Here is a 238888-nt window from a genome sequence, read left to right as displayed (position 1 = left end):
GATGCGTCATTCTCTCTTGCTCTCCACATTCACCCCCACAGTAAATCCTATCGGCTCTGTCCTTAAAAGGTAGCCGGTGCAGGTCTGTGTTTCTTGATCTGAGTGCTCATGACAAGGATATGATCACTTTGTGAAAATTCATTGAGCTGTACGCTTAATGAGTTGTACACTTTTATATTTGTTATTTTCAATAAAAAGTTTTAAAACTTGAAAAGATGGATCCAGCATCTACCTACTTCCCCCCTCCTATTGCTACCACCTGAGTCCCGGCCACCAGCACTTCTCACCTGGACTGTTACCGCAGCCTCACCCCTGGTCTCTGCTTTCACCCTTGTTCCCCCCCCCCCCCACCCCTTCCAACTCCTCAGTCCAGCTAAAATCCCTCCTCTGCCTGAACACTCCCTCTGCTCCCACCTCACACTGTGAAAGTGTGTAAGCCAAAGCCCCCAGTGGTCTACAAGGGCTAGCCCCTCTGTATTGGCCTCCTATCTTCTCTAAGCATTCCTCCTCAGGCCTTTGCCCTTGCTGGGCCCTGCAGGACCACCCCCAAACCTTTCCAAGGCTGGCTCCTTCTTGTTCTTCAGGCCTCAATTCAGATGAGCTGTCCTGACTGCATATCAAAAGCCCCTTCCCTCTCCCCGATTTATAGTCTTCAGAGATTTGCTATTTCTCTTTATTTATTTGTCTACTTGTTTATTACTGTCTCTCCCCCTAGAATGTTGGCTCCAGGAAAGGAGAAACTCCCCCTGGTTCATTCGCTGCTGGTTCCCCAGCATCTAGCACAGAGCTTAATAAATATTTGTTGAATGAATGCTGCCATAAACATCCTTATCCCAGGCTCTTTGGGCACTTTTTCAAAGAGGGAATGTCTGGATTGGAGGATGTGCTCATTTTAAATTTGAGTAAATGCCGCCAATTGTCCCCTTAAAGGGCAGGCCCAGTTGTTCCCAGTGTGTGGCTCAGAGACGAGGAGAATTACCTAAGGTCACCAGCAGGAAGCAATGGAGAGGAGAGGCAAATCAGGATGGCCTCCTTTGTTCCCCTTTCTACATTCCCGAGTTCCCTAAATTCAGAACTTAAGGGAAGACTGATAGTGAAGGCCCATTCATTCATCCATTCATTCAACAAGCTTGGATCTTAGCACTCACCTTCGATCACACAGGCATTATAATTTCCTTACTTAGGACATTATTGTCTGTCTGCAGAATGAAATCTCCATGAGATCATAGATTTTTGTCTGTTTGTTCACTGCTGTATCCCCAAGTGCTAAGAAAACTACCTAGCACATAATAGGCGCTCAATAAATATTTCTTGAATGAATGAATGAATGAATGAACGATGAATGAAGCCTTCTGCATGTAAGGATCTGGCAGTTCCTAGCATGCAGACAGCCAGGTGCATGAGTCATATGGGCCGAGGGCCAGTGAGTACCCCTTCCCTCCTGGTCTCTAGGCCCTGGCACTCTGTCCCCCTCACTCACCTAGCAGATAGCTCATGCTCCCTCCTTGGTTCCTTCCTCTCTCCAGTCTCTGGGTTCTTCTGGGGCACCTATCCTCCTGCCCCTCAGGTGGCTTTATACCTGGGCTGAGCCCTGAGACCGCCCGAGAGGGAGGGAAGGAGTCACACCCTGGGGTGGGTGTGTGTTGGGGGCGCAGGTGCAGAAGCCCCAGAAGCAAGGGACAGCAGGGAAGGGGACACTAAGGTGACACCCTAGTCCCCTACAGCCCCCAAACTCGACCTTAAACCCTGGTTGCTGGGAGGGAGGGGTCAAAGGCGGGGAGGGGATTATCGGGGGACAAAGGGGCCGCCCTGCTCCCTGCTGCTCCTCACGTCCTGGGATCCAGTTTCTCCTGAGGAGGCGGCCTCCTGCCCCGCCCCATGGGGACCGGGCACTGCCCGCTCTGGCTCCCTCTCCCCAGGAGTTTGGAAAAGGGATGGGAGTGGTGGCATGTGAGCAGCATCGCCAACACCCAGGTACACCTGTAGACATAGGAACATGTGCACGTCTACACACAGGCTGGCATACGGGTGCATACCAGACGTGTGAGCACACTTACATACATTCATTCATTTAAGTACGTGTTCACACGGACTGTGCTGCTCCCTGTTCCAGGTGCTAGGATAGGACCGGAACAAGTCCAACAAAACCCCTGCCCTCAGAGAGCTGACACTCTAGTGGACATGGCTACACGTATACTGAATCACACACACCCTGCCAGGCCTACACGTTACACAGGGAGAATCAGACACACAAGTGCAGACGTGTCCTCACGAATGCATGCAGACAGGTGAACACATAGCCACACCCAGGGGCCCCACCAGAGGCACGTGCGTGGAGCAGACATGTACATATATGGGGTGTACACACACCATGGTCACGTGTGTGCACACAGACACACATGCGGCGGGAGGTCAGGAGTCCTGAGATCTAGCCACGTTTTAGTCTCTGCTGTCCTGGAAGATCTTGGGCCAGTGGCTGCCTTCTGCCCAGACACAGCGCATGCCAGACACATAGACATATACCTAAGGCCTTTTCCAGCTAGGGAAGCCTTGTGGCAGAGAGGACTATGGGCAGACAGGTGCTGGGTTCTGGTCCTTCTTCAGAGCTTTCCCAGTCTCTCCACAAGGAAGCACTGTTCAGTTCTAAGCACCTGCCCACCCTCTGGGTCAGAGTGTTCAGGCAGGCCCCTACCCTGCTTCTATCCTGTTGGGGGATGGAATATTGCTCTACCTTCTTCCCTCATGTGGAGGAAGAAGGCCCATACCCTTCTTACAAAGGCAGGAGATACATCTGTTTACTCATTCACTCATGTATACATTCAATCAGCAGATATCGATGGAGCCTCTACTGTGTGCTGGTACCAGGGCGAATCGTAAGATGGGCCACACCCCCACCTCACAGGGTGCACAGCCCAGAGTTCACAACAACAAACATGTGAACTGATAAAAAACAAAATTTCCTGAAGCGACAAAGGGCTAAGAAGAAGCCCAAATAGGTTGATGTGATTAGCTTGGGGAGTGGGGGGGTGGGGGTGGGTGGGGTTGAGGAGATTTAGATAAGGAGCCTGAGGCCCAGAGAGGGACAGCTACTTACCTGGAGTCACACAGCAAGGCCAGAACAGATCCTAGACTCCTGCTCCCCAACTTGGGACCAGATCTGGGTTGTCCCCTCAGAACTGTGAACTGAAAGAAGGAGGAAGTTGAAGGAAAGATGGGCTTTGGGGTGGGGGACCCTAAATTGGGTCTCTGAGGCCAGGAGCTGCCAGGGCTGCCAGAAGGGGCCTGTGCTAGGCAGACAGTGATGTCAGGGGATTAGCCTAGGCCCTTTGAGTGGGTGCACTGAGGCGTAGGCCAGGCCAGGTAATGAGGGGGGAGGTGGCAGAGGAGGAGGGCAGGAGGGGAGGAGGGGAAGAGGGAGGCAGATACTCGATCTGGTGCTATTCACAGGTGGACAGTGGACGTGGGGCTGGGCCTCACTCGAGAAGGCAGGCTCACCCTCACCCGACCTTATCACGTCCTGCTTCTCTTGGGGGTTTCTCTCTCTGGACCCCTAGTTTCCCTTTGCAGCTGGAGGAACTGGCCCCCAGCCCAGGCCTGGCTTTGTCCCAAGGCGTCTGTCTTGGCAAAGGTCATCAGCTCTGCCACCCTGTCCGGCCCCACCTCACAGGCCATCTGTCTCCATCTCTGTTTTGGTCTCACCAAAAGCTGCTGCCCGGGGATCCCCCCCAACTTAGGAGCCAGCAGACGTGGATGCGAGTCCTGCCTTTGTCCATTGCTAGTTGGGGCCAAACCCCCAACCTCTCTGAGCCTCAGTTTGTTTCCTCATCTGCAAATGGGGTAATAATTCCCACCACCTGGGCTCTCACTGACCCCACCCACCAAGTGCCTTGACCCCTGCTCCTCCCAGGCCTCCAAGGGTTACCCCAATGGCACATAAAGCCTCCAACCAATGGCAAAAGCCTTGATGCTGCACAACCCCATGTTTGGAGGCCAGTCCCCACAGGCCATACATATGCTCCCAAGAGATCTGTCCTGTCCTTTTCCCAGGACACTGAAGCATGACCCTAGTGTCACCCAGCAGGTCACATAATGAGACCTATTCAGAACAGATAAATGTGAACTTCAAACCAGATCCTCACTCTGACCCCAGTATTAAGCCCAACCCCATTTGTACCCCTACCTCTCCAGGCAAAGAGAACAGTAAGTACAAAGGCCCTCATGTGGGAGCAGGCATGACCGTTTTCAGGAACAATCAAGGCCAGCAGAGAGAGCAAAGAGACTGGTGGTTGGTGAGGTATGACAGGTTGGGGAGGAGCAAGAGTCACCTTGCCCTCTCCTGCCATCTCCACATCTCCCTTGACTCCTCAGTGCCCTCAGGACACAGTCCAAACTCTGCAGCCTGCCCTTTGAGGCCTGCAATCCCCTAGTCCCTGCACAGCCTTGCAACTCACTTCTTGCTTTTTCCTACCTTCTCCCTCAGCTCTGCAACCTACTTATAGGCCTGCTTAACACCAGGCCTTCCTCATGTAATTCTCCCTATATAGAGAGCGCTCCTGCTCCCTCTTCACCAATACAATCTCATATTTTAAACTTTGACTTGGGTTTTACCTCCTCTGGGAAGCTTTCCCTGTCTCCTCTGCTCCCTCTGGGTTTCCACAGTCCCCGAGTTTCCCCTGTCCATTTACTGATCACCATATGTTGTGATTCTCGGTCTCCCAGTGTCTCTCCCCAATGTAACAGGAGGCAGGGACTTGTCATCTCTGCAGCCCCAGCACCAGGCCATGTACAAAGGAGACACTTCAGTGAGTGTCAGGTGAAGGAAGACAAACATAACAGTTCCAGTTCCAAGGAGGCTGGTCTACTGAGAGGAGCACCTGATCTCTCGGAACCCCCACGTCAGTGCCTCATCCTAATGGAGTGGCAGGATGGAGGGGTGTTGAGGGCTCTTGGAAGAGAGGTCCCCAGCACAGGGATCATCAGGGTGAAGAGCACAGCCCGTTCCATTCAAACCCCATGGTCCTCTGCTGCACTGTTCCAGAGCCCCAGCTGGTAGCCATTGAGGCTGGGCGCCTGTCCTCCCGGAGCAGCTCAGCCCGGCAGCTCAGCCTCATCGCCTCCAACATTTCTCCAGTGCTTCCTAGGGGTCTGGTGTTGTTTGAAGCCCTTGTATACACTACCTCATGCTTCCTTTATAGAACTGTCTTCCTCTTTCACAAATGAGGAGATTGAGGCACTGCCAGGTTAAGTGATCACCCCAGGGTCACATGGCTAGCAGGGAGCAGTGCTAGGATTTGAACCCAGGCTCCAGAGCCAGAGCTCTTTATTGTTATCATCACCTATAATCTCTGGGGTTTGACACTTTCCAGTTCATGAGCCCTTCCCACAGCCCCTGTTGCCCTGGGTTCCCTTCAGGGTTATCTGACAAGGGCTGGCATCCCCATTTTGCAGATGAGATCCAGGAAGGAATGACACGAGAAGGTGAGAAAGAAAAGATTCCCTTTTTTTTTTTTTTTTTTTTTTTTTACCAGTCACTCTGTACCTAGACATTATCTCACTTAATCTTGTAACAACCCCGGGAAATAGGTTTTATGGTTACTAATGAGGTCTAGAGAGTTTCAGTGACTTGCCAGGATCAGACAGAGAATGAACTGTAGAGACCTTGAACTCAGGTCAAGGTCTGACCCTGAACTCAGGTCAAGGACTGGCTCCAGTGTCTGGGCTACTCCCTGCCATCTCCAGATGAATCTCCTTTGCTGTCTGCACCATATCTGCACCACCAACCATCCCCATGCTGGTGGGACACCATGATGGCCAAGTGAGAGACACAGATCCATCAGTGACCTAACTGTATGTCCTAACCCAGTCCCACCCCAGTCGTTGGCAACATCTGCAATCCAGCCAAACTTTGCCTTTGCTTCCTGGACAGCCCTATGCTTGAGGAGGAGGGCCAGAGGAAGACGTGTAACATACGGTGTCTTAGCAGAGTCTGACTGGGGATTAGGATTAGGGTATTTATTTATTTATTTATTTAAAAAAAATTTTTTTTTTCAACGTTTATTTTATTTTTGGGACAGAGAGAGACAGAGCATGAACGGGGGAGGGGCAGAGAGAGAGGGAGACATAGAATCGGAAACAGGCTCCAGGCTCCGAGCCATCAGCCCAGAGCCCGACGCGGGGCTCGAACTCACAGACCGCGAGATCGTGACCTGGCTGAAGTCGGACGCTTAACCGACTGCGCCACCCAGGCGCCCCAGGGTATTGATTTAAAAACTGGGAGAAAGTGGAGACCCAAAAGGGCTGTCCTCTGTTCAGCAGTTGCATATTGAATCCTCTCTGTGTGAACTGAATTTCCCAAAGTGACACATAAACAGGGTCTTGTCAAATGAGCAGACTCTTCCAAATAAGAAAAACTTCCCCAAACTCTATTATATTAAACACTATGTGACAGACATGTGGAACTGGACAAGTAGGTCAATGGAACAGAATAGAAAGACCAGGAATAGACCCATGTATACCTAGGAGTACAGGCTATGATAAAAAATAAGGGAGGGGGCATCTGGGTGGCTCAGTCGGTTGAGGGTCCAACTTCAGCTCAGGTCATGATCTCACGATGCATGAGTTCAAGCTCGGCGTCAGGCTCACTGCTGTCAGCACAGAGCCCTCTTCGGATCCTCTGCCCTTTTCTCTCTCTGCCCGGCCCCCATTCGCACGCGCTCTCTCTCTCAAATAAATAACACATTAAAAACAAACAAACAAACAAGTAAATAAATGAACTCATTAACTAATTGAGGGAGGATAAGAATAAACTATTAAAAGGCATTAGGATAGCTGGAGGAATGCAAACTGGTACAGTCACTCTGGAAAACAGTGTGGAGGTTCCTCAAAAAATTAAAAATAGACCTACCCTATGACCCAGCAGTAGCACTGCTAGGAATTTACCCAAGGGATACAGGAGTACTGCTGCATAGGGGCACTTGTACCCCAATGTTTATAGCAGCACTCTCAACAATAGCCAAATTGTGGAAAGAGCCTAAATATCCATCAAGTGATGAATGGATAAAGACATTGTGGTTTATATACACAATGGAGTACTACATGGCAATGAGAAAGAATGAAATATGGCCCTTTGTAGCAACGTGGATGGAACTGGAGAGTGTTATGCTAAGTGAAATAAGCTGTACAGAGAAAGACAGATACCATATGGTTTCACTGTTATGTGGATCCTGAGAAACTTAACAGAAACCCAGGGGGGAGGGGAAAGAAAAAAAAAAAAAGAGGTTAGAGTGGGAGAGAGCCAAAGCATGAGAGACTCTTGAAAACTGAGAACAAACTGAGGGTTGATGGGGGGTGGGAGGGAGGGGAGGGTAGGTGATGGGCATTGAAGAGGGCATCTTTTGGGATGAGCACTGGGTGTTGTATGGAAACCAATTTGACAATAAATTTCATATATTAAAAAAAAAAGGACAGGTGGAAAATTATACGTGAACGTTTGGATGAGATCCTATAAAGCACGCAGCTGGTGCATCCCTTTTACTAGCAGTGCACCTATCTCGTGGCTGATGTGACTCCTGCTACTAGTGACTCACAGCTGCTTCCTTCTCCCCCTGATCCAGGGACCCATTTACAGCAAAGGAAGTGCTGTGGTGGACATACTGCCATTTGCCGTACCATCAAGAAGCTGCTGGCCTGTTAAGGTAACGGAACGGTCTCTGGAAGGTGCAGCTGAGATGCTGGCGTGGAGACCATACAGTATTATTATCTTTTAGAATGCAACATATGCCTTAAACCAATGGCTGTTTTATGGTGCTGTGCCCAAGAACATAGGTATATGAGTCTGGAAACCTAGGATTAGAAGCAGGAGTGGTCCTGTTTACCATTAGTCCCAGTAACCTCCTTGGGGAATTTGTGCTTCCAGCCCCCTAACTTTAGGTCCTATGGGTCTAGAGATCCCAATTCCCAGAGTGCGGAGGGACATTTCTGCAAGGGGACATGGCAAGAGTCCCGGTGAATTTTGAGCGACACCTGCCACCTGGTCACTTCTGTCTCCTTGTGCCAACAGACCAAGAGGCAAAGAAAAGACTTGCCAAAGGTCGTCACCAGAAGGTAGGGCAGGGGCGCCTGGGTGGCACAGTCGGTTAAGCGTCCAACTTCAGCCAGGTCACGATCTCGCGGTCTGTGAGTTCGAGCCCCGCGTCAGGCTCTGTGCTGATGGCTCAGAGCCTGGAGCCTGTTTCCGATTCTGTGTCTCCCTCTCTCTCTGCCCCTCCCCCGTTCATGCTCTGTCTCTCTCTGTCCCAAAAATAAATAAACGTTGAAAAAAAAATTAAAAAAAAAAAAAAGAAGGTAGGACAGCTGCTATGGAATAGGGGCAGGAGGAACATGTTTAGCACGCAGGCAATCGATCCATTGGGACATCTCCAGATACCTGTCCTGAGTTTTATTTGTAAATGGGCAAGTACAATAGCCATGGCCTGACAGGGCATGATAACTAGGGACTCAACCCTTCTGGGATGATGGCCAAGGTCAACTTACCAGCAAGCTATTGATACTAGCAGAAAGACTAGTTGAAGCCCAGGGTAGAAGGGAAGGGGAGAGCTAGAATAAGTGCGTGGCAGAGGAAGGAGATGATGACTATCAGGGGAGGAACTAATTCTCCTCTTCTAAGTTTACCCAGAAATTGTGACCAATCAGAATGCTAGAGAAGCTGTACCTGGATGGAGTGAACTTCAGGGGAAAACCAAGTAGATCTGAGCAGTGCAAAGGTGAAGTGTCGTGCGTGCTGCTGCTGCCCCACCAGATCCCTTTATCAATAGTACACCCATCGCCCAGCTGCCCCCATCTCTGTTGAACTGCCCAGCACTCCTCCTCCTTAGCCAATGGCAGACTGGCACAGATGTGTGAAAGGCCTTACCTCCAGGTGGCACTAACCTATTAGTACAATGTGGGCTCCAGAGCTTTTTCTAGCATCAAACCAAAGCTAGTCAACAGCCAAGACCACATTCTTGCTCAGTTTTCCTCACTGCCCTAATCCTGATGACCTAATGTTTCTTCTGAGAACGTTGCCTATGTCACTTGGTCAAGAATCCCCATCTCAGGCTGTTTCTGGGGACCCTACAGCATTTCCCCTTCTAACACCATTAAGAATAAATAAATGATAAAGACTTACACGTGAAAGAGATCTCTGAAATTATGAAGCAAAAATATAGAAGAATATTTTTAAGTCTTCAGTTTGAGCATTACATTTACAAGAGCCAAGACAAGGCAACAACCTAAGTATCCACGACACATGAATGGAGAAAGAAAATATGGTTTGAGGGGAGCTGGGTGGCTCAGTTGGTTGAGCCTCCAACTCTTGATTTCAGCTCAGGTCCTGATCTCATGGTTCCGCTATGTCGGGTTCTGTGCTGATAGTCTGACAGTGCGGAGCCTGCTTGGGATTCTCTCTCTCTGCCCCCCCCCCCCCACTCTCCTCTCTCAAAATAAATATATAAACTTAAAAAAAGAAAGTGTGGTGTGTGTGTACAACAGAATACTATTTAGCCATAAACAGGAAGGAAATCCTGATATTTCAGGATGGACTTTAAGGGCATTATGCTAAGTGAAATAAGTCAGACCAAGAAAGATAAACACTGTATGATCTAATTTATTTGTGAAATCTCAAAAAACCAAACTCATAGAAAAAGAGATCAGATTTGTGTTGTGAGGTGGGGGTTTAGGGTGGAGAATTACTTGAAGATGGTCAAAAGGTATAAACTTCCAGTTATAAAATAAATAAGTACTAAAGATGTAATGTACAACATGATGACTATAGTTCCCAGTGCTGTGTGATATATCTGAAAGTTGCTAAGAAAGTAAATTCTAAAAGTTCTCATCACGGTGCTGGGGGAACATTTTTGTGTTACTGCATGAGGTGATGGATGTTAACTAAACTTATTGTGGTAATCATTTAAAAATATGTAGATATATGACATATATATGTCAAGTCATTATGCTATACACTTTAAACTTGTACGGTGTTCTATGTCAATTACATATTAAAACTGGAAGGGAAAAATAAAAGAAAACCTTGGGCTAAGAGAAAGCTTTCTTTTTAAAAGTATTTTTTAGGTTTATTTATTTATTTTGAGAGAGAGAGAGCACAAGTGGAGTAGGGACACACAGAGAGGGAGAGAGAATTCTAAGCAGGCTCCACACTATCAGACTGTAAGACTGTTAATTTCTTAAATCTTCAACATTTCGTATGCAATTGAGCTGGTTTTCCCATAAATAGTTTTTTTTTTCAATTTTTAATTTGAGAGAGAGAGAGAGAGAGAGAGAGAGAGAGAGAATCCTAAGCAGGCTCCAGGCTCAGTGTGGAGCCTGATGTGGGGCTCAATCCCATGACCCTGAGATCATGACCTGAGCCAAAATCAAGAGTCGAACACTCAACTGACTGAGCCACCCAGGTGCCCCTTTCCTGCAAATAGTTCAAGTTGCCTTAGCATGCAGAAGGGACTTTTGTATGGCAAACTGAAAAACCAAGTTGGTTCTCCTGTGCAAGGATTTGAGTGTGTATGTGCTTATCAGTAACATTGAGTGTGTGAAAATATCCCAAGGCCCATTTCCCCCATTCTACCTACAACCTAATCCCTTTCTCGTGAAATAGGGCAAATCCATGAATCAAGAGAGTAGGAAAGGAAACATCTAGGTACAGCATTTTACAGAGTAAATACTGTAAGGATCATATCCTGCAGATGAGGAAACTCAGAGAGGTGAGGGCACACAATGCTCCACAGATAGTGTTAAAACCAAGCCTCTAAACCAACTCTATCTGATTCCAGACTTCAGTAGACAAATGAATCCCCTGGGATGCTCTTAGAAGTACATATTTTTGGTCCCCACTCAGAGATTCAGTAGGTTCCAAGGAGCCCAGGCATCTGCATTTTTAGTATGGGAGCTATTGCCACCCCATCTCCTGGGGGATTCTGGGTCCCACTTTGAGCGATACTGAATATTACATACAACTCTGTCTTCCAAACAGGACCAGGCCTGGCAAGGAAAAAAACCACAAGAGGTAGGTGAACTGTTGTAGATTAAAGAGATTCAGGAGACATAACAACAGGATTGGTTATCTTTTGCCGTGTAACAAGTTTCCCCGGAAACTTGTAGTTTAAAATAACATTCATTATTTCCATTTCCATTTCTGTGGGCCAGAGGCTGAGACTCTCAGCAGCCTGCAAACACTGTCAGGGTGCAGTCATCTCGAGGGGCACAGGTATCTGCTTCCAAGTCCACTTATGCAGTGTTGGCAGGATTCAGTTCCTCAAGGGTTGTTGGTCTGAAGGCTTCAGTCCTTCCCCCGCTTGTAGCGGGAGGTTGTTCTCAGTTCTTGCCACGTGGACCTCTCCTTGCGGCAGTTCACAACAAGACATCTTGTTTTATCAGAGAAGCAGAGAAGAGTGCCAAGATGGAAATCACAATCTTTTGTAGCCTTATCTTGAAAGTATGGTCCCATCACTTTTGCTGATTCTATTCATTGTACAGGCAAGTCACTAGGTCCAGCCTTTGTTAAGGGGAGGGGAAGGCCAGAAGGCAAGGATCATTTGCAGCCATGTCAGAAGCTCCCTATTTTGACAACCAAATGTATGAAGTTGGTTTGGGTTCTGATTTCACTAAGCCAACTGTACAGACACATTTATGAGATAATCCAGGAAATCTGAACATGGACTATGTATTAGATGATATTAATTAAGGAATTACCATTATTTATTTAGAAGTGACAAATGTCTGTGGTCATGCTAAAAAAAAATTCCTTAGGTCTAGAGACATACCCTGAAGAATATCATAAATGAAATGTTATGATGTCTGGGATTTGCTTTAAAATAATACAACAGGGGTTGGAGGAGGGGAGGAGTGGGGTTATAGTTGAAACTGGATTAGCTATATGTGGATAATGGTTACACGGATATGGGGGGGTTATTATACTGCTCCTACTCTTACATGTGTTTGAAATTTTCCACAATAGAGAGTTAAAAATCAAACTGAATTGAAGCTAAAAATGGTACACCGCAAGTTGAAAAAACATACAAAGTCTAAAGCTGTTGCATACTGAGTGTATTTTAATTGGTGGAAAAGACAACAACAAGAGTAACATTTCAGATGGGGAAAGATGACCATAAATATGAAAAAGAGGGGGAAAAAAGGAAGGAAGGAGTGGGGGGAGGGTGGAGGAGGAATGATAGAATTAAGCTTGGCAGCCGGCTGGCTACAGGAGGTGGCTGATCCCTGACCTCTGCTTAACCAAAGTAACAGGGATTCGGGTCATTCTAGTGGAACTGAGAGCTTGGGGCAGCAGCAAATCCAAGCCCTCAGGGCTTTTAGTATCTGTGAAGGACTAGCTGGAGTTTAGAGTTTGCCTTGGGCGTAGAGGGATGGGGAAGCTGGGACGATTTCAGAAAGGGCATAGAAGCAGGAGGCCCAGTATCAGCTGGTGGGGAGGTATTACATTGGGGTTCAAAGTTCTCCACAGTTCATTACAAGGATGCAGTACTGTGCAGGAGGCCACAGTCTTGTCTTACAGATCCTAGAGGGTGGGGAGAATAAATCCCAAACCCTCATCTCTAGACATTCTGGATTAGGCCAGGAAATTTGCATCAAAGCTGCCTAGCATGGGGCTTGGCATACAAGAAGTATTTACTACCCATTTATTCAATCTAGTGGCAGTGGTAGTGATCCTCAACCAATGAGATGTGTACTTCAGAATTTTCTAGAAAATGTCATTTGATTCTTTACAATTGTGGTTCTTTACAAAGGTAATGTAGTCATTTGGGGACAGATAACTCATTTGGTTCAACACGCAAAAGGGCCGAAAAGGCATCTGTTCAGTGCAAAGGTTTTCTCCTACCTGTGCTCCCCAGCCACCCAGTTCCCCTCCCTGGAGGCAACTAAGGCTACTTGTTTCTTCTGAATATTTTCAAGGACATTTTATGTATCTGTAATCAAATTTGTATGTTTGGATTTTGCCTTTGTAAAACAAACAGTAGCAAACCACACACGTTATTCTGCTCCTTGCTTTTTTCACTCAATATTTCTCAACTATTTGCAGTGACATGGATAGAGCTGGAGAGTATAATGCTAAAGGAAGTAAGTCAGAGAAAGACAAATACTATATTATTTCACTAATATGTGGAATTTGAGAAACAAGACAAAGGGGAAAAAATAAGAGAGAGAGAGAGAGAGAGAGAGGCAAACCAAGAAACAGACTCTTAACTATAGAGAACAAACTGATGGTTACCAGAGGGGAGGTGCAGGAGGGAATGGGTGAAATAGGTGATGGAGATTAAGGAGGGCACCTGTCCTGATGAGCATTGGGTGATGTATGGAAGTGTTGAATCACTATATTGTATATCGGAAACTTATATAACACTGTATATTAACTGGAATTTAAAAACGTAAAACTAAAAAACAATGTTGCTCAAAAATCATCTCATACTAGTTCTTTGTTTTAAACCACAATTTTATCTGTTTGTTCTACTTTTACAAGAAAGTGGAAGAAACTGAAATATGTCTGAAAAGGTTCCAAGTAATATTCTGAGTTCATTGCATAATTTAAACCCCTAACTTCTATATCCATTCTAAGGTAGAAGACTTGTCACAATTGTGTTCTTCTTCCCCCCCTCCCCCATTATAGTATAGTGGTTTGTTGTTGTTTATTGTGGTCAAATACATATATACGTATATATTTATTTATTATATATATTTATTATACATATATGTATAATACATATATACATAAATACATATATGTACTTATATATGTATTTATTATATGTGTATATATATAATACAATTTATCATTTTAAAAACTTTATTTTGAGAGAGAGACATAGGAGGGGCAGAGAGAGACAGAGAGAGAGAGGGAGAAAATCCCAAGCAGGCTCCACACTGTCAGTGCAGAGTCCAATGTGGGGCTTGAACTCGTGAACCATGAGATCATGACCTAAGCTAAAACCAAAAGTCAGCCACTTAACCGACTGAGACACCCAAGTCCTCCACCATTTTATTCATTTTTAAGTGTACAGTTCAGTGGCATTAATTATATCCACATTCTTGTGGACCATCACCACCATCTATCTCCAGAACTTTTTAATATTCTTTTTTTTTTTATTTTTTTCCAACGTTTTTATTTATTTTTGGGACAGAGAGAGACAGAGCATGAACGGGGGAGGGGCAGAGAGAGAGGGAGACACAGAATCGGAAGCAGGCTCCAGGCTCCGAGCCATCAGCCCAGAGCCTGACGCGGGGCTCGAACCCACGGACCGCGAGATCGTGACCTGGCTGAAGTCGGACGCTTAACCGACTGCGCCACCCAGGCGCCCCTGGAACTTTTTAATATTCTGACTGAAACTCTGTACCCAGTAAACACTAACTTTCCATTCCATTTCCCCCAGGCCCTGGGTAACCACCATTCCACTTTGTCTCTGTGAATTTGATCACTCCAGGTACCTCATATCAGTGGAATGATACTGTATTTGTTCTTTTTTTCTGGATTGTTTCACTTAGCATCCTGTTTTCAAGGTTCATCCATGTTTTAGTGTGTCAGAATTTTATTCCATTTTAAGGTTGAAAAGTATCTCATTGTATATATATATATATATATATATATATATATATATATATATCGTGTATATATACACACACACATATATACACACACATATGTATATGTATATGATTGCTGCAGGAACCCACTTAGTGCATAGATCCTGGCTCCTGAACGGAAGTGGACATCTGCAAAAAGAAATGTCATATATCTACATGATAAATTTGAAGAGGTTCAGGGAGAAATTTCTACTGGTAGTCCATGCTACGTGGTAGTCCATGCTACCAGTAGAAACTCAGCTTACTATGGACATCAGATTCTCTGGGAACACTAGCAAGAACTCTACTGAAGGTTTCTGTGGCCACGTGAAGCCACACCCATTGCCGAGCATTTCACTTCTGGGATCTTCACTAATCAGATCCAGGCTGCCTTGGGGGAGCCTTGCTTTTTGTGATGATTGATCCCAGGGCTGACTATCATCCTCTCACAGAGGCATTTTCTGTTCACTTGTCCACTATAGTTCAGTATATATCAGACTCCTTCCTACTTCATATGGACGATGCCAAACCATAAGACAATAAGAGTTTACTCAGCAGGTGTCTTGTGCTGGGTGCTTGCCCAGAAAATCCCCTATATGGTGATTTCCCTAACTTTCCCTAGGACCCTTAAGAAGCTGTATTTGTCATTAAGGTTGCTCACAAGTATGCCAGTTCTTCTCTTAGGCATGTGAAGAGATCTCTTCTCTGCCCCCTTTGAAGTTAGGTAAAGTTATGGACTGGTCAATACAATGTGAGCAGAAGTGTCACATGGAGTCACATACACATATCAAGATGGAGCTTGTTTCCTGAGTGACTAGAATGAGCAGACCCCACTAGACATGCAGAATGAGCAAGAAACAGACCATTTTTGTTATAAGCCACCAAACTTGGGTGTTATTTGTTACTACAACATAACCTAGCCTATCCTGGCCGATACAGAAGCTATGAATGTCTACAGAGATCCAGAAGAGATCCAGAAGGAAGACCAGCCGCTGCTAAAAAGGAACTTCGGGATAAATGGGCTGCTCCAGCTCCTGAATTCAGTGCGCTCATTCCAAGGTTGCAGATAGTTCTGAAGGCAGACGGGTGCCCTCCATTCCTTTTTAGCAGTTCCTCACTAGAGACTGAGTGGTCCGACCTGTTTCCAAAAGCGGTCTGTAGTCCTATAGCCTAGGACCTTGGAATGAAAAACACCACCGCTGAGTGGTCTTAAGTCATCCTTGCAAAGTGTCTTATACAAAATGCATAAATAAGGTTGACAGAAAACAGCCATCATTTTTGCACAAATGAAAAGGGGCTCATGAGTGCCGTATTCCTTGAGTTTACTGATTTTTGAGGTCTGTCATCTTTTTTTTAAATTCTTTTAAAACATTTATTCATTTTTGAGAGTGAGAGAGATAGAGTACGAGTGGGGGAGAGGCAGAGAGAGAGGGAGACACAGACTCAGAAGCAGGCTCCAGACTCTGAGCTGTCAGTACAGAGCCCGATGCAGGGCTCGAACCCCCGGACCGCAAGACCATGACCTGAGCGACGCATAACCGACTGAGCCACCCAGGCACCCCTTGAGGTCTGTCATCTTTATATTTTAATGTCAACATGGTCGAATTGTAGTCTTTTCAACTCCTGTAAATGTTAACAATATCTGCTCATGGTAAAAATGTCAAACTGCAGGGTAGGGTGTAAAGTGAAAAGTAAAAGTCCTCCTATATCTTATATATGCAATCTCACTCTGCCACCCCCCCACCCCCACCCACCCAGCTGGGGGCACAGGCACAGAGCCTGGCACTGGGGTGTTATACATATAGTGTAAGAAATGGTCTTGACCCTCAATAGGCTCATTCTGGTTGTCTCAGTTAATGGAATGGGGCCAAGAATGCTTACATTCGAACTGAAGCAAGCTGGGAGGGGACTGTGTTGCACTGGTGAGTACATGTCTTATCCAAAGCGACAGCCTTTTGCTCAGGTCCAGTTGTTTCTTGTTCAAGGAACAGAGACTCAGTGTTACTAGATTTCAGGATTTCAAGTGAAAATGGAAATCCATTTCTGCAGGAGATACTTGTTGCTATGCCAAACTAAGCACACATGTTTGGCTGGATTTGATCAGTTTGCAGATGTTGCAGTAGTCCTCAGGATGGGCTCTGGAGTCTGGGTTTGAATCCTGGTTCTACAACTCATCTATCTGGGCCCTAGTTTCCTCATCTATAAAAGGGGATTCTACCTCATTGGATTCTTCTGAGAATCAAGTAAGATGCTGAAAGCACTTAATAACATGTGAGGTGGACACCTCATAAAGCTTACAATGTAGGGAAAGAGTCAATAAATGAACTTCATGTGGGAATTGCAGGAAGACTTCATTGGGACAGTGGCATTTAAACAGAAACCTGAAGAATGAATAGTTAATTGGGTAGAAAAGTGAGAAAGAAGGGGAAGGAAATTACAGGCAGTGGGAAAAACCCGTGAGAAAGCCCTGAACAATCACGTAAGCCAACGCTAAAGCAGTGAGGACATAGAGAAAACAGCCGTCTGGAAGCCAAGGATTTCCTGACAAAGTGGTAACTGGAAGGAGCTTCAGTTCAGCTTGAGGGAGTCCCTGCAAACTTAAGACTTCATACTACTCTGGCCACTGTTAACTTCCCGGACAGAAAAACCACACCCACCAGGTCTTCTGCAGAGCCCTCTAACCCTCTTCTCTCAAACGGAGAAGAGGGCGGGCGGGGGTAGGGTTTGGCCTTGGGGTCAGAAGTGAGTAGTTTTCCGGCAGAGAAGGGAGATCAAGAGGGTAGGTAGGAAGGCACAAAGGTGCGAAGCAACCCTATTTGCTCTGGCGGCTGAGATGTTTAGAGGGATGCCTCCAAGGCTGGCTGGGCGGGATGCAGAACCTAGTTTCAGGCTGAGCAATCTGGCCGGCTGCAGGACCTCAGTCAAATGGAGAATGGGCGCCCCCTGGGAGCAGTGTTCGGTAGTGGACGCTGGAGAACCAAGATGAAGTGGGCGGGGAGAGGAGGGGGTGCGGCTCAAGATAGGGGGAGACTGCCTGCCACAGTTTTCTTCTCACAGGAACTGACCCCTTTCGGCATGATGGATTCCTGGGATCCCAGAAAAGCTGGGCAGGAAGGGACCTCGAAAAAGGAACTCCCAACACGTGCCCCGTGTCAGGCCCTGAGCTGGGCACTTTCGTGAACATTGTCCTAGTACACCTAACTCTACTTGGAGATAGGTCTCCTTATCCCCATTTTTCAGATAAGAAAACCGAGGTTTGGTGATTTTCCAAGGAAGGGCGGGGATTTTGTATGACTCCAGAGCCTTTTCCCTGGAGTCCTCAAGACTTGGAAGATACCTATACCAGGAGGTTTGGGGGAACAAGCATCGGGTGTGAGGCATCCAAGCTCTCCAAGAGACAACAGCATGATGGTACTTTCGGCGAGAACCACGCCTCCCTTGTCGCGACAATACTGATTACCGTTGCTTTCCTTTACAAGCCTTACCATCAAATATGAAGTCCTTGCCATACGCGAGGACGGACATTATATATTACTTAGATCGCCCGACGTGTTTCTCCCTCACCTACATTGATCCCCACTGGTGACATAAATTCTCCCCCTCCACTAGCAAGACAAGGCGTGGGACTACATTTCCCGGCAGGTCGTTCAGAAAGAGGTGGTGGGGAAAGGAAGGCGGAGACTCTCGCTTTACGTAGGCTGGCAATTTGGCGTGTCCGCCGTGATGCACATTTCAACAGCCCACGTCCTTTCTCTGGAGAGCTAAGGAAGGGACTACGTCCCCCAGCAGGCACTGCCGCAGAGAGCGAGTGATAGGCAGCCATCATTACTGTAGTCAATTTTTCCCGTTTCCACAGGGAGCAGCCTTAGTGCGCGGACTACAAAACCCAGGTCGCCGTCTCCCCTTCCCTCCAGCCCGCATCTTTCTCGATTGTCCCCGCCCCTTTCCCCTTCCATTGTCTCGACCAAAGATAATGGAGCGGAGCTGGGAAGACTGCAACTCCCGTCAGGCTCTGCGCCACAGGGAGGGGGGGGGGGGGGGGGATTTCGATATTACAGGCAGGCGAGGAGCCCAAGGTGGCAGAATGAGGCGACGGGGAGAGGCCAGGTAGCCTGCCATCTTTATGGTAGTCTCCTTATTCTCGCGGTTCCGCCATTCTCAAGGCACACTAGAGGACTAAAAAACTACTACTCCCATCGCACCTCATAAGACCGACTGCTAGTCAGGTGTACGCCCCTCTTCCGCCATCTTGTTTGTAGTCCTCATTCCTTTTCACCTTTCCATTGTTCCTGACGAGTAGAAATGGCAGCGGGAAGGCAGCAGATGGACTGCGACTCCCGTCAGGTACCACACACGCGGAGGGTTGTGGACCGGAGGGCGTGTGAGTGCCTGGGAAGGAGGTCGGGTCGGGGGAGAAGGCCATCTTGTTTGTAGTCATCGTTCCCGCTCCTTCTCTATCCTCTGCAACGGGGAGCCTCGGGGCAACCGGACTATAACTCCCGGCATCCTCGGCTCCCGGCTTGGCACGCCCTCCGCCATCTTGCTTGTAGTCCCCGCTGGCCCCAGCGTCCCATTGTTCCCACGGTATCACCGGCGTCCGCAGGACTACGATTTCCGTCGTGCCCTGCGCGTGTTCGCCCTGGAAAGTGGAGGTGGTGGGGAAAGGAGGGGGCAGGGGGCGGGGTTCCTCTGGGAGAAGGAGGGAGTAAAGAGGAGGAGGAGGAGGAGGGAAGGAGGAGGGAGGGGTGGGGGAAGAGAGGAGGAAGGAGGAAGGAGCTCTGGAGGGATGAGAGAGGCGGCCAGGGCCCCGGGCCGAAGCAGCGCGGGGCTGGGGGACCAGGGGGGCTGAGGCACCCCAATTGCCCCCTCCCCCTTTCCCTGCCCCCTTCCATCCTTTCCTTCCACCTTCCAGCTTAAGGAAGGGGATTTATTCAAATTTTATTTAAACCCCTATCTCCGGAGGGTCGCGCGCTGGGGGGAGGGGGCGAGGGCGGGGGCGCGCGCAGGCTGGGGGGGCGGGGCCGAAGCAGCTTCCTTCACCCCCCTCCGCTCGCCCCGTAGCCCTAGGGCAGGGGGCCGCAGTCTAGGGGCGGGCCCAGGGGAGGGGGGCAGGTTACAGGGACCCCCCCCTCCCCGGGAACCGGCGGTGGGCGGGGCTTGAACCCCGGAAACGGTGGGGGGGCCCAGGCCTGGTCCTGGACCCCTGGGCAGTGGGAGCCGGGAAGGGGCCAGTTAAAGGGCCGGGGGCACTGTGGAGAGGTGGGGTGGGGGGAGGGGAGCTGTGACTCAGACCCCGGACTGAGTGGGGCCCGGGCAGAAGCTGAGCACCCTGCGCCCGAGGAGCCCCCGTTGGCCTGGGGGGGCTGAGGGACTGAGCCCCCCAGAGCAGGACCTCCCCCTGGAAGGGCCGCGCCGCAGCCCGTGGGAGGGCCTCGCCCCTGGCGCCCCCCATCTCCACTCGCCGCCGTCCCGGCCTCCGCCGGAGGGAGGGGCCGAGCGCCCTCGGGGGGCCGTGGACCCCGGCGTTCTGAGCGTTCCGCGCCCCGCGCCGCCCGGCCCCCCCGCCGCCGATGGCCGCCGACCCGCCGGGAGCTGCCGAGAAGGGAGAGATGGCTCCCGGGACACGTGTGAGGTGGGTTCATGCGGCTCCTCCTCACCCCCAGACCTGGGCAGCTCCCACTCCCATTCATCCTCAGCCCGGCCTCTCTCTGCCTTCCCCGCCCCCAGCCTCGCCCTCTCTTTGCTCCAAACTCCTCATCTCCAGCCCTCCTTCCTGTTACCTCTCAACCCTGGGGAACTGGCCTTCCTTCCTAGACCCTGCTTCCCCTTGCAGACCCCCATCCCTGCCTGCAGTCGCCGCCCTCCAGGCCCCTCCCCTGGAGCACTGGAGGGCCCCTTCCCCCCATGGATGGGTCTGGAAGTCCCTGGAAAGGGGGAAGCTGGGGTAAGACTCTGGCCATGAAGAGACCCTCCAGGCCTGCTGAGTCTGTATGGGATCTTGGAGGATCTGGTTTCCATGGGAAGGGGAGCCCAAGGGATTCTAGACAATTAGGAATGGAAAGCAGCCTGGGAAGCTTGGGGGTTGGGGGGGAAGACATGTAGGACTGAGCCCATCCTGAGTTCTGTGGAGATGTCAGGGTGGATTCTAGAATGCCAGGGAATCTGGGAAATTGCCCAGATTGACATGAGAGATCCAAGAGGAGGGTGTCTTGGGGCAGAGGGAGCTCTGTGGGGAGCAGAGGAGTTGAGATGTTGGACTGAGGAAGAGCTCTGAAGCAGCATTGGGGGGAGGGGTGTCTCAGAGCCCTGGGCAGCAGAGTGAATCTTTAGGGATGGGGGAGGGAAGCATCCCATTGGATGTGTTGACAATGTATAGGTTTTGGAGGAAGAGAGATTGGGTGGTAGTTGTGTGTGAGAGAGAGAGAAAGGAGGGAGGAAGAAAGGTCTGGAGCTTCTACCCAGGAATCTGTGGGTATTTTGGAGGTAAGTCTGGGAAATTTTAGGTTGGAGAATGCATGGGGTGTATTACATTTGGGTAAAAGAGGAAGAGTTGGGGCCTCTCTAAGGTAACTCCACAGAAAAGGAGCCCCTGGCTTTCTAGGGAGCTTTGGTGTGGGGATGTCCGTGCAGAGGCCCTAGTCCCTTCCTCATCTCCGGGCTAGGCAAGAGGACACTGAGGAAGTGTTAGAGGAAAGAGGAGTGAGGTCAGGAAGCCAGTTCTCAGACTCCCAGAGGAGCCAGGTGAGCTGCTTTGGAGAGAGAGGCCTTGAGTGGAGGGAGTGTTGTTCCCCCCCCACCCCCCACCCACCTCCCCTGCAGGAGGGATGACCTCCTTGTCTCTCCCTGGGTAAGAGGGCAAGCTCTGGTTGCCTAGGAAAGAGGGGATCTGCGAGAGTTTCTCAGGCCAGGGCCTCAGTGGGCTCACCTGACCTGCCACCATTTACCCATAGCCCTCGGCGTTGCTGACGCCCCCAATGTCGTCGAGCAGCCGGGGGCCGGGGGCCGGAGCGCGCCGACGCCGAACCCGCTGCCGCCGCTGCCGGGCCTGTGTGCGAACTGAGTGCGGGGACTGCCACTTCTGCCGAGACATGAAGAAGTTCGGGGGGCCCGGGCGCATGAAGCAGTCGTGCCTGCTCCGGCAGTGCACTGCCGTGAGTTCTGACCCCACCTCATCAAACACCCTTGGGGCTTTGGGTACCCTTCCCCAGCTGGCCCAAGGGCCTTTCTGGGGGTGGCTTCCTGGCATGTACTGTAGAGTTGCTATTTATTCATGAATTTTTTCACTATTTTGTTTAAATGTCCACCAGGCCCAGTTTCGCTCCAAGCTGGGGGCAATGTTAGGGAACCTAGGAGAATCTAACCTAGTGCCTGCTTTCATGCTTTTCCCAGCTTCAGAAGCACAGACCCATAGAGAGCTCACCCTGTCTTGGTCTTGTACCCCTCCCTGGAGGGATTTGTGTACAGAGGCCCACTTCCAGAGCCAGCCCTGGTGAATAGGTCTTAGCCTTCTTTGGCTTCTTCCTCACCTGCCAGAGTGGTCTTGAAGTTGAGGCAGGCTTACCCTTTGCTTGACCTTGAACAAACACTTTGAACCTCAAGGTGTCTTTTCTGTGAAACATTTTCTTTGCCAAGTGTAAAGATTAAACAGTGGCATGGTTGTGAGTGTTCCTGCTACTGGGCCCAGCACACAGTAGGTATCTGGAGAATGTGAGTCTTTTCCTTTAAGCTTCCTGGGGCTCCAGAATGTGGCCCTTCTCCAGCAGCCTTAAGGAGCCAGCTGCATCCTGCGCCCCCTCCTGGAGGACCACCACCTCCTTTTCCTTCCAGCCACTTTTTGCTGCTTCTTTACCCCACAGCACTCCCTTCTCTCCCTTTGTACCCAAACCGTTGCCTCGCTTTCCTGTTTCTCCTTTCCCGACCTACTTTTTCCTTGGGCCTGTCTCCCGACCTTCAGCGTCCCTCAGATGACTACGTGTTACCACTGCCCTTCCCAAAGTCAAGTTGTCTCAGGGCTGCTCTCTTTCTCATGGTACTTTTTAGTGTTCCCAGGAGTCTTGCCAAAACCTGGTTCATTCTAGGCTCCAGAGCAACCCTTGGGCTGCCCATTGAGCAAACTCAGAATCATCCCAAGCTGTTGCCACGTCCTCTGCAGCTCTCTCTCGGTAGTATTGTCATATTTCCCATGGTTTCTCTTCTTCGGCAAAGCCAGCTACAATTTTCAGGGTCACACACACAGACCCTGACTCCAGCTGCAACATTTCCAACAGCGATAACAACTATGTATCCGGTGCCTCTCATGCATTATCTCATTCTTCCAATAGTCCCACAGAAGAAAAATGCTTAGCACCATTTTACAGATGGAGAAACAAAGACATAGGGAGGTTAAGTCACTTGTTCAAGGTTACACTGCCAAAAAGGAACAAATTCAGGATTTGATCTCTTGGCCCGTGGGTTCTGAATTTCATCCAGCATTGGCCAGGCTCCCCAGACGGGAGGGTCTCTCCCCTGTTGCTTGCTTTCAGGGTCCCTAACACCCTCTCTTCCCCAACAGCCCGTGCTCCCACACACAGCTGTGTGCCTCTTATGTGGGGAGGCTGGGAAGGAGGACACAGTGGAGGGAGAGGAAGAGAAATTTGGTTTGAGCCTCATGGAGTGTACAATCTGCAATGAGATCGTCCACCCTGGCTGCCTGAAGGTGATGGCCCTGGGGGCCCTGGAGTCTGAAGGTGATGGCCCTGGGGAATGCTGCCTCTGGGTTTACTGGCACCCTACATCCACTCCCTGCCCTCTGCCTACAGATGGGGAAGGCTGAGGGTGTCATCAATGCGGAGATCCCTAACTGCTGGGAGTGCCCTCGATGCACCCAGGAAGGCCGGACCAGCAAGGTAAGGATAGGGGCTGGGCTGGGTGCTGGACTCTGGGTAGGCAGTGGGTCGGAGAGCTGGATAGAACCTCACCCTCAGCTTCCATCTCCCCAGGATTCAGGTGAGGGACCAGGCCGCCGCAGGGCTGACAACGGCGAGGAGGGCGCCAGCCTGGGGAGTGGATGGAAGCTGACGGAGGAGCCGCCGCTTCCACCACCCCCACCCAGGCGCAAGGGCCCCCTACCTGCTGGGCCCCCCCCAGAGGACGTGCCTGGGCCCCCCAAAAGAAAGGAGAGGGAGGCAGGGAATGAGCCCCCCACCCCAAGGAAAAAGGTGAGCCAGGGAGCATGCTCACTAGGTCTAGCACAAAGGATTCTGGGAGCAGTAGTCTTGTTCCTTGTTGGGGAGGGTGGGCCTGGGACGCTGTGCTCTGTGGGTTCCCCAAGGGGTTTTTGGGAGATGTAGTTCAGGAGGTATTGGGAGGAGGATGGAGCATGCTCAGTGGGGAAGAGAGGTACAGGTGAGGTGCAACTTGTACTGGGCAGGGAAGCTTTGGGAGCTCAGGGTGCTTCAGGTAGGAGGGAGAGAGCCTGCTCAATTTAGCTGCTACAGAGGAAGAAGGAGGGGCTGGGAAGGGCCTGAGGGGGAAGAAAGAGAAGATGAGAGCATGCTCAGTGAGCCAAGAGACTGTTGGGGAGGTGAGCATGCTCAGAGTTCTTCCTGAGATGGGGGCTTCTGGGATTTGTAGTTTAAGAAGAGAGCATGGATCTTAGCTTTGTGGACAATGAGGGGCTAATGGGGTCTTTCCCTTTCCCCATATTTCCCTCTTACTCTGGTAGGTGAAAGGAGGCCGAGAGAGGCACCTGAAGAAGGTGGGTGGAGATGCCTGCCTCCTCCGAGGATCGGACCCAGGCGGCCCCGGCCTTCTGCCCCCCAGGGTTCTGAATCCAAGCCAGGCTTTCTCGTCCTGCCACCCTGGGCTCCCTCCCGAGAACTGGGAGGTGTGCCGGGGACCTCCTCCCTCCCCCTCCCACCTTTCCTTGCCCCACCCTCCACCCTGGAGACAGAGATCTGTCCCTTCCTGCTCACCTTGTCTGCCCCTGCCCCATTTGGCCACAATGGGCATCTGGACCCCTGGGAAGAGTGGAGGGGGAGAGGTGGGTTGGGGCCAGGCTTCCGAACTTTCCAAGAACCCTTGGGGTGTCATCTGATCCATTTGCATCATCTTTCCACATCTTAAAGGGAAAAAGAACTGAGTTCAGATCCCTGCCCACTGACTCCCTGTGTGGTCTTGGCAACTTGTCAGCTGTTCTGAACCTTGGTTTCCTCATGTGTGAAGGAGATGATACTGCCTACCCTACCCACCTATCTCACAGAACTGTTTACATCTAATGAAAGTAAATGAGTTTTGTGAACTGTGAAATGTACCTAGGGTTGTGGAAAAGGAGGCCCAGAAAGGTTAAAAGACTTGCCCAGGGTCACACAGCAAGGCTGAACTTCAGGTGTCACTTTGCCCTGACACACAAATGCAAGGGTCTGCCTGATTGTGTTCAAATCCTGCTTTTGCCATTTGTCATTTTATAATCTGGGCTAGTCACTTAGTCTCTCAGAGCGTCCGTCTCCTCATGTCTAAGAAGAGTGGCCCAGGTTGCCATTCCATGCAAGCACTGTGAGAGTATGTTGAGTTAGCGTGAGATGCTCTGTCACTCTCACATCCTTGAACAGATACTTGGAATCATCTAGTCCAGCATTCTGTGTTGCAGGTGATGAGCCAGGGGTTTCCAAAGGCCACAGAGAGTTCGATAGCCAGGCTGATACACAAAACTACATCTCTAATTGTTCTCCATATTTCACTGCGTTTGGAAACTCATAAGCTGTTGAAACCCATAGGGCTTTTAATTCTTTGAATCAATGCCTTCATGTGACAGATAAGGAGACCAAGGTCCAGAGGGACATGGTGTGGCTGAGGCTTCACATCGTTCGGGGGCATAGCCACGACTGGAACTCGGGACTGTCTCTTGGGCTGCTCATCCCCTGCTGACTCCTCAGGGGCAGGGAGGTGGGACAGTGCACCCCAGGCCCTAGAACAGCCTCCCCCTATCTCCTTGCAGAAACCAAAGCCGCCTTTGGCCTCTGCTGAGGGCCCGGCAGTGCCGTCCCCATCGCCACAGAGGGAGAAGCTAGAACGTTTCAAGCGCATGTGCCAGCTGCTGGAGCGGGTGCCTGACACCTCCTCGTCCTCCTCAGACTCAGATTCTGACTCCGACTCTTCAGGCACATCGCTGAGTGAGGATGAGGCCCCTGGCGAGGCCCGGAATGGGCGACGGCCAGCCCGGGGCAGCTCGGGCGAGAAGGAGAACCGCGGGGGGCGGCGGGCTGTGCGCCCTGGCAGTGGGGGGCCCCTCCTCAGCTGGCCCCTGGGCCCCGCCCCACCGCCCCGGCCCCCACAGCTGGAGAGGCACGTGGTACGGCCCCCACCTCGAAGCCCTGAGCCCGACACGCTGCCTTTGGCTGCTGGATCCGACCACCCCCTGCCCCGTGCCGCCTGGCTTCGTGTCTTCCAGCACCTCGGGCCCCGAGAGCTGTGCATTTGCATGCGAGTCTGCCGGACTTGGAGCCGCTGGTGAGTGACCTGGACAGGCCTGGGTTCTCACTTGCTTTGTGACCTGCAACAGCAGGTTGTGATCTCTTTGGCTCCTGGTCTGTAATCTGTGCACATTTTAGTCTGATACTTTTGTATTTGCTGTATGCAGGCTGCTTTCCATTTGTGAGCTCGTTGAACTCTCATAACAACTTTGTGAGGTGGGTACTATTATTCCCTTTTATAGATGAAGCTGAGGTCAAGGTCATGGAGGGGACATAGTAGAGCTAGGAATTTGAACCCAGGCCCTGTGGCTCCAGAATCTTTTCTTTTAATAACTATCATTTACGAATGTTCAGTATGTGCTAAGCATAGTGCTGACTGCTGGACATGCGTCACCTGACTTGTTTTTCACGCAGTCTTTTTTCTGAGGACAGTCTCATTATAGGTCCTATTTACAAAGAAGAAAGGTCTTTGCTGAGGTGGCCCCTGCCCTCTCAGAGGCAGCCATTCTTTTTTTTTTTTTTTTTAATTTTTTTTTTTAACATTTATTTATTTTTGAGACAGAGAGAGACAGAGCATGAATGGGGGAGGGGCAGAGAGAGAAGGAGACACAGAATCGGAAGGAGGCTCCAGGTTCTGAGCCATCAGCCCAGAGCCTGACGCGGGGCTCGAACTCACAGACCGCGAGATCGTGACCTGGCTGAAGTCGGACGCTTAACCGACTGCGCCACCCAGGCACCCCAGAGGCAGCCATTCTTGAGGCCCCTGGCTCCCTTGGTAATTTCTTTCTGCCCCGTAGCCACCACCAGCTTTGCCTATCCTCCCCTCATCTCCCCACTGCTTTCTCAACCTTGTTTGTTCAGAAATGTCGGTCATCCTCCCAAGCCCCTGGTCTTCCTCTTTGATCCTGCCCCTGACAAAATCCTCCCCCAACCCCATCAAACTCCCACCGTACTCTGTTCCCTCTACAGAGCACATAGAGGTCTTTTGCCTGCTGATCAGTTTTCACTCAATGATTCATTTTCATGTTCATGTCCCTTGTTGGCATGGTACTTTGTCTGTTTTATCTGTATGTCCCCACCATGGGACAAGGGCAGTATAGGTGCCCGAGAAATAATTCATTAAATGAGAACATTCAGGCTCTTTCCCAGGCACTTACTGTAGACCAGGCATTGTTTTGGGCACTTGGCAAATTGTTGGCTGACTTGTTCCTCGTAATAGCAGCCCTGTGAAGGAATGAGGGACACCTGAAGTCACAGCGCAAGTTCGTGGCTGAACTCAAACTTCAGTCCTTTTCCTTTAGACTCTGGGGCATTAGTTCATGCCTCTGGTCCCTGTGGAGGCTGTAGAGCTAAGAAGATGGGAGTACAGGCTCTGGAAGCAAATTGCCTATGGTTGCATCGTATTCTTTCTCTGATAAGCTGATGCTGCTGGGCTTAATTTAGAAGTTAAGTTTCTTAACTTCTCTGTGCCACAGTTTTTTTTTTCATCTGTGAAGACAGGAGAACCAAAGCATTTACTTCGTAGTGCCTTTGTACACTAATATACTTAAAGAATTGAGGATGCTACCTAGGAAATAGAAACTACTCCATGCCTTAACTGTAATGGTTATTATTCACTCAGTTGCAAATATTGACTGGAAGCACAGACTTTATATCCTCAGAACACAGGTCTGTGCCCTTGAAGAGTTCCCAGTCAACCCGCAACATAGAAGCAAATAGAGCAATTACTGGGGATCATCACCCCAGCTTGTGTAGTGATTGAGGAAATGTTTGCTGAGGCCTCCTCAAAGCCAACTCTGTGCTGGGCACGTGGGGTCCAGAATTGAAGAGGACTTGATTTCTGCCTCAAGGAGAGACTTGCGACCGGAAGTGGATGAAGCAGAGAGGCTGGACTGCACAGTGATTTCTAGCTGGGGTCCTGGAGTCTGGCCTTCGTGGGTGTCATCCACTGGGACTTCTGCACTTCTGGATGTATGGCCAGGGGTGGATAGCGATACCTTTCATGGCCTGTTTTCTCATCTTTAGTCTAGGGTTCATACTCTTACCTTGTGGGGATTAAATGAAGTGGTCCTTGCAAAGCACTTAGCACACTACCTGAAAGGCACTAAACACTATATAAAATGGTGGCTTTTGATAAGGTCGAAGGTAGGGCGGAGCAGAGGTACAGTGGGACCAGTCAGGAGGCTCGGTCAGGCCCGGGCACAGAAGTAGGGGCAGGAGGGGTAGAGAGGAGGGACTTGGAAGACGGCTGTGCTCACCACTATACCACCAGTGCTGGCAAGAGAGGAGGCACTTGGGCTGAGAACTTTTTAAGAAGCAGAATGGCTTGCACTCAGTGACTAAATGGCTATGAGAGCAGCAGGGTGACTCTTAGCTGAGTTTCTGGCCCACAAGTTTCTGGGTGGGCAACAGTGCCATTCCCTAAGCTCAGGAATACCAGAGGAGGAGCAGGTTCCAAGGAAAGCAAAGTGCTCAGCTCTGACATAATTTGGCCCAAAACTTCTGTGGTCCAGTCAGGAGCTAGCAAGACAGCAGATGGATGTACAGGTCTGATGTTTGAGAGAAAGATCCAAGTTTGGAAGTTTTCATCCTATAGGTGGCAGCTTCCAGAAAGAGGACAGAAGACGGAATGTTAGTATTTGTGAATTAGACAAAGAGCAGCCAGAGACATGGAGGAGATGGTGGTGGTATCCTGAAGAAGAGAGATTGAGGAAGGAGTAAATGATAAAGTGTAGGATGTTGGCGAGAGGTGGTAAGAGACCGAGAACCAGAAATGGCAATTGGATTTGCTATGAGAGGCCTTGGTATCCTTGGCTGTGCTACAAAGAGTTAGGGGGACCAAAGCCAGGTCGCATGGAATCAAAGATGTCAGCTCCAAGGGAAGGACTTAATCTGTTTGCTTCTGTGTCCCTAGTTTCTAATATGGTATCTGGCATACAGTAGGTTCTAAGACAGTACTTGTTTTTTTGCTTTTTTTTTTAATGTTTATTTTTGAGAGAGACAGAGCGTGAGTGGGGGAGGGACAGAGAGAGAGGGAGACACAGAATCCAAAGCAGGCTCCAGGCTCTGAGCTGAGAGCCTGATGCGGGGCTCAAACCCGTGAACCGCAAGATCATGACCTGAGCTGAAATCAAGAGTAGCATGCTTAAACGACTCGGCTACCCAGGCGCCCCTAAGATAGTACTTGTTGAATGGGTGAATGAATGAATGGAAGTGAGGAAATCAGGATAGTGTGTGGAAAGAAGTAGTGAGGGTGGAGCTAGAGAGGAATTTGTAGGTGGGAGAGCAGGAAGTTGTAGGCTTTCCTGTCTGGTGGCTTTTATCTTTTGGCACTGGGAGGCGAAGTCAGTGTACCAAGAGCGAGGGGAGGGGGCAGCCAGAGGAAGTATGGTGGAGTTGTTGAGTCACAGGGAAGAGGGTTGGAACTTTGGAGGACATGGGCAGAGAGGGTGGCAAGGAAGGGACTAGAACACAGGGTCAGGACCAGTTGGGGGCTGGGAATAAAGGCCTGGAGATGGGTGGGTAGGAGGACAGTGGTGGCATCAGGGAGTCCAGATTGCTGAGAGGGAAGAACCAGTTTGGGCTGGTAAATCTGCATCCCCAAAGGGCCTCTGCAAGACAGAGGTTTAGAACTAGAATTTCAGATTTGGGAGGTGGGCTTAATGGGGTGCTGACTCAGTCAGGGTGGCCGGGGTCTAGGAAGAAGTGAACGGGTTAGGGAACTCACACATCAAGCCCTGACACCCCTAGATGAGCGTATGTGGTGCCTCTTAAGAGTTCTTCTTGCCTCTCACCTTAGGCGTCCTTCCCCAGCTTAGAAAGAACATATCCATGGCTCCCTGCTGCCCTCACAACAGACTCCCACAATTCTGTTGGACGTTTGGACATGTACAGTACCTCACCGACGGCACGAAGTATTTCCCACACTTCCCCCGTACGGTCTGCCTTCATCTTTGCAGCAAACCTTTGAAGTACCGCCTTTACTCTCTTATGGTTTGGAGAATGGAGGCCCAGAGAGGGTGACTCAAAGCATGGAGCTGGCAGAGCTGGGATTCAAATTCCTATCGAGCTCACACACTTTACCTCTAGGCTCTCGTGGGCATGACAGTCCAGCCTGGCATTCCAGCCTGCCTTGACACGGTGGGCCTCCCCTGGGCCTCCTCTGAGGTCTTCCCCCGGCCTCTAAACCAGTCACAGCTCAGGCTCTCAATCCAGACCAGCTTGGTTTAAAGCCTGGCTTTGCTGCCACTTGGTAACTCTGGGATCTTGAACAAGTTTCTTAATCTCTTTGCCTTAACTCTTAAAAAGGAGATGATAATAACAATATTTACCTCCTAGGGCTGTTGTTGTGAGGTTAAATGCCTTATCTATAGACAAGTACCTGGCACACAGTAAACTCTCAGTAAACACTAGTTGTTAGTACCATAGGCATCATCCTCACCTTCCTCATTATGGTGAGCTGATGAATTGCCCTTTGTTCCTGCTGCCTGAGTTTCTCAGAGTGCTCTGTTTTCTCTCTGTGTCCTAGGCCTGGACACTGGTTCTTCCCCATCTGGAACATAACACCCACTTTCCTCCCCTCACTAGAATAACTGCTGTCTTCTTAAAGTCTCAAATCAGGCTGTCTCCCTGGGAGGCTCCTTGTCCAGTCCTCTCATTGACCCTTATTATATCCTTTGCTGCTTCAGTTACCATGGACTGGCCGTGTTTCCCCCATTTTCTGATAGCCCAGTGGAGGCTGGGCGCTTAGGATCAGTAGGGCAATCGGTGATTCTTGGCTGCCGTTCTTAGGTTTAAACCCAGTGTCCTGGTCATTCAAGAGTAAAGGGACCAGTTAGTTCAATCCCAGAAAAGTCCTGGGAGACTTCCTGGGAGAGGAGGCACTGGAGCTGTGTGTTGAAAGCTCTGGGTTGGTTGGCATTTCTGGCAGAAGCACAACACGTACCAATCTATGTTGGCTCCAGGCAGCATTGTATGTCAATAGGCAGGCAGGTCGTTTGGCCTGGCTATCGTGAAGTGGGATACGGAAACAACTGGGGGGCCCATGTGTGCCTCCAGGGAGAAGGGTTCCCTTCTAGCTGTGGAAGATCCAGGAGGGCTTCAAGATGATAGTGGCAGTTGAGCTGAGATTCAAGACTGGGTTGGAGTGGGCAGGATTTCACTGAGTAGAAAAAGAAAAAGGGCAGGACCTAGGGGCAGAAGCTGCGTTGAGGATAGGTTGGGTTTTTTTCCTTTTCTGTTTTATAATCGGAGAGATTTGCAAATGTTTATTGGTTGAGTGGAAGGAACCAGGAGAAGTAGAGGCTAGAATGCCAGAAGAGGGGGGGAAGTGGTAGGAAGCAGCAGGCGGGAGTGGAGTTGTTTGGATTGAAGCCTTCAGTGTCTGTGCCCCCAGTATTCCCTAAAATGTCATACAGGGCGCTGGCAGTTTCAAGTGGCACAAAAGCATGGCTTAATCCTTCTGTTAGTTTTGAAAAGGAAGTCTCTCCATTGGGTGCTATTGTGTCTTTAACACTTCTCAATACTTATCTCCCTGTTTAACAAAAATAGTCTTCAGGTGGTAGCTTAAAGCCACAGCAACACCTGCCTAGAACTTAATAGCCCTGGTCTGTTTTTATTGTACATGTTTCTAAGGTTAACATATGTATATGAAATAATACTGCCTTTAAGTGCGAAGTGGGGATCAATTTAAAGATAAATCCATGTTCTGCACAGAAGGGGATAGCAAATAACCGGAATTGGGAACCACTGCCCCAGCTCAGGGCTTCTTGCAGGGAAAGCCCTTCAGTATGAGGGGTGGGAGGCAGGGAAGACACAGCCTCCTGGGCCCTTCCCACGCCTGCTGCTTCTGACACAGTCCATCTAGCCCAGTGAGAATTTCCTGACATGCCTCTGAAAACTGGAAGAGAGTTTTCTAACTAAGTCTCAAGGAACTTTAGTGTGCCACAAAGTGTTTATAGGTGACCTGGGGAGAACACCGGAAGGGTTCCTGGTAAAATAAGTTTGGGAAGCCCTTCTCTGGTTTTGCTGCATGTTGGACTAGTCAAGGCTCTCAGAAATGCTGGGATCAGGAATTCAAATTCAAATCAGGATTTGAAACTGAATCCTGGGCCCTACCAGGCCTTCCATAAACACTGATTAAGTGAATAAATGAAAAGCTGAGATGAAATGTGTTGTGGGGGAGGGCCCGGTGGAAGCTTCAGGGAATTCACACTGGCTTTGCACCATTCCTTCATTCAACAAATGTGCAACAGATCACCTGGGTGCACCTGGCACAGTGCTGGGTACTGGCCCTACCAAAGGAGAAAAGCCAGACCTGCCCTTGTAGAGCCTCCATTCTAGTTGAAGAGACACAATGATCAAAGAGAACAGGGTTGTAGGTCAAGCCTCAGGCAGTTGGCCATCAGAATGGGGCAGATGTGGCTCAAAGGCAGAGATTAATAAAGGATATGGGAAATTCCCATGAGTCATCATAACTTAGCCAGGGAGAACTCCAGAAGTCCAAGGTGGGGTGGGGGTGGAGGTGGGTAAGGGCTGCTGACAGATCCCTATGGTGTTACATTAAATACACCATGTAGGGTGTTTGTGTCTTTGCTAAAATGCTTTATAAGCTGTAATGCCTAAAAACATACAGAAGCACTGTGGGGCTGAGTTTGGATCATTATCCTCATTTTATAAAGGGAGCATCTGAGGCTCAGGGAGAGGAATGGACTTGCTTGGGGTCTCACATCCAGTAGGTGATGAAATAGAACCCCAAACCCAGTGCTCTTGTCCTGAGGAGGGGAGCTTCCTGCCACCCCCTGCTGTCTTTGTGGGCCAGCCAGGACAGAGCTGTCTGTGGTGGACCCTTAAGTAGGGAGTTTTGTGGGCTCCCTGAGAGCTGAGAGCTCTGTCTCCCTCTTGTGGCTTATAGGTGCTATGACAAGCGTCTGTGGCCTCGAATGGACCTGAGCCGGCGAAAGTCACTGACCCCGCCCATGCTCAGTGGTGTGGTTCGTCGCCAGCCCCGAGCCCTGGACCTCAGCTGGACAGGTGTCTCCAAGAAGCAGCTCATGTGGCTTCTGAACCGACTGCAAGGTAGGGTTGGATGGCAAGGTAGGACAGAGTGAAGAGGGAGACGGTCCTGGGATGGAGCATCAGCTTCCTGACCTTCCCTCCAACCCCCCAGGCCTGCAGGAGCTGGTGCTCTCTGGCTGCTCCTGGCTCTCCGTCTCTGCCCTGGGCTCAGCCCCACTGCCGGCCCTGCGGCTCCTGGACCTTCGCTGGATTGAGGATGTTAAAGACTCCCAGCTGCGTGAGCTGCTGCTGCCTCCACCAGACACCAAACCAGGTGTGGCCCCTGTTGGCTCATTTGCAGAAGGGGTTGGGCAAGGGGAGGGAGTGGGTATGAGGCCTCCAAGGTCTCTTCCAACTCATGCTGGATGTTAAAAGATTTGAAGAAAGGACAAGCATAAGTTTGATTAGAAGGCCTTACTTGGCCATTGTTCACCTGCTGTGCGTTCCACCGTGTGATAGGAGCTGTAAGGGAACAGGGATGAAGAGGAAGTAGCCCCTGCCCTCTAGAGGGGAGATGGTTATGTGATGAAACACGGTATAAAACAGGAGGATGATGTAAGAATTCTGGAAGAAGCCAGGGGCATGGCTGATGGCAGATATGAGTGAAGTCACTGGGTGTGGTGGGCACTATTGGAGAGCCTCCAAAGGGAGCAGCGGCAATTGCCAGGGAAGAATGCAGGCCCAAAGAGCCAGAAATGGATTTTTCTATGAGATATCCATGATTTTATTTTATTTTTTAAATGTCTGTTTACTTGGGGGGGAGGACAGAGGGAGAGGGAGAATCCCAAGCAGGCTGTTAGCAGGGAGCCTGACTTGGGGCTTGAACCCACAAACCGTGATATCATGACCTGATATCATGATGATATCATGATGACCTGAACTGAAATCAAGAGTTGGGCACTTAACTGATTGAGCCATCCAGGTGCCCTGAAATATCCTTGATTTTAAATGATGGCAGTTAATTTAACATTCTTTTGCTTATTTTATATATTTTTAAATGTTTATTTTTGAGAGAGAGAGAGAGAAAGAGTGTGTGTGTGTGAGCAGGGGAGGGGCAGAGGGGAACAGAGGATGTGAAGCGGGTTGTGTGCTGACAGCCGTTGGCCCAATGCAGGGCTCAAATTCACAAACTCTGAGATCATGAGCTGAGGTGAAGTCCGATGCTCAGTCAACTGAGCCACCTAAAAGAATGTCCCTAACATTCTTTTAAAATTCATGTGTGGACCAGTAAATATATGGCTGAGCAGTAGATTTGGCCCTTATGCCCCCTTGCCCTGTAATAAAAGGATAAGGGTTTTCCTGAGAGGATGGAGCAGAAAGAGGGAGCCAAATGACTTGGAAGGTTGCATAGGGCTGGTGGTATCATCTGAGTCAGGCCAGGTACCTGCCAGGTAAAGTCAGCTTTTGTTATTGAACACATACTCTGGCCCTGGCCCTGTGTAGGGCCCTGGAGATCTCAAACTGAGTTGGTCCCATTCCCTACGCTGGTGGAACCCTAGTAATGCAGAAGAGAGAGAATCAGAAATGGAAAGTTATGGTGTGATAATGGTAGTGGCTATGGTCAGGGCAGGGGTGGGGAGCAGTGAGAGAATTCCTCCCTGAGTTGGTGCTATTTGAACTGGGTCCTGAAAGGGACAGGGTTGTCCCAGGGAGTGTGAAGCAGGAATAAACAGTTTCTTAGGGCATGAGGCCCATACTGACAGAGGGGGGTGCTGGGAGCTGAGGCTGGTCAGATGAACAGAGGCTGGTCACAACAGAGGTGTGGGTTAGGAGCACTGAGGCCCGGAGCTTCCTTGTCTAGCCAGGAGATGTGATGCTAACAACAGCTTCTCTGGCCCCCGCTAGTCTGTTCTCCACACTGATGCCAGGGGAACAATCCAGAAGGGCAAATCTGTCCATGTCTGCCCTGTGCTCTAAATTATTTCTCATAGCCCCTTGGTACTCTCTGGATAAAGACTAATACTTTGTCGCTAAGGCATGGCATGGTCTGGCTCCCACTGACACAATACTATCCCTGCATTTCAGCCCCTCCAGCCCCAGGACCTTTGCCCAGTCTTCTTTGTCTAGAATGCTGTATCCTCCTTTGTCTAATTAACACCTAGTCATCCTTCAGGCTTCAGCATAAGTGCCACTTCCTCCTGGAAGCCCTCCAAGATCTGTGCCACCCCCCACCCCGCCCCGCACTGTGCACTAAGATCAGAGTTCCTTTAGAGCTTTGAGAGCAGAGGGGCCCTGGGTGGCTCAGTTGGTTGGGCATCTGACTTTGGCTCAGGTCATGTTTTCATGGCTTGTGAGTTTGAGCTCCGCATCAGGCTCTTGCTGACAACTCAGAGCCTGAGCCTGCTTTGGATTCTGTGTCTCCCTCCCTTCCCCCGCGCTCGCTCGCTCTCTCTCTCTCTCTCTGTCTCTCTCAAAAATAAATAAACATTAAAAAAAAAAAATTTAGAGCTTTGAGAGCATCCACTCCCAGCTATCATTACATAGTTGTGAAGTGATTTGATGAAAACCCATTTCTTCTCTTAAGCTCCAGGAGGGCAGGGGCTGTGCTCACTCTAGCCCTTTGCTTTCACAGCTCACTTTTCAGCACCTTTCTCCCCACCCCATTCCCCTTCACAGCAGTCTTGGAAGGGGGTAGACAAACATCTAGAAGTCTCTTACTATCTGGACAAGCCACCAGAGGCCCAGAGGGACTGAGTGACTACTGCAAGGCACACAGGCAGAGTTAGCCCAGAGAAATTCCCTGTTGCCCACTCTTACCAGCATTAGACTGAATCAGGAAAGTGGGGGTGAGGGTGGGCATTGGGAACTGTTTAGTCCATGAAGTGAGAAAGTGCTGTTTGGCTGGCACACTGACCCCAGCTCCTCCTGCCTGAACTACCTGAGGAGCTTCCAAGGATGAACCTTCCAGGTCCTTAAGACCTGTTACACCCACCTTTCTTTCTTTCTTTTTTTTTTTTTATAAATTTTTTCTTTTTGACATTTATTTATTATTGAGAGACAGAGAGACACAGAGCATGAGCAGGGAAGGGGCAGAGAGAGGGGGAGACACAGAATCCAAAGCAGGCTCCAGGCTCTGAGCTGTCAGCACAGAGCCCGACGCAGGGCTCGAACTCACAAACTGCGAGATCATGACCTGAGCTGAAGTCGGACGCTTAACCGACTAAGCCACCCAGGCGCCTCTACACCCACCTTTCTTATCTTGGCTCCCTGGCTCTGTGCAGCATTCCTGAAGCAAAATTTCAAGTTCTTCTATTTCCTTGCTTTCGTCCCACTGTTCTCTGCCTGGCGTGTTCTTCTCTCACTTCTCTGCATGTTTAAATCCTTGAAAGCCCAGCTGAAATGCTGCCACCTCAGTGAAATCCTTGTAGATGCCTACTTCCCCTGCAGAAGCCAGGAGTGACCTCTCTTTCCTCTGCTTCCTCCTAATGGCTTTTAGCTGTGGCCCGAGATTGAAGGCATCTGTAGGTGTATCCCCTTTCTAGGCTCTCTACTCCTTAAAGGAAAAAACGAGGTAGAATCCAGTTTGCCAAGTCGAGTGTCCACAAAGGTGGCCTGGCAGAAGGGTTGGGCTTGGTGAATGACTTTAGGGAATAGCATCTTGCAACCCAGCTCCCAGCTAATCATTTTCAGGTGAAAAAGATAGCCCAGTGGTGCCAGATCTTATAATTTTTGAAGGAAAAGCTCTATCTAAATTTCTTTATGGAAATGTCCTTTTTGTAGCATTAGTCATTAATTTAAGAAAATTTTTAGCACTGGGGCACCTGGGTGGCTCAGTCGTTTAAGCATCCTACTCTTGATTTCAGCTTAGGTCATGATCTCGCAGTTTGTGTGTTCAAACCCTGCATTGGGCTCTGTGCTGACCATGCAGAGCCTGCTTGGGATTCTCTCTCCCCCTCTCTTTGCTCCTCCCCTGCTCTTGCTCGCTCAAAATAAATAAACTTAAAAGAAAAAGAAGAAAATGTTTAGCACTGTGCAGACTCCATAAAACACTTGTGAAGGCGAGTTTCATAAGTTTGCGACATCTGATTTAGTTTATCTGTGGGCTAGGCCGGTGCCTGGGAGGCAGATAGTGTTGTGGTATGTGGTCTGTTGTCCTACTCTGTTACTTCAGAGTCATGTGACTTCCGACAGATTGCTTAATGATTTTAACCTCAAAGTTCTCATCTGTAAGCAGGAGTGATAGTCACAGTCTCCCACAGCTGTGGTTCTTACAGTGCAGTCCAGACCAGCAGCATCAACACTACTAGAAAACTTGTTAGAAAAATAAACTCTAGGGGTGCCTGGGTGGCTCAGTCGGTTAAGTGTCTGATTTCGGCTCAGGCGGTGATCTCACTGTTCATGAGTTTCAGCCCTGCATCGGGCTCTCTGCTGTCAGCACAGAGCCCACTTCAGATCCTCTGTCCCCTTCTCTCTCTCTGCCCCTCCTCCACTCACGCTCTCTCTCTCAAAAATAAAAACATTTAATAATAATAATAAAATAGAGGGGCGCCTGGGTGGCTCAGTCGGTTAAGCGTCCGACTTCGGCTCAGGTCACGATCTCGCGGTTTGTGAGTTCCAGCCCCACGTCGGGCTCTGTGCTGATGGCTCGGAGCCTGGAGCCTGCTTCCGATTCTGTGTCTCCCTCTCTCTCTTCCCCTCCCCTGCTCACACTCTGTCTCTCTCTCTCCTTCAAAAATAAATAAACATTAAAAAAAATTTTTTTTTTAAATAAAAATAAAAATAATAATAATAATAATAAAATAGAAACTCTGAGGCCCTACTATCTAAATTCTGGTGGCAGGCCAGCAACCATTCTAGGCAGCCCTCCAGGGGACGCAGAAGAGTCACTGGCCTTGGGGCAGGCTGCCACTTAGCCCACCTTAGCTGGTGCCTGGCCCACACTGAGTGCTCAATTAATGATGGCTAGTGTACCCTAGGCACTTAGTTTAAAAAGCAAAAAAAAGTAATGCAGGAATGTGGTAGATACAATAAAAGAAAAGCAAGCCACATGCTTTGGGTGTAGAGATGAGGGGCATGAGTTCTTCTACCCTGGAGATGAAGAAGAGGCCTCTAAGCTCAGACCTAAAAGCCTGGGACACCAGCCAGGCATAGGATTGAACTTCGGTGTCCACAGGCAGAGTCTCAGAGCAGGGTCACCTATGGAATTTGGCCCAGGTGTTTGGGAGCACAGGCGTGGAGTTAGGAACTGAGACAGGGATGAGACCTAATAGGAACTGGAATGTTGTAACCAAGGAGGTGCCTTCAGGGTTTTTGGTAGAGGAGCCTGTATTTGAGAACAGCTCTCTTTGGATGTGAGGAAGGAGAGGAGAGACTGGACTGGGTGAGGAGGCTGTGGCAGGAGTTCAGGCAGGAGTGGTGTTACCCCAGAGGGGTGTCTGGGGAATGGAGAAAAAGGGATTCAGCTGATGATGTTACTAATGGAAGGAGAGGGAAGTAGGAGGGGAGCCTGGGATGGCAGTTCCATTGGGGATGGCATTTGTTGGATGAGTGAATATATATTGAGCACCTATGTCCCAATTGTTAGGGACAGAGCAAGAACAAGACACAAACTCTTGCCTTGGTGGAACTTACATTCTAGTGGGAGGAGAGAAAAAAAGATGTCACATGTTAGAAAAGGGGAAAAAATAATGCAGGGAAAGGGGAGGAGTATGTGGAATGTTACCGAGTCAAATGGAGTAATCATGGAGGGTCTCACTAGGGAGGTGATGTGAGCAGTGAACAGATTAGATGAGGTCAGGTTGTGTGGGTGTTTGGGAGAAGAGCAGGTGGTGCAGGTGGAGGCTCTCTTATCTCGGAAGCAGTTTACGGATCGGTGAGGAATAGGTTTGGAGACACAGGTAGGCTAGATGCCTAGGTTTGGGCACAGGAGCGGCCAGGAGTGCTGATCTCTCACCTGCCTGCCCAGGGCAAACAGAGAGCCGTGGGCGGCTGCAGGGAGTAGCAGAGCTGCGCCTGGCGGGCCTGGAGCTGACAGATGCCTCCCTGCGGCTCCTCCTGCGCCACGCACCCCAGCTGAGCGCCCTGGACCTGAGCCACTGCGCCCACGTCGGAGATCCCAGTGTCCACCTACTCACAGCCCCCACTTCCCCACTCCGGGAGACCCTGGTGCACCTCAATCTTGCTGGTAAGCAATCTGTCCATCCTGCTAGTGTGTTTGTCCCCGAGACCGGTGGCCACCCACTACTCACCTTCCTAGTCTCAGTTACCTCTACCCCACCCCTAGGTTGCCACCGCCTCACGGACCACTGCCTCCCGCTGTTCCGCCGCTGCCCGCGCCTCCGCCGCCTAGACCTGCGCTCCTGCCGCCAGCTCTCACCTGAAGCTTGTGCCCGGCTGGCAGCCGCTGGGCCCCCTGGCCCCTTCCGCTGCCCAGAGGAGAAGCTACTTCTCAAGGACAGCTAGTTGGGTGCCCCCCCACCCTCCCCCAGGACTCATCAGGAGCCTGGACCTCGGGCCTTCATTTTATCCCTGCCAGGAGGCCAGGTTACCCACCTCATGACTTGGGATTCCTGCCCAGGGACTCGAGCCAGCCTCCCCCCCTTTCTGCCCCCTGCACTGATATCTCTGGGGGTCTCTCCTTCCCATCCCCTCTCCCTTCCACCTGCTTCATTGTCCATCCCCTGGGGGGAGTGGGTCAGAGGTACTGGGGGTTGCTGAGCCAAAGGGATGGTGGGAGGGGGGTAAGGTGCAAGTTTGAGGGAGGGAAATCGGGGAAAGGGTATCTGCACACAGGATACTGGGAGCCAGGGGGCTGGGGGAGGTGGAGGATGGGCTGGGGGAGGGGGGACAGAAAGCAGACCACCAAGGGTTCAGGGAACAAAGACCAGATACTTGGAGTTGGGGGGTGGGGGGGGCCAAAAAGGGAAACCAGAGGAGTAATTGGGGATCCACATGTCAGAGGTGGGGGGGAATCGGGGAAACAGGGGAAAGCCAGGGCTGAGCGAGGGGTGGGGGCAAAGAGCAGGTGTGGGGGCAGTAGTACCCCCTCAGGGGGTCACACCCCTCTCCTAACTCCCTCCCCAGATTTCAGTTCCTTCCCCCACAAGCCCTGACTCCTTGAACGTCACTGACAATGGCAGCTATTGCGAGGAGTGGGGGCCCGCGGGGTTCAGCGCGGCCCAGGGGAGTGGTGAGGGGTACCCCAGCCCCCTGCCTGCCTCCCCACACAATACTTGAACATTCATCTGTACTGAAGTGTTACTTGAACCGGGGGAACCTCGGACCTGGGGGAGCCAGAGTGAGGGGACTGATCCGCTTGGACTGAGACTGAGACTGGACCAGTGGGCACCCTGCTTGGACTGCGCCACCCCCAGGCTCTCATGCTTTACTGTATTGAGCAGCTCCACCCTCCTGACCGGGGGTGGGGGAGGGGGTGGGGTGCCAGCCCAATGATGGGAAAGATGGGACTCCTCCAGCCTGGCTCTTCCCTCTCTTTCATCGTCATGGAAACTTGTATCCCATTTGCCCAGGGAACTGCCACTCCTGGTTGCCATGGAAATAGCAGCCAATGGACACCTCCCAAAGCCAGTGCTAAGGCTGGAAATGGCCCCTCTTAGTTGCCATGGGAACTTAGTAACAGACTCTTGGCCCTCCCCTGCCCCCCTCCAGGATGGGGGCGGGGTTTGAGGAGGCAGGGGGAGGAGTTGGGGCCAGGTCCCGCCCCTCAGCCCCGGCCTCCCGGGGCAGCCGGGTTGTACCATGTAGGGGAGGGGGGATCTATCCACATACCTCAGGTAACAGGGAGGTGCGAGGGTGGGGGGAGGGACTGGGCGGACCAAAGGCCGGAGGGGAGGGGGTTCTGGGTATGGCGAAAGGCTTGATAATGGGACCGCTTGGGGAGGGGGAGGAGGCAGCCCGGCGGGGGCAAATGGGGGTCCCAGCCGGGCTGGGCCCCTGGGCCCCGGGTCTGTACAATACGGTTTGCTATAAAACTCAAAATCTTCCAGCCAGTGCTGCTGCGTTCGTGTGTGTCTCTTCGGCGTTGGGGTGGGGGGGTAGAGCTGGCCTGACTGGAATGCTCATGCTTTGGGCCTCCCGAAGGGGGCTGTTTGGATGGATCTGGGAGTTCTTCGCGTCCCCTAGGCTTCCCGGACCTGAGGATGCCGGACGTCCTGTGATCCCTAAAGGTGGATAGGTTTACCTTTCGCCAGCTCATCATTTAGGGGGGAGGGGATTGGAGGTCTGGACATCTAGGGGGTGTCCAGGTGTGCCTCAATGGTCCAGGGCTCGGGGACCCCCAAGTCAGACGCTGGGGCTAGGCGTTTGCCTCCTCGGGGTTCCGGCACCTGGGCGATAGTGAAGTGGCCTTGGGTCGCGGGGTCCCTCGGGATCTCGGCCCACAGTCCCCCGGCTCCACCCCATCATGTGGCCGCTCCGACTCCGCCTCCGTCCTAGTTCCGGTTTCGGCCTCTGCTGTCCCGCTTCGGCCCCTAGGTCTCGCTGCAGACGCCTGCTCTTTCGGCTTCGCCTGGGCGCTTCTTCGTGGGAGCCCGCCGCCCGCATCCCCGCTAGCCCCGCCGTGGGATGGGGCCTTCTGCCGGCCGGGGCCTGCCCTCCTGGGGCCCCCAGGGCGACTCGGGGCCCCCGTGACCGCCCAGCCCGCCCAGTGCTGCAGCCCCCAGGATGAAGGGCGGCGAGGGGGACGCGGGCGAACAGGCCCCGCTGAACCCGGAGGCCGAGAGCCCCGCGGGCTCGGCCACGTACCGAGAGTTCGTGCACCGGGGCTACTTGGACCTCATGGGGGCCAGTCAGCACTCGCTGCGGGCGCTCAGCTGGCGCCGCCTCTACCTCAGCCGGGCCAAGCTCAAAGCCTCCAGCCGCACGTCTGCCCTGCTCTCGGGCTTCGCCATGGTGAGGGGAGGGAAGGGGCGCACAGGGTGGGGGTGAGGCACATGGGGGCATGGGGTCGTGGACGAAGTAAACGGGTACCCACGGGAGACGGGACAGAGGAAGGGGTTTTTAAGAGGTAAAGGAGTACAAACAAGGTCCCAAGGGACTACTCCAGTCCCTTTTTCTGAGTGTGTGTGTGTGTGTGTGTGTGTGTGTGTGTGTGTAAGTAGACCCCTAGCATAAACCGGGCCAGAAGGAGGATAAACAAGCCTGAAAGGTGTCCTGAGGGGAGACAAATCACCAACGGCGATATATATGCAAGGGTGGGGCAAAGAGGTCCCAAACGAGCACGTCCCAGGCAGAAGTCCTTACTAGGTTACCATGAGAGATTCAAAGGCAAATCAGAGTTTGGTGGGAGCTATAAAAACAGGGCTGGGAGAGTCAAAGACAAAAAAATGAATAAACGTAGTCACCCAGCTGAAGGTGGCCCCATCCCAAAGAGGGTGGCCAGTTCCTAGCAATCACAAAGAGTGCTTGGTGTAACGCAGGACAGCTCTGAGCAGAGAGGATGCCTGTGAGGAAGCTGCTGGGGAAAGAAGCTGATTAGGAAGCTGATATGTGATTTCGGAACTGATAAACTGCAGGTGTGGGAGGATGATGCAACAGGCCCAGTGGAGGAAATGGGACTGAGGGAATCTCAGGGTCAGGAGGAGTCAGCAGACACAAACCCTGGCTCCTCCCAGCCTGTGGCCAGCTGTGTGACCCTGGACAGGCATCCTCCCTCTCGCAGTCCAGTGGGAAACAGATCATGGAGGGTGCCCTCTCTGTAGCTTGCAAGTACCCGCCCCAGGATGAGCTGATTCTTGTCATCAAACTCTAGATCCCAGCATGTCAGAACAAGACACGCATCAGAGATGGCTCAGCCTGTCTGTTAATTGGAGAGGCATGGAAACCAAGGCCCAGAATGGGGCAGTGCCTCTGCCAAGAGCACTCAGCAGATGAAGGATACAGAATGAACTAGGGCCCAGGATCACTGGACTCAGTCCAGAGTTTCCCCACCAACACGACAGGAAAAAGCAAGCAAGCTGGTGGGGAGTCTTCATAGGAACATACGGACATGGGGATAGAGGAGTAACAACACTAGGTGATTTGGGTTAGTCTCTGTCTCTCTCTTTACCATAGCCTATGTATTTGAATGATGAGAGGAAAAGTCTACCCTTAAGGGTCATCCGAGTTCTATCATTTTCTGTATAGGGACCCAGTATCCATAGGCCAGTCCAGTTTTCCTGATGTGGGGTCAGCTAGAGACAGTGAAGTGGCTCTTTTTCTCCTGTACAGACTGTAGAGGGAAGGAAGCAACTTCCTGGACCTAGCTGAGAGAGGCCCCCCACCCCCATCCATCCCATGGTCCAGCCTGTTCCCAAGGGGACAATCTGGCCTGCTGCTGGACTTGCATGTTGCTGAAGTGACAGCTTAAGCACCAGGACCTTCTCTGCAGGATCAAAAGACCAGATGAGTAGGTTCTGGGGGCAGACTGGCCCCACTCTGGCCAGGGGAGAGCAAGACTGGGTCAGGCTCTGGGAGAAACCAGGACTAGGCCTGGCCCAGATCACTGTCAGTGGAAAACACCTGCTAACACTCACCATGGCCCAATTTCCCAAAATACTTAGCCTTGTCTTCCTACCACCACCTTCCAGGTTCTGTACCTTCTTTCTCTCAGCCCCAGAGCAATATAATGGATCCTGTAAGAACTAGGCATGGGGAAAGATCCAGATTCTGGTATCTGGGTAGCCTGGGTTAGAATAACATACAAATTGTATTACACTGTCATGCAGTACCAGGCAATGTGCTTAGAGCTTTTACGTGTATCACGTTTATTATTCTATGAAGTAGGTACCACTACTATGGCCATTTTACAGATGCGAAAACAGGATCAGAGATGTTAAGACACCTGCCCAGGATCCCACAGCAAGTAAGTGGCAGAATTTGAACTTAGGTAGTCTGGCTCTAGAATCCAAATTTACACAAGCCTAGAACAGGATCACCAGCGCAAATGTTTGCAAAGGACAGGCAGTTTAATATGGACTCCAAGTTGGCTGGGTGGGGACTGTGGCTATCAGGAGACCCCATGACCTGTCTAAAGGGAGCAGGGGAGCAGTCATGACTCAATTCTAGCTGGTAGTTGCCATGCAGGAATGTGGGCCTAGTGTAACCAGATCTTCCAAATTTTCAAGAGGATCCAGAAATAGAGATATTTATATGAAATCTCTAGAGTTAAAAAAAAAATTTTTTTTAATGTTTATTTATTTTTGAGAGGCAGCATGATCAGGGGAGGGGCAGAGAGAGAGGGAGACACAGAATCTGAAGCAGGCTCCAGGCTCTGAGCTGTCAGCACAGAGCACAATGCAGGGCTCAAACTCAAGCCGTGAGGTCATGACCTGAGCCAAAGCTGGACGCCTAACTGACTGAGCCATCCAGGTGCCCTGAAATCTCTAGAGTTTTAAAAGTTCAACCTAATTCCTTAAACACAGTGTATGAGCCAGGCAAAACATGTGCAAAGCTGGCTTGGATTCATGGTATACCAATTTGCAGGCATTAGCCTTGGACTTCGGTGTTTTTTTGTTTTGTTTTTAATTTTTTTAATGTTTATTTTTTGAGAGGAAGAGAGAGAGTGCAAGTGGGGGAGATGCAGAGAGAGAGGGAGACACAGAATCTGAAGCAGGCTCCAGGCTCTGAGCTGTCAGCACAGAACCCGACGCGAAGCTCGAATCCATGAGCCATGAGATCATGACCCAGTTAACCAACTGAGCCACCCAGGCACCCCAGACTTCAGTGTTAATAACACTATTGACAGTGTTAAGAACACTAGTGTTAATAACAGTTAATAATTAATAATAACAACACAATTAACTAGCACTTACTCTGTGCCTTATACCATTCTTATTACTTGGTGTACATTATCTCATTTAATTTTCACAACAACCCTGTAAGGCAGGTAGATATTATTATCAATCCCCACTTTCCAGATGAGGAAATTAAGGCATAGAGCTATATGTCACTTGTCAGCTTGTAGAGCTGAGAGTGAACCCAGGTGGCCCAGCTCCAGAATCTGTTTTTTAACCCCTAGGTGATAACAAGGTAAGATTTCCAGAAATGTGTCATCCAGCTCTCTCAATAGCCAGGTGCAGAAACCAAAGCCAGTAAAAGGACAGAGCCTTACCGAGGCTACCAATTCATTCACTCAACAAAGACTAAGCACCTTCTTCCTGCCAGGCACCGTTCTAGGTCCTAGGGATACCTTGGTAATGTATACCAACAGGTAAAACAACCCTCTACTGCCAAAGAGGTTATAGGCACTCAATCCATCTCTGTCCCCACAGGTGGCCATGGTGGAGGTACAGCTGGAGAGCAACCACGAATACCCGCCAGGCCTGCTGGTGGCCTTTAGTGCCTGCACCACCGTGCTAGTGGCTGTGCACCTCTTTGCACTCATGGTCTCCACCTGTCTGCTGCCCCACATAGAAGCCGTTAGCAACATCCACAACCTCAACTCTGTCCACCAGTCTCCACACCAGCGACTCCACCGCTATGTGGAGCTGGCCTGGGGCTTCTCCACTGCCTTGGGCACCTTCCTTTTCCTCGCTGAAGTTGTTCTGGTTGGCTGGGTCAAGTTTGTGCCCATTGGGGCACCCTCGGGCACACCAGCCCCTTTGGTACCTGCCTCCCAGGTGCCTGGGACTCTGTCACCAGTGACCACCTCCCTTAGTCCAGCTTCCAAGCCATCCTTTACTTCTGTAGCCCCATCACAGGCTGAGCCATCTGAGGCTTGCCCACCCCGGCAAGCATGTGTTGGTGGAGGAGCCCATGGACCAGGCTGGCAAGCAGCTATGGCCTCCACAGCAATCATGGTACCTGTGGGGCTTGTATTTGTGGCCTTTGCCCTGCATTTCTATCGCTCCTTGGTGGCACATAAGACAGACCGCCACAAGCAAGAGTTAGAGGAGCTGAGTCGCCTGCAGGGGGAGCTGCAGGCTGTGTGAGGCTGATGTTAACCACTACTGTAAACACTGCCTCCCTCCGGTCTGCAGGAGGACCCAGGTCCACAGACCCCATTCCTTGCCCCTGCCTGGAGCCACTCCTGTGGCCACTCCCAGGTAGAGACCAGACTCCTGCTTTCTGAGTCCTTTGGGGTGGGCCCCGGGGGCAGCTTTTACATTCCCAGGGATTCTCCTCGCTGTCAGTCTATCCCAGTCTGTCTATATCTGGGCTGGGAGGAACAGAGGAGGAAGTAGAAGGTCTTCAGTCCAAGTCTCATGTAGCTAGAGGGGAGGCAGGGAGACCCTGGTCAGACCTTTGGTGCTGACCCTTAACACCTTAACCCTGTACAGGATGTGGAAGTCAGAGGTTACACACCCACCCACCCAGCCGCCTCAGAAGGTAGCTAACCCTTGCTTTATTTTTGTAGAATCTACTTTATGGTTGGCATTTTGGGAAAGCTTTTCCCCATCTCCAGATTTTGATGGGTTCCACATTTTTGCTTTAGTTGCTGAAGAGAAGGATTTGGGTGTTTCTAACCCAGACATAGGTCCACTCTTTCCTAGGAGGAGCCTCGCTATTTATGGAGGTTCAAGTGCCTGCCCCACTGCCCTAGACCCACACTTAAGCTTCTGCGTCTGGTTCTCACTCTCCTGGGCCAGGGCTGGAGATCTTTGGAGACTGAGGGCCTGTGTGCCCAACCTGACTCTCTAGTAAGGGTTTGGGGTGGGGAGGTTTTAAGGGAGAGGATCCAGTCACTAGCCCTTGGAATACAGAGCTATTCTCACACTGAATTTTTGATGCACCTTGTTTTGTATAATAAAATGTGTTTCACAGATGTCCCTGTAGCTGTGAATGGGGTGAAGAGGGGGCCTCCTTGGGATCAGGTGACTTACTCCTAAGAGCCAGGTGGAAGCAGGTGTACCTGGAGGGGGGCGGGGTGCAGAAGAATGGTTCCAGATATGATCCCCTTCTGGTGCTGGCAGGGACCAGTATCTTCAGATTTGGAGACTGAGTTATTCCAAGGCTAAAATTTTTGCATTCTTGTTCTTGGGTCTCCATCTCTTCCATTGATGATTTAGAGTTTCTTTCTAAAGTGTAAGTTTCTTTCTTGAGTGACTACTACATACTAGGAGCAAGGATATCTTATATAACCCTCACAACGACCTCAAGAGACAAGTCTTCACCATTTCCATTTCAGAGATAAGGAAACAGGCCCGACAAAGTGGAGGATCTTGCCCAAAGCAATGAAAACTTGGACTACCTTTACCATACCATGGGAAATCTCCTTCTGTCTGGTATAAGAAGCCAATCAATACCTTTCAACTGGGACAAGAGAAAGGAATCTGCTCTTATCACCAGTGCTTTCATATAAAAATTAGGCTTTCATGTAAGTCTAATTTTCCTCAAAAATTTAAGGGGCTCTAATCTTCGCTCCTCTATTCTTAGCATGAGACCTTGGTCCAGTCCCTCTTTTCTCTTTTCCTGTAACTTAAAATTGTGAATTTGTATGAACCAGGCCTCAGGGTCCTTTCCCGCACTTTTTTTTTTTTTTAATGTTTATTTATTTTTGAGAGATAGCTTGAGCAGGGAAGCGGCAGAGAGGGAGAGGGACAGAGGACCGAAAGGGGGGTTCCACACTGACAGCAGAGAGCCCTATGCAGGACTCGAACTCATGAAACGCAAGATCATGACCCGAGCGGAAGTCAGAAGCTTAACTGACTGAGCCACCCAGGCACCCCTCCTTTACTGTTCTGACTGCTATAACATTCCTGTGAGACAGGAATGAACATCCATTTTTCAGAGGAAGAATCTTAAATTTTGAGAGGTCAGTGGCTTGCCCAAGGTCACACAAGGAGGAACGAATGTAGGCAGAGATGTCTGAAACCTAGAGCATCCTCAGCTCAAGCAGGGGGTCCTTCTGAGAGTGCGGTTACCCAGAAACCAGGATGCCCTGCGTCCAAGCGAAATAAAAGGGTCCCCAGCCTCGGCGACGTTAGCGCCTGGGCTGGTGCTGCCCTCCAGCGGTGGGACCACGTAAGAATAGCCCCCCGCCCCGGCTCCAAGCTGAGGGCACTGGGAGCATGGTGCTTGGAGAATCGACCAGCCCAGCCAAGCTCCAGTAGGTACTAGTTTATTTTTCACGAGACCTGTTCTAAGACCTTTATGCCCCCCAAGACTTTTCACAGAACTTTGAGGCAGCCTCGAATTTAATTACGAATGGCGGCTCGATTATAGGTAAAATGCGGCACCTTCTGCGGCCTCAGTCTCCCAATCTGTCAAATGGGCATCTGAAACAGCTGGGGCCCAAGGGGACAGCGAAAGGAAAACGTTCCCGGCATTGTGTGCGACACCAGGCAAACGGCCTGAGTCACCGCTGTTAGTTGTATTTTTCCATCTCCTAGGCGCCCCTCCCAGCCCGCACGGTTTCGGTGGGTCCTACAGGAAGCGCCCCCGCGACGCCGGGCTTTACACGCCCTGGCCACGCCCTCTGCGCGCCGCGCGTTGGCTCCGCCCACAGGAGGATCCGCAGATTCGCTAGGCCAGCTCTTCAGAATTACTTGGGCCTCTCTATACCAGGCTGGAAATTCTCATCGGCCTCCGAGAGCAGCTTTGGGCTGTAGCCATTTCTCCGGGGTCGAAATTGGGCATTCCCCAAGCTCTGCTAGTAAGAAAGATCCGGGAAAAGTGGCCAACTCTGCCAACGGGGCTTGGCTAACCAGGCATTATTTTCTTGACTCCACCAAGGCGGGTGAAGGGAGGCGACAGCTGAGGCCAGGACCACAGGACCTGTGGCGAATCTGCAGCCTTTCAGGCCTTTGGCCGCACAAGGAAGGGGCAGGAAAGAAGAGCAAAGGAGCGCGCATCCCATCCACCGATTCGCCCCGCCCGCCTGACGAATCTGCGCCTGTTCAACGCGCCACTCAAATCTCCCCAGCTCTGGCTGGCCTCCTCCCCTCCGCCCCGCCCCCTTTTCCTCAGGGATTAGTCGCTGCTTTCGTCGCCGCCGATTCGTCAAGGACCCCAGGCCAGAGCAGCTGGGTAGTCGTGGTGAAGCCCACTCTCCGGGGAATGCGGCCAATCTCCAGGCTCCCTGGGCCGCAACTCTGGAGCCTTAAAGGGCGCCGGCCGAGGCGAAGCCGCTTTCCTCGGCCCCGTGGGTCTCCCGGCGGCACCCGTGGCGAAAGTGCGAATGTAGACCCTGTGCCCGCTGGGCCTCGCGCAGGTGGCGGTGGTGTTTGGTGCGCGCGCCGGGGAGGTGGTGGTGGGGGGGCGCCGCCGCCGCCACCGCTGCGGGGCCGGGTCTCGCGCTGCCGCCGCCGCCGCCGCCGCCGCCTCGCGCCGCTGAGGTGCCGCGCGGGGTGGGGGGAGGGGGAGCCGCTCGCCACGAGCGGGTGAGTGAGGCCTCGCCGCGCGTGCGCGGAGATGGGGGGGCAGAACGCGCCGGGGCGGGAGGAGAGGGCAGCGGCGCGCGTTCCCCCCCCCACCACCCCCCCCGCCCGGATTCGGGGCCGAAGCCGGGTCTCGAGCTCGGTCTCGCGGTGTTTCCAACGCCCCGAAGAGGTGCCACCTCTTGGCCAGAGGATCGGGGCGCGGGGACGCAAGCGGGTGTGTGGGAGCGAGAGCCGGGCTTGGCCCGGGCCGCTGGCCGGTGAGGAGGCGGGAGGGGGCGGGGCCTGCCAGGGGGCGGGGGAGGGGTCTTGCTCTGAGGCCAAGTGGGGCGCGCGCTAAGCAGAGCGGGAAGGTAAGGGGGCGCGAGATGGGCCTGGGGGCCTGAAGGGAGAGTTGGGAGGTGGAGAGAGAATGGGGTGTTGTGAGAGAGGGTACTTGGGGGAAAATCTGGGGGAGCCACGGGTCATGGTGAGGTGTGTAAACTGGGGTGATGAACGGACCTGAAGTCTGGGCCGGTCGGTGAGGGGCAGCAAGGGGGTCAGGCCTAAGCCCTGAACCCCCTTGCCTATTTCTCTTTCCTGACAGTGTAAATGAGCAAAGATGGATCAGGAAGGTGGGGGAGATGGGCAGAAAGCCCCGAGCTTCCAGTGGCGGAACTACAAGCTCATCGTGGATCCTGCCTTGGACCCTGCCTTGCGCAGGCCTTCTCAAAAGGTGTACCGCTATGATGGAGTCCACTTCAGTGTCAACGTGAGTGCCCCAGGCCTTGTCATCTAGGGAACTCCAGGCCCCATTCTCCTCTGTTACCTCTGTTCAGCATCCTAAACTCCCATACCCATAGACTGCCTTTCTTAAAAGTGTGCAACCAGAACTCAGCTCTTTTGCATGTGAGTCTCCAAATGGGCTTCCTAGAACTCAACAGTTTCACCTTGAGCTGTCTTTCTGTTCCTGCTTTCATTCCTAGGACTCAAAATACATACCAGTCGAAGACCTCCAAGACCCCCGATGCCACGTCAGGTCCAAAAACAGAGACTTTTCCCTCCCAGTCCCTAAGTTTAAGGTATGTATCTGCTAGACCCTGGTGTGGTGGCCCTTGGGAGGTGTGGAGGATCCATCCTGGCAGTTTTTGTCTCAACCTGATAAAAGTGGTTTTCCTATGAAAGGATCACAACCAAGTCTTAAAAGCTCGGAGGCTGTGAGACTGAGTTGTTCTGGAGAGGAGTTGTGTTTATCTTCTGGAAAGTTATAGGTTAGGTGTCTCAAGCAGGAGTGCTGACTTCTTGAAGGATGAAGTAAAGGCACATTTCTTTGCTGTACCTATCACTGTGTAGTCCGTGTCACAGCATGACAGTGCCCTGGTGTGATATGCCAGTTTCTCAACAATTAAGGGTAGTGACAAGGCCAGGAACGCCATCCTTGGAGTTCTTTGCTCTTCACCCCTCGTTTGGTGCCTTGATCCATCTTGTTTCCTCAAAGTATTCCTCTTTCCCTGTGTAGGCAGGATACTCATCAGGCCTTGGACTGGCTCTTGAAAACTGATGGGTCTTGGTTTTCTTCACTAATTCTTTATTCTTCTTTATTAAATAAATATTTGTAAGGTTGCCACTCCATTTTTTTCACTTTGTGTATTCTCCCTGGACAGTCTCTTTCACATACACGATTTGGATTGTTACTGAGACATGGTGATTTCTAAATTTCTGTTTCCAGCTAAGATCAGTCTCTTGAACTCCAGACTTTTATGCCTGGTAGAGGGACAGCTCCACCTGGAGGCCCCACAGACATCTCAAACTCAAGAGGTTGAAAAGAAGTTCTCTTTACTCCTTGATCCTGCTTTCCTTTCCATTTCCCTTTTGCTGATGAATGGTAGTACCATGTACTTAGCTGCACAAACTAGGAACCTGGGAGTCATCCTATGATTGTCCTCTTTTTTATTACCTAATCTATCACCAAGTCTTGCTGATTCTTTTCTAAATACATTTCCTTTTTATTTTAATTCTTTTGTTTCCATTGCTGATTTTCTAACACAATTTCTGTATTCATTTCATGGGGTTTCTTGCCTCCATTCTCTTTTCCCATTTCATGCTCCACCACAGATGGCTCCTGCCATTTGTATATTTTATTTGGCTTTTACATTATTTTTGTTGTCCATGTTTTTGTGCATTGGCACATATGATTATAGATTTGGCTAAGTCTCATCTCCTGCCTTGATGCTGTATATCTGTGTTCTACTCTACTATACGTTTTGCAGTTTCTAGAAAACGCTAAGTTACTTTATAGTTTCATGTCTTAAGTCCTTGTCACCTCTTGAACTCTTGTTACCCAAAAAGTCAAATAGGAGTGACACCATCTTTGTGAATTCTTCCTTGCCTCCACTCGGAACAACACTTTTCTTCTCTGGGTTCCTAAATACCCTGTGTACACTTTTGCGAACATTTGTGTCACAACAGTGACTACGTATATATGTCTTGTCTGCTTTCCTGAACAGGAATCTTTTTTTTTTTCATCTTTGTATTTCTGTTGCCCAGTCCATGGTAAAAGCTGAACTACTAAATTATTTTCTACAATTAATTTCTTTGACGTATACTTATTTCTCAGTTGTACGTTTCTTTTCCTGATTTCTTGTATTATTCTGTGATGAGAAGAACTCAGAGCAGAGAGAGGTCAGACTGACGTATCTATCACCTGTTGGAGCCCCTCTTCCCCATTCCTTTGCCCGTGTTTCCCAGTCGTCTCTCTCTGAACCAAGTTCCCAAAAGGCAAAGGAACAGTAGTCAGTATTGAGACCCCAGACTTAAGACTCCTGTCTTCTCCACAGCTGGATGAGTTCTATATCGGACAGATCCCTCTGAAGGAAGTGACTTTCGCGAGGCTGAATGACAATGTGCGGGAGACCTTCTTAAAGGATATGTGCCGAAAGTATGGTGAGGTGGAAGAGGTAGAGATCCTTCTTCACCCCCGTACTCGCAAGCACCTGGGCCTGGCCCGCGTGCTCTTCACTAGCACTCGGGGAGCCAAGGAAACAGTCAAAAACCTCCACCTTACCTCCGTCATGGGCAACATCATCCACGCCCAGCTCGACATCAAAGGTGAGGGCTCTCTTGCCTACTGCCTAAGGTTGGGTTCCAGCAGAGACTTTATATGCAAATGCCTGTTGGGGCCAGGTGAATGATCAGGTTCATGATTCCTCATCTGCAATTCTTGGAGCCAGATGTGTTTGTGAAATCAGAATTTTACAGAGGGATTGTGGTTTTTATGTGTTTCGTGTGTGTGTGTGTGGGGGGGGGGGGGTCCTTGGCAAGGTTGGGTAGCATCTTACAGTCTAGCATGTAGCATGTTTGTAAGAAAACATATGAAGGGTTATACTAGGTAGCATCAATAAAACCTAGTAAATAGCCTCAGTTCAGATCAAGTTTTGAGACCAAATTCAAAAAAATGTTTGGTTTTAAGTTTTGGGGGGTTTTGAAATTTTGGATCGAGAATAGGGACCTGTACAGATAAGTGAAGCAGTCTGGGTTTCTGTGTTGAGAAACAGTAGGGAGGAGTCGGGGACTGTCATCTGAAGGAGACGGCTATTAGTTGGTATTAGCCAGTTTGCACTTGGGAATGAAAACTACTATTGCCAAATAATGTTTTTATATTAAGCCAGGAATCTAGGTTTTTGTGTGAAATCTCATTGTTTTTAAGTGCTGAAAATCCCTCCCCCCCCCGCCCCCCCGCCAAATTTTTAAGTGATTGTGTAGGGCAAATAAAACACAACTGTGGCCTGGATTTAGCCCTCAGGCTGCCATTTTGCAAACTTTAGTTTGTAGGATGAAGAGCATGGTGGGATCTAGCATCAGACGACCTGGGTTTGAATTCCAGTCTGCCACTGACCAACTTTGTGACTTTGTGCAGGTCAATTTTCTTTGAGCCTATAAAATAGGGGTACTGATGCCTTTCTCTCCTGGTGATTATCCAACTTAGATTACTAATTTATGAGCGAAGATGTTTGATTATAGATTGTAAAGTGCCGTTCAGTATGTTGTTGTATCATTAGGTAGAGATGAGGTAGGAGGTCCCAAAGGTAGAGACAAGGTAGAAGACCTGAAATCCCTGAACTCAGGACTCCAAGAAATTATAGGAAACTTGAGGCTTGAGAAAGAAATGGGAAAGCCAAAGAAGGAAGGAGTTGTTTCTTCCATCTGACTCTTGATGGCTCCCATTTTCCTCCCTCCAGGACAACAACGAATGAAATACTATGAACTGATAGTCAATGGCTCCTACACCCCTCAGACGGTGCCCACTGGGGGCAAGGCGCTGAGCGAGAAGTTCCAGGGCTCTGGTGCAGCCACTGAGACGGTAAGAAGCTTGTTGCCACAGCCCTAGCCACGTGGGCACAGTACTTGGGTGCCAGGAACAGTATTTGGGAGGTTCTGGACTTCCATTAAGGATGGCAAGAGCCAAGAAAAGATGCAGAGATGCTTTCAAAAGACAGGGAACTGAGGTTCTTGGTTTGGGGAAGGGCAAGTTGTTGTATGGTACTTGATGTCTTCTTTTCTCTGTGCTCTACTTTTGCCCTCTAGACTGAATCCCGCCGCCGCTCCTCCTCTGACACGGCTGCTTACCCGGCGGGCTCTGCTGGGGTGGGCACTCCTGGCAATGGCACCCCCTGCTCCCAGGACACAAGCTTCTCCAGCAGCCGACAAGACACCCCATCTTCCTTTGGCCAATTCACCCCTCAGTCCTCCCAAGGAACCCCTTACACATCTCGGGGCAGCACCCCCTACTCTCAGGACTCTGCCTACTCCAGCAGGTGCAGAGTAAACACCCTCTGGGACCCCCAGATTCTGGGAGTTGACACTAGAGAGAAGAAACCTGGAGTCTCCCTAAAAGGGAGTGGGGAGTAATTTGTCCTGGTTTCTCTTATGGATTCAGCCAACGGAATCCCTGCCCACAGGGAACCCCCTGTCTAGCTAGAAACCCAACAGATCTTCCTTTGGGGGCAGTGTCAAGGGCGCCTGGGTACTGAGAACCAGGACACTAGGGTTTGGTCCTACAGAACTGAACCTAGCTAACTCCTGCACTCTTTCTCCAGCACCACTTCAACCTCCTTCAAGCCTCGGCGGTCAGAGAACAGCTACCAAGATTCTTTTTCCCGCCGCCATTTCTCTGCATCTGCAGCCCCCACGACCACCTCTACAGCTGCCTCCGCCACTACTGCAGCCACTGCCTCGTCCTCCTCCTCATCTTCCTCCTCCTCTTCGTTGTCCTCGTCCTCTTCATCCTCCTCTTCGTCCTCATCCTCTCATTTTCGTGGTACTGACTCAAACTACCCAGCGTACTATGAAAGCTGGAATCGCTACCAACGCCATGCTTCCTACCCTCCCCGCCGTGCAACTCGGGAGGAGCCCCCTGGGGCATCTTTTGCTGAAAATGCAGCTGAGCGCTTCCCACCTTCCTACACCTCCTACTTGCCCCCTGAGCCCAGCCGGCCTGCTGACCAGGACTACCGGCCTCCTGCCTCAGAAGCTCCACCCCCAGAGCCTCCAGAACCTGGTGGAGGCGGGGGTGGGGGAGGGCCCAGCCCTGAGAGAGAAGAAGCTCGGACCTCCCCCCGCCCAGCCTCACCTGCCCGCTCCGGCTCCCCAGCCCCAGAGACCACCAATGAGAGTGTGCCCTTCGCTCAGCATAGCAGCTTGGATTCCCGCATTGAGATGTTGCTGAAGGAGCAGCGCTCCAAGTTTTCGTTCCTGGCCTCTGACACAGAGGAAGAGGAAGAGAACAGCACCACAGGCCCTGGGTCTAGAGACATAGGGAGTGAGGTGCCTTCTGGGTCAGGTCATGGGCCCTGCACGCCCCCTCCAGCCCCAGCTAATTTTGAGGATGTGGCACCTACAGGGAGTGGGGAACCAGGGGTTACCCGCGAGTCTCCCAAGGCCAACGGACAGAACCAGGTGAGGTTGGGGTTAGCCAGCAGAGATGACTGGGATCTGGGAGGCAGGGTTGGGTCTGGTGGGGTGGGGGAGGGAATTAGATAAGAGAACAGGGATTTGAGGAAAAGCCCATGGAAAAGGCAGAAGTTTCATGTGACCCTCCTCTGCATTCCTACAGGCTTCTCCGTGCTCTTCGGGAGAGGATATGGAGATCTCTGATGATGACAGGGGCGGTTCACCCCCTCCGGCCCCAACACCCCCCCAGCAGCCTCCACCCCCTCCTCCACCACCCCCTCCTCCTCCTCCCTACCTGGCTTCCCTACCCCTTGGTTATCCTCCCCATCAGCCTGCCTACCTCCTCCCACCACGCCCTGATGGGCCACCACCCCCTGAGTACCCCCCACCTCCTCCGCCACCCCCCCACATTTATGACTTTGTGAATTCCCTAGAGCTCATGGATCGACTTGGGGCTCAGTGGGGAGGGATGCCCATGTCCTTCCAGATGCAGACCCAGATGTTAACTCGGCTCCATCAGCTGCGGCAGGGCAAGGGATTGACTGCTGCCTCAGCTGGCCCCCCTGGTGGGGCCTTTGGGGAGGCCTTCCTCCCATTCCCACCCCCCCAAGAGGCAGCCTACGGCTTACCCTACGCTCTGTACACACAAGGGCAAGAAGGCCGAGGGGCATACTCCCGGGAGGCATACCACCTGCCTTTGCCCATGGCAGCTGAGCCCCTGCCCTCCTCCTCGGTCTCTGGAGAAGAGGCCCGGCTACCTCCCAGGGAGGAAGCAGAGCTGGCAGAGGGCAAGGCCCTACCGTCAGCAGGCACCGTGGGGCGTGTGCTGGCCACCCTAGTCCAAGAGATGAAGAGCATCATGCAGCGAGACCTCAACCGCAAGATGGTGGAGAATGTGGCCTTTGGAGCCTTTGACCAGTGGTGGGAGAGCAAGGAAGAGAAGGCCAAGGTGAGGGCCAGTGCTTGGGACTAGGGAAAACCTGGGGCTCCATTGGAGGAAGTAGACTTCTGGCTTTTCCAGGCTACACAGCTCAAAGTAAAAAATAGAGACGATCAAGGCAAGTGGAGAGAGAGACTGTGTAACCACTTGATGGGGCACAGTGGTTGAGCTGGAGAACTGGGGCAAATGGAACAGTAGGAAAGCATAAGTTTGAGGGGCCTCTGGGTGGTTCAGTCGGTTAAGTGTCCAACTCTTGATTTTGGCTCAGGTCATGAGCTCAGGGTTGTGAGATGGAGCCCCGCATTGGGCTCTACACTGGGCGTGGAGCCTGCTTAAGATATTCTCTTTCTCTCTCTCGCTCGCTCGCTTGCTTGCAGAAAAACAAAACAAAACAAACATAAGCTTTAGAGTCAGAGGAGCTTTGTTCTAGCTCTACTGTTTGCATGCTTCTGGCAGACGAGGCCCTTAAGTCTCTCTGGGCTTCAGTCTTCAATGTGTCCATCTGTAGACTAGGAATAATAAAGGGGGATGGACTCGAGCAGACTTTGAAGAAATGTCTGTACGGGGGCTGGTGCAAGGGGGGTGTGGCATAGATCTGTGTCAAATAGAGGAGTGAGTAGATGCATTTCTGTATTCCTGGGACCTGGGAGTAGTTCTCAGGCAGGAGGCAGGAGGGAACGCCTGGGTTCTGGGGCTCAGTCCCCCTACTGCCCGCAGCCATTCCAGAACGCAGCCAAACAGCAAGCCAAGGAGGAGGATAAAGAGAAGACAAAACTCAAAGAGCCAGGCCTGCTGTCCCTCGTAGACTGGGCCAAGAGTGGGGGTACCACGGGCATCGAGGCCTTCGCTTTTGGGTCAGGGCTGCGAGGGGCCCTGCGGCTGCCTTCTTTCAAGGTACCCAGAACTGGTCTTGCCTAATAGGGAGGAGACAGCAGGGTGGGAGTTCCCTTCCTTGGGGTAGGGGTGGTTGGGAGCCATGAGAGTTTGAGTTCTAAACAGGCTCTGTCTCTTTCGGCGCCCCAGGTAAAGCGAAAAGAGCCTTCGGAAATTTCAGAGGCCAGTGAGGAAAAGAGGCCCCGGCCCTCCACTCCAGCTGAGGAGGATGAAGATGGTGAGTGGGAAGTCAGATGGAAAGAGAAAAGGGAAAGGGTGCTAGCTTCTGATAGGAAAGTAATAAGCAGAGGTAAAGGGTGAAGATGTCAGAGGGCAAGTAGCCAAGTAGAGGTTTTGGTGCAAGGTTAAATGAAAGCAGTTCTGAGATGTGTGAGAAGCTTAAGATGGGGTCATTCCTGGGTTCTAGTTGTGGTTCTTACTCTGGCGTGCTGATTGAAGTTTTCTGTATTTCAGTTTTCCCCTGTAAAATGGAAATACTTTCAACATTTAGAGTCGTAGGATTTCAGGGTTTAACAGGTCATCGGCCCAAGTTCCCCATCTAAAGCTCTTCTGCAACCTCCCTCCCAGTTTCCCTAAGTCTGAGCTATTGGTTGACAGCTTACGTGGCTAGGAAACTTCCTTATTGAGTCCGATTTGCTTCCCTGGAGACCCATTTACCTTAGTACTGTTTTCTTGGTCAGGCATAACAAGTCCTCTCCCTCTTCCACCCAACCCAGAAAAGGATGAAAGGTAAAACGGGTGCAGTATGTTTAAACTCTATAAAATGTTATAGGTAGCTCTGGGGTTTTGGGTTTTTCTCTGTTGAGCTTCAGCTTCTTGTCTGTAAAATAAGGTCTGTCTTGTCGGACTGTCAGGAAGATCAGCAGTGGTGTGTGCAAAAGCTCCTTTGGGCCAGGGGAACGGGGACTGTTAACTGCTGATGGTAAATTGCTCTAACAGCCACTCACATGCACCTAGACCCTGAGCGAGAGAAGGAGGCTGGAGAGCCGGGACGTCCGGGAACCAAGCCCCCAAAACGAGATGAAGAGCGAAGCAAGACCCAGGGCAAGCACCGCAAATCCTTTGCTCTGGACAGTGAGGGGGAGGAAGCATCCCAGGAGTCCTCCTCAGAGAAGGTGAGGGGCGCCCGGTTCTTGCCAAAAGCCTACTTCCTGAGTTCCTGTCACCACAGCCACCTTCTCTCTGGGCTGGAGCCCAGGTAGCTGTGCCTCCGGGAGGACAGTTGTTCTTCTCCTGTTAGTCCCTGTTTGTCTTTTTCTTTAAGGATGAGGAGGATGATGAGGAAGATGAAGACGATGAAGAACGTGAGGAAGCCATGGATACTACAAAGAAGGAGACAGAGGCATCAGATGGTAGGTACAGACAGAACACAGTAGAATTCTGGCTCAGGGAAGAAGGAATTCAGCTGCCTGTCTATCGCTTCCCTGAGTCCACAGAAATTTCATGCTAGATTTATTGGCCACCTTTGCCTTTCCCAAAAGCAGCTGTCCTTTAGCCCTATCCTTTGGAACGCTTGGCCCATTGTAAACAGTAAGTCCGATACCCAGAACACTCCCTTCTGCTTACCTCCTATACTGAAACTTTGCTCCTTTCTGAAGACAGCCTAGCAGAATGTACTTAATTTGCCCAACCCCTCAAGATAAGTGGTCCATGTTCTCCTGCCAGCCCTTGATAACTACCAGACCATGCCTTTCTGCCTTTGAGCACTGCTCTTCCTTTAAGGTCCAGCCACCGAACCATGCTTCCCCTTCCTCCCCTCTCCCCTTAGCTGCCATCACCAGACACTGCTCTGCTCTTCAGTTGAAAACCTCCTCCCTCCACATCCGTTGAGTCTTGGATATACGGTTTAGTCTTTCTTCTCATTCATTTGTTCAGAAATCGCTGTTGAGCCTCTACTGTGTACCAGGCGCTGTTCTGGGTATTGGGGACACATCTTTCATGCAACTTGTGATCAGTTGGAGGGGAGGAGGAGACTTGACGAGTGAACAGATAATAGCACCTCAGAGATACATACGTTGCAGAAGAGAAACTAGGTTACTGGGGTAGAGAGTAACGGGTGGGGGAGCTGGGGAAAGATGGGCTGTTCTAGATCTCTTGGAGAAGGAGTGCCTCTGAGAGGTGCCATTTCAGCAGAGGCCAGATGGGAGAATGATGATCTGAGAGCCTATCTTTTCAGGAAAGAAGAGGGCAGGGTCACCTCCTCTAAGGGGGCAGACTGTTGAACATCCATTTTGTCACTGCTTTCTGCCAGTTTCACCAACTCAGTGTTTCTTGGATTTGTTGCCTTCGTTGTTCCTACTGTTCTGTCTTTTCTCAGTTAGAGTCTTCAGCAGTTTTGATTGATTACCTCGTCTTTGTTTCCATCCTTCTTCCTCCATTCCAATCCATTTTCCAGTCTGCCAATGGCATTTTCTTTTCTTCAGCGAACACCTGACCCTGTGACTTCCTCCATAAAGTCGATTCCTAGCGCCCTATTTTCTATAAGATGACTCCTCCTCTTGATACGTTAGGCCATTTATAACCTAGCTCCCATTTATCTGTTCAGCTCTATCTTGCCATTCTCCAGACCCATCCTTGGCCACCAGCACTGTCTATTCTAATTTATCCAGTTGTGTTCCTCAGACACTTCAAATTTCTTAACTTCTTACAGAATTCTTCCAGTGTATTGCCCTTTCCCAGAGGCATAAAACATATATTTTTAAAGCTTCTTTTGTCCTACAGTCGTTTTTATGAGTCTGTTGTCTAGGCAGCATTTATAAGACCCACTTTGGGAAAAGCTTAAAGCAGACCGCTTACTGGTCTCCAGGTGTCTCACCTTCCCTCACCTTTGACATCCCTGTTCAGCCCTCGAGTCTGCTTAGTGTACTTTTTTTTTTAATGTTTATTCATTTTTCAAAGAGAGACTGAATGCGAGTGGGGGAGGGGCAGAGAGAGAGAGGGAGACACAGAATCTAAAGCAGGCTCCAGGCTCTGAGTTGTCAGCACAGAGACCCAACACAGGGCTCAAACTCATGAACTGTAAGATCATGACCTGAGCTGAAGTCGGACACTTAACCGACTGAGCCACCCGGGCGCCCCTGCTTAATGTATTTCTACTTGTCCTTCTTGACTTCAGCATCTCCCTCCCAGGGATCCCTTCCCTGACCGGATCTTCCAGGTAGAATCCAGGACTTCCCTTTGCCATGGTCCCCTAGCCTTTCACGTTGAGGTTTATCTCACCGTGAACAAATAGTGTGTTTATTCAACTCCTTGAGGGGTGGACTTCCCAGCACCTAGCACAGTGCCTAACCTGTCCATGGTAGGGAGTCAGTGAATGAACCCATGGCTTGACCAAGGGAGGGGTGTTCCCACCTCGCCTGATTGCCCCTTCTGGATTTCCAGGCGAGGACGGGGAAAGCGATTCGTCCTCCAAATGTTCTCTGTATGCCGACTCAGATGGTGAAAATGATAGCACGTCAGACTCCGAGAGCAGCAGCTCATCCAGCTCGTCATCGTCCTCATCTTCCTCCTCCTCATCCTCCTCATCCTCCTCATCATCTGAGTCCTCCTCTGAAGAAGAAGAGGAAGAGGAGCAGCCAGCAACCATACCCTCAACGTCCCCTCCCCCCAGAGACGTCCCTGCGCCCCTGCCAGCGCCGGTGGAAGAGCCCGAGCCAGAGCGGGTTGCAGGCTCCCCAGTCACACCTCTCCCTGAACAGGAGAAGTCTCCGGCAAGACCTGTAGGTAGGTGATGCTGAGCTGTTCATTTGGTCTCTGTTTATGTGTCTGTCTGTCTTTGTGAGAACAGTGACAGGGTTAGCAGTTTTTAATTATGTACAAGTATGTGACTTTGAAAACGAAAGTCACCATCTCCTGTCAGTCCTTCCTTGGAGACATTTATGGCCACATTCAAACTGCTGTCATGAGCGGTTTACAGAGCCAGGGCAGGGTGTTTGGCTAACAAGGAAAACAGAATGGTCTCCAAGTTAATTAAGGAAAATCCCAATTTAACAAATTCCTCCTATTTTTCTTGAGTCTGTGCCTTAAATGTGTAGTGGATACTTGCAGGTGATTAAATGGACAAATAGGTGGAAAGCAACTAGTAATAACAGCATTGGCTTGGAACTTAACTTTATCTTTGCTTTCTTTTGTGGATTTGTACATTCAGTTATTTTATAGCACATACACATAACTTGTCCTTCTGAATGAACTGTTCATTCAGGCAGTAGGTATTTATTTACTGAGTACAGTTGACCCTTGAACAATGCAGGGGTTAAGGGCACCAACCCCCCTGCACAGTTGAAAATCTATCCATAACTTTTAACTCCCTTCAAACTTAGCTGTTAGTAGCATACAATTAACTGGAAGTCTTGCTGATAGTGTAAGTAGTAGGTTATCACATATTTTGCATATTATATGTACTATGTGCTGTATTTTTACAAGAAATAAGCAAGGTAGAGAAAAAAAGGTCATTGAAATCTTAAGGAAGAGAAAATACATTTATGATACCTTACTGTATTTATCAAAAGAAGTGTGTATGTAAGTGGCCCCGTACAGTTCAAACCCATGTTGTTGAAGAGTCATCTGTACTTTACAGTAGGTGCAAGGGATACAGTGGTAGGCACAATAAGTCCTGTTCTCACTATCCTGAAGCTTATGGTCTGTAGGGAGAGACAGTTTAGTTGAGTAATAAATACCTAAGAAAATCTGTGGTTACAAACTGATAAACACCACAATAGAGGACTCTGAGAACCTGACTACATCTGTGGAGACATCTTTGCTGTCTTCTGTGCTGAAACATCATTGAGCTGAAATCAAGGTAAAGCAGGCAGCCGGCATTAATGACTAGCATGTGCAAAGGCCCTGAGGGCAGAGCAAACAGCATGTTGGAAGACATAAAAGAAACCTTCTGGATGGTGGAGAGTGAGGAGAAGCTGGGGTGACTTCTGGAGAGGTGCGCAAGGGCTGGGTCGTACAAAATGGGTAGATCATACGAGGAATTTGGTCTTTATCTTGAGGGCAGTGGAATGCCATCAGAGCAATGACATGATCATATTTGTGTTCTGAAAAGAAGCAGTCCCTAGAAAATTTGGAGAGGGGCCAGAGTTTGTGGAGGAAGAATAAGAGGCTATTGCAGTTAGTAAGTAAGGGAACCAATGGTGGTAACTTGGAGTAGGGTGTTCTTAGCATGGAATTTATAAGTCAGTTTTCAAGATAGGCTTCGTAAATGCATGTGGCCTTCCAGACATCTCTCAGATATTACTGAGAATCTGGTCTGAGATGGACAGTGACCACATGAAGACCTCCCAGCACTGGTGCACTCTGTTCTGGTGCAGACCTCACGAGTCAAAGCTCTCATTAATCCTAAAACACCTCTCCCAGCCTCTCCTGAGTGTGTCGGTAGCAGAAGAGCTGGTGGTGGTCAGAGGGCATCAGTCTCAGTAGGGTGGGATGTGGTCAGTTTTGCATTTTGCCAGAAAGATCATTCTGGCAGGAAAGGGAAGGATTTGGAGAGGTGAGGAAGGAGGTAGGGTGACCCGTGTAAGAGTTTGAAGGGATGCGGGTAAGTGAAGGGCGTGAACCAAAGCAAAGGTGGTTATGAGTGAGGTGTAGGGAGTAGAAGTGGGGATGAGGATTTGAGAAATTTAGGAGATAGAACCACTTGGTCGAACTACTTTTTGGGCAGGGGAAGTCAAGGAGGAGAACCAGAATTAGGAAGAAAGCTGATGTGATACTTTAGGGTTGACTTTGACATGCCTCTGGGACCTCCAGGTAAGAAACATCCAACAGGCAGTTGGATCAGTAGATCTGGGGCACCTGGGTGGCTCAGTCAGTTGAGCGTCCGACTTCAGCTCAGGTCATGATCTCATGGTTTGTGGATTTGAGCCCCATGCTGGGCTCTGTGCCGACAGCTCAGAGCCTGGAGCCTGCTTCGGATTCTGTGTCTCCCTCTCTCTCTGCCCCTTCCCTGCTCATGCTCTGTCTTTCTCTCTCTCTCAAAACTAAAAAATTAGAAAAAAAACATAAAGAATTAAAAAAAAAAAAAGTAGATCTGAAGCTGTGTAAAGAACCAGTGGGCTGGAAATGTAAATACTTGGGAACAGGGCAAGTGTGGGTGTGAACATGCTCGTCGTATACCCTAGAATGATGTGATAAACCCTAGAACAAGAGAAGGGCTCGTGCCTTACCATTGTGTAAGAGACAGGTGGGCAAAGGGGAGCCAGAGGAGGCCAAATAGGAGCTATCAGCAAGATAGGAAGGAAACCAGGACGCTCAGTTTTCAAAGGGAAGGAGTGGTGTGTACCAACAGGCTGAAAGAAAGGTTGTAAGATAGGAAAAGCTTCTGCTGGATTTGGCAGTTAGGGGGTCACTAGTGACCTTATCAATTTCAATAGAGCAGATCAGACTGGAGCCAAGTTATGGGGTGTTCAGGAGTAAAGGCAGGTGACAGAGATAACCAGCCTTTTGGAAGGGTAGACTACTCTTGTGAAAAGAGAGAGAGTTGATAGGCTGTAATGAGTAATACTAACATTTCTTGAGTGCTTCCTGTGTGCCAGGCTATAGGCCTAGGACATTGCAGATTTGTCTTCTTATTTAGTCCTCATTCCATCCCTGTTACTCCCACTTTACAGATGAGGAATCTGAAGCTTAGTGAGATGCTCAAAGTCACCCAGCTGGGATTGGAGAGACAGCAAGAGAATACAGGGTTGATGGAGGCTTAGTTTTCCAAAATAAGTGAGACTGAAGCATGTAGATACAGGGCAGAGAGGAGGAGGCAGATAGATAGGCCAGGAGAGAGAGAGCAGTATCTGGGGGTAGAGGGGTGGACTCTACATCTGATGCACATCCGTAATTGGGGAGGCAGGGAGATGTGGGATTTCATGCCTGAGGGCCTTCTGTGCATCAGACCTAGAGGGCATTTTCTGAGCTCCATGGAATGGCTGGAGGAGGAGCCTTGGGGAAGGAAGTAGAGAAGGGAGTAAGGTTGAAAAGGGACCCGGGCTTGGTTCAGATGCCCCGCTGAGACTGGGGCTCAGGGGTGAAAGAGGGGGGAGCACAAGTGGTTGGGCAGAGTCAGGGTTGGAGGTCTCCATACAGGGTGGCTGCGGCAGCTGAAGGGTGTGGAAAGTGCCGTGAAAGGAGAAGACAGAGTGAGGGCCCTGCAGGCAGGCACAAGAAGGAAGGCAGCTCATTTAGGAGGACAGGCTAGAGGGAGCTAGAAGGTGGGGAATTGAATAGGTGTGGTGCCATGTGGTGAACTGAAGAGACCTGGGGAAATGTGATCAGAGGGCAGGGCGTCAGAGTGTAGGGGTCTGAGGTGGCACCATTCCAGGGATAACAAGGTCAGGTATGGGACTGGTGGAGGCTGGCTGAGGATGAATGAAGGCAGGCACTGGAGAGGAGAGAATGGGGTGAATGGGTGAGATATCAGAGTCTCTTAGGTAGGGTGCCTGGGAGGCTGAGTCAGTTAGGCATCTGAGTCTTGATTTTGGTTCAGGTCATGATCTCACAGTTTGTGGGCTCGAGCCCTGTGTCAGGCTCTGTGCTGGCAGTGTGGAGCCTGCTTAGGATTCTCTCACTCTCCCTGCACCTCCCCTGCTCTCACGCTCTCAAAAAAAGAAAAAAAAAAAAGCCCCTTAGGTAGATGGCAGAAATGGGAGAGGAGAGGAAGGTTAAGGCAGGTCTCTTGGCTTTTACCGAATGATAGGGATATTTGAGTTCCCAGGATGCACCTTGATAGAGGATATGTGGCCTGATGGCAAGAGAGGGCTTGTTTAGTGGAACCCAAAGATGGGACCTGGACACCCTTTAGGATTTGCCTCTCCCCCTCCCCCTCTGCCGCCTCCGCCTCCTCCTCCTCTTTTTCTTCTTTTTTTAAAAAATGTTTGTTTATTTTTGAGAGAGAGAGGACAAGTGTGGGAGGAACAGAGAGAGAGAGAGAAGGAGACACAGAAGCTGAAGCAGGCTCCAGGCTCTGAGCTGTCAGCACAGAGCCCGACGCGGGGCTCGAACCCATGAACCGTGAAATCATCACCCGAGCTGAAGTCAGATACTTAACTGAGACACTGAGGCACCCCGATTTGCCTTTATTCTATCTTCTGGCGTGGTTCATTCCTTTCTCCTGCAAATGGGCTTCCCCTGCTTCTTTATTCCAGCAGATGTCCACGCTGTAGAGAAACCCATTCCTATCTGAGATCCTTATTCTCAGGGAAGTTTCTGGTTGGGCTGCCGTGGGTCAGGTAGTCATCAGTTAATGATGGATGGGCGCAGGGAGTGGGGCAGGTCATGTAGCAGAAACATTGGATCTGGGAGTTGTAGACCAGAAAGGTACCCCAAAAGTTGTCTCCCTAAATGAAAGGTATGGCCAGGTTTCTTTCAGGATAGGAAGCAAAAGAAAAATCTATGTGAAGAAGCTGAGCCAGGAGGGGAATTTTTTCCCTCAAGAGCCAGACTTCCAGAGGGCACAGTGAGCTAGGTTGGAATGATGGGTCAGAGGCAGGGCTGCCCCAAAACAGCAGAGAGGAGAAGAGGCGAGAAGACTGGAGGACCTGGGACGAACACCCAGGACCACCCTGTGGCTCACTGCTGGCTGAGACACCAGATGCTGTCCAGAGTCTCAAGAGATAGCAGGCTGAGGACGTTGCTGGGGGTGCCTGGTTGGGGAACGTCTGTTAAGGCAGTGGACACATGTTGATCACTGCCTGCTTGGGTCAGGCCTGGAGCTGGCTGCCCTTTAGTTCTGGGAGTGTTAGAGCAAGACGTGAAACCACAGAGCCCCACTACAGGATGTCCAGAGCAGCATGGGGAGGTGGATAAGAGCACAGAATTCAACCCAGGCTGTCTGGGGTGAGCTGTGTGACCTTGGGCCAGTTATTAACCTCTCTCTGCCTCAGTTTCCTTATCTGTAAACTGGGTTTTATTAATAGTACCCATTTCATGGGCTAGTTGTCAGGAATGAAGTGAGTAGTCAACATATGTTAAAGTCTTAATATTGGTACTTGGCACAAAATATTAGCTAATAATCTGCCAGACTAAAAAGACTGGCACTTAGGAAGCACTGGCCTTCTGGTTCTGAGAGGAAGTCACTCCCAGTGTCTGAAGAAGCTGGGGAAGCCTTCACAAAGATGGCGTTGAGCTGGGGCTGAAAGTTGCATGTGAGCTTTCCCAACGTGCAAGAGGAGAGAAGCATTCCAAACAAAGGGAGCCACGTAAATGAAGGGCCAGGGGTCTGAAAGGCCATGCCTGTTCTGGTGGCTGAAACCTAGGAAGAGAGAGGGTCAGTCTGCAAGACAGGGTCTGCCTCAGGGAAATGTGTCTGGCTTGAGCTGTATTCAGACCCTCTGTTGGGACGCCCAACAGAGGGAAGCTGTGTCTCTGGGGGACTGGGGAGAGAACACCGCCTGCCCAAGACAGTGTGTCCCCTCCCCAGGCCACCCCTCCATCCTTAGGATCTCAGCTTCACTCTCACCTTCTTTAGGGGAGTCTTGACCCCTGTGCTCTTTGGCAAATCTCTAGTACTGTTTGGCATGTGGTGGGGAGGAAACATTTTATGCAGTGTTTTAATACAAAGATTCGGCTTTTTACATTGTATCTTTCTCACCTCACTAAACAGAGAAAGAACATTGTTTGTGGTTGAAATAACGGATACTTTAATTCAGAGCCTGGTTAATTGCATCCTCATTATACACTGCCTGGCAGAACTCGTCTTGGCCAGTGTGCCTAGTCCTTGGACGTAGTTCAGTCAGTCACCACCAGTCTTGGTAAACAGGCTACAGTCTAAGTATTTGTTTCCCTGGAGCTCCTATCCCGACTCTTCACAGTTTGGGCTGTGCCTTTGTTTCCCGTCATTGTCCGCATTGGATTATAAGCTCTGTGAGGGTTTTGAAAGTGTCTGCTTGACGTGTTTTTCCCACGCCTGCCAGAGTTGGTGCTCAGTGGCTGTTTGTCGAATCTCCTCCCGCCGCGGGAGCCCACAGTGCTGAGGACATTGCAGCCGGGAGGCAGCAGTGTGTTTGCTGAGTGAGCCCAAGTGTCTGCTGGCAGTGGGGACGAGCGTGCAGCCTGTCAAAAGGCAGCCTGGACATGGCCTCCTCAGCGAGGCGGCCGGTGCCCTGCCCATGAGGAACCTCTTGTCTGATGACGTTGGCCCAAGTTGCTGACCCTCTCCTTTTCCCTGTGTTCTTCCTTCCCCAGGTTCCACCGAGGAACCACCTCCCAGTGTGCCCCAGCCTCCCCCTGAGCCGCCAGCAGGTCCCCCAGCCCCCGCCCACCGCCCTGACGAGCGCCCCTCCTCTCCTATCCCTCTCCTGCCCCCACCCAAGAAACGCCGGAAAACCGTCTCCTTCTCTGCTGTGGAGGAGGTGCCGGCACCAGAGCCTCCCCCAGCTGCCCCACCACAGATCAAGTCTCCTGGACCCATCTCCCGCAAAGTTCCCCGGGCCGTGGAGCGGACCATTCGAAACCTGCCCCTGGACCATGCGTCCCTGGTCAAGAGTTGGCCCGAGGAGGTGTCCCGAGGAGGTCGGAGCAGGGCTGGAGGCCGAGGCCGCTCTACTGAGGAGGAAGAAGCTGAGCCAGGGACAGAAGTGGACCTGGCAGTGCTAGCCGACCTGGCCCTGACCCCAGCCCGTCGTGGGCCAGCCGCCCTGCCTCCTGGCGATGACTCGGAGGCCACAGAGACATCAGATGAGGCGGACCGCCCGGGCCCCCTCCTCAGCCACATCCTCCTGGAGCACAACTACGCCTTGGCCGTCAAGCCGCCGCCCTCCACACCGGCCCCTCGGCCCGTGGAGCCAGTTCCTGCCCCTGCAGCCCTCTTCAGCTCCCCAGCAGATGAGGTCCTAGAGGCCCCTGAGGTGGTAGTGGCTGAGGCAGAGGAGCCAAAGCAGCAGCAGCAGCAGCAGCAAGAGGAAGGCGAGGAGGAGGAGGAGGAGGAAGAGGAGTCAGAGTCATCCGAGAGCAGCAGCAGCAGCAGCAGTGACGGGGAGGGTGCCGTTCGGCGTCGCAGCCTCCGCTCCCATGCTCGGCGCAGGCGGCCTCCCCCGCCCCCCCCACCCCCTCCACCCCCCTCCTTCGAGCCCCGCAGTGAGTTTGAGCAGATGACCATCCTGTATGACATTTGGAACTCAGGCCTGGACTTGGAGGACATGGGCTACCTGCGGCTCACATACGAGCGGCTACTGCAGCAGACAAGCGGGGCTGACTGGCTTAACGACACCCACTGGGTCCATCACACCAATATCCTGGGCCCTAAGGCCGGCCTGCTCTGGACAGGAAGGCAGGCCCCAGGGGTGGGGGCAGGCTTCCCTGGGGTTGCACGGCTGGGTAACGTCACCCTCAGATTGCAGCTAGCACCTTTATCTCCCTCCCTATCCTGTTCTGTCTGCCGCATCCAGCTTGGGTATTTCTCCTCTAGCTTCCGGGCCAGCCTTTTCTCTCTGTCTCCTGCCCCTTCTCTGGCTCCCCAAGTTTTCTGGCAGAAAATGGGGGATCTGAGACTTCCTTCTCTCTCTTTTTCTATCCTCACTAAATATGCTGAGGACCTCCAGCTAAGTTCAGTCACCCTTTCCTTGGGCTGGGACTGGGGAGACAGGGGAGGGGCCCCAGGGGTCTGGCCAGTCAGGAACCCATTTTCTTCCTTAACATCCTGCACTCACCAACCTGAGCACTCCAAAACGCAAGCGGCGGCCCCAGGATGGGCCCCGTGAGCACCAGACAGGCTCAGCCCGAAGTGAAGGCTATTACCCCATCAGCAAGAAGGAAAAAGACAGGTACCTGGATGTGTGTCCTGTTTCTGCCCGGCAGCTAGAAGGAGCGGACACTCAGGTAAGGCTCTGCCCTCATATCTGGCCCACTGGGATCTCTTCCCATGGTTTCTCCTGTCGCTTACCTCACCTCTGTCCTATTTCTCCCAGGGGACTAACCGTGTGCTTTCGGAGCGCCGGTCTGAGCAGCGGCGGCTGCTGAGTGCCATTGGCACCTCTGCCATCATGGACAGTGATCTGCTAAAGCTAAACCAGCTCAAGGTGAAGAGCAGGGACTTGGGGGAAGAGAGGCTTGGTGGGAGGGCAGCATCATGAAGTCCCCTAGGGGTGGGCATGGAGGGAGGTGAGTGGCCAAAGAACCCTCCTGCCCTAGAGGTCTGCAGGAAAAGCAAGGAGTTAGGTTGAGGGAGGCACCCAGCAGCACGGTCTGCCTTCTGCCCTCTAGTTCCGGAAGAAGAAGCTCCGATTCGGCCGGAGCCGGATCCATGAGTGGGGACTGTTTGCCATGGAACCCATCGCAGCTGACGAGATGGTCATCGAATACGTGGGTCAGAACATCCGCCAGGTGAGGCCCCGAACCCAGCCCCCAGTCAGAGGGGATGCTGGCATGAATGCCATCCATTCTCTGCATAAAGCCCCATATAACCTCCCAGCTCCAGGACATAGTCGGTGAAGCCTGCCTCTTTCTGTTTTTCCTTCCTTCAACAGTTAGTAACGGATACTAGTAAACTAGATGGTGATGATCCAGCAAGAAACAAGACCAGTATTCTCTCTCCCTTTAAGCACCTCGCACAGTTTAGTGGAGGAAGACAGGCGCTGCACAAACAACTGCAGGAAAGGATGGCCTTCGGTTGATCAGAAAGGGGCTCAGGGAGGCAGCAGCGATGGGCGCACGGTGATGTTTAAGGCAGGAGCTGAAGGATGATGAGAAATACCAGACTCAGATGAGGGGAAGGATGCTCCCAGTTGCCCAGCAGCACATGAAAAGGCAGGGTAGTCCAAGGAGGGCAAGGAGGTCACCGTGACATAACCCTATAGAGGCAGGCGGAGCCAGTCTCCACGGAGCTTGGGAGCCATGTTGGTGAGCTGGGGCCAGGGGTAAGGGGAGGGAAGCTGCCGTGAAGCACCAGGCACTGGCTGCGGTGGGACAAAGGGGACAGCTAGAGACGAAGACCAGTGGGGTGCTGTTGCGGAGATCCCAGTAGGCCCTGGTGGCCTCAAGTAGTGGCAACTGGGGTAACAGAGGAGCCTGTGGGTCCAAGGTAGCTGGCGGGACCAGACGACAAGTTAACTCTGGAGAGTCAGGGCAAGGGCGAGGTGAGGCCACCTCTCAGTGCTGCTCTGAGCAGCTAGGGTAGGTCGCCTGCCAGTGAGGTGGGGAGTGAGGAGGAGGAGCAGCTCTGTGGTTGAGATGAGTTCCAATTGGCACATGTGGAGTTGCAGGGCCCCGGGGACATCTAGAGGATGACGCCCAGCAGCTCCACGGAGGTGGATTTTGGCTAGAGATGGAAGTTTGGGAGGAGTCCCCACCACTTTTCTGGCAGTTGAAGCCCTGGAAGAGAGTGAGATCACCCAAGAAGAGAATACAGGGGGCCTTATTGTGCATTTCCTGGGAAGTAGTTACTCCTTGCACAGAATGTGCGCACTAATGGTGACAGGTGGCAGCCAATGGGTGCTTGTTTTGGAGAGAGAGGGTCCTGGGAGAAGAGATGAACAGGAGTCAGTCCATGAAATGGCCACTGTCATCTTGGGAAGTGGCCCAGCCCCACCATACACTGGGGGCTCCACTAGGGGCCAGGCAGAGGCTCCAGGAGGAGCTAGTGGCCACCGCTCCTGCCCAGTGACCACCACAGTGGCAGCCAAAGGTGTCAGGGTTGGAGAGGCCCTATGAGGGAGGGCTCCTGGAAGCAGTGAGAGTATCATCGCCTTAAGTTGACAGCCAGAGAAGAGCTACATAGGTCCAGGACAGGTTGATGTGGCCCCCAGGGTGGTAGGTGGGTGACTGTCCCGATCCCCTTCACGGGAGCTGGTGGGGTCAGGCCTGGTCTGGCAGGGAGCTGAGGGACAGCACCCTGACTGTGGCGACACCCCATCCTATCAGATGGTGGCCGACATGCGGGAGAAGCGCTACGTGCAGGAAGGCATCGGCAGCAGCTACCTGTTCCGGGTGGACCATGACACCATCATCGATGCCACCAAGTGCGGCAACCTGGCGAGGTTCATCAACCACTGCTGCACGGTGCGCGGGGGGCCAGGCCAGGGTGGGGTGGGCATGGGGGTGGAGGGCGGCCACGGCTCACACTGCCCTCCCCTCCTGTAGCCCAACTGCTATGCCAAGGTGATCACCATCGAGTCCCAGAAGAAGATTGTGATTTACTCCAAGCAGCCCATCGGTGTGGATGAGGAGATCACCTATGACTACAAGTTCCCGCTGGAGGACAACAAGATCCCATGTCTGTGTGGCACCGAGAGCTGCCGTGGCTCCCTCAACTGAGGTGGGGCAGGACTGGTGCCCACGCCCCTATTTATTCCCCTTGGTGCCCTGAGCTCCCAGCCCCCCAGCCTTAGTGGGCTCAGCAGGGCCCACATGCCCCCATCTCCAGATACGGGGTTGGGAGGCCCTGAGCCCAGCAAGGGAGCCTCAGTCCCTTGAGGCAACTTCTGCCTCCCCTGTCGCCCCTGCCCACCCACCCCCTAACTTTTTTTTCTTTGCGGAGAAGAAGCTGTAAATGTTTTGTAGCTGCCAGCAGCTGTTTCCTGTGGAAACCTGGGGTGCCGGCCTGTACAGATCCTGTTCTTGGGGGGCTGCATAGCCCCCTTGCTTTGTGTTAATGGGGACTTCCCCTTTGTGCCCTGCGTGCACCCCTCCCCAGTTTAGGGGGTCTCTAGGGGCAGTGGCCATGTTCTCCCCCTGGGGGGGGGCTCTGTGCCCCCAGTCCTAGGGACTCCGTGCCTGGAACCCTGCCTCATCTTCTGTTCCTGCCAGACCCTGTGGGTCACCCTCCCACCCTGGTGTCTGGAAGCTCCTGCTCTGCCAGGCCAGGATGGTGGGGGGGGCGGGCCCTTCCTGTTGGGCTGGATTGTACATATGTTAATAGCGCAAACCCAACGCCACATTTTTATAATTGTGATTAAACTTTATTGTACAAAAGTGCTTGGTGAATGAATATCTTTGGGAAAGAGCAGGGTGGGGGGATGGGGGTTGAGGACAAAGGATGGGGCAAGTGAAGAGAGGGAGAAGTGGATGGCCTGAAGTGTGGGGTGGGTAGACCTTCAGACTCAACCACCATTGTTCTGGGTCACCTAATAGGCTGGAATAGTCATCCAGAAATCCCCCACCAAGGTCAGCCAGAGCTGGGCCAAGGTCAGGCCTCTCTTCCCTTCCCAGAACCACAGTTAACTGCTGGGCTTCTGGCATCCTGGGAAATCCAGCAAAAGGGAAGGACTGACATCATGCAGTGGGAATGAGGTCACCCCACCTGCTCCATCCTCAGTAGCCACCCGTCTGGTTCTGGCTTCCCTAGCCCCTTCCCCAAGTTCTTTGCTGGAACCCGATGGCAGTGGAGTGCAGAGTGGCCACCAGGGGGCGCCCTATGGCAAGAGTGTGGGGGACAGAGGGGTGGAGGCTGGGCTGGTGTCTGTTCCTGGAATGGGCCAGGAGGGAGGAGCAAGCGGAAGGGGACGGTGTGTTGGCCGGCTGGCCCAGGCGCCGAGAAGAGGGTCCCTCCTCCGGTGGCCAGTTTGGGCACCCTGGGACTGTGGCTGCAGGTAGGCAGAGGTGATGCCAGGGCCCACGGGTCCCTTTCCCTAGTTACAGTCTTCCCCATCTCCCTCTCCCTTCCTTCCCACCCCCTTAACTCCTACCCTCCATTTTTGTCCCAGAACCTCCCCCTCCAGCTCAAACCCTGAGCCCTTCCCAAATGCCAAGCCCTCCCCCTTCTTATCTCAGTAACTGCAGTCAGAGGGTGGGTTAGCCTGGCTGCTGCAGCCTCCAGGAGCAGCTCCGGCCCCTGGATTGCTGATCCAGTCCACTGGGCCAGAGGCCCTGTCTAGGAGTAACAGGTGAGCTGCTGGCACTGGGGTAGGTGATGGCAGGCAACTCCAGTTCTCCTCCCCAGCCAGGCATGGCAGACTCTGCAGAGACCCGGAAGCTGGTGTACCTGGTCACAGGTGGCTGCGGCTTCCTAGGGGAGCATGTGGTGCGGATGCTACTGCAGCGGGAACCCCGGCTCTATGAGCTGCGGGTCTTTGACCTGCACCTGGGTCCCTGGCTGGAGGAGCTGAAGACAGGTGATCGTGGAGCAGAGGGAACGGGGGTGGTGGGTGGACTCCCTTTGCCGTGGTGGAAAAGATGATGCCTGTTTATGTCTTCCGGTGCACATGGATGGGATGAATGAGTCACGCTGGGAACATGTGGCTCCCGAGGGTGTAGGCTGAACCCAGCAGCTGGCCGGTGGCCCCAGCTCTGACACTGCCTCTGCCTGCTCCTATCCCTACCAGGGCCCGTGCAGGTGACTGCCATCCAGGGGGATGTGACCCAGGCCCATGAGGTGGCAGCGGCTGTAGCTGGAGCCCACGTGGTCATCCACACAGCTGGGCTGGTGGATGTGTTTGGGAGGGCCAGTCCTGAGACCATCTATGAGGTCAACGTCCAGGGTGAGGTGGCTGTTTGTTCCCCACCCCCTCTTTGACCTTGACTTCTGTTATCCTCCTGTGGAAACCTGTCCTCTGGGTACTCCTGCCCCTGTAATAGGTCAGCAGCCCTCACTGACCTGCTGTGGGACCTGGGGAAGGAAGCCACGGGCCCTCACCCAAATTGGGGATGGGGGTGGGTGGGAAAGATGCAGAGAGGGAGGAAGTTTTAGCTCGGGTACACCCTCTCCCCACCACCTCTCCCAGGCACAAAGAACGTGATTGAGGCTTGTGTGCAGACTGGAACACGGTTCCTGGTCTACACGAGCAGCATGGAAGTTGTGGGGCCCAATATCAAAGGCCACCCCTTCTACAGGTAAGCTGAGGTTCCCCTTGATACTGTAAGAGCCCCATCTCCCCTCCCATTAAGACCATTCCCTCTCCCCAGGGCACCTGGGTGGCTCAGTCGGCTGAGGGTCCCACTCTTGATCTGGGCTTAGGTCGTGATTTCATGAACCCTGAGGTCGAGCACCACATCGGGCTCCGCGCTGGCAGCATGGAGCCTGCTTGGGATTCTCTTTCTCTCTCTGCCCCTCCCTGATCTCTCTCTCTCTCTCTCTCTCAAAATAAGTAAAACATTAAAAAAAAATTCTCCCTCTCCCCCAACTAGGGGCAATGAGGACACCCCATATGAAGCAATACACAGACACCCTTACCCTTGCAGCAAGGCCCAAGCTGAACGGCTGGTCCTGGAAGCCAATGGAAGAAAGGTGAGACAGGAGAAGAGACACAAAGTGGGGGTGTGGAGGGCTCCTGGTCAAAGGCAGAGCCAGGGCCAGCAGGACTTTTTTGTATCCAATCTCCAGGTTGAGGAGGCCAGTTCAGGCCTCTGGGTCCTAGGTCTTAGCCCTGCCTGCCTTTTGCCCCCAGGTCCATGGGGGACTGTCCTTGGTGACATGTGCCCTGCGTCCCACTGGCATCTACGGCGAAGGCCACCAGATCATGAGGGACTTCTACCACCAGGGCCTTCGTCTGGGGGGTCGGCTCTTCCGGGCCATCCCAGCCTCTGTGGAGCACAGCCGGGTCTATGTGGGTAAGGCCCAGCCTACACAGCAGGCAGGCTAAGAACAGGACAGGACCCATGTGGTCCCGGGTGGGCGGTGTGTGCCCTGGCTAGAAAAGGGTGAGCCATATGTGGACCAGAGTAGACGGAGATGCAGGCGTTGTCTGCGCAGGCCGCAGAGGAAACTGCAGTTGTGTGAGTTGGGAAGGCTAACGTAGAAAACATGCCACAGGCTGAGGACAGGACTGCAATTACGGGAGCGGCCTCTCCCCAGGAGAGGACAGGGGCAGCATCTCCACAGGGCCAACAGAAGAAGTAGCATCCATGCAGGCCGGCCCGGGAGGGCAAGTGGCTACAGGGCAGAGGAGAAAGCACCCTTCACCAGCGCTGTGGTTATGTGGGCGTGCCTACGTGAGCCCACGGAGGGGGTGTGGCTTGGACACGGGCCTGCGCAGGGGAGAGCAGCGTCTGCGTCGTCTCCAGGGCACTCAGGGGCACATTCGCCTCCCCTCCTCCACTGGCAGGCAATGTGGCCTGGATGCACGTGCTGGTAGCCCAAGAGCTGGAGCAGCGAGCTGCGCTGATGGGCGGCCAGGTGTACTTCTGCTATGACGAATCACCCTATAAGAGCTACGAGGACTTCAACATGGAGTTCCTGGGCCCCTGTGGGCTGCGGCTGGTGGACACCCGCCTGCTGGTGCCCTACTGGCTGCTGATGCTCCTGGCTACTCTCAATGCCCTGCTGCAGTGGCTGCTGCGGCCACTGCTGCTCTACGCCCCCCTGCTCAACCCCTACACGCTGGCCGTGGCCAACACCACCTTCACCGTGAGCACCAACAAAGCCCAGCGCCATTTCGGCTACAAGCCCCTATTCTCGTGGGAGGACAGCCGGACCCGCACCATCCGCTGGGTACAGGCCGTGGAGGGTTCAGCCCCTTAACAGTGGAGCTGGGGCCCTGGAGCCCAGCATGGCACATCCATCCAGGTCCAGAGCCCTCAAACCCTGGGTGGGGAGGGAAGGCTGCATTCTAGAGCTGGAAGAGGGGTCTGGTGCCACACTGGTTATCCTACAGCTCTCCACAGTTTTAATCCCATGAGCCTTCAGTCCATGTCCTGATGCGTCTAAGTTCTAGGGCAGGGTTTTGGGGCAGGCATGTCTTCACTCTCAACCCAGGCCTGATGGCTGGTTGGCGGATGTCTGATTCCCCTGATGTTCTCAACTGCCCATCCCATTTCTGGCTTTTCGAGCGGGAAGTGAGTAGGAGTTCCATGGGCTTCATGCTGGCTTTCTTGTGTCCAGGTGTGACCCTCAGGCCTGGATTCAGAGTGAAGATACTTTCTGGCTCCTGTCACCACCTTTGGCCCTCCCTCAGGGATCACAGTCCCATTATTTTCAAACATTGATCACCTTTGGACAGCTCTTTTCAATGAAGCCTACGCAAATCTGTGTATTTTTCCTTCTTCCCACCCCTCCACCCAAATTAGTTCCTGCAGTAATGTTCGATCTCTGCCTGAGGATGCCCTGGTAATGCTGTACCTGGCCAAGCCCTAGATTAAAGTTCCTTATCCAAGCCTGTGCCCATCTGCCTGTCCAGCTCTCCCTCCCGCCTCCCACCATGTCTCCCCCTTCCCCACGGCGCCCGTCCCGTGTGGGGACAGAAGGAAGTGAGCACACAGCACGCCCGCTGTTGGATTGGTTGCTATTTCTCCCGTCCCACGGGGCCCGACCCGGCCCGGGGTGGGGGTGGGGGTGGGGGCTCTGGGGACAGGACATGCAGGGCAGGGGGCGGGGCAGAATTTTCCTGTGTTTTATCCATTTGCAACTTGGTCACCAATAGAGAGAAATGGGACTCTGAGGGCTAACAGGAGAGGGTGGCCTGGCTCTGGGCCCCCAGCCAGGCCCCAGGAGTCCTGTCCCCTCTGGGGAGGAAAGGGAAAGAGCTCTAGAAACCAACGGAGAAACAGGAGGGGCAAGGGCTCATGTCAGCAAACACGGCTACATCACGTGACACGCCAGCGACACGGAAACACACGCCAACGCACACGGCTGCACAGCGGGAAGGGGGCGGTGGGGGGAAGAAGGGAGCCGGGCGCCACCCATCTTGTCCTCTGCGGGGCAGGCTGGGGGGACAGGGTGAATGCATAGAACACATCATGTACACACGCTCAAGGCGTGGCAAGAGCGTGCATCGACCCACAGGCACATGGGATGGACACGCAGTGTGCTTCATGAGAGGCGGGGCTGGGGAGAAAGGAGACGGGGAAGCAGCGAGCCCTGGCCAGGCCCAGGACCACCCACAGGGCACACATGGGCTTGGAGGTTGTAGGTGCACGGAGGGTGAGCAGCACACTCGTCCAAGAGCATGCAAAAGCCACCAGCCCCCAGACAACATTCCAGGACACGTACAGACACGGCAGCCAACAAGCAAACACATCATATGACCTGTGGGACTTGCAGAAGATGGGGCACAGCAGACCCTCGGGGATCCTCTGGTCCAATGGAGACCCAGGAATGGACAGCTATGGGCCTAATACCACTCAAGGAGGCAACAGCATCATTCCAGCCGTGGCTCCACCCTTGTTCTTGTGGCCCCAAGGCTGTAGGAATTCCGGAAACACCGGGGCCACAAGGGTGTCCTGGCTAGGCAGCAGGAAGGAAAAAGGGTGGGGATGCTGGGGCCTGCTCTGATGTCCCCAAAGAAGCCTGAGATGGGAGCAGGAGGGCTGTAATCAGACACTGGGGCAAACTGCCTGTCCTGAAGAAGGACATTCTTGGAAGGGACAGACAGGCTCCCCTCCTCAACAGAGCCCACCTTGGGGGTTACATATATTGGCGTCACACAGGCAGGGCTCACACAGCTCAAGTAGGGTCAAGCTACTTGAGCTGGGTGAGGGTGGGAGGGGTATTGTGTTCCAGAAGGTCACATCCGCATTGTCTCCCTGTGTCTTTGTCTCCCTGTCTCTCTCTCTCTCTCTCTCTCTCTCACACACACACACACACACACACACCACTTCACATGAAGTGGGACCCCGGGAGACAATCTGCACACACACACCCAACCCTGGGGCAGGGCCTACTTCTTGTGTGTTCAATCCTGTATATGTGGGTCCTTTGCTCATGCATCTCCTGCAGCCCCGCCACCGACCTTACCCCCCAACCCTCCATGCATAGTGCATGTGCTGTCTACACAGTGAGGGAGGAGTGGGCCCTTTCTTCACCCTCAGAAGCTCGGGCCTGTGCCCTCACCTTCAATCTCAACCCAGGGGACGGGCGGGGGGGCGGGGGGGACAGCTATTGCCAACATTTCGGCAGGGGATGGGTCCTGGGACTCGGCTCACCCTGAGTGGCTGCTGCCAACCGGCCATTCCAGTATTCCTGAAATAACAGTTCCAGTCCCTGAGGCAGAGTCCAGAGTGTCAGATGTGGTGGTGAGGACAAGCCCTGGCCAGTTAGGAGGTAAATGTGTGGAAGGCAGGAATGCCCTAATTTTCGATCTGTCTGGGGTGGCCCTTGACATTCACCTCGTCAGTAACATTTCCCACAAATAGCCCTTTTGGGTGGCATCTACATGCAAGTGGGTGCAGCCTGAAAGGGCACCACGCCCGTGGGAGCGTGCATGTTCCTGTGTGTATGTATGTGCCTCAGTGGGCCCCCCGCACGAGGCCCCCTCAGCCCGGGCATGCGTGAGCACACCGAGGTGCACCCGCTCTCAACAAAGGTCTACCCTCCGGCAGAGACACAGAGAAACACAGGCGTGTGGGCACGTGTGCACAGGGGCTCTGAAACCTGGCAGGGCAGGAAGCTGCAGTTGCACAATGTTGATGGGACGGTGTGCTGACCAGATGTTGGTCAGCAGCTCTGGGGAGAGAGGGAGAGGGCAGATACGTCCAGATAAACAAACCTGGACGGGCACGTGTCTTTAAAGACAAACGTGTGTGCATATAACACACAGGCGGGCAGAAACACACCATGTAGAAAGCCTCTAGACACACACGTGGGCGCACGCGCACACACTTTCACACAGATGTATTCCACATAGCACAGAAATGTGTATTTTTGGGCCTACCCAAAATGGGTGTCCAGCGCACAATATGGAGAGCTCTGTCCGAGGAGAAGACCCATCAAATTTCAGGCATGTCCTTGAGACACACGCGTGCACACACACACACACATGTATTCCTCACATTACCTGCTGGGGGAAATGCACACGTATACACAGGCCGAGCTAGCTTATTTACATGCTTCCACTCACCTTGGCTAAACTCCACAGGCTCACAATGCACACACATGCACACACACGCTCCCTGGGACACATGCCAGCCCCTGGGGTGCCTAAGCCAGGAAGGTTTGCTTAACATCACACTGGGGTGTCTGCCATGGCCTATGTGTGTCTGGGCCCACCTGGATCCTCTGGGAATGTGAGTGTGAGCGTCTGTACACTCACGACCGGCCCTACCTATAGCAGACATGGGGGAGGTGGGGATCCGTAGAAGAAGTGCTGTTGTGTTGGATTCAAACACTCAAACACAAAATTCCATGTACGCGAATTGTGTGTCTGTGGATCTGTGGCCACACACACACACACACACACATCTATTCACAGAAGACAGAGCGGGGCTTGGTGGGCTGCTGTGTTATACCCGGCCACAGTCTACACACAACAACCCAAGTGAAAGGGGGAAGCTCAGAAGACACACAGACCTGAGGCGGGGGGTGGGGGGGTGGGCAGAAGGGTGATTTGGTGCTTCTACACACATCTACACACGTACACACACACGCTGGGGTGTCCACACGTCTCGAGCATGTGCTGGCGGCATGCATGTTGGTGTGCATGTGTAATCACGCCTGCTGCTATCTACGTGCGGGGGCAGGGGTGGTCCATGGCAGGGTGAGGTCCAGGGACTCCAGGGTCTGACGGGGGGGTGGGAAGGGGGGGCTGCCTGGGTCTGTCTTGGGGGTGAGCCTGGAGCAGGGGATGGAAGGGGATGGTGGGGGTATTGCTCCCAATGTGGTGGGGGAAGGGTCTGGGAGAGATGGGGGGGCCTACAAGCCCAGCGTCCCCCCAATGGATGACGCCAAGACCACCCCCAGCACCACACAGCAAATGATGATCATGATTTTCTTCTGCAGGCAGAAAGGGTGACAGGGAAGAAGGAGGAGAGAGACAGAGAGATAAAGGGAGACAGACAGATGCAGGGAAAGATGGGGAAGCAGGTGTAAGGAAAAAGAGGAGGGGAGAGAAAACAGAAAAAGGAAGAGGTCAGAGCCAGAGATAAGGCCTCCCTTTGGATTTCATCACTCACCTCAGCCCTGGCCTGAGCCCTGCCCCAACCGCTCAGCCCAGCCCACCTGTCCCACAGGCCCACCCGCCCCAGCTCACCCTCCGGGCCTTGCTCTGATATTTCACAGCTTTCTTGGTGTCAGACACAGCTCGCTCCACATAGTCCACGGAATGTTCCACGTTGTACTCAATGCGGTCAATCATCTCACCCTGCAGAGGAGATGTGCACAGGACAGGGTAGGGGTTGGGCTAAAGGAAAGAACCCCAGGGACATAGGGCAGGCTCCTAGAATGTGCGGGAAAGGCAGTACCTGGCTTTCCACGAGCATGGCCATGTCCACAAACATGTCATGCAGCTCTCGGATGCTGGTTTCCAGTTTGATGATCTCGTTGTGCCTCGTCTCGATCTCATTCAGTGCCTGCTTTGTCATCTGCGAGTCCATTTTGATCTAGGGCAATGGGGGTGGGGGACAGGGGGGAGGAGCTGCAGACCACCCTTCACTCCCATGAGTTTGGATTCTGCAGCTAGAGCATCTGGGTTCAAATCCAACTGTCATTTACCAGCTCTAACTGTGGGCAAACCGTTTAACCTTTCTAGGCCTCGGTTTCCACACCTAGAAAAGGTGGATAATAGCAGTGCCCACCTCCCACAGTTGTTGTGCACATTAAGTGAGTTAATATGTATACACTGATTACAACAGTCCCTGGCACACAGTAAGGCACTAAAAGAGGCCTGTTAAGATACAAGAAATAAAAACCAACCTGAGCCCACCACCTCACCCAGGGCTTCCTCTAACACACACACACACCTGGAAAGCCCAGGGAGGAGAGAGAGGGGGGTGCAGAGCCACCACTAGCATCGGGGGCGCCCGTCTGGTCAAAGGCAGACAGGGTAAAGAAAGAGGACACAACAGAGAAAGCAAGTAGGAGAGGAGGACCAGAGGAGAAGGCAGAGTGCCCATTCTGGAGCCCCTGTGACATTAGATGGGGGAGAACTAATGAAGAAGTGCGCTGGAGCACCTGGGTGGCTCAGTCGGTTGAGCGTCCGACTTTGGCTCAGGTCATGATCTCGTGGTCCATGAGTTCGAGCCCCGCATCAGGCTCTGTGCTGACAGCCCAGGGCCTAGAGCCTGGAGCCTGCTTTGGATTCTGGGTCTCCCTCTCTGTCTGCCCCTCTCCTGCTCATTCTCTCTCTCTCTCTCAACATTAAAAAAGAAAAAAAGAAACGCACTGTAGCCCTCAAGAGTCAGGGGGAGAGAGAGATTCCAACCCACAATCAGATATACCTCCTCCCCGCAGACAACCTGGCCTGAGCCAGGCCACTCTCTTCCCAAACTCCTCACTGTTCAGGCTCCATGAGGAGCCACTCCTCTGCTCTAAAACCCTCCAGGGCTCTCCTCTATTCCTCCCCACTCCCCACCACCACAGGTTACACACCTTTACTCTAGCCAGGGTTCAGTCTCCCTTTCTGCCCTCATCTCCTACATATCCTATGAGCCCAAATCATTCAATGGCTGTTTGGCAAGTGGTTCCCTCTCCCTGTCTTTGTTCAATCTGTGCCCTTTGTCTAGTGGGCCCTTTGCCCATCTCACCATGTCCAAATGTTCCTTGTTTCTTAAAGCGCAGCTCAATGCTACTCCCCCCAGGAATCTTTCCCTGACTCCAGTAGTTAACCACTACCTTAGGGCCTGTCGGCAGGCAGGGCATCCCTCAGGCAAGATCCCAACCACCCTGCATTGTAATGATGCGTTTCCATTGCAGTGATGGTGGCTTTGCTGGCGGGGATCAGTTCTGTCCTCTTGGAACCCACCAAGCTCCTCTCCGTTCTCAGACAGAGAGACTGGGCAGAGCTGTTTGGGAGGGCTCCAGGTTAACGGGCCCTAATCAATTGCTCAAAGCTAATTTAACAAAGATCAGTTCTCTAAATAACAATTTACTGAAAACTGCTAGATAGTCACTGAACATACTTGAATTCTGGTCTAGAAATCTAAACCAGAGCCATTCTGCCAGCAGAAGCAGGGAGACAGAACTGGGCAGGCCAAGGCAAAATCTACAAAGAGAAAGAACTACAGTGGGGAAGCCCATCCAGTCACACTGAAGATGACAAGGGCAGGGTGCAAAATGTCAGCAAAAGTAAAACTGGTACTTTAAAAAATTTTTTCAACATGTAGGCAAATTAGTCATTTGGTGAAATGACCCGCTTCAGGAGGGAGTAGTGTATCTTAGCACTGAAGAGCCCCAGCCCTGACAGGAGACCGCAGGTCCAGATCCTGGCTCTGGGGCCTTGGACGAGTTATTTAACCCCATCGCTGAAATCTGGCTGCCTCGGAGGGTGGTGGTGAGGGCTGAATGAGGTAGCAGGTAACTGTCAATATGTAAAGGGCTTAGAACATTATCTGGTTACTCAAAAGGTTGGCCTTTTTTATGGGGGTGCCTTCCTGCTCTGCTCCCATGGAATTCCCCGGTTCCAGGTCCTGGCTTCCCACTCTTTGTTATTCCACGGTGGACTTAGGACCTTAGCTCGGCCTCGGCTTGGGGAGGGAAGAGAGTAAATGTTTTCCAAAACCTGACCCACCCCCACCCGGGGCTCACATCATCGGTGAAGATGGCCAACTTCCCGCTCTCCAGCATGTCTTCCAGTTCTTCGTTCGTCGTGGTCCTTCCAGCTGTGGAGAGAAAGCCCTCCCTGCTCAGGGACTGGGCCAGTCTGGGGGCCTGAAGTAGTGGGATGGGGCAGAGGCCCAGGAGCCCACCCTCCCCCCACCTGGCCTTAAGGTCTCCAGGGAGAGGAAGGGCCTGGAAGAGGGCTGGGGCAAGCCTGGGGATTTTGAAAGGGGGTACACGCACTGATCTCCAGCTGCCGCTGGATCCGGTCCTTGCAGCGGTCCCGGTACTTGGACTGGGTCGCATTATATTCGGTCATTACTTCCACGAACTTCCGGGAGAGTGTGGAGTGCTAGGGTAGGGGTACAGACACATCAGGAGGGGTCAAGGAGGCAGTGGAGGGGGGAGGAGCCGAGATGGCCTATGGCCCTTCTTTAACTCGCGCTGCGATCCCAACCCTAGACAATTGCTCAGTCCCTGGACGCCCCCGCGCCAGGTCCCCCATTCAACTCGCTAACCAGCGGGGTCCCAACCAGAGCTGGGAGACAGGGCCCAGCCCCGCCCTCCCGCCATAACCCCGCCCAGGCTCCTCACTGGCCACGCCCAGCGCTTTGCTCGGCTCTGGCCCGCGCACTATCTTTTCGCCTGGCTCCCGCCAGGAGTCCTCCCGCGTCGGATCCGGCTCCCCCCCAACCCCGCCAGGCTGCCACCTCCTACCTGGGTCTTGCGGATGCGCAGGTCCGCGGAGGAACGGTTCAGCCCCTCCTCTTGTTCAATGCTTTGCTCGATCGCTACGGGAGAGAGGGTGCAGTGACCGGCGGGAGACCCGGGGCATGTGGGGCAGGGGTCCGGGACGTAGGAAAGGTCGACACCCCGAGGCAGGCCCCAGGCCTGTGAAGAGATGTCACACCCATGGCGAGGGCAGACAGTAGAGGATCCAAGGGGCAGGGGCAGGAGGCGGGTGAATAGAGGGACAGACGTTTCAGGGCGTCTGGAAGGCAGGTAGGAGGGGAGGTTGAGGGTTCGCGGGTCACCAGACAGAAAGGGGCTACTTGTTCAGGAGGAAGTGCTGGGTCTTGGAAAGTCCCACAGCTGTAACTCGTGCTTAACCCCACTGAGGGGGGTGTGGGCCCAGTCCACTGGAGGGTCTCCAGTATGTGGAGAACTCTCCATTTCCTAAGGCCTCTGGAAAGAGGGCAGGAACCCATCCTGAGGTTTTTCTGGCAGAAGGCAGGCACTTCCAGGTGGGTCAGGTTCTAGTGGCCGCCCTTTTCTTCCAAAATCCTAGGGTGAGGGAGGGATGTTCCAATAGAAAATAGCTCTCCCCCAGCCCTGCAAGGTGACCCCTAATTTGGGAATTCCCACTTCTACAAGATGTTCTGGAAAAGCTGCACAGATGAACTGGGATTCCTGCTTCTGGATCATGCACTCCTAACATCTATCATTCAAATTTTCTAAAAAAGAGCTTGTGTGTGATAAGATCTACAGTGCTCTGAAAATGCAGCAGGGATGAATCAACCAGGCCCTCCAGACCTGGAAGGGCCTCCAGGCCATTCTTGAGAACATCACTTCTCTGTTCTGCTGGCAGCAGGGGAGATACGGGGCTGAATAGCACCCCCGATGCTCCCCTACCTGCAATGGTGGGCACAGTAACTGAGTGACACCTCTGGCCCACCTGCTGCTGGAAAAGCACAGGAACACACACCCAGGGAAGTCAGAGCCTCCGGCCCATACTGGGACCCTATTGTCAGGCCTGGGACTGGAGCCAAGCCATGGAGTGAGGGGGCCTTTACAGGACCTCACTGACTTCTTACAACAATCCTCGGAATTCAGTCCATGTTTTACACTAGAAGCTGAGGTTCAAATGGGTAAAACAACTGACCCAAGGTCACACACAAAGCCCAAGCTCATGCCACCAAAATAGCTGGAGAAAGATGGAGAAGAAGAAAATTTCCTCTCTTTTTCTGGAGGCCTGGAAGGTCAGCTTCTCTACATCACTCCTACTTTCTCTGGGTTCTTTCTTGGTCTGTTCCTGGACTCATGATCCATGGAGCCACCTCTTGGTCTTATAGAGAGTGTGAAGGTCAGAGCTCAATGGGCCCAAAGAAATCTTTGAGCCCAGGAATTTTTAAATGGTCTTCCATGGAACCCTGCTTCTGAGAAAGCACTTCAAGGACTGTTGCCAGGAGTAAAGGGGAGGCGAGGCGGGTAGGGCCCTGGGTCTCCCAACCCCAGTACAGCCAGAATAGCATGACTTTTACGTGTTGTATATACTGGAGTTCTCTGTAAGATTTCATTTAGAGGAAAAAAAAAAATTGCTACAAAAAAAACCACACACACAAAACCAAAAACCTGCTTTGAAATTGCTTCTGTTTTTCTTACTGTACCAATGAGAAAGTTGAGGTGAGGAATGTGTTGATGATGGAAGCTGTCCAGAACTGAGTTGATGATGGAAGTTGAACTCCGTCTGTCTGGATTTGTACTTAATGCACTCCCAGTTTGGGCCATTTTCCTTTCCAGCACACAAGTGTAAAGGGCTTATTTTTACAGATCAGCACTGGAGGCTCACACATGACCTCCCACTGACTCAGGGAAGGCATGGAGTCCCTGTTCTCCTCTCTCTGGACAAAGGTTAGTATGCTCAAGGCCAGGCATCTGACATGACACCTCTTCCCCAAAGCCCAGCAATGTGCCTCAGACAAAGTAGGTGCCTGGCAAATGTTTTCTGATACTGAATTACCACCTCACGGTAACACTGCTATTCCCCTGGCACCAGCAGACAAGGAGGTTCCCAACCCACAATGCTTTGAGGGAAGGTGGTTATTACCAGCACCCAAGTCCTTAAATTAGAGCAAATACATAAGCATTTGGCAGGTCCCTCCTGAAAGCTTGCCAGCTCCTGATGTCAGCCACACAGTCCAATCTGTCCTGAGCCGACGATACCAATTCAGAAGCATTTGCTGAGCCCACCTACTGGGTGCTTAGCGCTAGGCCCGGCACCTGTTCTGGAGAAATAAGGATTTAATGAAACTAAAGCCACTCGGTAGACTGTATTTTCTGGTGGACCTTCATGCTGATGGATCCAGCAGAGTGCAGACGCAACTTGGACAACCCCCCCCCCCCCACTTCCTTGTCGTGTATCTTTCTCCAAAGAATCTGGAGCAAGGAGGGGAATCTGGGGGTTTTGCGCTTTCTCACTGTTTAGGAATCTGGGTCCTGGAAATTTGTAGACGTTCCTTATAGAAAGGCATGTTTGGTCCAACGAGGGCACAGTTGTTTTCCTCCTTAGTCTGGGGATTGCATTCCTCACCTTTCAACTTGGACCGAACCTTGTTGGCAGTCTTCTTGATGTCTGCGGTGAGGTCCTCCAGCTCCTGTTTGGTCTCTGGGGACAGAGCCAGAGAGGATGACACGTATGGACGGGAGCCCAGACCCCCTACACCACTCCCCTCCTTGTCTAACCCCATCCCCCTTACAGCCACCCAGAAGCAGCACTCACTCTCATCTGGGTTGGGGGCGGCCAGGATGGCACTGTGCTGTTTTTTCACTTGCTCCACATCCTCTGACAGCTTCTCAATGCAGCCCCGGATCTCTTCCACCTGGAGCAGCAAATCAGCTATACCCAGCCAAGTCGCTGAGCCAGGCAAGGGACCCCGGGGGCTCAGTCAGGGTTCAGGTAAATGGGCAAGATCTAAGGGCCAAGGGGGTGTAGACGTGGAGAGCAGGGGCGGGAACAGGGCAAAGGAAGTTGTTGGCTGGGGGCCAGCTTCTGGGTCTGAGAGCATCGGAAGCTCAGTTACCTGTTCAAAGAACTCATCCATGAAGTGGTCCCGATCCACATGGACCACCTCCTCTTCATCATCACTGTCTTTCGCCTGGGAGGCAAGAGAGGCAGAATCCATGAACAGTCCCTACCCCGAGTCTGATGCTCCCAGCTCTAGGCTCAGAGCAGAGGTCTTGGGAGAGGTCATATGCAGGGGGGCAGGTCATATGCAGGTCATACGCAAGGGCACCAAGCAGTCAGAATGAACACTGGCTCTCTTGTGGAACGGGGTCCCGGAAGCCAGGTGGCCAACAGCCCAAAGGACAGGGTGGAGGGAATCAGAAAAAGGCACCCTCTCAAGGGTGGAATTGGCCCAGTCACCCTGGAGGTGGGTGACACTCAGGACAGCTGCTGTGAACCGGTATCATATGAACTGGCTAAACGTCAGCCTTGCAACATCTGGGGTCTGGAATGGAGGCCCAGGATCCTGACCCTGTCCACCATCCCTCCCGGCCGCTCCTGCCCAGGCCTTACTTTGCTCCCCTCCAGCTTCCACCCGGCCAGCCACGTCCCCTGTGCAAGGTCACTTCACTGCCAGCTGCGGGCGCCAAGTTGAGCAAGCAGTCAAGTCCAGGGAGGGCTGGAGGAGAGCCACAGGCAGCACCCCCACCTCCCCGGCTCCCTGCGTCTTCCTCCCGCTGCCTGCGCTCACCCCCTCAGCTGCTCTGCCCCTCGTATTCACTTCTTTCATCCAGCCTCTCCCAACTTCACACCCACCTACTCTCACTTGCTTGGATTTCCCAGTTGCAACCTGCAGCTGCTCAGCCCTCCACCCCCAGGGCTCAGAGACACAAAGGGATTTACCCACCCACACCACCACCGCCACCGCCACCGTCAGACAGACCAGTGACACGGACAGAAGGGCTGACACACAAGACACACAGAAATAGGCCCACTGACACCCACACGGAGAGACGCTGACATGCTGACGTTCACCCACACACGGCAAAGCTGCCCTCTGACACGTGTGGCAACCCCAGGGACATTCGGGAGGGCCCCCTGTGCCTCTCTGACCCTCAGGTCGGCACACTCATTCAGAGCTGGGGAAGAAGAGAGGGGACAGGGTGGGCTCCCCAGTGCTACACACTCTGGGCTTGAGACTCCTCTCTGCTTGGGACAGAAGTCTGAGGACAAAAGCTGAGCCTGTCAAGCTTAATTACATGAGGAGCTCTAATCGGCCCCAGTAGAAATTGAAACAGAGTTCACCCGGACCTCCAGAAAGAACCTAGCCAAAAGAATCTGACTACCAAAGCCTGAATGAAATCAAGACAGGATCCAAAAGTGTCCACTTGGGGTAGAGCCTGTTGGGACCTAAAGACAAGCACTCACACGGAACCTCAACAGGGTCCGAGCAGATCACAGACAGGATCTGACAGAAACCAGACAGGCTTCGACCGAACTAGACTCGGGGCAGACAGATCCCAGACAAGCTCAGATCGAACCTAGACAGAGCCAGATGGGACCTAGATGCAATCTAGGCAGCCAAGTGAACTCGGAATCAGCAGAGCCCCAGCAGCACCGGGAGGAGCCCTCCAGCTGCACACTCTCAATGCCACCCCAGCTTCCTGCCCAAATGGAACTCAAGGGATTCTCCCCACAGACGCTGGGCCCCACCCCATGTCAGAAAATGTGTTCAGCACTTACATTTAATTTCCAGACCATCCCAAACATCCCCTGGGAAAGGGAGGCTCCTCCGTCTGCCCACAGCTGCCCTCAGAAGGAGAGGTAATACCAGGCCAGGCTCGGGGACTCTGATAGGACATCAGGCTTCTCAAGTCTCCACCAGACCATCCCGATAAACTTTGGCCCGGAGGGGCTCTGGGATGCTCATCTCATCTCTGAGGACCCACTGGCTTCCCCTGATACTGTGTCCTCAAGCCAGCTGCCCCACAAGGTCTCCCTCCCCTACAGCCAAAGCCATTCCTCTGCCACTTCTCTGACTTCAGCCCTCTGCCCAGCTGCCCACCAGTCATGAGGCGTGTCTCTGGCTCAGGTGCCTGGGAACTTTCCTGTTCTGTCCCTTTCCCACACTGACTTTTGATTTTCTAAAGTCTAATTTCCCTCTCTACTGTTGTTCCCAGAGCCAGTTCCCTTAGGTTTTGCCCTGGGACATCCCTGGCTGCCTGTTTACTTGTCCTTGAGAGAGGAAGAAAGGTAGAGGCCCGAGAGCTAATAATCCTCTACAGGGTACAAACACTTTTCCATCTATAATCCCTTTTGATCCTCACCACACAGCCCTGAGAGAGAGGCTGAGCAAATATCAGTGTCCCCATTTCACAGATGAGGGAACAGGAGGTCAGAGGGGGAGAAGGGAAGTGACTTGTCCAAGGGCACCTGGGCTGAATGGGCTGGAAATCATAGGCATCTAAGACAGACCTCCCCCACAGCCCCTTCTAAGGCTTGAGACCAGGCCACCTCCTTCCACCAACTCTGCCACCACGTGTTTTCTCGCTCAGGTCAGCTCCTGCTAAGGCCCAATCTGGGTGAGGCTCTGTGCCCCGAAATCCTAGGAAAATATTATTTTATAATAACACCTTCCACATAGGTCTTATATTCTTGTTATCTCATTTAATCTTTATGTAAAGTCTATAAAGATCACTGGCTAGCATAATTACAATTATGGCAAACATTTACAAAGCATGTTAGAACGAGCTGGGCACCATTCTATGCCCTGTGTGTACATTTGTCCCTTTAATTCTCACAATAGCCTCCTGAGGTAGATATTATCATAGCCCCCTTTTATAGATGGGGAAACTGAGGCACAGAGAGGCTGAAGAACTTGCCCAGGTTAGCAGCTGCAAAGCCACATGATTTCTGCCTTCTGAGCTTCAGCCTCTGCATTCACTGAATGGCGATAACGTCTACTCCAAATGCTGGGCAGGTGGAGGCAATGAAACCAGGCAGGAAAAATGCCTAATGCTGCCAGAGAGAAGCAGTGTTTAGTGAGGGTTGGCTATTACCTGCTGCCCCTCCCATGTTATAGATGAAGAAACAGGCTCAGAGAGGTTGCCTGACCTGCCTAAGGCTTCACAGCAAATAAGGCCAGAGGTGAGACTTGACCTGCCTGGTGCTAATCCCAGGATCTGTCCCCGCAGAGCTGCTCTGCTGTGTCCCCAGTACTGCTGAACTCCTGTGGCCAGGGGAGATAACCAGTAAGGGGCCAGGCTGCAGGAAGAGCCCAGACAGGAAGCCAGGAGTTCTACCTTCCCTTGCCCTATTCTGTGATCCTAGGCAAATCTCAGCCCTTCTCTGAGCCCCAGTTCATTTGCAAAAAGGGCAGCCTGGTGCACCAAGGGCCCTCCCTGCTCTGCAGTGTGCATGTTCGCTAATGAGCATGGCCTCCATTTCTGGAAGAAGTTGGCCAGCCTAAAAGAATGCAGGCTATGGGCAGATGAGATTACCCAGAAAAAGACGATTGTATGCGCTCGATCTGCTTTACGGACAACTCAACCTTCAGTTTCCTCATATGTAAAATGAAGAAGATAAGAAATCTAACACATGTTTACAGATTGCAGTGAGCTGGGCCCTGTCCAAAGTGCCTTGAGTGTCTCTTATAACCACTCCACGAAGTAGATACGATTCTTATACCCATTTGACAGATGAGGAAACTGAGGCACGGAGAGATTAAGTGACTTGCTCAAGATTATCCAGTGGGTGCTGTATGGGGTGCTGATAGGGCGGCACCTGGGTTTAAACTCACAGTCGCTGCTCTTCCTACTCACCAATTCCTCAAGTGCTTGAAAGGATGAAGTGACAGAGTGCAGAGGTCCTGGGCACCTTCTGGAACCGCCTTGGGAATAGGGGGCATCAGATCCAAGTCTCTAGCTTCAGTCTTTCCCCATCAGAGATACAAGGGCCCTCGTGTACGTTGGTGTGGGGAGACCACATAGACAGATGCGTGGATGGAAGGAGGGGGACAGAGTGAGCTAGCAGGTCAGAGATCAGAGACAGATGGTAAGAAGGTGACTAACACAGAGGCAGAAAGAGCCTGGTGTTGGGTGACAGAAAAGTCAGAGTGCGCGTGTGTGTATGTAAACACACGTGTGCCAACACGCACCGCACACACATGCTCACAGGTGCTCCTCAGGGGTGCAAACATCATTTGATCTAGAGGCAGCAGCCTCTCTCCACCGCACCCCCACTCCTGTCCATCTGTCTCCCTGACTGGGCCTCTCTGCCCTCCCAGCACCCAGCATCGCCCTCCCTCCCCCAACCTTGCCGCTCTGCCCTCCCTCCTTACCCACCTACTCCCTTCCTCATCCTCCCTGTGCCCCACTGAATCATTCATTCACCTGGCAGCTATGTATGAGCAGAGCCAAGTTCTCTGGCTGCTGCTGAGAACACAGAGGTGGACAAGACAGGAAGAAGGTCCTAGCTCCAAGGAGCTGACGTTCTATTGGAGGGAGACGAAGAATGAACAAGACGATTTCAGACTATGCTAACTGGCAAGGAGGGAGATGAACCCAGTGAGAGGGAGAAACGGCTATCAGGGGTGGCCCAGGATGGTCAGGGAGGGCCTTTCTGGGGGTGGGTGACATTTGATGACACAGAATTCAAGTCAGAGGGAATAGTGGTCCAGGCAGAGGGAAGAGCGTTCAAAACAGGGGGACCAACAGAAGGAACAGCAAGTGCAAAAGCCCTGAGGCAGGGGTGAACTTGCTGTGCTTGCACAGCAGAAATGTGCCCTGTGCAGCTGGGGGGCAGTGGTCCATCACCAGGGTTCTCCTGATCCCTGCCCTCTCACACTGGGCTGCTCTTTCACTATTTCAGGTCTACCACTGAAAGTCCTCCCTGTGCCTATCCCATACATAAGTACTACATAGATGACTCAGTTCCTGTCCTTAGAGTGTGTGACTTGTCCTTTAACGGCCCCCATTCCCACCCAGCCTCAAATTTGAGCCTCCTTCCCTACAGGCCTCATCTTCCCCACCCCTCAGGCCTCCTGCCTTCCCACTCCACAGTCCACCATGCAACCCCACAGGCTTCTCTCCCTCCCCAGTCTTCCTCTCCAACTCACTTGCTCCCGTTCTCTCCTCTTGAGCCCTGGCCCTGACCCTGGCCCTGCTCCTTGGACCCTGGGACAACAATCCAGCGGATTAACTCCCCATCATGGCCTCCACTCCAGTCCAGCACCTCCCAACTCATACCCAAAGGTGCTTGGTGAAGTGGAAAACAGAAAACCCTGGTTCAACACTAGCTCTGCCATTAACAGCTGTTTGACCTTGGTCCGGTTGCCTCTCTGGCCCTCAATCTACTCCAAAATACATCCTGCCCATCCCAGGGGGCTGATATGAGGTTCAAGGGAAACAAGCAAGTCAAATGTGGAATAATAAACACTCACAGGGCCCTGCTGTGCCCAGGCCCCTTCTTGGTACTTTTTGATATTACCTAATTTCAATCCTTGGGACAATCCTGCAAACGGGTACTATTATTACTCCCAATTCAAACATGAAGAAACTGAGGACCAGAGAGGTTAAGAAACTTAACCCAAGGTGACACAGGAAGTAGCAAAGCTAGGATTTGAACCCAGACAGTCTGACTCCCAAATCTGTGCCCTCACAGGGTATTTGATAAACAGATCTGAGTTCCCAGGGGAACTCGAAAGTATTGTTGGGAAGATGATCAGGTCCCCTGAGCTGACATCCCCTCCCACTACTGCCCCCCACTACTCTCAGCATCTCAGAGACCTCTTAACCAGGCCTCCAGCACCCTGCCCGGTCTCTCCTGCTTCCCAGTCTCCTCGCTCTCAACTCTGATGGGGAGACCCTTGCACTCCTTACATCTGGCAGCTTCTCCCCACTCCACCCACCCCCTCCCAAATCTCTAGTCTCTCTGAGCTGTGACTAACACCAGAGCCACCAGCACTTACCCAACTCCTTTTACCCCTCCATGCCACTCCCCCCCCCCCCCCCCCCCCCCCGCCAACACTGCCTACCCCCTGCAGCCCCAGCAGACAGGCCTCCTTGCCTCCCTCACCTATGTGGAAGAGGACTCCATGCCCTGCCTCCCCTTCCATCCTTGTCTTGGAGCTTCCCCCCCCCCCCCCAATTATACCATGATTTCACCACTACCTCACCTCAACGGCTTTCCATTTCTCTGGGTTTTAGAGTGATAGAATTGTCCTGGCAGCAGGGGATCTGGGTTCAAATTCACATTCCTCACTTGATGGCTGTGTGACCTTGGGCAAGTTATTTACCCACTCTGGGCATCAGTTTCCTCAGCTTTAAAATGAGGTAGTCTCTTAGTCCACATACCTTACCAGGAGGTCAGTGAGGGTCCAATGAGATTACAAACAGCAACCTGCTTTGAAAAGTGCATGGCGAGAGAAAGGGAGTTTAGAGCACCAGTGATGGAGCCAGCTGCTTGCCTGCCTTTTACTAGCTATGTGACTCTGATCCAGAACGCTGATCCCTGATACTTAATGTCTCTGGGCTTCAATTTCCTTATCTGTAAAATGGAATCAGACTAGTACCAGGGTTGAGGTGAGGATCAAAATGAGTAAATATGAATAAAACACTCAAAACAATATCTGGCACTAGGGGGTTAGTTGTTTTTATTATTGCCATTTTCTAGATGCCTGACCCTTACATTCAGTGGAAGTTTAATAAAGAAAACTTCAAAATTCCCTATTCAACCACCAGTTTCTTCTTCCTTCTCATTTGCCAGCCCGTCTTTCCCCAGAGATGACAGTCACTTATCTTCAAGCCCCTTCCTCTTGTTTTCTGTAATCTGGTTTCCCACCCCCATATCCAGGGGCTCTCCAAAGACAGAGCTTTTTACCCCCAGTGTTCAGACTTCTGTTTCAAAGACCAAAAAAGCAGAGACACATGTCAACTTGCCAGACTGGAAACCCAGATTCCAGTCTGATCCTCCCACCCACTTGCTTGGTGACCTTGGACAAGTTCCTGCTACCTCCAAACCTCAGTCTCCTCATCTGTCAAATGGGGTAACAACCCTGGGAGCAGGGAACCACCAACAGGCTCCTCCTGAGAAAGACTCAGTGCATCAGGATACATCATGGCCGGGGCTAGTACTTTAGTAACATCACACCACAGGCCTGGAGCACAGAGCAAGCTGTCAGCTTTGCCTTCTGGGCCCCCAGGTCATTTCTACAGATCTCCCAGCATTCTCCCTACCCTAGAAACCATTCTCATCAAGCCCCCACTCCCCAGCCCCTCCAAATAGCAGCCTTCACTGCGGACATCAGTGCCGCCCTCCTCCCCCTGTCACCCAAACACATACTGCCTGGCCAGACTCCTGGAGCTAGGCCTCTTCAGGCCTGCAGACCAGGGGTCCACATCAACCTACCCCTGACTGTTCAGAATGCCCCAATTCCCCCCAGCAAAGCAGTCCATGTCACAAAACCCAGTTCCGTGGCCCTGTGCATGGAACCTCCTCCCCCTCTCCTCTGCAGCCCCAACTCCCACCTCTGGGGTCACCCAATCTCAGGCCTTGGCCCTCTGGCTGTCTCCTGAGGCCACCACTTCCCTCCCTGCCTCTGAGAGGTGCCCCCTCCCCACAGGGAGCAACACACGCGTGCACACACAAACATCCACTTCATTCACTGCCAGGTGTTGGCATCTCTGGCCCAACCTGTGTCCTTCCCCAGAGCACCCCCCAAATCTGGGTCCCACTAGACTCAGCCTGGCCCAGTAACCGCCCCCATCTTTCTCATTCCGCAAATCTGCCCAGGGGATGACAGACAGTACCCTCCAATTCTCTCCTGATGTTCACTCTCTCCCATCCCCAGATTTGACCCCAGGGCTCTCCTGGGAATGTGGGTATCCAAGGCCCCTGAAATCTCTCCTGCCCCCTTGAGTCTTAATGGCCTCCAACCTCTTCCAGTCGCTGTCCCCAAAATGCAGGTTCATTGGAGACATCAGGTGCCTCCAGATACTGGGGTGCCCCTACTACCAACCTCCAGTCCCATCATTTGCCCCCATGTCCCAGCACCTCCCCCACTCCACCCCCACGCGCTCCCCCAATATTGGGGTCCCGCCCCCCCATTTCCCCACCCCCAAGCTCACACTCCGCAGCTCCTGAGTCCGATCCTTCATCCTGCGACGGCTCCTCCTCCTCCTCCTCCTCGTCCTCCTGCCTCTGCTGCTGCTCCCTGCCTCCTGCCTCGGTGCTGGAGGCCGGAGTCTGGGGGCGCCGGGGGGCACCGGAGCCGCTGGGGGGGGGCCCGCGGACGGGGGCGGGGCCGGGGGTGGCGAGCCGAGGGCCGGGCAGGGGCAGGGGCCTGGGCCGGGCTCGGCTCTGCCGGGGCTGCGGTGGCGATGCGGCTGCGGCACAGGCTCGGATGGAGGGATGCGGGAGCCGAAGCGCGGGGGAGGGGGGCGGAGGGAGGTAAGGAGGAAGGGAGGGAGGGGGGAACCGGGAGGGGGCGGGGAGCAGGGGGCATGCGCAGCGCCCGGGGCTGGGGGCGCCTGGGGGTTGTAGTCCGGGGGAGGGGGACCCAGGGAGAGGGGGAGTGGAGAGGCCTAGAGGGGGGTGGGGAAGGGCAGAACCAGAGAAGCAGGGAGAGATTCGGAGAGAGGCAGAGGAGATGCGGCGGGAGGCAGCGAGCTGCTGGGTTGGGGGGGGGGGGGGCGGTGGTGATGGCAGAAAGGGGGTAAAGGAATGAATTAAGGGAATAACCCAGGGAAGGGTTGCTGTGCATCCCTTTACACCAGGAGATATAGATAGATTTTATGTTTGGTATCTGTGAGTATCTGTGTGAGCGTGTGCACGACCACCTCTGTGTATGTGTCCCTGCAGGAGGTTCTTTGGACACTAGAAATAGCAAAACCGACCCTCTAGGTGGCTTTTGTGATGCAAGGAATCAGCCAAGCCTGGAAGGACAGGGACTTGTTTGTTTTGGGATTTATTTTGCACAGCCTTGCCTGCTCTGTGACAGCGATGGGTCTCAGAGCTCTGCTTGTCTACCTCCAAGGACAGGGGGCTCACTACCTTACCAGAACTCTTGGCCTATCTTTACATGGCTCTGAATGTTGAAAACGAAATTTTTCCTCATTGGGAGGGGAATGAAGGTACACCTGAAGGTCCAAGTACCCTGTGTCCTTCTCCTTGATGCCCACCTCTCTTCTCCCCTTCTCCATATTTTAACATCACACCAATTGTTCCACCCCTGCAGTGGAGCTTTGGCCCCTGACAGGCCTTAAACCTGCTTTTGCCAAGTTACCTGATCACCTCCTTGATGCCAAATCCATCGACCACTAGTCAGGGGCCTTACCCTTCATGATCTTTCAGTGACATAGGACCCTTATGACCTCTCTCTCTCTCTCTCTCTCTCTCTCTCTCTCTTTTAAACTTAAATCCAAGTTAGTTAACAGGAGTAGAATTTGTTGATTCATCACTTACACATAACAGCCAGTGCTTATCCCAACAGACGCCCTCCTTAATGCCCATCACCCTTTTAGCCCATCCCCCCACCCACCTTCCCTCCAGCAACCCTTAGTTTGTTCTCTGTTTTTAAGAGTCTCTTATGGTTTCCCTCCCTCTCTGGTTTTATCTTATTTTTCCTTCCCTTCCCCTATGTTCATCTGTTTTGTTTCTTAAATTCCACATGTGAGTGAAATCATATGATATTTATGTTTCTCTGACTGACTTATTTCGCTTAGCATAATACATTTGAGTTCCATCCACATTGTTGCAAATGGCAAGATTTCATTCTTTTTGATCACCGAGTAATAGCCCATCGTATATACATACCACATCTTCTCTATCCATTCATCAGTCAATGGACATTTGGGCTCTTTCCATAATTTGCCTAGACCTCTCTCTTCCTGAAACCCTCTCCTCCCTGGCTCCCAGCCTGCCTCCTGCCTCTCATGCCCAGTCCCCCCGCCCCCCCAAACTCTGAATATTATTTCCCAGCCTCCTTCCAGGTCCTTCCTTTCTCCCACAACCCCTCTACATCAGGGTTTCCTGGGCCCTGCTCTGGGTTCTCTTCTCTTCTTTACTCTCTTACTTCCCAGGGTCAGCGGCACCTACTTGCCTACAGTACCCACATCTATACCTGCAAGCCAGGTCCTCCTCCTCAAAGGCGGCACCTACTACAAGGCTGAGGACTGAGCTGGGCACCAAGAACACAGAGGTGAAAGGTGTCATCAGAAACATGAGTAGATCCATAACTATAGTGAGTGAGGCCAGGGCTTTGATGGAACTTCCAACGCTGTGGTGGCCTTGCCTTCTCCTCCCAAAGTGCCCCTTCCTGTATTCTCCATCAGAGATGGCATCTCCATCAGCCAGTTACTCAAAGCAGACTAAAAGCTGACCTTGGTTCCCTCCCCTGTCCTTATAATGCTGCTGTGTTCTGAGCATGCACTATGTCCTAGGTGCCACGCTTAGTAGCTCCTAGAATCTTCCCAACCAGGTAGCTGCTACTGCCATTATTCCAAGTGTACAGATCAGGAAACTGAGGCTCAGATGTTAAATAATGGATCTAAGTTCACAAGGTTTGTAAAGGACAGAGCTGGGGCTCTTGCATGCTGGGGCTTTGGATTACAAAGCCTATTCTTGTAAAACCACAATGTTACAGCTCCTCCCTCAACTGCCAAACCCAGAGCTGTCTCCTGGGTCCTTTCCCTCCTCACTCCTTCCACCTCCTCAGGTCAGTCTAGGCCCTCATTGGCTTTCACCTGGACCATCCTAACACCCCCTCTCTGGCCTTCCCACCTGTAGCCCCTTCCCTGCATGTCCAATTTTCTCCCCAGGTGTTAGTGCGATTGTCCCCTAAACAAATGTGATCATATCAGTCTCCTGCACCAACAACTCCACCACCCATCATGGCCTCCCGGATTTCACTTAGTAGCTACCCTGGCATTTGAATCCCACCACCATCACCTCATCTCTCCTACCACTTCCCTCCCTGGGCCACAGACCCCAAGCCTTAATCACACAAAGGGATCAGGGACCCCAGGCACCCTGGAGTCTTTCACTGTGCCACTTCCTCTGCCCAGTACTCTGTTTTGTCCCTTCCTGAATAGTCAGACTTCCCATCCTTCCAAGCCTCTCCCAGAAGTCTAGGCAAACAACCTCATGAGGTGTGGGCTGAGTCAGCTTCCCCACTAGACCAGACTGGGCCTGACTCATGTCTACTTCTCCCCGGCAACCAAGGTCAGGCACAAAGCAGATGTTCACTAAAAATTTGAATGAATGAATGAATGAATGAATGAATAAATGAATGAATGGTATATGCCTTCACTCCCTTACCTGGGCATAAAGACAAAGAAAGTAAGTTCCATGAAGGCAGGGACTTTTGTTTGTTTTGTTCATTGCTGGTTCTCCAGTGGCACTATGGCACCCAGCACATAAAAAGGTGCCCAAGTATTTAAGTAAATGAAGGGGTGAAAGGTGTTCATCTCAAATCTGGCTGTGGCACTAAAGATGGACACAGGAATATGTGATGTGATAACAGTTGTAGTTCTTCTTATTGTTCAGTGATTGTTAAAGTCATCCCAATATCCCAGGTGAGGTGGGTCACGTGCACCATGCCCCAGCCTCCTATGCAGTCTCCCTGCCTGACTGGCCTTTCTGAAGTATCAGTATAAGCCGGCCATCCCCTGCTTCCCCACTGTTGGTGAGATAAAGCTCAGACTTCCTCACCTGACTTCCCACTTCAGCACATACCATCATGGCTCATGTACCTGATTCCAGTCCCAAGCCATCCCCTGCATTTTTCCCACCTCATGCTTTTCCTCATGTTCCTCCTAACCTCTGGAACACCCTTCCCTTTCATATGCCCAAGCCCCACTCCTATCCTTCCTTGGACTTTAGCTGCTCAGTCTTTCTTGACCCTTCTGAAGATGAAGGGAAAGCCTGTTAAATATGCAGATTACCAGGATGCGTCCCTGGAAATTCTGATTCAGTAGATCTGTGTGGCGGCCCAGGAATCTGGGTTTTTAGCCACTACCTCTAGAAATGCTTATTTTTAGTCAAGTTTGGGAACAATAGTATATCTAGGCAATGCCAAGGCTAGGTTAGGCTATGTAACAAACTTCCCCCAAATCTCAGTGATTTAATACAACAAAGGCTTATTTTTGCAGTGGGTTTGGGTTACTTCCTGTCCTTCAAGGCTCAGTACTTCAGGTGGAGAAATTTATTCATAGCTTATCAACCCACTGGACTCTGAGTGCATGTTTAAAGACCCCATCTGATTAATCTCTGCCTCCCCATGGTAACTGGCACAGGGCCTGTCTATCACACCTGCTGTGCTTAGCATCAAAAGAATGAATATCCATTTGACTTATTCATCTATTAACCAGTAGGTATTTTTTGAGGCCCTACTCTGTGCCAGGACTATGCTGTGGTGCTAGATGTACCGTGGCAAGCAAAATAAACATCAACCTGCCCATTTCCCTGGAGGTAATTTCTCTAAGCCCTAGGTCCAAAAATCTGTAAAATGGACTGTAATACTCACCCCCCCACCCCCCCACCCCCCCCCCAGGCACAGTGAGGATTTACTGAGAAAACAAGCATAGGAGCCATTTGTAACTAAAAAATCTCAATTCCAGGGGCACCTGACTGGCTCAGCCGGTTAAGTGTCTGACTTCAGCTCAGGTCATGATCTAGTGGTTTGTGAGCTTAAGCCCGGCATCAGACTCTCTACTGTCAGCACAGAGCTTGCTTTGGATCTCTGTCCCTCTCTCTCTCTGCCCCTCCCCCCTTGCACTCTCGGTCTCTTTCACAATAATAAGCTTAAAAAAAAAAGAAAATCTCAGTTCAGGCAGATGCGAAAGAGCATTGTTATCCTGTTCTTCCATCCCTCACATCCAACTTTCAGGTCTTATGCATTAGGCCCCTGGAATTTAGTTGCACATCCCTCTCCCTCACTATTTCCACTGCCCATTCAAACCATCATGAACCTGTAAAGTGAATATAATGTTAATAACCGTGATAATAGTAGTGATAGTAATAGCTAATTCTTACATAGTGCTTATCACGTGTCAAGCTCTGTTTTAAGTGTTTTATTTGTATTATTCAATCTTCACAACAACCATCTGAGGCTACTGCTATTATCTCTATTTACAGACAAGGAAACACAAGCACAAAGAGTTTAAGTAATTTATTCAAGGCAAGAGCTGGGATCCAATCCAGGAAGAAATGTTTGACTATCGAAACATTCTCTTAGCCAATTGGTATCTGGCTCCCCACTGAGTCACGCCAGCCCTTCTGTCCTTCAAAACCAGAGTCAACGTCATGCAGCAGAGACACTGGATCATGGTGCTGACTTTGTAGATATATTTTGGAAGAACTGATGTCATTACAGTATTGAGTCTTCCTATTCATTTACATGGTATATCTATCCATCGGTTTTGGATTTCTTTAAAATCTGATAAAATTTTAAGTGTTCTGTCACAAAAGATATTAACATATTTTAAAAAGGGTTACTTAGGCACTATATATTTCTATAAATGGTACTTTTACATTTTCTAATAGTCTATTGCTGTGATTTATAAAGGTAATTTATTTGAAATACTTTCTCTTATTCCAGAAAACTTGTCTCCACATACAGCAAGAGCCAGATATCCAGAAGTGATCTAGGACCCTCCTACTCCCTCACCAATTTTCCCAATCTGCAACCATGTCTGATAGACTCTGTTAACGGAGGTTCCATCCCCACTTCCAGGCCTCATTATTTTTGGCCTGAGGAGATTCCTGATTTCCCAATCAACCTTCACGTAACCAGGACTATTGCCAACCCTTACTGCACCTGTGTGCAAATAGAAACAGGTTTGCCTTCCTCATGACACTCTACTTCCATCTGTCAGACAACTGTAATAAACATTGATATCTACGATGTGGTTGGTGTCTCTCTCATGTGATAGCTCCCATAGTGCCCACAGGCACAGCCATCTGTGGTGGTCACCAGCAGGACCCTTGTAAAATGAAAGTTTGATCAGAGTATTCTGTTATGGGCTGAATGTCTGCATTCCCCCCCCCCCCCGCGTTCATTTGTTGAAGCCATAACCTCCACTGTAATGGTATCAGGAGGTGGGGCCTTTGGGAGGTAATTTGGTTCAGATAAGGTCACAAGGGTAGAGACCCTGATCGGATTAGCGCCCTTTTAAGAAAAGGAAGAGACACCAGAGCTTCTTCTTTCTTCCATGCTGAAGATGGAGAGAGGCAGGAAGAGACCCCTCACCAAGAACCAAATCTGCTGGCACCTTGATCTTGCACTTCCAGCCTCCAGAAATGTGAGAAATAAATGTCTATTGTTTAAGCTGGCCAGTCTATGGTGTTTTGTTAGATCAGCCCAAGCTGACTAAGACAGATATATTCCTTCATTTGAAATTATTCAAAGGTACCTTCTTTCTTTGATACAATTATTTAAAATAGGTAATACTTCCATATGGTTCAAAAAATCTAAATAATATAAAAGGTTTACAGTGAAAATTCTTACTCTTGACATTGGTGCTTACCACCTTGTTCTCAAGAAACATCCGTAGGGAACAACTTTTATTAGTTTCTTATGTAACTTTCCAGGATTGCTCTGAGGATATAAGTATACACACACATACACACACACATACATGCACACACACATTTTTTTTCTTATACCACGTTAGCATGATATCCTCATTCTACACCTTGATATCTGACTAACATAATGAGCATCCTCATCCTTTTTGACAGCTGCTTACCCACTGATGGACAAACCTGCAAACAATATCCAATGAATAACACTGACGTATATGTCATTTCATACATGGTAGATATAGTGAAATAAAATTCCATTTCTCCCCCCTTTGCAGCTGGCATGGACTTGTGACTTGCTTGGAGTAACTGGATATGCCACAATGTTGCACAACTTCTGAACTGGGCCTCAAGAGACTCTGAAGCTTCTATTCCCACCCTTTTGGAACCATGAGGACACTATGCTATGAAGAAGCTCAAGATGGGGGCACCTGGTTGGCTCAGTCAGTAGAACATGCAACTCTTGATCTCGGGGTTGTGAGTTTAGGCTGTATGTTGGGTGTAGAACTTACTTAGAACACACACACACACACACACACACACACACACACACACACACACACACTCACTCAGGGTGAAGTACCACAAGGAGAGAGTGGCTCAGCCATCCCAGCTGACCGAGCCATCAGAGCTAAGGTCTCAGACTAGTGTGATAGCCATCACAGACCATCCAGCCCCAGCTGCGGTGTCAGCTGACTGCCACCACTTGAGTAATCTAAGGTAAGATCAGCAGAAAAACCACCTGACCATCCTTAGAATCTGGAGAAACAATAAATCGTTGTTGTTTGATGCCAGTAACTATTAAGGTGATTTCTTCAGAAGCAATAGCTAACTGATACAGGTAGATTTTCAGATAGATTTTCAAAAATGAGAATGCTGGTTCAAAGTGTATGTACATTTAGAATTTTGATAAATATTGTCTGGGTTGTATCATTTTTCATTCCTACCAACAATGGGTGAAAGTCCCTGTTTCCTCACGGTCTTGCCAAAAAAGTGTTTTTGTTTGTTTTTGTGGGTTTTTTTTTTTTTGTTTTTTTTTTTGTCAGACATATGGGTTATTGCTAATGCAATAAAAGAACAAAATGGTTTTTCATTGTCTTTTCATTTCCCTCATTACGTGTGAAGTTGAACATCTGCATGTGTTTAAGGCCTTATGTATTTTTTTTGTGATCTGTCATGTTCTTTGACCATTTTTGTATTGAACTGTTGGGCTTTCTTATCAACATGTGGAAGCTCTTTAAACAGTAGAGAGAAAAAATATGTTACCTGTTGTATATGATAAGAATTACAAATACTTTTCCTAGTTTATTGTCTTTTGATTTTGCTTTGATGTGTTTTTTTTTTTTTTTTGCCATGCAGAATTTTTTCCATGTAAACAAATGTATTAATCTTTTATAGCTTCTAAATTTTGAGTTGGAGTTGGAAAGGCCTTCCTCACTCCTAGAGTTATAAAGGATTTTTGCCCGTATTTTCTTGTAGTATTTTTAGGGAGCTTATCCTGACAAATTGTGTGATCCATCACTTTTAGAATGAAGTTCAGGACGAGGGTTATGGCACACGTGACCATGTGTGACCCACAAGGAGAGGAAACAGGAGGAATAGAAGCTAGTTTAGGAGATTTCCAAGGGGAGACAATGCATCCTGTTTGGAACACGTTGAATTTAAGGTATCTATGTTCCTTAAATCCAGGAGGGGATGTTCTGGAGGGGACCTCTAGAAGTGGATTCAGAGATGTGGCACTCAGGAGAAAATGTGGGGCTGGAGACATGGATCTGGGAGCCAGCATATCCATGCCAGTTAAAGCCACAAGAGTGTGTGTAGCCTCTGAACAGAGGTTCTCAGATGGAACTCTAGGGAGTGGTCAAGGTCAGACCACAAACACACTCATGAAGAGAGAGCTGTGGGGGCTTCATCTCTGGGGGCCTTGGCACAAAAACAGCCTCAGAGACATTGGTAGGATAAACAGAAGCCCTTTATGTGAAACAGGCATGGATATCTTTGGCTCCTGGGGACACAGCAAACAGGGAGATGGAAGAGGACAAACAACCTCCCCAGCAGTCAGCCCCACCCAGCAGGTGTGGAAGAGAGACCCTGTGACAGAGGAGTGGAGAAGGCTCAGTCTTGCAGGCAAAGTCAGCCCCCCTCTCCCTACAGATGATCTAAAACAGGGCATCTGTAGGTGGCAGCAAGTTCCCAAAGGTAGATGGAACCCAAGGAGCCTCCCCTGGCCCGCATCTTCCTTGGATCATAGTGGAGTGGATAAGAGCACAGAACCTAGACCTCCACTCTCTGGCTTCAAATCTTGACTCTCTCATGCACTAGTGCGCAAACCTGGGCACCTAATACCTCTTTGTCTCAGTTTCCTCCTCTGTAAAATGAGGACAATAACAGTTACCTATCTCATAGAACTGCTATGAAGATTGAGTTAATATTTACAAAGTGCTTATATTGGTGCCTGGCACATAGTAAATGCTATATAAATATTACATTACAAATAATAATCTCATTCATTCATGAATATTCCTTGACCAGCTACCACATGCCAGGCACTGTTGTAGGTGCTGGGGACACAGCAGTGAATACAGCAGGTGAAAATCCTTGCCCTCATGGAGCTTACATTCTGGTAGATGGAGAGGAGGGGTGAAGACAGACAATATATAGAATAAATGGAAACAATGTAAATAATATCAAATGAAATATATGGTATGTCAGAGCCAAGTGGAGACATGAGAGATGTGCAGAAGCTGGTAAGGCTGCTAGCCTAGTACCTGATGCAGAGTGGGCGCAGGAGATGGAAAGCAGGAGGATACCCTGGAAGAGCAGCAGAGTGGAATCCCCGGCAGAGACACTAGGGCTGCTGACCCCCTCAGGGTAACAATCATCATCATCACTGTCATATAATAGCAGCAAGCATTTATATAGCACTTATTCCATACCAGGCCCTGTTCTATTCACTTTTCTTTTTTTTTTTTTAATTTTTTTTCAACGTTTTTTATTTATTTTTGGGACAGAGAGGGACAGAGCATGAACGGGGGAGGGGCAGAGAGAGAGGGAGACACAGAATCAGAAACAGGCTCCAGGCTCTGAGCCAGCAGCCCAGAGCCCGACGCGGGGCTCGAACTCACGGACCGCGAGATCGTGACCTGGCTGAAGTCGGACGCTTAACCGACTGCGCCACCCAGGCGCCCCACTATTCACTTTTCATATATCATCTCATTTAATCCTTTTGGCAGTCCTATGAGGTTGGTACTGTTATCGTTTCCATTTTTCAAGTGAGGGAACTGAGGCATAGCAGGGTTATGTAACTTGGCTTAGAGCGTTGTACAGTAGGTGAATGAGCTGGGATTCCAGCCCAGGTCATCTGGCTTCAGTGTAGGTAGGATGTTGGTAGGATGGACCTGCAGGTGGAGGGGACAGAGGACAGTCTGCCACGCCTCAGGACCGGGCAGGGACTGACCTTCACACAGACTGGAAGGAACACACACATCCCTAATACCTACACAGCCAAGACCCCATATACTTAACACACACTTCAAGACTGTTCAGGGGCCCCTGGGTGGTTCAGTCGGTTAAGCATCTGACTTCAGCTCAGGTCATGATCTCGTGGTCCGTGAGTTCGAGCCCCATGTCGGGCTCTGTGCTGACAGCTCAGAGCCTGGAGCCTGTGTCAGATTCTGTGTCTCCCTCTTTCTCTGCCCCTCATCTGCTCATGCTGTCTCTCTTGTCTCTCAAAAATAAACAAAACAAAAAAGACTGTTCAGAGGGCCCAGAAGGAATAACCCGAAAACCATGAAATAGAGATAAAGGCTCAGCTTTAGAGAGTTCCAACCCCAGAGCTATTTTCCCTATATGGCCCCTGCTCCCCACCCCCTCCACATTCCACTCCATGAGGCTCTGAGCCCAGCCTCCTGTGACCTTAAGTCACCATTCCAAAGCCCTGTGATCCCACCCAGAGACCACAAATAAAATAATGAGTATCACAATCCTGGGAAGTTTAACAAAGGCACCAACAACTACAGATCACAGCAGGAACCAAGAAGGCAAACCATCAAGAGGCTAACAAACAGACAGGTGGGACCGGTGGTCCTAGAAAGAGCTGGAACCTGTGGTCATAAAAGCCCACAGAGGAGGGGCACCTGGGTGGCTCAGTTGGTTAAGCGTCTGGTTATTTTTTTTTCAATTTTTTAGTGTTTATTTATTATTGAGAGAGAGAGAGAGACAGAGCATGAGTGGGGAGGGGCAGAGAGAGAGGGAGACACAGAATCTGAAACAGGCTCCAGGCTCTGAGCTGTCAGCACAGAACCCAACGCGGGGCTCGAACTCACGGACAGTGAGATCATGACCTGCACCGAAGTCGGATGCTTAACTGACTGAGCCACCCAGGCAGCCTAAGCGTCTGATTCTTGATTTCAGCTCAGGTCATGATCTCACAGTTCATGAGTTTGAGCCCTACATCAGGCTCCATGCTGACAGTGTGGAACCTGCTTGGGATTCTTTCTCTCTCTGCTCATCCCCTGCTCTCTCTCTCTCAAAATACATAAATAAACTTAAAAAAATAAAACCCCACAAAGGGGCAACTCTCAACAGTTCACAAGACCCCTCCATAGTCTTTCTAACCTAACAGTCTTTCTAACTGTTCAATTCTTACCTTAGGCAAGACAAAAATTACCAGACCAATTTGTCAAATGGAGAAATTAAGTCCCAGAGAGGAGCAATGAGTTATCCCAGATCACATGCAGGACCAGGAGTCAGGTGCCAAAAGCCCTTCCACTGTCGCACTAAGAGAGAGAGAGAGAGAGAGAGAGAGAGAGAGAGAGAGAGAGAGAGAAGGGAAGGGGAGGGAAGGGAGGCAGAGGATGACACAGAAGACCTAAGAGTGGAGAAATCCTTCCTCATGATCTCCAGGGGACCCCATGGGACAAGGCTTGGCCTCCTGAAAAATTCTCCAATGCTTCATTCCTCCTGTCAGTTGATTAGTGCAGCACCATCTTCACTCCTTCATTCCCAGCCCCAGGTGAGCTGGGTTCTGAAGGGAAGAGAAGGATCAAAGCCCTTCCAGTAGAATCAGAGCGTATTTTACAGTTTCCAACCTCATAATCAATGAACTTTAGAGCAGGGAATACCCATAGAGATTATCTCCCCATCCCTCTATGCCACCCATTGTACAGATGGGAGACTGAAGCCCAGAGACAAGAAGTGACTTTCCAGAACTCCGTGCAACTCGGTCACAGGACTCTAGACTTCCTTACCAGGGCATACTAGAGAGAGGTCATTCTTCCTTTGCTTGAACCTTCATGTCAATTGCCTGTAAAGAGGGGCACCTGGGTGGCTCAGTCGGTTGAGTGTCTGACTTCAGCTCAGGTCATGATCTCACGGTTCACGAGTTCTAGCCCCGTGTCGGGCTCTGTGCTGACAGCTCAGAGCCTGGAGCCTGCTTCCGATCCTGTGCCTCCCTCTCTCTCTGTCCCTCTCCCCCTCACACTCTCTCTCAAAAATAAACGTTAAAAAGATTAAATTCCCTGGAATCCAGGAGACCTGACTTTTATTCTGGCTATGCTGAGACTCACTGAATAGCCCTGGGGACGACTCCTACATAATGTAAGGTCCACAAGTGAAAGGATTTTTGTCTGTTAGGCCCTGATTTATCTCCAGCCCCTAGAACAGTCTCTGGCCCATAAGTGCCCAATAAATATGCATTGCATGAATACCGTCTAGAGGGTTAGGTAAGTGTCATCATGAGAGGCTAAAGTCTGAAACACAAGAACCACCAGCTTTATCTTTAGGTACATGAAAGGCTAAAGGTCTGTCCACAGATATTTACTGAGGGCCCATACTGAACTAGGCACTGGAGATTCACGAACAAGACTGTCATGCCCTGACCTCAAGAGCTCACAGTCCACTATAATGTGGAATGAGTGCAGATTTTTTTGTGGGCTTCAGAGGGTAGACCCTGATGAGAGAGATGTAAGTGGCAGACTGTTCAATATAATACAGACACTTTTCTCAGCTTTAGTTGCCCTGAAATGGTCTCATGCTCGGAAGGTGGTGAGTGCAGCGGAACTGCAGTGTTCAAGCAGGGCGCCAGCCGCCCACCTGTGAGGCTGAGCCAGGAGCATGCGGGAGATTTCTGTCTTGGGTGAGGTCACTTTCCACCCCCAGATTCTCTGTCTACAAAACCCTGCAATTCTCTGACGCTGGATCTTATTATTTCCTGAATTTCAAGGTCCCATGATGCTAACAGCTCCGAATTTTAAGTTCTCTGCCCACGCCCCTGGGCGCAAAAGAAAGAATTCAGCAAGGGTCCTACCACCCACTGCCTCAAAGGGTCTCTGAGGATAGTCGGCAGACCCCTCCCCGCCTCGTGCGGGCTGGAGGGGCGTAGTTTGGGCGCCGGGGTGCCGAGGACTTCGTAGGGAGGAAGGGTATTCCAGCGATGGAGTCTACAGCGCCGAGACACGTGACAATCAAAGCGTCACGTTCTGTAGTCTTCGAGGGTGGGACCGAGCCGGTCATGTGACGCGGGGGGGGGGAGGGGCACCATGGCGTGATATGAGATGCAGGGCCTCTCAGATTACGTACCAATGACGCATTCCCACCCGGTTTGGCAACTAGATTTCCGTTGGAAGATGCGACGGTTCCGGCAAAGGGGGCGGGTTCTCACATCCAGGCAGCTTTGCTTCCGTTCGGGGCGCTACAGCTTCCGACCTCCGCCTCTCCCTTTGGCGAGGAAGAGACGCGACCCCACGCGCATGCCCCGATCATCCCAGAGGGGCGGGGCCGAGGCTAAGGGAGAGGGAGGGGGGGAAAGAAAAGGGAATTCCAACCTGTGGAATCTTGGGGGTACCCAAGGTCGGCTTCTTCGCATTGACTGTGGATGGTACCTGGCACAGAGCCTCTGGTGGCTCGTGGGGAGCTTGGGGGTCCGCAGGGTGAGGGCGGAGGGGAGTGTCAGTGTCAGAGTGTGAGTGGGGTACGGGAGTTCTAAACTTAGTCTTGAGGCCCTCGGGTCTCCCGTGCCGGGGAAGGGAGCTCGGGCCGCCATGCGCGACAGGACCCACGAACTGAGGCAGGTGAGAAGTAGGGGCTGCAGAGTTGGGGACGGGCGGACGGGATGGGGTCTGGCTGGAATATAGGACTCCTGGTCTTAGGGGTAGGGAGGGGTGGCTGAGGGCTAGGAAAGGAAAGACCCGGAAGTCCGTGAGTCCTGCGGGGAGAGAGCAACAGCAGGGAAGTGATGCCAGCAACCCCGGCCCTGGCAGGGGGATGACAGTTCGGACGATGAGGACAAGGAGCGGGTCGCGCTGGTGGTACACCCGGGCACAGTACGGCTGGGGAGCCCGGACGATGAGTTCTTCCAAAAGGTAAGAGGCTGGGGTCTCGGCCTGTCTTCACGAGGGGGCTGGATGACCCAAGGAGCAGCGCAGTCTGGAGTACCCCCGTATCTCCTTCAGCCCTCTTGGTCACCTTCCCCAGGTCTGGACAATTCGACAGACTATTGTCAAGCTGGAGAATAAAGTCCGAGAGTTGGAGAAGCAGCAGGTCACCATCCTGGCCACGCCCCTTCCCGAGGAGAGTGAGTGAAACCCGAAGCGCCAACGCATGTTCAGCCAGAGGGATTGTGGGGATTGTAGTATGATGCAGGTGGTGGCTAGGGAGGTTTGTTGAGATGGGGGCTACTGTTTGGGAGTCATGGCTTTCTCTTGTTCAGGTATGAAGCAGGACCTGCAGAACCTGCGTGATGAGATCAAACAGTTGGGGAGGGAGATCCGAGCGCAGCTGAAGGGTGAGCTCCTAAGACCTCAGACATCCTTCCCTGTGGTCCTGCCCAGCTCCTGGTATATCTGGGGAGTATGTGGCCCAGAGAGGCCAGTGATGTATCCAGGTCACACAGCAGGCCTAGGCCTAGAATCTTTGTTTCTTGGCTTCCAGTCCATAGTACTTTCCACAGCACATGCCTGCCTCTTGAGCTCCTTTATTTATAAGGAAACCACTTACTCCTACAATTCTTGCTGCCCAATGTGCACTCTTTGGACAGGCAGATGGGAGTTTGTCAAGAGGCCTCTGCATACCTGTGGGAATTCTCTGATGTATTGTGAAGAAAAATATGCTTTCTCCCATCAGAGGCTCAGAATTAGTCATTTATGATAAGTTATAATTCCCAAAAGAATCTTGTAGAGATAAGCACCTTTCTATTGTATGGATGGGGTATGGTCCTGGCCCTGTGTCCTGGTCCCCACATGATTTCCGAAGCTACAGGCCAAACCCCCTTCCCCACCAATACCCTGTGTCTTCCCACAGCCATAGAGCCCCAGAAGGAGGAAGCTGATGAGAATTATAACTCAGTCAACACAAGGATGAAAAAAACCCAGGTAGGTTTGTTATTCCCAGAGCTCAGACATTTTGCAAGTGTTCCTAGATCATTAGGTGGCAGAAATAAGAAGGAAGGACCCTTAGAGATCATCAAGTTCAACCTGATGACTTTCAAATGGGGAAACTGAGACTGAGAGAAAGAAAAAATTCACCCAAGGTCAAGACCCAAGGTCTCCTGACTCCCAATCTATCTAATATCCTGCTCTGGCTTCTCCATTCAAGTTTCAGGGTCCCCAGATCATGCCCAAGGACATGTTGGCTGCAGAAGCCATGCTTTCTAGAAACCAAGATGGGGAGTCAAACTTGAATAGGTGGCAAAGACATTATTCAGGTAGGGTTTGGTAGCTAATATCCCTGCCCAGGGAAGAAGAGGATATAGTCATAAATGAGTGGGAGGTTTCCTGCCCACAGGGCAGAGGATACCCCTGTCACATGGGACATCCTCTGCCCCATGGACAGAATTCAAGAAGTCAGGAAGAGGAACTTCCTTGGAAGGGGAAAGTCACTGAATCAATATCTTATTAACTCCTAAGATTTGAGGTGATCTAGCTGCCTCCCTCTGGGTACCCAATGAGGAGTGGTTTGGAGTTCCTGGAGGTCAGAGTTGGAGTAGGTGGGCCCAGAGCTCAGCACGGACCCCAGATTGAAGATAGAGTGGTTTGGGCATCTTGCAAGGGTGCAGCTGAAGGTTGGAGAGCAGATATGTTTCTGAGGAAGGAGCTCCAAGGAATGAGCACATGGAAGACAGCAGGGGAATGGACAAGGTGAGAGGACATTTCAGGAGGAGCCTGTGGTGGTCATTAGTGTGAGAGGCTGAGGGCCCAGCTGGACCTGTAAAGTCTGGGCCATAGGCTGACTTCCAGGTATACCAGCACACCTTTAGTCTAAGCAGTCAGGCTGGTGTTCAGCAAGCATTCACAGGTATGTATTGAGTGTCTACTGTGTGCTAGACTCTTTTCTAGCTGTTTGAGATGTAGCAGTGAGCCAAAGATTCCTATCCTCCTGGAGCTCACATTCTGGTGGGGAGAGACAAACATCATAATAAAGCAGTACACTATTTTAGAATATAGTTAAGGGAAAAATTGAGGAGAAAAGGGATTGAGAGTGCCGGCAGAAAGCAGGTTGGTTTTAATAAGGTAAGAAAACTTTGTTCAGAAGGTGATACTGGAACAAAGATTTAAAGGCTCCTGTGGGGCACAAACATTCTAGGACCAAGGAGCAGTGAGTGCAAAGGCCTGAGGTAGAAGTGGCTTTGGTGGGAGAGGGTAAAGAGCCCACTGTGGTTGGAGGGAGTGAGTGAGGGAACAGCTGGGAAGATAAGGTCAGAGGGGAAATGGGGGAAGGGAAGGTCATATAGGGCCTTATAAGCCCTGGTAAGGGTTTTGGCTTTTAATTTGAGAGAAGGGTGGTTAAAGGGGCAGGCACTTGTACTTATGCTGTTTGCTCGCTCTCCCCGTGGGGATGCTGAGGCCAAATCCTCCTGGGGTGCCCAGCCTATATTCTCCATCCTTAGCATGGGGTCCTGTCCCAGCAATTCGTGGAGCTCATCAACAAGTGCAACTTGATGCAGTCGGAATATCGGGAGAAGAATGTGGAGCGGATTCGGAGGCAGCTGAAGATCAGTGAGTTGTGGTGTCCGGCCCACAGGGTCAGGTAACCTGACCCAGCTCTGAGCCTGGCCTTTTCCTTCGCAGCAAATGCTGGAATGGTGTCTGACGAAGAGCTGGAGCAGATGCTGGACAGTGGGCAGAGTGAGGTGTTTGTATCCAATGTGAGTGGCCACAGCCCGCTCCCTCTTCTGGGATTCCCATCTTCTCTGAGGCCTGGCCCTTTTTGATTGAGGGAATACTGAGGCCCAGAGGGGAGTGAATTAGCATGCCTAGAGTCACTCATCAGGGCCCTAGCCCCACTTCTAATCCCAAGGGCTGCCTGAAAGCTCAACAGGAACTTCTCACTTGCTGCTGATTTCCCTGTGACCCATCTGTCCATTCCTGTCCACTCCCCAGATACTGAAGGACACACAAGTGACTCGACAGGCCCTAAATGAGATCTCAGCCCGGCACAGTGAGATCCAGCAGCTTGAACGCAGTATCCGTGAACTTCATGAGATCTTCACTTTTCTGGCTACTGAAGTGGAGGTGCAGGTGGGCACCCAGGATAGCTGGCTGGGCTTGACCTAGCCCCGGGATGTGAGACCATGTTCAGTCAGAACCCCAGCTGTGGGTGGCTCAGTCAGTTAAGCATCTGACTTCACCTTGGGTTATGATCTCATAGTTCGGGAGTTCAGGTCCTGCATCAGGCTCTGTGCTGACAGCTCAGAGCCTGTGCTTCAGATGTTGTGTGTGTGTGTGTGTGTGTGTGTGTGTGTCTGTGTGTGTGTATGTGTGTGTGCGCGCCCCTCCCCCACTTGTGTTCTTTCTCTCTCTGTCTGAAAAATAAATGGATAAACATTAAAAAAAATAATAAAGAAAAGAACCCCAGCTGTGACTGTCAGCCCATCTCCACCCTTAAGCCTTTCTCCCTGAGGTTTTTATCTTCCTCCAGGCTGGGCCATGCCCCCAGGCTGGCCCTTATTTCCATCCTTAGCCATGCCCCAGAATTCCTTCTACCTCCACAGTTACCCAGGTGGCCACTCCTCTATATGCAGCATCTCACCCTATCCACCAGTTTAGCCCACCCCAGGTATAGCCCCAACCCTGGCTCCTCCTTCACCAATACAATCCACCCTTATACCTCTAACAGCTCTAGTCAAAGTTGTCTCACAGTGGGCCTTTGTCCTCAAATCTGTATGAGGTCGGGGTGGGAGGTAGTGTTCTTCTCCTGGCCCTGGTTGTATGGGGTGAGGTAAGCTTCCAGCGCTGTCGTGGAGGAGCTGACTCACTAGTGCTGCAGCCAATGCCCTTGTGTAGCTGGGAGTCATGGGGAAGGGATTTCACTCAGTAGGAGCACCAGGACCTGAAGGCTGGCCGGGATGAGGAGGCAGGGATGGGGAGGGCTTCACAGCTGTTGAGAGGCAGGCCTTAGAAGAATGGGCAAATTCAGACAGATTTACAAGGGGACAAAAGTTCACCCTCTGTGAAAAGGTGTGATCCTCTTAAGGCACTTGGCTCCAAGCCACCACTGCAAATGAAGGTTTTACGGGGTAAGGGAGCAGAGCAGGAGGGACCACATGATAAAGGGGGTCCTGGAAGCCACCCTCAAGAGTGTGAACTTTTGTCAGATGTGGTCCTGCCCCCGCATCTTTGTCAGTGCAGTGTTTTCTGCCAGAAAATGTCCTTCAGGCACCTGAACTAGGGTGAGCAAATAGGAGCCACTGGGCCCTCTACCCCCAGTTATCCCCACCTGCCTGAACCATCTTCTCTTCTGAGCAGGGGGAGATGATCAACCGGATTGAGAAAAACATCCTGAGCTCAGCAGACTATGTGGAACGGGGGCAGGAACATGTCAAGATGGCCCTGGAGAACCAGAAGAAGGCACGGAAGGTGAGCTTCCCTGTCCCCCTTGTCCCATCCCAGGCCCTGGGTGGCCTTCCCTTCCTTCCTTCCTGAGTTTCTCTGAACTCCTCCTCTCCCACAGAAAAAAGTTTTGATCGCCATCTGTCTGTCTGTCACTGTCCTCATTGTGGCAGTGATCATTGGTGTCTCCATATTGGTTTGAGAACATCGCACGTTCTTGGTGAGCTATTGTGGGCCTGCCCCCTGGCCTGCCTCATCCTGGGCCCCAGCCTTTCCTCCTCCCCTCAGACCCTGTTCTCCCTCCTTCCCTTGCAGGCACTAAGAGCACCAGGGACCCAGGTCTGCCTTCTCTCCCAGCAGCTGAGGGGGGAGGGCAGGACAGAGCCTCCAGCTGGACCCCCTTCCTCACATTGGCCCTGTGCAGAGGGGCAGACAGTTCTTCTGGGGTTGACAGCCACTCATTCATGGGGGCTTCCCCACTCAAACTGCAATGCCTGGGAGAGGGCCTGCAGTGTCCTCTTTGGCTGGAACACATGGTTTTGTAAGAAATTAAAAAAAAAAAAAAAAAGAGCTTGGAGACTCCCCTGTGCATGTGTGTTCCTGGAAGGGCTGTCCCAGGACCTCCAGGTATCCAGCCTCCCCTTTTCCTGGCCATCCTTGGGGCTAGACCCAGCCCAGGCAGACTCAGATCAGACTGTTCCAGGTGCTATGACCACAGCAAGCTGGTACTGCCCTCCTACTATCCCATAGGAACAGGTGGGGCAGGGAGGGGGTAACACCCACATCTGGCTCAGTATTGTTCCTGGGGAAAGACTACTGTGAGTACCTAATGCCAAAGCAGTGAAGCTGGGCCAGGCCACGCTGGGATACAGGTGAGACTGTGGGGCATCGGTGGGCATTCCTGAGGCTAAGAAGAAGCACTGTGAGTAAGCACCGTGTATCTGAGCTGTTGCTTCACATACAGTGAACAGGGAAAGGCTTGTCTCAGAAGGTGCGACATTTGAGTGGAACATTAAATGAGGAGGAGCCAGTTACAGGAAGAAGCAGGGGAAAGGTTGCCAGGCAGAAGGAGCAGCCCTGTGCCCAGAAAAAAAGCATAGGCTTTGACATAGGAGTTCAGCTTAGAGAGCCAGTGACTCTAGATCAGCACACTTGGTTTCTATGTGGTTATGTGGCTAAAGCAGTAGAAGAGACAGAAGAGCCTGACACCTGGTTTCTATGAGGCACCTAAACTCCAGACCCCAACTCTAAATTTCTAAGAGTTCCGAATCCCAAGCCTAGTTTCCGAAGCTGGGCATGGCACCCGTCCTCAGACACCTAGTTTCGTGGGTAAGCTGGCTTCTGGCTCTGAAGCCTGGTTGGAATGGGGCGGTGCCTGTCCCCAACCAAGGTCTGGGGGGTGGGTTCCAGCCGCCCTGTCCTATCCCATTTTCGATCCCACAGGTCCCTGCTGCTGATGACGCTGCTGCTCCAAGCCGCCCTTGCCCAGCCCATCTGGCCACAGTACCGCTTGCTTCGGCTACACACATATAGTTGCTGGGGTGACACGAGTCATGGAAGGGCTGGACGTGTGTCCCTCGGTGCAGTCTCATTCTCCGCCCCTGGGCCTGGCCTGGGGGAAGGAGCCGGGGGGTGGGGTTAGGCCCCGATGATCCCTGCCTGCTCTGCCTCCATCCATCTGGGCTCCCGCCTGCAGCGCCTCCCCGTGGCCCTCAAGTGACCCTGGCGCGGCTGTTGCAAGGCGCCTGCGCCAGATCCAGGTCCAAGCGTAAGCTTGGCTCTGAGTCTAGGAGGCGTGGCCTTGTGGGAATTGGAAAATGATTGGCCAGCGGAACTAAATGTTGTTCCTAAAGCGCATCGGGATTGGCCTGTTAGACGTCCTGGGGAAGTGAACACTGGGTATTAAACCACAATTAACCAAAGGCTGATATGGGAGGGGCCTCAGCGAGTCCTCAGTTGCACCCAAAAGTGATTGGATCACAGGGCGTCGGGGGCATGATCAAAACTCTAACAGGCGGAGGGGCACGAACTTGTGAGTCTGCCTGGGGTAGTGAGTCTGGGACTTCACCCAAGAAGGCGTGGCTGGGTCCCTCTCCCTCTTCGCTGAACTGGGCAGCTGTGCAAGTCTTGGAGGGTACCCATTCCTCCGTCCTGCCTGAGATCGTGTATCCCGTGTACAGATGAAGCCCTAGACATCTACAGGAAAGGTGTGCAAACACAATCTGGATGTCGGCTCAATGGGAAAACTGCGAGGTAGGACGGATCCTGCCCCAGTAGAAGACTGATTTGAATACGGGGCCTCTGGGTTTCCCTAATTCTCCCTCTCTTCCCCTGCGGCCTGCATCTTCAGCGGAACTCTGTCCTGTTGTTCGCCTTTGCCCACGCACTCACCTTTCTGCCTTCAGAGGAAAACTGCACGACCTGTGGCACCTACTGGGATCTGATAGGAGACTATCAGACCAAGGCAAAGACTGTGTCACATCTACGCAGCTGGGTAATGCAGCTGGGTATCCGTGTGGGGTATGTGACTTCTGATCGGTTTTGCTAGACGGCGTCACCCCTGAAAGCCTGTTTACCTCTCTGTCTCACCCAGGAAGCTGTGCAGAACCTCCTGAAAGAGGTAGCTAGATGGCCCAGTGAGGTCTCGGATGCTGGCCTGGTAGTTTGAACTTTTCCTGTGGGCTAGGGGACACATGGAAGGGTTTTGAACAGGTGAGTGGCAAGTTTGGGGCAAATCTCGCAGTCAGGTGGACCCATGCACTGGAGATTTCACTCCAGTGAAAATCCACAAGGTGGCTCTCTTGTCGATACCCTCTCCTGGGGAAAACTGAGCTCAGTGAGGAGGTAGGGGCAGATTTTGCGCTGAAGTCCTGTCTTGGCTGCTGTTCAGGGAACAGGGTCTTGGTTGAGTGCGGCTTTTCCAAATCCATCTTGCAGCATAGCTTTTCATCTATAGCTCTCCCCACTTATTGCCTCATTCACTCATCACTCAATATTTCATGGTTCAAATTACTAGGAAAAGAAACCTGACTGGTCTGGGTCAGGCTACTTTGACCAGCCTATATAAATTATCTACCTCGAGGGGTGCCTGGGTGGTTCAGTCGGTTGAGCTTCTGACTTTGGCCCAGGTCATGGTCTCATGGTTTGTGGGTTCGAGTCCCATGTCAGGCTCTGTGCTGACAGCTCAGAGCCTGGAGCCTGCTTCGGATTCTGTGTCTCTCTTTCTGCCCCTCCCCAGCTCATACTCACACTCTGTCTCTGTCAAAAATAAATAAACTTAAAAACGTTAAAAAAAAATAAATTGTCTACCTCGAATCAAGACTTTGTCTTTGACCAAGATGTATGTGAAGTCTTACTTGGTACAAAACTGCAGCAGAGTGTGTATGAAGGAGTGGATGAACTCAATGATTGACATTTCTGCAGCCCTGTGATAGATTGTATTATTGTTCTGAATATATACTGTCCTTCCTGTAGACTACTCACTGTAGGACTGTAGACATTCATATCCCGCTTACAATACTTAGGTGTAGCACTTGCTTTGGCCAATGGCATATGAGTAGAAATGTAAAGTATCACTTCCAGTAGAAGCTTTAAGTACCAGCAAGTAGTCTGGCATCTTGCCTTTTCTTTTCCCACTTGTGAACCACTGATATTTGGAGGCTAGTTGTTGTTATGTCAGAATAAGTCTAAAAAAAAAAAAAAAAAACAAGTCTAAACCAACTGTCACAGAACTAGTACCCAGAGGTAGGGTATTACCACATTAAGAATGAACCTGAATTATATGGCATTGGCTTTGGAGCTGGGCAGTGGCTGATGAGGAAACCATCAGTGAAAGTTGGAAAGATGGTGACATGTGTTAGGCAGTGGTGAAGCATTTGGTTAAACTCTAAGCTGGAAATAACTAAGAATGCAAATGATGTCCAAATGAGCTTGGGGCTTTGGGGGGAAAATTTGAGAAAGAATATTAGTAGCATACTTTGATTGCCTTTGGATGCATTTGACAAGTTATTGTAAGAAAGAGATGACCTAAAAAATAATTGGCCAGTTTTTAAGCAGAAATGGAAGAGAATATAGAAACTTCTGGGCAGGTGGTCTACATTTTTAGCCAGTGAAGATACGACTGATAAGGCCCTTAAACCACAAAGTGATTAAAACTCATCTTTGTGGCAAGGGTGATATCAAGTGTATGGCTCTCGTGCCTTTTGTAAAAACCTCTGACTTGGTCAAAGTGGTTCCCAATAAAGCCTTTCAGTTAGTCAAGATGATTCAGAGAAGAGAGTTTAAGAGTGTAATTCTCCCAAAGGAGTGAGTAGGCTCCATTTGCTTACAATTAAGTCTAAAGAGAGAGGCATGTCTGAAAAGAATTGGTGGGTTTGGCAGTTGGCCCACAAGTGACTGGAATCCAATAGATAAGAAGCCTCTTTCCCTCCTCACAAAAAGGCACTATCATGGATTTTTAAAAGACCATGAGTGTTTAAGACCTTGAGGGCTCCCAAATTTCTATGGGCGTGAAGGAGGCAGAAAGCTGCTTTGCCTCAGAAGGGCATAACTTCCAGTGTTTTCTCAAATGTGGCCAAGGAGAATAAATGGGAACGGATGAGCTACTTAATGGGAACTAGGGAATTAATCCCAGAGAGCAGTCCCACTCTCAGGAAAAGTGGGGGGCCTTTGCAACATCTGCTCAGCAAGGTATTAGAATTACTCTGGGCCAGTAAGTGCTGTGGGTCTTTGTCCTTCTAATTTTCTTTTTCTTTTTTTTTAATTTGAGAGAAAAAGAGTGCCTGCATGCAGGGGGTGGAGGGAGGGTCAGAGGTAGACTGAGTGAATCTCAAGCATGCTCCACACCAGCATGGAGCCCAACATGAGGCTCAATACCACGACTCTGGGATCATGACCTGAGCCAAAATCAAGAGTTAGATGCCATCCAACTGAGCTATTCAGGTGCCCCTCTCATTCTTCTTTCTAAATGGGAGTGTTTACTGCCATTATCCTGTCTCTGTTCCACTTCATATGTTGAATGTGTGTGAGGGGGTGGGGGCAGAGATAACTTGTGAGGAGGGGGAGAAGGAGGAAGGGGGTGAGGATTTCTGGTTTATAGGTCTCTGGATCAAGAGAAGCCATCTCTGGACCTGATATAGAGACTATTAGAGGTCCTGCTCTTGATTCTGATGCCATGATTAGATGGGTCATTTGGGTGGTCTCCCCTGGGAAGGATGCATATTTATTTTGCATGTGGAAGAAACACAAAGGTCATATTTGTGACAAAGAAGGCAGACCAAGAAGATTCCACAATTGTTCAAAAACATTCATTAACCCTCTCTATGGGGTCCCACCATATGAAGAGATTATATATACCTACTCTGCTGACATCAGCTTTGGGTATGTGGGGCTTGCTTTTGGCAACGGAACTTGAGTAGGAGCAACATGTACCACTTCCAAGAAGAAGGTTTAAGAGCCATCAAGACATCTGCCACCTTTCTCCTCTTCTTTGTCTTAAAATTCCAGATTGAGGCTGTTCCTCCAGACTGGATTCTGGAAGGAAGATGATATAGAACAGAGCCACAGCTGTCCCATGGAAGATGTTGTACAACATCCTCTGGCGCTTCCCAAGTGAAATTGGAAATTGGCCCCTGTACACAGAGGGCAGGGGAAATCAAACAAAAAGACAGGGCCACTGCAGATTGGTAAGTGGGAGGTTTAATAAGGAAGGGGACTTAGGGGCACCTGGCTGGCTCAGTCAGTGGAGCATGACTCCACTTGATCTTGGGGTTGTGGGGTTGATCTTGATCTTGGGGTTGTGGGTTTGAGCCCCATGTTGGGTGTGGAGATTACTTAAAATCTTCAAATAATAATAATATTATTAAAATAAGCAAGGGAAGTTACATACAAGTTGGTCTTGGGCAGCCACCAAATGAGTAGATCTCTGCACCTCCCACCAAATATATTTTTTTGTACCTCCCACCGAATCTTAAACTTTTTTTTAATGTTTTTATTTATTTTTGAGAAAGAGTGAAGGAGAGGGGAAGGGGGAGAGAGAGAGGTAGGCAGAAGATCTGAGGCAGGCTCTGTGCTGACAGCACTCATGGACCGTGAGATCATGACCTGAGGTGAAGTTGGATGCTTCACTGATTGAGCCACCTAAGTGTCCCCAAATCTTAAAAATTTATATAGAGGCATTGGGACACCTGGCTGGCTCAGTTGGTAGAGCATATGACCCTTGATCTCAGGGTCATGGGTTCAAGCCCCACATTGGGTGTAGAGCCTACTTAAAAAAAATGTTTATATAGAGGCCTTAAGTGGATTCAGTCATGCGTACCATCCACATGGTCTCAACAACACAGTGCTTTCTCAAGGCTGTGTCCTTGGGGCAGCCTCTAGGGGCAGGGAAGGCAAGCTGAATGTTCACTCCAAGGAAGGGAAGCCTTTGATTGTGAAGGCGCAACTCATCAGTCAACTGACAGTTACATCCTCTTGATGACCTCCCCCAACAGAGGACATGGAATATGAGTGAGAAAACACATTTGTTGTGCGCCACTGAAATTTCGGGATAGTTGTTACTGCAGCATAATTTGATCCTAGATGACTGATAGAAGCTCCCTCAATTTTGCAGAGACTCTCTATTCAGTTCTCCTTTCCTGTCTCCAAGACAACTGGCATACCAAAATGAGCTGTGGTGGTGCTACAAGGTCTGAGGCTTTGCCCCACAAATGGCACTATTACAAAGGACTTGTTCAAAAGGAAAAAAGAGAAAGTAAAACCCAAACTTCCCTTAAGTGTATGGATGTCTGCCCTCCCAAGAAGCCCCAACATAATGGATAGTAAGTGGAAATTCTGTGTTTGTGAATGGGTACAGCTGCATGAAACAGAGACGCAAACTAACCATGGCATGACGTCATCAGTACCCATGAACAACAACAACAAAATAGTAAATTATTTTATTTATCTTGTTGTTCCTTCTCTGGGATATTGCCCTCACCCACATGATCTAAGATGGTCCACCACCACTTTCACAGTTTAGTCCTTGTGAAGGAGGAAAGTGGAGGGGGCAGCTTGCCCTTCACCCTTAATTGCAGAAGTCATACCAATAATTTCTGCTCTAATCCTATTGGCCAGAATGTAGTCACATGGCCAAGAAATATAATCTTCATCCTGGGCAAGCTTTTTGTCCAGATTAAAGTTCTAGGGGAACTGGGGAACTATTGCCAGGAAACAAGCTAACTTTAGAAGGATGAATATTGGCGGGGGGGGGGGGGGGCGTCAGCAGTTACAGCCACACACTATGAGAGTTAACCCATCCCACTATATTAGTTTCCTATTACTCCTGTTACAAATTACCACAAACATAGTGGCTTAAAGCAACACACATTTATTGTTTTATGGTTCCAGAGATCAGAAATCCAAAATCAGTTTCACTGGGCTAAAGTCAAGGAGTTGGCAGGGCTAGCTCCTTCTGGAGGAACCTTTCACTTGCCTTTTTCAGCTTCTATTGGATGCCTGTATTCCTTGACTTGTGGCCTCATACTCCATTTCAAAGAATATTATTCCCTTCTTACCTTCCATTGTTACATCACCTTTTCCTCTGATTCTGACCACCCTGTCTCCCTCTTATCAGGATACTTACGATTATTTTGAGCCCACCCAGATGCCCCAAGATAATCTTCCATTTTACAATTTTTAATTACATCTGCAAAGTCCCTTTAGCATATAAAGTGACATTCTCAGGTTCCAGGGATTAGGATGTGGACATGGTTAGGGGGACACTGTTTAGCCTACCATACCACCTTGTTCCACATTTAAATCATTCATTCATTTAGTCATAAAATATTTATTGAGCAAGAGTTATGTACCTGATACTGTGGAAGGTGGTGGAGAAATAGAGGTGAAAATACAGACAAGATCTCTGCCTTTCATGGGGTTTATACTTTAGTGGAGAGGACAAGAAAAGAAATAGCTAAGGTATTCCAAAACCATGACATATATTATTAAAAATTAAGCAGCATGCTATGACAAAAAATGACAAGGGGTTGGAGATGGCTGTGCTAATAAGTAGTCAAGAATGGCTTCTTAGGGAAGGTGACTAATCCAAAGGGCAACCTGAGAGCTTAGGGCAGAACAGAGCCATGAAGGATTCTTTCTTGGCCTAGAAACCTAAGGGAATTCGCTTAACTGGATTTTGGAATTCCAGTGACTCCCCATTTTGAGCCAGAATGTTTATTATCCTATGCACGTCCCACCATTGCATGTTGGGAGTACATGACTTGTTTCTTTCTCTCTCTCTCTCTCTTTTTTTTTTTTTTTTTTTTTTTGAGAGAGAGAGAGAGCGCACATAAGCAGGGGAGGGGCAGAGGAAGAGGGATAGAGTGAGAATCTCAAGCAGTCTTCATGCCTGGCAGAGTCCGACATGGGGCTAGATCCCATGACCTTAAGATCATGACATGAGGTGAAATCAAGACTCTGACACCCAACTAACTGAGCCCCCCAGGTGCCCTTTGTTTCTTTAGTTTCATAGGTCCACAGATGGCAGGAATTGTGCTCCAGGAAGGATTATACCCATAGCTTCATCTGCATCGGCTTTTAGATAATGGGATTTAGGACTTTGGGTTTGATAAGATTTGTGTGAGATTTTTTTTTTTATTCTGAGTTGATGCTATAATGGGATGAGACTTTTTGGACAGTGGTGAGACTTTTAAGAACCTTGGGAGGAAGTGAATGTATTTTGCATGTGGACCAGACATAAATCTTTGAGGGCTAGAGGGTGAATTGAATAATGGCCTCCAAAGATTCCATGCCCTAATCTCTATGAATATGTTACCTTACATGGCAAAAAGGGCTTTGCAGGTGTAATTAAGTTTAGTAATTGGTTGAGTTTTTTTTTAAGTTTATTTATTTATTTTGAGAGAATGAGAGAGAGGGTGTGTGTGTGTGTGCGTGCACACACATGCACCAGTGGGGAAGGGGCAGAGAGGAGAGACAGAATCCCAAGCAGGCTCTGCACCATCAGCACAGAACCCAATGCGGGGCTTGAGCCCACAAACCTTGAGATCATGACCTGAGCCAAAATCAAGAGTCAGATGCTTAACCAACTGCACCATCCAGGTATCCCATGTTTACTAATTGGTTGACTTTAAGATAGGGAGAGTATACTGAGTTATTCAGGTAGACCCAATGTAATAACATTAACTCTTAAAAGCAGAGAAGCTTTTCCAGCTAGCAATAGAAGAGGAAAAGTCAGAAAATTTGAAAAAGGAGGACTTGATGTGCCATTGCCAGTTCTGAAGGGCCCCCAGCCAAGGAATATAGATAGCCTTGAGACGCTGAGAACCACCTCTGACTGACAGCCAGCAAAGAAACAGAGACCTCAGTCCTACAGCCAAATGGAACTGAATTCTGTTAATAACCTGGATGAGTCTGGAAGTGGACTCTATGGCAGAGCCTCCAGATAAGAGCCCAGACTGGACAAAACCTTGACTTCAGCTTTGTGAGACCCTTAGTAGAGGACCCAGATGGGTCCACCTGGACTTCTGGCTCACAGAACTATAAAATAAGAAATAAGTGTTATTTTAAGATGCTAAGTTGATGGTTATTTAATATGCAGGAACAGAAACCTAATAACTGTATGGCTGGAGCTGAGACTTGAATAAAGAGAAAGTATCACAGATGGGCAAATCTGGGGAAGTGTGTTCCATCACCAGGGAAGAGCAAGTTCAAAAGCCCAAAGACTGGGAAAAGGAAGAAACAAATCAATAGAAGGTCCTCTTGGTTGAAGCCTGCTGACTAGGAGTAGGTACATGAGGTCAGAGCAGGGATAGGGACTGAAAGGAAGGTAGGCTCCAGCTGGAGGGATTTATGTTGAGAGTGGACTGTGTGTAGATAATTGAGAACTGGTCTGCAAATCTCCTTTGTTGAATCCAGAATGATTGCCCCAGCTACAAAGCTTGCTGCCTTCCCCTATCTCCTCACCCTGTTCCTGGAGCATACTCCTGTGAGGAGCCCCTAATTTCTCCAGCCACTTGGCTGGGAAGGGAATGATGACTGTAGTCTGTAGTACAGAGTGAGGAGTGATACCAGCTGCTGCATATGGCATATGGCATCAACAGCAGGGCATATGATTTTGCACTCCCAAGATGGACCCATTACCTGGGACAGTCCTGGTAGAGAGCCAGGGAGGTAAAGGAAGTTAGGGCAGAAGAAAACTGAAGGCCAGAAGTCAGACTGGGCATTATCCAGATAATAAAACTGGACAAAGACATCACAAGAAAACTACATATCAATATTTCTTATAAGAATCTGCAACAAAATACTAACAAACTGAATCTAGCAATGTATAAAAATTATCATACAGCATGACCAAGTGGGATTTATTGCACGAATGCAAGGTTGGTTTAACATCCAGAAATCAATTAATGTAATTCTGAATATTAATAAAGAACATAAACCATATAATCATCTCAATAGAAAATACATTTGACAAAATCCAACACCCTTTAATTACAATAATAAAAAAGCTTAAGAAACTAGGAATAAAAGGAAACTTCCTTAACTTGCTAAGTATCAAAGGGCATCTATAAAAAAATTCACAGTTAACATCATACTTAAATGGTGAAAGACTGCATGTTTTCCCCCCTGAGATCAGGATGACTGCTCCCTTTAACACTGTACTGAAAGTTCTAGCTGGGGCAATTAGGCAAGAAAAAGAAAGAAAAGGCATCCAGATTGGAAAAGAAGAAGTAAACTATCTCTATTTTCCAGGTGAGATGATCTTGTATATGGAAAAATCCTAAAGAATACACACATAAAAACTATTAGAGTTAATAAACTAGTTTAGCCAGGTTGCAGAATATAAGAATAATGTACAAAAATCTATTATATTTCTCATCACTAGCAAAGAAACAATCCAAAAATGAAATAAAAATAATTCCATTTATAATAGAAACAAGGAAGTAAAATACTTATATATAAATTTAACAAAAGATGAGTAAGATTTATATACTGAAAACTACAATATACTGTGGAAAGAAATTTAAAATCCAAATGGATTTTTAAAATCCTAAATTCATGGGGCAGAAGATTTAATATTGTTAAGATGGCAATACTCTTCAAATTGATCTACAGATTCAGTGCAGTCCCTATCAAAATCCCAGCTTTTTTTTGCAAAAATTGGCAAGCTGATCCTAAAATTCATATAGAAATGCAAGGAATCCAGAAAAATTAATCTTGAAATATAAGTTGGAGGAATCACAGGTCTTGATAAAACTTATTACAAAGCTACAGTAAGCAAAATAGTGTGATACTAGCATAAAGAAAGTAAAGATAGTAGATAGATAGATAGATAGATACGTATATCTTCATGGAATACAATTGAGATTCCAGAAATAAACCTGTGTACAGTTAATTTTCAACAAGGATATCAAGCCACTTCAATGGAAAAATAAGTCTTTTTATTATTTTATTTTATTATTATTTTTAATGTTTATTTTTGAGAGAGAGTGAAAGAGCGCAAGCGGGGGAGAGGCAGAGAAAGAGGGAGACACAGAATCCAAAGCAGGCTCCGGGCTCTGAGCTGTCAGCATGAAACCCGACATGGGGCTTGAACTTACAAACCACAAGATCATGACCTGAAGTCAGATGCTTAACCAACTGAGCCACCCAGGCGCCCTAGTTCTGGGACAATTGGATATCCATGTGCAAACGAATGAAATCGAACCCCTATCTCAAACATACACAAAAATTAACCCAATATGGATCAAAGACCCAAATGTGAGAGCTTTGAGCTATAAAACTTTTATAGTTTACCAAAAATAAACTTTTATAAAGTTTAAGCTTGTAAGTTTATAACTAGGTTGTAAACTTTATAAACATGTGTAACACTCTTAGATAAAAACATAGGCATAAATCTTCATGACCTTGAATTAGGGAATGGTTTCTTACCTATGGCTCTGCAAAGCACAAGCAACAAAAGAAAAAAATAGATAAATGAGATATCATCAAAATTAAAAACTTTCGTGCTTCAAAGGGCACCAAGAAAATAAAAGGACAACCCACACAATGAGAGAAATTTTGCAACTCATAGGAAACTTCTATCTAGAATACATAAAAAGCTTTTATTACCGCTCAACAGCAAAAAGTCAAACAGCCCAATTAAAAAATGGGCAAAGAACTTGAACAGACATTTACCCAGAGATGACATACAAATGGCCAATAAATACACACAAAAAAATGCCCAACATCATTTGCCATCAGGGAAATGCAAATCATAACCACAAATTCACACCCACAAGGATGGCTATAATAAAAAGGCAGATAATAACAGCTGTTGGTAAAGGTGTGGAGAAATTGGAACATTCATATCCTGTTGGTGGGAATGTAAAATGGTGCAGCCATTTGGAAAACATTCTGACAGTTCCTCAAGTGGTAGATACGCAAACAAGAGAATTAAAAAACATGTCCACATAAAAACTTGTTCATAGAATGTTCATATGAATGTTCCTAGCTGCATTATTCACAATAGACAAAGGAAACCCAAATGTCCATCAATTGTGAATGGATTAAAAAAAGTATCTCCATACAATGGAATATTATTCGACAATAAAAAGGAATGCAGTACTGACAAATGCTACAGCATGGATGAACCTTGAGAACAGTGTGCTAAGTGAAAGAGGCCAGTTACATAATGTATGATTCCATTTACATGAAACATCCACAGGAGGCAACTCGGACAGAAAGTAGATTGGTGATTGACTAGGGCTAAGGGAAAGGAGTTGGGAATTGGGGTTGGGGTAAATAGGGAGTGCCAGCTAATGGGTATGGAGTTTCTTTTAAGGGGATGAAACTATTCTAAAATTAGATTCAGATGGTTGCATAACCCTGTGAATATACTAAAAACCACTGAATTGGATACTTCAAATGGGTTAGTTGTATGGCATGTAAATTATTTCTTAATAAAGCTGTTAAAATAATTTTTTAAAAAAAGTCAGACCATCTGAGTCCTCAGGGAGCAGGAACTGGGATGTGGGATGCCTGGGGTGTCAGAGAGGGGGACCAAGGTATGGGTGTGCTATCTGGTCCCAGAAAGGGAGCAGAAGTTGTGGATTTCTTCTAAACCTCCACAGGACCCACTTCATCCTTCATTGTAGATAGATACCCGTGGGTGTCTGTTGATTAGGGTCTATAGTATCTTTGTACCAATTTTTAAAAGGTGCCTCGTCATCTCCAAGATAAATCATCTTGCTCAAGTTCACAAGTCAGTAGTAACAAAAATCTCCATTTCCAATACCCTAGTCCAGTTTGTTTCTTCCTTGGATTCTGTCAGACTTTGATGCCAGCCTGTACAGGCAGAAGGCCTGGAGTCAGTGCTTGTCTTACTTTGCGAATGGCAACAGGCAGTGAGTGTCCTTGGCCAAACTGGTGTCTCTTCCCGCAGCTATGACATCCTGGTCCCTGCTGCTACCATGTGGCCCCCTTGTGCTGCTATGGAGAACAGGGATAAGAACCTCTTCTAAAGCTACTGTCTGAGGACCTGGGCATGACAACTCTTGAGTGAAGTCCCTGATATCAAGGGGATACTTGCTATTTCTGTTCCTGGAGCTACCTGGTGTTAACAGTCCTGACTTTACCAGCTACTGCAAAGTCCCCTATGACTGGCATGTGGGCCTGGAGAGGGGGTGCACATGGGTCACTTCCTGAGGCTGCCAACTTGGTCTAGTGTTGATAAGAGCAAGTCTAGAGATGATAAGAGCATGGTAAGGAGGAACTGGTTCACTCTGACCTTTGGTTTCATTTTGGCTTATAAATTGGGAAGGCCCTAGTGGCTGGACTTTATAATCCAAAGTCTGTTCTTGAGTGTCCTTCTAAAAATATTCAAGGGGCGCCAGGGTGGCTCAGTCAGTTAAGTGTCTGACTTTGGCTCAGGTCAGGATCTAACGGCTCGTGGATTTGAGCCTCGCATCAGATTCTGTGCTGACAGCTCACAGCCTGGAGCCTTCTTTGGATTCTGTGTCTCCCTCTCTCTCTGCCCCTCCCTTGCTTGTGCTCTGTCTCAAAAATAAATAAATAAACTTAATGGAAACATGCTAACCACACTGCTTTGTACCTTATTTTTTTCACTTGACATATTTTCAAGATATCTTTCAACAAAATAAGTTAATAAGCCTCATTTTTTAAAAACAGCTGCATAATATATTTTATAGTGGCTAGCTTTATGTAATTAGTCCTTTGCTAATGGACGTTTAGGGTATTCCCAGTTATCACAAATTTTGTTGCACCGAGCATTCTTGTCTTCAACTTTGCCATGGAAGTGGAAAAAGAACTCTGTGGTGTAAATTTTTTGACATGTGCTTGCCAAGTCAAAGGGTATATGCATTTGAATTTTTTAATAAACGTGCCCAAATCATCTCCCCCCCAAATTATATCAATTTATACTAAATGTGAGGTTTCTTTTTTTTTTTGTCTTTAAAAAGTTGTGTAGTCTTCCAGATTATGGATAGGACTGTAATTGAACAGCCATCCTTTCCCCACTGATTTGAATAATCATATTTACCATAAACTAAATTCTCAGAAATAGGGCTGTTTCTAAACCCTCCCACCCCCAACTCCATTGGCTGATTTATTCTTGTGCCAATAATAACCTATTTTAACTTCAGTGCTTTGGTGTTTATCTAGTATGTCAAATACATCACCTCCATTGGTTCTTAAAAATATATTACAGGAGTTTTGGGGTTTCAAGTTGTGTTAATAAATCTTTTTGGGTGACAGTGAATCTAAGGATTAGACTAGGGAGAATGTCTTTCCATGCAGGTACATGGTATGTCTCCATTTAGTTAGGTCTTAAAACCTTCAGGACAGTGATACCATTTTCTTCGTATAGGTTTTGCATATTTCTTGTGAGGTTTATTCTTTTGTAGTTTATGGGTTCTGTTTGTCCCTCTTTGTCCCCCAAGTAGTTTTTCTAATTTATTACTGTAGATACAGGAAATAGACTAATTTAGGACCTCTGTGTATTATCTGTAAAAGGACAGAACTAATCAGTAAAAGGTTTCCAGGATGAAATAACTATGGGCAGAGCTAAATAGATGTTCATTGTAGGATTTATCAATGACTTTAGTACACTCTTGATCACCAAGAATCCCCAAGAAGGGCACAGGAAATTCCTGGTACTTCCTTGACCAGGGAACCCTTTTTCAAAAGACATTCTGAAAACATATGTTGGGAAACAATGCATCCAAAGACCCTTCTAGTTTCTTATCTGTCAATCCAGGGGTCTCCACTGAACCTTATCTGATGTCCAAACTCCCACTCCCTTTCCACCCAACCAAAACACAGAAGACAACTCAGTGTCAAAGTGAATGCTTTAATGAGTGTTACTCAGAGAGAGACACACATCTCTCAATAGCTGCTGCCCACCTCCATCGTCCCCAGCTCTTTGTCGGCAAGGAGAGCTAGCTGCCCGGGGGTGGGGCAGGGATCTGGAGTCTAAAGAGTGAGCCGGGGCAAAGAGAGGTTGAGGACGCACCCCGTGAGGCCTGGGCTCCTGGGAGTGAGGTGGCAGGGCATGGGCTTCACGCTGGTCCCTCTTCAGGCATTCCTAGCAAAGCCACAAGGGGCTCGAGGGGCGTGGGGGTTCCGATGGGAACGGGGTGGGTACGCTCATGCTTGCGCAGGTCGCTCGCACTCAAGAAGGCCTTGGGGCAGTGGGGGCAGGTGTAGGGGCGCACAGAGCTGTGGGTGCGGCTGTGTTTGCGCAGCCCAGCCCGGTCAGAGAAGCTCTTGCCACACTGGGTGCAGGGAAAGGGCCGGAGCTCTGGGTGTGAGCGCTCATGCCGTCGCAGCAGCGTCAGCGTGGAGAACGTCTCCTTACACTCCCGGCACACAAACTGCGGTGGCTTCTCGTCAACTTCCTCACCTCCCACCTCGCCCGCCCCTGCCAAGGGACCAGGAGCCTCCCCAACCCCAGCATCTTGGCACTCCACATGTTCCACCGTCATGCCTACCACTTGCCACTGGGTGGCCATCACACCACCTGATTCGGGGGGCAGCCCTAGCAGCCCTGCCGGAGGGTCCCCTAGCCCTGCACCTGCTGCCGGGGCCGTTGAGCCCTCGCCTGCCACACTGACAGGCAGTGCCAGCCCTACTACCAGCTCCTGTTGAGGGGGAGCCCCTGCGGCCTCACTACTCCGATGGGTCCGCTCATGCTTCCTCAGGCTGGACGATACCACGAAGGATTTTCCACAGGCGTTACAGTGGAAGGGGCGCTCACCTGAGTGCACCCGGCTGTGCTTAGTAAGGCTGGCTCGCTCGGCGAAGGCTCGCCCACACTCCTCACAGCGAAAAGGCCGTTGGCCTGAGTGGACCAACGCATGGCGCTTGAGGTCCCAAGACGCCACGAACGTCTTGTCACACTGCAGGCACTTGAACGGCCGGTCGCCTGTGTGCACCCGCCTGTGCATGGCCAGGTCTGCGGGCTGCCGAAAGTCTTTGCCGCACTTCTCGCAGCGATAAGGCTTTACCCCCTCGTGGGCCCGCTGGTGGCGCCGGAAGCTTGAGGGGTCAGAGAACATGCGGCCACAACGCGGGCACAGGAAGGGCTTCTCGCCCGAGTGAGTGCGCTCATGGCTCTGGTAGGAGCTGAGCTGCGTGAAGCCCTTGCCACAGGCTGGGCAGCGATAGGGCTTCTGTGCCGCATGGATCCGCTGGTGGCACGTGAGAGAGGACGAGCGGGAGAAGCTCTTCCCACACTCCGAGCAGAGGAAGGGGCGCTCACCGGTGTGGGACCTGTGGAGTGTGGAGGATGGGTCATGAAGGTGGCAGGTCCCTCACCCGACCACTGCTGCCTGTCTGCTGTGAGTTAGGGGCTCCTAACACCCCGGGGGTAGGGGGTACATAGGGCTGCACCCCAGAGTAGGGAATCTTCAGGCTAGGTGTCTAGATCCCAGATAAGACCCCACCAAGAGCCAGACCCCACTCCCACCTACTAACCTCCACCAGAGACCCTCCTGGTGGCCCAACTTCCAGCGGGTCCCCTTTCCAGTCGGACCCAGGCCAATCAGATCCCAACGGAATCCTCCAGGGCTCCCTCCCAACACAGTCTGCCCCGCCCCTGCCCAACCAGGGGCACCAGCTTCTCCCCACGGCCCAGCCCCACTCACCTTCCCATTGGCTCTTTTCCCTCTTTGAGCCTCAACCCCACGCCCCGTTGGTCACAGGGCCACCGCTGTTGCGCCATATCCCTCCCTCCTCCGCCCCTGGTCGGTTCTTCCCAACCCCGGCTCCCTCACCACAGCACCGCACCCTCACCGCTCATGGTTGCGTAGGTCCTTGAGCTCAGCGTAGGCCTTGCCGCAGCGCTCGCAGCCGTAGGGCCGCAGGCCCGCGTGGGTGCGCCGGTGCTTGCGGAACACGGAAGGGTCGGCGAAGCTCTTGCCGCAATCGGAGCAAGCATAGGGCCGCTCGCCCGTGTGACCACGCTGGTGAATCTTGAGCTTGGAGAGCGCGCCATAGGCCTTGGGGCAGTGAGCACAGCGGAAGGGCAGCTCGCCAGCATGTGAGGCCAGGTGCACACGCAGGCACACTGGTTGCATAAAGCGGCGGCCACACTCGGGGCAAGGGAAGGGCTTTTCACCAGTGTGGCTGCGACCGTGACTGCGCAGCTCAGGTGCTGTTTTATAGGCCTTGGGGCACAGCGGGCATGCATAAGGCCGAGGCTTTGCCGATGCACTTGACACCTTGTCCCCGCTGGCATCCTCTGCTTTGGGTTCTGTCTCCGGCTTCAGCTTCGTTTCTGCCACCTCCTCTGTGTAGTCTACAGGACCATGGGTGGCAGCATGACGCGCTGCCCTGGGCGCATTTGGAAATGTCTTAGTACAGGACAGGCACTTGTAGCGACGGCCGGATCGCTTGTAGCCGAGGGTGGAGGATGACCGGGCCTCCGTAGACTCCACCTCCATGGCCTCAGAGGGCGGAGCTTCTCTAGGAAAGAAGCAAAGTTAGACACAAGCCACATCCTTCTGCCATTCTCTAAGGCCTCTATCCTTAACAAGGCCTCAGAGAGGAGTTCTGTCTTACCAGCATTTCCCATGGGGGATGGCCACATCCTTCTTTCCAAACACCCCTGGGTCTAACACTCTGCACTCAAGTTTCCTGTCTGTCTGTTCATTGAGGAAGGAAGTTGGACCAGGTAACCTCTGAGAGTCTAAGAGAGGAGTCTGGAGTTATCAAAATGTGCACCTGCACTTCTCTCCCCAGCCTCTGGGCTTTTCCAAACCCTGCACATTCCCAGAAGGCCCAAGTTCCGTCCATCTCACCATCTTCCTTTTCCAGCTCAGCATCTAAGGCCTGTGCCAGGACACAGAGTCCTATGCATGCCTGCAGACACAGAGGCTACGTAGATGTGGGTCAGACCTGAAGGTTGCCAAGTGCCCAGAGAAGACAGAGGTAGGTTCAGAAGAAGGCAGAACTAGTGGGCTAACTGGTGATTGGCACCGTCTGTCTGGAAGAAGTAGGTCCCCAGTGTACGTATTTTGTCTTTCCCTTCTGGTTAGTTAGCTTTCAGAGGCAGCAACTGTTCACACAGAATTCTGGCCTTGCACAGCTGTAAGGTACTCCACCCTAGACAGGAATCCTGGTCCACCCTCTACTCTGGAATTGCTGCTGAGCTCCTGCTCCCATAGCTCTGGTAATGGGGAGCTCAGTTACTCTCAAGGTGGCTTGAGCCATTGCTAGCAATTACATGTGTCTCAGTATAATCAATATATCTGATTTAGCCTGGCCTCCTGGGACACCTGCTCTGGATAAACCCCCTTCTTTCTCATTCATAGCCCAGACACCCTCCATCCAGCTGCTCCTGGGGATCAAGGCTGGGAGGAAATAGGATTAATGGCTGCATTAGTCTTAACACCAGCTCATCCTCCCTAGGGGATGAAAAGAAGAGGATTATGGGCAGATCCACTTAGGAAGGGCTCAGCAGCAGCTGCTGGGGGTGGCCAGGGGGAGGGAGGATGCTGCTATAGACAGGGCAGGGGAGCCAGGTGTGTGCAGAATCCAGTCTGGGAGGTAAGAAGCCTGAGTTCTACTGCTCCTTTCTAGGCCTGTTTCCTCATCTGTATACCTCAGGGTTTGGTGGCTTTGAAGTTCTGACCCAGGGAGGAAGTTCTGTCCCAGCCAGGGCTGCATCTTTATAGTCAGCACCCTTCTGCCTAGTGGCCCTGCCTCAGTCCCCACCCCTACACACATCATCTGCTATGTGCACAGACAGCTTCTTCATAAAGTATCATGTGACACTTTGTCCCCTGCTCAATAACTTTCCATGACTTCCATCATACCACGCAAACTCTCAGGTCCTTCCTGGCTGTTACAAATCCCACCAATCCTTCCTTTGAGCCCCACTCCCCCCAGGAAGCTCTTCCTGCATTTCCCCTCTGGTTTTTGGCCCCAATCCCACACAACTCTGTTCCACCCTCAGCTTGGTTCTTTTCACTTTTCCCACTAAGTGCTGGCGCTGCAAGGTGAGTTAAAGGGCTTGAGGACCAACCTTCTCCGTGGTTTGAATTTCCCCCTACAGTTCCCAGGGGATCCTTCCCTGTCTCTGGATGAGGCAGTCACTACCTGCTTTCCAGACCATCTCTGGACAGACTGCCTGATAAAGTTTCTCTTTAATACAAAAGATAGCTCACATTTACTGAGCACTTGCTAAATAAAAGGCAGTTTCCTAAGCTCTTTACATATATTAACTCAAACTTCACATCAACATCGCAATAAAAGTTCTATTATATAGATTCCTTTTTTACAGATATGGGAACGGAGGCCCAGAGAAACAATGTAGCATTGTGGTTAAGTGTCCCATCTCTGAAACCAGACTGCCTGGCTTTGAATCTTGCCTCACTCACTTCCTAGCAGTGACCTTGTGACATTTACTTTATGCCACAGGACCTCAATTTTCTCATCTGAAAAATGGAGGTAATAGTACTTACCTCACAGGGTTGGATGAAGACTGAATGGAAGTGATATGATATGAACAAATGCCCTCCATTACTGAGAGTCTTCTGAGAGCCAGACACTTTGCTGAGCACGCTACCTTATTTAGTTCTCTTACGGCTTCCTGAGACAGAGATCTTATCCTCGTTTTACAAACAAATGAACTGAGATTCCAAGGGATTTAGTGACTAGCCCATGGTCACAAAGCTAGACTCAACAGCTGGGACTTGAATCAGATGTTTAACTTGCCTTGAGTTGCTGGGCCCTTGATCAGTCGTCTGGGCCCTCCCAGACTTGTCTGCTGCTGGGCCAACCTTACAGTGACCAGAACCCTGAATTCAGGCCACATCTTCATCTTCTCTCATCCCTGTAGAACTGCCTTGAGACCAGAACCAGCACCCTTTATGTCTGTTTCCCTCTCAGAGGGCTTGACCCCTGCGTTCTGAGCTCTGGGCCTCAGTGTTCCCACCTGTGAACCAGAAATCAGAGAGCTGGAGGTATACATCTCTCCTCCTGAAGCACTTTCCTGGGGAAAAGGTAGGGAAGTAGGCTGGTCCCAACAGGTGCCCCGCTCCATAAAGAGCAGAGGGCCATGTGGGCTAGGCCCCCGTCTAAATCCCACCATTAACTCCTCACTTCATTGTTCACTGAGGACTCTTCCACTCATCACTCCCTAGAGTTATGTTTCTCCAAGTCAGGTCTGTGAACCCCGTCCCCTGCATGAGAATAATCATCCAGGGAGCATGAGGATGGACTCAGAAAGCTGTACTTTATTTATTTATTTTTTTAACGTTTGTTTATTTTTGAGACAGAGAGAGACAGAGCATGAACGGGGGAGGGTCAGAGAGAGGGAGACACAGAATCTGAAACAGGCTCCAGGCTCTGAGCTGTCAGCTCAGAGCCTGACGCGGGGCTCGAACTCACGGACCGCGAGATCATGACCTGAGCCGAAGTCGGCTGCTTAACCGACTGAGCCACCCAGGCGCCCCAGAAAGCTGTACTTTAAACATCCTCTCAGGGCCATGCCAACCAACACTTAAGAAGCAAAGACGCATCCTTGGGTCTTCACAAAGCTTCTAGGAGAGGCACTACGACGCCTCTTTTTCATATACGGAGGTTAAGGCCCCAGTAAGGAAAAACACTTTACAAGCACACCTAACTAGTCAAGAGGCGCAGACTCAATCCAAGTCTTCAGGCTCCTGGGTTCTTTCTCTACCAGTCTTCATTTACTTCAGGTTTATGAGACAAATCAGGGGACTTTCCACTGCTCCTAAGACAAAGACCAGTATCTTTTCCATGGCTAGCAAGGCCCTGAATGATCTAACTCCTGCCTACCTCACCTTCCCCTCCATTTTATGGTGTCACTAGGCTCCATTCACACAGGCTGTCTTTCTTTTCCAAAAATAGCTAAATTCCTTCCCACCTCAGGGCCTTTGTACTAGTAGTCCCCTCTGCCAGAACCACTATTCCCCAAGGATCATTGTGTAGCTATCTCTTTGATTTCATTTGGGCCTCAGCTCCCTGTCACCTCCTCAAAGAAGGCTTTCCTGACTACCTTTCTTTTTCTTTTTAAGTTTATGTATTCTGAGAGAGACAGAGACCGTGTGAGTGCAGGGGGAGGTGGGTGGAGAGAGAAGGAGAGACAGAATCCCAAGCAGATTCCATGCTGCCAGTGCAGAGCCCAACTTGGGGCTTGAACTCATGAAACTCTGAGATCATGACCTGAGCTAAAACCAAGAGTCTGACGCTCAACCGACTGAGCCACCCAGGTGCTCCTCCTGACCGCCTTTCTTAATGCTATCTGCATTCTTGCTCCTCCTCTTTAGTTCCCCCTACGATGCTCATCTGGATAACATTCCTTGCAAGGTTACCATGGGCCAGGTATCATTCTATGCATTTTGTGTGTACTACTCAAGTTAAGCCTCACAACTGCCTAGAAGTTTCCTATGGACTGAATGCACACATGTATGGAGAAAGCCATGTGAGGACATAACAAGAAGGTGGACATCTACAAGTCAGGAAAAGAGTCCTCACCAGGAACTGAATTGGCCAGCATCTTGATCTTGGACTTCCCAGCCTCCAGAACTGTGAGAAATAAATTTCTGTTGTTTAAGCCCTTCAGTCTTGTGGGGTTTTTGTCATGGTTAGCTTGGACGGATTAAGTTAAACAGTATTATTTTCCCCATTTTACAGACAAGGATACTGAGGCACACAGAAATGAAGTAACCGGTCATGGTTACAGCCAGTATTCAAAGTCAAGTGGTCTGCCTCCCAAATTTCTGCTCTCTGTCCTGACTGTTGCTTTGGTAGCACTTACACATTTTATAGCTTGATTGTTAACTTTCTGTCTCCAACACCAGAGTCTAGGCTGGCAAAAAGCCAGGAACCTTTATTATTTTATATCCTCTACACCTAAAACTGTGATTGGTGCCCCAAAACAAAGTGAATGAATCAACCTCTGAGACAGAATTCAAACCCAGGCCTATTGCTTCTGCCTCCCCTATAGTAGGTGTTTGTGAGAATGTCTGCCAGCAGCTATTTATTAACTGAATTTCTCTGCCTTTCCAATTTCACAAGTTCCAAAAATCGCCCCATTATCCCATAGTGGGTTCATTGCTCTGGTGAGGGAGGTTTCTCTTTGCTTCACTACTGGCTTAGGAGGGGGATGCGGGCCTGCTGCCTGACCAGGCTGTAAAATGCCAGAGATGCAGGGATTTAATTCCCAGACAGCTTAGGCTATGACGCTGTGAGCAAGGATGAGGTTTGAAAAAAAAAAAAAAAAAAAAAAGGAGCTGCTTTTTCTCTTCTCTGCATTTTGGTCTCCCCCATGTGTAAACAAGTAGATGCCAGTAAGGCCTTTGAGCCATTGAGATCTGGTGAGATGATGGATGGGGAACTGAGAACTGTGCAGAAGTGAAAGCTAATCATCTCCTAGGCCTCCAAACTGGTCAGTTCACAACCTAATCCTAACCTACTTTTTCAGCCTCAGCTCCAGCCGCAGTGTGTCCCCCTCCCAACAGCGAACTAAGCTCCAGCCTCAATTCTCAAACTTTTTCACCTAAATGCATCTCCACTTGCAGTTCTCTCTGCCTCAGCAGCCCTTGCTCGCCTTCTCCCATGGGAAAATTCTTTTGCATCCTTCAAATACCTGCTTTCTCAGTGCCCTCAAAAATACTTAAAAGGCAGTAGAGGTAAGGGCGCCACGGTGCTCTGGGCCTCAGTTTTCTCATTAGTTAAATGGGGTCTCTGAGGTTCGTCCGAGTTCGAAGGGCGTTAGGGCCTAGGAGACGTGGTGAGAAGGGGCCGAGAGCGGCAGAAACCCGGCGCTTCTCGCTCTCTGCAACAGTCTGTCGGCGCTCCCACCAGACAGACAACCCCGCAGGGCAGGACCCTAGGCTGACTCGTCTCCGAAGGCTGGGAAAACGGGGCCTCGGAGAACGAGGCAAGAAGGAGCGAACGAAGAATGAGAGAATGAACAAATGAATGGGCCAAGGACTGGACGCTGGACAAAGGCCTGCAAGATGGCGTTCTCTAGGACCGCGGGAGGGGCGGCCAGGACCTCGGCCGGGGAGGGGTGCCGCAGGCGCTGGGGACCTTGTTAGGCGGGCCGCGCGCCTGGGACAAAAGCCCGCAACATGGCGGGCTCTAGGACCCCCAAGGCCCGCACCGCGCAAGGCGGGCAGCTGTGCCAGCCGAGCCCAGAAGTCCACAGCAGCCGGCCCGCGGGGACAGCCGGCGGGTTCTAGGACCCGCTGGGCCGGAGCCCGACTGCGCCCTCCCGGGGCCGCACTCCTCCCGCCCCGCCCGCGCTTCTCGCGCCAGGCCAACCCCATCCGCCCTCTGCACCCACAGGGAAACTGAGGCCTCTCGGACTGCGTCTGCGCTGGGGCGGCCCGGGGCGTCCCTGCGGCTTCCCGCCGACGTTTCCTACCTCAACGAACTTGGGCTGGCTCCGTGGCGTCTGCGGCAGCTGCTCTGACCGACGGAGCCCGGACACTGCCAGGGAGGGGCAGGCGCTAGGACCCAGCGGGGGGGTGGGGGAGGAGGGGGAGGGAGAGGCGGGGCCGGAAAGCGGAAGTGGGAGGGAGCTTTCCCAGCTAGGGAGGAAGGCAAAGTTTACCCGAGCACTGCAGGTGAAAGTGGCGGAGCAACATCTTGAAAGGGGTCTATGTGGGTGCTAACGACAGAGGACGCCAGACAGGTTTACGGCATATCCCGGATTATTGCTATCTTGTGGCCAGATCACCAAGAACTGTAAGGCGGGAATACAGAAGGGCCATGCGCAAGCTTTGTAGCACCGAAATCCACTTATATTCCACCACATCTCCCTCAGTAGCGAGGAGTGAATGAAGCTCCCTCCGTCTGTCTTGGGAAGTTGTTTTCAGGGAGCCCCACGAAAAGTGTCGCCAAAGTACTGAGGCCAGAACAGCAGAACCCTTTTTTTCCCTCTTCTGCTTTCAGCCAATATGCACCGGAATGATTTTCGCAGCTCTTGCCGGAAGTGTGGCTTAGACTAATGCAAAGCAACGCAGAATTTTGACCCTCGTGGGCGGAGTCAGAGTCGCGTTTCAGCTACCTCTCCCTTAGCCCCGGAAGTGTGTCTGTGTACAACTGCTGCTTGCAGGCGGCACAGGAAGTGTTCTCCAGGCAGAGGTTTCGGGGGGAACCTTTTGCGGCTAGGACACTTCCTGTTTCCTAGTAACAATAGGAAGTGTCCGCGGAGCTGGGGGTAGACTCCTGGCTCGAGCCAGCTGCGCCTTCTTTCCTCTACCTCCTTCCTTCTCCGTTTTCCCCTTTCCCTTTTCCCCTCCCTTCCCACCTCCCAGGAGCCCTGGCGGAGTGTGCGTCTGTGGGAGCGCGAGAGCCCCCCACAGCCACCCCTTGGGGCGCGCGGCTGCAGTTAGGGTGAGGGTCCCAGTGCGCAGGCGCGCTCCCGTTCGCGGTCCCCAACGGACTCATCCGCGGCGGGAACGAAAAGGGGCCACCCGAGTGAGGTAGGGGTCCTGAGAGGAAATTGGCCAAGGAGATGAGTGAGGCGAGAAGACCTGGTTGGTGGTTGATCAGGAGAAGGGGCTCAAGCGAAGGGGCTTTGTGAGTTGAGAAGTCGAGGAGCAGGTTTGGAGGGGCTTTAGATCCGGAGATATGAGTTGTACATATAGGGATCCCATGGGAGTGAAGAATCAAGAGTCAGCGAAGGCCAATGTGATATAGGAAACATGGGGGCCTGCTATGGAAAGAGTAAGGGCTTTGGAAAGAAAATTGCTTGAGTCAGTGGGTTTGCCTCTGTAAACTGGACTAAGGAGGCACTGCAGGGTGTTGTGAGGATTAAGTGACACAACGAACGTTCTTTACTTAGCACAGTGCTCCGCACATGGTAATGCTCAGCATGCGTTGTTGTCATAAGTATTTTGAGAGAAGATAGAAAAAATAAGAAGGGATGGTGAGGGTATAGTGAGGAGGTGTAGGAAAGAAAAAAGGTAGGGGGTGAAGAGCAACCAGAAATGGGTTGGAATTTCCAAGGTAGAAGATGATTTGGACTCAGGGGAAGTAGGTGAAGGAAGTGGCCAAGAGAGTCTTTTAGAAAAGAGACTTTGTGACCCTGAAAGGAGTAGGGGAGGTGAGGGAACAGGCCAGCCCCTTCTCTGAAGAGGGCTTTAAGCCCCCACCTCTCACATCCTCAGCTGTCAACTGGAGAAAAAGGCTGCTTTTCAATGTCTCTAGGCTACTCTGTTTAGCTGAGGGATCAAGGAGAGAGAATTAGACTTCTCACATTGAAGGTCCTAGAAAAGTTTCAGGTTTCCTTTGAATATGTCACAGGAGGTAGGTTGGTTGGTTGCTCCAGAATTATAGAGAGGAGAAGGTTAGATTTTTGTGGATTTGGTCTGATGAACAGAGGTAGGTTGGTAGGTCTGTGGTAGTTTGCATCCCTCTAGACTTTAGTTTTCTTATGTATACCTCTAGGATGAGGTAGGCCTAGAGGAGCTCTCATATTTGGGGAGCTTATGTGCAGGAGGCCTTAAATCCAAGAGAAAGCAAGTCCCTGGGCATTACTGCTTGGGGAACATTTCTGTGACCTCTGATGATCTTGCTGCTTATAGAGCCAAGAGGCAAAGTTAATTCAGATCTTCCTTCTGACCACCACCCCCTCTTCCTAGGCCTTGGCCCCTCCACCAGAGGAAGATGCTGCTGCCACCTGCCTGCTCTTCCTGAACCTCCAGGTTTCTGCCACACTGCCCCATGGAGGACGTGCCCACCTCACTCAGCTGCTCTGACTGTCAGCGCCACTTTCCTAGTCTTCCGGAACTGTCCCGGCACCGCGAGCTGCTCCATCCATCTTCCAAGCAGGACAGTGAGGAGGCAGACAGCATCCCTCGGCCCTACCGCTGTCAGCAGTGTGGGCGGGGCTACCGTCACCCAGGGAGCTTGGTCAACCACCGCCGGACCCACGAGACTGGACTTTTCCCCTGTACCACCTGTGGCAAGGACTTTACCAATCCTGTGGCCCTCAAGAGCCACATGAGGACTCATGCTCCGGAGGGCCGCCGTAGGCGCCGGCCTCCCCGCTCCAAGGAAGTCATTCCACATCTTCAAGGGGAGACAGCATCCTCTGACTCCAGGGACCACAGGCTCAGCCCTGGGGAAAGCTGGACAAGCCAGAAAAAACATGAGGAAGAGACCTTTGGCTGTGAGTCTGGGCCTGACCCCAGGGCAGCTTTGAGCACTTGGGAAGATCCACCCACTCGACAAAGAGAAGGCTGGGAAAGCCAGCCAGATTCAGAGGAGGGTGCAGAGCGCTGGGGGCCCACTACCAATTCTACCAGAGCCACCCCGCTCCCCACCCCAGCCAGCACCCTCCTTAGCAATTTGGAACAGTATTTGGCTGAATCGGTAGTGAATTTCACAGGGGGCCAGGAGCCCACTCAGTCCCCTCCTGCTGAGGAAGAACGGCGGTACAAGTGCAGTCAATGTGGCAAGACATACAAGCATGCTGGGAGCCTCACGAACCATCGCCAGAGCCACACCTTGGGCATCTACCCTTGTGCCATCTGCTTCAAAGAGTTCTCTAACCTCATGGCTCTGAAGAACCACTCCCGACTCCATGCCCAGTATCAGCCTTACCAGTGTCCCCACTGTCCCCGTGCCTTTAGGATCCCCCGAGAGCTGCTGGAACACCAACAGTCCCATGAGGGTGAAAGGCAAGAGCGGCTATGGGAAGAGAAAGAGATGCCCACAACCAACGGGCACACAGATGAGAGCAGCCAGGATCAGCTCCCTAGTACACAGACGCTGAACTGCTCTGGGGAGCTCAGCACCTCTGGGGAGCTAGAGGACAGTGGCCTAGAGGAGTATCGGCCTTTCCGTTGTGGAGACTGTGGCCGTACTTACCGCCATGCTGGGAGCCTCATCAACCATCGCAAGAGCCACCAGACTGGTGTCTACCCCTGCTCCATCTGTTCCAAGCAGCTGTTCAATGCAGCTGCCCTCAAAAACCATGTGCGGGCTCATCACAGACCCCGGCAAGGAGCTGGGGAGGACGGGCAGCCATCAGTGCCACCAGCTCCCCTGCCTCTGGCTGATACCACCCACAAAGATGAAGAGGTCCCCACCACCACCCTGGACCACCGCCCCTATAAGTGTGATGAGTGCGGTCGGGCTTACCGCCACCGGGGGAGCCTGGTGAACCACCGCCACAGCCATCGGACAGGAGAGTACCAGTGCTCACTCTGTCCCCGCAAGTATCCTAACCTTATGGCCCTGCGGAACCATGTGCGGGTACATTGCAAAGCTGCTCGCCGCAGCGCAGGCCCAGGGGCTGAGGGTCCCCCCAGCCACCTCAAGGTAGACCTCCCGCCTGACCCCATGGAAGCAGAGGCAGCCCCACCCACTGATCAGGGGCATGGGTGCAAACACAAAGAGGAGACCACTGATGTCCCCCCAGCAGCTGATAGGACAGCACCACAGATATGTAGCATGTGTGGGATGCTCTTTGAAGACGCTGAGAGCCTTGAACATCATGGCCGGACCCATGGGGAAAGGGAAGACAGCAAGACAGAGACTAGGGTGTCCCCTCCTCGGGCTTTCGCATGCCAAGATTGTGGAAAGAGCTATCGTCACTCAGGCAGCCTTATCAACCACAGGCAGACCCACCAGACGGGGGACTTCAGTTGTGGGGCCTGTGCCAAGCACTTCCACACTATGGCCGCCATGAAGAACCATTTGCGACGCCACAGTGGGCGGTGGAGCAAGCAGCACCGGAGGCGAGCTAGCAGTGCTGGCAGTGGGGGAGAAGCCAAAATCCCATCCGGCGGGAGCTGGGCCCAGGAGTTGGTGGAAAACAGTGAGGGCCTGGACTGTCCGCAAGACCCTTCAGGGGGAAGTCCTAATGTAGCCCAAGGCAGCTTGGAAAGTGATGGGGGCTGTTTGCAGGCTGACACTGAAAGGGATAGATGTGGGCTTGAGAGGGATGAGGCCTGTTTCCAGGGTGATAAAGAGAGCAGAGGTACTGAGGAAGGACTGGAAAAGAAGGAGGCTTGTTTCCTTGACAACTTGGACATCCCAGATGATGAGGAAAGCAATGGGACTCGCTTCTGTGATGATCTCAGTGGGGTGGGTGAAGGCCAGAAACTAGCCACTGACCAGCCCAGCTCCTCTTGCCACTCTCCTGAAGCTGTCACTAGCTGGCCGGCTGAGGTCTCCCACACGTGTTCTGACTGTGGGCATTCTTTCCCTCATGTCACTGGCCTGCTGAGCCATAGGCCCTGCCACCCCCCAGGCATCTATCAGTGCTCTCTCTGCCCGAAGGAGTTTGACTCACTGCCTGCCCTGCGCAGCCACTTCCAGAACCATGGGCCCGGGGAGGCAGCCCCTGCACAGCCTTTCCTCTGCTGCCTTTGTGGCATGATCTTCCCAGGACGGGCCGGTTACAGGCTTCACCGGCGCCAAGCTCATGACTCCTCTGGCATGACTGAGGGTTCAGAGGAGGAGGGGGAAGAGGAAGGAGCATCAGGGGCAGCCTCCACTCGTAGCCCTCCACTGCAGCTCTCAGAAGCAGAGCTGTTGAATCAGCTGCAGCGGGAGGTGGAGGCACTGGATGGAGCTGGCTATGGGCACATCTGTGGCTGCTGTGGTCAGACCTATGATGACCTAGGGAGCTTGGAGCGTCACCACCAAAGTCAGAGTTCTGGGAACACCATAGACAAGTCTCCCAGCCACTTAGAGTCAGGTGATGCTATGGGAAGGGTTGCAGACCATGACCATGTCTTTGAAGACGCAGTGGCCTGCCTCTCTGGGGAGGGTGGGGACACAAAGTCTGGAGAGGGAGTAGGTGCCATGGTTGTAGACAACCTTTGCATGCAAGGTGGGGAAAGTTCGCTGGAGGCCCAACCCCGCCCCTTCCGCTGCAACCAGTGTGGCAAGACCTACCGCCATGGGGGCAGCCTGGTGAACCACCGCAAGATCCATCAGACTGGAGACTTCATCTGCCCTGTCTGCTCCCGCTGCTACCCCAACCTGGCTGCCTACCGTAATCATCTGCGAAACCACCCCCGCTGCAAAGGCTCTGAGCCCCAAGTGGGGCCCGTGCCAGAGGCAGGAGGCAGCAGTGAGCCCCAGAACATGGCAGAAGAAGGGCTGGGGCAGGCAGATGTGGGAAAGTTTCAGGAGGAACTTAAAGTGGAACCCTTGGAGGAGGTGGCAAGGGTGAAAGAGGAGGAGTGGGAGGAGGCCGCTGTGACAGGGGAGGAGGTGGAGCCAAGGTTGGAGACCGCAGAGAAGAGCTGCCAGACTGAGGCCAGCTCTGAGCGGCCCTTCAGCTGTGAGGTGTGCGGCCGGTCGTACAAGCATGCTGGCAGCCTCATCAATCACCGGCAGAGCCACCAGACTGGACACTTTGGCTGCCAGGCCTGCTCCAAAGGCTTCTCAAACCTCATGTCTCTCAAAAACCACCGGCGCATCCATGCAGATCCCCGGCGTTTCCGCTGCAGCGAATGTGGGAAGGCCTTCCGCCTGCGGAAACAGCTGGCCAGCCACCAGCGGGTGCATGTTGAGCGGGGTGGGAGCGGGGGCACTCGGAAGCTGATTCGGGAAGATCGGCCCTTCCGGTGTGGGCAGTGTGGACGGACCTACCGCCATGCTGGCAGCCTCCTAAACCACCGGCGCAGCCACGACACGGGCCAGTACAGCTGTCCCACCTGCCCCAAGACCTACTCCAACAGCATGGCCCTAAAGGACCACCAGAGGCTGCACTCAGAGAGCCGGCGGCGGCGAGCAGGGCTATCTCGGCGAGCAGCTGTGCGCTGTGCCCTCTGTGGCCGGGGCTTCCCTGGCCGGGGATCTTTGGAGCAGCACTTGCGAGAGCATGAGGAGGATACCAAAAGTGGTCTGAGAAGTCCAACTGGCACAGAGGGCAGTGAGGGGAACCTGGCTAATGACCAGGGACTAGAGGACACATCAGGTGGTACTGAGTCAGTTCTCCAGCTGGAGGATGGAGCCAGGAGGCTGGGGGGGCAGAGTCTGAGCCCCATCAGGGCAACAGGTTCAGAAGCCACAGAACTGGTATCCTGGGACATGGGGAATGCAGAAGGGAGGCAAGGAGATGGGGGACCAGTGGATCATGGTGGAGATGGGGTTCCTCAGGGTCATATACTGACCAAGCCAGAAGATGAGTCAGGGAACAGCATCCCCAAGAGTCCTTGCCACCTTGGCAACAGCCAGTCCAATGGACCTAGTCTGAGTCCAGTGGATAGCTGGGACGATGGAGACAGCCGACCTGAGCTCCGTCAAGACAGTCACACCTTTTCCTGCAGCCACTGTGGCAAGACATACTGCCACTCGGAAGACCCTTTGAACTGCCATAGCACTTCCAAGACAGACCGCCACTATTGCCTGCTCTGCTCCAAGGAGTTCTTGAATCCTGTGGTCACTAAGACCCACAGCCACAACCACATAGATGCCCAGACCTTTGCCTGCCCTGAGTGTGGTATGGCCTTTCAGTCCCATCATGAACTAGCCAGCCACCTACACGCACATGCCAGCGGCCTCAGTCAGATGCCACCCCTGAGAGAGGAGGCCAGAGGTCCTGAAGGTGGGGCTGTGAAGGATGAGGTGGATCTCCCTGGCCAAGGGGAAATCCAAAAGGCCCCATCAGAACCCCCCAGGACCCCAGGAGAGAATACTGGGAGTGCTAATGGGGGGCAAGGAGTAAAGTCCACAGTGGCTGAAGACGAGGAACGGCCCTTCCGTTGTGCCCAGTGTGGGCGTTCCTACCGCCATGCCGGTAGCCTGCTGAACCATCAGAAGGCCCACACCACTGGACTCTATCCCTGTTCCCTCTGCCCCAAACTTCTACCCAACCTGCTGTCCCTTAAGAACCATGGCAGGACCCACACAGACCCCAAGCGCCACCGCTGTAGCATCTGTGGCAAGGCCTTCCGGACAGCTGCCCGGCTGGAGGGTCATGGACGAGTCCATGCACCCCGGGAGGGGCCCTTCACCTGCCCTCATTGTCCCCGCCACTTCCGCCGCCGAATCAGCTTCCAGCAGCACCAGCAGCAGCACCAGGAGGAATGGACAGTGGCCAGCTCTGGTACGGGAACATGAATGGCTTGGGCAGAGGACGGAAGGGCTCCAGAGTAGGTGGGCAGAGTGGGGGTGGGGGGACAAGGAGTGAGAGGAGAGGGTCACATGGCTTCCAAGAGGTTGTGCAGGAGTGGAGGGCGGGGAATTGGATATGGAGGAAACTGGTCTGAGGATGCTGCCTGGTGAGGGCAGAGATCAGAACTCCTGAGTCAGGTAAACAGCATGGTGGGTTGGACAGTGGGCTGGGGGGAGGGGGTGGTTGTGGGCAGGGGCAGAGGCAGCTGCCGTGCAGGAACCAAAGAAGAATGGGCTTTTTGTTTGGGGAGGGGAGGCAGCCATGTGTCTACTATATCTGGAAACTCCTGATCCAGCCAGTAAAGGAATGATTTCCAGAGAAAAATGGCCTAGGTGGTGCTCTTTCCCTAAGTAGGCAGGGAGCAAGAGGGTGAAGAATGGGGTTGGGAGGCACCCCCAGAATGGACTGCTTTGTGTTTTGTGCTGACCTGGTCAGGGAAACTGGTCACTGGTTGGCCCCCAGCTCCCTGTCCCTCTTTCTCTGAATTTCGTCTCTGGTCCCCCTCCTCTCCTCTTCTTGGAAACTAGACCTTTGGTCCTTAGGTACTGATACTGCCTCATGTCTCTTCCCTATATTGAACCCTTTACCCTTTCTTCTCTCTGCTGTGCATCTCCTTTTTAGGAGCCAACCAAACCACTTTTTCCACCTGCATACCCCCATTCCCTCCAGCACACCTTTAACTGGAGGATTGAGTCACAGATAATTGTTTTCTTTGAAGCCAGGCCCAGCTGAGGCAACAACAGTCATTAGCCCCTATCTCCCATCCTCTATCAGGGGGAATTTCCATGGAAAGTCACTCCACCCAGCCCGACTGAAGGATGAGGCTGTGTGGGAGTGGGGCAGCCTGTTTCCTCAGTCTGTTCTTGAGCCCTGGGCTCATGTCCTCTGCCTCCTCTAGAGATCTGTAGGCCTTCTCCCAGGATCTATTCCATTTAGTGGCAACCAAGGGTGGGTATCCCCAAGATGGCGGGCCCTTGACCAGAAATGATCAGGGAAGGAGGGGATGGTGGGTGAGAGTATCGTGAGAGAGCTGACAAGATGGCTTTCAGGATAAAAGATTTCTTGTGACCTCAAGGGAATGAGTGAGGAGCCAGTTAGGCCTGGAAAAATCATTAGTTTACATGCAGGCCTCTGGGGTTGGGGGTAGCAGCAGAATGGCCTGCAGGCTAGGGAGGGGGTGCAAGCTGTGTGGGGTTTGCCGGCCTCAGTCAGTGACCTCCTCTCTTTCTCCCCAGGAGCCCCAAAGGCACCAGCAGCGGGCAGACGGGACCTGTCATTGCCCCCTCCACCTACCCCCACGACCCCACTTCTGGATCCTTCACCCCAGTGGCCTGCAGACCTCAGCTTCTCCCTCTGAACTTCAAGTCTCCAAAGATCAGAATACGGGCGGGGTGGGGTGGGCGGGTTGTAGGGAAAGGCTTGATCTCCATGTTTTGCTCAGGAGTAGTTAGGCATCCCCATCTCTTATTTCCCTCTCCTGCTGTGAAGAGGACCCAGATCTGGCCTCTTGCCCATGGAAGGGGTAAGGTGTTCCTCATATCCCTGTCCTTGAAGGCTCTCCTTTCCCCAGCCTTTGTCATTATGCTCTTCCCTATGACCAGCCCTGCAAGAAACCCGGTGCCAGGCTCTGCCACAATGTGGGGCCGCTGTCACCAGCCAGATTCCAACAAGAGGGAGAGGTGGATTCAGAGAGCCACAGGTGGGAATGTTGCCTATGGAAGGGGAGCCTTTTGCTACAATTTGTAACTTATTTTCTAAAGTCTATTTTGTAACAATTTATTTAAGTTTAAAAAAAAGGAAAATTGCTCCCCCCCCAAAAAAGAAAATTTCAAAGTAAGCGGCTGGTGTGATCATATCTGAGGGGAGGAAGACTAGGGAAGGCTGGGGACGCCTGCATCGGACGGCGGAGCTGGGTGTAGGGAAGCATCCACAGGCGACATCTCCCTGGCCTGCAGGGTGGGGAGTAAGGGCAGTTGCTGGTCCAGGCATGCTCCTTCCCAGAGCCCACGGGGCTGCTGGGCCTGCCCCAGTGCCTGGAATCATGCGTGGGTGGAGGGAATGGGGGAGGTACAGGGGCAGTGATGCAGGAATTGTCTCACTGCGTCTGCAGCATCCCAGAGCCACCTGTCAACAGCCAGCTGGTTTGCCTGTCAGGAAGAGGAAGGAGGGTGGGGTTGGCCTCATCCTCAAAACTTTTCTTCCCTTCCTGGAAGGAAGAGGAAGAAGGTGCTACTTTAACCCCTATGACAGATGAGAAAACTGAGGTTTGAAGAAGTTGAGGCCTGCTCCAAGTCACAATGATGAGGAACCAGAATTATGTCCACTACCCCACCCAGGGCAGCAAGAGGTTGGGTCAGAACAGATCTTTCCCTGGATTGAGAGAGAATGGGTCTGGAGAGGGAAGTGTTAGCAGGGAGGCCCCAGGGCCACGTACTCATGTTAGCCAAGCAGCTTCCAGTCTCTGCCTCGGGCTCTGGCTCCTCAGCAAAATAGACCTGCCAATCCAAACTGCTGACCCAGTTCTCATAGGCGGGAAGTGCCGCGAAGACTGCAGGCCTTGCAGGGCCTTGGCAGGCATCTCCAAAGCTGTGTAGCCCAGCCAGGAACCATGTGCCCCTCACCTCGTGCACCAGTGGTGCCCCGGACAGGCCCTGTCAGGAGTCAGGTGACACTGGGTGACTTCCTCTTTTCCCTAGGCAGCTGTGGGGGCAGAAGGGGCTTGGGGCTGGGATGAGGCTCTGGCTCTTTGGGAGCCAGTTGGCAGAAAGGCCCAATTTCAAGTGCGAGGCGGGTCTGGAGGCCAAGCCTGGCAGGTCTGTGAGTTACATGATAAAGATGCCAGGGGTCTGTGGAGTAAGGTTTGGAGGACTGAGGCTCACCTCACAGCGGGGGGGCTCACCTCACAGTGGGGCGGCTCACCCACAACACTGGTACACACCATTCCTGGCAGAATGGGGATACTGTCGCTCCCAAGAGCTGTATGCAGCCGGCTGCAGGCCCTGGGTCCCAAGAGGGTCACAGGCACTGTCTGAGGGGAGCTGGCACCTATAGGGCAAGGGAAAAGACCCAGCTGCCCCGACAGCCTCTAGGATGGATGGACAGCTGCTGATGGGCCTGTCCTACATACCTGCTTCTTGGCGGGGCAGCCCCAGGACCCAGCCATGTTCCCCATCAGGCAGGTGGTGGTCGGCATATGGCAGGCAGAGGGGCCGAAGGCTGGGGCCCAGTGTCACAGGTTGGTCCAGCAGCAGGAGTGCCACATCGTAGCCCCCCTCTGGGTGGGTATAAGCCCCATGTAGGATGAGCTGCTTCAGGCCCCGTTCCTCTGGTCCGGTCCCCAGCCCTATGCTCCATTCCTCTGGGGTCTGGCGCCTGTGCAGAGAGGCATCATTGACAGCATCGAGTGGCAGGCCTGCCAGCGAAGGCATGGGCATGAAGGCAAGAGAGACATGGCTCACCCAATGAAGCAGTGGGCAGCAGTCAGCACTACCTCCTCTGACACCAGGGCTCCACCACAGGCCAGCTTCCCCTGGTGCTTCAGCCTGGCATCCCAGGGCCATGGGGAGGGGGCTCCTGCCTGGGGACCTCCTCTCCTCAAGGATCCACAGGCTGAAACAGACAGATTACATCATCTATCTGCCTTCTTGCTAAGTGCTCACCGCATGCCTGGCCCTGTGCTAAGCGCTTCCCACGTACTATCAAATCCTCACAATATCCTCTTAAGTTGGATTTTGTTACCCTCATTACCAAAGTAACCAAAGTTCCAGAACGGTTAAGTGACTTTCTAGCTCAGTAACCACAGGCAGGTAGCCGACTTAAGTCTCAAAAACCAGGGAGGGCCTAAGCTTTTAAACCCTGATGGTCTAGCCTCATGGGAGTGGCCCTGCTCATTATTCTCTGTCTGTGCCCCTCCGGGCTTGGACTGGCCCCAGAATTCCTGGCTCACTAGTACTTCTCTTAACCATCAAGATACAACTTCGTTCCAGGAATAATTTTGCATGCAATTTACATGTTAGTTACTTAATGCCAGAATCCTGAGCGGGAGCCTGCCCTGTCCATTCTCACTGGGTCCCTGCTTGGAAACTTGCAGCTTACCCCCACAACCTTCAATCAGATCTCAGAGATCCCTCTTTATACCTAAACTCTAAATACACAAAGTTCTAGGGGTGCTGGGGTGGTTCGGTCGGTTAAGCATCTGACTTCAGCTCAGGTATGATCTCACCGTTCGTGAGTTCAAGCCCCGCATCAGGCTCTGTGTTGATAGCTTGGAGCCTGGAGCCTGTTTCGGATTCTGTGTCTCCCTCTCTCTCTGACTCTCTCCCACTCACACTCTTGTGTCTCACTCAAAAATAAATAAACATTAAAAAAAATTTTTTTAAATGCACGAAGTTCTGAAGTATCTGTGCCCCTTCAGCCCTTAAATGGAATGGTTCCCATCTTAGAGGCTGAAAGGGGCCTTAAATGCCCCCCTAGTTAGCCCCCAGCAATGTGTGACTGCCCTGTACCAATTCTCTGTTCTGAGCTGAAACTTGCTTCACTGTGCTTCTGTCTGCTGCCCAGAACACGTCCCACTCCTAACATCCCCTGCTCATACCTACACAGCTGTCCTCATCACTGATCTCTGGGGTCTCTGGGTTCTGGGACAGGAAGGCTGCCCCCTGAGCTCGAGCCTGCAGCCAGGAGCTGTGAGCAGCCATGTTGGTCAGCAGCACAGGAGTGTCTTCTTGGGCACAGCTTGATGCAAAGCTGATGATCCCAGCCTGAACCCAATGTCCATCAGGCTCACGGCACAGCACTGGGCCCCCAGAATCTCCCTGGAGCCGGGAAAAGGAGTCAAGTATAGACACTTCAGCCCCAGCCATGGACAGACACCCTTTAACAGCAGCAGGTCCACCCTCCCTGTAGATCAAGCACCCAGCTCAGGGCTAGGCCTCCTCCCCTTCTGCTCCCTTCTCATCTTCCCCATCAGACCTGACAGGGCCCCTGCACCCCAGGCTGGGCGCCCCCACACAGCATCCCAGGCCGAGCTGGGCTGGCCAGCAGCCGCTGGTGCAGCCGGTTGTAGAGACAGTTACACGTGGGGCGGCTGATTAGACGCAGGCGCAGATTCCGTAGAGTCCTGGGAGCTGGCAAAAGAAAGGGAGTTGGCGGGGGGGGTGGGGAGGTACAAATCTGACTGAGCACAGGGATGGTTGGCAGCTGAGGCTGCGTGACCTTGGGCAAGCATAGTGCCTCTCTGGGATTCAGTCTGGGACAGCACTTACCATCATTGGTGTCCTGATCCCAGCCAGTAGCCCAGCAGGAGGTCCCAAAAGGAAAGCGATGGGTAGACTGAGGCAAGCAGAGGGGTGTGCGGGCCATGGGGTGGGCGAGTCGGAGCAGGGCCAGGTCTGAGCCTTGGCTGTAGTGGTTATAGGCCCTCGGCAGCTGCAGGGCGGTCACCCCCACCTCCTCGGCCCCTGGGCTCAGCCCCTCACGTTGCAGAGAACCCAGGACAACTGACCAGGAGTTCAGTTCTGTCACTGCTGCCCTGGAAGGGGAGGGATAAGGCCAAGGCATTGAATGCAAAGGGGGACAGTGACACCAACCGGGACACTACCAGGTAGGTGGAAGATGGACAAAAATCAGCCCAGAGCTTTAAGCAAGGTCCTTCCCTCTCCCAACCTCAGCTTTCTCATTTGTAAATCTTCTACCAAGGCTTAACTTAACTTGATAATGTGTACCTGGCACATGGCACACTTTCAGTAAATGATACATTGTGATTCTAGGGGCAGGAGTCAGTTTTACAGAGTTTGGAGGACATATGACCCACCCCACCCCCAAAAGTCAGAAACTCTGACCCCAGCCATGACTCACTTTTCAAAGCAGTGGGCAGCAGTGAGGACCCAGGTATCTGCCACTAGGGATCCGCTGCAGATGTGGACCCCCTGCCTCCTCACACTGGCTTGCCAGGGCCACTCACCAGGTGCTGTGATGCCCTCCTGAGGCTCGGGGGGGCCAGGGCCACGCTGCCCACATACTGTGGAGAGGGGTGGATCAGAATGACAGAAGGTCTCTGTCCTTCCCTCATCACAGGCCCAAGCCAGACCTAAGGAAGGCCTGGCCGCATATCCCCAAAGCTTACCGTGCTGAGCTGCTTGAAGACCTGGGAAGAGAGAGACACAGATGAGACTTAGGGGAGCCTTACCTGCATGGCCCAGCCTTGGTGGAAGGGATAGGTTTGGGGGGATGGGCCCTGGGTCCTTGCCTATGACTGTGTGGCTACCTTACCAGCCCCTCCCAGAATGAAAATATATGAGGCCAAGAAACAGCTTTTATTGGAACCTATTCAGAGCGTACACTCAGTAATTAATTCTCCTCCCTCAGCTGTGCTCAGCACTCCTGAGTCTGAAAAGCAGGGCCAGGGTTCATCTTGGGACTAGTCCAAACTTCCTCCAGGCTTCAGATCCCCTAACTCCAGCCCCCGCCACTGAGTCAGGGAGGCGGCCTGTATATGTGGAGAGCATTAGCTTAATTGTGCCCTCAGTCGTGAAGGCCTAAGAGGAAGGATTAGAGGCCAACGTCATGTCTGAGTGGGGGAGGGCTCCAAGAGATTGAGAGTCCCCACCCTTGTTCTGACAACTCAGACTCCCCCACCTTTCCACAAACCACCAGAGACTTTACCAAAGGATCCCCTACCCTGCCTCTTCCCCATCACAGGCACAGAAACATCTGGGCCAGGAAAGATGGGACATATGTAGAGACGGGGAGACTGAGGCCAAAGGGCCCCCAGAACTTGCCTAAGGTCATTCTGGAAGTAGATAGGCAGACAGGCACAGGGTACACACACAGGCATAATGACTGCAGACATAGATTGTAATCTTGCCCAAGAAAATCACACGCATTTTGACAAAGGTGGCCACGTACACCTCCTCTGATACACAGCCAGACATGGTTACATCGCCACAGGCAGACCATCGCTCCCCTAGGCATGCCCCCTCACATACACACCAGGCTGCAAGGCTGCTGGGGCAGAGGGTGGCCCCTGAACACCTACCATACCACTCCCCTACCCAAACATGGGTGGCTCACCCTCCATGAGAACCACTGCTCCCAGGATGAGCAGCTCTGGTCCCCAGCTCTGCTTCATGCTGCTCCAGGCCACTCTGCCGCCTGTAGTCTGGTTTTCAGAGAGGCCACCTGGGTCTCCCTAGCTCCACCTCTGCTCCGCCCCCCAGTTGGCTAGGAGTCAAGTGCCAGAAGGGAGCCAGCAGCAACTAGCTCTGGGGTTGTGACTGTGTTGCCCCGGGCCATTCACCACCCCTCTCTGTGCCTCAGCCATGGCCAGACTGCCTTGGTTCAAATCCCAGTTTCCCCATGTACTATGTGAGTGACCTTGGACAATTAGCCCCTACGTGCCTTGTCTGAAAAACTCAGAATTGTTGAATGTAAAAACCTTAGAGTCCAACATAGAGCAAACTTGCTCCCAGCATGGAAGTCGTCCTCTGGGAACTGGGAAGGGCACTGTGGGCAGACCCTCCCAGTCCCTCTATTTTAGCTTCCCCACCTCTCCCCCAGACCCACGTGCAGGTGGGTTTCACATACCTTCTCCCATCTTGCTTCAGTGGAAGTGTGTGCAGGGCTGAGTATTGAGGGCTGGGGCTCTCTGCTACTTCCTGGCAATGAGACTGGAAAATCTCAACACATCTCTGCTGCCTCCCCAGGAAACAGGGTTACAGTGGTGCCTACGTTTCTTACAGGTGGTGGAAGACTCAATCAGGAGGGAAGAACACTCAGTGTGCATTCTTTTTCTCTTTCTGACTTCTAACTCAGGCCAGCCCCAACTGTTCAGGAAACCTGACCCCAACACAGAGGAAGCTGTGTTAAGAGCATAGACACTGGTGGGGCACCTGGGTGGCTCAGTCGGTTAGGCATCCGACTTTGGCTCAGGTCATGATCTCACAGTTTGTGGGTTCAAGCCCCATGCTGGGCTCTGTACTGACAGATCAGAGCTGGGTGCCTGCTTCGGATTCTGTGTCTGCCTCTTTCTCTGCTCATCACCCCCCACCCCACTTGCACTCTGTCTGTCTCTCTCTCTCTCTCAAAAATACATAAAACATTTAAAAACATTAAAAAAAAAAAAGAGGGGTGCCTGGGTGGATCAGTTGGTTAAGCGTCCAACTTCGACTCAGGTCATGATCTCACAGTTTGTGAGTTTGAGCCCCACGTTGGGCTCTGTGCTGACAGCTCAGAGCCTGGAGCCTGCTTCAGATTCTGTGTCTCCCTCTCTCTCTGCCCCTCCCCAGCTCATTCTCTGTCTCCTTCTCCTTCAAAAATAAATACACATTAAAAATTTTTTTTCTTTTTAATTAAAAAAAAAAAAAAAAAGAGCATAGACACTGGAGCCAGATGGCCCTGGTGGAGTCAAATCCTGAGGGCTCCCTAACCCCCTCCCCAGCACTAGCTGTGTGATCTTAGGCAAACTACTTATGCTCTCTACCTCAGTTTCCTCATCAAGATAGGGATAAGAGTACCTACCTCATACAGCTGGATATATAAAGATTATGAGTTAACACATGTCATATTCTTAAGCAGTGCTTGGCATGTAAATGCTTAGTATATATCATGAAAAATAAAAAATATTCGAAACATGTCCCTGGTCCTCCAGAGCTGCCAGGACTGGCTTGGGGTGGTAGATAAGGCAGCTCGCGGGGTTAAGGTCAGATCATAGAAGAACTTCCCAGCAAGCATGGACAGAACTTTTCCCTTGCAAGTGTGTGCTTGGCTTTCCCAGGAAAGAACGTTTGGCTCTCGTTGGGCAGCAAGGATAAGCCACCAGCTTGCTTCCTGGGGGTAGGGGCCAATGGCGCCCCAGGTCTTGCTGACTCCACACGCTGGAGAAGGGACTAACCACCCTTCTCAGGCAGGCCCTCCACTCTCCCTCTGACTCATCCTTCCACTCCAGAGGAGGCAAGACTGGGGGAGGCTCAACACTAGGGTTCCTCGTAGACAGATGGCTCAGACTTAGCTAATTTATTTAAGAAATTTTATTGCTCAGAACCTTCTCTCCTTGGGCAATGGCAGGAGCTTTGGAAACCAGTCCTTGGGGAGAGAGACAGAGGCACTAGGGTTGAGGAAAGAGTGTGGCACATTTGGTCCATTGTCCTGTGTGGGAGTATGGTGGGGTCAGGTTGCAGACTTTTATAAGGACAGAGACAGGGCCCCCTTGGGCAAGGCTCACATGCCAAAGCAGAGCATGAGGTCAGCCTGGCTTGGGTGAAGGCTCAGTGCCCCTTGACCTTGCCCTGGGGTTCCTGGACCTTCCGGAAGCTGAGTACCACCAGGCCCACATTGATGGCATAGGTGGTGATGCAAACGATGCACAAATCATAGAGTACGAAGAATAGGATCCAGGCCAGGTAGACAGAACCGGCAAGAGACACCAGGGAACTCAGCACCAGCAGGATAGATGCCCAGCGGGCCCGGAGGCAACCTGCAAGGCAGACAAGGCTCAGGCATGGGCTTCAGGGACTGGCCACCTCTAGAATACTGCCTTGACTTCATGGTACCACCCAGATATCAGGGGCTGCTGGGGAAGAATCTCCAAACTGAGAGGCTCTGATGAGCCTCACGAAGGCTTTGGTTCTCCTATCTGTTCATTGATCCATGGAACCCAAATAGTGAATTTTCCTGCTGAGCTCTACATGAAATGAAAGAGAAGCAGCCCTTGGATTCCTCCCAGAGAGTAACTTCTGAGTCTTTTCCATAAAACTGGGGTCCTAGGAAGTCTTTAAGGGCGCTTTTGGCTCTGATAGTAAGTAAACCAAGTGAAACACTTGTTAGTTCCTGCCCACAGGGTGTTCAGTGATGAGTAGCTTGCTGTCAAGTGTCTGGGTCACCATGATCATAAGGAATGGGGATGGACTGGCCAAGGGGGAAGGGGCCGGTTAGGAAGAGGAGGTGGGGCCTGCAGGGAATGGGCGGGGCCACTCACCTAACAACAGCTGTAATGTGTAGAAGATGCAACCGAATATGCTATTGGATTGATTGAGGATGCTGTCCAGGCCAAGCACATGTTCCACCAGTCCGAACCCCCGGCCCCACCTGGTGGAGGGGAGGGCTCAGGTTAGGAGTGCCAACCCAGTGCGTCCTGGAGGGGTGATTTCCAAAAAGCCACCCAGGCTGTACTTTCCCTCCCCCCGCCCCACCCTGCCCAATGCCCTCCTGAGTCCAAGGTTCGAAGGCCTCCTGGCTAGCTCAGGATTCCACGTCACTGCCCCTATCCTATCCTATCCTATCCTATCCTATCCTATCCTATCCTATCCCCAGGCCAGGTCAGGCATGGCCATGGCTCCACCATACACCCCTCTTTTCATCCTAGACCTTCAGTAATTCTTAAGATGGCAAGGTAGGTAGAAGGGTTGACTTGGCTTTATAATGCTACCAGAGACTGGGAATCCACTGCAGAATCTCACTGCCCTGGACCTCTAAATCTCCAGCTCCCTGGTTACATACTCCCCTCCTCGAGCATAGCCAGGCCCTCAAGCATAGCCAGACCTAACCACCTTATCCTGTTACGGCCATCCCCAAGACCTCAAGACCTTCATCAGTCCCCATACACTATCCCATTCCCCCTCCTGCCCGGGTACCGTTATTCCTTGGCATTAGGATCTACGTGCTTCTCCCTATGATAACCCCAGCGCCCGGCACTATCTGTAGCCCCAGCCCCAGGCCCCACACTCCTAACTCAGACACAAAGTTTCGCCAGGCAACGCCCCCTAGAGCAGCCCCGCCCCCATGCGTCCGCTCCCAGGGATCCAGATCCCAGGCTCCAGAATCTTTTGGCAACGTGGCCACTAGGACAAGCAGCCCAGTCCCCCAAGCCTCCTACTCCCGCTCGCACCTGGAGGAAAAGACGCGCGAACAGCTGATGGCGGTGCCCACGTCGCAGAGCGCGCGGTAATCCTGGTCCCGGGCGCGCGCCGCCTTCACGTGCAGTGAGTAGAGCGAGAGCACTAAGCCCGCGAGGCAGAGCGCGAGCCGCACCCATCCAGGGTTCTTCCAGGTAGCGCCCATGATTTACGGTACCTCCCGAGGCGCCAGCCCGGAGGGAACAAGCCACGGAGCAGGGGCGGGGCAGGATGTGGCCACGCCCTCTCCCGCCCCTCTGACTGGGCGATTGGCCTGACCGGTCTCGCACTCCCTGATCCACTGGTTGTTCCTAGTACTTGATGGGCGTGCTGGCAAGGTAGGAAAACAGGGAGGAATGCTGGGACTGAAAAACTAGATTAGGGATTAGGGGTAATTACCGAGCACAAGGCCTGTCAGGCATGATGGGAGTAGTAGTCCGAGCGGCCGCAGCGCCTCAAGGGAAATGGAGTCTCCGAGTTTAAAAAAAAAAAAAATTATATTAATGTGGCTAACAGTATAGCGCTTAGGCTATGCCAGACTCTGTTCGAAGCACTGGAACATCCAGGACCTAGAGACCAGCGGATCAGGGAATCCAGCGAATACTGCGGTCCGATCAAGAACCAGCATTTTCCCTGAAATTATTATTTCAGATACTATTAGCACTATAATCTCCAATCCTCAGTGCTTGCTCAACCATTCCCTCCTGCCGACCAGTCTCTCTCTTCCTCAAATTCCCAGCGCCATCACCACCGCCACACCCTTGACATTATCCTAACCTCTGTTTTATTGTGGCAAAACCTGAGTCTGGATCAACCCAACAGTCCCTCTTTTACAAGCCTTTGTTCGGTAGGCTAGCTGTGCTCTTTCCATCGCAATAATGGCATCTACTGATGACCCATTTCTCCTATACCTCTTCTTCCTTTTCATCTGCATTGAAACTCGGTTCTCTTTCCCCATTTTAGAAACAGTGACAAATCTCCCTTCACAATCAAGTTTTTGGGAAGATTTTACACTTCCAGTCTGTACTTCCTCACTTCTTCCTTGCAGCCCAGCACAACATAAACTAGCTCCTGCTCCCAAACACTCCCTTGACAACTGATGGCTGATGTCACCAGGATGTTAAATCCAATGGATATATCTGTATATATCTATATATGGGTATGTTTTCTAGTAATCTCTGCACCCAAAGTTGGGGGCTCGAACTCGCACTGCGAGATTAAGAGTCACATGCTCTTCCTACTGAGCCAGCCAGGTGCCCCTCCAATAGATATTTTTGAGTTCTTATCATTCTTGACCTCTCAACAGTATTAGTCACTGTTGAGCACTCCTTCCCAGGAACTTTCTCTGGATTCTGTGATATTTCACTTTCCTGATGGCTCTCCTCTCTCTATGGCAGTTCCTTCTCAGAGGCACTCTTCTTCTTCTAGGCAGCATGGTGGTAGAATAACAGCTCCCAAAGATGCCCATGTTCAAATCCCTGAGACCAGTGGATATGTCAGATTCCATGGCAAACAGGAATTAAGGTTGCAGATGGAATTAAGGTTATTAATCTGCTGGTTTTAATAAACTTTTTAAAAAGTTTATTTATTTTGAGAGATAGAGACAGAAAGTGAGCAGAGGAGGGGCAAAGAGAAGGAGACAGAGAGAACCCCAAGCAGCCTCCATGCTTTCAGCTTAGAGCCCAATGTGGGGTTCGATCTCACGAACCTGAGCTGAAATCAAGAGTCAGATGCTGAACTGACTGAACCTTCCAGGTGCCCCTAATCTGGTTTTAAAATATTATCCTATGGGTCCAATATAATCACAGGGGTACTTAAAGTGAAAATGGGCTGGGGTGGGGGGCATATGACTGGCTCAGTCAGAAAAGCACGAGACTCTTGATCTCAGGGTTGTGAGTTTGAGCCCCACCTTGAGTGTAGAGATTACAAAAAAAATAAACTTTTTTTTTTTTCAAAAGTGAAAAAGGGCAGGGGCACCTGGCTGGCTCAGTCTGTTGAGCATCGGACTTAGGCTCAGGTCATGATCTCACAGTTCATGGGTTCGAGCCCCGTGTCGGGCTCTGTGCTGATAGTGAAGAGCCTGGAGCCTGCTTCAAATTCTGTGTCCCCTTCTCTCTCTGCCCCTCCCCTGCCTTGAAAATAAACATTTAACATAAAAAAGTGAAGAAGGGTGTCAGAGGGAGGTGGGACTATGGCAGAAAGGCACAGAGAGATGCAATGTTGCTGGCTTTGAAGATGGAGGAAGGAGGTCATGAAGTAAGGAGTATGAGTGGTAAAGCAGGAAGAGGCAAAGAAATGGATGCTGCCTAGAGTGTCCATAAAGGAACTGCTGACGTCTTAATTTTAGCCCAGTGAGACCCATGTTGGACTTCTGAACTGCAGGACTATAAGACAAGAAATTCATGTTGTTTTAAGCCACTAAATTTGTGGTAATTTGTTACAGCAGTGATAGGAAACCAAAACAGAGGGCTAGGACTTAGGCCTCTCTTTCTATTATCCTGTGGGGTCAGGTCGGCCCTGTTCAGTGTGGGAAGAGACTGCTGAGTGGTATGAGTACCAGAAGGTGGGAATCATTGAGGACACACTGCTGTTCAACAAATCACCACACAAAAAAGAATGGCTTAAAATGATAACAGTCATTTTATTTGCTTTTACATATTTTATAGGTTAGGAATTTGGAAAGAGAATTTTGGCTGAGGAGTCTGGCTCCCATATTTGCAGTCAGATGATGGTTAATGCTGGAACAATGAGAGATTGAAGTAGCTGAGGGAGAACCTAACAGTTCTTTCTCTCTTTAAAAACATTTTTTTGATGTTTATTTATTTTTGAGAGAGAGAAAGAAAGACAGACAGAATGGGAGTGGGGGAGGGCAGGCTCCAGGCTCTGAGCTGTCCACACAGAGCTCAATGCGAGGCTCAAACCCACAAACCATGAGATCATGATCTGAGCTGAAGTCAGATGCTTAACTGACTGAGTCACCCAGACTCTCTCTCTCTCTCTCTCTCTCTCTCTCTCTCTCTCTCTGTAGTCTCAAGATCCATGTAGTCTCTCTATAAGGACTAGTTTGGGCTTCCTCCCAGCATAGCAGCCCCCAGGCTACAATAGTCAGCTTTCAAAATTGCTCTGAATGATTTCCATTTTCTAGTATTCACACCATTGTGTAGTCTCTTCCCATGCTAGGCAGGGTTGACCTGAGCCTGTAGGATAATACAGAAATTATAGTGTGTCACTTTCACAGCTAAGTCATAAAGATATGGCAGCTTCCACCTTGCTTCCTCTTAGATCACTGGCTCTGGGTGAAGCCAGTTGGTATGTTATGAGGACACTTAAGCAGCCCAAGGAAACAGTCCACCTAGTAAAGAACTAAAGCCTTTTGCCAACAACCAGCATTAACTTGCCAAACATGTGAGACAGCCACCCTGGAATTGGATTCTCCAGCACCAGTCAAGCCTTCAGATGGCTGTACTTTCAACCAACATATTGATTGCAACTTCATGAGAGACCATGAGCCAGAACCAAGCAGCTTAGCTTCCTGCCCGAAAGAAACTGTGTGACATAATAAATGTTTGTTACTTTGAGCTGCTATGTTGTGATAATAATTTGTTACACAGTGATAGTTGATTAATATAGGGCAGTCAGACTGCTTTCATGGGAGCTCAGGATTCTAGTACAAGTGCTCCAGGGAGCCAAGTGGAAGCTGCATCATTTTTTATGATTTAGCTTTTATTTAAAACTTTTTAAAGGTTTATTCATTTTTCAGAGACAGACAGAGCATGAGTGGGGGAGGGGCAAAGAGAGGGAGACACAGAATGTGAAGTAGGCTCAGGCTCTGAGCTGTCAGCACAGAGCCTGACATGGGGCTGGAACTCACGGACCGAGAGATCATGACCTGGGCTGAAGTCAGAAGCTTAACCGACTGAGCCACCCGGTGCATTTAAAGTCACATAGTATCCCTTTCACTATACAGAAGCCTCCTCAGTTCCAAAGGGAGGAACATGGAACTCTCTCTCTCTCTCTCTCTCTCTCTCTGAGAGATAGAGAGTCTCTCTCTCTCTCTCTTTTTTTTTTGAGAGAGAGAGAGAGAGAGAGAGAGAGAGAGAGAGAGAGAGAGAGAGAGAATCCCAAGCAGGCTCCACGCTCAGCACAGAGCCCAACACGGGGCTTGATCCCACAACCCTGGGATCACTACCTGAACCAGAATCAAGAGTCGGATGCTCAACTGACTGAGTCACCCAGGCACCCCAGAACTCCATCTCTTGATCTGAGAAGTGTCAAAGTCATATTCTAAGAAGTTCATGTGGGGCGGACCATTTTCAGAAATACAAACTGCTACACGGGGCAACATTATTTTCTCCCCTGTCTTCTCTTACTTCCTGCAGGTCACAACTTCCAACCTCTGAACAGATCTGTCTCCTGGGCTCCAAACCCCAGAGAAACACCTCTTAGATGTCACCATCTGGATGCCTCATAGGCCAATGAGATGCAATGCAATGCACCCAAAAGTGAACCCCTTACATTTCCCCAAACCTGTTCCTTCTCTGGAGTTTCCCATTTTAAATATGGCCCCTCCATCCACCTAAGCCACTCCTCTTGGACTATTTTCTCAATCCCTGTAATCTATGCAGACCACTACCCTGGTCCAAGCTACCATCACCTCCCACCTAGATAAATACAGTAGTCTCCTCACTGGTCTCCCAGGAATACTTGTCCAGCATCCACAGATTGATTCTCCATACTGCAATCAAAGTGATCCATTTAAAAAATTATGAGGTAGGGCACCTGGCTGGCTCAGTTGGTAGAACATGTGACTCTTGATCTCAGGGCTGTGAGTTCAAGCCCAGCATTTGGCCTGGAGTTTATTTAAAAAAAAAAAAAAAAAAAGATGATGTAGTTCTGTCACTTTCTGCCTTTAAGTAGTGTCCCATTTCAATAGCTCAGAAGATAAAGCCCCAAATCCCCTTCATTTATTTAACAAATGTTTATTGAGCACATGTTATGTGCCAGGGGATTGTGTTAGGAGCTTGGGATAAATTAGGAAACCAGAGAAATAGTCATGCTCTGGTCTTACATTGTAGAAGAGGAGGAAAAAACTGAGCAGTTAATATCATCCATACATAAAATATATAGTATGTTGTTAGTGATAAGTGCTACAAATAAAAGGTAGAGCAGAGTGAGGGGAATGGAGGTGACTGCAGTTTTGAACAGGATGGTCAGGGTGGGCTTCATTCAGTTAACATTTGGGCAGAAGCTTGAAGAAGGTGAGGGAGTAAGCTATGTGGATATCTTGGGGAAGGGTGTTCCAGGTAGAGAGAAAGCCAGTGAGAGGTTCTGAGGTGGAATGTTACTGTTATGTTTAGGGAGCAACAGGGAGGCCACAGTGGCTGCAGCCAGTGCAGGTGGGAGGAAAGGACAGAGAGGAAAGAGGGGAACATGTATTTTAATCTTTCTGTAAAATGAGAATAACAATAGTACCTGCCTCAGAGGGCTGTTATGAAGATGAAATTAATACACATAAGGCTCATAGAAGAGTGCCTGGGCAACGGTGAGCTCTGTATTATGAAACTCTAGAGTGTATTTCCAGCTTCTGCCGCCGGGTGGCAGCAACGAGTTAAGGCCGAGGGCTGGTCTAGCGCTCAGGGTTAAAAGGGGTGAAGCCCTGCCGAGACGCCACCGGCATCTGTGCTCCGGTGCACGCCGCGGCCGCGTTGAGCGCCGAGTTCTGGCACACTGCAAGCACTCTGAGTCCTCTGCTTCTCTGCGCGTGCTGTTCCCCCACCCCCAACCCTCCACTCCCCCCCACCCCCGACCGAACCACCCTTCCTTCTTCTTTCTTCCACCAGCCCAAGCCGTGCCTGCCTCCAGAGCTGAGTGGCCTTCTGGCCCCACTCCGGGATATTGCCACGATGCTGGGAAAGAAAGGATGGGAATGGTGTGGGGATGAGGGGGAACAGAGGAAATCCAGAGACTCAGGGAACCTTATCCTCATGGTTATGCCCACCTTCCCCCAATTCCTCAGGCAGGTCAGCCACAGTGAAGGGTCCCACCTCTGCTGAAGTTTAAAGACAGACTTTGGGCTCCAAAGATGTTGCCTGCTTCACTTAACACCATATTAATTTAAAAATTAAAAAAAGGGGCTCCTGGGTGGCTCAGTCGATTGAGCATCCGACTTTGGCTCAGGTCATGATCTCACGGTTCATGAGTTCCAACCCCGCATTGAGCTTTCTGTTGTCAGCACAGAGCCTGCTTCAGATCCCCTGTCTTGCTCTCTGCCCCTCTCTCACTCTCTCTCAAAAATAAATATTATTTTTTTTAATATTTAGAAAATACATAACCACGGTAAAGAAAAATCCAATCAGTACAAATCCAAGTACACACAAACACACACATGCTGAAAAGTCTCTCCCCAATCATCTCCTGCTTGAAAAAAGTAATTATTTTTTCACTGTCTTTCTGCATTTGGTTTCACTGACTCCCACTCTCCCAATCACTACTGCCAGAGGGTTCTGTCTAATGAGCAGATTGAATTAAAACCCTCAGTGACTTATTAGTACCTGAGGACAAATGCAGACTCCTTGCGCTTCATGATCTTGTTCTGGTCACCCCCTTGGACCCTTCTCCTTCCTAGCCTCCACATGGCTGCAGGTATATCCACAGATTGTCCAGGCTATTCTCTGTCCTGCCATACCCTTCCCACTCCAGCTTAGGCTCCTGAGTCCTACTCATGTTGTACCTGTACCAATGTCCCAGACCCTATTTAACGCTTCCATCCTGTGCAGCCCTAATCAGGATTAATGACACTGAAACTGTCTTTCTCTTTGGGGCAAGGAAGGGTCTACCTATTTGATTCAATACCCAAGCCCCTCTGCTGGCACAGAAAAGTTACCCAATCGGTGTGGCAGGTGTGAATGAATAATAGTAACATAGCCACCACATAGTGCTAATCCCACACCTGGCACTGTTCTAGGCAATTTACATATATAAACTCACATATCCACACGACAACCCCAAGGTTGATACATCCTCGTTATACCAACATGGAAACTAGACCATTGAGCAGTTTAAGTAAGTTGTCCCAGCTAGTAAGTGCTGGGCTGGGGTCTGAACCAGCAGTTTGATTTTCCATAAATGAGTCAAGAGATGGAAGGAGAAGGTTGGGACAGCAGGGAAAGAACCCAGGTAGAATTTGGTCTGTGTGCTTTGCATCTAAGGATCTTCCCGCCCTCTCTCATTTCGCTCCCAGAAACCCCATTTTATAAAGCAGGAAAGAGAGACCCAGGGCGACCACAAATAACTCCGAGAGACCTGTGGAGGGAGCCGTGGAATTTATTTGGGGGACCAGGAGCACGGGTGTAGCCGGTATGGGCTGGCTCCAAACTACAACTCCCAGGAGGCACCGGGCCTCCAAAGCCCACGCGACGTCACAGCGGCAGAGGGCGCAGGCGGCTCGGCTAGCCCGGCCGGTGGACTGTTGGGCCGTTTCGCTCGGACCTCGGCCCTGGCCCTGGCCCTGGCCCTGGCACCGCGGTAAGTGGAGCAACCCGCGCCAACCCTGCCTGCAGGGGCTTGGCGGCGCGCGCTCGTAGCCTCCGCCATTGAGCTGGGCTGTCGAGTGCGCGTGGACCGGGATGGCATCTACCATATAGGGGGGATACGGGCCGAACCAAGTGACCCTGCGGAGGGGAAACCCAGACGGCGACTCCCAGGCCGCTACTTTGGGGCAGTTGGGGGCACCATACTGTGTGCCACACATACGCAGACCACACTCGAGGGGCCCAGGTCTAAAGGACGCTGAGTAGGGGTCAACCCCGCCCCCTGAACGGGGTTCCCTAGGACCATAGGGAGCGGGGCGTTGTTTTCGGGCTGGACGAGTTTGAGGGTCCCCAACCCTCCAAACACCAGATAGAGCCTCAAGTTGAAGAATTGCCTTGGAAAACAAGGTTTACAGGCTCGGCCTGTATGTGTTTGGGAGGTGGTTGAATGGGTGGGCAGAGATTGCCCAGGTCTGATGATACCAGTGCCCACGTGGAGACATGGATTGTCTGGATTCGGATCTTTACAACTACCCCTTCCCTTTCCCTGACAGATGGGAACTGTTCCCTGGGGACTGAGCTTGTCAGCATCCTTGACCTGCTGTCGCCCCTGAAGTCAGAGAAGAGACCCTGCGGACCCACACACACACCCTGCCCTGTTTCGGGGTCGTGTCCTTGTATCTGGTACTCTGCCCCTAGCAGCCGCCTAGTCCGACAAAGAAACAAAGGAGCAGAGCAGAACGATGATATTGGCGTCCGTGCTGGGGAGTGGTCCCCGGAGCGGGCCTCCACTCCGGCCCTTACTGGGGCCTGCACTGTCGCTCCGGGCCCGCTCCACATCAGCCACCGATACGCACCACGTGGAGATGGCACGGGAGCGCTCCAAGACTGTCACCTCCTTTTACAATCAGTCGGCCATCGATGTGGCAGCGGAGAAGGTGCGCAGCTGGCAAGAAGCCGGGTCCGGAGCTGGAACGGGTGTCCAGGGAAGGGGTGGAGCTAATGTGGTGGGGGTGGGGTGTTGCAGATCCAGTGCTCAAAGCCCATCTGCCCCCTCCAGCCCTCAGTCCGCCTCACTCCAACCATGATGCTCTATTCAGGCCGCTCTCAGGACGGCAGCCACCTCCTGGTAAGATTTCTGCACCCTATTTCCCTCTTGGTCCCTGGAGCTCTGGCCCAGCCACTCATGTCCTGGCCCTGACTTCCCTCTTCTTTTCTAGAAAAGTGCCCGGTATTTGCAGCAAGAGTTGCCAGTGCGGATCGCTCACCGCATCAAAGGTTTTCGTAGCCTTCCTTTTATCATTGGCTGCAACCCCACCATATTACACGTGGTAAGGTGGTCTCAGGGGGCATGGGTTTCTGTAGAGGGGACCTTAGATGATTGTGCCCACTGCCCAAGGGGCATATTGGGAGATGGGACTAGAGTGGCAGAGACTTGTCTGCCAAAAGGTTTCAGGGCCATAGAAGACTCAGATCCAAGCCTTCAGAGGCCAAAGTTGAATATTCATGGAGGCTTAAAAGGCCATGATGGGAGTTTAAACCAAGTGAATTGGGGTGGATGGCAATCCCCTTGGGTAAGCATGGGTGGCTGCTCTCTACCCAGTGCCCACAACATCCCTGTGAATTCCCACACCTCTTCCTTGCAGCACGAGTTGTACATCCGTGCCTTCCAGAAGCTGACAGACTTCCCTCCGGTGAGGGCTGGGCCAGGGTAAGGTGAGGGGCTGAGAGGTCAGGGCTGGAACATCCATGCTTATGACTCTGTGGCCTATAGATCAAGGACCAGGCGGACGAGGCCCGGTACTGCCAGCTGGTGCGACAGCTGCTGGACGACCACAAGGATGTGGTGACCCTCTTGGCCGAGGGCCTGCGTGAGAGCCGGAAGCACATAGAGGTTAGGGGCAGCACAGTGGGCACCCAAGACTACTGGGGGGCCTGGGAAAGGTACAGAGTTTCTGAGACTCCACTCTTTACAGGATGAGAAGCTTGTCCGCTACTTCTTGGACAAGACACTGACTTCAAGGCTTGGGATCCGTATGTTGGCCACACATCATCTGGCGCTGCATGAGGACAAGGTGGGGTGCTGGGATCTGAGACCTATCAGGTGGGGCAGAGGGGACTGAGCCAGGGGCCCCCTTGGGCTGGGGACTGGGCCAAGGGCCTGGGGAGAGGTTTGGGGCTGCTTCAGAGGTCCAAAGATTGCAAGCATTTGGTGGCCAAGGTGTGGGTCAAGGTGCTGCTTAGTCTTGACTTCTTTCTCCTGCCAGCCCGACTTTGTTGGCATCATCTGCACTCGCCTGTCGCCAAAGAAGATTATTGAAAAGTGGGTGGACTTTGCCAGGTGAGGCTAGAACAGCTAAGGGGGTGGATATCTTCCAGCCCAGAAGGCTTGGGTCTGAGCCCTTGCCTAGGGCATGGTCTAGGGCAGGCTTTCTCAAATGTGGCACAATTAACATTTTGGGTCAGATAATTCTTAGGAGGTGTCTCATGCTTGTTAGGATCTTTAGAAGGGTGCCTGGCTTTTACTTAATACAACTCCTAGCTGTGGCAAGCAAAAATGTCTCTAGAAATTGTAAAATTTCTCTAGGGGTGGTGGGGGCAGAAATTCCTCCATCTGAGAATCACTGGTCTAGGTTTGAACCCTTGCTCCTATCTACAGACGCCTGTGTGAGCACAAGTATGGCAATGCCCCCCGCGTCCGCATCAATGGACATGTGGCTGCCCGTTTCCCCTTCATCCCTATGCCACTGGACTACATCCTGCCTGAGCTCCTCAAGAATGCCATGAGGTGGGCTGGCTGGATATGTTGGAAGGGGGCAAGACAGGAACAGGGGTGAAGCTGGGGTACCACTACCTACTGATCTTTCTTCCCTGCATAGAGCTACGATGGAGAGTCACCTAGATACTCCCTACAATGTCCCAGATGTGGTCATCACCATCGCCAACAATGATATCGATCTCGTCATCAGGTTTGCCCTGAGTGGGAGTTGAGCTGGGATGTATGGGGGTTCCAGGCACTGTTTCTGACTTGCTCTGTGACCTTGAGCCATACCTGCCCTGCCCTGAGACAAGATACACTTTGTTTCTGAGAATGCCATGAGCTGGATATGAATGGATCTGGGGTCAACTGGTTTCCAGGGCTCTGTGCTTGTCAGCAACTGAAAGGCCTGGACTGAGGAGTCAGGAGTAACCAGTCCATGATGCTGGCCTGAGAATAAATGTAAAATCCTGTGAGAAGGTATAAGCAACCAGTGGCTCAGCAGAAGTGAGGATGGAAGGATATCACTTATAAAAAATAATGCCTGAGGGTCCAGGTGGACTACATTCCATCTTTGGGTGGAGGGGGCAGGAAGGCTGACTTAGCACTATTTGCTTGGGAGGTAGTGAGCCCCCACCAAAGCTGAGCCAAGCCCATGTTATCAACATCCTGCCAGGATTTCAGACCGGGGCGGGGGAATCGCTCACAAAGACCTGGATCGGGTTATGGACTACCACTTCACTACAGCTGAGGCCAGCACCCAGGACCCCCGGATCAGCCCCCTTTTTGGCCACCTGGACATGCACAGTGGTGGCCAGTCAGGGCCCATGCACGGGTGAGGCCCCACCTGGCCACAATGGGAGGGTGGGGGTCCCCGGGAGACTCAAGCCTCTGAAGCCTCTGTCCTGTCCCCCATCCATTCTAGCTTCGGCTTTGGGCTGCCAACCTCACGGGCCTACGCAGAGTACCTCGGTGGTTCCCTTCGGCTGCAGTCCCTGCAGGGCATTGGCACAGATGTCTACTTGCGGCTCCGTCACATCGATGGCCGAGAGGAAAGCTTCCGCATCTGACCCCACAGCCCTTGGCCTGCTTGCCTGCCTGGCCCGGGCTGCACACCCTGCCAGGACCTTCTGGGTGAGGCAGGGTACCACCCTGCTCCACATGCTGCTGCATCTGGGGTCTTAGGGCCCCAAATATATGGAATTACATGGAGCCCGGTGCTGCCCCTCCTCTACAGAGGTCCGTTGCCTCCCTGCCTCCAGGCCTTGGAGGAGAGGAAGTGGGGACCCTTGAGGCCTCCAGCACCAGCTCCGTTATTCTTGTTCCTGGGGAACCCCTACCTTGACTGCTGTTTGTTATTAAAGTTCACATTTTGAATGCCCTCTTGGGCCCCGTGTGTGGGGAGCGCAGGTGAGCTTTGGTTTCCACCCTATTCTGGTTCCCTGGGCCCTTGGGTTTAATTAGCTCATGTCTTAGTCTCTAACTGTCCTGACAGCCTGGCAGGCTATGTATAGAATTGCCCCCAAATCTCTTGCACATTTGGTTTGGCGGGAGCTGGGATGGCTCTGGCAGTTTGTGCAAAGACCTTTCATTCATTTCACTTAACAAATGTTTCTGGGTCCCAGATAATTTTGAAGGCCCAACTTGGCCCAGCTTCTGGCCTCAGTTCTGACTCTTCCCTTCCTGGCAGTCACAGGTTCTGGAAGTGAAGGTCACCAGACTGGGCAACCTGAGCCACCTGATTCCTGAGCCTGAGTAAGGTTAAAAATACTGCCTGCCAGCTGTGCCTGCTTCTGCCAAGGAAAAGGAACACACAAGATTATACCCTGGCAGGTGCCAAGGGACAGTGGGGCATTGGTAGGGAGGGCTAAAGGAAAGGGCTCTAGAGAGCAGGTGGGACCCAGGGTAGGGGAAGACAGGCCTGAAAGCCTGCTTTGGTGGGACTGGTGATGGAGGTGGGGGATTGAGGGGAGACAGGAATTGTATCTGGAGGTCAAATGCCAGGTGGTGGAAACCACAGTGACTTACCAGACTGAAAATCCTGCTGACTGCAGTGCAGGGGGTCAGGCTGGAGTACAGCCAAGAAGCATGGGCTTTTTACTGCAGGCAGCAGTGATCCATGGACAGATTTTAAGCTAGGAAGAGATGTTTCCATTTGGATTTCGTAGAAGCAGATGCTGAAAGGAGGGTTTGTGTCCATGTGATTTGTTGAGAAAGTGCTCTGGTTAGGGTGTAGGGGAAGCAGGAAAGGGAAGGGCAGGAAACCAAACAAGGATGTCATCTCAGGCAAAAGTCCAGAACTAGTAAGTTTTGCCTTAGAATTGAGGCAAGAGAGCTAAGTTCCACAGTCATTGATGGATTCCTTTACTTGACAATCATTGGTTAATGTCTATGTTGGGAAATAGGGGTGGGTAGGTACTTAAACATCCAAACTGAAAACTTTCCTTTTCAGCTTCTTAAGGCAACACAGCTCTATTAGTCCAAGGGATAATTTGACAAAGAGCCTCTGGCTTTTTTTTTTTTTTTTTTAATTTTTTTTTTCAACGTTTATTTATTTTTGGGACAGAGAGAGACAGAGCATGAACGGGGGAGGGGCAGAGAGAGAGGGAGACACAGAATCGGAAACAGGCTCCAGGCTCTGAGCCATCAGCCCAGAGCCCAACGCGGGGCTCGAACTCACGGACCGCGAGATCGTGACCTGGCTGAAGTCGGACGCTTAACCGACTGCGCCACCCAGGCGCCCCAAGAGCCTCTGGCTTTTGAAAGCACATCAATCAAAGGTAATCTGGATCTGAAGAGGCAACAAAAAGAGATTCCAGAGGATCTGGGTGAAGCATCTACATAGTTCTAGAAATAACAGATTTGCACAGTAGAAGGAGAATAGTGAAGAGGTTGGCGTAGTAACCTGGATCAGGGATTTATAAACCCTAGGTTAATCCTGAACTAGAAAGGAGAGCATCCCTGCAAGATGTTGGGTGAAGTCAAAAGTGAGGCACCAGAACCTTAGGTGGATAGAGTGACAATCTTGAAGATGGGGAGTGGGAGAAGGCATTACAATTTTAATCTGTCTTGCCTAACTTATTTTTTCATATTCTTATGCAGCCAGACACTTGGCATTCATTGCCCACCTCCAATTCTTTAATTTCCCCAAAGCCAAGTTACCAGCACTTCCCATTGCCATCACCCTCCCCACCTCCCATATGGAACTCCTATTTTTCTTTTCTTTTTAAAGTTTATTTTGAGAGAGAGCAAGGGGAAGGGGCAAAGAGAGGGGGGCAGAGGTCCAAAGTGGGCTCCACACCACAGCAGAGAGCCCGATTTGGGGCTCGAACTCAACAGCCATGAAATTATGACCTGAGCAGAAGTTCAAGGCTTAACCAATTGAGCCACACAGGCACCCCAAGAACTCCTACTGATCTGCAACCTGAGGCCCCATACGCAGGCCTTGAGCATTCCACCCCAATAACCAATTTGAGCTTCTAAGCCCAATAACTAATTTATGAGTCAAAGAAAATTAAGGGAATGGCAAAAAAACATTTATTGAACACCTACCTTGCTTGGTACTGTGCGATGCACTTATATACATAAGGGATACCCTTTATATAGTTATATGGGTTATACAGTTATGTATAGTTTAACCTTTACCGACCCTCGAGAATGGACACCTTTGTACAATTTACCCAGAGTAGGATCAGAACCCGGATTCCTCACTAAGCCCAAGACGCTCTCTAATATGTCCACTGCGTCTAATTTGTCTAGGGGACAAATTAAGCCTTTAAAAAGGCTTAATTCTATGAGAGCAATTTACTAGCTATCCCTGGACACAGCCGTCCTGTTTCCTTCACCGTGAACAAGGACGGCAGTTCCTTCAATCTTTACAAAAGGGGTGACGGGGCTTTAGGTTGGCGGAAGTGGGCAACGCAGAAGTGGGTGTTAATTCCAAGCTCAAAGCCCTACTGCAGCCAGGGAGGCAGCTCTGGCTCCGTCCCGGTACCGGGTAAAGTGGGGGCAGTGCCTCTGGTAATTGGCACCTCCTGGCTTCCTCAGGCACCAGGCCCTTTAAAAAGATCGGGCTGAGTCATCACACATCACGAAGGTCTCCTCTTTCAACTCAGGGTTCAGCCATATTTCTATACGGAAAAAAAAAAATTCCAGCGCGATTGGCACACGAAAGGTCAAACTTGTCAGGGACCGCTAAAACGCCGCACTAACCAGTGAGCTCTTGCTACGCCACAGGCCCCGCCTTCAGGGCGGTAGCTGCCTCCGCCACGCGTCGCTGACCCGGAACTAAAAGCGCTGCGCGGCGCTGGATTCCAGCGTCATTTCCACTACGACGATGGCGGCACAGGGAGCAGCTGCTGCGGTTGCGGCGGCTACTTCAGGGGTCGCGGGGGAGAGCGATCCCGGGCCCGGGGAGAATGCGGCGGTCGAGGGGACCGCCCCGTCCCCGGGCCGCGTCTCTCCCCCGACTCCAGCGCGCGGCGAGCCGGAAGTCACCGTGGAGATCGGAGAAACGTACCTGTGCCGACGACCGGATAGCACCTGGCGTGAGGGCGGGGCCCAGGGACAGGGGGCGGGGCATGAGGGCGGGTTCTCTGAGGGGCTGACGTTGTAGGGGCGGGGCTTGAGGGAAAAGCGCGGAGTTTCCGCCCCTCCCGGGCACCGCCTACAAACCCCACCAGTCTGGCTCTCCTGGAACACAAGCAGCTCCCGTTTAATTGTATGTAGAGCTCCCATTCCACTTGCTTATCCAATCTTAGACTTCATTCCCTTTTTAAACAAAACCATCGTTCCTTGCTGGTCTCTCTGGTCTCTGCGACTTACTTTTCCATCCCTCTTCTACAACCGCCAGCGGAGGGGACCTACCAAAACACAAAAATGGGCTTCCTTTTTCCTTTTCTTGTCTTACTTCATCTTCAGAATAAACCCTCAATTCCTTAGAAGGACGTACATCTTTGTGACCTGTGGTTTTTAGACACCCCTAGCAAAGGCCATTGCCAGACTAGACCACACTGTACTCTGAAGACTACATGCCTTTTACCACCTGTGCCAAATGCTTGAATGCCCTTGCCTTTCTTGTTCACCTAGCTAGCTCCTACTCATCCTTTAACACACCATATCCCTTGTGATGCCATTACTGACTCCCTTCAGGCAAAGTGAGTCCTTCCCTTATGAATGTGCCTACAACATTTTCTTCATACCTCAGCTAGCCATAGTATATGTGACATTATGTAGTCATCGTCTGTGTCTTCCCATATCAAAGTGGGAACTTCTGGAGGGCAGGACCTCTTGTGATTCACTGCTGTGAATCCTCTCTACCCAGCAATAACACAGCGTAGGACCAGACACGCAGTGGTTGCCTTACTCATTTGTTGAATGGTTGGCTAGTTGTCAGGCGCTATATGCTACATGCTTTAGAGGCATTAGCTCACCCTCTGAGGTGGGCACTATTAGTTGTGTTTTGTAGATGAAGAAACTGAGGCTCAACCAAAATAATTTGCACTTAAACATAGGAAGTGAGGAGCTAGAATTGTATATAAACCCAGAGCCAGCCTTCATGACTGCTGAACAAATGAGCAACTAAGTATAGTAAAACAAGCATTGCATTTGGAGCCAGACTTAAACTCAGTTAAATGTTAACTTCTTATTGTTTTTCAAATATGTGAGCCTGGGTAAGCTTCAGTTTTTCATCTGTAAAGTAAGAGTAACAGCTCCAACCTGGCCCACTTCACAGGCAGCGATTGATGGAATGACAGATGTAGACGGGTGATGTTAGCTTGTGTATGTCCCTGGAATCTGGAAACTGCTCCTCAGTGTGAAGGATTCTTCTTGGTCCTTTCTGCCTTTCTGATGATCCTATCCTTTTTCTTTCACAGATTCTGCTGAAGTGATTCAGTCTCGAGTGAATGATCAGGAGGGCCGAGAGGAATTCTATGTACACTACGTGGGCTGTGAGTGACTTGGGGCTTTCTGGGCTTGGGCGGGGGAGAGGGGTGGAAGTACAGCATCCTCATGGCCTATCCTCACAGTTAACCGGCGACTAGACGAATGGGTAGACAAGAACCGGCTGGCACTGACCAAAACAGTAAAAGATGCCGTGCAGAAGAACTCAGAGAAGTACCTGAGCGAGCTGGCTGAGCAGCCTGAGCGCAAGATCACTCGCAACCAAAAGCGCAAGCATGATGAGATCAACCACGTGCAGAAGGTCTGGACCCCCTCCCTTTCCCCAAGGTCCCAGGAGGCTCAGCTGCCTCTGCCAACTTCCTTGGGTCCCAGTGCCAAAACCATAGCAGCTCCTGTTTCTTTTTTTTTCTTTCTTCCTTTTTTTTAATGTTTATGTATTTTGGCGGGGGAGAGAGAGGGAGACAGAGGATCCGAAGCAGGCTCTGCTTTGACAGCAGCGAGCCTGATGTGGGGCTCGAATCCCTGAGCCATGAGATCATGACCTGAGCTGAAGTCGGCTGCTTAACCGACTGAGCCACCCAGATGTTCCAGCAGCTCCCACTTCTTAAGCTCTTATAATGTGTAAGGGACTTTACTTATGTTTTGTGAGATACTCTTCACAGATAAGAAAACTGAGGCTCAGAGAGGGCAAGCACTTGGCTGCAGTCTCACAGCAAGGAAATGGCACAGCTGGGACTGGAACTCAGGCCTCCTGCACCAATAGCCTCCTTTGTCTCCTATTTGCTGTGCCACCGTAGACAAAGAATTGAAGTCCGAAGAGAAGGAAGAGAACATATGATATTGGGTGCTTGCTGTTGCCAAGCATTGTGCTGAGTCTTGCGTGTATATAAGGTTAATGCATCCTTCCTAACAGTTCAATGCCACAGGAATAATGGTTTCTTTTTGTAGATGAGGAAGCAGGATCTGAGAGGTTAGGTAACATGCCCAAGGTTACACAGCTAGTAAAAGGGCGGACTGAAATTAGAATAATAATGGTAAACATTTATTGGCTTGTGAGCCAAAGTTATAGGCTAAGTGTTTTAATACGTGATCTAACTGAAGTTTCACAGCAGTCCTGTGAGGTAAGCATTGTTATTATCTCCAGTTTACCGGGGAGGAATAGATGGGTTTAAGAACCTAGTCGGGGGGTGCCTGGGTGGCTCAGTCGGTTGAGTGTCTGACTTCAGCTCAGGTCATGATCTCACCATTTGTGAGTTCGAGCCCCGCGTTGGGCTTTGTGCTGACAACTCAAAGCCTGGAGCCCTTTTCGGCTTCTGTGTCTCCCTCTCTCTCTGCCCCTCCCCCACTCACACTCTGTATCTCTCTCTCTCAAAAATAAACATTAAAAAAAAAAAAAAAAAGAACCCAGCCAGGAATTAGATTTGCCAACTAGATTGTCCTACTTCAGGGCACCAGCCCTTAATCATGACTTTGACATGTCCTAGAAACTTGGGCCACTTGTTCCAAAGTCTGGGTTCTTTTCACCCCTGCCCCTGGGGGATACTTTTCCCCCACTCCGAGTCTCAGTTTCTTTTTGTAAAATGGGGAGTGCAGATGAGTCCAGGGCTTATTGAGATTTCAAGGCACTTAGACATTCATTACTTTCAGCCAGTGAGATTTCATCCTTCTGCATGTTTGTTGTGTGCTTTGGGGCAATGTTTTCCCAATTGTGGGGTGCAGCTTTTAGTAGATTGCCAAATTAGTTCAGTAGGTTGTGACCAGTGTTTAAATTTGAAAATGAGAGAAAGAGGGGTGCCTGGCTGGTTTAGTCGGTAGAGCATGCAACTCTTAATCTCAGGGTCATGAGTTTATGCCCCGCATTGGGTGGAGAGATTGCTTAAAAAATAAAGATAATAAAAAAATGAAAGGAAGAAATAGGATAAGATAGAAAATGTCAGAGTACGTTGTGCTTTATCAAAGGTAAGTATTATTTTTGAGAAGCACATAGAGATACACATATATGTATACACAAGCAGGTCAACTGGTTTACAGTGCTAACGGCTCTTCCTGTTGGGGGTTGTGAAAAAAAATTTTGAAATCCCTGAACCAGGAAGACCTTCAAGGTCTAAGGCAGCACTGTCCAATTGATCTTCCTGTGACAAGTGGGAATGTTTAATATCTATTGTCTGATAGCGTAGCCACTGGCCACATGTGGCAATTGAGCACTTGAAATGTGTTTGGTGTGGCTAAGAATTAAATTTTATTTAAATTTATTGAATTTAGGGGCACCTGGGTAGCTCTGTCGGTTAAGCATCTGACTTTGGCTCAGGTCATGATCTCATGGTTTGTGAGTTCAAGTCCTGTGTTAGCCTCTGTGCTGCCAGCTTAGAGCTTGGAGCCTGCTTCAGATTCTATGTCTCCGTCTCTCTCTGCCCCTCCCCTGCTCACACTCTGTCTGTCTGTCTCTCTCAAAAATAAATAAACATTAAAAAAAAAATTTAAACAATGAGTTTAAATAGCCACTTGTGGCCAGTGGCTCTTCCTTTGGAGAACATAGGTCTGAGTATCTCTTAGTTCCTCGACCGGGTTGCACTAGCAAATTAAATCTCAAAAATGTACCTCAAAGCTGATAGTCAGCAGGGTGGATGACAGTAGGCCAGTGGTGATAAATTCAGAGGATGGATAATCGGCGAGTTAATGAGTCAGATTCTTCACAGCTTAATTAACATTTAATTCTAAATAAACTGCAGCATTTGAAAAAGTAGTGTTTTTGTAGTTCTTTAATGCATTTGCAGGAGAGGATTGTATTTTGTGAGAGCTGGGAAGTGGGTTTTTAAAGAGGCATATGAGGAAAATCTTTCTTCCCTCATCTTTGCAGGGGTTAGGCTCAGGGTTGGACAAACGAGGGGCCTGTGCCTGACAGTGCTGAGTACCGGTTCTGTAGCCTCACCTCTCTGTGCCTTAGTTTCCTTTTTGTGCAGTATGGATAATGAGCACTCTTGTCCCTGGTTCTTTGTGAGGACTAAATGAAGTAATGCCTATGGAGTGCTTGGCACTTGGAATAAATGGCAGCTGGCTATCCCCAAGGGCAAGTGACCTCACCTCTCCCTGCCTGTTTACTTCCCTGTAAAATAGAAATAAGAATGCTCTGTTTTAGGGTGGCTGAAAAGGTTAAATGGGGCCATACAGGCAAAGTGCTTTGTGGAAGGGGGTCTGGGTAAAATGCTGGCTCCTTTCTCCCTTCTCAACTATAGGGCAAGGCTGCTGTCTCCTCTAGTGTAGGTCATGGGCCTTCTTGGATCCCCCTTCATTGTTAGGCTGTGCTTGCTTTGCTACTACAGAGTCTGGCTTAGGAATAGGATGTGTTGTGAGTGTGACATGACTTTTAGTCCCTGCTTTCTAAGGACTTGGAAAATAGGGGAAACCAATTGGGGGCAGTTAGAGGGGATTGTTGTTAACCACTGCATTCCCAACTTGAGAAGGAGAGGGCATATTCTGTGTCAGAAGAATCCAGTCCGGTCTCCTGGAGGGGGCAGGAAGGGTGCGAGGCCTTGAAGGACAGGAAAGAGCACAGTAAAAACAATTACCCATGATGGCTCATAAAACTGCCTCATCTCACACTCACCTGGCTTACGCTCTGCTTGAGGTTGAGTAAGCATTTTTTGGCAGAAAGAGGAGAGGAAACTGCATGTGCAAAGGCACGTTGGCCTCAAAAAGAGAGTTATCGATAATGTAGATTTGAAGGGGCTAAGACTGGAGGCTGGGAATCTGCAGGGGCTTAGGTAATTATCCAGACTTGAGATGGTGGCAATGGCTATTTGGAGTTGGGCAGAGAATTCCAGAGAGGGGTCAATTCCACAGATGTCAAGGAGGTAAAATTCACAGGACTCGCCCTAAATTGAGTGCCAGCTTCCTGAGAGAAGGAGTCTTAAAAGCAGACCAGGGGTACCTGGGTGGCTCAGTTGGTTAAGCATCCGACTCTTGATTTCAGCTCAGGTCATGATCTCACGGTTTGTGAGTTCGAGCCCCTCATCAGACTCTAAGCTGGCAGTGTGGAACCTGCTTGGGATTCTCTCTGCCCCTCCCCCGATTCTCTCTCTCTCTCTCTCTTTCTCTCTCTCTCTCTCTCTCTCTCTCTCTAAAATAAATAAAAGCACTTAAAAAAAAAAGAGCAGACCTGCTATTGGTCTTGGACAATTGGACTGAGGGGATGTGCCCAGTGAGATGGGGACCCCAGGAGGACAAATAGGTTTGTAGGGAGCACAGGTTTAGTTCCTTTCTAGACACCTAGGCACCTATGGGAGTGACCCATGGGGCAGGCAGCTCCCTGGATCTGGTGCTCAGGAAAGAGGTCCAGCCACACCAGGGAGTCTAGTGCCAGTTCCTCCTGTTTGCACAGAAGACAAGATCCATTACTCATCTGCCTCACGACAATTTTGGCAGAGCTGGTCGATCCCATTGTATAGCTGAAGGTTTTAGCCCAAGGAGACTGGAACCAGGCCTGATCCTAGCCATGTTCATCTGGCAAAAGGTCTAAACTCAGGCATCAGGGATGTGTGGGTGGGCGGGGAAAGTGAGAGAGAAGCTTGGCCCACCCGGCTTCAAAACCAGATAAAACAAGTCAGCTGTTCATGTGGTTGTTGTCATTTGGAGGATGAGGTCTGGAAGATGGGAAGGAAGCACTGGGTTCTGGTTCAGGGGAGGGACGGCTTGACCTCCACTTCTGTTCACCTGTCCACTGCTCTGTCCTTGCCCAGACCTATGCAGAGATGGACCCCACAACAGCAGCCTTGGAGAAGGAACATGAGGCGGTAAGCAGGGGCAGGGCTCCTGCCTGCGGTTACCCCCTCTCCCAGCTTTCCTTGCTCTGACTGAGCCATCCACCGCCCTCCACTCCCACGTTACCCACAGATCACCAAGGTGAAGTATGTGGACAAGATCCACATCGGGAACTATGAAATCGATGCCTGGTACTTCTCACCGTTCCCCGAGGACTATGGGAAACAGCCCAAGCTGTGGCTCTGCGAGTACTGCCTTAAGTACATGAAATTCGAGAAGAGCTACCGCTTCCACTTGGTGAGACTGGGCCAGCCGGGTCTGGTGAGAGAGGCAGGCGTGGAGGCGAGGGCTGCTGAGGCTGCAGCGATAGGGAAGAGAGACAGGTCCAGAGGAGTCGAGTACAAGGAAGAGCTGCCCGTGGGTCAAGAGACCTGGGTTCTAGGCCTGGCCTTACCTTTGCTCGAGTGACCTTGGCCAACTTGCTGCCTTTCCCCAGACCTCAGTTTCCTCTTCTGTGGAATGGGGACAGTAATCCCTGCCCTTACCACTTCTTCAGGTCAACCCAAACACCACATGTTAATCAAGGCCAGCGCAGTGCCAGGTTCCTCAGTGCAAAAGAGGAAGCGAGCATAGCCCCTGAGCAATGGGACTGTAAGGTGTGGACAGATGGCGGGGGAGCATTGGCGGGGAAGAGGGGGGGAGCTGTGTCGGGGGTGGGGTTGGTGTGGGGATGGGTGTTGCCGGGGGCTCGCATCACTAGTGCAGCAGGGAACACTAGGATATTTCCCAAAGGGTGTAACCTGAGGCAGATGTATGCATTTTAGCAATCGCCATTGTCATGGATAAGAGCGCTGGAGAGTCCTCCCAAGCCAGGCTGCTCTGAACTTGAAACCATCTAGCTGTATAATATTCAAGCCAGTTATTTAGCCTCTCTGTGCTTCTTCATCTATAAAATCTGTAAAATAGCCTATAAAATAGGTTCTGTCTCCTCAGGGAGTTGGGAGGATTCCTTGACATAGGTGAGGTATGGAGCCCAGAGTCTGTAGATGGGGAAACAGAAGCAGAGACCTGTTGGAAGCCACACAGGGTTGTATGGGTGTACCTAGCAGAGAACCTCAAGGTCTCAAGGTTTTGTCTCCCCATCCCCACCCCCAGGGGCAGTGTCAGTGGCGGCAACCCCCAGGGAAGGAGATCTATCGCAAGAGCAACATCTCTGTGTACGAGGTGGATGGCAAAGACCACAAGGTGAGTTAGATGGCCGAAGTGCTGTGGGGAGGTGGGGAGAAGCACTGGCACTCTTGGATGATCCTCGTTGTCACCAAAAGGGTAGAAGCCAGTCTTGGGACAAGCCCCCACCGGGAAAAGGCCTGTGGGATCATGCTTAGCCTTGGTAGACACATGGCCCTGTGGTGTCAGTTTTGGGGACTGAGTTTCTGTTCTGTCCCTGAAGACTTTTCTCCTGATGGGTAGCTTAGTATTGGGCAGTTTTGACACCCAGAATAGACTGTCATGCCGGAGGGTGCTTTTAGAAGCGCTTTCTCTTTCTGCCTGAAGGAAAGGTTTCTTTCCTGGGAGGAGACTGCTTGGTGTGAGACTTTCTGCCTGAGACCAGTGTGGCTCTGACAGCTGAGTTCCTGGTTTCTGGCAGAAAGACTTCAGTGGGGGAGGGTGGGGCCTTTAGGGTCTGCTTTGCTGCAATTGAGAACCTGGCCTTTACCTGGTCAGTCTGGGAAGGTCTCACTAAGTGTCCCTGTTCCCATGGAAGGGCAGTAGAGTGTGAGGAAGAGAGGGCAGGCTTCTGAGTAGCTCCTGCTTCAAATTGTCCTGTCATTTAGTAGCTGACCTTGGACAAGTTACTTAACGTTGTTTGTTCCTGTTTCCTCATCTATAAGATAAGAGTCATGATAATGTTTACCTAATAGGGTTGTTGGTGGAACAAATGAGACAGCAATGGCAAGTAGTTAACACTGTGCCTGGCATCAAGTAGGTGCTTAGTAAACATGGGCCTTTGTTACTATTGGTGACCTCTTGGGCTCAGTCAGCCTTGTGATAAATAGCTTGGGGAATATTAGCCCTTAACCTGGCCTGAGTCCCCTGCTTTGCCTGAGCATGAACAGGGGGAGTGGCACAAAGGGCTCCAGCAGGAGGTGTGGATGTTCTTTCTAGCTCTACCCTTGGTTAACTTTGAAGCCTCAGGCAAGCACTGCCCCTTCCCAGAGCCTCAGTTTCTTCCTAAGCAAAGTGCACTAGCAATGCTGTGCTTCACAATTGTTGGGTCAAATAAGAGTGGGTGTAAAAGGTGTCCTAAATCAGTGGGCCTCTTGATCTGTGCCATGAAGCCACCCTCACGGTCTCATTGTCCCTTCCGATGTCGGTCTCTAGCCTGAGTGGGTATCTGGGCCTCAGCAGAGTGTGGCCAAGTGGGCAGACAGCTCAGGCTTTGGAGTCAGGCTCAAAGCTCACCCATTCAGCAAACATTTACCAAGCACGAGGCTAAGCATGAAGCTTGGTGCTTGCTCTGAACAAGACAGAACTCCTATACCAGTTTGAATCCTGCTGTAGCACTCAGCAGCCGTGGGACCTCATGCCAGCCATAGCTCCTCTGAGCCTCAGTTTCCCAATCTGAAACATAAGATTTAATGTCCCTGAAGATTGAACTCCTATTTAGCACTTAGAAGTGGTAACTGAGTGGTGCCTGGGTGGCTCAATCGGCTAAACTTTCAGCTCTGATTTCAGGATTATGAGTTCAAGCCCTGCTTTGGGCTCCAAAGCTGGGCATGGAACCTATTTAAAAAAAAAAAAAAAAAAATGGTAACTGAATGGGGCTCTTGGCTGGCTATTGGTGGAGCACGTGACTCTTGATCTCAGGGTTGTGAGTTTGAGCCTTATGTTGGGCGTAGAGATTACTTAAAAATAAAATCTTTGGAAGAAAAAAAAAGGAAAGAAAAAAAACAAAAAAAGAAGTGGTAACAGATTAATCTAGCTCTCTGGTTTTCAGTTTCCCTGTCCATCAGAAAATGACGGTAAGACTCCTTCCAATTCTAAATATTGTGAGGAGCCTGCTTCTCACTGGCCTGGCACTGGCTGCTCTCTAATGCCTGGCACTTGCATAGCAGGGTGGCAGCCACAGCCCAGGCCGAGGTGGGAGCGTTATACCTGCTCCCTGAGCCTGCTTCCACCTCCCCACTCCTCAGATTTACTGTCAGAACCTGTGTCTGCTGGCCAAGCTTTTCCTGGACCACAAGACGTTGTACTTCGACGTGGAGCCCTTCGTCTTTTACATCTTGACTGAAGTGGACAGGCAGGGGGCCCACATTGTTGGCTACTTCTCTAAGGTGCTGGGGTGGGGAGCCCGGGTTGAGGGAGGGTGGGGACTATGAACCAGAGAAAGGACTGAGCCTCCCCAGAGGTCCTGACCACACACCCCTGTAGGAGAAGGAGTCTCCAGATGGGAACAATGTGGCCTGCATCCTGACTCTGCCCCCCTACCAGCGGCGTGGCTATGGAAAATTCCTCATTGCTTTCAGTGAGTGGTTCCTGGCCTGTCAAGGTAGGGGCAACTACGGTGGGGGTGCCACCGCAGGGCCGGGTCCTCAGAATCCTTCTTTCCACCACTGCCAGGTTACGAGCTCTCCAAGCTAGAGAGCACAGTAGGCTCCCCTGAGAAGCCACTGTCTGACCTGGGCAAGCTCAGCTACCGCAGCTACTGGTCTTGGGTCCTGCTGGAGATTCTGCGAGACTTCCGGGGCACACTGTCCATCAAGGATCTTAGGTGAGGGCCCTGGAACCCTTAAAGAGGAACCCTTAGAAGAATCTAAGGTTGGCCATGATCTTGTCTGTCTCCTTGTCCCCTTTTGCTGTCCCAGTCAGACCCCACAAGGGAACTCTCCCCAGCAACTACTCCAATCCCTTTCTGCAGTCAGATGACCAGCATCACCCAGAATGACATCATCAGCACCCTACAGTCCCTCAATATGGTCAAGTACTGGAAGGGCCAGCATGTGATCTGTGTCACACCCAAGCTGGTAGAAGAACACCTCAAAAGTGCTCAGTATAAGAAACCACCCATAACAGGTAGGGGGGCGGGGGCTGCCCAGGTTGTGTGTGGTAGGGGGTAGGTGTTGAGGAGCCAGAGCTACCTTTTTGCTGTCACATGATCCCAAACTAGTCTGACCAGCTCCCAGGACTGAAGCCTGGGGCAGGCTAGTCAGTCATTCCCAGGCTTCCCTGCCCCCTTCCCAGGACTCAGTCTGCCCTTGTTCTCACCTAGAGGTGATACCTGGCCTGGGTCCAGAGGCCCAGCCCTGCCTCTCATGTCTGTCTCCCCACAGTGGACTCTGTCTGTCTCAAGTGGGCCCCCCCCAAGCACAAGCAAGTGAAACTCTCCAAGAAGTGAATGGCCTGTGCCCCTGCTGCTGGACCTTTATCTCCTTGTCCCCTAGCCTGTAAATATGTACAGACCTGTTTCGTCATTTTTTAAAATAAAGTAAGTTCTGCCAGTGGTTCTGGACTTTGGAGGTGGGAGGGAGAGGCTAAGAGCTGATGTTCTTTGTTGCACTCCACACACAGAGCCAATTGTGCTCAAAACATTTTACTCCTTGTTCTTTCTACCCCTCACCCCAGATCCAAGCCCAAGCCCAGTTCCGGTGGGGGCTCAGTCCTCCGGAGTCTAGGAGTTGAGGTTCGAGGAGGGCATGGCAGCTGATGGGGCAAGATTGGGGCCTTTTCTGTTCTTGAAAACATGCTGCCCAGAGGCAGTCCCCGCTCAGAATACAGGAAGAAGGTGAAGTGATGGGGCTCATCAGGCAGAACTGGTAGGGTGCTAGAGCCAGTTCTTTAGCAGCAATTAGCTGGGCAGGTACCCAGTTTTCTAGAAACAGGGTAGGGAGCCTTGGCTCATTTTCATAGCTAAGGGTCCTTGGGGGCTCCATAGGAGCCCAGTGAGTAGGGTTGTGAACAGTAGGTGGGGGTGGCTAGAGGTCCTAGCCAATACCACAGGTAGTAAAACACCTGACTGTGGACCGTAGTTGCAAAGAACAAACCCAGAAGAGTGGGCTCAAAGGTCAGGATAGTGCCCTGGACTCCCACAGGGTTCTGGGAGGAAGGAGTGGCTTAAGCCAGTCCCAAGACCCAAAAGATGTCAGGGAAGGGCCAGGTCCATTCCTGGGCCAGGCATCTGTCCTTGGGGGCAGTGTGGAAGTCCTGGAAGCGGGGTCAGTTCTCAGGATGACTAGCTCAGCAGAGGAGGCCCAGGCTCAGGCCTAGTGGCAGCAGAAGGATGAGCCCCAATACGGCCTGGGCTGGGGCAGAGTTGAAGGCCTGGTGGTTGACACAAAGATGGCCATCGGGCTGAGACTCCTGGATTTGGGGCACCACACGAGGCTGGAGCTCTGTCACATGATAGTGAATCCAGGAGGCATAGCTGGAGGTCAGAGTGTACACGCCAGGCCTGTTGGGGGCCCCACAGGCATCGCCCCAGCTCACAATGCCTGCCAGGTACCAGAGGCCCCCCACAAGGCAGGAGAGTGGGCCCCCAGAGTCACCCTGAAGAGAAAAGTCATACAGTAACTGTCAAGACTAGGCCCCAGGCCTCCAGTCATCCACGCCAGCCCCATCCGGCCCTCATCTCCCAAGATGCGCTCGTCTCACTGGAACCCCTGCATTTACCTGGCAGGCATCCTTGCCCCCCTTCACATAGCCAGCACACAGCATGTCCTGCTGGATAAAGTGGGGCTCCTCAGGTTTGGCGTCAATGTTGTACAGACAGTTACATGTCTCTCGGCTGATCAGTGGCACCTCAAGTTGCTGAAGCTGCCGGGGGGCCAGGAGGCTCACTGTAGGAGCAAAAGATGCTTACCTGGGGCCTCCTACCCTAAGTCAGGCACCCCTCCATGCCTCTAGGCATCAGCGCCCACCTCACCTGAGGGCGCCACGTGGCCCCATCCAGTGACAGTACATTGGAGGCCATTGGGGAAGGAGGCGTTGGCTGCAGGGAGGCAGATGGGCCGGATGTAGCGGGAGAAGGTGACAGGGCTACTGAGACGGAGGAGTGCAATGTCACCCTGGGAGCCCTCCTGGTGGTAGCTGGAGTGGGAAATGACCTGTGCCACGGTGCGGACCTCGGCCTCAGGCGTGTAGGAGTCCAGCTGGTGGGCCCCAAGCTTTACCTCATAGTCTTCCTTGACGTGCTCCCTGCAGGCAGAGGGGCCGAGGCTGGGACCCAGGAGACCTCTCCTAGTTCCCTGATCCCTGTGGGCTTGTTATATCCAACCCCAGATTCTGATCCCAAACTGCATGCTAGTTTTACCCTGTGACCTGTCACCTCTGACCTTCACTGCTGACTGATCCTTTCAGACTTTATTGATACCCCTCGACCCAACCCAAGAATCCCAACCTCTGGCCTAGACTGATCCACCTTTGACTTCCCCCCCCATGCCCACCACCCAGCTGGTACCTTGGGAAGCAGTGAGCAGCTGAGAGCACCCACTGCTCAGACACGAGAGAACCACCACACGCGTGGGTGCCATCGTAGGTGATGCTGACCTGCCAGGGCCACTGGCCAGCGGCTGCACTGCTACCACCTGTGATGCGTGCTTGGGAGGCCACACCGCAGAAGGCTGCCCAGGGAGGAAGGGGAGGGGGTCAGGTCCTTCTGGGGCCCCCATACCAGGTCCTCAGCCCTGCCGTTCCCCATATAGCCCAGACAATCTGGTTTGGAGCTTGGGAAGTGAGTTTGCAGGAGCCAGCTACCCCTTTGTCCTTGCCCCGCTGCTCACTGGGCATGGTTAGTTCTGCCCCCTTAACCACCCTCATTACCTAACCCAAGTTTCATGCGCCTTCCTTTCTCTCAGATCCTCCTACCTTCCATTCAGTCCACTCCTTACAAGTCAGAAGATCTTTATAAACCACAAATCTGATCAGGTCATACCTCAGCTTAAATCCTCCCCAGGCTCCACATTGCCCTTAAGATACATTCTCTACCTTCCATGGCACTACCATTTACTCCAGCCATCCCTCTGGACATTTACACTGGGCCACACACTTGTTTGCCTCTAGACCTTTGCTTATCCAGGTCCCTCTGCCTAGAATACCTTTCTTCATCCCTACTCTGCTATGCAGACCTATTTGCCTACAGAGACCATTCAAATGTCAGGCACTCCTTAACCTGCCCTGAGCCTGCTGGCTGAGTTAGACAATGCTGGAAGCTCCCAGGGCCCATACTTTCCCCAGCACTGCCCCATCACACAGTCATGATGGTCTATGACTGTTTCAACTGCAGCAATCTGGGCATTCCCTAGTGACAGGGACTGGAGCAGATCTCCTTGTCCCCAGTGCCGAGCACAGGGCTGGACACACAGAGTGGTGGATGTGTGTTGAACAAACAACAGGATTCCCACACTGAACATCTGGTTTCCAGGACTGCCTCACCCCCACCGAGGCTGCCGTTTGGAGCAGGACCCAACAGCCTTTCACAAAGTCACCTTCCCCGGAGCAGGGAAAACTGCCCAGCCAAGCTCCTCCTTCTCTCCTCATAATAACTACAATAGCTACTATTTAGTGACTGTTCAAGCAATGCCAGGCTGGGAGAGGGCTTTCACTTCTATCTCCATGACTCCTCACTGGGCCCCAGGAGACAAACATAACCAACTTCCATTTTTGAGGTGAGGGGACTGACCAAGGATACATAGCCAGTAGTATCTGGTGAAGTGGGAATTGAAAACCAGACTCAGAGTCAAGTGGTGAGCCTTAGAAGAAAGGAAACCTCTGGTTCATTTTCCTCAAAGGACCCACCTTTGGAATCAGATCTGGGTGTAAAATCTCAGCGACACCTCTTATTGGCTGTGTGCTCTTGGCTAAGTCACTTCACTCTCTACCTCAGTTTCTTTCTCCGAAGAATTAGGGCTCTAATCCCCATCTTTCAGAACTAATGGGGGGATTTACATAAGGTAATAAGAGTGGGTGAGATGGCCCTACAGAGAGGGTCAGGCACTCATGAAACACTCCATTGGAATCTGAATCCCGGTTCCCTTCCTTTCCCCTCCCCCATGCAAGGCTCACCTTCCTGCCCATCAGCTCCTGGAGGGAGAGAGCAAGAGGAAAGGGTAAACAGGAAAGACCAGAGTTCCCAGGCCCCTTAGCACCTACCACTTCTCCAGAGGACGGTCCTCCCCACCCCCTTGACTCCCCGGAGGCCGAAGCTGAAGGGAGAGACAGAGGCCAAGATCTAGGGAGGCTGAAGCTGGGGGATTCTTGAGCCCAGGATAAGGGATGTGCCCAGAAAAAGATTATAGCCTCAGTTTACGTGCACCACCCCTTCCCTGAGCCCCACACTCTCTGACCCACACATACTCACCAAGACCGGACCGGAATAATCCAAGTAAAAGCAGAATGGCCACAGCCTCCAGCTGTCTAAGTCCCAGGCCTGCCCTGTGGGCCATGGCCCAGAACCAGGGCCCCTGGGGAGACACCAGGCACCCAAGGGAAGGGACCTGGGGTTGGTTTCGAAGGCAAGATCCAGGTGTCGGGCCCAGTGGGAAGGGATCCTAGAATCCTAGAATCCGCGCTGGGAAGGGGGAAGAGATGTCCAAGGCAAGAATAAGGCACAAAGGGAGACGTTGGGGTTTCCGCAGCTGCCGGTGAGGACACGTCTCCCGCTCGGTCTGGCTACGTAGAGACCTTCTAGAGTGGTGGATCCGTGGAGAAAGGCACCTACCTGCCTGCCCCTCCCCTAGCCCCGCCCTCCTCACTTAGCTCCGACAGCTTTTGTTGCCAACACAGTCCTAAGTCCTCCCAGACCCCTAGGCCCTGTGTGTGTGTGTGTGTGTGTGTGTGTGTGTGCGCGCGCGCGCGCGCGCGCGCGCGCCAGGAGGGACTGGAAACCCCTGACAGCTGCACTCCTTAGAGTGTGACCCAACTGCCGTTTGCCCCAGGTCTTTCAGGTCTCCCAGACCAGTTATGTCCCCCAGGGCCTGGCCCAGCCTTTGTTGTCCTGGGGCCACTCTGCTCCTCCTTTCTTCCCTCCTTCAGCCTGGTATCTGAGCTCAGGACACCTGGGTCTGCCCTGGACCTGCCGTTTCAGGCCCTTCTATAGAGCCTGCGGCCTCCTCTGTGTGTGCTGAGGTGTGGTGAGTGCGACTGGCAGTGCCAATCATCTCATAAATATTTCCTGAGTGCCTACTATGTTCCAGGCACAGGAGACAAAACAGACACCATCTCTGCCTTCGCTGAGCTCACAGTGAAGTTAGAGGTGACAGCTTTGAATCAAGTAATCACATAGCAATTATAGAATAATTTCAAGGTAGGCCCTCTGATAAAGAAGAACGGGTGCTCTGGGGGCCTGTTCGCAGGAGCCTGGCATAGGCTGGCATAAAGAAGGGTTCCTCAAGAAGGTGTTGTTACAACTCAGGCCAGAGGAGCTATGAAAGAGTGTTAAGGCAAATATGGGAGGAGAGTGGTCCAGGGAAAGTCTCAGGTGGAGGGTGCAGGTGGCACAGGTCCAGGAGAAGAAAGCTCATGTGACCGGGTTGGGGTCAGGTTCATCCTAAATCAGTGTATAAGTCTGTGGACAACTGGGCATGTGTGTTGGCTTCAAGCCTCAGAAAAACAGACCCCACTTCCCCACCTAATTTCCATAAGACTGGGGACCTCCCAGCCAAAACTTTGGGGCCTCTCCTGGAGGGCAAGGAATTCCTGGAGTGGGTGAGGGGCTAGAAGCTAACTGGCTAACTCGGAGGGAGTCTAAGTCAGGGAAGAGGGAGCAACATTGGACGCTGTGGTGGGTTTGGGGAGAGGATGGGTGTATTAAATGTTTATGGGGAATGGCATATGGGTGACTGGGTATGGGACACAGGTGGGGATGTATGTCCTTGTGGAGATTCAGGGGAATAGTCTCTTTGGGATCTGGCAGCTAATGATAAGCCTGTCCCTTTAAGAACCTCTGCCCCTCTCCACAATCTCCCAGGAACTCCCTGCTTCCCCTCCCCCACCCTCTGCCCACTCTACCTATAGATGGTGACTCCAGCCCCTGAGGTGACCCCTCTGCCACCCTTATCAGCCGGCTTCCACCCTAGCACTTCCCCTTCCCCGGGTCTCCATTTGCCCTTTTTCTGTACTCAAACATCAACCTTTTCCATGACCTATTCCTGATGCCCAGCCAGGGGTGTTCCCCACTACACTGGGAGCACTTCATGGACTTATCTATCAGACCCCAGACCCCATGACTTAGTAGTTAGCAGGGAATGTGGTTGAATTCATGCAGGGAGGTGCACTAGTAAACGGTGGGTGAGGTAGTGGGATGTACATACAAGGACACATGCTGGTGCCCAAACTCTGGAGGCACTGGGCAGGATATGAAAGTGGACCCTTGAAGGGTCCCACATAAGTGTCACGTGTGTGTACTGGGGGCACTGGAGGTGTACACTCTGGGGCATTCATCAGGGTGTGTTTAGGAGGGGTAGCTGTCTGTAGATATAGGATAAGGCAGACAGACCCTCTGCACTCCCAGACTCCTGGACTCTTCCTCTAACGCTCACCCTCAGTCTGGGAGGGGTGGAGGATGGCAGGGGGCAGAGAGAGAAGGGAAGTAGGGTCTGAGCTAGGGCTGAAGTGTCTATCAGGTGCTAGGGATGCTGATTCCACTGGGGAGGTGACACACACCCAGCTGCCACCCAACCTCCCCCGCCCTGGGGCAGGAATGAAGGACAGCTGCCACGTTATCAGGGACACATTTCCTGGGAGCCCAAGGCCTGACTCACAGAGACCCAGAAGGGATGGGCCCTATCCCTTGGGCTTCCCCCAGCCCCTCAGCCTTCCCCCAGCAATGCCACAAGGCCACGTGTCTGTGTTTACACCTTTATTGGCTGCTTCCCACTGCCCCCAAGGATTCCCGTGCCCAAAATAGCCAGGCACAGAGGCCCAATAATCCGAAGCCGCTGCAGTCCGGGTGGGTGGGGCCCTCTGGAGGTTCCGGCTAGGGAACAAAGCCGGTTAGGCCACATTCCAGCCCTACAGGGCGGGAAGTGGAGGGCTGGAGGGGGTGGAGGAGGAGAAGGAGAGGCGGCCAAGGGACCCAGGCCCCCTCAGCCCTGGATCAGGGGGAGCAATAGTAGCAGCAGGAGCAGAGCAGCCTGAGGGGAGCCTGAGGCCCTGGCCAGGTCGGGGGGGCAGAGGTCGCTGCCTTCAGGGGGCCAGTGGGGGTAGCCATTGGGAGGCAGGAAATGGGCCTCCCCTACTGTCTGGGCGATCCAGGCTTCTTCAGGGCCAATGGCAGCAAATAGCTCCCGGCTCCCTCGAACAGCCATGCCCATGAGGACCCAGGAGCCTCCTTCGGTCTGGCACAGGAGCGGAGGTGCTGAGGTCACCTGCAGTGTCAGGGCCAAGCCCAAAAGGGTCTCTTACCCTTCCTTCTGATTCACAGCACCTTCTCCTTAGAGTCCAACCACAAAGCACCACTTCTCTACATCCTTAGGCATCCAGGCCCCTGGTCTCTCTCCGAGGTCCAGCTAGGAAGCACACTTCTTCCCATTTGGGACCCAGCACTCAAGAATTCCAACCCTGCTCTCTCTCTAGGGTCCAGCTGCCCAGCACTGCCTCTCCCCTCCCTGGACCAGGACGCCCAGGCCCCTTTACCTCACACCTATCCTCTTGACCCTCTGAATACAGAACACAGAGAGTCCCAGGAGGCAGAATGCCTTGATAGAGACAGTGACAGAGTCGTGGCGTCAAGATGGAGACAGCTGCAGCCACAGGAACTAGAGAGAGGAGAGAGGGTTGTCACAGGGATTCTGGCCTTCAGTCACCTCTCACACCCAGGACCCTGGGCTCTCTCACCTCGGTCTCGGGGGTCCTTCCAGCCCAGCACCCAACAGCTGGCCCCCAGGGGGATACCCCCTGGGTGAAGGCAGATGGGCAAGGCTGATGGCGAAGGTTCCACCCGGGAGCTCAGCTCCAGGAGGGCAAGGGGGGGCCTAAGTCCCAGGTGTCGGGGCAGACGGATGCTGATGACCAACCGGGATACCTGGTGGCCCTGTGGGAGGGGGCTAGCCCCTGCCCGGCCCAGGTACACTTCAATATAAGGCACTGTTGTAAAGCCCGGCCTGTTGGAACAAAGCCCAATGTGACCTCCTGCTCCCCGAATTGCTATAAAGTCCTGCCCAATCCAGAGGACAGGGCAGAATGAACTCCAAGGTCATTCCACTAGCTCCTTCATTATTCCTCTTTCCAAATTTCTCTTCTATCTCAAAACACTTGTAGTGGTTCCCTGTACTGTAAGAGCCCTAAAGGGATTATATCCCACTATTTTAAAAGTCCTTTTGAAAAAAAAAAGTTCTTTTGCCCATCTTTCCATTTCTTCCCTCTTGCCCAAGAGATGGGTGAGACCCACCTGAGGACACAGTGAGTGGCTGCCACGACCCAGCCTGGGGCCACTAGGATCCCAGTGCAGACTTGATTTCCAGCCACATGCACTTCTGCCAGCCAGGGCCACAGGATACCCATCACAGCTGGCTCTGGCCGCAGGCCACAGGCTAGGGGAGAGGAGGTGACCACCTAAGTGAGGGCTCCACAGCTGACCCCTGAAGGGTCTGCCATGGATCTTAGCACACGCAGGAGCCCCAAAGCCCTCTTAGCCCTAAGCCCTCACCACCATGTTCTGTGTGAGGGGGACAAGCCTGTGTCTCAGTCTCCTCCCCCTCAGGGCCCCAGTCCCAAGTCAGCTGGTCTTCCAGGTAGGCTCCCCGAGTCACATGGCTGATCCATGGGCCATGGGTCTGCAGGGGGTAGAAGGCTCTGGGACGTAGGCAGCCACTGGAGAAGTCGCTGATTCCAGCCAGGAACCAGGTCCCCTCTTCCTGGCACAGAAGGCTCCAATGAGAGTAGTTCTGCAGCAAGAGCATGTGCAAGTTGATGAGAGGCTATCAAAGGTCCTGGGGCTTTCCTGTACTTCTCTCTCTCTCTCTCTCTCTCTCTCTCTCTCTCTCACTCAGACAAAACAAGTCCCACCTCCTCCAAGCCAGGCTCCAATAGTAATCTGTGTAAGAAGTCAGCCCTCACTTTAAGATTCTCTTTAAATCTAGGGGTAGCAAAAAGGTCAGACATCGCCCAGGGCCCGTCTCAGGCCCCTCCCCGAAGTCCTCCAGGTCTAGGCTCCGCCCCCAGCGAGAGGCCCCGCCTTAATCCCGTCCCTGCCCGCAGAGTGCTCGGCCTCTTTCCTAGTTCCTCTCAGACCCTGCCCTGGCAACCACTCGCATTAAGACCCGCGGGCCCCGCCCCCGTCGCTCACCCAGCAGCGGCCCGCCTCCTCCTCTTCCTGGTAGGCGGGGCAGAGCGCGTGTGGAGGGTCTCCTGGCGGCGGCACTGACTCCCCCTGGCGGCCATACAGGCAGTGACACCACCAGCCGCCCAACAGCTCCGCCTCAAGCAGTGTGCTGGGTCCGGGCTCAGGTTCTGGAAGAGAAAAGAAAGGGAGCCTGCGCTGCAGAGGAGTCCGGCCCGGCTCCGCCCAGCCCTGCGTGGGGCCCCTGCTCACCCCCGCGGCCCCAGCGCGCCAGGCGGCAGCGGCTCCTGGGCAGGAAATAGTGTTCTGGGTGAGGTAGGCACACTGGCCGCGAGGCGGTGCTCAGGTTCACCGGCGTTTGCAGCTGCAGCAGCGCCAGATCCGAGGTGTCGTCCCATGAGGCATTCTCGTGCGGCACGAAGCGTGCCACCAGCTCTGCGCGCGGACGCGAGGGCAGTAGCACGCGCCAGTTGTCTAGGTCTCGGGGCAGGAGGTCTGAGTTGATGGGGCTGCGGGTTGGGGGAAACTGGGAAGTGGGCCACATCCTGCGCACTCGGCTCAAACCCACACATGTCTGGCTTGGACTCTGGATTTCCAGAGAACCCGGCATCCTTGATAGAATTTATACTACCCCGTACTTGCCCCCAGTAGACTAGGATCCCGCTTTGCAAGCTGGATCCTACACCTGCCTGTGAAACCCCGCACTCCAGACCGATGTGCCCTTCCACCCCTACTCCTACCCTACCCAGGGGAAGGGCTGGGGACAGGTCGATAGTGTCTCAGGCCGATGGGGGGGGGGGTGCGGAGGGGAAAAAATCTAAGACTGCGTTTTCACTCACTCCAGAAAGCAGCTGGCAGGTGCCAAGACCCAGCTTTCAGACACCAGCGCCCCATGGCAGGGTCTGGATCCTGGCACCATCACCCGCGCCTCCCAGGGCCAGGTCCCTGGCCTTGGTGCCTTCCCGCACTCTGAGGGGTGAGAGACTTGGGTCAGGGGGCCTCCCAGGCCACCAGCAGTTTCCACCCCAACTCAAATCTTCCATGTCCAGGTGACATCTAGGGGTCCTTCTCCCTTACCTGGCAGGGCAATGGTGCAGTTCTCATCAGTGGGCTCCCAGGGACCTGGCTGGGGCTCCCAGGACTGGGTGGGAAAGGCAGGCCCAGGTTCTGAGCCCATCACCTGTTCCCGTATCCATGCCTCATAGGGGGCCACAGCAGTGAAGACTCCAGGGCGGTTCCTCCGTCCACAGCCAAAGCCAAAGCTGGTGATTCCTGCCTGGAACCATTGGCCGCCTTCCTCACAGACCAGGGGGCCCCCAGAGTCTCCCTGATGGTAGATAATTCAGTGTCAGGGGATCAGCCCAGGGACCCACCAGCTTATACTAGGCCACCTCACAAAGATTCTAAACCTCTTCTTGTTGCCAAACGTAGAGCCATCTTCTGGAAACTGGCCCTGGCTGTACTTGTCCTCTGCATTCCCTGCAACTCTAAACAGAAGAAAGCTTTCTAAGGCAGAAAGGCTGATGAGCAGCCAAAGCCAAAGGCAGCAAGCTAATGCATTAAAGGCCACGTTAGAGAGGCCTTCAGGTCTCATTCAGAGCCAACTGATTCTTGTTCAATAAATGGCTCAAATAGGGGTGCCTGGGTGACTCAGTCGGTTAAGGGACCAACTCTTGGTTTTGGCTCAGGTCATGATCTCATGGTTCGTGAGTTTGAGCCCTGCATCTGGCTCTGTGCTGGCAGTGTGGAGTCTGCCTGCTTGAGATTCTCTCTCTCCCTCTCTCTCTCTGCCCCCCCCACTCTGTCTCTCAAAATAAACTTTTAAAAATTAAAAAATAATTAAATGAAATATTCAATTTTTCAGTTACACTAGCCACATCTCAAATGTTCAATAGCCTATTTTTCCTTAATTTTCAGAGGAGGAAATGGGTTGGATGAAGTGGTTTGTCTGAAATAGCCGAGTTAGGATGGGAACCCTATTCAGATCCCATATCCAGGAAAGGAAACAACAACAACAACAACAACAAAAATGTGGCTAGTGGCTATCATACTGGACATCACAGGTATAGAACATTGTAGGAGGTTCTAATGGACAGTGCTTGGTTTAGAGGAATTTGAATTGTTTGCAATCCTGTCCAAGAAGGCAGGGGATTATGTCCCTAGGTCTTGGAACCTCGTAATTGGGAGGGACGCTGAAGACTATCTAGCTTGAATTCCCATCACCACCATTCACGCTTGAGTGCCCTCAAAAATGTGTGCCATTGGAGGAAAGTTCCTGGGGGAAATGGTTAAAATATACTATGTTTTGTTTTCAGCAAGATATCTGGAAAATTCTCATCTGTGAGGAATTAATTCATTTTTTAAAATGAACCTACTAAGTAATAGGTGCGGTGCTATGGACTGGGATGGGGGATAATAATAATAGCTAATGCTTATTTGAACTCTTATTAAAGACCAGGCACTGTCCTAAGTGCTTTTATTTTTAAAAAAAATTTTTTTTCAACGTTTTTTATTTATTTTTGGGACAGAGTGAGACAGAGCATGAACGGGGGAGGGGCAGAGAGAGAGGGAGACACAGAATCGGAAACAGGCTCCACGCTCTGAGCCATCAGCCCAGAGCCTGACGCGGGGCTCGAACTCACGGACCGCGAGATCGTGACCTGGCTGAAGTCAGACGCTTAACCGACTGCGCCACCCAGGCGCCCCCTAAGTGCTTTTATATATACAAATTCCTATAATCATCATAGCCACCCTATGAAGTAGGGTGAGGCCACCTATAAAGTATCATCTCCATCTTCCAGATGAGAAAGTCTGAACATATGGAGGTTAAATAACTTAGCCAAGGTCACACAGCTAGTAAGTGGTGGTGCTGGACTTCCAACCGGGTTGACTCACTCTGGAGTCTTGGCAGGTAACCTCTGCACTGTGCTGCCATAAGTAACAGTGCCCTCTTGTTGAGCCCCAAGTTCTGTCCATTTATAATCTTCTCATCAATCCTATCCGTTGGCAATCTTGCCCTCTTTTTGCAGATGAGGCTCAGAGACATTGAGAGAGATATTTGTCTATTCCTCATGCTTCCTATTGGTTAGGGCTCTGCCTGGCCCTGTGAGGCAGATGCAGGGGCCTCCCCTCACCTGGCAAGTGTCTCTGCGGCCCTCCGGGTAGCCAGCACACAGCATCCCTGGCAATAGCTGGAAAGTGAGGTTGAACGGGCCAGGCCGGCTATAGAGACACTGACAGGCGGCCTCTCCCAGCAACCTGAGCTCCACTTCTTGTAGCGCCCACGGGAGAGGCAGGGGGTCTGCAGGTCGAACCAGAGAGCAAATGCTGTGAGGCAGATAGGAAGTCCCCTGTGCCCCAGCTCGGCTTAATGCCCTTCAGCTGCCTCCTGGACATCTACTTAGATACCCCATGGCACCCTAGACTGCTACACTCAAAACTAGTCATTGTCACCTCCTGCTCCTCTCTGTTCTTCCTATATCCTCATCTCAGGAATGGCCCTATCAAGCACCTAGTGAGAGCCTCCATGGATGGTTGTGCAGTGAGAGCAGTATCCAGACAATAAACGAGGCCTGTGCGGGCTAAAATCACTAAGATCTGAGCCCTGACATGGGCTGTGTCAATCTTGAGAGGGCACGCTTTTCAACAAAGGTGCCATGTAGACTAAGGTGTGGTCCTGTACCAAGCTGCCAAGCATGGAAGCTGGGTTGTCAGCTGTGACCCCTGTCTCAGCTTCCTCTCCCCAGTCAGTTCCCAAGTCCTGAAAACCTCTCATTTGTGACTTCTTGGAATTGTCACTGCAACTGCCCTAGTTTAGAAGGTACAACTTTGGGCCTGGATGATTGGCCCAGGCTCCTCACTGGTGCCTGCCACAAGGAGGTGTTCAAGAAATACCTGTTGAATGAAGGAAAGATGAACTGAACGAATGAATGAGTGCAAGTAGGGAGAAGACAGGAGGTGGGAAAGTAGAGAGATGAGTGAAGGGAGGGGAGGGGAGGATGGGAGGAAGAGGGACAGGGGAATGGAGGGCAGAAGCTGACATTGCTGAACGCTTAGGATATGCCAGGTGCTGTGCTTTAGTGCACCATCACCTAGGGCAAAAATATCTGAAGTACATTAATAACTGCTGTTAGGTATTGTGCTATAAACTTTACATGGATTTTCTCATTTAATCCTTAACCCAACAACCTCACGAACTGGGCACTATTTTTCCTTAATTTTCAGAGGAGGAAATGGGTTGGATGAAGTGGTTTGTCTGAAATAGCCGAGCTAGGATGGGAACCCTATTCAGATCCCATATCCAGGAAAGGAAACAACAACAACAACAACAACAACAACAACCTGGAAGGAAAGGTGAGGAGGGAATCGGGGTGGATGAGTCAGTAGTCTTAGTTTGAGAGCCCTTGGGGAGGAGGATAGATGGACAATTGCACAGCATTTACCTGCGGCGTGGCAGAAATCTGCGCTCCAGGACCCCACCCAAGGCGCCACTCGGTGGGCCCCGCCTCCTGAGCCCCCCCCCCCCCCCCCGCCCTGAGGGCCCACCCACCCAGGGCCCAGCTTTTAGGACTCGCCCGAGGTCTTCCCCCAAAGACCGTTCAGTAGGCTCCACCTCTCCGGTAACCTGCTTCCCGGGACCCCTTCACCTCACTCACCCGCTTCCTGGATGTCCCCCCAGCCAGTGGCCCAGCAGGCCGTGCCATGAGCGAAGCGGTGCGAGGCCCGCGGCAGGCAGATCGGCCGCACGGCGGGGCCCAGCCGGGCGGGCGAGGCCAGGCGCAGGAGGGCCAGGTCTGCGCCCAGTTCCACGCTGCTGTAGTTGTCCGGCACGAGGATGGCGGCCACCGCGCGGGCGTGCGCGCTGTCCAGAGGCCCGTCCTGGGAGTGCACGCCCAGCAGTACCGACCACTCGGTCGCGGGCTCCAAGGTCCCGTTCCTGCGCGGAGGCCCAGGCAGGAGGAGGTTAGGTTGACCCCAAGGTGGGGACAGACTCTCGTGGGGGTGGGATCTCGCTCAGAGCGAGGGAGAAGGTGGGATCAGTAGCAACCCAGGAGGGGCAGAGTGGGATCCAGATTAGGGGCTAGGGCGATCCAGGTTGAGATAGATTCCCAAAAAGGGGAGGAGTGGATGCGATTTGGGGATGATTGATTGGGGGACATTGGAAAGACGGAATTCAGACCCGGATATTTGGTGGAGCGGTGGGTCGAGTCTGCAGGTGGCGTCCACCGTATTCAGAACAAGGATACCCTCGAAGAGAACTTCGAGGTTGGGCAGGGAGACTGGCGCAGCTCGGTTCCAAGTTGGCGGTGAGTGCATGGGATCAAGCTGCGGGGCTGGCTTGGCTTTTGAAGAGGGTTTGGACGTGGGCGAATACTCACGTCACGAAGCAGTGAGCAGCGGAGAGCACCCAGGAAGGGGCGATGAGGGAGCCCCCGCAGATGTGGCCCCCCCTCTGATGCAGGCTCACCTGCCACGGCCAGCTGCCTGGCTGCGCTTCTGAGCCCCCCATGATTCGGGTAGAGGGCTCAGGGCGGCCGCAGTCTGCAATGGGGAACCATGGAGGTCATAGCCTGCCTGGTCCCTAGGCACGAGGCCCAGGTAACTCAAGACAAAGCCCTGTCTCCCGCGCGGCTTCAGTTTGCACCTCTGAACAAAGAACAAAGAGGACTTAGGCACTTTTTTTTTTTTTTTTATGTTTATTTATTTTTGACAGAGGGAGAGAGGAGAGAGAGAGAGAGAGACAGAGCATGAGTGGGGCAGAGGCAGAGAGAGAGAGAGAGAGAGAGAGAGAGAGAGAGAGAGAGAGAATCTGAAGCAGGCTCCAGGCTCTGGCTCTGAGCTGTTAGCCCAGAGCCTGACACGGGGCTCTAACTCAGGGGCTCTAAGTCACCAACCAGAGATCAGGACCTGAGCCAAAGTGGGACCCTCAACCGACTGAGCCACCCACATGCCCCAGGACTTCCACCTTCCTCACTGCCTAGCCAGGCTTAACCTTCTTTAAGATCTGAGGAACCCCCACTCTCCTTACCTAGATCTTCAGGTTCTTCTTGGGTAGGACTGAGAGCTGGGAGTTGGAGGGTAAAGAGAGAGGAAGGTACTGGTGACTTCCAGTCCCTGACACTTCCCAGTCCCCATCTTCCTGTTCTCCCTCCCCTACCTCTCTCCCTTTCCCCAATTCTCTGTTCTTTCAGCATCCCCTTGGAGCACCCATGCTACCCTTCCCATCTTTTCTGCCTCCCATGTGATACACCCCCCACACCCACCCCCCAGTCCAACTGCCTTACCTGAGTCCTGGAGAGCTCCTGGGATGGGGCTGATGGCTGGAAAGAGGGAAGCAGGAAGAGGCTAGAGACCTATAATTTGATGAGTCCTCCCTGCCTCCCTGCCCCCAAGCTTTAGAGCTACGCCATCTCCTGGCATCCAGGCCCCTTTCCCCTCTGGTAGGCTATTCTCCCTTCTTACACCTCACTCCCTCATTCTTCCTGATGTCTTCCTCTCTTTCCTCCTCTGACACCCCACTACCCACACAGAACCCAGGCGTTCTGCTTTCCAGCTTCCCAGATACTAAGGCCCAGGTCCCTTGCAGCCATCTCTTATCCCCTGAGTTACCAAGGATCACAAATGGAAGGAGCAGGTGCTGGGACATGGCACATTTGAGTCAGCTGGAGGCACGGAGATGGGTGAAGGTCTGCTCCCAGCCACAGCTCTGTCACAGCCTAGGCAGCCTGTGACTCCTGATGGTCCCAGGAGCTGCCCCACCCTCCCTGGCTGGAGCCCATCTCCGGCAATCTGAGAGGATCTAGGGCTGGAAAGGGGAAGCAGGGAGCCTAGAGGCCCCACCCAGAGCCCTGTGAGCATCTCATATCTCTGGAGGCCCAAGGTGGGGGTGGGAAGCAGATGTCCTAGCTCCAGGACACTGTTGGGTGGGGGGTGGAGGAGTGGAGAACCCTGTGGGCAAAGGTGGAAGATGAGGACAGCTAGGTGCTGTGAGGCTGATGTTCTGGGTCCTTGGTGAGGCGGGCTGTAGGTTAGCTCAAGCCCTTGGGATGGAGCAGGTGGCCCCTCAGTGGCGTGACTCACCAGAGACCTCACCTCTATTCGGGGTGCGGCTTACCCCAGTGGCTTGGCCTTTTCTTCTCACACAGCTCTGGTTACTGGAGTTGCTGGCCAGGTCTGGGAAGGGAGCCCTAGGGAATTCAATCCCATCCCAACAAAAGGATCACAGATTCCGTCAAGTTGCGCAGGGCCAAGGATTCTGGGAGGGGCCTGGGCAGGCTGGCACAGCCAAAAGGACGTCACCCTTTTCTGTGTTAGACTGCTCTCAAGTGTTGTCACTTACTCTTTGTGTGACTTTGGGAAAGTCACTCAACTCTTCAGTGTATTTCGATGGCAATCCGCCTAAGAAACATATGGTGCCTCAAAGGAATCAAGGAGAGTTTAATTAAAGAACTATTTACAGAGGTCTAGGCAGGGATAAGGGAAACCAGCAAGGGATGGGTGAAGCATGCTGGGGCTAGCAAGAGTGGAGAGCCCTTCCTGGAGAGGCCAAGAGAAGGAACACATACTGGAGCTGGAAATGGAGAGCCTGGAGGAGAGAGCTCAGTGGGAGCTCCTTCAATGGAGAAATGTGACCTTTATCAACCTGTGGCTCATGCAGGGAGGGAGCTGGGAAATAAAAGTCACCATCTCGCTTTCCTCCTACCCTCCCATCACCTGCCAGCTCCTCCCAACTCTGAAACCTCCCAGAAGCCAGAGTGACAGGGAGGCCATGATGTGGCCCATAAAGGTCACTCTGGGGGAACAGATCAGAATGGAGAAGGGTGGAGGAGAATGGAAATGAAGAGTTGAATAGCCACACACAGGTTTTCCCTGCTATCCGGAAGTAGAGCATTTCTATGAAAACTTTTGGAAGCGGAAAAGGCATAAAGCAAAGAAGCAGTTACTATTAATTTATATGAAAAACTTTTTTTAGCATTCCCAGATCCAAAAATCAACCTCTTTTCCTCCCTCCCTCCCTCCCTTCCTTCCTTTCTTCCTTTTTTTGAAAAATTTATTTTTAGGTAATCTCTACACCCAAATGTGGGGCTTGAACCCACAGCCCTGAGACCAAGAGTCACATGCTCCCCTGGCTGGGGACTCATCTTTTAGGCTTTTCTCATACCTTAGGTCATATCTTGCTAACAAATGCACAATATAAATTGAGATCAAGCACAGATGCTCACATAGTCCAAAGCTATGATGGCTTGATGCTGGGATGCTGAGTCTAGTTCCCAGGGAAGGAGATCTCCATGACAGTTGACTGCAAAACAAACAAACTCTGAGCACCATTGTCACTTTTCACCTTTTTTTTGAAAAAGTGAAAATCCCTTCTGGATTTTTTTTTTGTTAGTGAAAACAGGTACTAACGTAGGTCTTTCCTAAAAGCAAAGTGGTGGGGCGCCTGGGTGGCTCAGTCGTATGAGCGTTCATGATCTCACGGGTCATGAGTTGGAGCCCTGCATCGGGCTTGCTGCGTCAGCACAAAGCCCACTTGGGATCCTCTGACCCCTCTCTCTCTCTGCCCCTCCCTGGCTTGCACTTTCTCTCTCTCTCTTGTGCGTGCGTGCTCTCTCTCTCTCTCAAAAATAAATTTTAAAAACATTAGCAAAAAAAGCAAAGTGTCATAACATAAACTTTTGAAAAGCAGGGGATGCCTGTATATCTATTTTGTTACCAAGAATATAAGCTAACAATGACTCTATTAGTCCAGTTTCCCTAGTAAATAGAGGTCTGGGCAAACCCTACATGCTTGTGCTTTATTGGGAGGTACAATCCCAGCGCAACAAGAGCAGGGGAAAATAAGATCAGGTGACCAGGGAGAGAGAAAATGCAAATATCGGGACCCAACAATTGAGTGGAGTTAATTGATAACCTTGCTAACCTTAGCTAGTCTGCGGACACAATGAAGGTAAACTTGGTGGCAATAGCTTCATAATAAGTTTATTTGTTTATTATTAAAAACATTTTTTAAGTTTATTTATTTTGAGAGGGACAGAGATAGTGCAAGTGAGGGAGGGGCAGAGAGAGAGGAAGAGAGAGAATCCCAAGCAGGCTCCTCACTGCCAGCTTGGAGCTTGGACTCATGAAACAGAGAGATTATGACCTGAGCCAAAACGAAGAGTTGGCCTCTTAACCAACTGAGCCACCCAGGTACCCTAAAAAAAATTTTTTTTAACGTTTATTTATTTTTGAGAGAGAGACACACACACACACACAGACAGAGAACGAGTTGGGGAGGGGCACAGAGAGAGAGGGAGACACAGAATCTGAAAGCAGGCTCCAGGCTCCAAGCTGTCAGCACAGAGCCCGATGTGGATGGAGCTCCAGTCCACAAACCATGAGATCATGACCTGAGCTGAAGTTGGCAGCTTAACCAACTGAGCCACCCAGGCGCACCCCCCCCCAAATTTTTTTTAATGTTTATGTATTTTTGAGAGAGAGAGAGAGAGAGAGAGAGAGAGAGAGAGAGAAATAAAGAGAGACATAGACAGAGTGTGAGCGGGGGAGGGGCAGAAAGAGAGGGAGACACAGAATCCAAAGCAGGCTCCAGGCTCTGAGCTGTCAACTGACTGAGCCACCCAGGTTCCCCTATTTATTTACTTTTTAAGTAAGCTCTGTGTCCAACCTCAGGTTTGAACTCAGGACTCCAACATCAAGAATCACATTCCTGGAGTTTCTAAGTCTCCTGGGGCGCTCATTTGCGGGCATTTGCCCCTCCAAGGATAAAGAACTAGTTATTTAGACAACAAACACTCAGAAAAAACAGGCAATTGGCAAATAAAAGTAGAAAAAAGAGAGTGTATGGGATGGTTAAAGCAAAACATGCATACCAGGAGCACTCTCGCCTACAAAGTATTTGCTGCAATTCAGTAGTTCTCAAACATTTTGGTTTCAGGACCTCCTTACACCTTTATTTGTATTTTTTTATTAAAATTTTTTTCAATGTTTTATTTTATTTTTTGAGAGACAGAGACAGATCATGAGCAGGGGAGGGGCAGAGAGAGAGGGAGACACAGAATCCAAAGCAGGCTCCAGGCTCTGAGCTGTCAGCACAGAGCCCGATGCAGGGCTTGAACCCATTAATTAATGCGAGATCATGACCTGAGTCGAAATCTGACACTCAACCAGCTGAGCCACCCAGGTGCCCCAACCTCCTTACACTTTTAAAAATTATTGAGGAATCCAAATAATTTTTGCTTATGTGGGTTATATCTATCAATATTTACTGCCTTTGAAATTAAAACTCAGAAATACTTAAAATTATTTATTAATTCACTAAAGAATTACTGCGTTACATGTTCATGTAAGTAACGTATTTTTTAATGAAAAATAGCTATATTTTCAAAAATCATAGTGAAGGGGCGCCTGGATGGCTCAGTCGGTTGGGCCTATGACTCTTCGTTTCAGCTCAGGTCACGATCTCATTGTTCGTGAGTTTGAACCCCATGTAGGGCTCTGCACTGACAGCATGGAGCCTGCTTGGGATTTTCTCTCTTTGCCCCTCCTCTGCACACCAGCTCTCTCATTCGCGCTGTCTCTATCTCTCAAGGTAAATAACTAAACTTAAAAAAATTTTTTAAATGTAATAGAAAATAGTGAAAAGAGTGATGTTTTAAAAGTGAAAAGAGTGACATTTTTGCAAACCTCACTAGTGTCTGGATTAATAGGCTACAGCTGGATTCTCATGTCTGCTTTGGCATCCAGCCTTTTGGAATATCACTGGTCAAGTAGCTGTTGGAAACCTGTATTGTACACTTGATATCATGAAAATAGCTTTGGCCTTGGGCACCCCTTGAAAGGGCCTGTGAACCCCTCCAGGACTTCCAGGATCATATATGAGAACTGCTGTTCTAAAATAATTCTCTCTCTCTCCCTCCTTCCCTCTCTGTCTCTCTGTCTCTCTCTTTTTTTTTAAAATTTTTTTTCAACGTTTTTTATTTTATTTTTGGGACAGAGAGAGACAGAGCATGAACAGGGGAGGGGCAGAGAGAGAGGGAGACACAGAATCGGAAACAGGCTCCAGGCTCCGAGCCATCAGCCCAGAGCCTGACGCGGGGCTCGAACTCACGGACCGCGAGATCGTGACCTGGCTGAAGTCGGACGCTTAACCAACTGCGGCACCCAGGCGCCCCTCTCTTTTTTTTTTAAAGTAAACGACATTCAGCGGCGCATTGGTGGCTCAGTCGGTTGGGCGTCCAACTTCGGCTCAGGTCATGGTCTCAACAATTCGTGGGTTCGAGCCCTGCATCGGGCTCTGTGTTGACAGCTCAGAGCCTGGAGCCTGCTTCGGATCCTGTCTGTCTGTCTGTCTGTCTCTCTCTCTGCTCCTCCCCCCTCACATTCTGTCTCTCTCTGTCTCTCAGAAATGAATAAGCGTTAAACAAAATTTTAAAGTAAACTACATCCAATGTGGGGCTCAAACTCATGACTTGAGATCAAGAGTTGCATGCTCTATCGACTGAGCCAGTCAAGTGTCCCTAAGACAGTAATTCTCAACACTTTCTCCAAATCAACAGACCTGAGAAATAGGACTTGCTCCTTTAGATATGTCGATGCAAAAGGAACAAACCTTTCAGAATCCCTATAAGTGAGGAAGGGAGTTTTGTTTGAGCCCAAGTTAGGACAGTTGCTTGGGAGACATGGTCTTCACAGGAAGAAGGTGCTCCAGAGGATAAAGAGTTTTTACAGGGTTATACACTTTTTTAAAATGTTTACTTACTTATTTTTGAGAGAGAGAGACAGCACAAGCAGGGGAGGGGCAGAGAGAGAAGGAGAGAGAGAATCCCAAGCAGGCTCCACGCTGACAGCACAGAGCCCAATGTGGGGCTCAATCCCATGAACTGAGAGATCATGACCTGAGCCAAAATCAAGAGTTGGAGGCTTAACTGACTGAGCCACTCTGGCACCCCAAGGGTTATATACTTTTTTTACCTGTTATAAAAGTCAAGAGATTATAGATTAACATATAGGCAGGAATCACAAGTTTTAATGTCAAGGAATTCAGTGAGTAGGTGCACTGACCATATCTTACGGATATGATGACTTTCTTTTAGGCTCCTCATTTACAAAGCAAGGGTACAATGTATGCTGGATGTGCCATAAATCAGGCTTTTGTTTTGTTTTTTAATTTTTTTTAATGTTTATTTATTTTTGAGAGACAGACACAGAGCTCAAGCAGGGGAGAGAGGGGCAGTGAGAGAGGGAGACAAAATCCAAAGCAGGCTCTAGGCTCTGAGTTGTCAGCATAGAGCCCAACGCAGGGCTCAAACTCACAAACCTTGAGATCATGACCCGAGCTGAAGTTGGATGCTTAACTGACTGAGCCACCCAGGCATCCCTTGTTTTGTTTTTTAAGGATTTTTTTTTTAAGATTTTGTTTTTTAAATAATCTCCCTACCCAATACAGGGCTTGAACTCACAACCCTGAGATTAAGTGTTGCATGCTCCATGGACTGAGCTAGCCAAGGGCCACCCCCTCACCCTGGCTTTTGGTTTAAACAAAGTTTATGTAGTCATGCTGACTTAGAAATCTAAAATGGCTTCCCTTATGTATCAGGCCTTTAGAAAATTTTGTCTGTCATCAAATAGCACAGTGGCTTGGCAAAGCGATGGATCTTGTGGGAGGAAGGGGGAACAGTTTCCTCCAAGGAGACAGATTGAAATTCCTGGGGGATGCAAATACAGTTTGCAAAAACTGCCCTGGTGATCCTGGTAGTTCTTCCAGCCCAAGGTGTGCTTGCATGAGAATCACTGCTCTAAGCTTCCTAGCAGCCAACAAAGAGGGAAACCCAACCAGGAGTCTCTCTTCCAAGTACTAGGACAGAAAATAATTTTCTGCAGGTTCTGATGGAGAGGAAACTTTGGTGTAATGAAATCTTCCTCAACCACACCATTATGGTAAAAGCAACAAAGAGTTTCATAAGGTTGATGTTTATAGTGCTGCTTAATGTCAGCCAATAACCCCATAATCAAACCACAAGTCAATAAAATAATTATATGATGGTTGCCTCTGGGTAAGAGAGGCAGTACATAGACACACAGTTCTCTGCTGGTCTGATTCATGGAAGGGGAAATTACAGATCAGCTAATGTATTCGTTTTCTATGGTTGATGTAACAAATTACCATACACTTAGTGGCTTAAAACTACACAAACTTGTTATCTTCTTCTTTTTTTTTCTTTTTTAAAGTTTTTACTTATTTGTTTTGAGAGTGACAGAGATAGTGCCAGTGGGGGAGGGGCAGAGAGAGGGGGAGAGAGAGAATCCAAGCAGACTCCACACTGTCAGTGCAGAGCCCAATGTGGGGCTTGAACTCACGAAACCATGAGATCATGATCAGAGCAGAAACCAAGAGTCAGATGCTTAACTGAGCCACCTAGGTGCCCTGAAACTTGTTATCTCCTAATTCTGAGGATTTAAAGTCTGACATGGGTCAGGGCTCCTCGGTGGCTCAGTTGGCTAAGCATCCAACTCTTGATTTCAGCTCAGGTCATGATCTCAGGGTCATGATATCAGAGTCATGAGATCAAACCCCACGTCAGGCTCTGTGCTGACAATGTGGAGTTTACTTGGGATTCTCTCTCTCCCTCTTTTTCTGATCCTCCCCTCTGCACGTGCTTGTTCTCTTAAAATAAATAAATAAACATAAAAAAAAAAAGTCTGATGTGGGTCTTGCTGGGCTAATATCGCCCTGGGTATCAAGGGGCTGAGTTCCTTCCTAGAGGCACTAAGGAAGAATCCATTTCCTTGCCTTTTCAGCTTCTAGAGGCTGCTTTCATTTGTTGGCTCATGGCTCCCTTCCTCCATCTTCAGAACCAGCAAGGTTACATCTCTCTGACCTTCTGTCTTTACATCTTTCTCTCTGACCAAACCAGGAAAAGTTCTCTGAGTTTAAGGATTCACGCGATTAATGGGCCCACCTGGGTGATCCATGATACTCTCTCTATCCAAAATTCCATACTTTCAATCACATCTGCAAAGTTCTTTTTGCCATGTAAAGTAAAATATTCACAGTTTCTGGGGATTAGCTGTGGACATCTTTGGGGTTTATCGGCCTGCCACAGCCAGAAAGTACTGACTACTGTCCCCTGTCTTCCCAGTGTGTTCTGAGATCAAATTTTCGGAAGGCCTTTATTTTTTATTTTTAGTATTTTTTTAATGCTTATTTATTTTTTAAGGAGAAAGAGACAGAGCATGAGGGGTGGAGGGACAGAGAGAAAGGGAGACACAGAATCTGAAGCAGGTTCCAGGCTCCGAGCTGTCAGCACAGAGCCCAATGTGGGGCTTGAACTCATGAGCCATAAAATCGTGACCTGAGTTGAAGTTGGGCCCTTAACTGACTGAGCCACCCAGGCACCCCTGGAAGTCCTTTAAATTCAGATGAGGAGGGGGCCCCTGGGTGGCTCAGTTGGTTAAGCATCTGACTTTGTCTCATGTCATGATCTCACAGTTTGTGAGTTCTAGCCCTGCTTTGGGTGAGCCCGCTTCTCTCTCTCCCTTGTGGGATTTTCTCTCTCTCTGTCTCTCTCTCTCTCTGTCTCTCTGCCCCTTGCTCACTTGTGCCCCCTCTCTCTCTATCTTTCAAAAAAAATTCAGATGAGGAAATTGGGGTTCAAATGGTGCCAATGTTGGCATATTACTGCACTGCAGTAATATTACTGCATATTTTCTTTTTAATTTTTTAATGTTTATTTAATTTATTTTGAGAGAGAGAGAGAGAGAGAGAGACAGCATGAGCAGGGGAGGGGCAGAGAGAGAGAGAGGGAGAGAGAGAGAGAGAGAGAGAGAGAAAGCAGGCTCCCTCTGCTGTCAGCACAGAGCACATTGTGGGGCTCAATCTCATGAACCGTGAGATTATGACCCAAGTCGATATCAAGAGTCAGACTCTTTTTTTTCTTTTTACCTTTTTTTTTTTATTTTAAGAGAGAGAGAGAGACAGAGCATGAGCAAGGGAGGGACAGAGAGAGAGGGAGACACAGAATCCGAAGCAGGCTCCAGGCTCTGAGCTGTCAGCACAGAGCCCCATGTGGGGCTTGAACCTATGAACAGTGAGATCATGACCCGAGGTGAAGTTGGATGCTTAACTGACTGAGCCACTCTGGCGCCCTGGGTAGGACTCCTAACTTACTGAACTATCTGGATGCCCCTGCACTGGTATTTCTTGGCCATGCTGGCTGTGAATACATATTGGTTCAATTTAGGCATTGTGAGGGTCAGGAGAGTGGTTTATGGAATAGCTAAGGCTCATATGTGGGAAGCTGTATTGATTTTTATGATTAAAAGTTAGCACAGTTAACCTTATTTATTTGCAATGGGAAGATTCTCATTTTAAAGAATCCTTAATCAAGAAGCACTAGGGTGGTGCCTGGGTAGCTTAGTCGACTGAGCTTGCCAACTCTTGATTTTAGCTTGGACCCCTGTTCCCAGGGTCATGAGTTCAAGCCCCATGTCAGGCTGTATGCTGATCTCCTGGTTCATGGGTTTGAGCCCTGAATCAGGCTCTCTGCTCAGTGCAGAGCCCGCTTCAGGTCTTCTGTCTCCCTCGCTCTCTGCCCCTCCCCCGCCCATGCATGCTCTCACTCTCGCTCTCTCAAAAAATAAATTAACATTAAAAAAAATAACAACTAATTGCCATTGATGGAAGTCAGAACAATGGTTACCTCTGGTGGAAGTTTTGACTAGGAAGGGACACAGAGAAACTTGCTGGAGTGCGGGAAAGTTCTATATCTTGATCTGGGTAGTGGCTACACAGGTGAACACAAATGCAAAATTTCACTAATCTGAACGTTTTTTTTTTTTTTCAACGTTTATTTAGTTTTTTGGGACAGAGAGAGACAGAGCATGAACAGGGGAGGGGCAGAGAGAGAGGGAGACACAGAATCGGAAACAGGCTCCAGGCTCTGAGCCATCAGCCCAGAGCCTGACGCAGGGCTCGAACTCCCGGACCGCGAGATCGTGACCTGGCTGAAGTCGGACGCTTAAGCGACTGCGCCACCCAGGCGCCCCTAAGCTGAACTTTTAAGATTAGTACAGTTTATCACTTTACTGTATGGTCATTATACCTGAATGGAAAGAGATAAAACACATCTTACAAGTAAGTGGGTTTTGGGGTCAGTTAAGGATAAATGAACTGAACCAGATCCAAAAATGCTTTCCTAGACCACAAACTTTGGTAGAAGGTGGAGCATTACATCAGATACACCAGGGAGTACGTTATGTAGTTTCTGAAAGTTTAACCAAAATAATGAAACCCTTTAGCAATCGGAGAAACAATAAAAGCATGCTTAAGCAAAGTTGTTGCTATTACATTCCTGATAAAAAAAAGACATAATCTCTTTTTTAAAAAATTTGGTAACAGGTTACTTATTTTCTGAACTGGGCTTCTTCTCACTAAAAAGGTTGATTATCACTGACCTAGAAAAAAAGACATTCTTCAGATAATCCTTTAAAAATATTGTTTTGCAAGGTGCCTGGGTGGCTCAGCTGGGTTAAGCGTCTGACTTTGGCTCAGGTCATGATCTCGTGGTGAGTTCGAGGCCTGCGTCGGGCTCTCTGCTGACAGCTTAGAGCTTGAAGCTTGCTTTGGATTCTGTGTCTCCCTCTCTGTCTGCCTCTCCCCCAGTTGCGCTCTCTCTCTCTCTCTCTCTCTCTCTCTTTCAAAAATAAATAAACATTAATTTTTTTAATAAAAATATTGTTTCACTTGTATGTCAATTATTTCTTAATAAAACTGGAAGAAAAATGTTGTTTCTATCAGCCAAGCTTTTGAAAGGTGCTGAATGGTGGGAACAGGTGACCGTTTCACGAGCGGCATAGCCACATACAGGTTACATAAGCTGAGGCGGACAGCGCTGCATCTCCCTGTGATAAGAGGATGTGCACAAACTGGAAGTTACTCCACTTCTGGTCAGAGCTCCTCTGTGAAGATCTTGCTGGCAAGACCCTCTGTCTCCTCAGAAAAGAATCTGGGGTGTCTACTCGAATGCACCCCAGAACAGGTACCCCTGCAGAGCAAGTCTGTAAATATTTCAGTTTGGAAAACTGTTAAGGCAGATGTAATGCCTCGCAAGGTTACTAGATAAAATAGAGGATGTTCAGTTAAATCTCACATAATTAATAAATTTTTTGGTATAACTATGTCCTATGCAATATTTGGGACATGCTCATACTAAAAAATCATTTGTGTTTGTCTGAAATTTAGATTTAATTGGGTGTCTTATATTTTTACTTGGTAAATCTGGCTACCCTGTTACCTTGGCCATAATATTGTCTTGCTAAGTAACTGTGTTGTCTCCTCTGCTTGGAAGAATGAGACTTTCTGGGGCGTGCTCCAAAAAACTTGATGTAGAGTCTAAAATGCACAGTCTAGGGGCACCTGGGTGGCTCAGTTGGTTAAGTGTCTGACTCTTGATTGTGGCTCAGGTCATGATCTCATTGGGAGTTCGAGCCCTGCATGGGGCTCTATGCTGGCAGTGCAGAGCCTGCTTGGGATTCTCTCTCTCTCTCTTTCTCTCTGCCGCTTCCCTGCTTGTGCTTTCTCTCTCTCTCTCTCTCTCTCTCTCTCTCCAATAAATAAAATGCATAGTCCATGTTACTCGATGGAGTGATCCTCTGGGGATATTTGAGAAATTATTATTATTTTTTTTAATGTTTATTTATTTTGAGAGAGAGAGAGAGAGAGAGAGAGAGAGAGAGAGAGAGAGAGAGAGCCGGGTAGGGGCAGAGAGAGGGAGAGAAAATCCCGAGCAAGTTCTGCGCTGTAAGCACAGAGCCTAATGAGAGGCTTCTTGTGAACCGTGAGATCATGACCTGAGCTGAAATCAAGAGTCAGTCGCTTAACTGAGCCACCCAGGCACCCTTGAGAAAGTACTGATGAAAGCTGAGGACATATTGACTCCACTCTGTATGAGAAGCCTGGTCAACAGGTAGGATCCAGTTGTGCCTCCTGGTGCTCCCCCTTGTGACAGGAAGAGTAACTGTTCCTCTTTCCATTTTTCTCTGCTGGACCCCCAGCCTCCATCACCTGGGCTCCAGAGACCATGTTGTTACCAGGTCACCACCTGAGTCATCTCCCAACCTTTCTCCCAATATAGGCCTGGAGCAGGTGAGGCCCACTGGAGCCAGAAATTGCCCCAGTACTCAGCACTTTGGTTTCAAATAAGCAGCCCTACTTCAAGAGTACCTCATCTTAGTGAGATGCATTATATGCCATTTGGAGAGTGGTTCTTGAGAAACAGAGGAAATGATCTGGTTGGTTTCAGGGATAGCTCTGTCTTGGAGGAGAGCAGTTGTGGGGTTCTTCACAAAATAGATGAGTGTGGCTAAGCCAATGCGGTCCCTGGGGATGAAGAGGGGAGGCCAGGAGAGGATGGAAGTGAGGACTAGATTTTTTAAAAATGTTTACTTATTTTTGAGAGAGAGAGAGAGAATGTACACATGTTTGAAGGCTGGAGAGGGGCAGAGAAGGAGGGAGACAGAGGATCTGAAGCGGGCCCTGCGAGGGACCTGAACTGAAGTCGACACTTAACCCACTGAGGACCCCAGGCACTGTAAGATTTTATTTATTTATTTATTTATTTATTTATTTATTTATTTATTTATTTTGAGAGAGAGAGAGAGAGAGAGAGAGAGAGAGAGAGCGAGCGCACAGGTGAGCATGGGAGGGGCAGAGAGAGACTCTCAAGCAGGCTCAGCAATCAGTGCAGAGCCCAATGTGGCTCTCAAACAGGAACCTCAAGATCATGACCTGAGCTGAAATCAAGAGTTGGACACTTAACTGACTGAGCCACCCAGGTGCCCCAAGGGCAAGAGTTTTGAGAAGTGGCTGGAGTAATAGGGCCCTGACTTGGAGGCCTGTGGGTTGTTTTTGCTTTCTGAATTCTAAATATCTAAAATAGTGTATTAGGGGTGTCTGGGTGGCTCAGTCGGTTGAGCATCTGAGTCTTGATTTTAGCTTAGGCATGATCTTGTGGTTTGTGGGATCAAGCCCTGAGTCCAGCTCTGGAGGCTGCTTAGGATTTTCTCTCTCCTTTTCTCTCTGCCCCTTCCCTACTCTCTCTCTCTCTTTCAAAATAAATAAATAAACATTAAAAAATAAAATAAAATGAGTGCATGAGGGGGTGCCTGGCTGGTAGAGCATGGGACTCTTCATCAGGGTTCTGAATTTGAGCCCCACTTTGGGCAAAGAGCTCACGTACATACATACGTACATAAAATGAGTGTATGAAGAAGAAAACTGTAGGAAACAGAAGTCCATTCAGACTATGTTTGTTTGTTTGTTTGTTTGTTTGTTTGTTTTAGGAGAGAGAGAGAAAAAAAGTGTGTGTGCACTAGTGGTAGAGGGGCAGAGAGAGAGAGGGAGAGAGAGAATCCTAAGTAGGCTCCGTGCTGTCATCATGGAACCCCCAACTCAGGGCACCCTTCCATTCAGACTACTGGGGTTTCTCACTGAATCCCAAGAGCTCCCAAGGGACTAGAGCTACATGTGCTGGACTTCTACACCTGTACTGTCCACTACAGAGGTCACTAACCACATTGACTACTAAAATTAGAATTAAAATTAAAATTAAAAGGGTGCCTGGGTGGCTCGATCAGTTGATCATCAGACTCTTGATTTCTGCTTGGGTCATGATCTCATGGTCGTGGGGATGGAGCCTTGAGTTCGGCTCTGTGCTGGGTGTGTGGGGCCTGCTTGAGATTCTCTCTTCCTCACCTTCCATCTCTCTCTCTCTCCCTCCCCCCAAAAATAAAATTAAAATTGATTAAGTATAAATTAAAATGTACTTGCTTAGTTACAGTAACCACCATTCAAATACTCAGTATCACATGCAGCTAGTGGTTCCCACACTAGACAGCAAGGTTGTGGAATTTCTTTATTGCAGAAAGTCATATGGGACAACCAATCTGTTCTAGATTATTTGTCCAGCTTACAATAACCATTGTTCCTATCTGCTCCATGGTCCCCAAGAGTGGGACCTTGGCGGCTATTAAATCAAATTTAATAACTCTTTGCCCTGGGGTGCCTGGGTGGCTCAGCCGGGTAAGTGTCTGGCTTTGGCTCAGGTCATGATCTCAAGGTTCATGAGTTCAAGCCCTGCATCAGGCTGTGTGCTGATAGTGCAGAGCCTGGTTGGGATTCTCTCTTTCTCCCTCTCTTTCTCTGCCTCTTCCCCACTTGCATCTGCTCTCTAAATAAATAAATAAATAAATAAATAAATAAATAAATAAACAAACTTAAAAAAATAAAATGAGACACCTGGGTGGCTCAGTTGGTTAAGCATCTGATTTCAGATCAGGTCATGATCTCGGGGTTCATGGGTTTGAGCCCCGCGTTGAGCTCTGGGTTTGGATCCTTTGTCCCCCCTCCCCACCACTCTCTCTCTCTCTCAAAAATAAATAAACATATAAAAAAATTGTTTGCCCCTTCTTATGGGGTGCCTGGCTGGCTCAGTTGGTGGAGCATGCAACTCTTGATCTCGGGGTCATGAGTTTGAGCCTCATGTTGGGTATAGAGATTGCTTAAATAAACATTTAAAAAATAAAAATAAATACATAAAATTGTTTGCCCCTGATTCAAAATTTTCTGTGGATGGGGTGCCCATCTGGCTCAGTCAGAAGAGCATGTGACTCTTGATTTTGGGGCTGTGAGTTTGAGCCACACATTGGGTGTAGAGATTACTTAAATAAAAAATAAATTTGGGGCACCTGGGTGGCTCAGTCAGTTAAGCATCTGACTTTGGCTGAGGTGGCGATCTTGAGGTCCGTGGGTTCAAGCCCGTGTTGGGCTCTGTGTTGACAGCTCAAAGCCTGGAGCCTGCTTCAGATTCTGTCTCCTTATCTCTCTGCCCCTCCCCTGCTTATGCTCTCTCTCTCTCTCTCTCTCAGAAATAAATAAACATTAAAACAAATTTTTAAAAATAAACAAAAAAATCTTCTGTGGCTGCTCAAGGCTCTTATAATTGAATTAAACTTAGTATGGCCTACCATGCCCAAAAGAAACGTCTCGGACTGCTTTTCTCAATCTCATACTATCAGCCATTTTGAAAGACCCTGCCAAGATCTTGGTCCAGAACAATAGACTGAAGCTGGGCCAGTGTTAGAATGGATAGTAATCTGCTAGTGATCTTGACTGGCCCTGCCCTCTGATCCATATTTCTCATAGTTCTCTACAGAGGGGGCACCTGCTTTGCATCTTGGTTTTGAAATTGGGTTAGTTCTTTTGGTAGTTGACCTTTCCAAGAAATGGTCTTATATTTCTGATCACTAAAGTCCACTTGGGTTAGGTTAGTACACAAGCTGTCTAGGTGTGGACTTGTATTTAGCCCCAATTAGCTTGTAGAAGAAACCATGTGGCTTCCTGATCTCTTTTTGCTGGGGACTGTTCCACAGAGATTTCTTAGGAGATTTGGCTACTGTCAGGGATCTCCATTATTTGGAATTTATTTAATTAAGTGACTAAAAATTTTTTTAGACAGAGGGCATGTGCACACAGGAGAGGGGCAGAGGGAGAGGAAGAGAGAATCTTTTTTTTTCTCTTATTTTGAGAGAGAGACAGAGAGAGAGGGAGAGAGAATCTGAAGCAGGCTCTGCATTGTCAGCACAGAGCCTGAGGCAGGGCTTGATCTCACGAACAGTGAGATCACTACTTGAGCCGAAATCAATAGTCAGACACTTAATTGACTAAGCCACCCAGGTGCCCCTCCAACTTTATTTTTACCCTGTTTTCAGATTGATTTTTATAATAGACCATAGTTTAGTGGCATCAATTCTAGTTCAGGAGTTTGCAAACCGGCCTTCCAGCCAAATCCAACCATCAGCTTGTTTTTTTAAGTAAAGTTTTATTGGAATACAGCTACTCCCATTCATTTACCAGTTGTCTATGACCGCTTTTGTGCTACAAAGGTAGCATTGAATACTTGTGACAGAGATCTTTACAAAACCCAAGATGTTTACCATCTTCTCTTTAAAGAAAAAATTTAATGGTCTTGTTCTAGATGGTCAATTTGTGGACTGAATTCCCATTTAAAACAATTTTAAAAAGCTAACATTATATCATTTTTAAAGATATCAATGAATAAGGGCGTCTGGGTGGCTCAGTCAGTTAAGCAGGTGTCCCACTCTTGATTTCAGCTCAGGTCATGATCTCATGGTTGTGAGAGCCCTGCGTTAGGCTCTGAGCTAACAGCACGGAGCCTGCTTGGGATTCTCTCTCTTCTTCTCTCTCTGCCTCCCTCCCCCCCAATAAAAAAAATAAAATCTAAAAAAAGATTATCAATAAATAAAACAAAAATCTCTGAAGTTTGAAAAAGAAAAAAGCTGAGTGTGCTTGACAGAACAAGATATTCACTGGGAGTGATGCTGAGAGGGAGAGGTCAGGAGTTTTGAGTATTATAAAGGAGTTTTGATGGTAACATGCTGATTAAGAATTAAAAATCAAGGGGTGCCTGGATAGTTCAGTTAGTTTAGCTTTTGACTTCACTCAGGTCGTGATCTCGAGTTTGTGGGTTTGAGCCCTGCATCGGGCTCTGTGCTGACAGATCAGAGCATGTAGCCCGCTTCAGATTCTGTGTCAATCTCTCTCTCTGTTTCTCCCCTGCTTGTACTCTGTCCCCCCCCCTCTCTCTCTCTCAAAAAATACAATAAAACGTTAAAAATTTTTTTTTTAAATGAACACTTTGGATAGAATGGAATGAGTCCATAGGTCTGACCCAACTGGTTAAAACAAGTCCCATTGTCATTGGCTAGGAAGGAGTCTTCAGTTTGTTCCCATAAGGGTCTGGCATCCAGGAGTCACTCAAAGTCCACACCTGTTTATTAGCTTCAGCTGGTTAGAATCAGTTGTGATGAAATACAATATTCAGTTTTTCTATCTCTTAGACAAGTGTTTCTCTAAATGGAAATCTTCTCTTTTAAGAGATACACCTCTGGCATCAGTGGTGCCTGGAATGGCTCAGTAGAGCTTGCGACTTTGTCTTGGGTCATGAGTTCAACCCTCACATGGAGGGCAGAGTTTACTTAAAAAAAAAAAAAAAAAAGAGGGGCATCTGGGTGGCTGAGTTGGTTGAACACCCGACTCTTGATTTCGGCTCAGGTCATGATCTTCCAGTCATGACATCAAGCCTTGAGTCAGGCTCCACACTGACTATGAAGCCTGCTTAAGATTCTCTGTCTCTCTCAGGAGCACCTGGGTGGCTCAGTCGGTTGAGCATCTGACTTCAGCTCGGGTCATGATCTTGCAATTCATGAGTTCGAGCCCCGTGTTGGGCTCTGTGCTGACAGCTCAGAGCCTGGAGTCTGCTTTGGATTCTGTGTCTTCCTCTCTCTCTGTCCCTCCGCCACTTAGGCTCTCTGTCTCTCTCTCTCATTCAAGAATAAATAAACATTAAAAAAAAATTTAAGATGCTCTCTCTCTCTCTCTCTTTCTCTCTGCCCCTCCCCCACTGATTTGTGTACTCTCTTTCTCTCTCTCAAAAAAAGTCTGTCAAAAAAAAAAAGAGATACTTGGCACACCTGGGTGCCTCAGTTGGTTATGTATCTGAATTCGGCTCAGGTCATAATCTTGTGGTCCTTGAGTTCAAGCCCTGGGTCAGGCTCTGTGCTGACAGCTCAGAACCTGGAGCCTGCTTCAGATTCTGTGTCTCCCTCTCTCTGTCTCAAAAACAAATAAATGTTAAAAAACTTTTTTTAATAATAATAAAGAAAGAGATATCTTAGGTACCTTAAGTATGTTTCCTGCCTATTTCAACATACTATTTGTGATTGCCATTGTGAGGGCAGACCAAAACAAAAAAGGGGGGATGATGGTGATAGCCATTCCTCTCCTTCTTTCTTGCTAACCAGACTCCAATTTTGTTCAGCCATTGGGTGGGCAGCAATATGTTCATGGATGTAGGTCCCCTACCCTCTGCCCAGGAGTGCATGATAATGGTGCTGAGGCTGTTTGGGTTAACACTGCTCCTCTTTACCAGCAATTGGTCAAATTCTGACCCACAGAAAGTCTGTCGGGGCTTCTGAGAAAGACTCTGTTTCCTTACTGAAAAGAAAAAATATTTTCAAGGAGAAAGGATCATTTTCACATGATAAGATTGTACTTCCCAGCCCCTCCTTGTGGTTGAGGAGAGCCATGTGACTACTTCTGGCCAATGAATTGTGAATGGAAATGAATGTACAACTACTGGGCCAAAGCTTTAATTCTGAGACCTTCTGGCGCTAGCTTTTTCACCATTGTTCCAATAACCAGCAACGTTCCACTTTGGTCCCCGAATGAGGATGATACAGAGCAGAGCCCTCAGTGGACATGCACATAAGCAAAAAGTAAACTTATGTGTGTAAAACTACTGAGATTCTGGGGTTGTTTATTGAGATAGCATAATAATCTAGTTCAGCAGTTGTCAAAGTGAGGTCTGGGGACCTCTGTGGGTCTCCAAACCCTATCAGAGGGCCTGTGAGATCAAAACTATTTTCATAGTAATACTAAGAGGTCATTTGCCTTTTTCACTTTCTGAAGTTTTCCAGAGACTACATAACATGTAATGATAATTTAAAAAGTATCAATTTCTGGGGTGCCTGGGTGGGTCAGTCCGTTAAGCATCTGACTTCGGCTCAGGTCATGATCTCACTGCTCAAGGGTTCGAGCCGCATCCAGTGTTAGGCTCTATGCTGACAACTTGGAGCCTGGAGTCTGTGTCTCCTCTCTTTGCCCCTCCCCTGCTCACGCTGTCTCTGTCTCTCAAAAATAAATAAACGTTAGGGGCGCCTGGGTGGTGCAGTCGGTTAAGCGTCCGACTTCAGCCAGGTCACGATCTCGCGGTCCGGGAGTTCGAGCCCCGCGTCAGGCTCTGGGCTGATGGCTCAGAGCCTGGAGCCTGTTTCCGATTCTGTGTCTCCCTCTCTCTCTGCCCCTCCCCCGTTCATGCTCTGTTTCTCTCTGTCCCAAAAATAAAATAAAAAACGTTGAAAAAAAATAAATAAACGTTAAAAATTTTAAAAAATATATCAATTTCTAATACAGTAATTGTAGATAGAGGTAACCTATGCAAAGGAAAGCTTTTGGCTAAGTTGGCTAAACATCCGACTTCATTAAAAAAAATTTTTTTTAGGGGCGCCTGCGTGGCGCAGTCGGTTAAGCATCCGACTTCAGCCAGGTCACGATCTCGCGGTCCGTGAGTTCGAGCCCCGCGTCAGGCTCTGGGCTGATGGCTCAGAGCCTGGAGCCTGTTTCCGATTCTGTGTCTCCCTCTCTCTCTGCCCCTCCCCTGTTCATGCTCTGTCTCTCTCTGTCGCAAAAATAAATAAACGTTGAAAAAAAAATTTTTTTTTTAATGTTTATATTTGAAAGAGAGAGACAGAGACAGAGCATGAGTAGGGGAGGGGCTGAGAGAGAGACACACACAGAATCCAAAGCAGACTCTAGGCTCTGAGTTGTCAGCACAGAGCCCGATGTGGGGCTTGAACCCACAGACTGTGAGATCATGATCTGAGCCAAAGTCAGCTGACTGAGCCACCTAGGCACCCCTGAGCGTCCAGCTTCAGCTTAGGTCATGATCTCTCGGTTCATGGGTTCGAGCCCCGCATCGGGCTCTGTGCTGATAGCTCAGAGCCTAGAGCCTGTTTCGGATTCTCTCTCTCTCTCTCTCTCTCTCTCTGCCCCTCCCCCACGTGCACTCTGTCTTTCTCTCTCTCTCAAAAATAAATAAACATTAAAAGATTAAAAAAGAAAAAAGAAAAGCTTTTTGGGTGTCCTTTCTTTTTTCTCCCTTTTCCTACTTTCTTTTTTAAAAATGCTTATTTTATTTATTTTTGAGAGAGAGAGCACGCGCATGAGCCCTAGCACACGTGCACAAATGGGGGAGGGGCAGAGAGAGAGTTAGAGAGAGAATCCCAGGCAGGCTCCACACTATCACCATAGAGCCAGACATGGGGCTGCATCTCATGAAGCTTGAGATCATGACCTGAGCTGAAATCAAAAGTCAGATGGTCAATGGACTGAGCCACCCGGGTGCCCCTTCCTTTTTCCCTACTTTGTTTTCATGAATATATACATTTTCCCCAAATATTTGTTTTATGACATGTATTATCACACAAAAGTGTATGTTTAAATTACTGTGCTATCCAGACCTTTGTATTTTATCCGGGGGGAGCATGATTGCACATCCCACTTGGAGTCTGAAGTACTAATATAGTTTACATACAGAGTGGATGGCCAGCATATCTGTTGAAACAGTGCAACGGTCCCTGTAATTAGCACATCCTGAAACAGCCCCTGCAGCGTGTGGGTCCCAGCAGTGCTCCCAGCCAGCAATGTCAAACACTTACAGCCATAGGGTCCCCAGCATGCCAGCTGGAACCCACACTGTTGCAACCTATTTTTGTATTTTCCAATGTATAAAATCATAGGCTCTCCGTGTTACAGGAAGTTTCCTTATTGTTCCTTTCCCTGTGTTAGGAGCAAAAAGCTTACATCCTTGTGTTTTATTTTACCATTTCTGTGTAAAGATTCTCCAGGTTTCACCCACTTTTCAAACATGTTTTGTCTTTAGGTCTGTGCCCATTTGCTCTCTGGATTCTTTTTTTTTATTATTATTATTTAAAAAAATTTTTTTAATGTTTATTTATTTTTGAGACAGAGAGAGACAGAGCATGAACAGGGGAGGAGCAGAGAGAGAGGGAGACACAGAATCTGAAACAGGCTTCAGGCTCTGAGCTGTCAGCCCAGAGCCTGACGTGGGGCTTGAACTCACGGACCGTGAGATCATGACCTGAGCCAAAGTCGGACGCTTAACCGACCAAGCCACCCAGGCGCCCCTGGATTCTTTTTGAGAGAGACAGTGTTTCCAGGGTACAGAGATTAAAGATTAAAGGTTTTATTACTCAGACATTTTAGAGGGTAAAGTAAAAGTCTGAATTATTGAGAATTACTAGGGAAAGCAGGTCCTGCACATCTATTTGCTTTTGGTAATAATTAAATAGCTTAGACCAAAGCTGAAACAAAGTTATCTTCAGGGAGTGCTTGGCTGGCTCAGTCAGTAGAACTCAGTAGAATTCTTTCTTTCTTTCTTTCTTTCTTTCTTTCTTTCTTTCTTTCTTTCTTTCTTTCTTTCTTTCTTTCATGTTTATTTTTGACAGAGAGCTAGCAGGGGAGGGACACAGAGAGAGAGGGAGACAGAGGATCCGAAGTGGGCTCTGCGCTAACAGCAGAGAGCCCAATGCAGGGCTCGAAGTCATGAACCTTAAATCATGACCTGAGCTGAAGTCAGATGCTTAACCCACTGAGCCACTGAGGCACCTCTACTTGAACCATTTCAATGTAAATACTACTTGTTTGGCTTAGGCCAGTAAAAGGAAGTTCTGAAATACGAAAACCTTGGTGAATCACAAATCCATAATTCCCCTGCATTTAGATATATTTTGATACGGTTATCACAAATTTCTACACAACTTTGGTACTGGTCCAGAGGGTTTTGCCTATTGTCATAGAAAAGTATCAAATAACAATTATATTGGGCAGGACTATGTTATTTTTCCCTGTGGACTAAAACAAACCATGTCTGCATCTCCAATTTTATACTCAGTGGTGGTTTGGCTTTGGGGATGATGTCTTTCCTCTATCACAGAGAAGAAACGCGTCTTCGCTAGAAATTACTAAGGCCAAATTTACCCATAAAATTGCCTTATTTCAGTAAGGATCATCAGGTAAGAAAATGTCCAAAATGAGAAGCAAATCTTCCAGTTTTATTATGCTATGTTTTTCAGACTTCTTTTTTCTTTTCTTTTTTAAAAGTTTACTTATTTATTGAGAGAGAGAGAGAGAGAGAGAGAGAGAGAGAGAGGGAGAGAAGCAGAGAAAGAGGGAGAGAGAGAGAATCCCAAGCAGGCTCCATGCTGTCAGCACAGAGCCCAACGCGGGGCTCAGTCTCCAGAATCCATGAGATCATGACCCGAGCAAAAATCAAGAGTCAGACGCTCAACCAACTTAGCCATCCAGGCACCCCTCTTTTTTTTTATTTGAGAGAGAGAGAGAGGGAGAGTGTGAGCAGAGGAGAGGGGCAGAGGCAGAGAATGAGAGAATTCTATGCAGGCTCCATGTTCAGCACAGAGGGATACTCAGGGCTCCATCCCCCAACCCTGGGATCATGATCTGAGCCAAAATCGAGTTGGGTGCTCAACTGACTAAGCCATCCAGGTGCCCCTGGGCTTCTCTGTTTTTTAATTAACTAATTACTTTTTTTAAAAGTTTATTCATTTACTTTGAGAGAGAGAGAGAGAGAGCATGTGAGCAGGGTAGGAACAGAGAGAGACAGAGGGAGAGAGAATCCCACACAGGTTCTGCACTGTCAGCAACAGAGTCTGATGCAAGGCTTGAACTCTTGAACCATGAGATCATGACCTGAGCCAAAAGCAAGTTTTGAACGTTTAACTGACTGAGCCTCCTGGGCACCACTCTTTTTTTTTTTTCAAACAAAACTTTTGTAAGTTATTTCATATGAAACTTTTACTAAAGAAATGAGTTGCTAAATTCTCTGGTTTCTAATCAGCTAAAAGGCAGGAGTCTTAGGACAAAATTCTTTTTTTAAATTATTTTTTATTTTTGTAATGTTTTATTTATTTTTGAGAGAGAGATAGAGTGTGAATGGGGGAGGGGCAGAGAGAGAGAGGGAGACACAGAAGCCGAAGCAGGCTCCAGGCTCAGCTGTCAGCACAGAGCCTAATGCGGGTCTTGAATTCGTGAACTGTGAGATCGTGACCTGAGCTAAAGTCTGATACTTAGCTGACTGAGCCACCCATGCATCCTAGTACAAAATTCTTAGAAATAACAACAACGGAAAAACAACTGTTTAGTTGGGAACAGAAAAAGCAGTCATGGAAATGACCAGGGATGTCCTTCTAGGTGTGTACGTGTGTCTGTCTGTGCCTTCTTGGTGTGTGTAGCCTTTTCAGGCTCATCTTGGTGGCCTACCAGATTTCAAAGATTTAGTAGAGGAAAAAAATAATGTAAACTATCTCACTAATTTGTTTTACTTTTTATTTTTATTCATTTTTAAGTTTATTTACGAGAGATAGAGAGAGAAAGAAAGAGAGAGAGAGAGAGAGAGAGAGAGAGAGAGAGAGAGAGAGAGAACGAGTGGGGGAGAGGCAGAGAGAGAGGGAGACACAGAATCCGAAGCAGGCTCCAGGCTCTGAGCTGTCAGCACAGACCCCAATGCTGAGTTCGAACCCATGAACCTTGAGATCATGATCTGAGTTGAAGTTGGATGCTTAACGACTGAGCCACCCAGGTGCCCCTCGTTTTACTTCTTAAAATATTACTCCTAAAAAATTTAAAGTACATAGGTGGATCATACTCCTCTAGATAGTTCTCTTGAGACAACAGTTTACAGAAAAAAAAGTTTCATATGTGTAATTTTCCTTTTAATTGCCCCACAGAAAGTCAGAACTCTTACACCTTTCTGTCAAAATATGCAACTGAATCTAAAGTATATATATTTTTGGCGTGTGAGGGTTTAAATCTTCTTTGCATGAACAAGTCAAGCATAAACAAGTTTTGTCAGATTCTTTTGCATATTTGTCTGGCAGTCCCAATTTCTTCTGCTCTACCCTTTCCCTTTTCCTTTGTCTTTAGAGCTGAAGACCCTAAGGGCCCTGGGGCCTCAAAAAAAGCAATGATGCAGGAATGCTACCAGAGCCTTTTATGTTACATTTTTCATGAGCCAGGTACCAGAATTTGGGTACGCCCAATTTGTTCCCTTGGGACATCTACCCCATTTGGAAGTGATTGTGGCACAAAGACGGGACAGTTTCCCACTGTCCCCAGGCTCCTCATCCTGTGCCTGTTCAATTTCCTCGCCCTGCCTCCTGGGAGGCCTTGCCCTTTGTGTTCAGACCCAGTGACCTGTGTGGCCCTTTTCCAGCTGGTGCAAGCAGCTTTTCTCTTAGTGCAGCCCAATTATCTGCCTGGTATTTACTTTCCCAGTTCTGTTTACTATGACAACCTCTTCTAGAGACACAAAACCTGAGTGGGCCCCATAGGGGCACTTCCTGTCCTGCCCAAGGAAATAATAAAATAGTTATTTCTTTCTGGAAGCTGTACATCTTGAAGGAGGGTGAGAGAGAAAAGGACGTTTATTCATGCCTATTATGTTCCAGATGAAGTTACAGGTGATTTGCAAATGGAAATATCATTTGATATTCACAACTGATCTACAAGGTCACTTTCTTCTATTCCTGTTTTGAGTGGTATGAAGTAAGAGTCTTTTTATGCCTCAAGGCCTCTGCTTGGGATGGTATGGATTTTGTCCTACAGAAAAGCTAATTGGGGCAGAGTGAAATTCAGCTCCTGGCTGGGGCGCTTGGCTGGCTCACTCAGTAGAGCGTGCAACTCTTGATATCAGGATTGTGAGTTTGAGTTCCAAATTGGGAGTGGAGATTACTTACAAAGGGAAAAAAATTTTTTTTAAATTAAAAAAAAAAAAAAAAAGGAAAGAAACTTAGCTCCTGCTCCTTTCCCCAAGGCTTCAGCCCTGCATTTGTCACATTGGCCTAGAGGAAGGAATGAGTTTCTCTACTTAGCACTGCAGGCTGGAAGTGGCCCAGGTCTGGTCTACAGCCCTAACACTATCCCTCCACACTGTTCCTCAGGCTCAGTGAACACTCCTGAGGGACATTTTCAGTTCTTCCTTCTGGATCTTGTAGACAGGGACCCAGCCAAAGTGCAAGGCCAGGACAAGAACTCAGTCAGGTTGTCTCCTCCCTCCTTCCTCTGTTCTCGCTGGATTTAGGCTGATAAACTCCAAGCTGAAATGTCATCACCTCAGGGAAGGATAACCCATTATATTCTACTCAATGCAAGACTAATCACCCCTCTCATCCTAATGGTCCCATTCTGTAAAATCCTTTTACCATCTTTGCTGTGCTGCTCTGTAAAAGTCAATTTCTTTTTTGTAATTTCTTTTTTGAATTGGTCAATATACATTCATAGTAAGAAATTAAAATATAAAAGAGGATCCAGGAAAAAGTGAGTTTCCTTTAAACACTTCATATATAAAAAAAATAAAGAAATGGGGCACCTGGGTGGCTCAGTTGGTTCTGACTTCCAGCTCTGGTCATGATCTTGTGGTTTGTGACTTTGAGCCCCATGTGGAGCTCTGTGCTGACAGCTAGGAGCCTGGAGCCAGCTTCCAATTCTGTGTCTCTCTCTCTCTCTCTGCTCCTCCCCCTCCCCCGCTCTGTCTCTCTCAAAAATAAATAAACATTAAAAAATAAAAAAAAAAAAATAGGGGGTCCTGGGTGGCTCAGTTGTTTAAGCGTCCAACTTCGGCTCAGGTCATGGTCTCATGGTTCGTGGGTTCAAGCCCTGCATTGGGCTTTGTGGTGATAGCTCAGAGCCTAGAGCCTGCTTTGGATTCTGTGTCTCCCTCTCTCTCTCTGCTCCTTCCCCGCTCACGCTTTGTCTCTCTGTCTCTCTCAAAAATAAGTAAACATTAAAAATTTTTTTAATTAAAAAAATAAAATTATAAAATAAAAAATAAAGACAAATGAAATTATTCCTGGTACACATGCCATGCAGATTTTCCTTTTCAAATTACCTTTGATATGGGTTCTAGAAGTTCCTTTGTAGGTTTGATACTTTTTACTACAGAAAAAATTGAGGGCTGTGCCCTAGGCTTTCCCACAAACTCCTACTAATTTAAGCCCTTTTGGTTCAACACCCTTCATCCACCCCATTGGAAGGTCAGTGTGACTCTGGAGTAAGACAAAGGGAAGTCCATCACTCATTCATTCATTAATTCTACAACTATTTACCAAGCCCCTACAGTTTTCCAGGCACTGTTCTGGATACATTAGTGTGCAAAACAGATGAAGCAATTTGGTAACAAAACTAATATTTAATAATGATAATTTTCTTTATCTTATTCTTCACAATAAAAGGTTGATGTGAGGATTGCATCTTGCAGATGAGCAAATAGGAACAGAAATGTCCAAAGCTATGCCCAGGGCTATACAGAAGGTAGCAAAGCCAGAAAGCCAGGTCACCTGGTCATAGTTCCTGCTCTTAACTTTTATGCTTCAGCAAACATGGTTAAAGCACTGCATAATATGTACTGAGCATGTGACAGACTTGAGAGAGGAAGATGAAGAAGATCCAGTCCCTGAATCACAGAACTCCAATCAACATGTTTCTTCCTTTTTAAAAAAAAAATTTTTAATGTTTGTTTGTTTGTTTATTTATTTATTTATTTATTTATTTATAGAGCATGAGCAGGGAAGGGGCAGAAAGAGAGGGAGACAGAATCCAAAGGAGGCTTTGCACTGTCAGCATAAGGCCCGATGTAGGGCTCGAACCCATGAATCGTGAGATCATATCTCGAGCTGAAGTCGGATGCTCAACCAACTGAGCCACCCAGACACCCCCTGATCAACATATTTCTTCCTTTTTTTAATGTTTATTTATTTTTGAGGGAGACAGAGACAGAATGCAAGTGGGTTAGGGGCAGAGAGAGAGGGAGACACAGAATCAGAAGCAGGCTCCAGGCTCTGAGCTGTCAGCCCAGAGCCTGACGCGGGGCTCGAGCTCATGAGCCATGGGATCACGACCTGAGCTGAAGTCAGATGCTCAACCAACTGAGCCACCCAGGCACCCCAACATATTTCTTAAAAACATCTTTGTGGGGGCACCTGGATGGCTCAATCGGTTGAGCTACTATGATTTGTTGTCTATAGACACCATATTGAGAAAAATGCTAAATGCCAATTGGAGGTTAGTAAAAAAAAAAAAAAAAGTAATATTTTTCTGTCCAAATTTGTTATTCCCTGGATGCTATTTCCAAACCCCTAGTGGGGACTACAGGTTAAAAACTAGGTCTAGACAATCTTATCCACATTATGCCTTCAGCTCCCGGATGTGTATGTCCAGCCATGACCCTCTCAAGTTCCATGTGTGTCTCTTAATCATCTCCTGTCCAATTTTGTCAAGCAGATGCATCACACAAGATTGGAGACAGCAACCATTTGTGGGAAGTTCAGATATTCTGGCCAGCATAGTATCTCAAGCTTTTGGTCTGTCACAAGTAGCTCTTATGGAGGTTATAACATCCCTAGTATAATTTACGTCAATGGCATGAGGTGACAGCACTGGAATTTATTTCTACCAGAAAAGGTCTCTGTGGTGTCATTGGACCTTTGGACTGCTATGTGTTATTGGCTAGGAAGCATCCAGGCTTGATTTTGACTCTATCAGAAATGTGGTAACTGCCTATCACATTTTTTTTTCTGCTTAAACTAAAGTGGATTATGTCATCTGCAACAAAGAACTCCCAATTTATACCACTGTCATTACAGGATGGTCTATATATCAAAATATTATAAGTCATCTAAGTACCTATCCATAGGGAATCTGGTCATCTTTATTATATGGCAAGGTTTCTCAATCTCAGCACTATTGGCATCTTGGGCCTTGTTGTGGCGGAACTACTCTGCATATTGTAGGGATATTTAGCAGCATTCCTGGCTTCTACCCATATTTTTATAGTATTTTACTTTTTTTCTCCTCCCCCATTTTTTAACAGTTAATTTACATATTTTGAGAAAGAGAGAGAAAGAGCATGCATGTGTGCATGCTAGAGAGAGAGCAGGGAAGGGTCAGAGGGAGAGAGGGAGAGAAAATCCCAAGCACTCCGGCTCAAACTCACAAACTGTGAGCTCATGACCTGAGCCAAAATCAAGAGTTGCTTAACTAACTGAGCCACCTAGGTGCCCCTCTATCTATTTATTTACTTATAGAGCATGTGGGGGCTGGGGGGAGTGCAGAAGGAGAGAGAGAATCCCAAGTAGGCTCCTCCCCGTCAGCTCAGAGCCCCACACTGGCTGGATCCCACCAACCATGAGATCACAACCTGAGCTGAAATCAAGAGTTGAATGCTTAACAGACTGAGCCACCCAGGCACCCCTGTCTTGTTTTATTTAATACTTTTAAAATTTACTTCTTTAGGCAAGGCTGCTTAAAATTCAAATTGCAAGTTAATTTGAATTTCACTTTTTGTCCTTGTACTCACAGGGAGTGAACAGGCTTCAGAGCACTGCAAAGTGTTCATTTAACCAACTAAAGCAGTGTTTTGTGGCTACGAAGACCTCTGCTCCAATCAGGTTAAACCTTTAGCCACTCTATAATCTGTATTGCACTTGGTCTTAGTCTCCTTTCTTGTCTATAAAATGGAGACACGTTTACCTTCTTCATAAGATTGTGATGGAAAAGCAGTTGATTACACTTTTTTTTTTTTTTTTAAGATTTTATTTTTAAATAATCTGTACACCAATATGGGGCTGGAACTCACAACCCTAAGATCAAGAGTCGCAGGCTCCACCAACTGAGCCAGCCAGGCGCCCCTGATTGTACATTTTGAAACCACTTAAGCTCTATCTAAATATCAGTTATTACTGGATATTCCCATTGGTTCCTTGCTAGGGCTTCAAGAAAATAAAAAGCTCCGTATCAGTAGAAGGCTGGGAGACCGGAAACTAATCCCAACGCTCTCTGAGGTCCAGAGGGCCTGGGCTTTCTGGTCCTACCGCTAGTCAAGGGCAAAACCCTGAGGGTTTGGTGGGGTACCAGTGCTGGACCAGATTAGGACAACTCTATTCCTTCTTTCAGGTCAGCCGTCACAATCCACAAATCCTGGCAAGGACTAAGGAAATGCGACCCCGAAAGACGATGAAATCGAGATACAGGAAGGGAGAGGTTCGGTGTGTGTTCCGGGGGAGGAATGTTTGAGCCAGAGAAGGTTAGCGCCGGAGTCACCAAGCTCCTGGGGCAGTGGATGGGCTATAGAGCGCAAGAGCTTGCCATCCTGAGTGAAAGTGGGGCCCAGTGAAATGGGCCAGCCAGAAGAATTTCGGTTCCCGCCCCACGACTCCCGGCTTTGACTACAGTTGCGTCCGCAGACGCCCTAGGCCCCTTGCCCCGCCCCCAGAGGGTAATCAGACCGTATCATTATACCTTTATAGGGGTGAAGGTGGATAGTGGGCTAGTTCCACAGGGCGAGTCGAAGTGCTTTGCCAGAAAAAATAGGATTATATACGTTATTTGCAAGTTTCTTAGTTAATATGCCTCTCCTCTGTCTGTTCGGGCTCTTTATACTCCCTGAAGATTGGTAGGAATCCGGCCACGCTCCCCCCTTTCTTTCCAGAATTTGGTACATTCCTCCGCGGTACGTAGGCGGGGAGGACTACATAAGCCTCGACGCAGGAGGCGGGGCTGCTCAGTCCTCGAGGCGTCGGTGCTCTGTGGTGTTGGAATCTTGTTGCTTGTCGGCCTGTGCGCGCGTGCGCGGACATGGCCTCAAACGGTATGTAAGGGCGGGAGGCGGCGGCGGCGCGCCGGCGTGGGGCTTCGTTCCCTCCAGTTGGGCTTTTGTTTTTCGGTGGGACCCGGGCGGCGATCGCATGTAGGGTCTTCTCGCAGCACTGTGGCGGGAAGCAGCGAGAGGGGTGGAAGGGGGAGGCCGATGTCGCCATTTTGTTTCGCTCCTCTGGCGCCTTGCGCGGGGCAGGGGATTTTCCCTTCGTAGTCCCTTTACTTGAGGTGAGATTTGAGAGGGACGTTTTTTGGTGATTTGAAACGTGAGACACGGATGGAAATGCTCGGTCCTCGAAGCTTTTTTTCCTCTCATTCCCAGCCCCGAGCTCGGCCCCGCTTTGTCGCAGTGCTGCATCCGGGCATTCAGTGCGCGCACGCGCTCTGCTGGCCCCTCCCCCCTTTTTCGCGGCGCGAACCCCCTCCCGCCTCGTGTTAGCCCTGCTTTTTGTCGCGATACCCTCCGCTGGAGACTCCGCGGCGCGCGTCCGGTGTGGGCCTCGCCCCCGGGGTCCCTTGGGAAGGGGCGGGACCGCCTGGTTCCCGCCTCGGTTGCCACGCGGCCGGGGGCGGAGGCTGGGGATCGGGGCAGTGCGCCCGCTTAACGGTTTGGGGGAAGGCCTCTGGGGGGGGGGGTCGTCTAACGGACTTGGGACCTGGCCGAGGGTTTTCCCGCCTAAATTTCCGCTTTCTATGGTGGGAACCAAAGGAATGACTGCTTGAGGCCACACCCTCTCCCGGTCCTTTACCCTTTTCCTGCGGGGGAAGCGGCCTTGTTTCCTGTACTGAGGAGATGAGTTGATCTGCGCGTTCGGTGTGGCGGTTTAAAAGCGCTTTCGCTGTCTTTGGTTTTCGAGTCTCCTCACAGCCCCGAGGAAAGCAAGGTAGATGAAAAAACCGAATCGGAGCCACGGGACTGGGGACTTGGGTACCCAGATTGGGCTCCCAGGGAGAACTCTGATGATCTCTGTCATTTGGGGTCAAAGCGTTCTCTTGGTTACCTGGTTTTCCTCTAAGAGCCAACTTTGCCATTCTCCAAAATTGGGCAAAGGGTGAAGCTTGGCCTTGGTCGAGAGAGTGGGGAGGCCCATCCTGATCATTGCTGTCTCCCGCTTGCGTTAAAACCTGTCCCACTTAGGTAGATCTGTGACTTTAGTTTGACTACTGGTGATCCCTTCCTCTTAGAGTGGGTATGAAAATAAAACGTGTGTAGGTTTGTGCAGTTCCTAGCATCAATTGAATTTGCAGAAAATTGTAGTGTTCCACCAAGATTCTAGTTTATTCCAGTAGTCAAGACTTAGTGGTGTCTGTAAAAATTTGCTTTTTTTCCCCCCTTTCTTTTCTTTATTGTAAGTAAACTTGATTATGACCTGCCACCTTGTCCTTCTGCTCAACTAGTGTTTCATGAGGGAATTTCTGCTTTTTTCCAAACATAGTTGATATTATCTGGAGGCCCTAGGGCTTGAGTTAAGAGATTTAATTCCTTTCCACTCATGTAGGGATGGCTGAGGTAACGTAACTATATTTTTCTTTTGCAGACTATACCCAACAAGCAACCCAAAGGTGAGTGTCATTTCAGGGCTTTCAGGAGTTTGTACAGGGGCAGGGGAGGCTAAGGTATCTTTTCCTGATTGCAGTGTTTTTCTTTTTCTCCAGCTATGGGGCGTACCCCACCCAGCCTGGGCAGGGCTATTCCCAGCAGAGCAATCAGCCCTATGGACAGCAGAGTTACAGTGGTTATGGCCAGTCAGACACTTCAGGCTATGGCCAGAGCAGTTATGGTTCTTCTTATGGACAGACCCAGAACAGTGAGTCTGTTTGAGTGGGTTACCCTGCCTCTTCCTGCTCTTTCTGAATGTTGCTTTTCTTAAACTTAAGTGGTGCTCTAATGTTGGAATGTCATATGTTTTTTTTCCCTTAACCAGTCTGTAACCCTTAAAACATTTTGGAGTCCGAATCTTTTCTTCTTTCTTTTCTGTTTTTCTTTCTTGGAGTCTGAATCTTTATTCAGAGTCCAGTCTTTTCAAGCAAATACTAGTTTGTAATTCTGGTTTCTTTTTTTGACTTATTTTTCTGTTCATGGTCTACTTTTCCCTGTTTTCCCTCAGCATGACAGTGAAATGTGGGGGTGAGGATTTCCTAAAGGGAGAAAGTTTTAGGCTTTTCATACAGGGAGAAAATATTAAAAACACTGTTAATGAATAGGGATCTCTTGGGTTGTGGGTTGTGATCAGTAGTGGTCCTGGAAACTGGCTTTGGGGTAGGTGGGATGAGATGGGAACTCTGAAGCTGGTAGAAGTTAGAGTTATAAGCCTTAGGGTAGAAGGGGAAGGCATCTTTGATTTAAAAGATTTGCAAGCAGCTTCTAAGAGGCTGACTTTTCAAGTATGGGTAGCATTAAGTGGTACATAATGATTCTTCAGCCTATTACCTGTTCTTTTTCTCATAGTATTTGTGACTTCCTTTCTTTTCCTTGTTAGCAGGCTATGGCACTCAGTCAGCTCCCCAAGGATATGGCTCAGCTGGTGGCTATGGCAGTAGCCAGAGTTCTCAGTCATCTTATGGGCAACAGTCCTCTTATCCTGGCTATGGCCAGCAGCCAGCTCCTAGCAGCACCTCGGGAAGGTAAGGTGTTTGGGGAGGGGGAGGCCTGGAATATGGTGAGGTGTGAATTGATAAGAATTCATTTCTCCCTAGGAGCAACTAGGAGTAATGTCGGGGGGGAGGAGTCTTTGTAACGGGGGTGGGTACAGGGAATGGAATGTGCCAAAAATGAAGTTTTGGACATACTGGCATTATGATTCTGTTTTTTTCTTTCTCCTTAGTTACGGTGGTAGTTCTCAGAGCAGCAGCTATGGGCAGCCCCAAAGTGGGGGCTATGGCCAGCAGTCTGGCTATGGTGGACAGCAGCAAGGCTATGGACAGCAACAAAGCTCCTATAATCCCCCTCAAGGCTATGGACAGCAGAACCAGTACAACAGTAGCACTGGAGGTGGTGGTGGAGGGGGTGGTGGAGGTGAGGTGTCTTCAGTTTTGTCTCATGCCTGTTTTCTGTAGAGACTTCTGTTCTACCGTTTGGCCCCTTATCCTAAAAGGTTCTTAACATTTTGTTTCTTGTTCCTTAGCTGTCTTTTTATTTCTGTTGTCTAAGTGTTGGCACTGTTTTTTCCCACTTCAGTTTTTTCTTTAAAAAATTCTTTCACTTCTGACAGGTAACTATGGCCAAGATCAGTCCTCCATGAGTGGAGGCGGCGGCGGTTATGGCGGTCAGGACCAGAGTGGTGGTGGCGGTGGCTACGGGGGAGGCCAGCAGGACCGTGGGGGCCGCGGCCGGGGCGGTGGCGGTGGTTACAACCGCAGCAGTGGTGGCTATGAACCCAGAGGTCGTGGAGGTGGCCGTGGAGGCAGAGGCGGCATGGGGTAGGTGTTCTTGTGAGCCAGGGAGTAACATCTCTTGGGGACTGTGGAGGGTTGCATGAATATCCCTTGAAGCCCAGTTCCTTAGTGCATGATTAGTTTTATTCTAGGGATTTGTGAGGGCTTGGAGTTGGGGACATTGATGGTTTCTTCGTACATCCCCATTTTTTGGTGAGAATTTGGGAGGCTGAACTCTCACCCACACCTTTGAATAGAGATTTGAGTACTGACGTTTTATTTTCAAAGAAAAAGGAAAAAATATGTGGGTGTATATGGACTGGAGTCATTGATATCCTAGGCAAGAAACATGGAAGTAAAGTCTTCTTTGCAAGGGAAACCGATGATCCCACTCCTGGTAGTAGGGAAACTTGTTAAATGTATTCCCATGTGTCCTCTAAAGGAGTTGTTAATGCTTAACCTGATGACTTTAGCTTCCAGGAATTGGCTACTCTTCCCGCATTTTGTAGTTATTTGAATCCATGCGCTTGATGGCAGTAATTTGACTGGCAGTAATGATTCTGTGTGTGACTTGGTTTATGGAGCTGTCTGAAGTGTGCAGACCTTTTGGACAAAATACGCTTGACAGTGGTATCCCATCTATTTGCTCCACTGTCCCCCTCCTCCTGCTACTTGTCCAGCTGGACCTTCTCTTTCTTCCCCTTCCCGCTGTAGTTGAAGTATAAAACCTTAGATTTGATGTTAAAGCATTGGTCAAATCTGTTGGTAAATATGTTTGAAGGACCTTCCTCTGTCTCCCTTTGAAAAGGGGAGGAATGTCAGTGTGTTAACTCCTTTTTTGGAAAAGTAGGGTTTTTAAATGAGAGTTTGCGTGGTAAGTATTCAGAGGTGGGTGGGGGCAATCTCAAAAACCTTACAAAAATAAGGAAAACTCTGTTGTGTGCGTGTGTTTAATGCAAAACTTTGAAAAGAAAAACAACTGTTATGTGACTGTTAACTTGCTCTGCATTTTATGTGCCACAGGTATGAAAGGTGACATTGCAAAATACTCCGCTCTTCTCGCAGTGTAGAAGGGGTGACCCCGGGGGTGGGGGGAGATCAAAAACAGCTCAGTAGTTAGGATAGGGCTTAGCGAAGTTTGTCTTGCTTTAAGGGGAAATTGCCTTTGGTTTTGACTTTTTATGGAATGGGGTTGGGTCTGCTTGCTGCTTTCAAAGCAAAAACCACAAAAATGTGTTCAGGGCTACCCCAGCCTGGTGTGAAATGTCTTCTGGGTGAATTGGGGGGTAGGGTTTTTAAACGAACTACTGGGTTGTCAACCACTCGCGACAAGAGGAAAAAACATCTGCTACATCGGAAGAACGACCAAGGAAAATGGGTCATTTTTTTTTTTCCAGAGGAAATAGATACATAACCTTTTAAAGCAAAATCCTTAAAAACTGTGTCTGAGAAATTGCACACGAGTGTGTGACATGCTCAAAGGTCAGACAAGGGGTGGTCAGGAAGGGGAATGGATTTTAGTAGCCACTTGTATCTTTTTCCCAAAACACCAACTCACGTTTGGGGAATGTTAAACAAAATCAAAAAACGCCCTTTTGTAGCCGTTGGAAGCTTCATGTCCTTTCTTCTAACTTGTCTTCTCCAGCGGAAGTGACCGTGGTGGCTTCAATAAATTTGGTGGTAAGTGAACAGAGTTTCCAAAATTCCCAAATCCCAGCAATGCTTTGTCTGATTGTTCATTTGCAGATGTCTTAGCGTGTTTTAAATGTCAAAGGTATTGGAAGTGTCCAGAACCACCTCCAGAAAGGGGTGGGGTAGAATGCCACCTGCTGCCAGATGGGTGCTAACCTGGAGGCAGGCGGGGTAAGACTCAGCAGTCATCTGGTGCCAAATTGGTTTGACCCAGGTTAATAAGAGGTGTTTAGTAGGCCTCTGACAGGACTGTTGCCACACCTGGCACTTAGTGACCACCGTTATGTGAAACTGGAGAGTGTGTGCTGGAACACGTGGTGCCAACTTGGCTTTAGGATCCTTTTGATCAGTGTGTCCAAGGCTAGTGTGTGTGTGTAACAATCTCCAAATGTTTTAATTCTGGAAGGGGGATGTGAAATATCGCCCTGCCCTGAAGATGGTGAAGTTGGTATATGTTTATATATTAAATACTGAATGGTGTCAATGCATTTCTACATATATGTACTTAAACTCAATTCAGATGAGCAAATAGAAACTAGCTCTGGGAAGGAAGGTGTGGACTACTACAAGAAAGGTTGGGAGCATGTGTGGCTCATGGGAAATAACCAGGTCTTAACAGCACAAACTGAATTCATGGAAAAATGGCAAATTTGAGAAGTCTCCCAGTAAGCTGGAACTTTTCTGGTTTGGTTAACTAACAAAAGGTTTCTTGATTTGTCTCAACATTTAAAGCCAAAGGCTTGGGTTCATGATTTAGGTGTCATTGAGTGTGGGTACAATATTTATATATGGTGAATTCAGATAAACTTTGGTCAAAGATGGTCTCTGGAAAAAAAATAGAGGCTGCATTATGGAAATAAGATTTCTGGTCTGTTCCCTGGGACATGCTTTAAAAATACAATAGCTGTTATGTATGTTTTTTTATCTTCATGTGGTTGGGGAAACAACATGGTTTTAAGAATGGTTTTCTAAAGATGAAATTAAAAATTGTTCCACAAGGGATAAGTGTCTTTGGTGTTAAAGTTTGGAGAAACTGGATGAATGCATATCACATTGCTGGTGGTGAGCCCATTTCTCTCTGGTGTGAGAGAACAGGGCCAAGCTATGAGTTGGTTTTGTTAACTGCAATGGGTCTCATTCCTGGCCCCCCCCAGTCTGTGCTGAGGACATTTCCCAGCCTGAGCTGGGGGAGGCAGAATTTTCTGAAGTGTGGAGTTGTCCCTGTGGGGACTCAAGTTACATACAGATCTTATGTATGTGTGTCTTCCCCAGCCCTGTCTAGGGTTTTCTCTGGGTAGGTAACCCAGGACAGGGTTTGGATGAGGCTGTGAGCACTTAACCTGATAATTTTGCAAGAGTTTGGATTGGTGTTAATTTTGTTCCTTGTCTGTCTCTCCCTGTTGACTAACAGCCTCTCTTTCCTTGTTTGTTTTTTTTTTTTTTCATGTCACTTAAGGCCCTCGGGACCAAGGATCACGTCATGACTCTGGTGAGTCCACAGTTGGCATGGAGGAATGGCTAATGTGGTGTCAGAACTTTTATTGGTTGTTCTTTGATACTTAAAGGAGTCTGAAAAAGGTCGGGTAGAGAAGAAGGAAAATGAAGGGAATTTAGGCATAGTTGTAGTTAGCAGTTATCTGTAAATAAATGAGCATATATCAGAAATACTTTCATGAGTGGTTTAATTCCCCAGCAATTTAGTAGGTCTGGGGGGAGCCTGATAATCTGCATTTCCAATAAGTCTGAGGAGATGGTGATGCATCTGTGTGTAGATCATACTCTGGTACTGCTTATTTAAAGCAGTGGTTTTTACATATGTGGATCATGACTAAATTAGTAAATGAAAAGACCCATAAAGGGAAGGATTTAGTCTCTGTTGGCTGCGTGTTGGATTGTAGTGTAAAAAAGCTTTTTTACTTTGAAAATGGACAAACACTGTATACTTTGTAACCTTGGGCAGTAAACTCCTGAGCCCTGGTTTCTTAAATGCCTATTAACATGTTTCAAAGGATAGTTGTAAAACTAAATTTGTGAAATGGCTAGCATATAGGCACTCAAATACTAGAAGGGAGGTAGGTAGACTTCTGTCTTTTGTCTGACCTTAAATCAGATTGGTTTCTTTAGGATTTTTTTTCTTTGAGAGCTTAATAAGAAGTATTAAAGTTGGGTTAAGAGTCACTGTCACCTTTTTTTTTTTTTTTTTTTTTTTTTTTTACCTTTGCTAGTGTTCTCCATATTCACATTTCTTTTTTTGTTCAAGCAGAACAGGATAATTCAGACAACAACACCATCTTCGTGCAAGGCTTGGGCGAAAATGTTACAATTGAGTCTGTGGCTGATTACTTCAAGCAGATTGGTATTATTAAGGTACTGTGGAGCATAGTAGTGCTGTCTTTTCTGTCAGTGTTGGAAGTTTTTGGATTTCACACGTTAGTAAAAATAAAAGTCTTAATGGTTGCCAGCTTAATTTTTTGAGGAAAAAACATTAGCTGTTGCCATTTTCTGAAAGAATACATCTTCATGCAGAAAGGCACAATTGAAAAAAGAGGGGGAGTGTCCTAAACTTTTGAATTTGCAGTTTATAATCTTTCAGTATTGAAGTGAGACATAATTGTAGTCAGTGACTTTAATTCAAGTTACATGATATAGGAAATTGTAACTGGGAAGAGAAGAGCTGAAATATGGTTATGATCAGCCTCAGATTCTTGAAGAAAGGTGGAAGGAGGTGGGTAATGCTGTCTTGTAAGATGTTATCTCATGTTGCTTTTTTCAGACAAATAAGAAAACAGGACAGCCCATGATTAATCTGTACACAGACAGAGAAACAGGCAAGCTGAAGGGAGAGGCAACGGTATCATTTGATGACCCACCTTCTGCTAAAGCAGCTATTGACTGGTTTGATGGTATGTATGAGGAGGCTGGTGGAGTGTGTGGGATAGGACAGCTAGCCTTGGGAGATAAGTTACATTTTAATGTTTCCTTTTACATCTTCAATGCTGTTTTTTTTTTTTTTTTCTTGTAATGTTTGTTTTTGAGAGGGTGAGTCGGGGGACGGGTAGAGAGAAGGGGACAGAAGATCTGAAGCTGGTTCTGTGCTGATAGCAAGCAGTGAGCCCAGTGTGGGGCTTGAACTAATAATGAACCTTGAGATCATGACCTGAGCTGAAGTTGGATGCTCAACTGACTGAGCCACCCGTGTGCCCCATGTCTTCAATGCTTTTTACCTCGTGCTTTAGTATATATACAGTTGACTCTTCAACATTCTGGGGATTTAGGACTGCTGACCTCTTGTGCAATTACAAATCTACGTATAACTTTACTTCCCCAAAACTTAATTATCAGTTGCCTACTGTTGACTGGAAGCCTTACTGATAAGTTGATAAACACATATTTTGTACATTATATGTTACTAAGACAAGTGTAAAGAGAAAATACATTCAATGTACTGTACTGTGTTTATTAAAGAAATACATGTATAAGTGGGTCTGTGCAGTTCTGACCCATGTTCAAGGGTAAACTGTAGTATTTGGCTTCTGTCTCATCTGATGATAAACCTTTTTTAGGAAGGTGTAGAATCTTTTGATAGTACCAAACTTGCTTTTGGATTCATAGGTCTTAATAAAAAGTCTCATTTTAAACCTTTATTTCTTCAGGTAAAGAATTCTCCGGGAATCCCATTAAGGTATCATTTGCTACTCGGCGAGCAGACTTCAATCGGGGTGGTGGCAATGGTCGTGGAGGCCGAGGGCGAGGAGGTGAGGAGCTACTCCCTGCTGGTGGTATAAAGAGATGGGTAGAGTGGAGAGGATGGTAAGGGCTTGCATAGGAAAAGAAGGTTAGGTTAATGAAACTTGGAAGGGGAGCAGACTCCTACTTTTATCTACACTAGGACCCATGGGCCGTGGAGGCTATGGAGGTGGTGGTAGTGGTGGCGGTGGCCGGGGAGGATTCCCCAGTGGAGGTGGTGGTGGCGGTGGACAGCAGCGAGCTGGTGACTGGAAGTGTCCTAATCCGTGAGTGACTTTTTTCCTCAGTCCTGTTAAATGTGTGTCTTTTGATACTATGGCAGAGTTGGATATTTTCTGGACAAATGTCAAGGGTACAGTGATGGGGACAGAATTTGGTTGAGAGCTTACCTAATTAAGGTTGTTATAGTGGGAAAGATACTGCACTGGATTTAGTAATCTGTACTTTCTCTTCCTGGTTCTGTTCCTGAGAAGACTTTCTGCTTTTCTGAGGCCTCTGTTTCCTCGCTGTATCTCTAAAGTCACTAGAATCTTTTCCTAATTCTTGGGTCTTGTTTACTCCCACTTTTCCAAACTAATTGTTTGTCTTTTTCTCAGTATATGTGAGAACATGAACTTCTCTTGGAGGAATGAATGCAACCAGTGTAAGGCCCCTAAACCAGATGGCCCAGGAGGAGGACCAGGAGGCTCTCATATGGGTAAGAAGGGGCAGAACTGGTAATAAGGAGTTGGGATCACAGGGCCCTTAATTTTAAGCAGGGAGGTTAGAGGGAAGGTAGGGATTTGGGGGTGTATGATCTATCCTGTTTCTTTTGTCCTAGGGGGTAACTATGGAGACGATCGTCGTGGTGGCAGAGGAGGCTATGATCGGGGCGGCTACCGAGGCCGAGGCGGGGACCGTGGGGGCTTCCGAGGGGGCCGGGGTGGTGGGGACAGAGGTGGCTTTGGCCCTGGCAAGATGGACTCCAGGTAAGACTCTTAAAAAGTAATTGAAGGGAGGTCATATGATAGGAAGGTTTCATTTTGAGAGCTAGATTGGAAAGCTGAGATTATAACCATAGTGGGGGTATGGAAGGAGAGCAGGAGGATTATATTATCTTGGAGAACTAATCTATAGACCCACATTTATTTATACTCTATACTTGTAGAGAAGAGACCTCTCTTGGTGGTAGGTAGCAGGGGCAGATAGGATTTTGGGGGTTGGATGGGTGGAGAGGTTGGTAATTCAGACCTAATGGATACTCTTTCTTGCAGGGGTGAGCACAGACAGGATCGCAGGGAGAGGCCGTATTAGCGTGGCTCCTGAGGTTCTGCAACAGCTTTTCTTCTTGTACCCAGTGTTACCCTCATTATTTTGTAACCTTCCAACTCCTGATCACTCATGGGTTTTTTGTGTCGGACTATGTAATTGTAACCATACCTCTGGTTCCCATTAAAAACCATCATTTTAGTTAAAATTTTTTCCTTCCTCCTCTTCACTCTGCTGGAGGATTGATACCTGCCTGGGTCAAGAATGTGGGGAGTTTTTCTCTTTCAGATCATCCTGCTTAGCAGGAACTGGAATAATCTGTTCCTGTTTAGCAGGAACTGGAATAAAGTGTGTGATACTTAGTCCAGGGGAGAAAAAGTTAAGTGGCATCCTTGAAAGTAGAGATTCAAACTTTTCTGTCATGGCAAAAGTTGGATGTATAAATGGGATAAGTGAAACTTGTGATGTCATGACTGTGGCCCCAAAATATGTCCCACTATGTGGGGGTTTTTGTTTTACCACCTTATACCACATTTATTTATGTGTTGGTCTTGGTTTACTAGTCTATCCGTTTTACCCTTTTTAAGGACTTTTGGCTCTGTTGACACTTTTCTAAGGTGGGCTCAAACAAATTAGATTGGTTTTGGGGGCAGTATTCAAAGTAACCATGAAGGAGAGCACATAGCCAGCCAAATTGGGTCTTTTGTAGGAAGGAGTGTGTACCTGCTTATGTCAGAGCTTCTGTGACCTCACTCACTCTATAGGCAGATGATGACGTTCATGGGGTTATGTGGCTCTCAGAATCAGAACATGGTAGAGCCAAGATTGAGGCCTAGTTCTTGGAGCTTCATTTTCATTTCTTAGCATTTTCATTCTGAAATCATTGTTCTCAAGGGGATAAACTAAAGCTTTTTTGTTTGCTTAGGTTTTCGGAGGATGCTAAATTTGAGGGAAGAGGGAAGGGAACAAGTTGATGGTAAGAGGGAAGGTTAGCTGGGAAAGGAAGGTAGAAGTAGCTCCTTATTATATTTTCAAGGTGAGTGGGGCCTCCCCCACCCTAGTTTTCCTGAAGGTGGGGCTTGGGTAGATAGGAGACAGGGTGTCACTTTTGTATCCTGCCTGCACTTAGAGGGCTAAGGTCTTGGGTATTTTGAGATTTTAGGCTTGAACCTTAATGACTGGTGGAATTGGTGGTGGAAAGCTCTCCCTTTTCCAGGGGGTGTGTTGGAGATAGGAAAGGAGTAGGGGCAATGAGTTGAAACCTTAGACAGTTCTCAACTTTACCGTATGCATTCCTGACCCCTCAAACCCTTTGTTTTCTGTTTTTTTTTGAAAAACTTTTTAATGTTTATTTTTGAGAGAGACAGAGTGTGAGTGGGGGGAGGGGCAGAGAGAGAGAGACAGAGACAGAATCTGAAGCAGGCTCCAGGCTCTGAGCTTTCAGCCCAGAACCTGACACGGGGCTCGAACTCACCAACCGCTAGATTGTGACCTGAGCCGAAGTGGTACACTTAACTTGCACCACCCAGGTGCCTCTCCATTTTTTTCAACTCTCAAATGGGAGTTTAGAAAACTTGCCTGTACCTGCCAATGAGTTGGTGAGTATGAATTTCAGTTAATATAGGACAGAAAATCACAGCCAGTAGAAAAAGGTATATTGCTGTCAGAAACACAGCTTGTGGAGTTCCAGGGACTCTTAGTTTGGAAGTGTTTTCCTCTTTGTTGAGAGTTGTCGAGTGTGCTCAAGGCCTTCTCTATAGAAGGTTGCTTCACCAAATTTCCAGGACAGGGAAGTGGTGGCCTTGGAAGTAATAAATAATTGCTTTACTCTCCCTACTGAGTGGGGGGTGCTCAGTAACCAAGAGTAGGTTGAGATTGGCTGAGGTTCTCCCAGGCAATCCTTTGGCTTGACTGTGGAACTTGGTACATGTGAGAAGCCTTCATTTAGAGCCAAGAATGTGGTAGTTCTCTTTGGTGTGATTGGGCTGCCTTAACTATTTCTTTGATCTGTTTTTTGAATCTGCTTAAGTGATTGATTTGAATAGTCTTATTCCAAAGGAAGAAAAAAAAAGACTGATTCATGTTTCTAAAAAGTTTGTTTCTGCTTCAACTACTAGGGTTCTGGTGTTAGGGTTCAGTTGTGGTTCCTTGATCCTGCTGCAAGGGGTGAAGGAGGTTGGAGTTTTTTGTGAACTTGATTACTGACTGGGTCTGGTAGTATTACTATCTTATATCCTTTATTAGTATTTTTTAAAAATGCTACATGGGGCACCTGGGTGGCTCAGTTGGTTAAACTTCTGACTAAAGCTCACGTCATGATCTCATGGTTCGTGAGTTTGAGCCCTGCATCGGGCTCTGTGCTGACAGCTCAGAGCCTAGATCCTGCTTCGGATTCTGTGTCTCCCTCTCTCTTTGCCCCTTCCATGTTCACGCTCTCTCAAAAATAAACATTAAAGTTTCATTTCATTTGTTTTTGTGAGAGAGGTCGGAGAGGGGCAGAAAGAGGGAGACGGGATCCGATGTGGGGCTGGAGCTTATGAACTGTGAGATCAGGACCTGAGTCGAAGTCGGAAGCTTAAACCGACAGAGCCACCCAGGTCTTCTATCCTTTAAAGGGCTTTAGCGATTGGCATTGCTCTTAAAGGAAATAGGGTCCCAGGTGTCTCAGATGTCTGGTTAGTAGGTAGATCCAGTTTGGAGGCTTTCCCAGGACAATGGATGAAGATGGAAATAGCAGAGAGAATGTTGGTTCTGAACATCTTGTTCTTTTTTTCAGCTTATTTTGAGAGAAAGTATGTGGGGGTAGGGGCAAGGGCAGAGAGAGGAGAGAGGACTCCAAGCAGGCTCTGCAGTGTCCTGTGGGGCTCAGAGCCACAAACCCTGAGATCATGACCTGAGCTGAAATCAAGGGTCTGGTGCTAAACTGACTGAGCCACCCAGCTGCCCCCTGAGCAGCTTGTTCTGATTGCAAGTGCATTGGTGAGAAGATGAGACCCATGGGGTTTTGGAATTTGGACCTTCTGTTCTTTGCTGCATTCCCTTGTAAAAGTATGGCCAGGAATAGCTAAGTCATGTTTGGTGAGGATTTTTTTTTTTTTAATTTTTTTTTAATGTTTATTTATTTTGAGACAGAGAGACACAGCATGAACGGGGGAGGGGCAGAGAGAGAGGGAGACACAGAATCGGAAACAGGCTCCAGGCTCTGAGCCATCAGCCCAGAGCCCGACGCAGGGCTCGAACTCGCGGACCGCGAGATCGTGACCTGAGCTGAAGTCGGATGCCCAACCGACTGAGCCACCCAGGCGCCCCATGGAGAGGATTTTAGACTAGTCCTTTTTTTTTCTCCTAAAGAATACATACTGAAGTATTGAAAACAATCTGGAAGCAGGTGTCTGGCAGTTTTTCGATTGAGATTGGGGCAGGCTAACTACGAAGGAAGGGAGAAGGGTAGGTGGTGAGTGGGGAAAGGTGTGCTGCAGATTTGTTTGCTGCCTTTTGATTTAGTTCTGTGTTAGTCTTCTGAGGTATTTTTTGCCATCATATGCTGCATCTGTCCAGGTTTGAGTACCTTTGGCATGGGGTGAAGTCATCGATGGGTAGGTAGACCGGGAATTAAGGTCTAGGGTGCAACCCTATGAGACAACACATTACATCTTTATGCATGTTTCTTCCCAGCCCACTCCATTCTGTTGTCCCTTGATCATCCATCATGGGTTTTGTCACCAGATCTCACTTCCACACTAGTCTGCAAGGGAGGCTAGACTCAAGTGTGAGCTGTGGGCTCACAAGTGTGTGCAACCATTCCTGCCCCAGTTTTCCAGAACTCAAATTGTTTCCTACCTTGGAGCCCTCAGTACTTAGCCTTTTTCCTTTCATCTTTATTATTAAAAAAATTTTTTTTAATGTTTATTTTGAGAGAGGGGAAGAGAGAATCTGCTGTCTGCAGAGCCTGATGCAGGGCTCCATCTCATGAATGTGGAGATCATGACAACTGAAATCAAGAGTCAGACGTTTAACTGAGCCAGCCAGGTGCCCCCGCTCATCTTTAGTTTTTATTTTGAAATACTTAAAATTTTAAAAAAATGTTTATTTTTGAGAGGGGGGACGGGCAGAGAGAG

The 238888-nt window shown here is 50.3% G+C and overlaps 15 protein-coding genes and 2 long non-coding RNA genes across 58 annotated transcripts; 9 read left to right on the top strand and 8 right to left on the bottom strand.

Annotated features, from left to right (window-relative positions):
- Window positions 1–18668: 18668 nt before the first annotated feature.
- On the top strand, window positions 18669–41074 carry FBXL19 (F-box and leucine rich repeat protein 19). 7 transcript variants are annotated; one of them, XM_045048035.1, is made up of 11 exons: window positions 18669–18963; window positions 21570–21770; window positions 23171–23314; window positions 23418–23504; window positions 23583–23816; window positions 24323–24355; window positions 25595–26106; window positions 32983–33146; window positions 33238–33399; window positions 39031–39249; window positions 39349–41074. In XM_045048035.1, exons 1-11 carry the CDS (start codon window positions 18922–18924, stop codon window positions 39525–39527), a joined length of 1977 nt encoding a protein of 658 aa, XP_044903970.1. In that variant the 5' UTR covers window positions 18669–18921; the 3' UTR covers window positions 39528–41074. The 7 variants fall into 7 exon arrangements, with proteins under 7 accessions (XP_044903970.1, XP_044903967.1, XP_044903971.1 ...); XM_045048032.1 differs by having other exon boundaries at window positions 24323–24484; XM_045048036.1 differs by having other exon boundaries at window positions 18671–18963; window positions 23598–23816.
- Window positions 41075–41307: 233 nt separating this feature from the next.
- On the top strand, window positions 41308–46827 carry ORAI3 (ORAI calcium release-activated calcium modulator 3). The gene is made up of 2 exons (XM_003998645.6): window positions 41308–41975; window positions 45335–46827. Exons 1-2 carry the CDS (start codon window positions 41748–41750, stop codon window positions 45992–45994), a joined length of 888 nt encoding a protein of 295 aa, XP_003998694.1. The 5' UTR covers window positions 41308–41747; the 3' UTR covers window positions 45995–46827.
- A 2209-nt stretch (window positions 46828–49036) lies between these two features.
- Window positions 49037–72041, top strand: SETD1A (SET domain containing 1A, histone lysine methyltransferase). Of its 5 annotated transcripts, none has more exons than XM_045048029.1 (19): window positions 49037–49176; window positions 49968–50132; window positions 50347–50442; window positions 52198–52468; window positions 53599–53720; window positions 53945–54174; window positions 54457–55315; window positions 55473–56258; window positions 56967–57143; window positions 57273–57360; window positions 58101–58258; window positions 58408–58495; window positions 60525–60866; window positions 67317–68360; window positions 68776–68948; window positions 69038–69148; window positions 69333–69452; window positions 70989–71126; window positions 71208–72041. In XM_045048029.1, exons 2-19 carry the CDS (start codon window positions 49983–49985, stop codon window positions 71379–71381), a joined length of 5127 nt encoding a protein of 1708 aa, XP_044903964.1. In that variant the 5' UTR covers window positions 49037–49176; window positions 49968–49982; the 3' UTR covers window positions 71382–72041. The 5 variants fall into 5 exon arrangements, with proteins under 5 accessions (XP_044903964.1, XP_044903966.1, XP_044903963.1 ...); XM_045048031.1 differs by having other exon boundaries at window positions 49076–49215; window positions 60579–60866; XM_045048028.1 differs by having other exon boundaries at window positions 49076–49215.
- A 465-nt stretch (window positions 72042–72506) lies between these two features.
- HSD3B7 (hydroxy-delta-5-steroid dehydrogenase, 3 beta- and steroid delta-isomerase 7) lies at window positions 72507–76153 on the top strand. 6 transcript variants are annotated; one of them, XM_019820670.3, is made up of 8 exons: window positions 72508–72655; window positions 73010–73177; window positions 73388–73543; window positions 73787–73895; window positions 74190–74289; window positions 74450–74612; window positions 75107–75408; window positions 75883–76153. In XM_019820670.3, the coding sequence occupies exons 2-8, from the start codon at window positions 73012–73014 to the stop codon at window positions 75886–75888; spliced, it is 1002 nt and encodes a 333-aa protein (XP_019676229.1). In that variant the 5' UTR covers window positions 72508–72655; window positions 73010–73011; the 3' UTR covers window positions 75889–76153. The 6 variants fall into 6 exon arrangements, with proteins under 6 accessions (XP_019676231.1, XP_019676229.1, XP_019676228.1 ...); XM_019820669.3 differs by having other exon boundaries at window positions 75107–75492; XM_019820668.3 differs by having other exon boundaries at window positions 75107–75567.
- A 112-nt stretch (window positions 76154–76265) lies between these two features.
- Window positions 76266–94497, bottom strand: STX1B (syntaxin 1B). Its single transcript, XM_023247009.2, has 10 exons — window positions 94318–94497; window positions 86268–86342; window positions 85967–86066; window positions 85778–85852; window positions 83185–83258; window positions 82711–82819; window positions 82456–82529; window positions 80175–80312; window positions 79964–80074; window positions 76266–79707 (listed from the first exon to the last, which is right to left on the bottom strand). Exons 1-10 carry the CDS (start codon window positions 94345–94347, stop codon window positions 79627–79629), a joined length of 867 nt encoding a protein of 288 aa, XP_023102777.1. The 5' UTR covers window positions 94348–94497; the 3' UTR covers window positions 76266–79626.
- A 4847-nt stretch (window positions 94498–99344) lies between these two features.
- LOC123382655 lies at window positions 99345–107380 on the bottom strand. Its single transcript, XR_006591340.1, has 2 exons — window positions 106021–107380; window positions 99345–99646 (listed from the first exon to the last, which is right to left on the bottom strand). It is a non-coding gene; the product is annotated as an uncharacterized LOC123382655 (long non-coding RNA).
- A 136-nt stretch (window positions 107381–107516) lies between these two features.
- STX4 (syntaxin 4) lies at window positions 107517–134682 on the top strand. 9 transcript variants are annotated; one of them, XR_006591337.1, is made up of 14 exons: window positions 107598–107841; window positions 108031–108132; window positions 108245–108344; window positions 108480–108554; window positions 109070–109140; window positions 110655–110763; window positions 110836–110912; window positions 111148–111285; window positions 112513–112623; window positions 112718–112816; window positions 114040–115090; window positions 115190–115308; window positions 118102–118280; window positions 134388–134682. XR_006591337.1 is itself a non-coding variant. In XM_045048217.1 (11 exons), exons 1-10 carry the CDS (start codon window positions 107646–107648, stop codon window positions 112796–112798), a joined length of 867 nt encoding a protein of 288 aa, XP_044904152.1. In that variant the 5' UTR covers window positions 107517–107645; the 3' UTR covers window positions 112799–112816; window positions 112912–114028. The 9 variants fall into 9 exon arrangements, 3 of the variants coding, with proteins under 3 accessions (XP_044904152.1, XP_019676241.1, XP_003998691.1); XR_006591339.1 differs by lacking the exon at window positions 115190–115308 and having other exon boundaries at window positions 114040–114849; XR_006591338.1 differs by lacking the exon at window positions 115190–115308 and having other exon boundaries at window positions 114040–115116.
- Window positions 127929–136819, bottom strand: ZNF668 (zinc finger protein 668). Of its 5 annotated transcripts, XM_019820660.3 has the most exons (4): window positions 136493–136564; window positions 134596–134646; window positions 129886–130557; window positions 127929–129363 (listed from the first exon to the last, which is right to left on the bottom strand). In XM_019820660.3, exons 3-4 carry the CDS (start codon window positions 130533–130535, stop codon window positions 128151–128153), a joined length of 1863 nt encoding a protein of 620 aa, XP_019676219.1. In that variant the 5' UTR covers window positions 130536–130557; window positions 134596–134646; window positions 136493–136564; the 3' UTR covers window positions 127929–128150. The 5 variants fall into 5 exon arrangements, with proteins under 5 accessions (XP_019676219.1, XP_019676221.1, XP_006942194.1 ...); XM_019820662.2 differs by lacking the exons at window positions 134596–134646; window positions 136493–136564 and adding an exon at window positions 136682–136819; XM_006942132.5 differs by lacking the exon at window positions 134596–134646 and having other exon boundaries at window positions 136493–136631.
- ZNF646 (zinc finger protein 646) lies at window positions 136682–146051 on the top strand. Of its 3 annotated transcripts, none has more exons than XM_045048211.1 (3): window positions 136682–136815; window positions 138717–144145; window positions 145450–146051. In XM_045048211.1, exons 2-3 carry the CDS (start codon window positions 138799–138801, stop codon window positions 145569–145571), a joined length of 5469 nt encoding a protein of 1822 aa, XP_044904146.1. In that variant the 5' UTR covers window positions 136682–136815; window positions 138717–138798; the 3' UTR covers window positions 145572–146051. The 3 variants fall into 3 exon arrangements, with proteins under 3 accessions (XP_044904146.1, XP_023102636.1, XP_003998689.1); XM_023246868.2 differs by lacking the exon at window positions 136682–136815 and adding an exon at window positions 137282–137466; XM_003998640.6 differs by lacking the exon at window positions 136682–136815 and adding an exon at window positions 137402–137555.
- On the bottom strand, window positions 145975–153072 carry PRSS53 (serine protease 53). Of its 5 annotated transcripts, none has more exons than XM_045048213.1 (11): window positions 152732–153072; window positions 151286–151946; window positions 150071–150359; window positions 149479–149744; window positions 149186–149340; window positions 148809–149028; window positions 147673–147823; window positions 147342–147586; window positions 147114–147259; window positions 146649–146865; window positions 145975–146361 (listed from the first exon to the last, which is right to left on the bottom strand). In XM_045048213.1, the coding sequence occupies exons 2-11, from the start codon at window positions 151341–151343 to the stop codon at window positions 146342–146344; spliced, it is 1767 nt and encodes a 588-aa protein (XP_044904148.1). In that variant the 5' UTR covers window positions 151344–151946; window positions 152732–153072; the 3' UTR covers window positions 145975–146341. The 5 variants fall into 5 exon arrangements, with proteins under 5 accessions (XP_044904148.1, XP_019676224.1, XP_044904151.1 ...); XM_019820665.2 differs by lacking the exon at window positions 152732–153072 and having other exon boundaries at window positions 150071–150233; window positions 150339–150359; window positions 151286–152208; XM_045048216.1 differs by lacking the exon at window positions 152732–153072 and having other exon boundaries at window positions 150071–150233; window positions 150339–150359; window positions 151799–152208.
- A 150-nt stretch (window positions 153073–153222) lies between these two features.
- On the bottom strand, window positions 153223–155431 carry VKORC1 (vitamin K epoxide reductase complex subunit 1). Of its 2 annotated transcripts, XM_003998638.6 has the most exons (3): window positions 155097–155340; window positions 154188–154297; window positions 153223–153686 (listed from the first exon to the last, which is right to left on the bottom strand). In XM_003998638.6, exons 1-3 carry the CDS (start codon window positions 155267–155269, stop codon window positions 153478–153480), a joined length of 492 nt encoding a protein of 163 aa, XP_003998687.1. In that variant the 5' UTR covers window positions 155270–155340; the 3' UTR covers window positions 153223–153477. The 2 variants fall into 2 exon arrangements, with proteins under 2 accessions (XP_003998687.1, XP_019676243.1); XM_019820684.3 differs by lacking the exon at window positions 154188–154297 and having other exon boundaries at window positions 153581–153686; window positions 155097–155431.
- A 7040-nt stretch (window positions 155432–162471) lies between these two features.
- On the top strand, window positions 162472–166771 carry BCKDK (branched chain keto acid dehydrogenase kinase). 2 transcript variants are annotated; one of them, XM_003998637.5, is made up of 12 exons: window positions 162472–162627; window positions 163187–163570; window positions 163693–163761; window positions 163853–163963; window positions 164279–164326; window positions 164407–164526; window positions 164609–164707; window positions 164900–164973; window positions 165292–165420; window positions 165512–165601; window positions 166067–166225; window positions 166316–166771. In XM_003998637.5, the coding sequence occupies exons 2-12, from the start codon at window positions 163376–163378 to the stop codon at window positions 166458–166460; spliced, it is 1239 nt and encodes a 412-aa protein (XP_003998686.1). In that variant the 5' UTR covers window positions 162472–162627; window positions 163187–163375; the 3' UTR covers window positions 166461–166771. The 2 variants fall into 2 exon arrangements, with proteins under 2 accessions (XP_003998686.1, XP_006942187.1); XM_006942125.4 differs by lacking the exon at window positions 166067–166225.
- Window positions 166772–168904: 2133 nt separating this feature from the next.
- LOC123382508 lies at window positions 168905–171426 on the bottom strand. Its single transcript, XR_006590969.1, has 2 exons — window positions 170342–171426; window positions 168905–170252 (listed from the first exon to the last, which is right to left on the bottom strand). It is a non-coding gene; the product is annotated as an uncharacterized LOC123382508 (long non-coding RNA).
- On the top strand, window positions 169703–180554 carry KAT8 (lysine acetyltransferase 8). Of its 4 annotated transcripts, none has more exons than XR_006590968.1 (11): window positions 169703–169937; window positions 171267–171341; window positions 171420–171595; window positions 176031–176084; window positions 176185–176349; window positions 177208–177297; window positions 179247–179387; window positions 179485–179578; window positions 179674–179824; window positions 179923–180126; window positions 180384–180554. XR_006590968.1 is itself a non-coding variant. In XM_003998636.3 (11 exons), the coding sequence occupies exons 1-11, from the start codon at window positions 169727–169729 to the stop codon at window positions 180446–180448; spliced, it is 1377 nt and encodes a 458-aa protein (XP_003998685.1). In that variant the 5' UTR covers window positions 169704–169726; the 3' UTR covers window positions 180449–180554. The 4 variants fall into 4 exon arrangements, 3 of the variants coding, with proteins under 3 accessions (XP_044903457.1, XP_019676226.1, XP_003998685.1); XM_003998636.3 differs by having other exon boundaries at window positions 169704–169937; window positions 179972–180126; XM_045047522.1 differs by lacking the exon at window positions 179923–180126.
- A 73-nt stretch (window positions 180555–180627) lies between these two features.
- Window positions 180628–184784, bottom strand: PRSS8 (serine protease 8). Of its 2 annotated transcripts, XM_003998697.3 has the most exons (6): window positions 184406–184784; window positions 184111–184128; window positions 182507–182669; window positions 181973–182244; window positions 181720–181886; window positions 180628–181596 (listed from the first exon to the last, which is right to left on the bottom strand). In XM_003998697.3, the coding sequence occupies exons 1-6, from the start codon at window positions 184488–184490 to the stop codon at window positions 181288–181290; spliced, it is 1014 nt and encodes a 337-aa protein (XP_003998746.1). In that variant the 5' UTR covers window positions 184491–184784; the 3' UTR covers window positions 180628–181287. The 2 variants fall into 2 exon arrangements, with proteins under 2 accessions (XP_003998746.1, XP_019676240.1); XM_019820681.2 differs by lacking the exon at window positions 184111–184128 and having other exon boundaries at window positions 184406–184782.
- Window positions 184785–186889: 2105 nt separating this feature from the next.
- PRSS36 (serine protease 36) lies at window positions 186890–195971 on the bottom strand. Its single transcript, XM_045048282.1, has 14 exons — window positions 195935–195971; window positions 195610–195645; window positions 194704–194866; window positions 193981–194261; window positions 192460–192626; window positions 190403–190652; window positions 190165–190294; window positions 189578–189834; window positions 189332–189495; window positions 188693–188930; window positions 188435–188576; window positions 187882–188147; window positions 187681–187802; window positions 186890–187412 (listed from the first exon to the last, which is right to left on the bottom strand). Exons 1-14 carry the CDS (start codon window positions 195969–195971, stop codon window positions 187131–187133), a joined length of 2535 nt encoding a protein of 844 aa, XP_044904217.1. The 3' UTR covers window positions 186890–187130.
- Window positions 195972–224576: 28605 nt separating this feature from the next.
- FUS (FUS RNA binding protein) lies at window positions 224577–234978 on the top strand. Of its 3 annotated transcripts, none has more exons than XM_006942124.3 (15): window positions 224577–224700; window positions 226247–226271; window positions 226365–226516; window positions 227192–227333; window positions 227534–227724; window positions 227921–228128; window positions 229729–229763; window positions 231232–231264; window positions 232039–232142; window positions 232549–232678; window positions 233429–233530; window positions 233665–233788; window positions 234119–234219; window positions 234343–234490; window positions 234776–234978. In XM_006942124.3, the coding sequence occupies exons 1-15, from the start codon at window positions 224688–224690 to the stop codon at window positions 234813–234815; spliced, it is 1548 nt and encodes a 515-aa protein (XP_006942186.1). In that variant the 5' UTR covers window positions 224577–224687; the 3' UTR covers window positions 234816–234978. The 3 variants fall into 3 exon arrangements, with proteins under 3 accessions (XP_006942186.1, XP_011288849.1, XP_003998684.1); XM_011290547.3 differs by having other exon boundaries at window positions 227189–227333; window positions 227534–227700; XM_003998635.4 differs by having other exon boundaries at window positions 227189–227333.
- Window positions 234979–238888: the final 3910 nt, after the last annotated feature.

This window comes from Felis catus, chromosome E3, assembly GCF_018350175.1.
Source record: "Felis catus isolate Fca126 chromosome E3, F.catus_Fca126_mat1.0, whole genome shotgun sequence".
Lineage (NCBI taxonomy): Eukaryota > Metazoa > Chordata > Mammalia > Carnivora > Felidae > Felis > Felis catus.
This window is presented reverse-complemented; position numbering and strand designations above follow the sequence as displayed.

Bases quoted from the DNA above. Each gene is read 5' to 3' on its own strand.
- VKORC1 (XM_003998638.6), bottom strand. From the start codon at position 155,269: ATGGGCGCTACCTGGAAGAACCCTGGATGGGTGCGGCTCGCGCTCTGC. The intron at 154,298-155,096 runs GTGCGAGCGGGA...CCCCTCCACCAG, and splicing joins TCGCGCGTCTTTTCCTCCAG to GTGGGGCCGGGGGTTCGGAC. The intron at 153,687-154,187 runs GTGAGTGGCCCC...TCTGCCTTGCAG, and splicing joins CACATTACAGCTGTTGTTAG to GTTGCCTCCGGGCCCGCTGG.
- PRSS53 (XM_045048213.1), bottom strand. From the start codon at position 151,343: ATGAAGCAGAGCTGGGGACCAGAGCTGCTCATCCTGGGAGCAGTGGTT. The intron at 150,360-151,285 runs GTGAGCCACCCA...CTCTCTTCCCAG, and splicing joins AGCAGTGGTTCTCATGGAGG to GTCTTCAAGCAGCTCAGCAC. The intron at 146,866-147,113 runs GTGAGCCCCCCC...GACTCCTGACAG, and splicing joins GTGAGCCGCCCCACTGTGAG to GGCCTGTCCGGGGCACCACT.
- ZNF668 (XM_019820662.2), bottom strand. From the start codon at position 130,535: ATGGAGGTGGAGTCTACGGAGGCCCGGTCATCCTCCACCCTCGGCTAC. The intron at 129,364-129,885 runs GTGAGGGTGCGG...CACACTCCACAG, and splicing joins GACCTACGCAACCATGAGCG to GTCCCACACCGGTGAGCGCC.
- HSD3B7 (XM_019820668.3), top strand. From the start codon at position 73,012: ATGGCAGACTCTGCAGAGACCCGGAAGCTGGTGTACCTGGTCACAGGT. The intron at 73,178-73,387 runs GTGATCGTGGAG...TATCCCTACCAG, and splicing joins GCTGGAGGAGCTGAAGACAG to GGCCCGTGCAGGTGACTGCC. The intron at 74,613-75,106 runs GTAAGGCCCAGC...CTCCACTGGCAG, and splicing joins GCACAGCCGGGTCTATGTGG to GCAATGTGGCCTGGATGCAC.
- STX4 (XM_019820682.2), top strand. From the start codon at position 107,812: ATGCGCGACAGGACCCACGAACTGAGGCAG. The intron at 107,842-108,030 runs GTGAGAAGTAGG...CGGCCCTGGCAG, and splicing joins GGACCCACGAACTGAGGCAG to GGGGATGACAGTTCGGACGA. The intron at 108,555-109,069 runs GTGAGCTCCTAA...GTCTTCCCACAG, and splicing joins GATCCGAGCGCAGCTGAAGG to CCATAGAGCCCCAGAAGGAG.
- BCKDK (XM_003998637.5), top strand. From the start codon at position 163,376: ATGATATTGGCGTCCGTGCTGGGGAGTGGTCCCCGGAGCGGGCCTCCA. The intron at 163,571-163,692 runs GTGCGCAGCTGG...TGCCCCCTCCAG, and splicing joins TCGATGTGGCAGCGGAGAAG to CCCTCAGTCCGCCTCACTCC. The intron at 163,762-163,852 runs GTAAGATTTCTG...CTTCTTTTCTAG, and splicing joins AGGACGGCAGCCACCTCCTG to AAAAGTGCCCGGTATTTGCA.
- ZNF646 (XM_045048211.1), top strand. From the start codon at position 138,799: ATGGAGGACGTGCCCACCTCACTCAGCTGCTCTGACTGTCAGCGCCAC. The intron at 144,146-145,449 runs GTACGGGAACAT...CTTTCTCCCCAG, and splicing joins ATGGACAGTGGCCAGCTCTG to GAGCCCCAAAGGCACCAGCA.
- PRSS8 (XM_003998697.3), bottom strand. From the start codon at position 184,490: ATGGCCCACAGGGCAGGCCTGGGACTTAGACAGCTGGAGGCTGTGGCC. The intron at 182,245-182,506 runs GTACCAGCTGGG...CTCTGCCTGCAG, and splicing joins GCTGCTCACTGCTTCCCAAG to GGAGCACGTCAAGGAAGACT. The intron at 181,597-181,719 runs GTAAATGCAGGG...TTTTCTCTTCAG, and splicing joins GGGGCAAGGATGCCTGCCAG to GGTGACTCTGGGGGCCCACT.
- SETD1A (XM_045048029.1), top strand. From the start codon at position 49,983: ATGGATCAGGAAGGTGGGGGAGATGGGCAGAAAGCCCCGAGCTTCCAG. The intron at 53,721-53,944 runs GTAAGAAGCTTG...TTTGCCCTCTAG, and splicing joins CTGGTGCAGCCACTGAGACG to ACTGAATCCCGCCGCCGCTC. The intron at 56,259-56,966 runs GTGAGGGCCAGT...TACTGCCCGCAG, and splicing joins GCAAGGAAGAGAAGGCCAAG to CCATTCCAGAACGCAGCCAA.
- ORAI3 (XM_003998645.6), top strand. From the start codon at position 41,748: ATGAAGGGCGGCGAGGGGGACGCGGGCGAACAGGCCCCGCTGAACCCG. The intron at 41,976-45,334 runs GTGAGGGGAGGG...CTGTCCCCACAG, and splicing joins TGCTCTCGGGCTTCGCCATG to GTGGCCATGGTGGAGGTACA.
- FBXL19 (XM_045048032.1), top strand. From the start codon at position 18,922: ATGGCAGCGGGAAGGCAGCAGATGGACTGCGACTCCCGTCAG. The intron at 23,315-23,417 runs GTGATGGCCCTG...CTCTGCCTACAG, and splicing joins TCCACCCTGGCTGCCTGAAG to ATGGGGAAGGCTGAGGGTGT. The intron at 26,107-32,982 runs GTGAGTGACCTG...TGTGGCTTATAG, and splicing joins TGCCGGACTTGGAGCCGCTG to GTGCTATGACAAGCGTCTGT.
- KAT8 (XM_003998636.3), top strand. From the start codon at position 169,727: ATGGCGGCACAGGGAGCAGCTGCTGCGGTTGCGGCGGCTACTTCAGGG. The intron at 176,085-176,184 runs GTAAGCAGGGGC...CGTTACCCACAG, and splicing joins TGGAGAAGGAACATGAGGCG to ATCACCAAGGTGAAGTATGT. The intron at 176,350-177,207 runs GTGAGACTGGGC...CCCCACCCCCAG, and splicing joins AGAGCTACCGCTTCCACTTG to GGGCAGTGTCAGTGGCGGCA.
- PRSS36 (XM_045048282.1), bottom strand. From the start codon at position 195,971: ATGTCCCAGCACCTGCTCCTTCCATTTGTGATCCTTG. The intron at 195,646-195,934 runs GTAACTCAGGGG...CCCTCTTTCCAG, and splicing joins CCTTCCATTTGTGATCCTTG to CCATCAGCCCCATCCCAGGA. The intron at 194,262-194,703 runs GTGAGTATTCGC...GCCTCCGCGCAG, and splicing joins GCTGCTCACTGCTTCGTGAC to GAACGGGACCTTGGAGCCCG.
- FUS (XM_003998635.4), top strand. The intron at 226,517-227,188 runs GTGAGTCTGTTT...TTTCCTTGTTAG, and splicing joins TTATGGACAGACCCAGAACA to CAGGCTATGGCACTCAGTCA. The intron at 234,491-234,775 runs GTAAGACTCTTA...TCTTTCTTGCAG, and splicing joins CCTGGCAAGATGGACTCCAG to GGGTGAGCACAGACAGGATC.
- STX1B (XM_023247009.2), bottom strand. From the start codon at position 94,347: ATGAAGGATCGGACTCAGGAGCTGCGGAGT. The intron at 86,067-86,267 runs GTAACTGAGCTT...TTGCTGCTCCAG, and splicing joins TGGATGAGTTCTTTGAACAG to GTGGAAGAGATCCGGGGCTG. The intron at 82,820-83,184 runs GTAGGAGGTGGC...CCCCTACCCTAG, and splicing joins TGCGCATCCGCAAGACCCAG to CACTCCACACTCTCCCGGAA.